This window comes from Microcaecilia unicolor, chromosome 11 (assembly GCF_901765095.1).
Source record: "Microcaecilia unicolor chromosome 11, aMicUni1.1, whole genome shotgun sequence".
Taxonomy (NCBI): Eukaryota; Metazoa; Chordata; class Amphibia; order Gymnophiona; family Siphonopidae; genus Microcaecilia; species Microcaecilia unicolor.
Genome location: NC_044041.1, coordinates 95,650,638 through 95,883,253, shown reverse-complemented (window position 1 = coordinate 95,883,253; position 232,616 = coordinate 95,650,638). Strand labels below are relative to the sequence as shown.

At 44.2% G+C, this 232,616-nt stretch overlaps 2 protein-coding genes across 2 annotated transcripts; both read right to left on the bottom strand.

The window, feature by feature from the left end:
• Positions 1–18,369: 18,369 nt before the first annotated feature.
• Positions 18,370–157,487, bottom strand: MED26 (mediator complex subunit 26). The gene is made up of 3 exons (XM_030219671.1): positions 157,171–157,487; positions 30,567–30,641; positions 18,370–20,946 (listed from the first exon to the last, which is right to left on the bottom strand). Exons 1-3 carry the CDS (start codon positions 157,240–157,242, stop codon positions 19,252–19,254), a joined length of 1,842 nt encoding a protein of 613 aa, XP_030075531.1. The 5' UTR covers positions 157,243–157,487; the 3' UTR covers positions 18,370–19,251.
• A 47,638-nt stretch (positions 157,488–205,125) lies between these two features.
• SMIM7 (small integral membrane protein 7) lies at positions 205,126–222,988 on the bottom strand. Its single transcript, XM_030219930.1, is given in 5 exon segments — positions 205,126–205,178; positions 205,181–205,219; positions 207,823–207,875; positions 215,100–215,141; positions 222,782–222,988. Coding segments are annotated over 5 exon segments (213 nt in total). The 5' UTR covers positions 222,808–222,988.
• Positions 222,989–232,616: the final 9,628 nt, after the last annotated feature.

The window sequence follows — 232,616 nt, the reverse complement described above, 5'->3', positions numbered from 1 at the left end:
TAGCACACATTTTTTTCATAGAGAGTTAAGGCAAGTTACACTCAGGTACAGTAGGTATTTCCCTATCCCTACAAGGCTTACAATCTAGGTTGTATCTGAGGCAATGAAGGGTGAAGTGACTTGGGCAAGGAAGGTCACAAGGAGTGGTTATAGAATTTGTACTTTAGCTTCCTAGTTCCCAGTCTTTCAGGCTACTCCTCCACTCCTACCACTGATAAGTACTGAATTCGTAAGGTTATTTCCTCACATTACTGCAATTATGATGGATTAACATTATTTTCCAAGGTATTACATTATACCATCATTCCACAACATGTTACTATGAACACAGGATTGCACGAGCTCCAATTTTTCTTATATGTGATGGGGTTCTGTATCTTCTAGTATAGGGTATCTATTAAGCTAGTTTCTTTATCTGTTGCTTCTTTTGGTGTGTGCAATTGCTATAATAGTATCCTATTTCCAATTATTACCTTTATTTTAAATTGGATTTACTTCCAATCAGTCCCTACTGCCAGTAAACTTATAATCATAGCATACTTCTCACCCTGCAGACATTGTAGGCCTTTCACAGCATACACACGTGCTTTAGTTTGAAAATGACGCCAGAGAAAGTGTCTGCACACACAATCATACCGGTCATTTGTACACTGTCTAAAAGTGTGTCTTTTTGAAAATTTAAAAATATACATGCAGTTTTAAACCCTATCCCAATACTGGCCCAAGGATCATCTTCCCCTACTGCAGTCAAAGTAGATACAAAATAGTACTGAATGCATAATCTTACATATATATATATATACAGTGGTGGAAATAAGTATTTGATCCCTTGCTGATTTTGTAAGTTTGCCCACTGACAAAGACATGAGCAGCCCATAATTGAAGGGTAGGTTATTGGTAACAGTGAGAGATAGCACATCACAAATTAAATCCGGAAAATCACATTGTGGAAAGTATATGAATTTATTTGCATTCTGCAGAGGGAAATAAGTATTTAATCCCTCTGGCAAACAAGACCTAATACTTGGTGGCAAAACCCTTGTTGGCAAGCACAGCGGTCAGACGTCTTCTGTAGTTGATGATGAGGTTTGCACACATGTCAGGAGGAATTTTGGTCCACTCCTCTTTGCAGATCATCTCTAAATCATTAAGAGTTCTGGGCTGTCGCTTGGCAACTCGCAGCTTCAGCTCCCTCCATAAGTTTTCAATGGGATTAAGGTCTGGTGACTGGCTAGGCCACTCCATGACCCTAATGTGCTTCTTCCTGAGCCACTCCTTTGTTGCCTTGGCTGTATGTTTTGGGTCATTGTCGTGCTGGAAGACCCAGCGGAGGGAAGGAGGTTGTCACTCAGAATTGTACGGTACATGGCCCCATCCATTCTCCCATTGATGCGGTGAAGTAGTCCTGTGCCCTTAGCAGAGAAACACCCCCAAAACATAACATTTCCACCTCCATGCTTGACAGTGGGGACGGTGTTCTTTGGGTCATAGGCAGCATTTCTCTTCCTCCAAACACGGCGAGTTGAGTTCATGCCAAAGAGCTCAATTTTTGTCTCATCTGACCACAGCACCTTCTCCCAATCACTCTCGGCATCATCCAGGTGTTCACTGGCAAACTTCAGACGGGCCGTCACATGTGCCTTCCGGAGCAGGGGGACCTTGCGGGCACTGCAGGATTGCAATCCGTTATGTCGTAATGTGTTACCAATGGTTTTCGTGGTGACAGTGGTCCCAGCTGCCTTGAGATCATTGACAAGTTCCCCCCTTGTAGTTGTAGGCTGATTTCTAACCTTCCTCATGATCAAGGATACCCCACAAGGTGAGATTTTGCGTGGAGCCCCAGATCTTTGTCGATTGACAGTCATTTTGTACTTCTTCCATTTTCTTACTATGGCACCAACAGTTGTCTCCTTCTCGCCCAGCGTCTTACTGATGGTTTTGTAGCCCATTCCAGCCTTGTGCAGGTGTATGATCTTGTCCCTGACATCCTTAGACAGCTCCTTGCTCTTGGCCATTTTGTAGAGGTTAGAGTCTGACTGATTCACTGAGTCTGTGGACAGGTGTCTTTCATACAGGTGACCATTGCCGACAGCTGTCTGTCATGCAGGTAACGAGTTGATTTGGAGCATCTACCTGGTCTGTAGGGGCCAGATCTCTTACTGGTTGGTGGGGGATCAAATACTTATTTCCCTCTGCAGAATGCAAATAAATTCATATACTTTCCACAATGTGATTTTCCGGATTTAATTTGTGATGTGCTATCTCTCACTGTTACCAATAACCTACCCTTCAATTATGGGCTGCTCATGTCTTTGTCAGTGGGCAAACTTACAAAATCAGCAAGGGATCAAATACTTATTTCCACCACTGTATATATATATATATATATATATATATATATATATATATATATATATATATAGTTGCAGGTAAAACAGTTTTACCTGCAAAAATGGCTTTGAAAATTAGCTGCATGATTTAATGTGTGGTGTGCTTAAAGTGGTACTAGCAAGTTCCACTAATGAAGCTGTTGGCTAAAAACAAAATCATGACGACCCCCCTTCTTAATTTATTTACTAACATGTTAAGAGTTGTAGAAAATCCTTCTATTTATCCATTCCCACAAACATGAATATGCTGATAGGGAACATTAACTCCAGTAGCCAAGGTATGTTCCCTAGCAGAACCACATGCAAGATACCCATTAATGTGTAAATGCCCAAATAAAGCATGGACATTTGAAGAATAACCATTCAGAGCCTTCTGCAGGCATCACAGAAATACATGATGAGCATGAATAGCAAAGTTACTTACCAGTAACAGGTGTTTTCCAAGGAGAGGATGATGTCAGTCAACACAGGTGAATGATATCACCCAACAGAGCCAAGAGACGAGAAAAGGTAAACAAATCTCCAAGAGCTTTCAAGGGGGCTACACAACATGTATATGAATCCCATATTAGCATCTTTGTGTATGGTTACCTCAATTTCATATAAAGTTAGTAGCAGAAGCCAACTCCTAGGACAGGTAGGTGGGTGGGTGAGGAATCCTTAACTTCAGAGAACACTTGCTTTCTCCAAAGATATCAGGATATACATGTTCTTGTTGGAAATGAGCCTTTTCCTGCATATGAACATAAGATGGCAGCTGCTTAATGGTTCACATTGCAACTAGCTCCGTTAACGGTTGGCTGAAAACTCGGCAATAAACGTGCCTACTCGATTCTCAACTTGACCATGCAACTGATCCTAGGTCAGTAGTAAATTAACAAACATTATCGGGCCTGACTCACGGTATTGTGGGAGATTTAAGCAACTTCAACTTCGTGTCCCCACTCACCCGAATTACCGTGTACCATCAAAGGCCACCTCTACACAACCTAAACGGATCGTTGTTTTGACTGACAATAATTGCTGCTAGTCGATCGTTACTACCATCGGAAGAGCAGAGTTACCGCAGCTGCCAGACCAAGTAAGTTATCAGGAACTTCGATCTCTGTCTGCATAGGAGCACAAAACCACCCTACTGAGCCTCCCCACCCACAGCCGCCATCACTGTCGGAACGCACAAAGATTTACTAATGCTGTGACGGCTGGTTATTTAGTCCCGAACTGTTATAAAGAGCTTGATGTCTGCGCCCATGCTTCGGGTTTTACCATACTATCTTGTTAACGCAACAGTCAGCATGGGAGCACATAATCGCCCTGCTGAGCCTCCCCATTCACAACCACCATCACTGTCGGGACGCACAAGGACTTACTAGAGCTGAGACGGCTGGCTGCTTAGTCCCGAACTGATATAAAAGCTGGTTACCTGCGCCCAAGTTTCGGGCTTTACCATACTGTCTATCCCATTAATGCTAACTACCTGCTCCCCTGCTGTTTACCATTGTAAAAGGACGGACGGACCATCAAATGGAGCTTGCTGTTAAAGTGTATAAGGTACCCGAACGGACTGAGATATGGAGTCTACTGTGATAGTGTAATAGGAGTATATTGAACCTCAAACTGCCGATGTGCTGCATAAGCGTGGATCACAACTAGTGCTCATTAACACCTAAAAACTTTTTCTACCACCCACACTGAAACGGCATAAAATTCAAACCACCATTGTGCTGCACAAGCGTGGTTCATAACTAATGTTCATTAACATCTAAGAACTTAACTATCATCCACACAGAAACGGCATAAAATTCAACAATATCCAAGAACCTTCCAATTTCCATACGCAGCTGCACTGCAATAGTACAGTATAGAATAAGATCACTTTCAAGCTACCCTCTGTTGTCTATCGTATTGAGCTCTGATCTGAACACCACAAGTTTTTCAAACCAGATCTAAAATTGCACCTCGACTTGGTGTTCTCATTTACTGTCCTCCATCTTCCTGAACCTAAAGAACATGCAAAATAAGACGCAGGAGTTTAAAGTTCTCTCATTCATAAATCTCATCATCTTAGTGGAACGTCTCACCTTAAAGCTCTCATCCATATCCTGAATTTTGTATCAGCTGATTACTACAACATCAATTGCCCAATCTTTAGTCTGCCACTAACGCCTGTGTCTGCGTCATCTGCTCCAGCCTACATCACCTACGCCAATCTGCATCGTTCGATCCAGCCTACGTCGCCTACTCCAGCCTGCATCGTCTGCTCCAGCCTGCATTCTTTGCCCCAGCCTGCTTCGTCTGCTCCAGTCTACATTCTCTGCTCCAACTTGTATCCTCTGTCCCAGCCTGCGTCTGCGTCATCTGCTCCAGCCTACATCACCTACTCCAGCCTGCATTCTCCGCTCCAACCTGCTCATTTGCATCAGCCTGCTTCGTCTGCTCCAGCCTACATTCTCTGCTCCAACCTACAACTGTATTTAGCTATAACAATTGCAGTGAATCCTACACTCACAGGTTACATCAAAATGAACATCACATTATATTTCATCATCTACTCAAATCACCCTAATTCATCATATGCTTTCCACCCCCCTTCTAGAAACTAATATTATCCCTACAATTTGCATGTCTCACCGACCATACAAATACAATATTCATCGCTATAATAACAATAACAACAACCAAAACAATGGAATCATTATCTCACCTGAACATCATCAAAACAAAGGAAATTATAATCACAATAAACCTTTACAACTAATTAATAGATAACTAAGAAAAATCAATATAATTCCTAACATATCTGTTCCCTTTCAAAAAATCCAAATTGGTTATACAAACGCTAGATCAGCTGTTAACAAGACAACAATATTATCAGATTGGATCATTGATGATAACCTGGATTTATTAATCATTAATGAAACTTGGATCCATTTACAAAATGACCCAATACTAACAGATCTCTGCCCTCCAGGTTACAAAATAACTCACTGGCCTAGAATTGGAAAGAGAGGAGGAGGCATTGCATTTATATATAAATCCCACTTCATAGTAACAACTATAGCAGAATCCATGTCTCCACATTTAGAAATTGCCTCTCTGAATATTATCCATCCTACATTATCTGACTACCTAAACATTATTCTGTTTTATAGACTGCCAGGACATGCCAACAACATCTTATGGACTTCATCTCAAATTCTTGCTTATCTAATTCCAATCTACTTATAATAGGAGATATAAATTTGCACCTAGATGACTACAATGCTAATAACACACAAGAATGCAAAGATTTTTTCCAGCTTTGGGATTTCAATTGGATAAATACTCAATCAACCCATATCAAAGGTCATGCACTTGACCTCATTACATACAAATTTACTCCCGATCAATCCTTTACAATAACAGATATCAACTGGACACAAGTACCCTGGTCAGATCACTTCAAACTAAAAATATCTATGCAATGGAGAATAAAAAATTTGATCCAGAATCAAGAACGAAAAACTTTCACCACAAGAGGTCACATTGATCCAGTATTATTCTGGCAAGAGTTCTACAGGAAAGAATGGTCAGTACAAACAGATTCCAATCAATATCTTTTAAACTGGGACATAAGATGCAATAGCATACTTGATACAATAGCACCAATACAAACAAGAATATCACAAAAAAAAAAAATCACTCCCATGGTTTAACGATGACTTGAAAAAACTAAAAACCCAAACAAGTTATGAATTCATGGGCGGATGCATTCCAACTGAAGCTCAACGCAGAAAAAACACAATGCCTTATATTATCATCACAGTATAATAAAATCAACTATACCAACATAAATATACTAAATCACACTCTTCCTGTTGTGGACAACCTGAAACTCCTGGGTGTAACAATCGATCGAAACCTTAATCTAGATAACCATGTGAAAAATGTTATACAAGAAAATGTTTTATGCAATGTGGAGGCTTAGAAGAGTAAAACCTTTCTTCCCAAGAGAGACATTCCGCAAACTAGTGCAATCACTGGCATTGAGTCATTTGGACTACTGTAATTCCTTATATACGGGATGCAAGGCTCAAACCATTAAGAAACTCCAGACTGCCCAGAACACCGCAGCCAGACATATTCGGAAAGGCAAAATATTATAGTGCCAAACCCCTTAAAGAAAAACTGCACTGGCTTCCACTAAAGGATCGAGTTACATTCAAAATATGCACCTTAGTTAATAAAATTATTTATGGAGATGCCCCATCCTACATGTCAGACCTTATAGATCTACCAGAGAGAAACAACAAAAATTAATCACGTACTTTCTTGAACCTCCATTATCCCAACTGCAGAGGACTTAAATATAAATCAATACATACACCTAGCTTTTCATACATCTGTACACAACTATGGAATGAATTACAAACCACTATAAGAAAAACACGCGACCTAATGACCTTCCGGAAACTAATGAAGACTTACTTGTTCAATAAAGCGTACAAAATGGATCCCTCATAACGATCTGACTCCTAAACTACACCAGACACAATTTATATTGGAACTCTTTTAATTTGCCTATTTTATTTATACCCTAATTACTGATGACACCTTGTCCTGATATCATTATGTTTTGTTGTTATCCATTTATCCACTTCTTACTCAACATAATTTTCGTATGCACCTTAATAGCAACAATTCTGAAATTCTTCTCCGTTAATATGATTGCCATAATATTCCTGCACACCTTATCTGTTATATATACTCTGATTTTCTATTCCATCAATGTGATTGTAGTTGTATTATATTGTAAGCCACATGAGCCTGCAAATAGGTGATATAAATGCAGCAAAATACATAAATATTTTTGTTTTCCTTTTTAAACAAAGGAAACCTGGAAAGAAAAATGAAACACTAAAGGGGATGGAGTTAGATCCTAAAACAAATACATCCTGCAGGAGAGACTGACCAAACCTACTGTTACATCTACAATCACTAATGAACATGTGTACAAAAATCTTATTTTATATTCTTACAGGTCTCTTCCATGTAAAGAAACACATCCACCTCCAGTTTGTATAGGTATACCACTAGAGAGAATCCACGTGTGTGGATCCCACGAAGCGTAAAATGAAAATAAAAAGGTGGGAATATGAGCCAGGCTATCCAAAAACTGGAACCAAAATGAAATTTAAAATAAACAGCGTTTAATAATTTTCAAACTAATGATAAAACAATTCCACATTAAAAGTGACTCGACACAACGTTGTGTTTCGGCCAGATGGCCTACATCAGTAGTTTGCAAACGCCGCTACTGAAAAGAGAGCAATCACCAACCAGAAGTAGGTGGGAACGCTACATCTGGTTGGCGATTGCTCTCTTTTCAGTAGCAGCGTTTGCAAACTCCTGATGTAGGACATCTGGCCGAAACACAACGTTGTGTCGAGTCACTTTTAATGTGGAATTGTTTTATCATTAAGTTTGAAAATTATTAAACGCTGTTTATTTTAAATTTCATTTTGGTTCCAGTTTTTGGATAGCCTGGCCTTTTATTTTCATAGGTATACCACTACCATAGTTCCATTTTGTCAACATATGTGGTGCTGATAATAGACCAAAGGATGTCACATGATACTGGAGGTGTTGTTTCTCTACCTAAATCAGACACTTCCTGTGCCCTGGATATATCCAAGTGGATGAAAAATCTCTAAATCCAGGGAGAACAACCAGTCTTTTTTGGCAGGAAAATAATTAAGAGGCCCAGGGAAATCTTGAACTTTTAAGAATTTGTTCAAAGCCCCTAAAGGATGGGTTGAAGTAGAGAGTTGCAGGGGCCCAGAAATTTCACCCATTCCTGATGGAACCTAACCCATACTCACTAAGATTCATTGCATCCCCACAATTAATCTCCTCCATCCCCACCTGTACCCACAGGAGTTGATGCTATTTACTTGTTCGCAGTCCTGTTTCCTCCCAACTCCAACAGCCTCCCGTGGCTTTTTGGATGGCATTCACTATTCAACCAATGAGTGTTCCAAGCCTCAGTCCGGTGTTCCGGCTGCCTCTCTGGGCATTCCAAGCCTCATTCTGGTGCTCCAACTGGTTCTCTCCATATGTTCCAAGCTTAGTTCTGGAGTCACCATAGATTTCAACTACACTCCTGCAGGAATCCCACAGCAACGTCTTCCATACCCATGGGAGCCTCCAGTACTGCTTGCCCTATCCTGCTCCATCCCACTCCCACTCTCCTTCTCGGCACACATCCAGCGGATAGCCAAGACCTGTCGCTTCTTCCTCTTCAACATCAGCAAAATTCGCCCTTTCCTCTCTGAACACACCACCCAAACTCTCGTCCACGCTCTCATTACCTCCCGACTTGACTACTGCAACTTACTCCTCACCGGACTCCCACTTAGCCATTTATCCCCCCTTCAATCTGTTCAGAACTCTGCTGCACGTCTTATATTCCGCCAGAACCGATATACTCATATCACCCCTCTTCTCAGGTCACTTCACTGGCTTCCAATCCGAAACCGCATTCAGTTCAAGCTTCTCCTTCTTACCTACAAATGTACTCAATCTGCTGTCCCTCACTACCTCTCTACCCTCATCTCCCCTTATGTTCCCACCCGAAACCTCCGTTCACAGGATAAATCCCTCCTCTCAGTACCCTTCTCCACCACTGCCAACTCCAGGCTCCGCCCATTCTGCCTCACCTCACCCTATGCCTGGAACAACCTTCCTGAGCCCCTACGTCAAGCCCCCTCCCTGCCCATCTTCAAGTCTCTGCTTAAAGCCCACCTCTTCAATGCTGCCTTCGGCACCTAACTCTTACCTTCAGGATATCCGGACTGCCCCAAATTGACTGCCCCCATCGTATCGTCTACTCACTTGTCCTTTAGATTGTAAGCTCTTTGAGCAGGGCCTGTCCTTTTATGTTAAATTGTACAGCGCTGCGTAACCCTAGTAGCGCTTTAGAAATGTTAAGTAGTAGTAGTAGTGCCACTCAACTGTCAATCAAGGTGACATTTCATACATACATTTAAGCAATTACTTCTCCCAATGGCAATGCTTCTTCTTGCGCTTCAAGAGGGCACCTACTCATTCATTGTGTTCTTTCGGTCTTAGTTTCCATACTGGATCCTCTCCACCCGATTCTGGTCTACTTGAGCATCAGACCTCCATGCTCAATGCCCACAACTGTCCCAGGTAAGGTTCCTCACAGCTCTTTACTTTGACGCAGCTTACTACTCTACTATCCATCTGTCCTCTTGCTACCTCTTAAAACTTCCCTTTTGAATGTTCACTCTCTCCATTCCAAGACTCATTTGGTGCACGCTTATCTTTACCAAGTGTGTCCTGATATTCTCTGTATGCTTGAAACCTGGTTATCTGACTCTGAATTGGTGTATTTACACCTGATCTGGCCATCTGGTTATCAGTTCTTATTCTAGTAGTACTATTCCATCACCATCTTTAAAAAAAAAAAAAGGTGGTGTCCTTGCAGTGTGGTCACTCCTCCTCTACCACCCTCAGATACATGTTTTTCTTTGCTGTCCCCTTTCCCTGCTAACTTCCAATTGATTAATCAACCTTCTCCTGCTTTACTAGACTCACTCCCAATCCTTTATAGTCTGCTCTCTCTGTATGCTCTTTCTGCTTGTCCACTTATCTTTCTAGGAGACTTAAATATACAGTGATAACCATTCCAATATACTCACTTGTGACTTCTACACTTTCCTTTTGGAATCCGGTTTTTCACAACTCTCGTCAGTCTCAACTCATTCAGCTAGTTATACTTTCAATGTTGTGCTTATTCCTCTTTTTCTTCTGTTACATCTTTCTCAGCTCTTGCATTACCGTGGACTGATCATTCTATTATTAGCTTTACAGTACAAGCTCCCTTCTGCGTCTCCCTTCACACACATGGGGCCCAGTGCTCTTTAGGGATCTTCAAGGCAGCCTGCTTTCTTTGCTCATTGCACTTTGTCCCTTCCTGATCATATCTCTGCCTTAAATACTACATTACTCTCTGCCTTGGACAAGGTGGCTTCTCTTTACATTTGAGCTATCAGACTATATTGTTCCCAACTGTGTTATCATCAGGACTGTTATCTCCTTCACCACCATCTTCAACACACAGAGAATCTCTGGTGTAAATATCTATCCCTCACTACTCTGCAAGCATTTAAAGATCATTCACACTACTATAAAGCTGCCTTCCTAAAAGCACAGTGTAACTATCTCATCTAGTACACCTTGACTCCAATTCATTCCATCTCTACTTTACTTTAAATAATTTCATTTGCTCTATACCAGGCTTATCCAACCCGTGGCCCCGAACTCAACACATCAACTTCATTTTCTTGTGCCACAGAAGCTCCAGGTAAAGTCCTCTAATAGGATCCATTCTCTCAGCGGCAACTAGTCTAACCAGGAGCTTAAGCCACACAACACCGGAAGTTGAGGTTGGTATTTCGGTATTAAGTCTCACAAGACTTGATACCGCAGGAACAACCTCAACTTCCATTGCCGCGCTGCTCAACCTTATGAAAGCAGTCGAGGCAGAGAAGCAAAGATCCCATTGGAGAACTTCACTTTGAGCTTCCTTAGGTCACTCATGAAGGTAATCAAGCCTCCACTGAAGGTGAGGGGAATGAGACAGGGTGGGGGGGGGGGGGGGGGGTACATATAAGAGACACAGAATGGACTAGTTTTTGGAAGACAATTAAACACATATGATTTAAAACAAAAAAACAACAATCTCCTTATCTGGCAGTGAAAGGCATCTTTATGGCCACTAGTATCTTAATCAGGGGGAGATTTATAGTTCTCATATGTGTTTGATCTCTAGGTATGCAAGAAAGAGGAGGGGGCATGTTCTGCTCTCCATTGACTTATCAGTTGCTTTCAACCTTGTTAGCCATCCAACACTTCTCCATCTACTTGATTTACTCATTTGTGGTACTTCCTCGACATGGTTTCTCTAATACTTAACTGAAGGCTCATTTGTTGTACACTTCTCAGACTCAATTTCATTACCTAGACCCCTCCCTCATCAGGTGATCCACAAGGATAAATACTTGGCCCAATTATTTTCAGTGTTTTTCTTGCATTGTTTCTCCAGACTCTTTTAATTTCACATTTTTTATATATGCAGACATACAATTCCAATACCCTTTGGATCCCCAGCCTTCTTTCCCCTGCACATTGCTCTCTTAAAAACTTAACACTGCTGCTGATTAGTTTCATGAAATTGAGCTGCTACTTAACTTCTCTAAAATTGCAGCCATGGATTTTCCCTTCCCATGCTACTGGTAGTATAGTGTCCTTTCCTTCTATTAAAGGAACTTCTATACTTTTTGCAGACTCCATTAGGGTTTCAGGAGTAATCCTTGATAAGGAACTAAAAAGTAGTATCTATTTTTCTGTAAACATTTGGACAGATCCACTCACTTTGTCCTATCCTAGACCTTTCATCTCTTTGTATTTTACATACATAAACTTCCAGTTAGTACAGAACACAGCCATTAAACTTCTCTATGGTTACAAAAAAAATTGATGTCACACCTTTTTCCTAAACTGAACATTGGCTCCCTGGCACTTACAGAATACTCTATAAGATCTTAATTATGCCATCAAGATTCAGTCCTTAGGCTCTCCAGTATTCTTGGCTAACCATCTCATACCTTATTTCCCTTCTCGTGTATTTTGCTCCTCTCAAAAAAAAAAAAAGCTATTGTCTGTTCTATCTTTTGTCATGTCCATCTTGATACCAGCTGGATCTTATGCTTCAGTGTCTCAGCTCCCACTCTCTGGAACTCCTTATCCCTTTACCTACAACTAGAGCCAACAATTCACAAATTTAAAGCATATTATTTTTCCACAGCATTTCCCACCGATCCACAGAACTTACAGCATGAACTTAACTGCAGAATGAGAAGTGTCTTATCTTCCCCTTTGTATTTCCCATCCTCTTATTCCCCTTGACATAGTCTATAATTATTATTACAGTCTTATAGCCTGCAAAACACCACAAAGTTCACTGTGAATAACAGACTAAAAGTGATCAGGAATTACAGTATTTAAATAAAAATCTATAATAACTTCCAAAAACTCAGTTACAGCAAATTAATAAAACTTCTTAAAAAGAAATGTCTAGAGGGCTTTTCTAAACAAAATAACCACAAATTCTTAAGAGGAAAGGAGGAAGAGAATTCCAAGATTGTGCAGCATGAAAAGGAAAAGTGGACTGAAATATCCTCTTTGCTTCCACATGAAGAAATGAAGGAAACTTTAGTAAAAATTGGTTCCTAGTAGACCCAGTAATAAAATCATTAAAAAAAACCCAAGACATACACCTAAATAAACAGGGGTAGATCCATACACTGCTTGATAGGTCAACACTAACACCTTAAATTGAAGCCTTGCTTCTAATGGTAGCCAATGTAGATGGAACAACAGAGTGATAAGATTATACTTATCAGCTGTAAAAATGGTTCTTGCTGCTGCATTTTGTACTCATTGTAATTTAGTTTTCAGCAACTTTGTGCAACCTATATAAATAGAGTTGCAATACTCCAGTTTTGAGAGTATAAAAACCTGAACCAACAATCTGAAAACAGGCATATTAAAGAATTTCCAAATAGTTCTTAATTTCTTTAGCAGCAAAAAAGAATTTATTACCACCTTATAGACCTGGGTACCTAAAGATAATTGACTATCCAGCTGAAGTTCCAGAATTCTGGAGGAAGCATCCAATTTTATCTGAAAACGATTAACTTGTAACATCATAATCACTCAGAATTGGTGGTGGACCTACCCATAAAAACTTTATTTTCTCTTTGTTAAGCTTCAATTTATATGCAGAGACCCATGAATCAACTACCCTATCCTCCATTACTATTTTATCTTTGTAAACTGCTTAAACATTTACACATATAAGCGGTATATCAAATAAATGGAACATTGATTACTCGCTATGTTTGCCTGGATCCGTTTAAAATGATTAGGAGGAAAAAATTTTTTTACTCAATGAATAAACTCTGGAACCTGTTTCCAGAAGATGTGGTTACAGCAGTTAGCATATAAGGATTTAAAAAAATGGTTCGGACAAGTTCCCGGAGGAAAGTCCATAGTTTGCTATTGAGACAAAAATGGGGGAAGCCACTGTTTGCCCTGAGATCAGTAGCATGGAATCTTACTAATATTTGGGATTCTGCCAGGTACTTGTGACTCAGATTAGCCACTGTTGGAAGCAGGATACTGGACTAGATGGACCACTGGTCTGACCCAGTATGGCTATTCTTATGTTAAAAACTCCATCCCATGTTTCAGCTAGGAGCTGATGTGGGGCCTCTGCTTTCTATAGCAACAGTGAGGTCCTAGTTGGTGGTGATAGGATCCAGGCAGCAGAATACCTCTCGGGTGGCAACACCATAGTCCAAGTGGAGGACAGACCACAATTGGCTACAAAGAGGATCTGAAGCTTTGATCTGACCAACTACCTTTGATCTTTTCTCCAAAGAGAGAAATTTGCCCTGTAGGACACGTTGGCAAGCTTCTCTTGTACTTGAATCTTAGGTATGAAATTCACAGCCATGAGAGTTGGCAAACACAATACCTACAGTAGATTCTCTCTATGCTACCTGAAAATCATAGATCGACTTATGTTTCTTGTCCATTAGTATTTTGTCATCACATTTATGGTGAGGAAGAAACTGACAGATTTTCTCCAATGTACAGAATATTTCTGAGGAACAGATGGAACAGCAATATGAGAAGCAAGCACATCATTCTGATGATCCAGGGTTTGAACATCCCGCTTAGCAGACACCAAGTAGTAGACCCTCACCCACTTGATATTCTTGAGCACAGATTGAACCACCACTGACAGTGGTGGTTAGCTGCTGATTTTTGAATATAGGAGCCACAGACAGAGGAGTCACCCACATCTTATCTGTGCACTCTTATGGGTGTCATAACAGAAACTAGGTCCAAAAGGAAAGGAAGAAGAGAAGGATAATGGCAAATCCACAAGTAAGCAAAAGGGAGGTCCAAAACAAGAGGTTTATTGATAAAGTACCACTATTTAACAGACTTATCCACCACAAAGCTGAAGAAAAAGCTACCTTACTGAAGGTAGCAGCTTTGAAGTGGAGTTGAACGGGTAGATGTGAAGTGTCTGTTCACGCTTTCCAAAAATACTAGGACTAGGGGGCATGCGATGAAGCTACAATGTAGGAAATTTAAAACGAATTGGAGTCAAGTTGAGAGTAATAGTTACCAGAAGTTAACATGTTGTATTACATTGTGATGTGCTATGGTTGCAGTGCATGAATGTATCTTTTCTGAGAACACCAATTAATAAAAAGATTTAAACATAAAACGAATTGGAGAAACTTTTTCTTTGCTCAACGTGTAATTAAACTCTGGAATTCGTTGCCAGAGAATGTGGTAAAGGCGGTTAGCTTAGCGGAGTTTAAAAAAGGTTTGGACAGCTTCCTAAAGGAAAAGTCCATAGGCCGTTATTAAATGGCCTTGGGGAAAATCCACTATTTCTGGGATAAGCAGTATAAAATGTTTTTGTACATTTTTGGGATGTTGTCGGATATTTGTGACCTGGATTGGCCACTGTTGGAGACAGGATGCTGGGCTCGATGGACCTTTGTTCTTTCCCAGTATGGCAATACTTATGTACTTTGAAGTGGTTAAGTTTTGGAATTATACATACAGCTATTCTGACAGCACAGCAATGAACATTCTGACAGCACGTTATAAGATTCTATGACCCCTGAGGCAGGCAAAAAAAGAAAAAAAAAGTCCTCCATTTATACTGGGGTTTATATTTGAGGACCAGTATATAAGAGACGATTTTTTATGTGGGTAAGTTACTACCACTACTTAACATTTCTAAAGCGCTACTAGGGTTACGCAGCACTGTACAATTTAACATGGAAGGACAGTCCCTGCTCAAAGAGCTTACAATCTAGGAGACAAGTGTACAGTCAATCTGATAGGTCAGGCAGATTGGGGCAGTCTATATGTTCAAAGGGTTAGGTTCCAAAAGCAGCATTGAAGAGGTGAGTTTTAAGCAAGGATTTGAAGATGGATAGGGAGGGGGCTTGGCGTAGGGGTTCAGGAAGATTGTTCCAGGCGTAGGGTGAGGCAAGGTAAAATGGGCGGAGCCTGGAGTTGGCAGTGATGGAGAAGGGTACTGAGAGGAGGGATTTGTCCTGTGAGCGGAGGTTACGGGCAGGAACGTAGGGGGAAATGAGGGTAGAGAGGTAATGAGGAGCAGCAGAGTGAGTGCATTTGAAAGTAAGGAGGAGAAGCTTGAATTGTATTTTTATGCTAGTCTTTTATACTCCTAACATCTGTTCCATTTTATTTTTTCTATAAATGCTTATTTGAATTATTTAGAAATAAGACAAAAATGCCAAAGGAAATAATAGGTTTGGATGGCTTCCTAAAGGAAAAGTCCATAGACCATTATTAAATTGGACTTGGGGAAAATATTTCTGGGATACGCAGCACAAAATGTTTTGTACTTTTTTTTGGATCTTGCCAGGTATTTGTGACCTGGATTGGCCACGGTTGGAAACAGGATGCTGGGCTTGATGGACCTTTGGTCTGTCCCAGTATGGCAATACTTGTGTACTTATGTAACCTTTGCTGAAACAAAGCTCCATGTCGGATCTGTTCAGTTGTGGTGCTTTATCAATAAACCTCTTGTTTTGGACCTCTTTTTGGTCCTTTGTGGATTTGCCATTGCCCTGCTCTACTTTCTTTCTTTTGTGACAGAAACTAGAACACGTCCAGCATTAGTGCCATGGACATTATTTCTTTTCTCTAACAAATGGAATGGTTTCTGCTATATTCCTGATAAAATAAGTGAATGAGCGTGATCCAAGAAGAGACCAGAAGATGCCTCCTGATCAGCTTAGTCCATGAACTATAAAAACAGAACCCCAGGATTAATAAGACTTTCAAAAACTGCTCTTTTGGAGAAGTCCAGTATATATCTGACTAGCTGACTAAGCCTTGTTTGGCTTATTTACTGGAGCCTAGTCTGATGCAGATTGGTATCTTTGTGAAGCTTCTGCCCCTGATACAAAGATGGACATTGGAGCAGCTGACATTGATGCTGACACCCTCTGATGCTTCATCATCAGTGTCATGCCTCCCGGTACTGCCATAAACTTCAGGATAACTTCTGCTAACATTAGTATGAATGCAGTCTGTGTCAAGGCATCAATCCTTGCCAGGTGGGAGGTTCGGTATCATATCTTCTTAGCAATCTTCAAAGAAAAGCTGGATGTCAAAAATGCTTGGTGTGCAAGACAGTATACCTTTAAAGTCTGGCGTGATTCTCCAGAATGGCTTGGGGATTAGTGGTCCTCTCTGCAGGGACACACAGGAAGGTATGTAGTGGCTGCCCCAGTCTTCTTTCTTTCAGCATTGTGCACCGATGAGGACCAAGGCTTTTTCATCTTTGCTTGACATCTGGCATCAGGATTCTTCAGGTGCAAGTACTAAATTCTTTGTTAAGTATTTGACAATCTCATGATGATCTGTCACAATCACCTCTGATGACATTCAGCCTTGAGGCAGACCAATGTTTCTTCAGTATCATGCATCCCCAGCATTTGATTCAGCTCCAGAGTTAACGCCATCAATGCCAATGTACTTGCATTGGACTCAGATTTTGAAAGGCTCCTGACAGCCATGAAGATCCCTATGTGTCAGCTTTTCACAGATGTTACAACTATGGACATTTTGTTCAGGCCCTAGAAATGCCAAACAAAAGCTATGAGTGTCAACCTCAGATATTATGCTCAGATGCTGCCCATAGTTCTTGAAGCTATTGGGGTGGAGGGGTCTTCTGGTAACAGATACAAAACACACTACAGGTGATGCTTCTTGAGCAAGGCCATAAAAAGGAAAGCAAACAAATCAAGAAAACACTGATTTGATAAAAAGTCTAACTGGGGTTTCGGGGGGGGGGGGGGGGGCAGTAACAGAGAAAAAAAGTTGATCAACATGAAAAAAATGCTTTCAAGAGACCTGCAGAAAAAAAAAAGCAACTTTTGGGCTCTCTGGAAAGAAAACTAAGGTGGCTCTGCATGACGACACTGATACAGGATGTCCCATATATACATGGTGAATGACTTTAAAACGTTTTGAGCTTGGTTTATATTTTCTCCCGCCTGGCTCTGTCAGATGACATCAAACACATGTGAGGGTTATGCACCATGTTTGACCCTGGAGAAACAGCATGAATAGCTTAAGAATGAAATGCCGAGGATTAAAAAATAAATAAATAAATAAGTGCACATCTGTTAAAAACACAGTAGAAAAACAAAATGAATTAAAAACTAATCAGGACAAGATCTTCAGATGAGGCAAGAGCAAACCACAACAATTTAATCCTGCTCCCCAAAGCAAGCAAATCCTACCAGAGAACACACGTGCTGTAATTGAGCTACTAGATGTTGTACAAGCAGCTCGGCTGCTAACTCTTCTGAAAAATCAACTAAGAAGACCACAAGACACAAACTGAATGAAAGCTGATGTACAGAAAAAAACAAACATTCAGTAACTGGTTTTGTGCAAATTTGTTTGTTTTTTTTTGTTTTGTTTTTTTATTTTCATTTCCACAATTATATCACAAGTTGTCCATTTAAAAGGACCAAATAGTAAAGTCACTCTCTTCTGCATTGCAAGGAATGCAGAAATTGTTACTGTACATTCGCTAAGGCTCTTTGCTTTGTTTTTTCTTTTTGCAAAAAATCGCGTTTGATGATGGATTTCCATAAGGCAAACGATATTTAAAGGAATGGTAACAAGTAGATTTCCAGCATTGGAACAGGATTCCTTCTTTATCCTCACAGTACAAACTACAAGCACCCGCTTACCTCTGTGTGTGTGTGTTTTTGGATTCTAGGTGTGAAAGGGAGGAAGTTTATTCTTAGATGTTAACAAAAAGGTGGGGGAAGAAAGGACACAGAAAAGTTTTTATTGGCTGGAGACTGGAGAAAATGTTTAATACATTAAAAATAAAATTTGCAGCATATTTCTCAAAGAAACTGGATTTAAACCAAAACCAGATGAAACGTGTAATGCCAATGGGAATGTAGCACTGCCTAATCTGTCAACCAGCCTCTGCAGTTTAACACTGCTATAAAAGGTAGGGGAAGGAGAAAGAAAAAAAAAAAAAAAAAGGAACACACCCTGCATCACATCTTTCATTTAAAAAAAAAAAACTATTATGTTAAACAGAGGATATGTGCAATTCCGATAGAAACAAACCTACACTTTTTTTGCACATTATCTCAGACATCATTAAAACAAAAAACAAAAGAAAAATAATTCAAATAAATAGATACATACTTTGTTATGGTAATTTTTTTCTTTTTTTTCCCCTCCCCCCCTCTCCACAAAGCTTGTCTGTTCCTGCCTGTGAATTCCTTCACATGGGTCAGGAAACTTACTCATGCTTCTTCCTGGGTGGGTATTGGGGTGGGGTGGGATAGGGCAGGACTAACACTTTGTTTTGTTTATAGCTGGTTTGCTATAGAATGTAAAACTCCTGCATTTACTAACCACCTGCTTTGTAATTTTGTGGGATCTATTTATTGTATTTTCTGTTAGTAAACTGGTAGCAGCATTTCACAAAAGAGACAGTTTTCAAGGAACCCATCTGTGAGAGGTCAGCTCACTCTCTTTATACCCTCTTGCCTGGTAGGCCTGATTACCTCGGAGGCTTCTCTCCACCTCGAATGGCATGGTCTCTGCCATTCTGGTTTATTTGCTAATTGCAGATATAAAAGCGTATTTCTTTTAAAGGTTTTCTTTTCTCCCCTCAGCAGAACTGTACTCAGTCTAGGCAGACATAAGGCAGGACATTTAATCTACCCTCATCCCCATGTGGATCTAATGATATGCACTGCGTCCAATCATACCAGTTACCCTGTGTATCATAACAACCGTTCACACCTGGCCAGTGGTGCAAGTGTATTCTTTGGAGGTCCTCATTTGTGACCTCTCTAGAGACCCCAGGTAGGTCCGTGGGTAAGATATTAGGTACTAAAACATGAGTCTTTCTAGCTTCTCGCCTAGTGCTTTCCTCCTGCTTTAAATACTCAGACATAAAATAGTGGGCTCCAGGGGTCTGTACACCTGACGAGGAGAGCAAACTACTCTGTCTGTTTAAATAAGATTGGATGATTTCATTTCTAGACAATTCTTCCCAGTTTGTTTGTTCAAAAGGACTCTGCAGGCTGATCTTGGGCTCCTGCTTGTCCGTTTCTGTCCTGTGCTGTTCCACAACAGGCAAGCTTTCTACCTGCAAAGAATCTTTTTGTGTTAGAGGTTTTATCTGCCCTGTCATGGGATCAAAAGTGAGTTTGCGTTCTTTTTTTAATCTCACAGGCTTCACAACTTCCTCTAGGCCCTGCCCATCCAAGTTCACTGTGTAGTCTCTGGGTCTGTACTTTTTCTTTTTGTTGCTGTCTGACCCAGATGCTGCATCGTCACTGTCTACCCTTGTAGGATCTGGCGACAAACCAAGGCGAGGCATTGTTGATTCCACTGGATGTGTGCTGGGTTTGGAGCCATGGGGCAGGTGGTGTTGTTGCGGAGTCCCAGCCAGATGCCGGTGGAGAATGTCGTGAGTCATCTGCTCCTGCCCATGTGGAGATGCCTCGGCTCCTGACTGCTGGGGAGGCTCTAGTCTTTTTACAGATGAAGGTGATGTGGACGGCTGCATGGAGGGTAGTGGCGACGGCACCTGTACAGCATCTAAGCACTGTGGCCTTAGAGAAGGACTGGCTATGGAACCCTTTGGTGCATATGTGGTGTGCTGTCGGGAGAAGGTCTCTTGCCTAATGTTCCTAGGACTGAAGGTGGTGCAGCGGGGACTCCTCGGCTGGTGCTGTCCCCTGGTTTCATCGGACTTTTCATGCTGCTGCACCACCGCAGCCTTAAATAAGGAAGAAGTGCTTGAGGATTTTACAAGTCCTGGAGAACTGGTATGAGGTTTTACAGCATTCACTGGGATCTTACTGTGTTTGTCATTCTCATTTGGTTCTGTCCTGCTTCTTTCGGGTCCTGTGTGCATGTTTAAGTCCAAGGGACTGGGAAAACTTTCTGGGCTTCCACCAATACCATTTGTTGGTGGAGGGGAGGAGTTCTGGAACGGTTCGTGGCTACTTTTGGAAACTTTGGAAGGAGGGCCCTGGAGTCCATCTTTCTGCTCACCTTTCCTTTTCCGGCTTCCTGGTTTCTCTGCTTTTGGAGAGTGTAATTTTTGTATATCATTTTTGTTTTTTAACTCCTGAATAGGTTTTGCTCCAACAGTGACTGCTGTAGGAAGAGTTTCCTGTTTGCAGTTGTGAGCGCCACCATTTGCCGATCCCGGTGGATTCGGCAACCCCTTTGGCACAGGTTCATTCTGGCTCACAGGCTCTATTAGCTTTTGCCAACTCCGTAGCAGTTTCTTGGCACGCTTAGCAAGGTCCTCATTGGTCGTCTTCTTTCTTACATCATTGATGATTTTTCCTAATCTGGTTTCCTGTAACAAAGGAAGAAAACAATTACCATACAAAATATTTGATACAAAGAGATGCTCAACTCATATAACAACTAAAAAAAGGGGGGGGACTTAACCTCTCCTCTTTGTGGAATCTAGATCTGGTAATATGCAAGTTTAAAAAAAAATCCTATGAAAGCCTAGAGAGGAAAGGTTACCTGCAGATATCACATGGCTAGATAGAAGCAGCAGATCACACACCAAAAAGAGATAAAAGTCTCCATTTTTAATAGAGAAAGATTTCACACCAAGGTTGTCAAATGCAACCACATATTGCCCACCATTGGGCTACATCAGGGGTTACTGTCAATACAATAAAATCACCTTAATAAAATAAAATTGAACTATAATTACATATATAACAAATACTGCCAGGTGGTTTCCTAAATTTAAAAAGTTATTTTGGGTAAGAGAGGGATACAAGTTTGCAGAGAGCAGTTCATCTGTGTTAAGGTGCTGCTGCAATGTTCACACTTATTTCAAATTAGTTGTGCTCCAAGGGATTGCAAATGTACCACATGCTTAATATTTTTCTATTTGAAGATGGCAAAATGTAAACTCTTGCATTCAGCGGGAAAAACACACTATTTAAACAATTCACCCCTTAACACAACTTGAAAGCAGTAGGATTAAACCTTTACATGAATGGACAATTGCTAGGGTTCAAGCCTTGACAACTGGGGCAACTGTTCAAAAGTTTCATTCTTGGACTAATTCAGCCTCCTCCTGTGTTTTTTCTCTCCTTTAATTAAAGAATATCTGCACGGTGATGCCCTGATGTTTCCAGAGCCAACATCTTTCTCAGACACAGAGGATGTGGAGCTTTAACTTATTATGCAAATGGACTGGTTAACTTTAATTACTTTATAGCATTTTTGGAAACAAAGGGAGAATTAGTGATGAGATAAGACAGTAAATTTTCTTCAGTTTGTTGGGATACAGGGATAAGGAATACTCTGTGGCCACTATTTAGGGGCTAGTTAATACTGTTTGCTGGCTTTGCATTTTTTCATTACTCACCTTTCCAGAGCAAAGCACAAGGCAAGTTTCAATTTAGATATAGTAGCTATTTTCAAGCCCATGAGGGCTTACAATCTAAATTTGGAGACTGACATAATGCTAAACCATCAGATCATGCAACACCTTTAACTAAGAGCACTGGTTGCCAATTCTGGCTAGAATTAAAATCAAGAAAAAAAATCAAGATTTTGGCTCATGGGGCTTTCTACTCTGGGACTCCAAAATTTACCTACATTCAGTATCAGGGGCGTAGCTACCATTGAGCAAGCCCGGCAAAATGCCCAGGGCCACCTGAAATTACACCCCCCTCTTCCTCCTTCCCCCCATGCACCCATGTGGGTCTGGCATATGAAGCATAAGAAGAGAAGGAAGAGGGGGGGGGGGGGAGAGCGGAGGGAAGAGAGAGAGACAAACTGGGGGAAAGACACTGGCCCAGCAGAAGGAAGAAGAGAGATGTACCAGACTAAATAAGGTGGGTGGGAAGTCAGGGGGGGCACAAAAGGAAGGGAAGCGAGAGGACAGTAGCTGGCCATGAGGAGGGACAGGGACACAAAGAGATGCTGGCTCTGGAGGAAGCATAACAACAGGAACACAGAGGGGAGACATTGGTCAGAAAGGATAGACATACAAGAAAAATGAACAGTGGACAAAGAGAAGAAATGTCCAAATGACAAGAGATTCTGGAGAGAGTTAAGAGAAAACCCAGAAAAATAGATGAGACACACTAGGACCAAAGCAATGTATTTATAGGGTTGCATTTTGATTAATATTTTTGTGATTAATCACACAAAAGTATTGTTATTTATCTATATATACTTACCACTGTAGCTCCTTGTTACCCTGGGCAAGTCACTTAACCCTCCACTGCCCCAGGTACAGAACAAGTAGCTATATATAATATGTAAACCGCTTTGATTGTAACCACAGAAAGGCACTGTATCATATTCCATTCCCCTTCCTTTTCCTAGAGGACTGAATCTCCCTCCCTCCCATACCAGATCTAACATCTCTCCTTTTCTCTTCCTTCTCTCCCTCTCCTCTTCCCCCAGGTCCATTATCTCTTTCTCTCTCTTCCTTCCTCCCCTTTTTCAGAAGCTCTCCCTCCCTCCCCTCCACGAGTAGCAACACAAACTTAGTGAGCAGCACCAATCTCTTCTTATGTTTATTGTAAACACTTGATTAATCGCTATATTTGGAACAAGCCAAGTTCAGGTGATGTACAATATAAAATCATCAAAAAAGGAAAAGAACTCCAATTCAAATGGATGCTGGAGCTCACCGTCTCTGCCACCAGTGGCCCCTTTAGGTCTTCTCATAGGTCTGATGTTCAGTCCCCTCCCCCCACCTAGGGTTCAACATCTCACCCCCTTTAACCCCCACTCATCAGTCTACCTTAAAGTAATATAGCTAAGAGAACTGAAGTACTTCCAGAGAAGTTTGATTTTAAACATGACGGGGTATGCTGCAAACCAACTATCTTTTCCACAGCTTAAAGGGGAGCCTCTTTGGTAACTGCAATCCCACATCACTACATGTAGAGAACTGTATAAGTCCTCTTCATCTAATAAAGCAGAGGTGGGGTTTTAAATCTACAGCAAGCTAAGTGAAAGACTACTAGATTTCTTTGTGGGCATGTCTTAACTATACAAAAAAAGGACAGACATGATCCACCTGGTGGCCCGCAGAACACCGTCACATTCAGTTAGAGGAATGATATATACAGTCAAATGTATGAAGGGATAATAGCAAAGGACTGTCTATGGTAGAATCCTGACAACTTTTAAGACCGACTAATAGAGAATATACTGCTAGAATAATGACAATGACAACTGTAGAATCCCCATGATTTGGATTCCCATTGGTGGGTCCAGGTAAGGTACATTTAACTAAGGTAGGTATTTCCCTATCCCCAGAGGGTTTACAATCTAAGTTTCAATCTGAGATTATGGAAGGTAAAGCAACCTGCCAAAAGTCATGCAAAGCATTAGCAGGAAGAGCAGAATTTGAACTCTGGCTTTCCTGGTTCTCAACTCACTGATGTAACCACCAGGTTATTTCTCCACTCCATAGCAGCAGAAGAGACGCCTTCCCTCTGGGGTTTGGTAGCAAATGAATGCCCATTTTCTTACAACAGTCAAAAAAGAGCCAAGAGCTGTTTATAGTCAACTGTGGGTTTCTAGCTGAATGACCAGATAAATCAATAGATTGCCATAAATATTCATGGTAATGTCCATTTAATAATGTATTTTTAAGCTAAAAATGTATTTTTTTGAGGCATACTAAAAAAAAAAAAAATCAATATGTACAATGGTGTGTAAAAGTTTTTGCCCCCCCCCCCCCCTTTTGATCTCCCCTATTGCTGCATGTCACACTGACTGGTTTCTGATCTTTAAACAAAATGTAATTTGTCTTTATGACAAAAGAAACCCGAAGTAAACACATAATACAGTTTCACATTTATTAAGCCATTTATTTTGGGAACAAAGTTATCCAACACCAATATCACCCATGTGAAAATGTAACTGTGCCCTTTACTCAACCAATTGATCGAATTTAATTAAAAATTAGATTTTGCTGATTGAACACAGCCAGGCTTGATTGAATCCAGTCCTGTTGAATCTAAACATCACTATATATTGAACCTTACCAAGAAAGTGAAGTAGTTACCATTAAGTTTCTACAAGAACACTATGATCAAAAGAAATTCCACAAGAGTAACAAAGTCGTTGAAATGTATCAGTCTAGAAAGGATTACTAAACCATTTCTAAAGCTTTTGGGTTCCACCGAACCCTAGTGAGAGCCATTATTTCCAAATGGAGAAGACTTGGAAAAGTGGCAAGTCTTCCCAGGAGTGGCTGGCCTGCCCAAATTAATCCAAGGGTGAGGTGAAAACTCAGCCAGAGTCACAAGACATCCAAGAACAACATAAAAACAAACAAACAAACAAACAACTGCAGGCCTCTTTAGCCTCAACTAAGGTCAGTGTTCATGACTCCACAATAAGAAAGAATGGGCAAAAATGGGATCCATAGTACAGTAACAAGGTGGAAACTGCTGCTATCTAAGAGAAACAAATACTCATCGCTATTTCCAAAAGTACACCTGGATGATCCCCAAGCCTTTTGGGTTAATGTTCTAAGCACAGATGAGTCAGGAACTCTGACAACACAGGACCCAGTGTGTCTGGTGTATAAAGCAAATACATAATTTCACACTAAACATCATATCAACAGTTAAACGCGTGGGTGATGATTGTGTGTAGATGCTCTGCTGCTTCAGGACCTGAAAAACTTGCCATTACTGGAGGAACCATAAATTCTGCACTATACCAAAAAAATTCTTAAGGAGAATGTCCAGTCATCTGTTTGTAAGCTGAAGCATAACTGAGTTATGCAGCAAGACAATGATCCAAAACACAAAAACAAGTCTACATCTGAATGAATGAATGAGAAAGAAAATTGAAGTATTGGATTGGCCTAGTTAAAGTCCTGACTTCAACCCAATAGAGATGCTGTGACAGGACCGGAAGCTATCAGTTCATTCACAAAAACCTACAAATGGGTCTGAAATAAAGCAGTTCTGCAAAAAAGATTCCTTAATAGTGATGTGAAATACTGATATCAAATTACAGGAAGTGTTTGGTTACAATTATTGCTATTAAAGTTAGTGCAGCTTAGTTATTAAGTTTAGGGGGAAGTTACTTTCCCATGAGTGATATGGGTATTCGAAACTGTTCCTTAAATAAAGACATAATAATTTAAAAACTGTAATGTGCATTTACTCAGGTTTCCTTTGTCTAATATTACATTGTTTAAAGAAGAGAAGCCATTCAGTGAACAGGAGGTGGTAAAAACATTTTCACATCACTGTAGGTAACGAGATGGAGGCAGAATTTTACAATCAAGCTCCTCTGAACATTCTGTATTTTATAAATTAATATTTACCATTCCAATTGGCATAGTAAACTTCCTGAATACAGAACAAGTATGGTGCAGTGTGACACAGTAAGGACAAACAGAAATTTTACATGGGGGTAAAAGGTGCCTACTCACATAATAATGGGGTCGAAGATCATCCCCAGAAAGGTAGTGGATGAGAATGTGCATGCTTTTTGCAAAGAACATGCAGGGATCTAATTCTGAAATCCCAGGGTGTACTTTTAGGAACACTTTACAACTGCTTCAATGCAGCACACAGATATTTTGTACCTGCATTGTGAGCACTGGTCTGAATTTTCAAATGAAATCTTTGTGAGTGCTTCTTCTCTGAAAATTGGCTTGAAACCCACCCACATGCCTGCTAGCTCCATACCAGGTTTGGTTATTACTATCTAGGCCAGTCTGTTTTATGGAGTAATTATGTCTTGATGATTTTCTTTTCTTTAGTCAGCGACACTATTCTGAAACAAAGGGTGTTATCCCTTCCTACCAGCAGGTGGAGATAGAGAAAACTGAATTCTGCCAGTGTAATCTGTGGTGCTCCTCGGAACAATCCAGCATGCATCTGTCCAAGCAGCGGAAGGTCCCTTTCTAACGCACCCATGCTCCATCAACCACTGCAGCTGCAATGATAAATCAAGAGAGCAAAACACCACAGAGTGGCACCAGCAAGAGCAAGTGAGGACGATGCACAAACCTGCACAATAAGCAACCAATGAAAGGCCATGGTAGTAGACTTTGGAGGGGGGGGGGGGGGGGGGAATCCACTACTGGTCAAGGCTGTACCAGGGTATCTATCCTATGAAAGGTCGGGTCCTTCTGGTAACTGAAAAGAGCTCCGCCTTTGCATTGGCTTTGGACAACATCAAGCCAAACTGAGGCCTCCAGCAGTCCACAAGTAGCTGGAAGGCCTGAAGCCCCAGCTACCATTCTCCTGGATCCAGAAAAGCATGACTGAGGAAGTCCGCCTACACATTGTCTTTGCCTGCAATTTGGACTGTTGAGAGAGCCTGCAGATGTGTGTCTGCTCATTGACAGAGACTCTCTGCCTCCAGGGCCACTGCCAGACTCCTGGTTCTGCACTGTTTATTGATGTACGTCACCATCATGGCGCTGTCCGATAGCACTCTGCCTTCTCTTCCAAGAGCGGTTGAAACTCCTACAGAGCCAGATGGACTGCCCAGGTCTCCTGGCGGATTATGGACCAGGATGCCTTCTGGCTTGACCAGATGCCCTGTGCCACACGTCTAAGACAGTGAGCTCCCCAAACAAGGAGTTCAGACTGATCATCACCCTGGCACGACTGGGAGAGAACAATAGAAGTCCTGAGAAGGCAGCACCCATGGGGACAACAGGGCTTGCTGTAGCAGACGCATGTGAGCCCTCTCCCATGGCACCACCTCCAGAGTTGTAGCCATGAAGCCCAAGGGCAGCAAGTAATCCAAAACTGTGGGTTCCAAGACTGCACAACTGGCAACTGTGCCCGGAGCTTCTCTGCTCGCTCCTCTGGAAGAAAAAACTTTCTTCTGGCCGTTTTCAAACAGACCCCAAGATACTCCAGGGACTGAGACAGGGCCAAATGGCTCTTGGACTGGTTCACTACCCAGGGATTTCTGCCTTCCACAAAGCAGCCAGTCATCCAGGCAGGGATAAAGCAAAATACCCCAACGCTGAGGTTCGTGGCCACCACTCCCATCACCTTAGAAAACCTGCAGGGCCTGAAACTGAAAGTGCCACCCCAACACACAGAAGTGCAGATATCTCTTGCGATGATCCGCAACAGGGAAGTGGAGGTAGGCCTCTGATGTCCAGGGAAGTCAAGAACTCCCTCGGCCACACCGAGTTCCAGAGGTGTTTCCATCTGGAAGTGCTGAAGTCACAGACAAGCATCCACCCTATTGAAATCCAGGATTGGGGGGAGGAATCGCCCCTCTTCGGGACTACAAAATAAATAGAGTACCTGTCCCGGCCATGCTCAATCGGCGAAACTGGTTCCACCGCTGCTATATCACAGAGCTGCTGAAGGGTAACAACAACAAACAGCCTGGCACTCGAGCCACAGGTAAAGGTAATGAAGGCTACCAGAACCGGACAGGTGAACTTCATAGAGTACCCCTTCTCAATCACCTCCAGAACTCCCTAATCTGAGGTGATGCAGACCCACTCACTGCAGAAGAGAGACAGCCTGCCTTCCACCATAAATGAGGGGCCCCGTACACCTTTACTGGGCAGGCCAAGTGGCTGCGGTCCCGCTTCGCTTGGGGCCTCGAAAGGACTCCTGCTTGAAGGACCTACTCTAACCCCCACCTGGACCGAAGGGTACCAAGTGGACTGAAGCAGCCTGTCCCCCTTGAGGCAGAGCATCGCTGTGCATCCTTTCACAGCTGACAGAGACAGAGAGCATGCCTCCTCCATATCTTTACCAACTTCTCCAAGTCATCACCAAAGAGCAAGCACCCCCTAAGGGCAGCTGACTCAAAAGCTTCTTGGAAGCTGCACCCACACCAGTGGCAAAGCTACAACCAACGGCGACCCCCGACACCACCCCTGAGTGAGAAGCCAGACTGACCATATTGTATAGAACGTCGACTCAAAAAGGCTGCCCCGGATGCCAGGCGAGAAATCTCCAGGGACTCAGGCAACTGCTAGAACCAACTCAGCATGGAGTTATGTAACCACCACAAATAGCAGCCTGAATGCTGGCTCCTCTACTGAAAATGTCAGGTGGAGCTGCTGTTCCACATTCTTTTCATGGAGCTCCCCAAGGGCCGAGCCCCCTTGGACAGGTACAGCAGTCACCTGCGTAACCGCCATAACCAAGGCATCCACCCCCAGAAAGATCCAACACTTCTCAACCTCCCGAGCAAAGGCACAAAGATGAGCAAGAACCGTGGGGACTCCCACTCTGCCCTCATCAAGTGGATGAGGGCCTTATGAACAGGAAAATGCTTTGGGGCCCTGAGGGGCCCACTGCAGGAGGCTTAATCATAGCCAAGGCCCCTGTGACCTCATCTAAGAGATGAGACAGCTCCTCAACAGGGATGGTCCTCAGAACTGGAGTTCACGGGAGACTGGGAGCCCAAGAGGACCTCCGAGTTTTCCTCCACTCCCTCTGAAGAACCCAGACCCTCCAAAATGCCCAGATCCATTCCACAGTGCTGAGACCCCAAACTTGGACCCTTGCTGACCCCCTTCAAGGCCCCCACCAAGAGGATGAGTGTAGGGCTAGGAGTAGGTACATTGAGGGGGTCTGTGCAGGACCGTGCCTAACGAACTAGGTCAAGCTCTGGAGTCAAAAAAACACTGGGGCCCCACTGCTGAGGGATCCGGGGTGGACAGGAATAAAAAAAAGCCTGTCAGATAACCAGATCATTTTTCTCTCTCTCTGAGTGAAGCAAGAGGGTTCTAACTGCCAAATTGCCATGGCAGGAGCAGTGTGTAAGTGATGTATCCATTTGAGCTAAAGAGGAGAAGGGAACAGCAAATGTAAAATGCTCACTGAGAGAAAGGCAGACAGACTGAAGGAGACATTTATACACTATACAAATAATCCATTATTCCTCCTCAGCTGTTGGCTCTGAAGACTATGTAGCATGTACTGCCACCATGTCCTACTCCATGGCAGACGTGCGCTGGTGTGCCTGATTGCCCCAGCCAACCTTGGCCTGGGGCTCCTGCATCTATGCTGGCCCCAGTTCTCTGAGTGAACCTAGAGGGAAATTCCTTACTTTGTACTTTACAAATAGCATTAGCCCCTGGTTTATTTGGTATATGGGCTGCCAAAGAGAGGACGTTTGGAAAGCCTGTGGGGAACACATCCAAACAGGGTGAACAGGCAAGAGGGATGGGGACCCGCACCTCTCGGCCAAGGCCTCAGACAGTGGCACTAAAAAGTGAGACTGGGGACTGTGGAGCCAAGCTCTGAGCTCAACCAGGTACAGTCCTGAGACTGTGACCTTGGAGTGGCCATTAGACTTGACCACGCTGAGTGGCCACAGTTAGCAGAGTGGGGAGCCAGGTCAGAGATAAAGAGCACTGTCATCACAACCTACCACCTGCTGAAGGTAGAGAAAAATACTGAATTGTTCCAGGGGGCACCTCTGCTTATGCTGGTGATGTCACTCGCAAAATTCAATTTTCTCTACCTTCATCTGCTGGGAGGAAGGGATAACAGCCATTGGCTCAGAACAGTGGAGTTGATGCTCAGTAATGGAAAATTGTCTTGGGAAATTCAAGAGCCAGGCTTGCTCTGAAGTAGTAGAGCTGCACCCATGGTATGCGTAACATTTTGTATTCAAATGCTGTACAAGAATGTAGGACCTTGTCCTCTCCTATCTTCCCATGTTTACCATTCTCTGTGGTTAAAGCACGCCGACCTTCTGCGGTCAAGATAAAGCATGCAGCTCCAGGCCAGACAATATTTTCAAGGTTGTGCTCTGTGGGTATATGAGAGCAGGATCAGCAGGGAATGAAACCCAGTGGAAATGAGCACCAAACAGGATCCTTCAGAGTGGCCCACCTTTGGTGTGTCAATTTGAACAATGAGTGGTCTATGAATAGAACACAATCACAAGCTGCAACTGGTTCTGAACATTTTTTTTAACAGATATTATTCAGATCTGATAGATATGGAAGTGTTTTACCTCAAGTGCCTCTTTGGTAATGGGGTATTTCTCCAAGCTGGAGATCACTTCCAGTACTGCCACCATGTTATGAATCTGCAACAGAGGAAAAGCAAGCATTAACTGGGGGAAAGATTCTTTGTTTTAGTGCTTTGCCCTTGTACAATAAAAACAGAAGCATTATGTAGATTGCTATGTATCAGAGTACCCTTTTCCAGCTTATTTTGATAATTTTCAGCCCATCCATTTACTTAAATCATACAGTTCAGTGTTTTCTCCTTGCTTGCTTAGGGACAGATGGGGAAGTTGCTGTTTTAGCTATCTGTCCTGCCACTGTCCTCCACACAGTCTCAGCAAGAACGGCCCTCATTTACTGTCCATTTATGGTAAAATATACCACCACAATCCCACCAACTCCCAATACAGTGGGGAGATTTTCAGACGAGATCAAACAAAGACTTCTAGTATTTCCCAGTGGAGGTGGCAGGAGCCAAAGCAGTGAGAAAAACACAACACACAGGACAGATCTAAATTAATTTCAGGGGTGGAAAAAGGGTTTACACACACAAAGCGGGAGAACTGGGACAGCACAGTAGGCAGGCACACTGGGCAGGTAGCCAAGTAAAGCTCCTCATTCACAGACACCTATATTTTTATAACATTCTAGAATCTGAGCAGAAAGAGAAGATCCACTTGCTTACAACTGAGTTTCACTGCAAGAATTTATGTTTCAACGATTTTTTGATGAGTTCACATGGTAAACAAATCCAGATCAATCAATATAAATCTGATAACAAATAATTCTATCACATATTAATAAGCCTAGGACTTCTATCATCAAAGTTTTTCAATCTTTTCTCCCCTATCCCCTCCCTCGTCTTTTTATATATTTATGAGTGTGTACCTTTACAGTTACAGGTCAATTGCATAACTATTAACAATAAACTTTTATCTTAAACTCTAATAATTGTGTCTCGTGTGTGCTCTATGAACTAACCCAATAGTAATTGCAGACGAGTCCTCTTAATGTAGTTTTTTTCCCCCAGAGGATTGCTCTCCTAGCTAATAATACACATGTCCATCCAATATACATGTAGTATTACCCTTCCCAAAGCTATACCCCCCTCCCCCTCTACTCTTGTGGAATCTTCTTCTTACTTCATGATTTAGCTACCTCTCCCTCTCCACGTGCTATAACTAGCAGAGTGTGGGTTCTTATGTACTGCTTCAATTGGCACTTTACAGTTCTTTCTGTGCGGGTCTCCCTATCTGTATATTCCCCCGCTGACCTCCCCCAATCTAAGGCACTTAACTTCTCCCACCTTCCCCTTAATAGTACAGGCAGATTATTGAGCACTGCACTTCTCGCTTTATGGGAAATACTTTGCAAATATCTGTTCCATATAGAGATAAATGCTTTTCTTTTCTTTGGGGTGCCCCGTGCTGCTCTAGCCTCCCATAGCGTTAACTCATGAAATTTATTCCTCCAAAACCAGATGGTGGGTGGTTCCTCTTGCATCCAATGCCTCAGTATACATTTTTTCACCACTGTGTATGCTTTACCCAGTAATAGATCCATGTTCTCATAGGCCCCCCCTTTTGTTTAATAACACCCCTCTCTAAGATGGAATTAATCTGTGACCTATGAGAGTCTCAAAATAATGGTGGAGCCTTTTCCAGAAAATTTTTACTTTGACACAACTCCAAAATGCAAGCAAAAATGTGTTTCTACCTCGGTTACACCTTACACATTGAGCATCCGGTGCCCACCCAGCTCTTGCTGCTTGTGTTTGTGCTATGTATCCCCTATGTAATATCCTATACTGGCTTTCCTGCAGCTCTGCCCCGCCAACTTGCCTGGGAATATCTTTTATCAATTTTGCAAAATTTACTCCCCTTCAATTCATATCCCAGATCTTTACTCCATGCCTCTGTAAGTGCTCCATAGTTTCGGGGTGGACAAAGCAACATCAGAGCTCGGTGCAAACTGGATATGGAAACGTGACCATGTGCGCCCCCTTTTAAAAATTCTCGGAGTTTTTGTCCCACTTTTGTGCCCAAAGCCTCTTGATCTAAGCTGTACCAATAGTGATGTACCGTATTTTTCGGACTATAAGACACACTTTTTCCCCCCAAATTTGGGAGGAAAATGGGGGGTGCGTCTTATAGTCCGAAGGTAGAGATTTGGCTGGCTGGCTGGCAGGCCGCCCGCCCTCCCTCCGAGTTCGAGTTCGGGATCGCCCTCCCCCCGGCCCTGTCACCACTTCTCCCTACTCACGCGATCTTCCCTGGTGGTCTAGTGACGTCGGGTCAGGAAAGAGCCCCCTCTTTCCTGCCCAGCGCGCTGCTCTCCAGCCTCCTGTATGCAGCCTGACGGTCTTGGCGAGATTCAAAATGGCCGCCGAGACTTCAATTCTCGGTGGCTTATTTTGCATCCCTTCCTAGCATCCTGTTTGCTTTTTAGGCTACCGCTGCACACTGGGCAAAAGATTTCAGCGTATTGTCTACAATGACACCTAGGTCTGTTTCTTGAGATATGTATGATTGGATTATTCTTCCCAATGTGCATCACTTTACATATGTGTACATTAAATTTAATCTGCCATTTTGATGCCCATTCTTCCAGTTTCCTAAGGTCTTCCTGCAATTTTTCATAATCCGCATGTGTTTTGACAACTTTTGAATAGCTTTGTGTCATCTGCAAATTTAATCACCTCACTTGTCTTTCTAGATCACTTATAAATGTTAAATAGCACTGGTCCCAGTACAGATCCCTGCAGCACTCCACTATTCACCCTCCTCCATTGAGACAAATGGCCATTTAACCCTACCCTCTGTTTTCTGTCCAATAACCAATTCTTAAACCACAGAAGGACATTGCCTCCTATCCCATGACTCCTTAATTTTCTGAGGAGTCTCTCATGAGCGTCAAAAGCTTTCTGAAAATCTAGGTACACTACGTCAACCGGCTCACCTTTATCAACATGTTTATTCATGCCTTCAAAGAAATGAAGCAACTTGGTGAGGCAAGACCTCCCTCGGCTGAACCCATGCAGACTCTGTCCCATTAAACCATGTTTGTCTGTGTGTTCTTTAATTTTATTCTTTATAATAATTTCCATTATTTTGCCTGGCACTGAAGTCAGGCTTACTGGTTTGTATTTCCCAGATCACCCCAGAACCCTTTTTAAAATCAGCATCATATTAGTAAGCCTTCAGGTACTACGGACGATTTTAATGACAGGTTACAGATCACTGGCAACAGATCAGCAGTTTCATGTTTGATTTCTTTTAGTACCCTGGGTTGTATACCATCCAGTCCAGATGATTTATCATGCTTTAACTTGTCAATTTGGCTGAGTATGTCTTCCAAGTTCACTGAGATTTCTTTTAGTTCCTCTGCATCATCAACCCTGAAAACCATTTCCAGTATAGGTAGATCTCCTATATCTTCTTCATTAAAGACCAAAGCAAAGAAATCAATCAGTCTCTCCACTATGGCCTTGTCCTCCCTGAGTGCTCCTTTTGTTCCTTCCTGATATAATGGTCCCACAGATTCCTTTGCAGGCTTCCTACTTCTGATACCTAAAAAAAGTGTTACTATGAGTTTTCGTCTTTGCTGTAAAACATGTTGGTGTGAGATCTGTGAGTTAACATGAGGACACTTCAGTCTCAGAGCTGGAATAGTGGGTGGAATCCAGCTGAAGGCAAGAACCTCCCCATCCAATGTGAGAGCCAAATTGAGATGGGTGGAACCTCCAAAATATTACTAGAAGTTTGAGTCAGTATCTCCTTTGAAATAAAAAATGAGAATTAAATAATAGTGCAAGATTTTTTTAATATGAAATTTGGTATAGTAAATGCCTACATAAACAAGCCTGAACTTCTTATCCAAGTGCATCTTTCAAAGTTGATGTGTCATCTAGCCCAGTATTCTGCTTCCAGCAGTGGCTAATCCAGGTCATAAGTACCTGGCAGAAACCCAAATAGTAGCAACATTCCATGCTGCCAATCTCAAGGCAAGCAGTGGCTGCCCCATCTGTCTCAATAGCAGACTATGAACTTTTCATCCAGGATCTTTTCCGTACCTTTTTTAAAGACAGATACGCTAACCACTGTTACTACATCCTCTGGCAAGGGAGGATCAGAAGGAGAGATCTGCAGGTGTATTTCCACAACAGAGGACCCTTAAATCCGAAGTTATACTACAAGTCTAAGGGGTCCTTTTACTAAGCTGCGTAAGCATGTACGCGCACTGAAATGGAGTTACCGCCCGACTACCTTGTGGCTCTTGTGGTAATTTCATTTTTGGCGCATGTCCGATACATGCGTCTGAAAAATATTTTTTATTTTTGGGCACGCATAACGGATGTGTGCTTGTAATGGATGTAACTTAACTCTTCCTCCCTAAGATTCTCTAATGTGTCTGTTACACATGAACTTTAATAAGACCAAAATATTATGATGCCACTGCATCGCTCCATGGTGCACCCTCACCTTGAGTATTGTATTCAATTCTGGTCCCCATATCTAAAAAAAAAAAACAAAAAACCAGTGGAGTTAGAAAAGGTTCAAAGAAGAGTGATCAAAATGATACAGGGGGATGGAACTTCTCCCTTATGAAGAAAGGCTAAAGAGGTTAGGGCGAACTTTCTGAACTGTGGAGACACTATCAGAAAAAATGCCAGGAAGCTAATGCAAAACCTCAATCATCCAGATCGTGTGGGACACAGACCAGAGAATGGGATGCAGAAGAGACCCCCTCCCCCCATTCTGAGGTATGAGGGTTAGAGAATACTCCATGGCCCACAGTACCTGGAAAGAGAATTCCAGAACAAGAGGAATTTAAATCTGAACAGGCAAAGAAGGATGCATCACAGTGTTGGCTCTTCAGTACCACCTGCTCGACAACAGAGCCTGTCCTAACAGGGAGATGAGAGGAGACGAAGAGAGAAGATTGTTCTCCTAAGGAAGAGCAAATGTAAATGGTGGTAGTCTGTTCTGGACCTGGAACAAAATGGAAGAACAGGGTTATGTACTTGACCAACCATGAGAGATATTGCAAGGATGTTTCAGAAAAGGGAGAACCTGGAAGGAACATCTCTAGGAAGAGACCTATCTTGAGGCTATACAACCAAGTACAGTCAAACGGCCAGACTGTTAGAATTACCAATCCAAAAATTGGCCTGAAGGAGCAGTCAACCACCTTCTACCACATTTGTACAGTCCCATGACACAGAGGGCGAAACCGTAGTATAGACCGTGTGAATGAGTAGAGAGTAGCTGAATACTTGCAATCGTTATGAGCGTGTCAGGTTGGCCAGAATGCCAGAAACAGTTGTCTCCGGGCTGACGAACAATTAGAATGGGGAAGCCTGACATGGGAGCTTTGTACTCTTAAGTGAGTGGTAGGTACCATAGGAAGACACAAAGTCAAGGGCCCAAAAGAACAGTCCTAGGGATTAAAGGGGCAGACTTGTTGCCAAACAGAAAGCAAACCAACCATGGAGATATGTGAAGGACTTATTCCAGGGTCCCCATGGTCCAAAACCACGAAGAAGCTAGAGTCCACCAGGAGATCCCATTTGAAAAAGAGGCATGGGTGTTGTATAGCTAGGTAGAGGCCATGTAATCAACAACCTGAACAGTTGTGAAGGTGGGAGCTGCCAACGGGCCCAGTGCCCTGTTCGCAAGGGCGAACAGAGTATCCATATCCCATAGGGGAAGAATCCCCCCCCCCCCCCCCTGTTAGGTGAGTATCTAGCAGGAGCCCAATGATGTTGAAGTGGGAGACAGCTGTCGTCCCCCGGTGATATGGACTTGAGCTGAAGGGATTTCAGAAGGGCGGAGAGATATTCCGGGAGAAGGAAGTAGAGCCCAGGAAAACCAGGAGATATCTAGATTTTCAGAAAGCTTCTCAAAGTTACTCATGAGAGACTCCTGAGAAAATTAGAGAGTTATGAGATAGGAGGCAAGGTTTTGGTGTGGATTTGGAATTGGTTATTGGACAGAAAACAGAGGGTAGGGTTAAATGGTCATTTCTGTCAATGGAGGGGGTGAACAGTGGAGTGCCGCAGGGATCTGTACTGGGATCAGTGCTATTTAACATATTTATAAATGATATGGAAATCGGAACGATGAGTGAGGTGATTACATCTGCAGATGATACAAAACTATTCAAGGTTGTTAACACACATGCGGACTGTGAAATATTGCAGGAAGACCTTAGGAAATTACAAGATTGGGCATCGAAATTGCAGATGAAATTTAATGTGGACAAATACAAGGTGATGCACATTGGAAAGAATAATCCAAATCATAGTTACCTGATGCTACGGTTCACCTTGGGGGTCAGCGCTCAAAACAAAGATCTAGGTGTTGTAGATAATACACTGAAATCTTCTGCTCAGTTTGCAGCAGCGGCCAAACAAGCAAACAGGACGCTAGGAATTATTAGGAAAGGGATGGTGAATAAGACTGAAAATACTATAATGCCTTTGTATCGCTCCATGGTGTGACTGAACCTTGAGTATTGCGTTCAATTCTGGTCGCTGTATCTCAAAGAAGATATAGCGGAATTAGAAAAGGTTCAAAGGAGCGACCAAAATGATAAAGGGGATGGAACTCCTCTCGTATGAGGAAAGGCTAAAGAAGTTATGGCTCTTCAGCTTAAAAAGAGATGGATGAGGGGACATATGATTGAGGTCTACAAAATCCTGAGTGATGTAGAAGAAGTAGAAGTAAATCAATTTTTTACTCGGTCCAAAAGTACAAAGACTAGAGGACACTGGAGGAAGTTTCATGGAAATACTTTTAAAACAAATAGGAGGAAATATTTTTTTCACTCAATGAATAGTCAAGCTCTGGAACTCTTTACCAGAGGATGTGGTAACAGCGGTTAGTGTATCTGGTTTTAAAAAAGGTTTGGACAAATTCCTGGAGGGAAAAGTCCATAGTCTGCTATTGAGGCAAACATGGGAAGCAACTGCTTGGTCCTGGGATTTGTAGTATGGAGTGTTGCCACGATTTGGTTTTCTCCGAGGTACTTGTGACCTGGCTTGGCCACGGTTTAGAAACATGATACTGGGCTAGATGGACCACTAGTCTGACCCAGTATGGCTACTCTTATGTTCTGAAACTGGTGCATGGAGGTTATATCTGAATGAGACAGTAGGCCACAGAAGGGTTTCCATAACCCTCACGAGAACCTCATGGAAGAGCTGAGGGTCCAGAACTAGTAGAGATCTCCTAGCAGGAGACTCCTAGCCCAGGAATTCAAAAAAGAAAAAGCAGTCCTCAACTTCCAATTTCCCGAAGGGAAAGACGAGCTCGTCAATGGAGATGACATCCGTGCCCGTGGAGGTAGGGTGGGTGCAGATGGTATTCTAAAGGACGCTCTCTCCGAGAAGAGCCAGGAATGTGCATCTTACCCTCATATGCTCTTCACCGGTGCCAGCCAGGAAACTATCATGGGTGGGCTGAGACAGAGTCCTCCTCGCCCAAGAAGAGGCAGGACCCCGAAAGGGACATTGAGGATAGGGCTCCAGACTCGAGTTGCACTAAAACTGCTTGCAGCAGCATCAATCGACGCAGGTAGCAGTTTACCCTAGTGTGGCATGCAACACAGGTGGCCAAACCACAAGCTGAGGACCATATGGGGCCAACACAAAAGGTATGGCAGGTGAAAGCACCCTAAACACCAATGTGGATCGTGGCTCTCAAGAGGCGTGTCAGGCGCAAGCACCGTCAACGCTGATGCTCTGGAAGAGAGCAGAGCACATGCAAACGGCTTGGCAGGTGCACACACCTTCAACACTGATGTCCTGGGATTGAGGCTTGGATGTCAAGCGGCATGGCAGGCGCAAGCACCTTTGACATTGATGCGTCTGTGAAAAAAGCAAAAGTTTGGAGCTGCAGTGTAGAAAAAAACTTCTGAAGCAGCGACCATATGGGCTCAGCAGAGAAGCATGGCTGGCACAAGCACTGTTGACGCCAATGCACTCCAAAGGAGGCCAGGCTTCAAGCAGCAGGGTCCTGGTACTCCAAGAGTTCTGCAATAGTAGTAATTGGAAGGTCTCCTGGTATCGAGACAATTCACCAATGCTGCAGTACCTCAGAAGCACCGGAGACCAATGCCAATCCTCGAAGTTCACATGGCCAAAGATCTTCAGTACCGACGTCAATCCTCAACACAGACGATCCTCAGTACCTATGGTCCTCAAAATCGATGTGATGTTCCATACCGACTTTCCTTGGCATCAATGGCGGTGCACAATATCTGCATTGAGTCCTGGGCACTGACAAGGACAAAGTGAAGCCTCATGCCCCTAACCAGTGCCGAAAACTATCAGGCCCAGAGACTCACATAGAGGCCTCCGACAGCACCAAAGAGTTCCCTGACTAGCTGAATTTTGGCCTGAATTTGAAGACACAGAACAAAGTTAGAAGGGGTATGTAGTTATACCAAAAGTGGCTCCCGATGGAAAACGGTGAGACTCAGTGCCGAAAGAGAACGAAGCACCAGAGAAAAATGAAGGGAAATATCCACCAGAGCTCAGGCCTAAATATGGACTACGGAACCACAGTAAAAGAGAGAAAAAAATTAAAGAAAAACAACTGAACGGAAATAAAAAGAACATGAACGAGGCACAGAAGTGAAGAAAACCAAAAAGGCAAAGAAATTCTGTTAAGAACCGAACGGGAAGTTGTGAAGAGAGAGGTTAAAAACATATCCTCTCCTCACCACGGAAAAAAGTAGACTGTTGGTCCCGCATTCACGTAGCAGGCAGGAAGGTACTCGCACATGCACACTGGAGTGTGTCTTGTGTTCCAAAAGAGCTCTGTGATACAAGCTCCGGACCAGGCAATGCGGTGTCACATTACCAAGTGTGAGAATGTTAGCCTGCTTGTCCTCAGAGAAATTAATAAACCACATACACTAATAACACATCACCTGTCAAGGGGCCAGCTTATATGAGACAGAAATATAACAGATCATGCCAAGTGTGTATTGGTCTGTATGCCAGCTGCAGTGATTGTTATATATGTTGCCTAGTTAGTTACTATTTAACAATAAAGTGTCCATTTCAAAATCTCTGCTGCTTGGAGCTTAAGGGTACAAGGCTGAAATTTGTTTGATTTAGTGAGTACTTGGCTTGAAGATGCGAACACTGCTATAAAGCACTTCAGTTCAGTGCTCTGTATCACCACCTGCTGGTAGATGGTCACAACCCACTAGTCTGGATTCATCTACTGCTGTTGCAAAGGAACCAACTTTTCTTGCCTTTTTATTGTCCCTTTATGTTCAGATTTCAGTACAAGTGGTTACTTGATTGTATTATTTTGAAACTTTAAACAAAAACAAACAAAACCCAATAAAGAAACTGAACTTCAAGTTAGCAGGGAATGTATCACAGACTTATTATGCTCCTATCACTCCCCTACCACAGTCCCAAGTAAAGGCTGGGTTCTTGGAGAATCAATCACAAGTCACACACATCAACGTAATAGGGGTATGACATTATGTTTTAACACAAGACACTATTCTACCATTGTCCAGGCAATAACTTTGAAAATCATGTCACCTTCTTGTAAGGACGGCAGCAATTCTAGGAAGGCTGTACTCTACTACTCTAATACTACAGTATAGCCTGCTTGCAAGCTTATTGGTCCTGGAAAAAGCAAGAATCTTTGTAGGCTATGATAACTTATTTAAAGGGTGAACAAAAATGAATCTTTGTAACCAAGCCTTCAAAACGTAGGCCTCTTTAGATGCAAGGTCTCTCTGGTACTAAACATCTCTTGTTTCCCCTTTAAAAGAGGTATTACAGGCTACACAGACTTGAGTAATTGGGAAAGCTTTTTAGAGGTATGTTACTGCACTCATGAGAATGAACACAAAAAGACTAGCCACCCATCCTTATCTAACCCTTATCAAATAATGCAAAGGAATTCTCAAACTCAGCCTTCGGTAATGCTTTTCTAAAATTACTTCTAAATTAATCAGTTTCTCTTTTACGCTCAAGTTTCAGTAAACCAAAAGTACGTCAGAAAAGAATGGATCAATCTGAAACTTGAGCTGGAGGTAATGTGTAGCAATGTACCTCAGCCTATTTTATTAAGATCAGCAGCTGTTTACATTTTTTGGTTAAATTCTAGAAGTGGAAAGGAAATTCTGATCGCTGCACACATTAGTTATCTGGGTATAGAAAAAACAAGGGAGCCAATCACCAGTAGAAATAAATAAATAAATATAAATAAATAAAAATCCCAAATATACATACAGAATTTGAGAGACTGAGCTATTTGCATCACCAAGACCTCAGTGTAATGCTGAGGGTCAAAAGACTGTCAAGAGTCATTCATCAGGCATAGAAGGAAATATTAATGACAGGTTAAAGCCACCCATCCTTATCTAACCCTCTTGTGAAGGAGTGGCCTAGTGGTTAGAGCACCGGTCTTGCAACCCAGAGGTGGCTGGTTCAAATCCCGCTGATCTTGGGCAAGTCACTTAACCCTCCATTGCCTCAGGTACAAACTTAGATTGTTAGCCCTCCTGGGCCAGAGAAATATCCAGTGTACCTGAACGTAACTCACCTTGAGCTACTACTGAAAAAGGTGTGAGCAAAATCTAAACAAATAAATAAATAAAATAAAGGAAATTTCTGAAAGCACAAAAGACAAATTTGAACCTGAAAACTGCCTCTCTTTAACATGGCTAAAAGGGCAACTCTATAATGGGGCACCTACATTTATGTCCAAGGAAACAACAAGGCAACTCAAGATAAATACAGTTTTTACCAATTTGGTAAAGTTTGGACTTTTACACCTACTGGTATCCACTCATCCCTAAAGCATTCCCTTTGGTGAAACATAGCTAAGTCGAGCTTATATGTATAACACACCAAAAGAAGAACCGAATACTACTGTAAAACAAAACAAAGAAAAAAGGTATAGAAGGAGCCAAACCCACAAGTCAGGATGATGTAAAAATAGGCTCAATTTATTATCCAAATATGAAACTAATAAAACAGTCTTCTAGGAACAAAATCCAATGTCAGTGTACAGAAGGTACTTCAAGATGAAGATGAACCCAACATTGCAGTGTTTTGACAAGAAGCTGCCTTCATCAGGGGATCCTAGAATGAAGTACACTAATGCACATGCACTTTACCATGCAGCACTGCAGAAATATCAATAGAAAGCTTAATACTGGAAACAAGCACTACACAGACAGCACCGAAACAAAGCCATCAGAATTTTAAATTCCTTCAATACTCCTGCATGTATCCCATCTAGCCCCACTGCTTTGTCTACTTTTAGTTACACTATTACTGATCAAAGCTCCACAAAATATATTTGTTCTTTTTTCAGAGAACAAAAAAAATTGACAATTCTTTCTTTTTAAATAAAAAATAGGAAATCTATCTCATGTAGTCCTAATTGATGATTCAGCCTACACAGCAAGACTGAACAGCGGGGTGGGTGGAAGCTGGGGGAGGGAGGGAGGCAGGGAGGGAGGGATGGAAGGAACTAATATCTCAGCTATGCAGTGACTTCAGACCAGTATTGCCTCCGCCTCCCCCCTTTGAAATTTTAAGATGAAAAGTCACAGAAAACAAAATTCCCTACAGCAAAAAGGTCATTCCAATGACAATAACCAGTTATGTAAAATGGTACAAAAATAACCCAGTAATATAAAGCTATAAAATAAAAATATCCACCCCTCTCTCTCTTTAAAAAAAAAAAAAAATCCATCTTAAGCAGAGGATTTGTAGTAACCACACTGGGGGAACCGAAGGCCCATGATTAAGATTAAACTGGGAGATCCGATCATGATGTTTCAGCTTTATAGTGTGACTTGGGGTCAAGTCCTGATGTGATCTGATGCAAAGCTTTATGCTGATTCAAAGAAATATATGTTTCTTAGGCACTTGTCCATATGCGCAATCATTTATATGTATAAGAATGCCTTTATCAGCACATATAAAGTCAGCATATGATCATATGTAGTGGCAGAAATCAAGAAATTCAGTGCCCCTTCTAGTGCCACTTATGCCAACATTAAAAAAAATGGTTTAAGAATTGTGAATGTTTTATTTTATTACCAATTTGGGGGATGGTATAGGAAACGAATACTCCTTATCTGACTAGTATCTAACACCACAGTTTGAATATATATATATGAATATATATATATATATATATATATAAAAAAGTGGTATTGGCAAAAGGAATGGAAAGAATTGAGTTTGGTGGTGGTGAACTACTGTCCAAAATGTTGCTGTCTTTTCCCCTTTTTAAGCATCCTCTATTTTCTACAACACCCCTATATTGCATTTCACTCTGTACTGGTTTAATAGCACTGAAACAAGAGAATTATGCATATTATAACACAAATAATGCTAAAAGGTATGAATAGCCAGTTAGGTTTTCAGGATATCCACAGTGAATAAGCATGAGATATGTCTGCACATTCATTGTGGGTGTCCTGAAAACCCAAAGGTTAGGAGGTGTGTCCCAAGGACTGGGATGAAAACCCCTGTTCTATATACATTCAAAGGAAACCTATGTGCAGCCCAGTTTTAAAGCACGTAATGTTTGCCAGCTACAAATCATCTCAAACGCTGACCTTCCCACCACAAAAAGAGAGCAGAGAGTAAAACACCAGAGGCAGCAGCATTTTATTCAACTGACCTAACACTTAAAAACTAACCACTGTGGTCCCAAGCAGATCACATCTATATTGTTATTTACACAGCATGCACAGCAGGGACAATTAAAGAATTTACAATCACTAATAATGGGATCTTTTGGGGGGGGGGGGGGGGGGGGGACAGAGACAGATGTGACAAGTGTCGGAAAGATCACAGTGCTAAACTTATTTTCTAACTCCTCTTACTGTCTTACCTATCTATATGTTCCATCTTTGCTTATATCCTACACTGTCAATTAAAATGTTCTATTATGTACTGTGTCGACATTGTAAGTAGTATGCCATGTCATACTTTGTATTATTTGAATATTTTTACTGCTGTGATTGTCTATTGCTTATGTTTATTCTTACTGTACACCGCTTTCAGTGAATTCCTTCAAAAAGGCGGTAAATAAATCCTAATAATAATAGTCAACCTGAACTATCAGCTCAATAAAGACTATGGATTCTAGTTTTCCAACACACAAAAAAAAGAAGTGTCCAGCAAGTTGGGATAATTTTATTTCAGCTGGAATCAGCACAGTGGCTCATGTGGAAGGTACATCACCCTGATTCCCAAGTTGAGTTTTCTGCATCCCTTGTTAGCTGTGGAGGCTATGGAGGTAACACTAGTGGTTGAGAGGAATTATGCTCATTGCTGAAGGCAACATCCAGTGGCTGCATTTAGGAGCTCTTTTACTAAAGGGTTGGCACATGGCAATAGGCTTGCCGAGCAGTAATTCCACCCCCAGTGCTACGGAAATTTATTTCCTTATTTTTACCGCCAGGTTAGTGCAGGCGCCCTTACTGCCACCTCAATGGGTGGCGATACATTGAATTTCCTAGTTGTGTCCTTTGTCTGCAACCCTGTTGAATCTCTAAACAGTGAATAGACTTTGACAGGAAGCACCACCAGTAATGAAGCTGGAGAACAAGGCCAGTGCCGGGCAGACTTCTACTGTCTGTACCTTATACTATGAGTTTACCTTGTTGGGCAGACTGGATGGACCACACAGGTCTTTATCTGCCGTCATCTACTATGTTACTATGTAAGTGCTACCCTCTAAAATAGCCGCACAGCAAGTGCAAACTTACTGCACAGCCATTTCTAACATAGGAGGAGTGGCCTAGTGGTTAGGGTGGTGGACTTTGGTCCTGGGGAACTGAGTTTGATTCCCACTTCAGGCACAGGCAGCTCCTTGTGACTCTGGGCAAGTCACTTAACCCTCCATTGCCCCAGGTACAAATAAGTACCTGTATACAATATGTAAGCCGCATTGAGCCTGCCATGAGTGGGAAAGCGCGGGGTACAAATGTAACAAAATAAATAAAATAAACATTTTTACGGTCTTTTTACTCTCTGCAGTAAAAAGGGCATTGGCACACAGCAAAAACATGCACTGCCGCTAGTGCAGTGCCCCTTTTACTGCAGCTTGGTAAAAGGGCCCCTTAGAGAAATAATACAGGATTCTGGAAAGAGTTCTGGTGTATGGCTTCCAGCTGCAATGACCAGACCAGGAGAAGTGGTAAGGTAGGTCTACTGTAATATGGAAAAATCCATGAGTGGTTCTGAATGAAGACACAGTTCTGCTTGAGCTGGTAGACAAAGATAGGAACCACCAAGCCAAAAAAGCAAATGAAAACAAATTTAATTCAGCTTGTACGTATGACTTTCTGTACAAAATAGTGTAAACTAATGTCTTATCAACACTTCCTATGTCAGCCTCCATGTCAGTTTATTAGGATTTATTTACCGTCCTTTTGAAAGAATTCACTCAAAGCAGTGTACAGTAAGAATAAATCAAACATGAGCAACAGACAATTACAGTAGGAAAAATATAACAGTGCAAAGTATGGCATAATACACTAATTACAAAGTCAACACAATACATAATAGAACATTTTAATTGACAGTGTAGGATATAAGCAAAGATGGAACATATAGATAGGTAAGACAGTAAGAGGAGTTAGAAAGTAAGGTGACTAATTTAAAGAAAGTTGCACACGAGGTCAGAGAAATGGTTAACATACAGCTATAGTGTGATAAATTTGCCACTATCAAACATGGGAGTCCAGTAATATCATTGGTCAGACACAGGTTAAGAGAAAAAAGAACCAGCGCAAAAAACTCTCCTACAAAAGAAGAAAAATTGTTGGTTCAAAAAAACCCCTTCCCCAACACTTAACAGAATAAGGTACAAGCTCATGCAAAAATCTATAAATAAGTCTAACATTCAAAAAAAGTGTGAAGGTACAATAATGCACATACACACTATAAAAAAGGGAAAAATCCCAAAATAAAAAAAAACTAGTTCAAGCTGACGTGCTAACTGCCTCCAAATGGAGAAAGAAAGGCCACCAGCAATCCAAAACAACTATCTATAAGAAAAAAAAAGGGGGGGGGACAAAGGAGAAAAAACAAAGTGGCAACATCAACTTCAAACTCCCCCCTCCTCCAAAACAACCCCCAAAATGTCACATAGCTTGAGAAAGCCTTCATTGCTCCATCATGTCAGGAAACAGGACGCCCAAGCTATAATTCAAAGTAACTGCAGACTGTCTAAAACTTCAATCCGGTGTAGTGCACTGCCAGATCATTGTGAACTTAACATCTTCACATAAATTTTCATATAAATAAAAGTGTCCTTTCTCTCAACAAGAGCGCCTCGTTTTGCAAAGAAAATGTTGCTGCATCAGGAGAAGATTACCTTCAACTTCACACCATCATACCAAATGCAAAAGATGGCACCGGGAAAAAGAACACTGAAAATTTCAACAACTGAAGGAAAACTCATTAGCCAATCGAAATACCCCTACCGACCAGGAAAACCCCGATCACCCTTCTTCAAAAGGCATAAACAAAATGTGAATTGGATTCAAAGAACTTTAGAAATAAGCATTCCATTCAATGTTCTTATTTAATCCTGCCAGTTCCACTTTATTAAGTTGATGAATCCAACATTGTTCTTTACATATATTACACAACCAGCAGAGATTTGTAAATTACACCAGAGATGCAGTTCAGGGGATAGCAGCCCAATTAGATGCCACCAGTAGAATGACACTTGAGAACCGGATGGCGCTTGACATATTACTTGCGTCAGAAGGAGGCGTGTGCAAGAAAATTGGTACCCAATGTTGTACCTTTATCCCTAACAATACTGCTCTAGATGGGTCAATAACCAGGGCATTGCAAGGCCTCACTTCTCTTTCAATGCCTAACACCTCCTGTTGGGGAATGGAAGTAAATAGGGAACAAATATCCAAGGTAACCATGAGTAGTAGACTCCGCTCGCTGTCTTGACAAAATGAGATGCATCTTTAATGTATAAAGATGCCAACTGTACCAAAGGACATAAAAATCCAGCTATACATTTGCTCACATGCTCCAACAGAGAATTCTTGGAAGAGACAATAGGCCTACCCGGAAGGGATTCCAGCCTCTTATGTATTTTAGGGACTGTGTATAGCACAGGAATGAAAGGATATATATGACATAAGAATGTACTTTCCCTCTTAGTAAGGTATCCCATCTAAAGAGCTTCCTGCGCCAATATCTGAATAGAGCTCAACAGCTCCCCAGTTGGATCAACCTTTAGTTTACAATAAGTACTAGAGTCAGCCAATTGTTGGTAAAGTTCTTGCATATAATAAGATTTGTTGAGTATTACAATGGCTCCTCCCTTGTCCGCTTTACGGATCACAATAGAGGGTTCTTCACTCAGTTTTTGTATTGCTTCCATCTCTTTTTTTGAAATATTATTTTTATTCCTATGTTGTGAAGCTCCAATTGTTCCACATCTTATAAACCAGCTGTTTAAAAATTAGTAAAGCTGGATTAATCGGCCCAAAAGGAATCCAAAAGCTTTTGGCCACACACAGAAAAAGTTACTTTAGAATCAAGCTTATCAGCAAAGAATGTCCTCAATTGAAGCAACCTCAAACTTGTAGGGGAGTTTTTTGTGCTGGTTCTTTTTTTTCTCCTCTTACCCCATTTCTGACCAATGATATTACTGGACTCCCATGTTTGATTTAATGTTTATTTAATAATTCATTTAGGGGTAGTTTCCTTCTGAATTGGGTGCTAGCATAGTAAAAATTATTTTCAAAAAGATTAAGACCTTTCTTCCCAAGGACCGTCTTCCACAACCTGATACAATCAATGGTACTCAGCCATCTAGACTATTGCAACATACTCTATGCTGGCTGCAAATTGAAGCAACCTCAAACTTGTAGGGGAGTTTTTTGTGCTGGTTCTTTTTTTTCTCCTCTTACCCCATTTCTGACCAATGATATTACTGGACTCCCATGTTTGATTTAATGTTTATTTAATAATTCATTTAGGGGTAGTTTCCTTCTGAATTGGGTGCTAGCATAGTAAAAATTATTTTTCAAAAAGATTAAGACCTTTCTTCCCAAGGACCGTCTTCCACAACCTGATACAATCAATGGTACTCAGCCATCTAGACTATTGCAACATACTCTATGCTGGCTGCAAAGAGCAAATAATCAAGAAACTTCAGACAGCCCAGAACACTGCAGCTAGACTCATATTCGGAAAATCAAAATATGAAAGTGCTAAACCCCTAAGAGAAAAACTGCACTGGCTACCACTTAAAGAACGCATCACGTTCAAAATATGTACCCTAGTTCACAAAATCATTCACAGAGACGCTCCAGTCTACATGTCAGACCTGATAGACTTACCACCCAGGAACGCTAAAAAGTCATTCCGCACATTCCTTAATCTTCACTTCCCCAACTGCAAAGGTCTAAAATACAAACTAACGCATGCGTCAACCTTTTCCTACTTGAGCACACAATTCTGGAACGCGCTGCCGCGCAACATAAAAACGATCTATGAATTAACCAACTTCCGCAAACTACTGAAGACCCATCTCTTTGACACGGCATACCACAAAGATCAACAAATGTGAACCCTTACACATATATCCAGAACTGCCTCACGATATTTGCTTGTTATTCTACCATCCTGCTTTATCATTATCATGTTACCCAAGATCCTTATGCAATACTAAATGTATATTTTCTTACATATTTCCACTATTCATGATCTAATGTAAGGCGCATTGAGCCTGCAAAGAGGTGGGAAAATGTGGGATACAAATGCAATAAATAAATAAATAGATTTTTTTGGGTTTTTGTAGTTTGGTCCCTGCATTTTGTAGAAGTAACATATAGATAGGAAAGAGAGTAAGAGGAATTAGAGAATAGTACATAAGCATCGCCATGCTGGGGCAGACCAAGGGTCCATCAAGCCCAGCACCCTGTCACTGACAGCAGCCAAAAGAACAAGCAATTTGTACCGCCCATCCTAGAAATACTGTATTATTCCCTCAATAACATTCTGTGGCTTTTTCCTCCAGGAAGCCGTCAAACCCTTTTTTGAAGTTCGCTAAGTTAAATGCCTTAACCACCTTTTCCGGCAGTGAATTCCAGAGTTTAACTACGCGTTAAGAAAAATTTCCTCCGATTCGTTTTAAATTTACCACACTGCAGCTTCATTGCATGCTCCCTTGTCCTTGTATTTTTGGAAAGCGTAAGCAGACGCTCCACATCGACCCGTTTCATTCCACAAATTTATCTTATAGACCTCTATCATATCTCCCCTCAGCCACCTTTTCTCCAAGCTGAAAAGCCCCAAGCCTCTTCAGCCTACCCTGATAGGGAAGTTGTCCCATCCCCTGTATCATCTTTGTCACCCTTCTCTGCACCTTTTCCAATTCCACTATGTCTTTTTTGCGGTGCGACGACCAGAATTGAATACAATACTCGAGATGCAGTCGCACCATGGAGTGATACAACGGCAGAATATCCTTATTTTTGTTTTCAATTCCTTTCCTAATGATACCCAACATTCTATTTGCTTTCCTAGCTGCAGCAGCACATTGAGCAGAAGTTTTCAACGTATCATCAATGATGACACCTAGATCCCTTTCTCGGTCCGTGACTCCCAATGCTGACTAATTTAAAGAAAAGTGTGCATGAGGTCAGAGAGATAGTTAAATATTATCTTAGCTGGACAGCTGGAATAGAAGTGGATAAACATGTCCTGCTGCAGAATGTGCAGCCGTTGTCACTCCTTGAATGTGTGAGTAAGTTAGTTACTTCTTCTATAAAGGCCTGCTTGAAGAGTCAAGCTTTCACTTGCTTCCTGAAGTAGAGATAGTCTTATGGCTTTTCAGGGAGTGCATTCCAGAGGGTGGGGGCTACTCTGGAGAAGGCTTGCTTGCAAGTATTACATCATGTTAATGTCTTCTGGAGAGGGTGTGGTTAGTAATAATCCTTAAGAGGACCTTAGTGTCCTTGGAGGTGCATAGAGGAACATCCTATTCTTCAGGTACTCAGGGCCACTTCCTTTAAGGGCCTTGATCTGCCAGAGTTTTAAATTTAGCCATGTAATGTACTGGTAGCCAGTGAAGTTTTTGCGAAAATGGTGTGATATGGTCACGCTGCTTGCAACCTTCTATGAGTCTTGCTGCAGCATTCTGAATAAATTGGAGCTGGTGCAGACCCTTTGTAGTCAGACTGTTGTAGAGTGCATTACAGTAATCCAGTCTTGAGCTTATCATGGCATGCACAACTGGGATAAGATTTACCTTCTCGATGTAAGTAGAGAGGCAGTGTAGCTGTCGCAAACAGTAGCAGCAGCTCTTGAAGGCTGCTTGGCTTTGGGGAATCAGAGTAAGTGTTGAATCTAAATAAATTCCAAGGTTTCTGACATGATTTGAGGGAGAATTTAACCTTGAAACTGCAACCAAGTTGAAGCTGCTAACTCAGAAACTGCTCTAAATGAGATTTCTTTTAGCAATGAATCTGGAGCAGAGATAAAAGGTTTTTTATTTGTTTGGAGTTTTTTTTTTTTTGCAAGGATGGTGAAAACTTTTAAACTCCAAAGAGATGGTATTTCCACTGCACATCATACAGATAATGCCAAAATTCAGCAGCAGAAGTCAGGGGCATAGCCAGAAAATAGATTTTGGGTGGGCCTAGGCAAGAACTGGGTGGACACCAAGTGCTCTCCCCCCCCCCCCCCAAAACAAAAAAAATATCTCAGCTGGTGAGAAAACGCAGGTGCCGGTAGCATGGAGACTAGCGTTTTTGCTACCATCAGGGGGAAGTCTTCAGCTGGTACAGCTTGGGATCTCCACCATCTACCACTAAACGTGTGCTACTGTTGGGTGGGCCTGAGCCCTAAGTGGGTGGGCCCTGGCCCACCTGTGGCTACGCCACTGGCAGAAGTATACTTCTTGATGCTATGTTTTGAAAGCCTTTAAAAAAGCAATTTTAACAAAATATGAGCTTAAAGTTCCACATTTCCGGAGGAAGCGACGTCATCACACGAAATGGCAGCCTAGCTGCTTAGCTCCCGAGCCTCTGCCACAACTATTTGAGAATCCAACACCATCTATACCGGTAAATTGTGGGAACAGGTTCTGAAGGGCATACAATACACATGTGACACTGAGCAAGTCTGCCTCTGTGCAGAAGAAAGACCTAGAACGTTCGGCAGGACGACCGTGGAGTAGGGCAGTGAGTTGCCATGTGTCACCAGCGCACTTCTTGCAGTCCGACTCAGATTTGGCGTTATCCCTGGCAGAAACGCGAATACCACCATCAAAGAAGGGAATCTCTACAGAGCTGCGAAAATTTCTGATCAGAATTCAGGGTGAGATAGGGTTACCCATATCAGACAGGCCTCTGAGGAGAAACCAGAAAAAGAGTGTCCCAAATTAGGGAGAGTGAAAAGATGGTGACCTGAAGCTCATACGCTCAACGGCCCAGCTGTCCTCTGAAGTTCTTTGTTTACTTGAAATTTCTTCTTTGCACTTGCAGTTTCCTTAACTAAGAGGAAGGGGGGGTCAGCCGCCGATGACCAGCGTTTTGTCCCCTGTGCAGCAAGTGTGGGACCGCTGCGCGATGAGCTGCCCACAGATGATTGGGTGGTTGATGAGTCCTTTGATTGGCGCCGGCGAAGGAGCGTTGATGCTCTTGGACCTGGAAACAACTTCATCGCTCCCAAGTCATTTAACCACCATGTCCAAAGGAGTGGAGGAGTGAGTTAGGAGTGTATGTTGAAACAGAAGTCATTTACAGCTGAATCCGTGTCGGGGGTGCCACTCCTAAACCCCCTAAGAGCTATCAGCTTGGAGTTTTTGGCTCCCGTGGAGGTTACATTGAATATCATCTGGAAGGCGCTCCAGGACCTAACGGTGGTAGTAAATAATTTTGCAGGTAAATAATTTTGCTTCAGATATAATCTTATTAGTGAGCCACATGGATAATTGAATCGAATCCTTTGAGAATGATACAGCAAATGAAGTTCCACAGGAGTAGGAAACGGTTAAGACTTTGAAAATGATAATAGACCAGAAAAATTTGAACAAAATGAATATTATTACAGATGATTAATATCGAGATTGTTGTTTTCCCAGAGTTCCAGGTATGACTCCTAAAGGTTTTTCCTCTGAAATGATTCCTCTTAGTATATTAATTCAAAAGGAGTGAAGCCTGTGAAACTGGGATTACCTTAATCAGTGGGAATTGGATTAGAGATTCAAGTGTTTGTATTGTTAAATAATGTGAAACTGGGATTACCTTAATCAGTGGGAATTGGATTAGAGATTCAAGTGTTTGTATTGTTAAATAATTTCTGGTTTTAAAAGAGAAAAAAATGAAATCAGGTGTATTATTTCCACTAATATTGGACAATAAGTATGTTTCCAACGAAATTAATTGACTATACACCGTTTTGGGTTTGAAGAAGCCAACCAGACGATCAATGTAGAATAATGATTCAGATAAATAATAACTGGGGATAATCAGGTTAATACCACATTTTCTTTGTTTACTGTTATTTAATTGATCTCCTTGTCTTGTTTCACTCTCCCTATTTCATTTTGTGTCTAAGAAAGAGAAAGATTGCATATAATCCATTTATCTAGTTGAGATTGTTTTCCTCTAATATTGTATTAATGTACAGTCATCTCTGTATTACTGTTTGCAAGTGACCCTTGTAAAATGAAAAATTATAAATAAATGATTAAAAAAAAAAAAAATTCAGGGAGAGATTAAAACTTCTAAGGAGGAAATTCTGGACAGTATGGCGGCATTAAGCTCTGACCTCCGTGAGTTGGGGGAAGGGTTGAGGACGTAGCAGGAGGCCTCGAGACGGGTGGAGACCCACTCGATGCCTCGCTGCTCCCAGCACATTGTGGTCTTTCGGCAGCCATTACCTGCACTCTCAAAGTTGCTGCTTCCCTCGACATCGACGCCACTGACCTCGGTACCGATGTTGATGTCGACATTGAAGGGCCGGACCGATCAGCCAAATGTTTTTCCCACTGAGCCTCCCGAGACACTTGGGTCTGTTTTTTCATCAAAGGGCACAGCTTACAAGCAGCTGGCAGATGATTGGGCCCAAGGCACTGGAGACACCAAGCGTGGGGGTTGGTACCCGAGATGGTCCGGTTGCGAGTACAACGCTTGATGCCGAAGGGAGTCCTCGATGACATGGACGGAAAAACAGCGGCAGCGAAATTAAAGGGCTCGATCGTGCTGAAGAAAAAGGCACAAAAAGGGGGAAAAAACCCAAGCGAGCGGCCTAAAAGGCGGCCGCAACGAAAAAGAAGAAAACTTGAAGAGGTGACCAAAAACTAAGAAATTAAAAGGAAAAACTACTTTAAAAAAATATATATTTTAACACCTATTCCTAGTGAAGGAAAAAAAAAAAGAAACAAAAGGGTAGCGTAAACGCTATAGAAAGTCTCCTGGCCAAAACTTGAACAGCAGCGAAAAATCGTAACTGCAAAGGTGTGGACAAAAAGAAACTAAGTGAGAACACACTCGCGTCACGGGCGGGAAGCCATTCGCGCATGCGCACTGTGCTCCCCCGCGCAACGGACGTTTCCAGAGACTTCTTTTTTGCTTTGAAGTTTGTCGCGGACGACGACCCATTCGTGAAAATGATCAGCCTGCTTGTCCTCGGAGAAATTACATGTTACTAACAATAGCTCTGCAAGTTCATTTTTCAATTCTATCAGTACTCTGGGATGAATCACCCCTGAGCTTGTTTGGTTCCATGCTTTCTATACAAGATTCCTTTGTGTTTATCCCATGCATTTTTGAATTCAGACCATTTTCATCTCCACCACCTCCCATGGGAGGGCACTCCAGGTATCTATCACCCTCTCCGTGAAAAAGTACTTCCTGGCATTCCTGAGTCAGCCCCTCTGCAACCTCAATTCATGTCCTCTAGTTCTACTACCTTCTTGTCTCTGGAAAAAGTTTGTTTGTAGATTAATACCTTTCAAATATTTGAATATCTATCATATCACCCCTGTCTCTCCTTTCCTTCAGGGGGTCCCCTCAAGTCTCTCCTCATACGTCTTGTGATGCAAACCCCATAGCATTTTCATCGCACTGCATGCCTAAAAGTTAAGCTTTTCAGAATGTATCTATTTTCAGATTTTTGTGTTTGGATTCATAGATTCTAAACTGCTCTCTTACTCGTATGTCCCTCACTCTTAATATCTTCCTTGATAATCTGCCAACAACCTCCATCTATCCTATACAGGAGAAAAAAAAATCTTCCTATACAAACCAAAACAGGCATTAAGGTCACAATCTCCTGATACAAGATCTCTCTTATAGGAGTTAATGCCGAACTCAATATCTCTGGATAGATTAGAGCAGTTTAATCAAAAGTTAGCAAAAATCAAAACAACTGTCCCTGCTCCCAATCAAAACAACTGTCCATACCTCCCCCACCCCGACAGCCTGCTGCTCTTAAAACTATAATGAGAGGACTAAAAATAGCGGGCACTTACAATATTTACCCCTCCTTGGGAGAAGAAATCTACGAAGGAAAACAAAGGATTGTTTCACTTGTTCTAAATACCAACTGAAAAAAAAAAAAAAAAGAAATCTAGCAAAAGAAAAGCAATATGATCATTTGAAAGGGAACTTTTGTAAGAAAGGGTGCCCCTCACCAGAAATGAGCTGCAATTGCTTCACTCAGCTGGCAGCTAGAAACCAGTTTGCAGACAGTGCCCAGTATACTACAGCACTCGGAGCCTGTCACTAGCTCGGCTTCCTTTGGTTTTAATCACTCTCTGATCAACAGCAGTTTTCAGTTTCAGTGCCTCAGAGTGGCCCAAAGAACACAGTGCTCACGTTCAACTTTGACCAGAAACAGGTGCAAACATCACTCTCAGGCTGAGTTGTGGGACTTAAAAGATGCCCTATCACAGAAGCAGCTAGCCACCTATTCCCAATAATCAACTAACCTAACTTGAAACCGAGCCAATATACATACCCACTGTATTTTTATAATAGCTTTAAATGAAAGGCTTTAAGTCAACTATAAAAACCCACTGTGGGGGGGGGGGGTCATTAAAAGGGGGGGGGGGGGTTATCAAAGTAGGCTACCATTAAGAGAAGTTATTGTTACCACAAGTAGTGCTATTTTAGCATAAGGTCCCATTTTATACAATGAGACCATGTGCTAAAATAGCACAACTTATGATAAAACTAGTAAAAAAAAAGCCCGTTTCTGTTTGTAAGGAAACGGGCGCTAGCAATGGGTTTTTTTTTTTTTTTTGGTATCTGTAGAGTTGTTAGTAAAGTGTGTGTGTTTGAGTGTGTGTCACAGTGAGACACAGAGAGTGGAAAAGAGTGTGTGTGTGTGTGTGACACAGAGCTACAGTGTGCCAGAGTATGTGTCTGCGTGTGTGCATGACCCCCTCATTCTGTCCGATGTGCAGTTACCCCCACCTTTTGTGTTTGAAGTTCTGGGACCACAGGGGCGAGCAGTGAGTCTGAGTGTATGTGTGTGAGAGAGTGTGTCTGTCTCTGTGTGTGTGTGTGTATTTGTGTGTGTGCATGACCCCTTCCTTCTGTCCGTGTTGCAGGGTCGTCCCCTCCCCCCCATGTTTGTATTTTCAGTAACTTTTCCTTGTTTTAATCCTGCGATTGTGCTCTTTTGTCCATGCCCTCCATTCATCCATGTGTAACATTTGTCCTCTCCCCTTTCCCTCTCATTCTGTTCTCTCCCCCCTCTCCATGTGTTTTTGTCTGTCTCCCCTTGAAGTTCCAGGCCCCTCTCTTTTCCTCCCCCCCTCCCTGCATGTGAGAGAGAACATGTGTGTGTGTCAGACAGAGAGTGTGTGTCACACAGAGTGAAAGACTGTGTTGTGTGTGTGTGTGTATGACCCCTTCCTTCTGTCTGAGGTGCAGGGTAGTTTCCCCCCCCCCCCCCCCCCTGGTTTTTCAGTTCCTTTTCTTTTTTTTTTTTAATCTCGTGATTGTGCTCTTTTTTTTTCCTGCCCTTTCTCTCCCATAAGTGTACCTGCTGTTAGGAAAGTTGGTCTGTCTGCTAGGCTTCAAGCAGCTTGCGTTATAGTCGACGTCCCCTGCTGATACGCTGGAGGCTGTGTCTTCACCTTTGTTTTGTTAGTGCGGGTCCAGAGGGCTGTTCAGCTTCCTGTTGCTTGCTGAGGTGCCCGGAGCCTGTGTGTTCACTTTTTTTTTTTTTTTGGTTAGTGCAGGACTGGAGGGCGATTCAGCTTCCTGCAGCTTGCAGTGTGGTCGAGGTCCCCTGCTGAGTTGCCCGGAGGCTCTCTCTTCACCCTTTTGGGTTTGTTTGTTTTTTTGTTACTGTGGGTCTGGTGCCTTTTTTTTTCTTTTTTTTTGCACGTGCCAGCAGCCAGTTCCTGCGTTCAGCTGTGTTTGTTGATGTCATTGAGTTCGATGCTGCCTAGCAGACCACCTCCGTGAGCCACGGTCCCAAGCATTAGAACGTTGGAGGTGAGTTTTATTATATAGGAGGATAACCTGACTTAATAGCAATCCACATTGATAATTTCCTCTCTAAATGTGCTCACTAAAGGTTAATCCATGTGAGTTGAGAAAAGCATCACTTCACCAGCTACGACTACTAAATTACTGATGTGGTCATTTTCAAGCTCCCCCAGCAACTGAAGACTCCTTGATTTTTCTTTGCTGAAATATCTGAACAGTAAATTTTCTATGGATTCCAAAACAAAAAGCCTTGATCTTGCCCCTCTTTTGGCAAATAAGGTACACAGACACAAGAATAAAAAAATATTTAGGATGTCAAAAGATTATATACTATGTTTTGATATTTTGTAAAGGTAATGCTATTTTTTGCATTTATATCTAGCATACTTGGTACTTACAGAAAATGTGTTTTAAACTACTGACTTAAGTTTAGACATGGAAGTACTTTCTCATACTTATGTAATGCTACTGAGCCTTCCATTTAATTTATATGGTAATACAGTTTAATGGTACAATGACAGCTGGCATGATTTTCACAGGTTTTTCATTCATTTATCTTTACATATATGACCAATCGCATTTTTATTGTACACCATGAAGAGTGGCAGATTATGTAGTATATCAATTTTTTTTACGATACTGGACAAAAAGTTATGTAAGTCCACCAGATGGCACTGTTTTGTTTAGGGTTTCAAGTTGTGTGTGAAGTTTCTTTAAGTTCCTGTTCTTACTGACCCTTTACTGAGGAGATGCCTGTATCAGTCTATGTCTCAAACTATAACAAAATGAAATGTCCTATATACCAAATAAGTTCTGCTTTGTATTCCTGCTGCATTCTGGCCTTTTGTATTATAACAAGCACACTTTACCACTAAGACTATTTATGATTCTGAAACTTTGCAAAGACCCTCTTATTGAACAAAAGTGAAGACACTTGTGTTCTTTTAAGACCAGTTCACTTATGTCTGAAAGGATTAATTAGCTCTTGCATAAAACTATTGCTTGCACTAACTGAGACCCGGCTTTGCCCTGTAGATTCTGCTTCAGCAGACACCTGTGTCAAGGAGGTTACCTTTTACTACTACTACTTAACATTTCTAAAGCGATACTAGGGTTACGCAGCGCTGTACAATTTAACATAGAGGGACGGTCCCTGCTCAAGGAGCTTACAATCTAAGAGACAAGTGAACGGACAGTCCGATAGGGGTAGTCAAATTGGGGCAGTCTGGATTTAGTGAATGGTAAGAGTTAGGTGCCGAATGCAGCATTGAAGAGGTGGGTTTTAAGCAAAGAAGATGGGCAGGGAGGGGGCTTGGCGTAAGGGCTCAGGAAGGTTGTTCCAAGCATAGGGTGAGGCGAGGCAGAATGAGCGGAGCCTGGAGTTGGCGGTGTTGGAGAAGGGTACAGAGAGGAGGGATTTGTCCTGTGAACGGAGGTTACGGGCGGGAACATAGGGGGAGATGAGGGAGGAGAGGTAGTGAGGGGCAGCAGACTGAATGCATTTGTAGGTAAGAAGGAGAAACTTGAATTGAATGCGGTATCTGATTGGAAGCCAGTGAAGTGACCTGAGGAGAGGGGTGATACATACACCTCACCAGGTTGGCCACAGAGGTGGTATCTGGCTACTACTCTCACCCTCTTGTAGATTTCAACCTCTTCTTCCACCAGTCTCACTGCTTTTCTTCCTTTAAAGTCTCCTATATACGGTGGACTGCTAGTCCCGATTCCTCTTTGTTTACAGCTTAATGATTTGGTTTTGGGAGGTGGGGATAATTTGTGTGGGACGGGAGGGATGTTACTTTGGGTTGATGTTCCATTGAACGGGATACAAATAGATGTTTTGTAGTTGATGGGTTATCTGCTACTATGTTATGGATCTATATGCTTTTGTTTATTTTTTCTTAATAAAGCAAAATTTTAAAAAAATAAAAGTCCACCCCATCCGTCTATTCACTCCTCTACCTCTCCAAATAGTAGTCATTTATCGACCCCCTGATAAGTCCCTTTCTTCCTTTCTCACTGACTGACTCCTGACTTTCCTTCTTTCTCAAACCCTCATCTCCTTCCCTCATTCTTAGGGATTTTAACATTCATGCTAATGATCCCTCTGACCCTTATGCCTCTCAGTTTCTTGCTTTAACATCCTCCTTCAATCTTTAGCTGTGCTCCACTACCCCTACTTACCAGAATGGCCACTGTCTTGATCTCGTCTCCTTTTCTAACTGCTCACTCTCCAGTTTCTGCACCTCAGTTCCAGAGCTGCAGAATTACCCATTCCAGGAGGGAGATGTTTGGGCTGGTTCTGGTGTTACACTTACATCCCAAAGCAGTGTATTTATAGTCCAGGATTCTATCCATTGCATTCAGTGCTGCAGGTCCCATTATGCACCATTCTGAAGTTTGGAGAAACCCTGGACTGGCCAAAGGTTTTCCTTCCAGAATGGGTTACCTTGGCAGATCTGTAGTTCTTCCCCTCTCTGACCATCATTTGATAACCTTCACACTTAAACACCCTCCCCCCAGACTTCCGGTTGGCACACATTAGGATCAGACGTGCTTGATGGAGCTCTGCTACACCTGTCTTAAATCCCTCTCGGAGATCTGAAATACATAGTTCTTTAATACCCTAATACCCTAAAGGAGACAGTAGAAGATCAGAATAACCAATAGCTAATACCATGCCAAAACGGCTTAAACCTAAAGTACCTACCTCAATTAAAGACATGTACATGGTGAAAGCCGGCAAGGCCCCAAAAGACAATATGATGGTGGGTAGTGCATGAGAGAAGTCCGGGTAAAGCTTCAGCAGCCTTGGAACAGGCTGGTCAAACTCCAGATGGCTGGCAAAGAATCCTTGCAGAGATCTAATCCTCTAAAGCAGAAATCACAGTTTGTAGCGGCTGAACTAGAAGAAAAACTCTCGTTGATTAGCGCACGTGTGGATGCCACAGAGGTGGAGGAAGAGGCGGTGGTTGAGTGCAGTGAAAGGCAGAAACTTTTGCAAAGACTAGAATTGTTGCAAGATAAAATTCAGGTCCAAGTGAACAGGAATAGGAGATTAACATCAGAATCATGGGAGTACCAGAGGGGGCACAAGGAACGGCTCCAGCATGTTATATACACAAGTTTTTGATGACCTGCTTTCTGGACTCCCCCAGTTCTACACCAGACCGGCAACTTATAATTACAAAGCTTTTTCAATATCCGGATGTTGAAAACATACTGCGCAAGGCCCACAAGGATAAAAAGGCCCAGTTTGATAATGTGGAGATTCGGGTATACTCGGACCTGAGTCTGGAAACTATCCGTAAGCAGAAAGAACTTTGGAGTTACAAACAGGATTTGAAAGATAAGGGTTACCAAGTTGGGCTATGGTACCCAGCCAAGCTGATGGTGTTAGTAGACGGCAAGCACCTGTTTCTCGCCTCAAGAAATCAAATCCTTCCTGAGGTCTCCTGGCAAAGATGGTGCCTCAGCAAAGACCGTGAGGAGATCAGCATCGCATGCTTCATCCCAGGGAGGGAGGTTGAAGATACTGAAGCAACGAAATAAAGAGGTGGTCAACATGGACAAAGTAGAACTGGTAATATAACAAGAGGGGACCTCGAAGTAATGATTATTCAGATTTTTCTCAGGATGAGAAGATTGTCCTGTTCTACATCCAGAGAGGCAGGAACGTGGTGAAGGGTCAGAGGCTCTGGTAACAGTTCCTGGAGAGCCAGAAAATTTGTGACAGCTTTGATTCACGTGGAACGATGGTGGATCTTATGATTAGTGCTACAAAGAGGCTGTTTGGACACTGCTGGGGAACCAGGCTGTATAGGGCAGCTGTGGGAAGGCACAGAGCATAAGAGGCTGTTGCTCAGTCTCACCCCATAGGGGGTTTCTCTTCTTCCTTCTTGAAGCCTTATGATTCAGATGTGCCTAACTTCTGAGGGTGCCCGCCACTATTACTGCAGTGACAGATTTGTAGACATGTAAAGAAAGGGTATGAAATTTTGACTTAATGGGGGGGGGGGGGGGGGGACAACGAGTTATGTCAGGTTGTTTACTGAACCTGATGTAGTGTTGTGTGGGGATGGGGAAGGGAGGGGTTGGGAAAGTAAGGAGGTGGGGGGGTAGGGGACGGAAAAAGCTAACAAGGACTGTATGGATACAGATGACTGAGTGTGGAGTGAGAATGGAGCAAGTAAGTGATGACATGGTGAGTTGGAGAGCTATGAGGAGTGTACAGTGGACCGCAGTATGTAAAGTGACTAATCTTTTCTAATGCCAGTGGGACAAATTAAGTTTGGCTCCTGGGATGTCAGGAGATTAAATAGTCCTATCAAAAAGAAGTGGATTTTAGCAGCTTTGAAAAAGGAACATATCAACATAGCATTATTGCAAGAGACCAAGCATACTCCAGATGAGTCTCTTAAGTTAAAAAAAAAAGGAGGGAGGGCATGAGAAGTATATTTCTCATCAGGGGACTCCAAAAAGAGGGTGGTAAATATCTTGATTAGGAATACCTTGCCATTTGTTTTAAAAGAATCTGCAGCAGATGAGGAGGGGAAGGTTATCTGGAGTAAAGGCAATGCGGATGACGTAAACCTTGCAATTCTTAATCTTTATGCCCCATTAGAAGCTAAACAAAACTTTTTGAGAAGGCATTTACAAAACTTCTTATAGCAGGACATTTTAATTGTCCTATCAGACCGTTTGACTCCTTGAGTAAGAGCTCTAGGGCCTCCACTCAAGACAGTAAGTGCCTCCAGGCTCTTATGAATAAATGGAATTTATTGGATATCTGGAAAGAACACCACAAAATTGTACAAGGCTGTACTTATTACTCAGTCCAACATCAGTCTTATTTGAGATTACACTATATGGTGGGTTTGGTCTCACAAACGGGGAGTGGATAGACCTGGAGTTACATCCGATAGTACAGTCCAATCATGCTATGGTGGTAGGTTCCTGGCAAGGAGCGGGAGTTAGGGCTTCTAATTACGTTTGGAGGGCCAATGTACAACTGTTAGCACAGCCAGATATTCAGCACTGGTTAGAATCGGAGTGGGTCCAATATCTCTCTTTGAATGATACTAAGGAGATATCCTCTCGTATGTTATGGGAGGTGGGAAAAGCTTATATGAGGGGGCTGCTTATTCAAAAGGGAGCTCGAATGAAAAAAAAAAAGAGAGGGAACAACGTAAGGAGGCCTTGCTGGTTGAGACTGACTCTCTTCAGAGCCTTCACATGAACACTGGGAATTTAGCAGCCCTAAAGCAAAGCAGCAACTAGACTTGATAGAAACACATCACATGGAGTATTTTTTGGTGACGGTGAAATGTTATCATCTAGAACACAATTACAAATCAGGTAAACTTAACTTGGCAGCTCAAAAAATGAAGACAGCCCAAGTGGACGTGCTCATTAAAGACTTTGGAAGGCAATAATATCCTTTCCAATCAGGCCATAGTGGCGGAATTTTTAAAAATTCTACGAGCATCTATATACTTCAGATAGTGCTACCTCAGAGTCTGATATTAGCAATTACTTTGATAGACTACCTCTTCCTCAAATCTCAGTGTCTGATCAGCTATGGCTCAACAGGGAAATTCAAAGGAAGGAAGAGGAAGAAGCTATTAAGGGCCTAAAAACTGGCAAGGCAATGGAAGAAGACGGCTTTCCTGCAGAATATTATGAACCATTGGCCCCAATTCAATCAGTACATACTGTGTACTTCCCCACAGTATGTATAAAGCTAAGGTAGTAGTACTACCCAAACCAGGTAAAGATGCCACACTGTGTGCCAGCTACCACCCTACTGCACTTCTAAATACTGACATGAAAAGTTTTTGCTAGATTAGATAAGAGATGTTGAATATGGCCTTATCATGATATACCTCAGCTAATATACTGTTTATGAGATAAGGGAGTTTTTTTGAGACAGGGGGCGTTATTTTCATTGTTTGAAAAATCCATTGTTTATGATTTGGCCACTATTAGATGATTGATTATGAACACCCCATTTTTTTGCTCTCTTACATCAGGAGTTTTACCCCGATCGGTTTACTCACCTCTTGTGCTACAGTTTGCAAATTGACCGATAGGAGTTTATTGGTAAGAAAGGGTCATTCAATATATGTGATTTTATAGTGTCTAGTAGACTCTGACAATGCTCTATTTAGAAACACGTGACATGATATGACTATATGGGTGAATTGGCATGTATGTATATGCAAGGGTTCAATTAAGAAAATATACATATTTGGGTGTATATATGTATATATATGTATATACATGCACATGTGGATATGGACATTTGAGCTTATAGAGATATATACACAGGTGGGCATATATAGATATCATCTAGGAGTATACGTTTTTTCAAATGTTTTTTAATGTTTTTTAAATGTTCTTTTAAACGTTTTTTTTATATATATACATATATGTGTGTGTGGTGTGTATATAGTACAGTAAATATAAGTGTATATGTATATGGTTTGAAGGTATGTATGACAATGATGTGCAATTATGGTTTATTGATATTGTTGAACCAATTTATGGTCTTTATTTTGATGTATTTTTATGTATCTTTATGTCAGACCCCTGATGCAGGCGTTTGTACGCCGAAACACGGCCCGTGTCGGGTATTTGTGATATTAAAGGACTCCATTTTTTCTCAATCCTGAAGGCCCAGTTTCTGCTTCTTCTTTTTTGTTTGCTTTGTTGTACTTGTATGCTGTTTTCCCTCTCTTTTGTGACTTTGCTAGATTAGAAACATATTTGCCTAAACTGGCGCACTGTGATCAAACTGGATTTATACACGGGCTGGGGGATAATGTGCAGAGGGCGGTTAACTTGATAACCCAGATTCAGCAGGACAAACTTCAAGCTATGTGTGTAGCTATTTATTTATTGCATTTGTATCCCACATTTTCCCACCTCTTTGCAGGCTCAATGTGGCTTACAATGTGTCGTTATTAGTAGATAGTAGATTAAAGAGATAACAGTTATTGTTACATAGAAAGTAGCATGATCGAATTTTAGGCAGGTAAATATAATTAGAAGACGTTACTGACAGTACGTAAGGTGGAGATGTCATAGAAAATAGCATGATCGAATTTCAAGCAAATAGATATGAGCGAGAACATTGTTGATAGTATGTAGGTTGTAATGTGTTACATTTATAGTTACTGCTCTTGTTGGTATGCCTTGTTGAATAGGTAGGTCTTCAGGGATTTGCGAAAGTTTGTTAGTTAGTTCATAAGTGGTTTTTAAGCTGCGCGTTCCATAGCTGTGTACTCAGGTAGAAGTTGGACACGTGCGTTAGTTTGTATTTTAGGCCTTTACAACTGGGAAAGTGCAGATTAAGGAATGTTCGAGAAGACCTTTTGGCGTTCCTGGGTAGCAGTTCATCCAGATCTGACATGTAGGCTGGGGCATTTCCGTGGATGATTTTATGAACTAGAGTACATATCTTGAACGTGATGCGTTCCCTGAGTGGGGGCCAGTGCAGTTTCTCCCTCAGGGGCTTAGCACTTTCATATTTTGTTTTTCCGTATATGAGTCTAGCTGCTGTGTTCTGGGCAGTCTGCAGTCTCTTGATGATTTGTTCTTTACAGCTGGCGTAAAGTGCATTGCAGTAGTCTAGGTGACTAAGCACCAGTGATTGTGTCAGGTTGCGAAAGATGGTCCTTGGAAAGAAAGGTCTTATCCTTTTTAGTTTCCACATTGAGTAGAACATCTTTTTAGTTGTATTTTTCACATGATTTTCAAGTGTAAGATTCCAATCAATGGTAACTCCAAGAATTTTCAGTGTGTCAGATACGGGAAGGGATAGTTTTGGTGTGTTTATGGTGGTGAATTTGTTCGTGTTATGTTGTGAGGTCAGTATAAGGCATTGCATTTTTTTCTGCGTTAAGTTTCAGCTGAAATGCATCCACCCATGAATGCATGATATGAAAACCTTGGTTGATGTCGTTGGTGATTTCCGTTAGATCTTGTTTAAACGGGATGTATATCATTACGTCATCTGCGTAAATGTATGGATTGAGGTTTTGATTGGATAATAATTTGGCCAAGGCTGTCATCATTAGGTTGAAAAGAGTCGGCGAGAGGGGAGAACCTTGTGGAACCCCACATTCCGGTATCCATGTGTCTGAGGTGGCAGAGTTAGATATCACTTGGTAGGATCGTGTGGTTAGGAAGCCTTTGAACCACTTGAGGACGTTACCTCCAATTCCAAAGTATTCAAGGATATGTAGTAATATTCCGTGATCAATCATATCGAAAGCACTGGACATGTCGAATTGTAGGAGAAGTATGTTGTAACCAGTTGCGATCAATTGTTTAAATTTAGCCGTGAGAGTATCTAGTACTGTTTCGGTGCTGTGGTTAGACCGGAATCCTGATTGCGAGTTGTGCAGTATAGAGAATTTAAGTAATCGGTGATTTGATTGGTCACTATTCCTTCCGTTAATTTGGTTATCAGCGGAATAGATGCTACTGGGCGGTAGTTGGTTAAGTCGCTTGTGCTTTTTTTTGCGTCTTTGGGTATAGGGGTGAGTAAGATATTTCCTTTATTCTTTGGAAAGAGTTCGTTTTGTAACAGGTAGTTCAGGTGCTCCGTGAGATCTATTGTGAATTGTTGAGGGGCCAACTTTATTAGGTTGTTAGGGCATATGTCTAGTTTGCAGTTAGACTTGGTGAACCTTTTGAGCTTTTGGGAAACGATGTCCTCTGATAGCATCTCAAAGTTGGTCCAAGTTCTGTCCGCTGGGTATTCACCAGGGTTTGGGTCTAGACAGTCAAGAAGCTCTGTAAAGTTTATGTTATTGACAGGTATCAGGAGACGTAGTTTTGTGATTTTCTCATTGAAGTATTTCACGAGACTGTTCGCTGCTGGTTTGATTGTGCTGTTGGAAGTTACCGATGTAGTATCTAGTAATTTGTTCACAAGTTGGAAGAGTTTGTGTGTGTCCTTGAATTCTGGTCCAATTAAAGTTTTATAATATAGTCTTTTAGTATGTCTTATGGTGTATTTATATTTTCTTTGTAGTTGCTTTCAAGTGGTGAATGTGGTATCGTCTTTCTTTTTATTCCATGCTATCGATGCTGAGAAAGCTTTCGATAGAGTTGAATGGGAATTTTTGTTCCTGGTAATGTAGAAAATGGGACTGGGAGGGAAATAAGAACAGCGGGTTAGATCATTATATGTGGCCCCAACTAGTCATATTATAGTTAATGGGGAAGTATTAGAACCCTTTCTGCTGGGGAGGGAGGTGAGTCAGGGCTGTCCAATGTCCTCGCTTGTCAGCCCTAGCCATTGAACTGCTGGCACAAGGAATTCGGCTTAACTCTTTAATTGAGCCAATCCAGGCAGGGCAGCATGAGCATAAAGTTCTGCTTTATACTGATACTTTGCTTTTTTTAAAAATCCAACAGTATCACTTGCTCCCTTGTTAACTGAATTAGAGTACTCTGCCCATTTGGGGTATAAAAAGAATAAAGATAAAACAGAGGCCCTGCTCTTCAATGTTTCTAAAGAGGATGGGCTGCAAGATCTTCCGTTCCAAATTAACACAAAAGGCTTCTGCTATCTAGGAGTTAAGATCTCAGAGAGGGTTCAAGATCTTTTTCAACTTAACTATTTACCATTGGAAAAACTATTAGAGCCTTGTTGGGAGAGTGGAAGGACCTCATGCTCTCCTGGATGGGTAGGATAGCAGTCTTAAAAATGATGATAGTCCCTAGATTTTAATTTTTGTTCTCCCAGCTTCCTTTGTTGTTACATAGAACTTTATTTCGTAAAAGGGAGAGTATGCTTAGTCTGGGGTGGAAGGAGGTCCAAGATTAGCTTAATCAGACTGACTTGTAAGTTGGAGACTGGGGGTTTAAATTTTCCAAATTTATGGCTCTATTATAAAGCTGTGGTTCTTTGGGCTCTGAAAGATCACCAGGATCGCCCAGTAGACAAGCTTTGGGTTTCCCTGGAAGGGGACTATATAGCGAATGCTACATACCTGTAGAAGGTATTCTCCGAGGACAGCAGGCTGATTGTTCTCACTGATGGGTGACGTCCACGGCAGCCCCTCCAATCGGAATCTTCACTAGCAAAGTCCTTTGCTAGCCCTCGCGCGCCCGCGCGCACCGCGCATGCGCGGCCGTCTTCCCGCCCGAAACCGGCTCGAGCCGGCCAGTCCAGTATGTAGCAAGACAATACTCTTAAGGGAAGACACAACTCCAAAGGGGAGGCGGGCGGGTTTGTGAGAACAATCAGCCTGCTGTCCTCGGAGAATACCTTCTACAGGTATGTAGCATTCGCTTTCTCCGAGGACAAGCAGGCTGCTTGTTCTCACTGATGGGGTATCCCTAGCCCCCAGGCTCACTCAAAACAACAACCATGGTCAATTGGGCCTCGCAACGGCAAGGACATAACAGAGATTGACCTAAAAAATTTTACCAACTAACTGAGAGTGTAGCCTGGAACAGAACAAACAGGGCCCTCGGGGGGTGGAGTTGGATCCTAAAGCCCAAACAGGTTCTGAAGAACTGACTGCCCGAACCGACTGTCGCGTCGGGTATCCTGCTGCAGGCAGTAATGGGATGTGAATGTGTGGACAGAAGCCCACGTCGCAGCTTTGCAAATTTCTTCAATGGAGGCTGACTTCAAGTGGGCTACCGACGCAGCCATGGCTCTAACATTATGAGCCGTGACATGACCCTCAAGAGCCAGCCCCGCCTGGGCGTAAGTGAAGGAAATGCAATCTGCTAGCCAATTGGATATGGTGCGTTTCCCTACAGCCACTCCCCTCCTATTGGGATCAAAAGAAACAAACAATTGGGCGGACTGTCTGTGGGGCTGTGTCCGCTCCAAGTAGAAGGCCAATGCTCTCTTGCAGTCCAATGTGTGCAGCTGACGTTCAGCAGGGCAGGAATGAGGACGGGGAAAGAATGTTGGCAAGACAATTGACTGGTTCAGATGGAACTCCGACACGACCTTTGGCAAGAACTTAGGGTGAGTGCGGAGGACTACTCTGTTATGATGAAATTTGGTGTAAGGGGCCTGGGCTACCAGGGCCTGAAGCTCACTGACTCTACGAGCTGAAGTAACTGCCACCAAGAAAATGACCTTCCAGGTCAAGTACTTCGGATGGCAGGAATTCAGTGGCTCAAACGGAGGTTTCATCAGCTGGGTGAGAACGACATTGAGATCCCATGACACTGTAGGAGGCTTGACAGGGGGCTTTGACAAAAGCAAACCTCTCATGAAGCGAACAACTAAAGGCTGTCCTGAGATCGGCTTACCTTCCACATGGTAATGGTATGCACTGATTGCACTAAGATGAACTCTTACAGAGTTGGTCTTGAGACCAGACTCAGACAAGTGCAGAAGGTATTCAAGCAGGGTCTGTGTAGGACAAGAGCGAGGATCTAGGGCCTTGCTGTCACACCAGACGGCAAACCTCCGCCAATGAAAGAAGTAACTTCTCTTAGTGGAGTCTTTCCTGGAAGCAAGCAAGATGCGGGAGACACCCTCTGGCAGACCCAAAGAGGCAAAATCTACGCCCTCAACATCCAGGCCGTGAGAGCCAGAGACTGGAGGTTGGGATGCAGAAGAGCCCCTTCGTCCTGCGTGATGAGGGTCGGAAAACACTCCAATCTCCACGGTTCTTCGGAGGATAACTCCAGAAGAAGAGGGAACCAGATCTGACGCGGCCAAAAAGGAGCAATCAGGATCATGGTGCCTCGGTCTTGCTTGAGTTTCAACAAAGTCTTCCCCACCAGAGGAATGGGAGGATAAGCATACAGCAGACCCTCCCCCCAGTCCAGGAGGAAGGCATCCGATGCCAGTCTGCCGTGGGCCTGAAGCCTGGAACAGAACTGAGGGACTTTGTGGTTCACTCGAGATGCGAAGAGATCCACCAAGGGGGTGCCCCACGCTTGGAAGATCTGGCGCACCACTTTGGAATTGAGCGACCACTCGTGAGGTTGCATAATCCTGCTCAGTCTGTCGGCCAGACTGTTGTTTACGCCTGCCAGATATGTGGCTTGGAGCACCATGCCGTTCCGGCGAGCCCAGGTCCACATGCTGACGGCTTCCTGACACAGGGGGCGAGATCCGGTGCCCCCCTGCTTGTTTACATAATACATGGCAACCTGGTTGTCTGTCTGAATTTGGATAATTTGGTGGGACAGCCGATCTCTGAAAGCCTTCAGAGCGTTCCAGATCGCTCGTAACTCCAGAAGATTGATCTGTAGATCGCGTTCTTGGAGGGACCAGCTTCCTTGGGTGTGAAGCCCATCGACATGAGCTCCCCATCCCAGGAGAGACGCATCCGTGGTCAGCACTTTTTGTGGCTGAGGAATTTGGAAGGGACGTCCCAGAGTCAAATTGGTCCAAATCGTCCACCAATACAGGGATTCGAGAAAACTCGTGGACAGGTGGATCACGTCCTCTAGTCCCCCAGCGGCCTGATACCACTGGGAGGCTAGGGTCCATTGAGCAGATCTCATGTGAAGGCGGGCCATGGGAGTCACATGAACTGTGGAGGCCATGTGGCCCAGCAATCTCAACATCTGCCGAGCTGTGATCTGCTGGGACGCCCGCACCCGGGAGACGAGGGACAACAAGTTGTTGGCTCTCGTCTCTGGGAGATAGGCGCGAGCCGTCCGAGAATCCAGCAGGGCTCCTATGAATTCGAGGTTCTGCACTGGAAGAAGATGGGACTTTGGGTAATTTATCACAAACCCCAGTAGCTCCAGAAGGCGAATAGTCATCTGCATGGACTGCAGGGCTCCTGCCTCGGATGTGTTCTTCACCAGCCAATCGTCGAGATATGGGAACACGTGCACTCCCAGCCTGCGAAGTGCCGCTGCTACCACAGCTAGGCACTTTGTGAACACCCTGGGCGCAGAGGCGAGCCCAAAGGGTAGCACACAGTACTGGAAGTGGCGGGTGCCCAACTGAAATCGCAGATACTGTCTGTGAGCTGGCAGTATCGGGATGTGTGTATAGGCATCCTTCAAGTCCAGAGAGCATAGCCAATCGTTTTGCTGAATCATGGGGAGAAGGGTGCCCAGGGAAAGCATCCTGAACTTTTCTTTTACGAGATATTCGTTCAGGGCCCTTAGGTCTAGGATGGGACGCATCCCCCCTGTTTTCTTTTCCACAAGGAAGTACCTGGAATAGAATCCCAGCCCTTCTTGCCCGGATGGCACGGGCTCGACCGCATTGGCGCTGAGAAGGGCGGAGAGTTCCTCTGCAAGTACCCTCTTGTGCTGGAAGCTGTAAGACTGAGCTCCCGGTGGACAATTTGGAGGGTTTGATGCCAAATTGAGGGTGTATCCTTGCCGGACTATTTGCAGAACCCACTGATCGGAGGTTATGAGAGGCCACCTTTGGTGAAAAGCTTTCAACCTCCCTCCGACTGGCAGGTCGCCCGGCACGGACACTTGGATGTCGGCTATGCTCTGCTGGAGCCAGTCAAAAGCTCGCCCCTTGCTTTTGCTGGGGAGCCGCGGGGCCTTGCTGAGTCGCACGCTGCTGACGAGAGCGAGCGCGCTGGGGCTTAGCCTGGGCCGCAGGCTGTCGGGAAGGAGGATTGTACCTACGCCTGCCAGAAGAGTAGGGAACAGTCTTCCTTCCCCCGAAAAATCGTCTACCTGTAGAGGTAGAAGCTGAAGGCTGCCGGCGGGCGAATTTGTCGAATGCGGTGTCCCGCTGGTGGAGAGACTCTACCACCTGTTCGACTTTTTCGCCAAAAATGTTGTCCGCACGGCAAGGCGAGTCCGCAATCCGCTGCTGGATTCTATTCTCCAGGTCGGCGGCGCGCAGCCATGAGAGCCTGCGCATCACCACACCTTGAGCAGCGGCCCTGGACGCAACATCAAAAGTGTCATAAACTCCTCTGGCCAGGAATTTTCTGCACGCCTTCAGCTGCCTGACCACCTCCTGAAAAGGCTTGGCTTGCTCAGGGGGAAGAGCATCAACCAAGCCCGCCAACTGCCGCACATTGTTCCGCATGTGCATGCTCGTGTAGAGCTGGTAAGACTGGATCTTGGACACGAGCATAGAGGAATGGTAGGCCTTCCTCCCAAAGGAGTCTAAGGTTCTAGCGCCCTTGCCCGGGGGCGCCGAAGCATGTTCCCTAGAACTCTTAGCCTTCTTTAGGGCCAAATCCACAACTCCAGAGTCGTGAGGCAACTGAGTGCGCATCAGCTCTGGGTCCCCATGGATCCGGTACTGGGACTCGATCTTCTTGGGAATGTGGGGATTACTTAATGGCTTGGTCCAGTTCGCAAGCAATGTCTTTTTCAGGACATGGTGCAAGGGAACAGTGGACGCTTCCTTAGGTGGAGAAGGATAGTCCAGGAGCTCAAACATTTCAGCCCTGGGCTCGTCCTCCACAACCACCGGGAAGGGGATGGCCGTAGACATCTCCCGGACAAAGGAAGCAAAAGACAGACTCTCGGGAGGAGAAAGCTGTCTTTCAGGAGAGGGAGTGGGATCAGAAGGAAGACCCTCAGACTCCTCGTCAGAGAAATATCGAGGATCTTCCTCTTCCTCCCACGAGGCCTCACCCTCGGTGTCAGACACAAGTTCACGAACCTGTGTCTGCAACCTCGCCCTGCTCGACTCAGTGGAGCCACGTCCACGATGGGGGCGTCGAGAGGTAGACTCCCTCGCCCGCATCGGCGAAGCTCCCTCCGCCGACGTAGTCGGGGAGCCTTCCTGGGAGGTGGCCGCGGTCGGTACCGCACGCGGTACCGACGTCGGGGACCTCAACCTGGGCGATGGGCCAGCCGGCGCCACGCTCGACGGTACCGGAGGCGCAAGCACCGCCGGTACCGGAGGGGTAGGGCGCAACAGCTCTCCCAGAATCTCTGGGAGAACGGCCCGGAGGCTCTCGTTTAGAGCGGCTGTAGAGAAAGGCTGTGAGGTCGATGCAGGCGTCGACGTCAGTACCTGTTCCGGGCGTGGAGGCTGTACCGGGCTGTCCAGAGCGGAGCGCATCGACACCTCCTGAACAGAGGGTGAGCGGTCCTCTCGGTGCCGATGCCTGCTGGGTGCCGAATCCCTCGGCGACCCAGAGCTCTCGGTGCCGACATGGGGAGGAGACCGGTGTCGATGCTTCTTCGATTTCTTCCGAAGCATGTCACCGGAGCTCCCCGGCACCGACGAGGACGTCGAATCCATCCGTCGCTTCCTCGGGGCCGAGACTGAAGAAGGTCGATCTCGGGGGGGCTGTACCGCAGGAGCCCTCAGGGTAGGAGGAGACCCACCCGAGGGCTCACCGCCACCAGCAGGGGAATGGACAGCCCTCACCTGCACTCCACCCGATGCACCACCGTCCGACGACATCAGCAGACGAGGTCCTGGTACCACCGACGTCGATGCAGCTATCCGATGTCTCGGCGCCGATGCAGAGGCCCGATGCCTCGATGCACTCGATGCAGGGGCGGCCGAGGAAGATGGTCTGGACGCTGACGACGTCGATGCACTCGAAGATCCCGGTGCCGATGCCGACGAAGAGCCCGAGAACAACACGTTCCACTGGGCTAGTCTCGCTACCTGAGTCCGCCTTTGAAGAAGGGAACACAGACTACAGTTCTGAGGGCGGTGCTCGGCCCCCAGACACTGAAGACACGACGAGTGTCGATCAGTGAGCGAGATAACCCGGGCGCACTGGGTGCACTTCTTGAAGCCGCTGGAAGGCTTCGATGTCATGGGCGGAAAAATCACGCCGGCGAAATCAAAAGCCGAAATGGCGAAAATTGAAGCACCAAAAATTTAGAGGGAGAAAAAATCTCGACCGAGGCCGAAAAGAGGCCTACCCCGACGACGAAAGAAAACTTACCGGGGCAAAAAGCTGGAAGTACGGGGAGGATTGACACGAAACCCGGTCGAAGGGTTTCCGGAGCACTTCCCGACTAACAAAGCTTTCCCGAAGGAAAAAAACACGCTCAAACAGAATTTGGACGCGCGAGGTCGACTTTCCGGGGCTCGACACGGCGAAAACACGACCGTACCGAGTGCGGACAAAAGAAGACTGGCCGGCTCGAGCCGGTTTCGGGCGGGAAGACGGCCGCGCATGCGCGGTGCGCGCGGGCGCGCGAGGGCTAGCAAAGGACTTTGCTAGTGAAGATTCCGATTGGAGGGGCTGCCGTGGACGTCACCCATCAGTGAGAACAAGCAGCCTGCTTGTCCTCGGAGAAGGCCCCTTATTCCATCCATGAATGTTTGTAGAAGAAGCAACAGGGAGTGTTAAGGAGGAGGTATTCCCATATTCGCACATCTTTTTGGATGCTTTGAGCAAGTGTTGGACTGAGGCGAAGCGAGCACTGGGAGATTACACGCCCCTTGTCTCCGGGTACTTAAACGAGGTGGCACTTGAAATTCCTAAGTCTGTCCCCTTTGTAAAGATGTGTGCCCCTCGGGAGTAATGCTTTCACTAGTGCATCTGCAAGACCTGCTGGGTTTCAAAGTTCCCTTTTTTCAGTACTTTCAATTTAGAAACATTCTACAGCATCCATTGGCAAGGGCCCATTTAACTTGTAATCTACATGAATTGCAAACTGTCTTATTTAAATCAAGTACTGTGGGTAAAACTGCTATCCCATCTTTATAGAGCCCTTTCTGAACTCTATCCAGCACCAGAGTCATGGCATGAAACCAGCTGGGAAAAATGGTTGGGGGGTCTGCTACGAAAAGGAGGACTGGTTGCTCATTTATGATTATGTGCGCAGATGCTCTGCTGTTTCTATCAGCAGTTGCAGTTTATGCTAGTTTTGTGGTAACTGGCAAAAATAAGAGGCTCTGGAGTTCTCTCCGCTGGGACTCAACTTTGTTGGAGAGGATGCGGGGAGGAGGGCAACTTTGAAAATCTATGGTGGGAGTGTGCCTGTAGCCAAGCCTTCTGGAGTAAGGTGTAGCAGCAGCTACAGTCTTGGTGTCCCTGTGGATGGTCTTTTGGTCCTGAGGTATGTCTGTTGTGGAAAGTTCCAGTATCTTGTCCGGGTTCCCCCTCTGACCAATTGATCTTGATTCTGCTTTTGGCAGCCAAGATGACAACTGCTAGGAGCTGGAAAGACACTGGGGGTTCCACAATTACTCTTTGGTTGGGTGTGTGTACAGAGATGCAGAAATATGAAGAGATTAAAGCCGCTATGCAAGGAAAAAGTAAGCAGCTTGAACAATTATGGTCTGCAGTGACTTATTAGTTTCTCCACTGTGTTGTACTCCTGTTCATGACAGCATATGCAAGCTTGCCTCAAAGGATCAAAGTGATGTAGTTAATTATAGATATTGGAGGGAGGAGGGTAGGGGAGGGATGACGCATTAAGAGTCTTTTGTGGAATTCTGTTAGAGATTCTATAGATTGCTTTAGTTAATGTATTTATCTGTTAAAGTATGTATAATTGAAAATAGACCCTGATGCTGGATAATTCCTGTTAAATTTGCAATAAACATGAAAGTTAAAAAAACAAAAACACCTTCTCTCTCCCCCCCACCCCCCAGTACCGTCCAATCTCCACCTTTACATTTAGGAATCTTCAAAGCTATTGACTCTTATACTCTCTCCACCAGTATTTCATCCCTCTTCTCAACCACTGTTATCCAAGTCTGTCAATGAGTCTCTTTTCCTATAATACTATTCTCTCCTCTGCTCTGGATATCCTCGCGCCTCCCATTTCCTGTTCTGTAAGGAGTTCTAAACCCCAGCCTTAGCTGACCTCTAGAATCTGTTACCTGTGTTCCTGTGCCCAATCTATTGAATGTCTTTGGCAGAAATTGCGTGCTCATGCTGACTTCATACATTTCAAATTCTTGCTGACCTCTTTCCAGTCTGCTCTTTCACTTGCCAAACAGGACTACTATATCCACTCGACAAACTCTCTTGGCTCAAACCCTTGATGTCTCTTTGCCATGTTGAACTCTCTCCTCAAAGTGCCATCACCTCCAACCCGTCCTTCACTTTCTGCCCAGACTATGGCTGAGTACTTTCATGATTAGGTTCACAAGAATAGCCGAGTTCTCAACCATGTCACCTCCACCTCTCCTTCCCTCAGTCCATTCTGTCAACCCTCCTTAAATCCTTGCCTCCTTTCCTTCCTTCTCTGAAATCACTGAAGAGGAAACTGCACATTTTCTTTCCTTCTCCAAACGGACTTTTTCCTCTTATCACCACTTGCTTAGACTACTGAAACTTGCTTCTCACAGGTCTCCCACTAAGCCATCTCTCTCCCCTTCAATCTGTTCATAACTCTGCAGCACAACTTATACTCCGCCATCGTCGCTATGCTCATGTTAGCCCTCTCCTCAAGTCACTTCATTGGCTTCATTTCCGAATACAATTCAAATTCCTCTTATTGATTTACAAGTGCCTTCACTCTGCAGCTCCTCAGTACTTCTCTGCTCTCATCTCTCCCTACACTCCTCCTTGGGAACTCCGTTCATCAGGTAAACCTCTCTCTCTCATCTGTACTTTATTCCAAACTGTGAACTCTTGACTAGGTAGCACATCCAGCCCTAGGAATAAGATGTTTGAGGTTGTAGAACAATAACTCCTAGGTTACTGCACACCTACTTTAAACCTTCTACAGAACTGGGAAGGGAACCACATGAAACAGAAAAAAATCAAGCAAAGCCTGATAACCCCCCCACACACACAAACCTTTCAAAGGCATTCTGATTTGCATACTTGAAAATTTAAATAGGTTTCTATTCCAAGCCACAACTCAGTATCAGCAATCAGCAATACTAACCCCGATTAACATTTTTTGGTGAAGCGCTACACTACATCCATTTGGAGTAACAGGGAGAGAAGAGTCAGAGTACACAGCCTTTGACTAAGATTAACAAAGCTGCAAGAAATTATTGGCAATGGCCTGTATTTACCTAATCAGCTTAAGATACACAACAGAAATCTTCTTACTGCAGTCGTCTGGGGAACACTACATTACTGTAGTTAACAGCAAGATTTATACAGCATACTAGTCAGAGAGATTCTGCTTTCAGAAAAATACCTACACTGCCATAAGCCACGTTTATTCCATATCAGCAGCTCAGTCATCACACTGACAAAGCTTGGGAATTTCAGTTTCACTTCCACATGCACTATGTAACAAGAAGGAAGAGACACTAACTTATCTGAGCTGAAATGCTCTCTATATGATGTATAGTTTCTAAGAACAGGAAATTTCCATACCAAATTCTGCCAAATTAGCTCCTACAATAACCAGGATCTATGGGTTACTTCTGTTTGAATATATTAAGACCAGAAATTTGAAAAGGGAAGCTCCGATTATAGCCAAAGCAGGACAAAAAAAAAAAATCAAGACAGCCTGGTCACGCGGGTCACTAAAATTCAGAAGGTAGAATAAAAATAAAAAGACAGAAAAGAGCAAGAAATAAAATTAAACTATAAGAAAGCAACATAAGCAAAAGGCCATAAATAACAAAACAGAAGCAAATAAGTGGGGGGGGGGGGGGGGGGGGGGTGGGGGGGGGGGGGGGGGGGGGAAGAACCCCACCCAACTCACTGGCTCCCCAAAATTTTGGCTGGCATGTACATTTTCTACATATTTCACCTTGATCATGATATGTTCTGATTTTCCACTGACTCCTGCGGCAGTTCTCCCTACCCAGTCTGAAGACATCGCCAGTAATCTATAGTCCTAACATTTTTTGCTCAATATCATATAGGGTTTTTTGCTCAATATCATATAGGGTTATATATTTTGCAGACTAAGTATACACAAACAGCATATGCCGCACATTCCTGCAATCAGTAGGAATTAATAAAAACAGAGTCACTAGTAAAGAAAAATTTCAGTTTATTCACTACAGCTTTTTTTATTTATTTTTTTTAGGAACATAATGGTGCCTTATGTTTTCCCTTTTCTCACCTCTTCCACAAAGGCATCAGCCTTTTCCATATGCCAGGTGGAAACACTTTAGCCAAGTATGCACAGAGTACATTTAGGAGACTTATGGTAAAATTTCTTGCATAATTCCATTATACAAAAACTAAACCATCTCCAGCAGTCTTCAAAGCTGGCAGAGCTTTGTAACAAACTTAGTGACTGTAGATTCCAAGCAAGCGTTAGTAATACCTGGAAAAGGTTATTTACCTATTCAAGATTCTTGGTCTTTGAATGTTAAGAAATTAACGTGAAAAAAAAACACAATAAAGCCAGAAACGATGTGATGTTTGCAAAGCATTTAAAACAATAAGGCACTTACAGTATGGGGTTCTGCCATGCAACAACAACCAAAAGTAGTTTGCATGCAAGACACCCATCTCAGGGAGGAATGGAGGGACTGCATCAACAGGTCAGTGTGCTGCTTTTTGGGCTGTGAAAGATGCAGAGGGGGAAAAGAAGTGCTGTAATGTCATTTGATATACTGCTATCATAGTGTACACTACTGGTGTTGCAGGAAAGAACAGGTCTTATAATAGTAACTTACTGATCATGACTACTACGCACTAATTTTCCTATAGCTTGGAACCTATTAAATACCTCCGTGGCATCTAGATGCTGCCTATTCCCTCCTCTTTTGTTCTTAACTGACAAGCCAATGCAGAAAGCTAAGGCCAATGGCTGAGGGCACAAGTCTCTCATGAATGTAACGAAAATATTTTGCTTGCTGGTATAGTAAGCTAGTCATATGCTAATATAGAACTTGTGCACTAGATGCAAGTGTTAAAGGTTCAGCGATGAGGGCAGTCAGTACTGTGTGAATGCTGGCGTAATATGACAAGTGTCACCCCACATCTGCTGGAATGTTATTCGGTGGGTAAACAGCTGCATCACAAAAAATGTGTGCGCACAAGATGTTTAAGATGCTGATATTTGTGAACAGAACTTTCTAGCACATACCACATTAAGCAACGTTATGGTTGATGGCTTATTAAAACTTGCAGTACTGCTCTACCTGCCATGGCAAAGCAGAGAGGTGTACAATCTAAAAAATTAGAAAGGAAACAAACTTTATTAATGACAGGAAAGGTACACAGTCATTCTAATAAAGAGAGACAGAGGAAACAGTAAAACAGAGGTAAAATGTAGTGGTCACAACTATCACAGGGAATTCCCAAGGGAGCCAGTCTATAAAAGCTTGCTTGAAAAGCCAGGTCTTCAAATTAACCTCAGAGGGGTCACTATGGAGGGAAAGGGGAAGTGCATTCCACACGTGGGGGAGATGAAAAAGAAGGCGCTGGGCTGGGTCTGCTGGATTCTAAATGAGCAAATCTAAGGCTGGGAAGAACAAAGCGGTGATCATTAACAGTCCTAAAAGCTTTGAAGGTCAGAAGGACTACTTTCTACGTAATCCAGCATTCAAGGGCGTGACCTGATCGGTCCGATAGGCATGGTACAAAAGTTACTCAACTGAAGGGTTACTTTCTATGTGATCCGGTATTCAATGGGCAGCCAGTGCTGGTGTTTCAGCAAGGGAGTGGCCTGATCAGTTCAATGAGCATGGTACAAAAGTTACTCAACTGAAGCAGCCATTCTCCAACAGCAGGACACATTACCACATATAAGCGAAGCCACCTGACGGAGCAATGGCATAGATGCTACCCAGCATTCTAATTTCTAGAAGCTTTTGGCAGTCCAACCTCACAGGCGCATGTACCTTCTCGTCCACCTCAGTTGCACGAGAACAAAAGGGGACACAGGGAGGCCAAGGCCATAGCCGAGAGACTGAATAAATTCTTTGCTTCCGTCTTTACGGAAGAGTATGTAAGAGATCTACCCGTATAGAATGGTTTTCAAGGGTGACGGTGTGGAGGAACTGAAAGAAATCTCGGTGAACCTGGAACACATTCTTGAGCCAAATAAAGAGTAGTAAATCACCTGGAATGAATGGCATGCACCCTAGGGTACTGAAAGAACTGAAACATGAAACTGCTGACCTGCTGTTAGTGATCCGTAACCTGTCGTTAAAATCATTCATAGTACTGGAAGATTAGAGGGTGACCAATATAATGCCAATTTTTTAAAAGCGTTCTGGGGTGATCCAGGAAATTACAGACTGGTAAGCCTGTCTTCAGTGCCAGGCAAAATAGTGTAAACTATTATAAAGAATACAACTACAGAACACATAGATAAGCATAGTTTAATGGGACAGAGTTAGCATGGATTCAGCCAAGGGAAGTCTTGCATCACCAATCTGCTTCATTTTTTTTTGGAAGCATGAATAAAAATGTCGATAAAGATGAGCTGGTTGATGCAGTCATCTAGAAAGCTTTTGACAAAGTTCCTCATGAGAGACTCCTGAGAAAATTAGAGTCATGGGATAGGAGGCAATATCCTTCTGTGGATTAGGAATTGGTTAGTGGACAGAAAACAGAGGGTAGGTTTAATGGCCATTTTTCCTCAATGGAGGAGAGTGAATAGTGAGTGGAGTGCTGCAGGGATCTGTGCTGGGACCGGTGCTATTTAACATATTTATAAATGATCTGAAAATCAGAACAAGTGAGATGATTAAATTTGTAGCTGACACTGAGCTATTCAAAGCTGTTAAAACCAGTGGCATAGCCAAGGGTGGGCCCAGGCCCACCCACTTTGGGCTCAGACCCATCCAGCAGCAGCACACTGTGTGGCTGGCAGGGATTCCCATGCCCCACCAGCTGAAAACTCCCAGTGACTGTCCCTCCTGCAAACCTTGTAAATAGCCGATCTTCGCCTGCAGCAAGCAGCAACTAATACACACTGCACATGTTGGCCCACAGCCTTCCCACTGATACAACTTCCTATTTCCACATAGGCAGGAATACGTCAGAGGGAAGGCTGTGGGGCCGGTGCAAGCAGTATGTATGAGGTAGATATGAGCTGTTTGAGAATATGGCATGCAGGTGAGAGAAGGAGAGACCAAATCACCTGTAGAATGGGGTGGGATTCTTCTGCCAACCATCTTGGGCCCAGGCCCACCCAAAATTGGGTGTCTGGCTACGCCCCTGGTTAAAACACATGCAGACTGTGAAAAATTGCAGGAAGACCTTAGGACACCAATTCGCAAACCTCATCCTTCAGGCATCCCAGCCAGTCAGGTTTTCAGGATACCCACAATGAATATCATGAGAGAGATCTGCATGCAATAGAGGTAGTACATGCAAATCTCTCTCTTGAATACTCATTGTGGATATCCTGTAAACCTGACTGGCTGGGGTGGATATCCTGTAAATCTGACTGGCTGGGGTGCCTCCAGGACCCAGGTTTGGGAACCACTGCCTTATGAAACTGGATAGGGCATTCAAATGGAACATAAAATTTAATGTGGACAAATGCAAAGTGATGCACATTGGAAAGAATAATCCAAACCATATCTGATGTTAGGTCTACCTTGGGAGTCAGTATCCAAGAAAAAGATCTAGGAATCACTGAAGACAATAGGATGAAATTAGAAAATGACATGGAGACGGAGACCTGCAGTAACCACAGGAATTGGGACATGGACAGAGCTTGTGGGGGACAGAGCCCACGGGGACGGGAACAAACTTTGTCCCCGTGTCATTTTCCACTTTAAAGCCTGTTAATGAACTGGACTGTTTTCTATGTTTAAGTGATGCAGACAACAATATTTTGATTTTTTTTTTTTTTTTTTTTGAAAAACAAGCAAACATGCTGGCAACAACTAGCAAAATCTGTATGGGGGTCCTGTACATCCTGCTACCAGCACATTTCTAAGAAGACATCTTCCATTGCAGGAAGGACTGTAGAAGACCGGAGAGGTAGACTAAATCCCAAGCACATAAGCACCGCCATACTGGGAAAAGACCAAGGGTCCATCAAGCCCAGCATCTTGTCTCTGACAGCGGTCAATCCCGGCTTCAAGAACCTGGCAAAATCCTCCCCCCCCCCCCAAAAAAAAAAAAAAATTAACATGTTCAATGGACTTTTCCTTCAGGAATCTGTCCAAACCCCCCTTAAACTCCGTAAGGCCAGTCGCTGCCACCACATTCTCCGGCAACGAGTTCCAGAGTCCAACTACACGCTGAGTAAAGAAAAACTTTCTCCTGAGATTGTTGATGACTTATTCATCCACAGAATAAAAAATCATAACAGAGCTTCATAGGGCATGATTCTCCCCTCTAGGGCATATAGAACAGGTTGTATTTTGTACTCCTGGACATTTAACAGGGTGGTTTAGGATTCCTTGGGGTAGTAGAAATTATAGCTATTGTTGGGGTTGGAAGGGTAGAGGGTGGTGGTGAGGTTATTATAGTTGCTCGCTGTTATTATTGTTTTCTATTTGCAATTTATACACAACAGTTGCACAGCATATTGTTCCTTTTTATACTTTAATAAAAAGATTTAAATATAAAATCATAATTGTTTGAGGCTTCTGCAGATGAGGACACAGCCCACGGGGACGGGGACAGGGCCTGCGAGGATGGGACGGGGGCAGAGACAGGGCCTGCGAGGATGGGGCGGGGACGGAGACAGGGCCTGCGAGGATGGGGCGGGGACGGAGACAGAACCCACAAGGACGGGGTGGGGACAAACTTTGTCCCCGTGTCATTCTCTAGTCCATAGCTATATGCATGCCAAAAAGTTCAAACCTGACCTCAAAGGTGGATTCCATCTTTTTAAAGGAAGGTCAGAGGAATCAGTCTACTATATGATTCAGAAAACCTTCTACATCCAAAGAAAATCAAAGCTACCAAGTCTTCCTTATTTTCATCATCACTGTTCATTATAGCCAAGAACAGAAATTCAGAAAGAAACACTTACCAGAACAATAGAAAAAAGCTGAATGGACCTGAAGACTTGCACAATTAGATTATTACAGTGTACAAATAACATCACACACTGCCATGACCACTGAATTTGCAGGCCATATTGCAAATGGACTCCCTCACACATTTTCCATTACTAATCATTTTACAATAAGCCACTCTAGGGCTAAAGTGCCTGGAGCATTGGTTAAGGGCATCCCTAATATCTAAAACAACATATGCATAATATATTTGCACACAACAGAGCTAGCATCCACATATATTTACCTTTTAGGATTAAACGGTTTTTGTTGATGACAAATCATAAAATACAACCATTGTTTTGTCATCAGTTTTCAAAGCAAAAACACAACATTATAACATTCCATATAGTCATCAACCTTTTATAGGTTTAATCCCTCCTACCCCCTTCCCCTAGACTCCTGCAGAACTTATATACAGTCAGCCTCAAAGTCCCCCCCCCCCCCGTTCTTGAAACATTTCCAGAGTCATAATCAATATCCCCTTCACAACCTAGCTAATACTTTGAGATTCTTTTGCACAGTGATCATGACCCTCCCCCTCCATTGGGTCTGGACTCTTAAAACCCCACAGACCATGGGCCGAGAGTTCTACTTAGTATATCCGCACCTGCCTGTGCAGATGAGGATTTCAAGGCCAGCTAGTAGTCTTCAGAATGACCATTTAGCTTCTAGCTTCTGTATTTAGCTTCCATCATTCCTCTATGGATGGTATTTGACCCATGTTATTGATCAGGCAATAAAACCGAACCCCCAGATTCCTAGCAAGTACAAATATGGGTAGCTTACACAGAACTAAGTCCCGCCCCCCTTCCCGTTCTGCCTGAGTAACCCCCGATCCCCAAGAAGGTGGAACCGCAATCGTGATTAGGTAACCCGTGTGGCTAGAGTAGTATTAGACAATGCGCTGAGTTTATTAAGAATATAGCTTCGAGTTTTGGGAGACATCACATTGATGTAACCTATCCAAGTTAAATAAAAGTGTTTTTGTGTTTTGAAGTTGAGCAGGGAGTCCTGGAGTTCCATCAGAAGTAAGGCATGAAAGCGGTTACGCCATTGCCAGAAAGAGGGGGGCCAGTATACATTTCATCCCCACCAAGTAGGCTTTATGAGCAAGTGCACTCTGATAAACCGTTCCCCTCACTACCGGTGCTTGACATCCCAATAAAATACATTTTGGCAGTTGTCTGACACGGGAACCCCCAATCCTGCCCATAAACCTAGTTATCCTGTTCCAAAAAGCCGTGATAGCCGAGCAGCGCCAAAAGGCATGGTAAAAGTCATTCTGTGGCGCCCCACATCGTTTACACTGAGCTGATTCTAAATACCCCATGTGATAAAGACGTGTTTGTGAGGTGTATGCTCTGTATATCACTCTGGCCTGACATTCCCGAAGTTCTACACTCCGTGTCCATTTCCAAACTCCTCTCAGACCCTTCAAAAGGTCCTGGGTCAAAACTGACGTCTGCGTGTCCTGGGCCCACCTGATTGCCACCGAGTCCAGATCCCTCTGCGGCCGGGCTACCCTCAATCGTTTGTATAACAGAGAGATGGAGATAGGGTCGCCCGACGGCACCTCAAAAAGATCTTCCAGCTTAGTGTTCAAATCAACAGTCAGCGCCGCACTGGGCAAGGAGGCCACATAGTGTCTCACCTGCTCATAGGCGAAGCATAAGCCCCAGTCTGAGGGAATTAATTAAGCTCCTCCATAGTCTTAATTGCCCCAGATGATTTCAGCACATGATGTAAAAATGTAATCTCCTTCTCTCCCCAGGCCCGCAGACTGGGGTTTTCCATACCCGGACGAAAGGCACCATTCCCCTGCAGGGGAAGGAATCCACTACACCTGCTATCAAAGGCCCACATCCTTGCCAAGACTCTCCACAGCTTCCTCAGTGGCCCTATCAAGACACTAGCTTGCACCTGTGGATTCACCTCCTTACCTGCAGCATGTAACATATAAAAATTGTGCTGTGGACTGCACATCGCTATCTCCATGGCTAACGGAGTATAGGCCTCTGTCTGCTGGTACCAATCCCCTAAATGACACAAAAGGCATGCTATATTGTAAAATTTTATATCTGGGACTCCAAAGCCCCCTTCCCTCCCATTCTCCATAAGGAACTCAAACTTTATCTGAGGTCTCTTCCTAGCCCAAAAGAATTTAGAAAGCATACTGTGAAGCGCCCGTATCTCCCGTTGTTTAAGGTAAAGCGGGATGGTTTGCATAAAATATAACCACTTGGGGAACAGCACCATGTTAACAGTGCGATACGCCCCGTCAAAGACAGCGGTAACCCTTCCCATCTCCCAAGGGCCTCTTTGTGCTGGATACAAATGCTTTACATTGAGCACTCCAAGACGTCTAGGGTCTTTGGTAAGCTGGATTCCTAGATATTTAAACGCTGCTTCCGCTCTCCTAAATGGGCAATGTAAGCTCTCCCATTGATCTTCCCTCATATTAAGGGCCATAACCTCCGATTTATCTAGGTTAAGTCGGAAACCGGAAAAATCCCCAAATTCTGCAAAATGCTCCATCAGAGAAGGCAGGGAGTTCCGAGGGTCCTCTAGTACTACAAGGAGATTGTCTGTAAAAGCAGAAATCTTAAAAACTTCTTCTCCTATCTGTACTCCTCTCACCTCCCCCGTCCGCTTGATGTCCCTAATAAGGGGATCTAACACCATTACGAAAAGAAGTGGCGAGAGAGGGCAACCCTGCCTAGTTCCTCTAGCTATCCTAAAAGGGGCTGAAGCCTGTCCATTGACCCAGACCTCAGCACTCGCTCCATGGTATAGGGCCTCTATAGCTTCTTGGAAAAACCCTTCCATACCATATGCTCGCAAAATGACAAACAAAATCCCAATTTACATTATCAAAAGCCTTTTCGGCATCAAAACTAATTATTAAGGCTGAGGTAGAGTGGTGATGTATGTTCTCTAAGGCCCCTAAAACTTTCCTCATATTACGTGCTACTGTTCTGCCCCGAACAAAGCCCACCTGGGATTCATCCACTACCCGAGGCAACACCTTAGCTAATCTGTTTGCTAGTATTTTTGCAAACAGTTTAGTTTCAAAAGGCAACAGGGAAATAGGTCTGTATGAACCTGGTTGTAAGGGGTCCCTGGTTTTAACATAACCACTATTTGCGCCTTTCGCAATGTTTCTGGTAAGACTCCCATCTGAACAAATCGATTAAACACCACCGTAAGGCAGGGCACTATATCCTGGGCAAGAAGTTTGTAGAATTCAGCAGCAACCCATCTCCCCCTGGTGTTTTGTGCAAAGGGCTATCCCGTATTCCCCAGCTCACCTTGTCCTCTGTAATTTCCCCATTAAGACTGTCTTGCTGTTCCCCTGTGATCTTGGGAAGTGATTGACCTGTCAAGTACCATTCAGCCCGAAGCCCCTGGTCTTCTGGGGCAGCGTATAAAGACTCATAAAACTGCCAAAAAAACCTCATTCACGTCCCTCTGTTGTGTGCTGAAGACCTCCCTTCATATCCCTGATCTGCGGCACAAAGCGTGCGCCTCCCATTTGTTGCACCAACCGTGCCAGCAATTTCCCTTGCCGATTGGCATGTTTATATAGTTGGTAACAAAATATTGATTAGATTTTTTGGCTTTCGCGTGTATTAATTGTTCAAGGAAGTCTGGGCCTCTAACAACTGACATTTATGTATACTAGAGGGCTTAGCTCCAAACCGCTGTCGCGCCTGCTCCACTATCTTCCCCAGGCGGAGGATCTCTGCTTCCTTAGCTCTTTTCTTGTGGGAGTAGTATGAAATGATGGCACCTTGCAGAACGGCCTTAGCCGCTTCCCAGAATAATACCGGGTCCCTGTGGTAAGTGTCTACAATGATTCTGTGTACTCCTTCCACTGTGCCCGGAGATATGGGAGAAACTGCCCATCATAATAAAGTTCCCTGGGGAACCGCCATCTGGGTCTCTGTCCCTTCTCCAGCCCACAAGAAAAGGGACACCCCACCAACGCGTGGTCCGACACCTGAGTCGGTCCCTATCTCCACCTGCTCTAACGATGTAACTTTACAGGATGAAAACCAAAATATAGTCAATGCACGCAACGTGTCATGCGCTCTAGAGAGGTGGGTATAGTCCCGCTCCCCCGGGTGAAACAACCGCCATGCATCTACTAGGTCCAACAACGAGCAGAGCCGTGGGATTCCCTTCTGCAGATTTACTGGACCTACTCTAGAGGTGCCCGTACTATCTAACAGTGGGTCAAACATCGAATTGAAATCACCCCCCATAATTATTGGCATTTGTTCAAAAGAATGCACCCCTCTCACTACAGATTGGTAAAACCTCTTATCATATTGGTTTGGCGCATAAACGTTCACCAGTAACAGGGGCTGATTATTCACTTGTACCTCTACCATACAAAATCTTCCTTTTGGGTCCACAACCACCCGCTTCCTTACAATGGGAAGCCCTTTAACGAAATAATATGATGAGACCTGCCTTTCTGTTAGAAGTTGGGCTTTCCACATAGTCCTCCACCCACCATCTATGAAGTTTTTTATATTCTTGCGAAGATAAATGCGTCCTCCTGTAATAGTGCTATATGAGGCTTTTTGCCTATTTAAAGTTTGTAGTATTTTACTACACTTAATCGGAGACGTGACGCCCCCCACATTCCAGGATACCACTTAACCATGTTCTGTCTGAAGTGGACCAATAAGCAGGTATGTATGATGTAAAGGGGAAGGTGTCCCAGCCTCCACCTCCCCCCTCTGCTTCTTTTCCTAACCACAACTCTCCAGTTCCTCCAGCACCCTCTTCTCCTTCTTATCCCTCCCGTACACAGGCAGAAATCTCCCCTCTCCCACCCCCCCTCTCTCCCCCCCCTATCCACGAGTTCTCTAGAAGACTCATCACGTAATGGTGTCCCCAGGCCCCACCTTAAGACATTTCCATCAACCCAGTAGTAAATATTAAATATATACCAACAACAGTTGTGTCTCCCTCCCTCCATTATATAGTTCGCCCAACATTTATGCATACCTTTTACATGTGACCCTACTAATCATTCAGGCCTGCATCAACATGCACTCCTCATACTCACTATTATGCTCCCCAATCATCCTGCAAAGGTAGACTTGCAAGTCCAGACCCACAGTTGTTTCTGTCATCTTCAATTACCCTGATGCTTCCCCCAGCAAACCATCATAACTATACCTCCTCCAGCCTCCATCACACAGTTCTCTTTTCCCCCGTTTGGAAATGTTCTTCGAACCAGACGTGGTTTCCTGCAGATCATTGTATTCCATTCAGGTTGCTTGTTTCCTGGGCAAAACCTTGAATAAACTCCTTGGCTGCATCTACTGTCTTAAAGTATTTCTCTAACTCCATTGTGCTGAATTCTTAGCTTTGCCGGATAAATCAAGGCAAATCGGATTTTTTTCTGGTGCAACATTGCGCAAACCAGCGCAAATTCCTTTCTTGCAGCAGCCACGCGTGCTGAGTAATCCTGAAAGCAAAGGATTCTTTGCCCTTCGTAGTTTAGTTCTCCTCCGGCTCTGAGAGCTTGTAAAAATCGCCTGATTATTACGTCTGGATCTATTCTCCAGGTCATCCAGCTTGGTTTCTAAGTCCACCACGACGCTTCTGAAGGGCCGCCAACCGTCGGTTCAGATTCTGTCATGCGGTCTTCTAAGTTGCTGATCCGCTGCTGCATTTGATCAAGATCAAGGTGGAACCCATCCCAGGCGCTCGTCAGACTTCGCACGGGTCAAAAATTGCCTGCAGTTTTTTATCAAGGGCCGCTTCCACCACCGCTGTGACCTCCGCAGTGATTTCAGCCGTCCAGACTGAAACAGACGCTCGTGTTCGGGGACTGGCATCCATCCGCCATCTTGGGCTCCGCCAGTTTCGGTCTGTCCCGCTCCTTTCTTGGCGCTTTTGCGGCCATCCTGCACCCTCGTGCTCCGATCTGTTGATCAATTGAAAGCTCCGGTTCTGCTCAAGGTTGTAGTATAGCGAGGAGGTCCCTTGGTCCACTTTTAGGGTCGAAAGAATACGTTAGATGAGGGGGCCTAGCAGGAGCTTCGCTCGGACACGTCCTCACTCCCGCATCACACCATGTGACCTTTCCACATATATTTACCTTTTAATTTAAAATCCTAAGTATCTGGTCTACAATTCACAGAAGGCACCGAGTCGCTACACATGGAGAGCTGACCTTCATGCTTTAGGAATGCTTCCAGATTGTGTGTTACAACTTCTCATTGACCTCTGCACTGGCTTGCATGAATGGTCAGACTGAAATTTGGCCATTCTCTTCTCATCTGAGACACCATACGATTGGATAAATCCTAAAAAATTTTAAGAGCATGCTTTCTTCCAAATTAAGGGGTAAGTAGCCAGCAACAATACAGGATGGTCCTTTTCATCTTGTTCAAATGCCCTAAAAAAGCAGTGTTTCACCAGAAGTAGGTTTGAAGTCATTTCCCTGCACACTGCAAAAGAAACATCGGTGTACTGTCCATCAAATAGGAGATTACTTACAAGAAATGGTTAGGTTCATTTTAGCAGGGGATAAAGCTGTCATTCCAAAGCACAGCTGTTGAGCTGAATTCAATATTATAAGGAAAAACAGTGAATTGTGTGCCATACAAAAACTGGAGGCCAGGCATGAGTTCCCTCATAATTACCAGTGGACAAAACATGGTCCAGAAGATCCTCTGTTTACCTAATGCCAATTGGGTTTTTAAAATACTACTATCACCTTGCTCCTTTCCATCCATCCCACTTTCTGTGGCAAAGAAATGCAGCTCAGCCATTCAGCTGCTAAAATTTTCTAACCTAATGTGTAGCGGAGGACGTGATGCTGCCTGAATGAATGTTACATAATTTGAGGTTATCATCAACTCTTCAAGTTAACACAGTAAATGTTACAGACCAATTCACCCCTCCTGCCTGCCCAATTGTCTTCCTCTGGTTTTCTACTACTTTGACTACTAAGCATAGAGATTCCTAAAACTTGGCTTATTTTATTTCAGGTATTCAATTATATGCCACATAAGAGTACAGAACAATTCAAAAACAACTCAACCCCCCCAAACCCCAATACAATCAGACCCCCACCAAAACATCCACTATCCCCTTCCCCAACAGAAAACCCACAAAATCTCCACAATATCCTCCCATACAAATAGAGAAAAGCACAGAATACACCAGGCCTTCAGGCAGACAGGTAATTCTGTTCTAAACTACGGTCAAGGGAAACTGTATATCTATTTCCTCATCTTTCCAAATCCAAGCTTAAGGCAGTAACAGTAGGCATCCCCTGTCCCCAATTTTGTGCCTCAAGCAATGAAAGATGAAGTGACTTGCCCCAGGTGACAAAGCATCTGTGGGAGAAGCATGATTTTGAACCCATTTCCTGCTTCTCAGCCCCCCCCCCAGCCATTAGATCAATGGTTCTCAACCCAGTCCTTAGGACACACCTAGCCAGCCTGTTTTCAGGATACCCACAACAAATACGCATGAGATAAGTTTGCACAATGGAGGTAAAGAATGCATATTTATCTCATGCATATTCACTAAGGATATACTAAAAACCTGAATAGCTGGGTTGATAAGCCCTGCATTAGACTAGTACTTAAACCAGCAACAGCACCCCCTCCCCAAAACGTGCTTTTATCCAGTGTATACACCACTGCACTATCTGGCCAAATTATGTGCAATATTGCTAAGGTCACGCCAGCCCTCTTGGAAGCCTACCTTGTGGTCATTACCTATGGATGACCTTAGGGATGTTCCAGAGTGTAATGGTTCTAAATGTGTATATTTTGATTTTCAGACTGCAAATGTTTCTTTGGCATGAATCAGACACATTAAAGCAGTGGTCAACCCTGGCTCTTAAAACTTTTTTTTTTCTTTTGCAAACAATTCCTCATATAACCAGATGATATCAAAATAGAAGAGTGAAAGTCAATCAACATAGAATACAAACCATCCTTCAAAAACAATTTTTTTTTCAGTTATATAGTAAAATGTGCTCATACTTAACTAGAGACCAATATTGTCATTAATATCATTAAGGACAAAAAATGCCTCATTCAATATAATCATTGCATACTTAAACTTTATAAAAATCTGTATATCAAATCTTAAAATTCCAGTGCAATATAAATCAATCCGTGGCTAGAAATATTTCTAACTTATCTTATATACAACTGAGAAAATTCACTTAGCTTGCAATTTCCAGTCTCCAACATAGACTGTGTTTTGATTCTGCTTCAGGAAAACCCATAGCACTCTACTCATGTCCCATAGGAACCACTCATAAAACCTGAAAGTGGAATTTATGGGACATGACTGGAGTGCTATAGGTCTCCTTGAAGCAGGAATCAAAACAGTTTACGTCAGGAACTCTGGAAATTGCAAATGTTATACAAGATAATTTTGAAGTATTTCTAGCCACAGATTGATTTATATTGCACTGGCAATCTGTATATTGATTTTATAAAGTTTAAATGTGCGATTATACTGAATGAGACATTTTTTGTCCATTATGATATTAATATCAATATTGGTCTCTAGTCAGATATGAACACATTTTACTATATAATTGAATATATTTTTGAAACAGAAACAATTAGCAAAGCTTACAATTCTAACACCTATTATTATTATTATTATTAATACAACTGTATACCATCTCTCTGACCTCATGTACAACTTTCTTTAGTCACCTTACTTTCTAACTCTTCTTACTCCCTTACCTATATGTTCCATCTTTGCTTATACTGTTCACTGTCAATTAAAATGTTCAAATACGTATTGTGTTGACATAGAGGCATATTTTCAAAGCACTTAGCCTTCCAAAGTTCCATAGAAACCTATGTAACTTTGGAAGGCTAAGTGCTTTGAAAATATGCCTCATATGTCAAACTTTTATTTGAATATTTTTACTGCTGTAATTGCCTATTGCTCATGTTGAATCTATTCCTACTGTAAACTGCCTTAACTGAATTCCTTCAAAAAGGCGGTTTATAAATCCTAATAAATAAAAAATAAATTATTATTCAGAGGTTTTAATAAGGCATGCATATACCAGAGTAGTGTTTGTGTGTAGTAAAATTGAATTTTGCAATAAGGAAAAAAAGCACTGCTCCTTACTAACAAAGAAGGCACCTTAAGAAGTGGTTTAATTTAACAAATATTTTCAAAATGAAAGGAAGTTCTAGAGCAAGGTTCATGGTATGAGACTGCAAAGGAGTAGAATGAGGAACAGCATGAGGAAATAATTCCTTCATGGTAAGGGTGATAGAAGTATCAATATCTTCTCTGGTGAGTGGTGGTAGTCTGAACAATATCCCCACCTCCATTTTTTTAAAATATATTTTGGCACACCCAGAACCAGATTCCTCTTCTTAGTAGTGGCATCATCCCTCATTCCCCATATCCCTTCACACAATCATCTTCCCTTCCTACTCTCATGCCTAATATAACCCCTTTCCTTCATCTCCCTCCTTCCTCTCCACCCCTCTAGCAAAATCATCTATTTCCCCTTTCCCCCACCCTACTGGCATAACCATCTTCCCTGCCCTTTATCCTCAAAGTCAATCACGTTCACTTCCCTCTTTCTCCACCTCCCTGAGGCATCTAGCTTACTTCCCAAGGCCCATGACAATCATCTATCCCTCCATACACATCCTCCTTAGGCATTTATACATCTATCACCAGCTACATGGGACAATCATCTTCCTCTATTACCCAAACTCAAGAAGTGCAACCATCATGCCCCTTATTATCCTGCAATCAGTGGATATTGGTAAGCAGTGTCTCACCAGTGCAAAAGGAACCACCAGATAGCAAAAAGCCATTTACCTGCTGCTTCTTCCTCCTCTAATGGCTTCACTCAGCAGACGCAACTGCGAGGGGCTAGCAGGTCTCACAATACTATGAGGCCATGTGCATTTCTGACTGTAGAGGAGACACAATGGCAGTAGCTGATGAGCCACTGGAGGAGATCCTGCAGGCCAGGTCACCCTAGGTAAAAATATACATAAAAGCTTTGCTGTGGCCAACAGCAGTGGTGGCTTTGACCTGAACCAATTCTTCCCCCTACCAGCTCGTGCAAACATTTTCTGATATATCTGCACTTCATCAACGGGGAAACACTCGAAAACCCACAATCCACTGCAAAGAGCAGCTGAGCATCTGCACTGCTACAAGAAAATCAAAGGTTCAGAACACAGCATGAAAGGATTGTAACCTCAACGCAAAAAGAAAAAGGCATGAAGGCTGGTGGCAGACAGGACCTACTGGGCATGAATATGTATCAGAAGAGTATCAATGTAACATGCTTAATGTTCTCTTAGAAGCAGAGTGTATAGGCCTAGTTAAGAAAGAAATCATGAAATGCACACCAAAATATAAACACAGCTGTGTGGTATCTAGTGTAGCCAAAGGTTATCAGCCTTCACTTAGTATACAAAAATAAACACACTTATAACAAACAACCACCACAAGTAAACTTTGGGTAGTACTGTAAACACCAATAGGAATTACAGAAATAATCACTAATTAAGAATTTAAGCAATTATAACAACAACTACTACTACTTGACATTTCTAAAGCGCTACTAGGGTTATGCAGTGCTGTACAATTTAACATAGGACAGTCCCTGCTCAAAGGAGCTTACAATCTAAAGGACAAATGTACAGTCAGTCAAATAGGGGCAGTCTAGATAATAAGATAATAAGATGTGCATGTGATGTCTAATGGTGGTGGTCTATTGTTTTGATATCTGTGAGTCAGGGAGAAGAGACATTAGCCTAGCCATCTAAGCCATATCTGCTGTCATAGGTATTGAAGTTTCTGGCTTGCTGTTTTCATTGCTTGTGGGCATGCAGAGGTATTCCATAGACCAACGGCGCCAGTAATAGATCATTTCTGGTACCAGTGGTTATGAAACATGGAGAGAGCAGAAGCATAACCCAGTGGTAAGTGTTTTTAAAGGTTCACATTCAAATGACTGAAAGGAATAAAGCAAAGCCAGAATTGCTGTGGTCTATGATGCTGCAGTAAAAATATAAATGGACAGACTAGGTGTTTCTGTCCTGCTACATGCAGGAAGTTGTAGTTCCTGCTTTTCTTAGGGAGTGAGGTTCATTAGTCATGGTATATGCAAAACTAACTAACTTGGAGACTTCGCCCGTGGAGAAACAAGGTCAAGCTCTGTTTGTCCTGCTTAAAAAGCATTGATATGATGATTATTCTGTGTTTTCCAAGACTCTCCTAGAGGCACACCTACCAGTGAGTGTTCAGGATCCTTTTCCCTTGTGTCTCTGCATCTAGGGATCCTCTGTGCTTAGCCCATGCTTTTTTTGAATTCCATTACTGTTCGTCTCTACCATCTCAAAAGACCTAGGAAAAGCTATGCTGAGTCAGACTAAGGTCTACAGAGCTCAGCGCCATGTCTCTATAACAGTGGCCAGTCCAGGTCACAAGTACCTGGCAGATCCCAAAAGGCAAATACAATTTCTCACAGCTCATTTCAAGTGCTAAGCGGTGCATTTCCCACATCTACCTAGCTACCTGCAATTTATGGTCTTCTCCTCCAGCCACTTGTCTAACCTCTTCAGAACCCTATGTTAGCTGACTTGATTACATCCACTGGCAACAGATGCCACAGCTTAATTGTGGGCTGCACAAAACAAATATTTTCTACAAGACATACCAGTGCTTTTCAACCCAGTCCTGAGAGACTACCTGGTCAGTTGGAGGAAGTGCATGCTAATACATCTCATACATATTCATTGTGGATATCCTGAAAACCAACTGGCCAGGTGGTCCCCGAGGACTGGGTTGAAAACCACTGCCTATACAATATACCAAATAAAAATGAGAAAAAAATTTCAAATGAATGTATTACCTAACATAACAGAAGCTCATAAGCAATTTCACATGCATCATTTCGGTAAAAGGCTTTAAAAAGGAATGCGGTCACGATTATAAATGCATTACAAACCATGCCAGTCGGCTCAATCTTACCTGGATCATCAAAGCGGAACCCTTTCCAGGCTGGAACATGATGCAGTTCAACAAGGTTCATAAACTTTCTCCTTCAGCTCTATGTGCTATTAAAGAGTCACTCTCCTGGTGTCTTACTAACATGTTGTTACATATGTTTACTAACAGGTAAAACGAGATTCAAACACTTATTAAAAATTTAATCCAAGATACAATCTTCGTACACACAATATTAGAAAAATGTTTTAAAATGTTTTGCTTCTGTACATGTTTTAATTACTTCATCTAAGACTGCCATTATCCTTAGCCTGGATGTGCAGCTCAGCCCTCAATTATCCTAATTTAAAAAAAGGCTTTGCTTCTGGAGATACGGGGGTTGGGGGGTAGAAGGGGGACACTCTCCATCACTGAATCCTGGACCTACTACTGCAATATTCAGGAAAGAAAGGCTAATATTCAGGGTGCCAAGATAAAACAAGATAAGAAACTGCTCAAAGGAAAAACCCTACCCTCTGTGTGCTGCAATAACTTCAATACCAATGACAGTCAAAATCTCCTTTCAACATCCAGAAGCACCCTTGCCAAAGTATTATTTCACCTAGGTCTGTGAGCTCCTCCAGTACCAAACCACATCAGCGACACATCAGGTCTCAAAAAGTTCATGCTGATAGCCACAGATCGGATCCAGTGTACACACAGTGTGACACTTTAAACATAGCTATTAACCAGATCATGCAAGATCAGCTTAAAGAAATGTTAACACTACAGTATATCAGTTAATTTGTTCTAATCCATTTTGTTTACAACAGCTAGCTGATCTTTTGGAATACCACAGGGAATGTCCTAAAACTTCACACAATTCAACATATTGAACAAGTATTTGTCTTAATACCAGTTTTGTTTTGGGTATTTTTGCTGAAGGGCTCTCTATATGTAGATGCCCTCAGCTGGCATCTTGAAGCAATTACATTAAAGCTAGATTACATAAATAATATCTTTAATATCCTTTCAGAGACAGAAACCATTTCTGTTTTTATGTTAGACACTTCCACTCCTACCGAACTTCCTATTTTGAACCAAAAACTTACTGCAATTACGGATTGGTTAAAAGACCATAATCTAGTTTTGAATCCATCAATACCTAAGATTGTACTCTTTTCCAAAGCTGTGAATACGTCACTGCCAATACCTATTACTCTCTCCAGGATTCCGATTCCTCAAGTTGACACTATCCATATCTATGGGTCTTACTCGATTCGGAGCTTTCTTTTTGCCCTAAAATTTCCCGGTTTGTTTGTAGATGCTTCTACAAACCCTGTTTAATCTATTCTATACAATTCCTACTTCTGCCTTCGGCACTCAATATTTTGGTTCATTCATTGGTTATTACTCAGCTTGACTACTGTAAATCACTATACCAGGGTCTTAGAGTTAAAGAAATTTGTCACCTTCAAATGATTCAAAACACAGCAAGCAGATTAAAGCAAAAATTAGGAAATATGATCATTTCACACCCTATCTTAAAGATGCACATATAGGTTACCTCTAACTTCTTGTTCCCAGTTACCGTGTACTAATCCACGAGCACTTTAGAGAATATTTTCTCTGTGCAAGATCGCGACTATAGAATGCCCATCCTTAATTCGTTAAGATTACATCACCAATCAAATAAATCGGCTGTGAGATCTCTTATAGCCTCGAGCTATTTCAGATCTGCAGCACAAATTCTGAAATAATCATCTGCCTCTTAAGCTAAAATTCATTTTTAGATTTTGGGGAGACTTTAAAATTAAGGAATATACTAGTTTCAATTTTATTTAAAAACTTCAATTAAAAGAAAATTTGTGTGAAAAAAAACAACCAGAAAACAAAACGAGAAACAGCAGCCCTTTTACTTAGCTGAGAGGGGATTTCACATCACACCAGCGCAATGATGGAAATCAGTCTAGTTCCCAACGCCCACAGAATAGAAAACAAGGCCTTTCGGCTCCATAGAACCTGCATCCGGGGCAATAGCAAACTGGGTGCTGAATGCTGCAACACAACTATTTGGGTTTCTGTCAGGTACTTGTGACCTGGATTGGCCACTGCTGGAAGCAGGATATTGGGCTAGATGGACCTTTTGGTCAGACCCATTATGGCTATTTTTATGTTTTCAACCTAAGCACAGGTACTCCCTGGAACAATCCAGTATGAATCTGCCCAAGTGGCAGAAGATCCTTTTGTAATGCACCCATCTGCAGTTGCAATGGTAATCAAGTGAGCAAAACATCACAGAGTAGCACTTGCTACCTATCATATAACAGGATATAGCCATATCACAAGAACCCTGTATGGCTGCCAATCACAATTTATTTTTTTAATTTTTGAAGCACTGAAGAGGAAGCACAGAGCACACTTAGAACCCTGGGCCAAGTGTCATGTCCCCTACCTCAACGCAAGCGGCGTCCTCAGGCTGCGCAGGGTCCAGTCGACATGCACACTTGACTGGCACAGCCCTGAGCCATGTGTGTGTAGTTCTTTTCTGGCTGCAGGCTCCTTGATTGCTTTGCTTCCACCCACCTGGGTCTGCTCTTCCTCTGCCTGGCTTCTCTCCTATTGGTCTTCCGGTTCCTCCTTCCCCTGCTCTTGTCCTATGGCTGTGCCCCTTCTCCCTGCTGATGTCAGACATCAGATGCCAGCACTTTATCAGCCGAGCTCTCCCTAGACTCCTTGCTTCGGCTTCTACTTTGGTAGGTGTTACTTGCTCAGTTGTGTGCTTCTCCTCTACTTTGTTCCTCGTTACTGACTCTGCCTGAACCTGGATTACTCTTGTGTCTGCTGCCTGCCTACTGACTGCCTCTACCTGGATTACTCTTGTGTCTGCTGCCTGCCTACTGACTCTGCCTGTACCTGGATCATTCTCTTGCCTGCTGCCTGTCTGGCAGTCACATTCATCACCCCGCTTCCTGCTCCATCTCGTAAGCCCTGCAGGCCGCCCGCACCTAGGGGCTCAACCTCTAAGGAACGGTGGTCAGCGCAGGTGAAACCCAGGGTTGTCCGGCCGCCAAGCTGAACCTGGTCTGAGTACCAGGCTCGGCAGCGCTCTACTTGGTACAAAAACTCAAGGTCTTCCAATAGCGAGATTGCAGAATGGTGTCGATGGCTAAAGAAAGGGAAATGATCTGGTAAGACATAATTCCTCCTTTCTTAGTTTCTGCCCCACCGTTCTGCACAAATGGGATGTACCGAAGCAGTCTACTGGGTGGGGAAAGACAAGGCCCCCTGAATGACGGCTCTGCCAGAGTCCGAGCAGACTCTGGCCAACACGTCCAACCTGTACTGCTTAGCAAAGGAGTGGAGAGACGACCCTTCCAAGTGCCATGGAAAGAAGAGGTGGACAGAGACAAAATTCATTTGTCTTCATCAGGTACCAGAGCAGCGTCCTCTGGACATCTACCTCATGGAGCTTCCAATCTCCAAGAGCCGAGCCTTCTGACAAAAAGGAAGGCAGGCCTCATGATTAACATGGAATGGAAACCCCACTTTCAGCAAAAATAACACCGAGTTCTACGTGAGAACTATCAGGATCACCTAGCGATGGAGCACAAATGGAGAGTGCTGCAGCACCGGAAGGACCAGCATAAAATCCCATTTGGAAAAGGCACACAAAGGGCAGTGTAAGCGACCCACACCTCTCTGAAAACGAATCACAAACGGATGAGCCGCTAAAGAAGAGGTCTGCCAACGACCCTGAAAGCAAGCCAGGGCTGCCACTGGAACCCACAAGGAACTCAGCGCTAGCCCTTGATACTCCCTCCCGCAAAAATGCCAGGAAATGGCCCAGGAAGCAAAGTACTGGCAGGTGCCAAGGAAGAAGAGCATTTCTTAGCCTGCAGCAGGGAAGCCATGACTGAAACCAATAATCCTTCTTCCTCAGCCGAGCCCTCTCAAGGGCCAGGCCGTAAGACCAAAGGGAGAAGAATCCTCCATGGCCACCAGGCCCTAACAGAAGAACCTCGAACTTGAGGGAATCGCATTAGCTCCCCAGCTAGGTGCTTCACAAGATCTGCATAGCACTGGAGCCATGTCCAGGCTGGAGAACAGGAGCACTGTATCCCGAAGGTCTCCCACTCTCCCGGCCTAACTTTGGCATGGAGGAAGGCATACAGGAGTCCCTCGCTCAAACACAAACGCAGCAGGGTGTCCAGACCCAGAGAGTCCTCTTCCCTGTGATGGCTGAAGAACTGAGGAACAGTGACATAGGAATTGGCCAAGAGAACCAAGCCTCATCGACACATCAGCAGCTGTAACGGCTCAACCGACAGCTCCCAATCACTGGAAGTCCGAGTGTGCCTGATAAGGTCGGGCGGTCCCCACGAGAGGGACTCCTCAAAACCGCCAAAAGGCACAACAGGTGTCTCTCTGCCCCGGCCATTAACCAGCTGGGCTCCAGAGCCAGCAGACTGCTAGGAGTCCCCCCCCCCCCCAGCTAGTAGTACCACAGCAATGTCCAAAAATGCCCAAACCAAAGCATTCCCAACAGCAAGGCAAAAGCCTCCAGAGCTTAGCGCACTTCTCAGCTTCCGAGGGCCAATGTGCCTCTACTGGAAACCAAGAGCCGTGCCAGGGGACCCCTGCAAAGGGCCCCCCCCCCCCAGCCCAAGAAACTGTCAACCTTAGACCCCACTTCCCAAGGAAGGAGCGGGGAGGGCCTCCCTAGGGTCAACAACTGGTGAAGCCACAATCACCTCAGGTCTGCCTGACCGCCAAGGGCAAAGAAGCCAGAGGCTGTAACCCTCTGAAATCGGAAACCAGGAGCTGAACAGGGCCCTATAAATTGGCCGCAAACGAGGGTAAGGTACCACTTCCAGGGCTGCTGTCATAGTACCAAGGAGCTGCACAAAATCCCAGGTTGGAAGTTGGGAACGAAGCAGAATCAAAGAATCTAGTGCACTAACTTAAAGTGCTGTTCCTCTGTGAGAAACACTCAAGCTCACAGGGAATCGAAAAGAACACCTAGATGCTCCAAGTTGGTGTGCTGGTGCCAGCCGCCCCCACTGAAATTGAACAACCAAACCAGAAAAGAAAAAACAAAGCAGGAGGCAAACCATTGTTGAAGGAGCCTCTCTACACAGGCTTCGGAAGAGGAGGCTCTGATTAACCAGCTGTCCAAGTGCAGGAGGAAACGAAACCTCCGTCTCTGCAGAAAGACCACTACATGCATGACCTAGGAAAAGGTCCCCAGGCCCGTGAGGAGACCAAATGGTTGGGACTGAAATTGAAAAAGAACTGCAGAAGCAACCTGAAGAGGGAAAGGTAATTATGCCTCCCTGGTCTCAAGAGCAGAGACAACTCTCTCTCTGAACGGACGGGAGCACAGACCTCAGGGTCACCATCCGAAAACGGACACCTGTGGACCCCAATTGGGTTGCACTGCTCCCATCTTCCTGGGAACCTCAAAATAGGAGAAAAGACCAGACCGCGCTCGGCGGGAGGGATGGGAACAATGGCCTGAAGGGCCAGCAGCACCTCAACTGAGTTTCTGCTCTGAGCTGCCAGAGGCAGGACCCGAATGTCCAGGTGAATGGAGAAATACCCTGGACGGTCCCCTGAGGCTCTTCATAAGGCTAGCCGCCTGACTACCTTCCAGAAACTCCCCAAGGGAGTGCTGCAAGTGCCTCTGAAATCAGGGGGCCGCCTCCTAGCAGCCCAACTGCAGCGAAATCTGAGACTAAGTCTCCACGGGGCAGCAGTCGCGATCCGCTGGGAACAGGCAGGGAGATCCCCATCTCCTCTCTCTCGATGGAGCTGCCAGGCCGGTTGGAGAAAAGGCTCCTAGCACCAGCCCGAGGCCTGGTGGAGCAGACGAAGGGTTGGCCCTGACCCACGGCGCCCCCCCTCCCCCGAAGGGACCCCCACATACACAGCTGCCTGCGCAGGGGCTTCGCTTCTGCCCATAAAAAAACAAAATGGCCACCATTCCTGCCTCCTTCTGACGCGAAGCACCAAGGCCCTGCATCAGGGACCAGAGCCGAAAAACACGCTGCTGTGACAGAGCATGCCCTGTATGTGCGAGCTCCGAATTAGCTCCTCCACTTGGGAACCGGACTGCACACCGTGCAGCGGCCCAAGGAGGAACACCGCTCACTGCAAGACGGGCAGCAGGTCACACACTAAGCGAGGGTTGCCATGGCCAGAGACTGCCGCTGCGCAGGAAAACATGTGGCGCACCATGCTACACACCTGTTTTTTTTTTTTTTTTTTAATATTCAAGTAGATTAGGCAGTTTTCTGTCTTCGGAGGTATCACAGTCTGTCTGGATCTGCCAAAGACCTCAAGGAGCAGTTGTGAGATTTCAACCAGGCTCCCCTGGTTCTCACTCCACTGATCTAATCATTAAACTGCTCCTCCACTTCCTCCGTGGTTTTATTATTTTTTTTCTAGCACTGACACACAGTGCTCCCATCGATGTCCCAAGGCCTGAAGCACAGCAGAAAGGACCCACCACCCTGAGTCCACGCTACCCGGAGACACAGTCACCCCCCCCCCCTTTCAGAGCAGGGCACGGCAGCAGCACCGGCCTGCCAGACTCACTGTGTTGCCTGTGACGCCTCATCTTCTGAGCAGACTGGTTGCTGAGCACGCTCTCACACAGAGGACAAACAGGGAAAAGGTGCAGAACACCCCAGGGGGAAGGCACGACAGGGACCCATCACCACCAGGTATGTCTGCTCAACTGCTCACTCTGCTCAACTGGGAACCAGTTGACCAACTGGACCAGGAGCAAAGCCTCAGAACCAGAGACAGAAGAAGTCTGTCCATCCATCTGTTGGAGATAGAAGATACTGAGGAGCTGAGCTGCTAGAAGGGAGCTATGTAGTGGTGCTCAGTTCTGTATTTTCTATCTTCACCTGCTGGTCGATGGACATAACTACCCACTCGTCCTGGAATAGTGGGAATGAACGTAATGGAAGGCTGGCTTGCTCTATTCAATTGTCTCCGGTGTTCTTTTTGTTTCCTAAGAAACCACCAGGACTTAAGCGATCTCAGGCTCTGCTGGTGTGTCATGCTAGGAGTGCTGCCCGGGTTACCCTGGCTTGCTCACTGGAAGCAGCGGACTGTTCCTTCCTTGGTGAAATGGATTAACAAGTTTTGGTATATTTGTGACATGAAACGCCTGCTAGCTACTCAACGACATACTCTCCCTAAGTGGGAGGCCATCTGGGAACCTTTCCTGAGCCATTGCTCAGCTTGACCGTTTGGTTTTGAAGTTTTGCTGGGAGGGGGTAAAACATTTAGAAGTTCTACTGTTTATATATTTGCTGCCTTGGGTGGGGGCTGCTTTTTAATTCTTACTTATGTTTCTCTTGTTGCAAAGCTGTGCCTCTGTACTGTTGATGTTTAACACCTCTTGCCTTTTGGTTTTCAACAAAGACTTCTTAAAATTAAAAAAAGAAAGGAAGTTGAAATGCAATTTTTTTTAATAGAGCACTCTGTCCTCTTACTTGTTGACCATGAACACATTCTTGTTCTTAGTAGTGTGATAATAAAACATGTCATGTTTATATTGATCACCTATATCATAGAATAGCTATAGAGACGTACGCTGTACATGAACATTTTTCTTCTGCTCGGTTTACATCTGGCTTCCCAAACTGTGGGTCACAATATCAAACAGGGCTATAAAAGTAGAAGTGGGGGGATCACAACCTAGGTATGCTGGAAAAATATCTTCACTGGTCTGCACTTCCCAATGAGCTAGCATTATAATTAAGCCTGTGTAGGTTCTATGAATCTAGTTGCAAAAGACACAGAAAGGCAGTTTATCAAGTCCCAGTCCCATGAAAAGACAGGACGTGATGTCAGCTGCAATGCTGTAGGTGGTCTGAAGGCAACAGCACGGATGGAAAGGTAGGCCTTGGGGTTGCACACTTTCTGTGGCCACAATAAGGAGAAATTAGATCTTACCTGCTAATTTGCTTTCCTTTAGTCCCTCCGGACCGGACCAGGATTGGACTGATGGGTTGTGCTCACCTTCCAGCAGGTGGAGACTGAGAAAAAAACTGACTCTAGAGAGCCAATAAGAGCCCTGGTCATGTGACCCTAGCCTCAGTATTTGACTAACAAATCAGGAAAGAGAGAAAGAAAGACCTTCTGTGCCGTATGGAATCCTAGCAGCCACAAATTCCTCGGCAAAGCCGAGTACTAGAGCTCACCAGCAACTCTCACCAGAGAAGTGGCATGGCCCATTGGTATTAGAGCTCACCAGCAACTCTCACCAGAGAAGTGGCATGGCCCATTGGTATTAGAGCTCACCAGCAACTCTCACCAGAGAAGTGGTATGGCTCACTTATGGTTTTATATATATTCCAGCAACTGAGCTCACCAGCAACTCTCACCAGAGAAGTGGTATGGCTCACTTAAAGTTTTATATATATAGTAGCATCTGTTTTTTTTTTTTTTACCATTCCACGTGTGGTAAAGGAACGAATACACTTCCAAACTTAATAAAAGAATCTAAAGAGTTGACGGAACATGGGAGGGGCCTGTCCGGTCCGGAGGGACTAAAGGAAAGCAAATTAGCAGGTAAGATCTAATTTCTCCTTCCTTAGCGTCCCTCCGGACCGGACCAGGATTGGACTGATGGGAAGTACCAAAGCAGCAATCTGAAGGGAGGGATCCTATGAAAACTGCTGAGAATATTCATACTGCATAAACCGCCTCCTGGCGACAACGAACATGTAGTCTGCCTCATTGAGCCAAAGAATGAAGGGAAGACTAGGTCGCCACCGTACAAATGTGCACCGAGGGCACCCAAAAATCGCTGTGGTAAGGAAAGAACCCGCTTCGGAAGTTGAGGAATATGTGTAATACTCTGTGGAACTGCCCTCTCCGTGAGAGACACATAGAAGTTCTCATGTCCTTAAACCGTGGAGATATAGCAGGAGAGAAAGGAACAAACCCTCACGCCTTCTGGCTAGGACAAACCCAATAAGCAAAAACCGATTGGGAAAAGGTGAAAACGCAAAACTACAGTAGACCGAAAAAGAAGAAACCAACTGTAGAAGTACTCCACACATAGACCTACTTGCTGCTTAGAAAAAGCAATGGCTACTAGAAAACACTGCTTTAAGCGGAAAACCGTAAAGAAAAAACAATGGCTACTAGAAAACAACGCTGTAAGAGGAAAGCCTTAAAGGAAAACCAGAAGAAAATAGCCCAAAACGAGGACCTATCTGAGCTTGAAAGAATAAGAATGTGATCTGAAGAGGATTTTGGACTGTCGGGTGAAGGAGACTAAGATCTTTGGAGCAAACGAGAACTTCCAAAAGGACGAGGGAAAAAATTACCCCGTATCGGACCTGAGAAAACCGGTAAGAGCTGCAACCTGCAGGAGAAGAGAAAAAGAGAGTAATCCTTTATGAAAACCAAGAAAAAATACACCAAGAACAAATAAGAGATACGAGGCTCAACCACGCAACCGCCGCATAGAAAGCAAATGCGCTCTTAAGTAGCCAAGCCCGCAAAAGAGCCAAACGATAAGACAAAATAAAACCTGGTATGGATGAAAAAATGGAACGTATTTTATTATATTTATTTGATTTATTTATTTAGTTATTTATTTTTTATAAATATGAGACGACGCCAGAGAGCTGACAGAGGAAACACGTATAGAAGGTTGAAAAAACCACTGCTAAACGATGGCGTCTATCCCTGCCGCTGTCGAGACTGTTACTGGACGTAAGAAGCAAGAAATGTTTGGGAGACTGAAGGCAAAAAAGAGATAACCCTGAAGTGACGCAGTGAAGTAGTATCAGATGAAAACACTGAAAAAATAAGAGTCCATTCTCTTGAAACCAGGGTGAGACAACAAAGAAAAAATGACTTGGAAATTACAGTTACGCGCATGTCCAACTATGTCAGGAGTCTCACTGACTGCAATCTCAAGAGTATCCTCTTAGTTTCTCCTTGGCGGATGACATAACCCATTGCCATGGCAAAGACCAACAGAGCTCTCACCGCCTCGCTTGACACTAGGGGAACTAAATTCACCTGAAAAGGTAAACGAATTGCTGTGGTCCCCAATGAAAAAGAGAAAAAAAATATACACATAAGCTTCTGCCAAAAAGTGCACTGCATGAAGCAGCCCTATGACGGATCGAAGGTGCTTGTGATAATGACTTGATACTTCAATAGCGCGATTGATGGCCCCGAGACTCCAAATAGGATGAAGGAAAAAATTCCTTCTTGGGAACTAGAAAGTAAAATTGTACTCTGCAGAATAGAGCAAGGAAAAGGCCGAAGACCCAAGGTCATCAAGAAGAAATAAAAACCAGGATGCTTGCAGAGGAGATGGAAGACCCTGCGCCAACCTGACTAAACAAAGAGAGAAAATTAAAGACATTGAATGAGAGATCAAATGAGAGGCCCGGCTACAGTCACCACCCAACCTAGAGACTGCAACAGATGCACCCCCCCCCCCCCCCCGGTGCGTGACCTGACAACTCTGCTAATAAAGACTTTCTTTAATGAGTTAGTCATCTAGGTAAAGATGAAACGAGGATCCCTTGTTTCATGATTGCCGCTGCTACAAGACCAGAACTTAGGTGTAAGTGCGGGGAACTGCCGCAAGACAGAAGAGCAGGGCACGAAACTGGTAATGTCGCCCTAGAATCGTAAAGCGCAATAATCTGCGGGGAGTCTCCCGAATAGGAATATGTAAATAAGCCTCTGACATATCCAAGACCGATAAAAACTTTCCTCGCCACCCTGCCACTATGACAGACCGAAGAGTCTCCATACGAAAACTCGTGACCCTGAGAGCACGATGAACATCTTTTTAGCTCTAAAATAGAACCGAAGGGAGAATGCTGCCGAAAATGGCCGGTTAATGGCTAAGCAAAAACTAGCCATTTTCCGGGTTCTGGGGAGGAGAGGATAGGTGGCTAAGGACACTACATAAATAGGGCCACCTACCCCTGCCCTATCTCTGTGGCGTCCCATAGCTGGTTAAGTTTCGAATATAGCTGTGCAGCAGCTATGGTAGCACGCCCCGGACAGTATTTGATTTTTTGGTATAGGTTCAACCATTTGTTCAGTACGGACGTCTGATTCACCGGCTGAAACTTTCCTGAATCTCCCCAATCCTCGTATCACGGTCATTCCTCCTGCCTCACTGAGAAGTACCAGATCCACACTCATTAGATATGAATGTGGTATTTGCAACCTGAATTGGCCACAGGTGGAAACAGGATGCTGAACATGATGGACTTTGGTCATTCCCAGAATGGCAATACTGATGTACTTACGGCATAAATGAACAGGCAATGAGTGAGGCCCCTTCCAGCTGAAAGGAAGCTCTGGAGTGAGGGCGGATAGAATGAAAATGAAAAGGGACAGACTTGGAAAATACTGTAACGGAAAGGGTGGTGAATTTGTGCCACAGTCTCTTGGAGAAGACGGTGGAGACAAGACTGTATCTAAATTCAAGAAAGCTTGAGACAAGAACAGAGGAACTCTAAGGAAGAGGAAGGGAGAGTAGATGGTATGGATGGGCATACCGGACAAAACCAGAATGTTTACAATCTGCCAATGCAGACTTGATAGCGAAGACAAAAACACAATTAGATGGTTTGAAGAACTCCCACCATCTTTAAGTGGAAAAATATGCACATTGAAAGGATGACCTTCTTCTATAAGTGGTCATATGTCCTGTAAGTACTAGAAGAAAGCTAAGATGAAATATGAGAGGCTTCAAGACAGTTGGAAAAGTAGGGAAGACATGAATAAAGCACGCCTTCTGAGGCAGCTGAGTGATTGGGTGCTTGGTAGACATGACTGTCCCTCAGAGAATATGAGAGAGCTTATATATCCCCATGGCATCTGAACAATCTGCTCTATGCCTATAAAGAAAGATTGTTAATTCTTAAAACACTGTATAATACTATAGCCATTGAGGGAAATTCTTGAAAGGAATTAAGTTATTATGGCAAGATTTGTAGAGTGCTAATCAATTGAGCATTAGAGCCAATGCAGAACTTTGCCCCAGGTAAAGAGAATGACAGAACACAAAAATAAACCCACACTTACACTGGACAACGATAAAAAACTATGTACTAGATAAGACCAGTGTTAGTAGCCAAGTTATATATCTAAAACTTAAATCAAGGAAATCGTGATATATAACTATATATGAAAGGGACCCTTTTATCCAAATATTGCCTGCTGATATTATGTGGATTCTAGAATCCTGTTTTCATAACCCATGCAAGGAAAGGAATAAGAAATGTTCAGTTTGGAGCTGAACTGCACTTGGATTTGTAGCATATCCTACAACAGAGAAGTCCCTGACAGAGAAAACGGAGGGTGAATCAAAATGGCTGCCATTCGCGCCACTTGCACTGTGGCGGTCCCCGAAAGCGCGTCTGACACCTCCACAACAAGCGGAGTACAGCGGGACGGCGGAGAAATAACAACCAGCGAAATAGACCTCGAAAAAAACAGGAGGAAGCATAGGCCCCAAAGAAACATCCCCAGCAGAGACAAATTATATTTTCCGGCTGCGTTAACTCCGCAATGGAGAAGCTGCAGCTGCGGGACCAAAAATGAGAAATAAAGGAAGGCAGACGCGACGGAGCTGGCAAACAAAGAAACATGAACTTGAGGATGCCGCCCGACAAAAGAGATTCCAACGAAACATCCAACTCCGTTGCTGACAAAAAGCTGCTGTAGTCCCCCCTGTATGGCGGATCTCTCTCCGCCCGAGAAACAACTCGTCTCGCCTTTTTTTTTTTTTTAAACAAGCTGGCACCAGCTGCCCAAAACGCGAGGAAACGGAGGAAGAAATTCTGAGGGAGAAAATGGCCCGTTAAAGGCGCAGTGAACATTATTTTCTTCTATTCTCCCCTTTTTATCTTATTTTTTTTTTTAAACAGCTGAAACAGAATAAGAAAAAAATGCCCAAGAGCAATAGAAGAGCACAGAGCTGCCTGCACGATAGAAGTCTGGGGATCGTTTTTTTTTTTTAAGTAATTTAAACAGCTTGCTCGTTAAAATGCTGGGGAAAGAAAAAATACAAGTAAATTTAACTTCCTATCGTGGCTGCCTCTCCAAAAAGCAATACACCTTTCTAACCAAAGGGTAGCCCTTCCCAGCTAAGTCTGGGAAGATAGGGAGGAAGGGTGGGAGGGACTCGGGGAACCCGTGTGTAACACCCCCGAGGCTGGAAAAGAAAGAAAAGAAATACCTATCTGTCCAGGCTCTTACTGAGATTCCCCATGCACAGAAGAAGCATTATCCTTAGTAATAATATCATTAACCTCATAAAGAGAAAAAAGAGAGAGACTAATGGGCTCACCTCCTGCCTGCTGGAGACTGAGAAAATACTGAGGCTAGGGTCACATGACCAGGGCTCTTATTGGCTCTCTACAGTTTTTTTTCTCAGTCTCCACCTGCTGGAAGGCGAGCACAACCCATCAGTCCAATCCTGGTCCGGTCCGGAGGGACGCTAAGGAAACGAGGTTAAGGCTCCAGAAAGCTTCATACGGATAGTCCCAGTTGGAAAATAAGACCCCCAAGTCCTGTGTACACAAGCACATCAAAAGAACACACAACCGCAACATAAAAGTAACCAAAATATGGCCCAAACCTAATCAGACTACTATCTTATAAAAACAACATTCATGCATCTGGCAATGTAAAACCTAAAAGCTTCCCTATAAAATACCTTACTTTCCTGAAAGGTACTTTTCCAGGTGGCTACCAAAACAGGAAGATGTATACCTCACAAGAAGGGGAGATCAGTCCTTGAAAATGACAAAACCTAACTGATTTGCTCTCTCTGCTTCAGGCTATGCAGAAACAGCCCACTGGTTCAAAAGATAAAACTTTGATCCTTAATGAAGGATTTCTTATTTAGTCAGGAATTTCAGTGAGCACTTTGGGATAGTGTGGAGACTGAAATCCAAGCTTGGGAAAGGTAATGGATTGTAGGTGTCAGTTTATATTTTGGTGCATAGGGAGAGGAATCACCAGCAGGAAAAATACACAGCACCATCACCTCCTAACTCTCCAGTGAGACCTCAATTAGAGTACCATGTAAAATTCTAGAGGGTGCACCTTCAAAAAGATATAAACAGGATGGAGTCATTCTAGAGGGCATCTACTAAAAGTCAGTAGTTTTCATTTTTATGCTTATTAAACTTAACATACTGCTTAACTTATATAGTACAAAGCAGCTTATGTTATAAAATATGAAGAAAAGCCAGCTTTTTGCTGGCTTATCCTTGTAAATGTCTTATAAAATATCAGGATAACAAGTATACCTTTTTTGAGCCGGAACAATTGAGAAGTTTTGTTGAATTAAAGAAGCTTGCTAAATGACTTTCCAGGACAAAGGTTCAATATAGTGTTAAATATACCTGTGGTTAGGTCTAGGCCTTAATTCCTATAAAATTTGATTGTGTTAAATTTCTCCTCAATTTTTCTGATTCCCCCCCCCCTATAGTTGTGGTCTAAGAAAGGGAGATTTGTTTTCCTTGTTTTCTTTTCCTATAATTATTCAATTGATCCTATATGACTTATCTCTCCTAAAGCAAGGATATCTTGTATATTATTGTTTGAAATTATAAATAAATAAATAAAAAATATGAAGAAAAACAAAATATATGGAACAGCATAATTCAATAGGAAAGCCTTCCCCAGGCAAAAGACAATACTCACACCCACACAACCCCATTCAGATAATAAAAAATTTATAATTTGTAATTTATAGTTTGCAGGACCCCTATTGTACCATAGCACTAAAATTCCCCATTAGAAAAGACTTGCTTAAAAAACTAAGGGCCCTGTTTCTAAGCTGTGTTATAGGTGTGTCAGTGTCTTTAAAGTGCGTTAACTGTGTATGCACCTACAATATCCCTATAGGTGACTACACGGCTAACACATGCGCTAATTGTGGGCGCATTAAAAACACTAACACGCCTTAGTAAACAGGGCCCTAAGTTTTTAATAAGCCTTAAATTTCTTAATATCTGCCTCTCCTCAGACTGCTTTAGGGAACTCATTCCAAAAAAAAAAAAAAATGCTCTTTTGGAGATCCACTCATATGACGCTCGCGTCTGATGTGGTACCACCAACCTATGCTCCTGCAATGAGTGAAATGTTTTATTTGGAATATATGGACATTACAAAGCTCAATACCATGGCTGTTGCTGATAAAAGTGGCCCATGTTGCATTTTAACAATTTAAGGACCTCTTATCAAGCTGTGCTAGGGGCTCCCAGTGCTTTAATGCTGACAAAGCCCATTCATTTTGAATGGGCTCCATTGGCATTGCCACGCGGCTTGATAAGAGGCCCTTAATTTGGTTCACTGCTAAATAGGGAGCTAATGATCATTTTTTTTCAACTTCCCAATAGTTGCAACAACTGGAACCGTTTTAAATTAAATTGGGATATGCCCCCATAGATGATAGTTCCATAATCTAGCCTTAAAAATCAACATAACATGTATGGAGACAAAGATCTCAAAACATGATATGTGGAAGAAATATGGGAGAGAGGAGATATGACAGACATTTAAATACCTCCGTGGAATAAATACACAGGAGGCGAGTCTCTCAATTGCAAGGAAGCTCTGGAACGAAGACAGCATAGGATGAAGGTGAAAAGGGACAGGCTCAGGGGTAATCTACTTTATGAAAAGGGTGGTGAATTCGTGGAATGGCCTCCGGTGGAGATGCAAGGACTATCTGAATTCAAGAAAGCATGAGATAAGAATGTAGGATCTCTCAGGGAGAAGGGATAATAGACATACGGATGGGAAGACTGGATAAGCCATATGGTCTTTAGCTGCGGTAATTGTTTCTGTTTTGAGGTTTATATGTTTCTATGCAATTTGCATTTTGTTTAGAGAACCTGAGGTGGATTTTAGGTTTTTGTTTGTGTTTTGAGTTGTTAGGTATGTTTCAACCAAGCGATAGTGCTTATTGGGGAAGCTCCCTTCAACCATCTACACACAGGCATGAACATGCCTCATACAGAGAGGTACTAACGAGACACACTTTACATCTCTTTGCACACCCTAGTCTCCAGATAGGCATGAGTTTACAAATGGAAAAAGGCGAAAAATGTGCCATTTTTCAGACTGTAAGTGTGCATTTTTCAACTTGTGTTTTTGTACTTATAAATGATTTATTGTAAGCTGTATGGTATATAAATCTTAATAAATGAAAGGAAGAGGAATACAAGATACATTAATGGAACTAAAATGGAGGTGTGGAGGAGTGGCCTAGTGGTTAGGGTGGTGGACTTTGGTCCTGGGGAACTAAGGAACTGAGTTCGATTCCCACTTCAGGCACAGGCAGCCTTGTGACTCTGGGCAAGTCACTTAACCCTCCATTGCCACAGGTACAAATAAGTACCTGTATACAATATGTAAGCCGCATTGAGCCTGCCATGAGTGGGAAAGCGCGGGGTACAAATGTAACAAAAAAAAATCAGGTGAACAAGCCACATTATAACAACGTTTTTTGTTTTTTTTAAATACAATCTCAAAGTTTTTCAGGATAGCCAGCCAAATGCATATTTCCACAAATTCTATATATCACACCTTAATAACCGCATGGAAATGTAAGCTGATTCTACAATGCACATAACTTAATTGGTTAACTAGTTAATCAGCGCTGTTAAGTGGATGTTAACAAGCAATTATCAGCACTAATTGCAATTCATATTTACGTGCAGAAATTAAGTGTATTCTGTAACATGGTGTGCGTAAATTCCAGGTTGCACAGTTGAAAAGGCGGCGTGGAATAGGTGGGTCGTGAGCATTTTAAAAAAATCTATGCAATTATAAAATACACTCGGCTCCGCATCTAATTTAGGTGTCAGGATTTATGCCAAGTAAAACATGGTCTAAATGGACATGACTAAATTTGGTAGTGTGGAGAGGCACTTGGCACATTCTATATACCGCACAGAATTTTAAGCCTATTCTATAAAATTTAGGCGTACTTTAAAGAATACACCTAGGCATACTTTTTTACCATGTGGATTTTTCAGGCGCTGTATATAGAATCTAGCCCATTATGTTGAAAAGCTCAGCTGCTAGGCTACACACTTTGCAAATAACTTATTTTCCTTCATTTTCAGATCTTCCTTTTATTGCTGGTTTCCAGTTAACCTCTTCTCTCCCATTAGGCATTAGCAGGTATGCTGCCTCCTTGTGGATGGTCAGACAGCAATATGTGGACTAGAAGAAAGCTCATGAAGAACATCTTGTTAAACAATGAGGTGTGTTTTCAAAGCACTTGGACTTACAAAGTTCCATAGCTTAATATGTAACTTTGTAAGTCTAAGTGCTTTGAAAATTAGCCCCAATGTCACTTTTTACTTCAAAATGTTGTATGCTACTTGCTCACAGCTGAATGCTTCAATGCAAGAAAACTCATGAAATGCATTTCAAAACTTAAATCTTAGTCTACTGTTTGACTCCAGAACCAGTAATGAATTAAGGGCTGGATTTACTAAGGTTTCCAGCCCTCTACCCACACAGAATAGAAAAAAAAAAAAAAAGAAGAAGAAAAGGACCCTAAAGAAAGCAGGACATTAAAGCTTGAAGCAGAGAAAATAGTTAGGTACTAAATGAAGAAATAACATAAGCATAGCTGGTTTAAAATTTTTTTTTTACATAAGTTCCTATAGGAAAAGTCCATAAACTTAGGGAAATCCATTATATATCTCTGAGGAAAATCAGCATGAAACCTATTTACTTTTTTGGGATCTTGTCAGGTGCTTGTGACTCAACCTGGCCGCTAATGGAGACAGGATGCTAGGCTCGATGGACCTTGGTTTGATTCAGCACAACTTTTACTCCAGCGAGAATTCTGTGCCAAAAAAATAAAAAATCAAAATTCCGCGCAAAAAGAAGGTGCAAATTCTACAAAAAATTAGCTTATTAGTCATAATTTAACCATTACAGCCCCCCTTCTGTACACAGATACTATCCATATTTTTCCTGCACCCTCCTTGCACCCACACATAGCATCTGCCTTTATAGCCCCCTCCCTCTCCCCACCCACCCATAGCATCCACCTTTTTATAGACCCCTCCCTCTACTCACTCATAGCATCCATCTTTTTTTACAGCCCCTCTGCCCCACAGCAGCCATTTTTTTTAACAATCCCTCCCCCACAGCAGCCATTTTCTTACAGCAACCTCCCCCCCCCCCACAGCACCCACTTTATTTTTATTTTTAGTTTTTTACAATATAGCACCCACCATCTTTTTTTTCCCCCCGCTCCCTCCCTGCACCCACATCCAGTCGCTCCGGGTGAGACAGAAGCAGGAGGAGCTGCATAAGAGTACCTCTTCAGTGCAGGAAAGAACCCCATCTCTTTCCTGTCCGCTGCTCTGGGCCAGTGCCACCACTTTTTCCAAACGGCCGCAGAGTCTTCCCGCAGCAGTTTCACAAGATTACCGCTTGAAGTCTCAGCGGCCATTCTGACAAAGCAGCGGCACCAGCCCAGAGCAACAGTAGAGGGCAGGAATGTGTGGGGTTCTTTCCTGCCCTCGACGAGGCCTCTAGACCACAAGGGTGTACTCAGGATTGGAGGGGTTGGCGGCAAGGCACGGGGAAGTGGCGGGACCAAGGAGCAGTGGCGCCAGAAAGCCTTTACCGCGGGCCCGCCAGCCAACACTCAGAGCGCAGATTCTGCACCAAAAGGAAAAATTAGTTATTACTTGATAATTTTCTTTCCATTAGTCCTGACAGATCAATCCAGAGACTGGTGGGTTATGTCCCTCTGCCAGCAGGCAGAGAAAACTTCTGAGGCTCTATATGTGGGCATGTGCAGCCAGCCAAACCTCAGTATTATCCATATCAAAGCCATAAAAATTGTCCAACTCTCAAAAGAGAGCTATTCTCCTATTATCCGAGAATCCAAGGACACCCTGCTACCGCAAACGCGGGAGGAACTCATGCAGCTCACAGTAAGTAAGAAAGTTGCTCCAATGTACCCTGAAGAAACAATATCCAATTCAAACTGGAACTGTAAACCTGAAACTAGAAAACAACCAAACAGCTATGCAGAAAATTCCAGGGAGGGCCTCTGGATTGATCTGTCGGGATTAATGGAAAGAAAATTATCAGGTAATAATTAATTTTTCCTTCCATAGCGTCCCACAAATCAATCCAGAGACTGGTGGGATGTACCCAAGCAGTTCTTAAATAGGGTGGGACCCAGAAACCCCAGTTTGCAGCACCGAACGCAGCCACTGAAGCAAAATACCTGGTTACTGTGAGTGCCAGCCTAACACACAAAAAGTGGGTTTAAAACGCCATCCTGTTCTCTTTTTTTTTTGTTTTCAGGAGATTAACTACTCACATGCCCCAGGAAAGGAACCAGCGGGAGGGGGGAGAAAGGGAGGGACCTGGGACCACCAGGTATCCCTGCTCAGCACCTTAGTGAGCCATCAACCCCTGGGAACCTCAACTCATCCTGAGGGAATGGGCGAGGAGTCCCAAAATTCAGAGCTGCAGAGTTATGACCATCCGCCTGCTAGATAGAGAGAATACTGGGGTTTGGCTGGCTGCACATGCCCACATATAGAGCCTCAGAAGTTCTCTCTATCTCCGCCTGCTGGCAGAGGGACATAACCCATTTTAGGCACTGCTCCATTCTGCGGATCAAAATGGTACTCTTTCCAGCATTTGTTCCCTTCATTACCACTGGAGAAGCAAATGAAAAGGAACATCATGGACTTGAAGTGGCCTCACCCCTCTTTTCATCCCTGAATTACATACATGTCATTATTTTGTGACTTATTTTCCTATTATCACCCCTATAATGTGATAACTGTATACCAGCCAATGAGAACAAAACTGTGCAGCCACTCATCAGTCCAATTTAGATCAATGACCAGCATTTGAGGGCACAGGCTCTGGCCCCTAAACTAGCAAAGTCTCAACAGCCACAAAGTCTCTGCTAAACAGCCAAATAAGAAACCACTGGAGGAACGCAACTTTTGCCATTTTAGTCACATCAGACCCTTATAAATAAGGCCCTACCTAAGTTGCAGGCTGAATTTCATATAACCGAGTAGTGGACGTGACTAGGTGAAATGGAAGAAAACAGCTGATCAATGTGAAGTCAGCAGCAAATGACTGCTTGAACACAGAGCTCCAACTGAATCATCTCTAATCACTACCCACCCACCCTCTTTTTGAACATTGATAGCTTCCCTGAATAGATTCATTCACACTTTTAGACCTCGTTACATAAGCTCGATGCCAGGGAAGAAGCCATCAGATATAAAGACGCACTTCTCAGCATTAGGCAAAAATGACAAGCAAGAACAGCACATGGCAAATATGGCAAATGGAGTGGCATTAGGCTTAAGGAGGGAGCAGAGCCAGGAGCAGGACGCGACAAGTCAGAGAGGTGTGCAGGTTCGACTGCTATCATCAGAGATGACATGCAATCATTATTTGCTGACTTAGGTGAGTGCAGGATTGAATGAACTCAAAAGACATGTTAAAAAAAAGCTATGCTCTGATGTAGAGGATGTGGAGAACATTGGAAGAGCAGCACACAGATTTGAAAGCCTGGTAAAAACCATATAGATCAGAGAAAAAGTCAGACACTCTCCTTGATAGAACTGAAGATTTGAAAAATCACTCAAAACAATTTGTGCATTACAGGAATAATAAAGGAGAAAGGAAACAAAAACTGCACGAAGCAAATATGCGCTTCAATTATGACGGAAACTGGATCTCCTGATCAAAATTGAAAGAACACATCAAGCACTGGAATCTAGATGGAACAATCTACTTTGTGCAAAACAAAACAGAAGAAACCAGTCTTCGCAAAAAACAATGGGCAAAACAGCGAAGATGACTAAAAAAAGAAAAATAAATCAAGACGACACTTATGATGTGAAAACTAAAAAATATTTAACCATAAAAAATATGATACAAAAATAGGGTGGTCAGGACTCGACATAGCTGTGTTTCAGCCGATCAGGCCTGCGTCAGGAGTCTATGTATTGAATAATGATATTCGACAGTAAGTAGACAATGTTAATATCTGAATATTTGATGGCACGAACATATTTTCTACATATACAATATCAGTAGTAATAACGGTAATATAACACTGGTTACAGTGAACATGTTCTTAAATATTATTGTATTAAATAATCTAATATAAATAATTATTTATAACGACAGAATATCTGTGAATGTATTTAAAATGAAACATATATGCATGAATGAAACATAATGGATAAAAAAACATCGTGATTTAATATTGTTAAAAATACGAGGCATATTTTCAAAGCACTTAGCCTTCCAAAGTTCCATAGAAACCTATGGAACTTTGGAAGGCTAAGTGCTTTGAAAATATGCCTCAATGTAACATAAAATCTCAAAGATTAATTGATTTATTCATGTGTCTGTATGTAAGAAACTGAACATCATGGTAACCATAATTGAGAACATGACTATCAATGTGTTAAAAAGTATAACATTTTATATATAAAAAAAGGTTTTTTTTATAAAAAAACTAGTTAAAAAGGCCCGTTTCTGACACAAATGAAACGGGCGCTAGCAAGGTTTTCCTCGGAGTGTGTATGTTTGGGAGAGTGTATGTGAGAGTGACTGTGTGAGAGACAGAGTGAAAGTGTGAGTGTGTGTGTGTGAGAGAGAGAGAGTGAGTCTGGGTGTGAGTGTGTTTGTGAGAGAGTGTGTGTGTGAGAATGAGAGTGTGTGCAAGTGTGTATGTGAGACACAGTGTGAGAGAGAGTGTGTGTGTGTGTGCGAGAGAGAGAGTGTGTGTGAGACACAGATTCTCTGTGAGAGTGAGTGTATGAGACCAAGCGAGTGTATGAGTGACTGTGTGGCACATAGAGAGTGAATGTGATACAGTGTGAGACAGAGTGTGTGAGAGTGAGAGTCAGAAAGACATTGTATATGAGAGAGAGAGTGTGAGCCCTGCCCTCCCAATCCATGCCCATCTGTCCCCTGCCCCCTCCATTCATCCTTTTCCAGCAATTCCCCTCTCTCCCTGAGCCCTGCCCTCCCAATCCATGCCCATCCATGCTCCTCTGTCACCTGCCCCCTCCATTCATCCCTATCCAGCAATTCCCCTCTCTGAGCCCTGCAATCCATATCCATCCATGCCCATCTGTCCCCTCCATTCATCCCTATCCAGCAATTCCCCTCTCTCCCTGAGCCCTGCCCTCCCAATCCATGCCCATCCATGCTCCTCTGTCACCTGCCCCCTCCATTCATCCCTATCCAGCAATTCCCCTCTCTGAGCCCTGCAATCCATATCCATCCATGCCCATCTGTCCCCTCCATTCATCCCTATCCAGCAATTCCCCTCTCTCCCTGAGCCCTGCCCTCCCAATCCATGCCCATCCATGCTCCTCTGTCCCCTGCCCCCTCCATTCATCCCTATTCAGCAATTCCCCTCTCTCCCTGAGCCCTGCCCTCCCAATCCATTTCCATCCATGCTCCTCTGTCCCCTGCCCCCTCCATTCTTCCCTTTCCAGCAATTCTCCTCTCTCCCTGAGCCCTGCCCTCCCAATGCATGCCCATCCATGCTCCTTTGTCCCCTGCCCCCTCCATTCATCCCTTTCCAGCAATTTCCCTCTCTCCCTGAGGCCTGCCCTCCCAATCCATGCCCATCCATGCTCCTTTGTCCCCTGCCCCCTCCATTCATCCCTTTCCAGCAATTTCCCTCTCTCCCTGAGGCCTGCCCTCCCAATCCATGCCCATCCATGCTCCTCTGTCCCCTGCCCCCTCCATTCTTCCTTTTCCGGCAATTCCCCTCTCTTCCTTCCATGACCCCCCCCTCGCATCCATGCTCCTCTCTCTCCCATGTCCCAGCCTGGCCCGCCCTCTTCTCCCCCCCCCTTCGCATCCATGCTGTCGTTTCTCCCTTGCCCTCCTGCTCCCATTGTTCATCTTTACTGCCCACCCTCTTCTCTCCCCCCAACATCCGTTTTCTTTTGGGTTTTTAAATTTACCTCCATGGTGGCGGTTCCGGCAGCGCAGCGTCAGGGAAGGAGGCGGTGCTCCCGACATCTAGCCTTCCCTTCGCTTTGTTCCGCCTTCTTCTGACGTCATCCTTGACGTCAGAAGAAGGCGGAACACAGCGATGGGAAGGCTAGAGACGTCGGGAGCGCCGCCTCCTTCCCTGACGCTGCACTGCCTGAACCGCCACCACGCAGGTAAATCTAATATACTAAAACGCACCGTGCGTGGGTGCGATCAGTTTGTTTTTTTTTCCGCCCTCGCGATCCGTTTTTTTTTCCCGCCCTCAACGTCATGACGTTTGACGCGAGGGCGGGGCAGAGATGGCTGGGTGGCTTCACACCACGAATCCACGAACCCTTCAGGAAGTGTTTGAGTGACTTCAGAACGTTGTCTTCAGAACGTTCACGGTGCGTTTTATTATATTAGATGACTCGCTCATCAAAAATATGTTAGCAACTAAATTTCTAAAATAGTCAATATATAAGGGATTCACAATATGATTGAGAACATAAACGTAAATATGTTGAAAAGTACAGCATTTATATATGAAAAAAATGACTCTCACATCAAAATATAAGTTAGAAACTAAATATCTGAAATGGTCAATATATAAAGGATCCACAAAAGTCTTAAAAAAAGATCCAAGCTCTACAAAGAAACATTTTATAAGCATATTGATTAGCATTCTTGTTAAAATAAGATAATAAGATCTTCATCTGAGTTGGAAAAATGTATCCTCCTCGTGAGAGTACAATCTAGATTTTGATCAAACAATAAAATATAGATATTTTACCTTCTCACCATATAGAGTCTCTTTCTCTATTTGTATATCAGATGATTTTGTATCTAAAAGGAATTATAACGTATTTGAGGTTATAACAAATATCTTTTAAAAACGTGGTATATATAATTTCGAATGAAGTAATATTCCATTAGTGTTTCTGATGTTTTAAATAATGAGGGTTAGTTAAGCAAGTAAATGAGATGTTAATTCTTGACTTACTCATATGTAGAAAATCCTATTGATAAACTATATTGAGGCGTCTGTATAAACAACTCTCCAGTTATCTAGACATAGGAAAAATGCATTCTGTCACCTTTGTTTAGATGTATGGTCATTGTATCACAATATCAATGCAGTTCCAAAGAAATTATAAAATAACGGACACTGGTCCATGGTATAAAATATAATATCAATTTGCTTTCTGTCAGGTTCTCAGGTTCAGAGCCCGCTGGGCCAGGCTCTGGAGCAAACGTGAGCCCTTGGGCTGCTGACGAGGAGCGACAGCAGTAGGCAAAACCCACCAACCAACGCTGGGCAAGCACACCGGCACCGGCAGGGACTGCAGGCACCGCCCAGCAACCGGAACACACGGACTGGAATCCCCCAGACTGGAACACTGGACTGGAATCCCCCGGACTGGAGGACACAGGACTGAAATTCCCCGGACTGGAACACTGGACTGGAGCACACTGGACTGGTCCGAACAGCTTCACCTGTACTTAGCTACTAAGCCCCCCCAGGAGTTGAGCTCCTGGGTTCGAGTAGCCGGCAGGACTTACTGGATACCGGATGACACAGGGACCAGGACAGGGAACAGAAGAGACAGCAGTGCTCCAAGGAACTGGACTAACCAGGGCACTCCTAGGCCTACACTAACAAAAGGACTTCCTAAGTCCTATACTAAACAGGAGCTCCTAAGCCCTGCTCAAGAAAGGGAAGACAGGGGAGCCACAAGGAAAAAGCAGGGAAGCTAACACATAAGCCAAAAGTGATCCTAAATCACCAAACACCAACAGCAAAGACTGCAATGCTCCCAATAGCACAAACACCAGAAGTACTTCTAACAGCAAACTCTGCAGTGTTCCTAACACCACCAAACCCTGAAGTACTTCTATCAGCAACAGAGCTTCCAAAGCCTTACACATAGCAATGCTTCCAAAACCAAGAGGGAAAAGCAGGGGAACCACAAGGGAAAAGCAGGAAAGCTAAACACACAGACACCAGTGCACACTGCACTAACACTAACCTGGACCTAAGCAAAAGCAAGCAGGGAAACTAGACACAAAGTCAAAAGTGCACACTGCACCACCCTACCTAAAGCAAACACCACCGTTGCAAAGGCTCTGAAGGAAACACCACCACTTCCTTATCAAGCCCCTCCCTGATGATGTCACACTCCCTAGACCTAGGCAAAAGCACACTGACCCAGAGAGGCCCAACCCACACCAATGCAAAACCGTGAAGCACTTGAAGCCAGTACACCCAAAGAGAGGTAGAGCTAACTCAGTTCACCCACACAGCTGTAGTAAAGTGAAACAATTAGCCCCATGCTGCTGGAAGCTGCCAGCACAGAGAGACAGAGCCAGCAGCTCAGAAAGGACAGACAAAAGAAACAGAAGCCAGCTAAGCTGACCACCAGGAAAAAGGTAAGTTTGAGAGGGGTTCTGACCCCAATCATAACACTTTCTTAAACTATTCCTAAATTAAACACATCTAATATGGGGAACTATCACATAAAAGTATATACATAGTAGAGGAATTCAAGAAAGTTCAATCACATACCATGTAAAATGAGTTTATCTTGTTGGACAGACTGGATGGACCGTACAGGTCTTTATCTGCCGTCATTTACTATGTTATGTTACTATGTTAGATGGTATGTGATTGAACTTTCTTGAATTCCTCTACTGTTTTGGCTTCCAACATTTCGTATTCACCATCCTTTCTATGAAGAAAGGTGAAATGTAGTCATATCTATTGATTTCCTTTCCTTTAGTTCTGCTGCACCAGTCTGCATAAGGGGGTTGCATACCCCTCATACCAGCAGATGGAGGTAGACAAAACTGATGTCTTCCAGTGACCTCACCAGTATAAGGGCTGATGTTCCCTGGAAAACCCAGAATGCCTCTGCCAAAGCAGTAGAAGATCCCATATACCACACCCGTGCCCTATCTAATCACTGAAGCACTTAAATTCTCCTCTTTTTTTTACATAAAACTTTAATGACCACCACTTATGAGAGAAACAAAGAACAATGAGCATCTTGAACTGAAGTCTTAGCTGTGGGCAATGATTTGGGGCTGCATTCTACCAAGGCAGGTCCTTGGACCAAAGCCATGGGGGCGAGGCCCTTAGGCTCCACCAAGTTATGCAGCCTTAGCCTGCTCGGCAGGGGGCTAGGACTGGGACCAGGACCAGTTGCACCAGCCCTCAAAACCTACTATCTGCTAGATGTAGACAAAAAGTTTTCCAGGAAGCACCAGGCCATATAGCATTGAGGTCACTGGGAGAAATCAGTTTCTGTACCTCCATTTGGAATGCAACCCACTTGTGCAGACTGGTGCAGCTGAATGATAAGAAATATTTCTTTAGGTGTTTTGGAAGCACTTCTCTGCAACACACTAATATTCTCTAGCTCCCGCCATCACTCGTATACTGTTTTGCTACTTTGAGGCCAACAGATATGATTACCTTAGATCTCTTTCCTGTCTGGTACATATTGATACTTCAGCATAGCTTCCAGCTGAGTACTGCTCACTCAAATTTCTGCACCCCAAAGACATGAATACATTTTATTCTTGCCTTATAATTTAGCTGCTAAAAGCATGGCCAGGAAAAGCTTGCACGCTATTTAATAAAATGCAAAAAAGAGACCTAATACAGGCTGAGGAGGAGGAATTAGAGGCGAGGCAGAAACACTGGATCTGGGAAATGAAGCCTTACAGCAGGCTTCCACACCCTATACTGGGGACCAGTCGGGTTTTCAGGATATCCACAGTAAACATGTACAACAAATCTGCATACAGTGAGCCTCCAATGTATGCAAATTTCTCTCTTTAATACTGTTAACATTCTGAAAACCAAACTGACTCTAGGGTCCCCAGGTTTGAGAAGCTCTGCCTCAGGGAGAGTTCAAGCAGTAAAAGCAAGAGCGGAAATCAAGTTTACAATCCGATCACACAAAATGGTGGGTGCATGACAGTTAAGGAAAGGAATAAAACTCTTCATGAGACATGAACAGAGGTATGGACACATGAAATTAATAAGGCTTATAACGTATCCAACCAAATATTAGAAATTGAAAATACAAGGGGTGTGCTATAAGTGACAAGTGTACAGAGCAGTATTTTAGCTTATAAAACTGACTTGGGAGAACACATGCATAAAAGTAGGTGCTCTGAAAACATGGTGCCTACGTTTATGTGATATATACATTAGTGTTCCCAGGAGACAGGATCAGCATATTATAACACACATATTAGTACCAATTCCTACCACCACACACACAAGCTTACAGCTGCCTTGGAGCAGGTGTTACTTATTGTGGGAGTTTTCATGGTGCCTTTCCTACCCATGTACCCTGTGATAAAATGACCTTCACAATGAGTAAAAGCCACAGGACAGCTGAAGTTTCTACTGACAGTAATCATTTTGAGCACACTAGTTAACGATGCAAATCATCATACACTTCCTGAAAACTCTGGCCACATTGACATGCACAGTTGAATTGCATAAGCACATTTAAATCATACACGTACACAAATAAGACTAACTCATGTATTTAAATAATATCTGTGTCCATTAAATGCATCCTTAGCTTGCTCTCACTGGGGAATCAAACACTTCATCTGCCACTGAGCTGACCAAACTAGTGCCTAGGTTTCATGAGTATAATTTCAAACCTTGCATGTCTTCCTAGACTTTACCTGATACTTACTCTTAAAAACTCTCATTATTTGCAAACCCAAAGAGACAGCAGAACAGGCAAAATACAGTCAAACTGGCTCATGTTTTTCTATAATCTCTGCCTATGTATAGTACTGAACATATCTCAAGCGACACCATCCTGTGATGGCCACCACTGGTTTCCTCATTCACATTTAATAGAATATCCACTGTTCTAGGTGATTTATAACAAACATTCATAGTACCTCATTCCAGCCCAGAGAGCCATGGTATGTGGAACTGCTTCACCTCAAAGGTGGTGGCAATGGAAGAAGACCTGTTTCACCTTTGTCTTGCGGGTTGGCCCTTGAAAGGCCGTGTTTGAGGCTGCACAGAGGAGGATATAATAACCTTTCTTCAAGCATATGTCTGATTATGGAGGATCTTCAAAGCATGGTGCTTAAAGAGAGTAGTTTCTTCATTCAATGTTTCGATTGTGCTCATTCTGTCTTTTTTGCCAGAGACTCTCAAAAAAGAAGTAGCAGTTCATTTGTTGAAGTGGTAGTGCTAGCATGTTTTAGAGGGTGTCCAGAGGGGGGCACCTTTAGCCTCCCAGCCTTATGTAGCTTGCTTCTTAAAAGGAGCTTCTCATCTTAAAACCTCATATATGCTCTTCCTTTCTAGCATGGAACCTAAATCTGGTGCTTCTTGTTTTGGGACTTTTACCCTTTTGAGCCACTAAAGAAAGTAACCCTGAAGGATCTTTGGCTGAAGATGACGGTTCTCCTAGTTGCTGTTTGTTTGGCAAGATGGTTATCGAAGTTGCAAGTGGTTTCCTATCTAGAACCATTCTTACATTACGCAGGAGTGGGGGTTTCTATCTCAATGGTTGGTTCTTTTTTTCCAAAAGTAGTTTGAGTTTTTCATGTCTATCAGGTGGTGGTGTTTACATCATTTAGGCAAGATAACTGTGAGGAGGAGTTTTATCTTCTCCATCTTCTGGATGTTTGGTAAGCCATTACGTATTGTTTAGACTTAACCAGTAAATTTCAAAAGTTAAGATAGGTTATTAGTACTTTTTGGTAGAGCCAAGAAGGGTGAAGTGGCTTCAAAAGCCACCATTGTGCACTAGTTTAAGGAAGCAATCTTGTCCTCATCATAACCAGGCAACTTCTTGGGCAGGGTTGCATGCGGAGCAGGTGGGGGGGAAGAGGGGTTGGTGGTTGGGAGGCGAGGATAGTGGAGGGCAGACTTATACGGTCTGTGCCAGAACTGGTGATGGGAGACGGGACTGGTGGTTGGGAGGCGGGAAGTACTGCTGGGCAGACTTGTACGGTCTGTGCCCTGAATAAGGCAGGTACAAATCAAGGTAAGGTATACACATATGTTTGTCTTGTTGGGCAGACTGGATGGACCGTGCAGGTCTTTTTCTGCCGTCATCTACTATGTTACTATGTTCATAAATAGTACAGCTAGGCATCAAAGCAATTACCAGCATCTAAGAAGAATGGCTATAGATTATCCTGGATGGACACAGGTCCACCAATTTTGGCTCAGGCCCACCTAAATATGGTGGCCAATCAGATGTTGCTTTTACCCTTTAGGTGCCATCCTCAGTCCCTCCACTGGTTTTCAGGTTTAAAAAAAAAGTAATTACATTTCAGCATCTCTCCCTTCTTATCTGCCCTCCCCACCATCAGTACAGCATCTGCCTTACACCCTCAATCCTCCAAACTTCTGTTTTTCACCAGCAGTGAAGAAGCTATGCTGCCTCCGACTAGCCCAGGGATCTTCCCTCTACCACAACTCACCTACTGATTCAACTTCTTGTTGCCATGTAGGTGTGGGGGGGGGGGGGGGGGGGCATGGCAGAGGGAGAGCCTCTGGGTAAGTCACAGGCAGCCTGGCTTCACTGCTGCTGGTGAAAGTCATGCAAATTTGGGGGACTGAGGGCAAAGGAGAGATGCCAAACCTGGGGGGATGGGCGAACAACATACTCTTGCATAGACTTTGAAAACAGATCCTAAGCATCCCAACATAACTACCACCTCCAAAAGACCATTATACCTCCATGTCCTCACGTCCCTCCCTATACCTATCCCCCAACACTCTCCCCAAATCCCTCCTCCCACTAACCCCACCCAAGAACAGTGGTTCCACATGTGTAGACCTGACCTTTGCCCTTCTAGTCCAACCTACCCTCAAGTAATATATTCTCTATCCCCTAATCCCCAACCCATCCCTGTGATGCCTGGTGCCCCCACCCAGCCGCCTTCAACAGCAAGTGAAAATCTGTTCAAAATTTGACTCCAAGCTGCAGGAGAAACTCTAGTCAAATAAGCCCCCCAGGTCGCCAGAAACCTCTGCTGCCTCTTTGGAGACAAGTGGGCACCCTCTGACTCCCATATCATGAGTTGACGTAATGTATTTGTTGACGAACGATTTCCCAATTCTTTACAAAACCAAGATACCGAAACCTGACCCTGTGCATCCCCCTTCAGGAACTCCCACAGCTGCTGGCCGAAACCTGCTGACAAGCTGCCCTCACGTAATGCAATAGCTGAAGATAGCCCAGAAGCACCGCAGGACCCCTCTCCTCCAGAGGAAAAAGTTCTTGGGCAGATTTCAGGATCCCATCCTCCCTAACTACGTCTTCTAGAAATAACATCCCTTTCGCTTTCAAGTTTTGCAGAATCCGGCTCTTACTACCTGGCAAGAACTCTGCATTCCCCCCCAATGGCAAAAATACGCTACTAGTGGGCTCCTGCCTCCACAAGGCAAGTACTGAACACCAAAGAGACCACAATGGCCTTAACAGTATGCTCTCCCAAGCCTCCCTGGGCAGGCACCCACGAGGGGTATGGAGCAGATAATTCAAATGCCAGGGGTGGAAGTGTGCTCTAAGTCCACATCTGTGTATGTGTTAGTACCCAAGAGCCAGTCTCACAGGTGCCTCAATAGACAAGCCTGGTTGTATCTACCCATATCTGGGATACCCAATCCTCCTTGAGTCTGCGGACCCACTAACAATCTCCACTGCAGTTTGTGCTTCCCCCTCCCCCCCCCCCAGCAAAAATTTCAACAGTATTTTCCATAAGGACTGCCGAATCCCAATGCAAAATGTGAATAGGGAGAGACTCTAGCACATACAGCCATCTGGGGAAGATTATCACGCGATAGAGCTGAATCCTGCCCATGAGGGTCATGGGAAGTGTCGTCCAAAGAGCCAGCCTCTGCCTAGTATCCTCCAGTAATCTGGTAATGTTAAGGTCATATAGATGCTTGGGATTCATTGAAAGCTGCATACCCAAATATCTGAACAGTCTTGGGCCCAACTCAACGGGAAGGTTTACCCCCGAGTCGCCTGACCTTCGCCTCTGACTTGGCTAGGTTAATCTTGAAGCCATAAAAGTCACCATATTCCTCCAAGCTTTCCATTAGGTGGGGTAATGAGAACTCCAGATCCGAAATAAGCAGTAAAAGATCATCTGCAAATGCTGCTGATTTGAAAGTCTGCTCTCCAATCTTCACTCCCCTAATCCCTGCGTTACCTTGTATCTCCCTAAGTAACGGGTCCAAAGACAACACAAACAACAACGGGGACAAGGGGCATCCCTGCCTGGTTCCCCTAGTGATTGCGAACCAGTCAGAGAAAACCCCATTTACAAACACTTGCGCCCTTGGATCCCTATACAATATTTGGACGGCCTGCTCAAAAAAAACGCTGATACCATATGCTCTCAGCACATTGAAAATTCGCCTCATGTTCTTCGCCACCATTCTCCCACAGGTGAACCCTAACTGCGGCTCCAGGATCAGCGATAGCAACACCCTTGCCAGTCTATTCACCAGAATCTTGGCCACATATTTAGTTTCCATGATCAACAAGGATATAGGACGGTATGAATCCGCCTGATCAAGCGGCTTACCCGGCATAGGAATGACAATAATTTGAGCCGTGTTTATATGTCTGGGCAACTGTCCTTTCTGGATGGAGTCATTGAACACTTCCGCCAGTATCGGCCCCATTTCAAGGTATCGGCCTGCTTATCCGACATTGCTGCCTGGATGTCCAACCGCCACCTGAAACTGAACATGTCTAAGACCGAGCTTATCGTCTTTCCACCAAAACCCACTTCTCCTCTTCCTCCACTTTCTATCTCAGTTGATAACACCCTCATCCTCCCCGTCTCATCTGCCCGCAACCTCGGACTCATCTTTGACTCCTCTCTCTCCTTCTCTGCGCATATCCAGCAGATAGCCAAGACCTGTCGCTTCTTCCTCTTTAACATCAGCAAAATTCGCCCTTTCCTCTCTGAACACACCACCAGAACTCTCGCCCACGCTCTCATTACCTCTCGCCTGGACTACTGCAACTTACTCCTCACCGGCCTCCCACTTAGCCATCTATTCCCCTTTCAATCTGTTCAGAACTCTGCTGCACGTCTCATATTCCGCCAGAACCGATATACTCACATCACCCCTCTCCTCAGGTCACTTCACTGGCTTCCGATCAGATACCGCATTCAATTCAAGCTTCCCCTTCTTACCTACAAATGCACTCAGTCTGCTGCCCCTCACTATCTTTCTACCCTCATCTCCCCTTACGTTCCCGCCCGTAACCTCCGTTCACAGGATAAATCCCTCCTCTCAGTACCCTTCTCCACCACCGCCAACTCCAGGTTCCGCTCATTCTGCCTCGCCTCACCCTATGCTTTGAACAAACTTCCTGAGCCCTTACGCCAAGCCCCCTCCCTGCCCGTCTTCAAGTCTTTGCTTAAAGCCCACCTCTTCAATGCTGCGTTCGGCACCTAACCCTTACCGTTCAGTGAATCCAGACTGCCCCAATTTGACTGCCCCTATCGGACCGACCGTTCACTTGTCTATTAGATTGTAAGCTCTTTGAGCAGGGACTGTCTCTCTTTGTTAAATTGTACAGCGCTGCGTAACCCTAGTAGCGCTCTAGAAATGTTAAGTAGTAGTAGTAGTAAGATGTAAAAGCTTATAAAACTCATTACGCCACCCATCAGGCCCTGGCACCTTTCCTAAAGGACTCTGACCAATAACCCACTCCATCTCCTCCGCCGTAATAGGTGCATTAAGCTCTGCCAAATTCTGAGCCATCACCTCTGATAGATCCAGGCTTGACAAACAAACTTCCCCCTCCAGAGGCACTGACATCTGCGGCCCATAGAGATGACCAAAAAACTCCTTCAAAACTGCATTAATCTTATCGCTATGCGCCAGGCTTCCTGCAGCATCTTGCAATGCGGATATCTTGCCTGACTCCGAATTCCCACGGGCCAACCTGGCCAAGAGTCTACCACTTTTGTCTGCGAATCTATACAGTTTGTATTTGTAATGTTCTTGGGACTTCACTGCTCACCTATGCAATAACTCGTTTAATGCCTGTTGGCCCTCCAACAACAATTTCCTTACTCCTATGGAGTGACTTCTCCCATATTGTGGATGGAGAGGTTTTTTTTATTTTTATTTGTACCCCGCGCTTTCCCACTCATGGCAGGCTCAATGCGGCTTAGGTACTTATTTGTACCTGGGGCAATGGAAGGTTAAGTGACTTGCCCAGAGTCACAAGGAGCTGCCTGTGCCTGCAGTGGAAATCGAACCCAGTTCCCCAGAACCAAAGTCCACCACTCTAACCACTAGGCCACTCCTCCACCCGTCTCTCCATGCGCAACACCTTGTGGTGCCAGGTCTTCCGCTGAAAACTAACATATGATATCACCTCTCCCCGGAGAACTGCCTTTGCCGCCTCCCAAAAGAGAACCAAGTCCCCCCCATGTTCCACATTGCTATTCTTGTACTCTTGCCATTTAGATTCTAGGAAGGATTGGAAGCGAGCATCCTTGTACAAAAAAGTGAGAAAATTCGAAGAGCCTCCCTGGGGGGTATCATCTCTGGCCTGCAGATACAACTCCATCCGAGATCATTATAGGCCCCAACTTTACCATCTCTACATACGACAAACAATTCCTTGAAAGTAACACATAGTCTATTCTGGACATTGTGGCATGAGTTCGCGATAAGTGTGTATAGTCTTTTCCAAGGAAAAATGTCCTCCACACATTTAGCAAGTCTAGGGCCCAGCATAACATCGAAATTCCCCCCGGGATCTGGTTAATTCTCTCCCTCTTGGCTGTGATCGATTTAATAGGGGATCTGCCACTTCATTAAGGCCCCCTCCCAGTAAGATCGGCACCTCACTCATATCATGTATTTTACGAATTAGCTGCCCATAGAATGCCTTCTCAAAGGTGTTCGGAGCACAGATATTACATAGTAGCCAAGGCTGCCTTTCCAACACCACTGATGCCACAACAAAACGCCCCGCAGGGTCAGCATACACCTTTTTTGTCTCCAATTGTAGCCCTTTTCGGATCAGGATCACCACCCCTCCTTGCCTCCCCACTGCCGGAGCTCCGAAGATCTCCCACACCCACCACCTTCTTAACTTGGCATGCTCTAAAGCCGATAGGTGAGTCTCCTGTAAGAAAGCAACAGAGGCCCCTCGATCATTGAGGGCCTTTAGAAATTTTTGTCTTTTGATCAGAGAGTGGATTCCCCCCACATTCCAAGAGAGTATTTTCATATTAGCCATATTCTATGTAATGGGCCCAAGTGGTAAAGGCTCGTTTCAGGTCCTAATCTCAGCACATGTAACCCACCGAAGGAGCACTCCAGCCAACGCCCCCCCCCCCCCCCGATAGGCCTGTAATCTGCCAAATATAAACTCTTGCCTCCGCTGAGGGTCTCCGCGCGGGTCACCAGGCACCACTTCCCCCACTCCCAAATGACCCTCCCGCCCCTTATCCTCCCCTTACCCCAACTCTCACCATTTCCATACGTGAAGCCCCCCCCAGAAAAAGGGTCCAGAGTAACCGCTATCCTATGAAAGATGTTGTCCTTGTCCCCTCCCCCCTCCAGACACTCATTAAATGTCCCTGTAAATGTGCTTCAGGCATCCTCTTGCTGATACAAAAAAAAAAAAATTCTCCTCTTCCTCCCATATTAAGTCCCATTCATTCTCACACCACCAGGCTGGAGGCAATTGCGCAGCTGCCCAAACCCCCGGGAGCCCACATGCCTCCAGGGATAGAGTGTGTAAACATCCTCCACATGCCCACCAGCCTGGCAGCTGCTTTTCCAGAAGGATCTCAACAACAGTACTCTCAATATACATATACTGCCCCTCACTGTCTGGACTATCACAGTCAATCAAGATTACGATCCAGCAGTCCCAAGTAAATATTAGAGAGAAGAAAAAAAATTTTATTATTCTGCTGCCGGGCAAGTCTTCCATGGCTTCGTCTACGGGTGAAACGCACTACTCCACGTGCTCTTGCCCACTTGTTGATGACAGAGTCAAACCAGGCTTAACCAGAGAATAATTCCAAACTGCGCACTAAGCCACATATGATCCATTTGCAAGAACTGCAGGTCCACACTTCCTTCAAGCTGCTTGTAATCCTTCCACATGTGGCTGAGCTTCAGCAACTGTGTTAAACAGATGAACTTGCCCATTGTCCACGATTTTAAGTTTAGCTGGGTAGAGGAGGCTGAAACGAATTTTCATTCCAAACAGCTTGGAGCACAGTGGGGCAAATGCTCTGCGGGACCCTGATACCTTAGCAGAATAGTCCTGGAAACACAACATTCGCGCGCCCTGATACTCCATCTGCGTTCCCGCTCTCAGGGCCTGCAGTAGCGCCACCTTATGCACATAGTTTAACACTTTAAAGATTACTACTCAGGGCCCAGTATCCCCTTCTTTTCGTTGCCCCATTCTATGAGCTCTCTTCACCTGTAGGGGACCATCCTGGTCTTTCAGCTGCAGCACTTGTGGAACCCACGATTTCAAAAATGTGCGGAGGTCTCTTTCAGGGAGGGTTTTGGGTAGCCTGACCAAGCGCAGATTATTGCGGCAAAACCTATTCTCTAGGTCTTCTACTTTCATTTCGAGCTCTGAAATGCACATTATGAGCCGCGGTTGCTCCGCCGATACCTGCTGCATGGTGCCTCGATGTTCCCCACCCTCTGCTGGACCGTCTGTAACTCTGCCGCCAAGGTCGTATAACATTCTTCCATGCCATCCAGCTTATCTAAAATTAACTGCAGCTTCCTACCAAGTGTTTGTTCCACATCCGTTGTCACTTCGGCTGTGATTTCTGCTGTCCATACCGAGCTTGGCGTCGGCAGTATGCCTGCGTCCGCCATCTTTGTCTCCTGCGTTTGGCTTTTCTCTTTAACCTCTCTCCTCGCACTTTTAGTCGTCATCTGTGCCTTGTAGTTGGCCCCAGAGCGCTCTAATCAGTCTCCGACTCACCCGACAGCTTTGCTTTGTCAAATCCCGGGGGAGGAGAAGGCTTTATAATGCAGATTGTGGCGGTCACTCAGGAGCAGTGAACCCTCGCGTCCTCACTCCTCCATGACCCAACCGGAAGTCAGGTTCTGAATTTTTTTAAATGAGGGTTCTGTGAAGATGTGTTTTTAAAGGGAATGCCAGAGATAAGGTCCAAGGTAACAGAAAGCAATGGAATGTGTCGTATCTAACCATATTTGTAATGGAGGAGGAACAGCGAGGCCAGAGAAGACCAAAGAATGCATGAGAGAAAATAAGGAAAAATAAGAGAAATCAGGTATGCCAGAGCGGAAGGCAGGCAACTCTTGAATGCAATGGTAATTTTAACTCGATTCTTCTAGAAACTGGTAGCCAATGTTCAGCAGAAAGGAGGGGAGTGACATGAACTGATCTGTGGGCATTATGAAGCAACTTAACAGTTGTGGAATGTTTAAATCGGGACTGTGGAGTCAGTATGCCAAACCTTCGATTCAGCCTCCTTTGTTTTTTTTACTGTCTGATCCCAACTCAGACTATGTAGAGAAAGTCTACGATAAATTTAATTACATAAATATAGGCTATTTCTTTATGTACAAAATTAGGACTAACAGGCCATAAAAATATATTTATTCGACGTCTGAACAAAGAACCTGAACAAAAACAATGCTGACAAATTAAAATATGCAATAAACTGCTGTTAGTTTTTATTTTGAAGCTAGAGTCAGTACATTTTTACTGACTCCACCCAAAATTGCTTCCAACTCTGACTCCACAGCCCTAGCATTAACTGAAAATTTTTTCAGTGTTTTCAAAGGCCATGGTACAGGGAATTACAATAGTCAACTCTAGAAATAACTAGAGCAAGCAGTAATGTCCAAATAAGATTAGAGTGAAGAAACAGTTTGACTGCAAGGATACAACACATGATGAAGAACATGAAATCAACTGATTGAACTGAGGAATAATGTAAGAGTATGACAAGAATGGGAGCAGAATCATGATAGGGGATGCAAAAATCATCAAGGACCAGTGACGAGCGCGGGGAAAAATGAATGGCTTTGCATTTTGCACAATTAAGGATCATACGATTGTTGTGAAGCTTTGTGTAGTTGGTCTCTGGAACTCGTTGCTGGAGAATGTAGTGACAGCAGCTGCCTTACAAAGTTTAAGGGGGGTTTGGACAGACTTCCATTGAACATTATTAAAAAATTATTTTTTTTTTTTTTTTTGGGGGGGGGGGGGGGGGGGTTGCCGGGTTCTTGAAGCCTGGATTGGCCGCTGTCAGAGACAGGATGCTGGGCTCAATGGACCCTTTGTCTTTTCCCAGTATGGCGGTGCTTATGTGGATGCAGAACTCAAGCAGTGGTTGAAGGGAATAGTATCCTGCGATGGTGAGCGAATACAAAAAATAATTATGAATATCATCTGCACAACTGTATGTAAAAATAAAAACAAACATTACATAGTCCTTAGGACGCAGAGATTAAAAACAGATAGTGTTGCATCCAGCCCCTCGTACCTCCAGCGACTCCTGTTATTGTTCCCTAAAAGTAAAGTCTTATGTTTCAAAAACTTTCTGAAAGAGGTATGTCCTAGTAAGATGACATGTTTCCTCTGAAGCGGTGACACACAAGTCAAAATGGTATGTTTTAATTGATACAAACCTGAAACCAAGGTAATTGATGCATAAACCTAGGGTACTGTATAATGAAAAGGTGAGCAAAATATGTTTAATGCTATGCCATCTGATATACAATTTGCAAGGTCTCATGACGTACATGTACATTTAAAACAGTTCTTTTCTTCTGCAGCAACCACTTCCATTATCTCTAAAAACCTGCCAAATGTGGTCAGGGTCAATAGTATATTTAAAAAAAGAAGGGTTTGAAAATTTTAAAGGATTTTAATAAGTTCTTGGAGGACAACTATGAAACTTGAGGAAGGCTATCACTTACTACAAGGAATCTGGCTACTGTTACTACAATGCTGAGCATGAGGAACCATATGCTCTTAAGTTCTATCATTTAACGCTAGACTATCCTCCTCATAGCAATAAGGGGGGCTTATGAGCAAAAGTGGGACACGCACAGAAGGGTTCCCACAAATCAGTACTTCAATGGTGCACCAGGTTAGTCTCTTGTTCTTCTTTGCATGTATCATGCATCAATGTATACAAGGCAAACCTGTCGACTGCAGATTCCACAGAACAGAAGATGTGTTCAGGTTGTATAGACTCCGTTCTGTATCATAAATCTGCAAAATGTTCCAGAGCAAAGCTTTTCCTAGATGAGCCAGGATCTGTGCTGGTTTATATGCAAAAGCTATTCCAATTCAACCAACATTTCTCAGAAAAAAAAGAAAACTGCACCCGTATTTAACCCACAACAGTTTATTTCCCGAACTCACGTGACTGCTGAGTTTTATTTGTATAATGAAAAGAAGTACCCAATTAAAAACAACAAAAAAAAAATTTTTTGACTGAAGGCCAAGAATGAGGCAACTGTTACAACTTGTAATCTATTCTTCAAGGACGCCACCCAAACCTTTTGCACAGTAGAAATGGCTCTAAAAGGTGGCTTTTTTCTGCTATCCTGGCCACTGGCAGTAGCTGCACTAGACACCACAAACACAGATTGGGAGGGAGGGGAATGAGAAAATAAAAAAACAATGTAGGCCATGCAGCTGGAGACACAGGCTTGCAAGGAAGGATAAATAGAAACAAGAAATGAAACATGTCTGCATGAAACCTGGATACAAGTCAACTGAAATGCATGTACAGTTTTATGAGAGAGAGAGAGAGAGAGAGAGAGAGAAACAACCGTTTTTAAGAGGTGAGGTAGCCTTCAAATGACCCAAGCTGGTGCCCAGACAGACCTCCTGCTCAACTACATCACTGATTTGCTTCATCTGTATAATGACAGCCACACAAACTGCAAAAGGACCCAACTTTCACCAGAATTCTGTCACCACTAGAACCAGGCACTTGAACCAACACCTCTCATGCCCTACTGTCCAACTCACTAGTATGTGAACATGCCATGCAAACTATGTTCGCAGAAAAAATCCATTCCAAACCACAATCTGTATATGTTACTACAAAACACATCATAAAACAAACATAAACAAACTATTATTAAAGCCCTGCAGCTTTAATTCATTTCACTGCTCAAAACTGGTAGGAGTTATTCATAATTCATTGGTATTCATAGCAGATGCGTTACTATTATATAAACATAAAATAATCAAATAATTGCAGAAACCATTATAGCAGTGGTTCCCAAACCTGGTCCTGAAGGCACCTCAGCCTGCCAGGGTTTCAGAATATCCACAATGAATATTCATAAGAGAGATGTGCATGCAGTGGAGGTAGTGGATACAAGTGTATCTCATGAATATTCATTGTGGATATCCTGAAAACCTGACTGGCTGGGGTGTCTCCAGGACCAGGTTTGGGGAACCACCGCACTATAGTAAGACAACATTCACACAGTGACATTTCTGAATGAAGGAACACAACACGGTGCTCTGCGATACCTCTCAAAGTATATAGGCTTGCCTCCTTCCATCAGCCTTTCTACCACATCAGAGGATAGGACCTGGATTATCTCAAAAGCTATTAGCAGCTTTAGATAATTTATGTTGGTTATGGGGCTACAATGGTTTTTGTCAACCCTCCAGAAGAACAATTGTGGGGCCTACCTTTTGGCTCAGACAGTGGCAAATGCCATGCATTGTACTGTGGAAAACATAGGTTCAATTCTCAGGCATGGCTTCTGCTTCCCAGGACATCTGAACCCAAGAACATAAGAATAGTCATACTGGGTCAGACCAATGGTCCCTAGCCCAGTGGCAAATCCAGGTCACAAGTACCTAGCAGAAACCCCAAACAGTAGCAACATTCTATGCTACCAATCCCAGGGCAAGCAGTGGCTTCCCCATGTCTGTCTCAATGGCAGACTATGGACTTTTCCTCCAGGAACTTGTCCAAACCTTTTTAAACTCAGATAAACTATCTGCTGTTACTACATCTTCTGGCAAAGAGTTCCAGAAATTAACTATTCATTCAGTGAAAAAATATTTCCTCTTGTTTTAAAAGTATTTCCATGTAATTTCATTGTGTGTGTCCTAATCTTTATACTTTTTGAAAGAGTAAAACATAGATTCACTTCTTCTCGTTCTACACCACTCAGTATTTTGTAGACCTCAATCATATCTCCCCTCGGCCATCTCTTTTCCAAGCTGAAGAGACCTAACCTCTTTAACCTTTCCTCATATGAGAGGAGTTCCATCCCCTTAAACATTTTGGGCACTCTTCTTTCAACCTTTTACTACGTTATATCTTTTTTGAGATTCAGCGACCAGAACTGAACACAATACTCGAGGTGAGATTCGCATCATGGAGCGATACAGATGTATTATAGTATCCTTGGTCTTCCCACTCCTTTCCTAACAATTCCAAGCATCCTGTTTGCTTTTTGGCCGATGCCACACACTGAGCAGAAGATTTCAATGTATTGTCTACAATGACACCTAGATCTTTTTCTTGGGTGCTGACTCCCAAGGTGAACCCTAGCATCAGCTAACTATGATTTGGATTGTTCTTCCCAATGTGCATCACTTTGCATGTGTCCACATTAAATTTCATCTGCCATTGGACGCTCAGTCTTCCAGTTTCCTAAGGTCTTCCTGCAATTTTTCATAGTCCACATGCATTTTAACAACTTTGAATAGTTTTGTGTCATCTGCAAATTTAATCACCTCACTCTTCATTCTGATTTCCAAATCATTCATAAATATGTTAAATAGCACTGTCCCAACCAATTCCTAACAGAACATTGCTCCTATCCCATGACTAATTTTCTCAGGAGTCTCTCATGAGGAACTTTGTCAAAAGCTTTCTGAAAATCAAAAACTACATCAACCAGCTCACATTTATGTAATGTGTACAGGGCAAGGCTCTGCTGACTGTAGGCCAGCACGTATTTAACGCCTTCCTTTTCCAGCAGGAAACCTGTTGGCACGGATGCCATAAGGATGATAAGCAAGCACAGAGTCCCAAGCTCAGTGTAACTCTCCTAACAGCTCTGTTCAACATGTCTGCATGCCACAGGCTTCTACTGGCCTGCTGATCAACTTGGGAGAGTACAGGTGGTGACTGAGATAGGAGAGGAGGAAGAGGGATGACAATGTCAGTAGTTGCAGGCAGAGCAACCATTGACCCTGTAAGTAGACCTGAATTTAGGTTCTGCTTATGCTACACCCTGTGACCATGAGCAAATTACTTTTACCACCTGTCATGGCAAGTACTTACTTAATCTGAAACCCTTTATAGCAGAGTAATCCATCTAATTTACTACACTAACTCAACTCCCGAGCTGTAATATAAGCTAGAGCTCCGAACACTTTCACATGTACATAACACATGGCAGTGAACACCTAACCTATATATACAACATAAATTGTACAATAGTCCTGAACTACTGCAGTTTTTCAGAATCAGCTCCAGTAAATACCAACTCACCCACGTGCAGTTTCTCAATGTAAACAGAGCAGGGTATGAACTCAGATGGCCTAACTTGAACACTGAAGCAATTAACTCTAGAATACAAAGGCGTGTGTGTGAAAATGCACACACTTTGTTTTGCCAGTCAATCAAAAAGCATATCAAAAGCAGAACTCAAATTGGAAATCTGCTTCTAAGAATCCAGTTTGGAGTATTTTTCTCATTAAAATGGCTTTTTTTTTCTTCATTCTTTTCACCCCCAATGAAGTCGGAAAGAATTATACAAAGGGGATCAAAAATGTCTGTGTGTCTAGAGACAAAATAAACTATGTAAACAGAACAAGGATAAAACTTAACAAGGAGGAAACAAAGTGAGATAAGACAAGGGTCTGAAAATGCATCAGATTGGAGCGCGGGTTCCAGAACAGTAAGCCGCCCCAAAAAATGTCCCAATGCATTTCAGTGGGAGAAGCAATTCTGACTGTCACTCCTTGTGATCTTGGGCGTCACTTAAACCTCTACTGCTTCAGGTACAGATTGTTAAGCTCTCCGGAGTTAGGGAATACTCAGCATACCTGAATTTAAATCACCTTGAACTACTAATAAAGAAGGTGCAAGCTAAATCCAAAATCTCTTTTCTTCTGATACATAGAAACTAAAATGAAACACGGTAGTTATGGGAATTGCTCCTTTCAAATTGTCTCTCCCAATTTCTACTCTCCCCACCCTCAAAACTATTCCCAACAACTACTCCTCATCCCAAATACACCTTGAAGCCACTTCAAACATCTGTAACTACCTTTCCCCCAAGCCAGGCACACACACAGTCTGAAAGAATGCCATAAGCCATGCTCCGCATACTTTCCCTAACTATATATTAAGCATGTTTGCCACTGGTGAAACTGGAGGACTCCACAGATTAGCAGAGATTCACAGAGCCTTTCAATAATAGATCACCTGTTCAAGTCATTATTAATATGAAAGCTTCTTCAGGAGTTATTAGTTGGTAAGCTATGTCAAGATTCCAGTAGGTACGAGTCTGCACCCCCACTAGTCCAATTATTTGTAACTAAGAAACCGAAGGGCTTGGTACTTGCACAGAAGGGATGACAAGGTACTGTGGAAAAAGGCAATGCAGACAACTGGGAAACGGGCTTCCCAATATCACTAATTTGGCTACTGTTCACAAGTACTAAATGATTTAAACATAAAGAAGACAAGCCAAATCATTCAGTATAAAAGAGAAAGATATGGCTGCAATTCAACAAGACTATTCTAGAGAGATGTGTCAGCTCCATTATATGACTCCTATTGGGCATATGGAAACAGTAAAGCACGAATAATGCTGCCGCCAGAAAGGGGTGTGTGGTGGGTGAGTCATTTGCAGTTACCCCAGTGATTGCACACATATGGAATAGCCTATCTTTTTGGAAAATCCTCTCACATCCCCAAATTATTTTATTTATGCATTATCAAATCTAAATTAGTTGACTCCAAATCCATTTTAGCTATTTTTTTTATTTTTCTTTTATTTTAGGAACATTTGGCAGAAAATGTCACAACCAAAGAACCGATCAAATGCACCTGTTAAATGAAGAGACATACAATCTGACCAAGGTCACTTTCAACAATCTCTCAAATGAAATAGTGCTAATGCATAAGAATTTATCCACACTGGCCAAAAAAATCCCCCACAAAAGGCATGGAATCTCTCTGCTATTATGGATGTGCACTGGGGAAAGCATTTCAGTTCAGCCTTTTCCACTGATTTTGGATGTTTTTATTTGGTTCATTTTACACATTTGTATTAATAAAACTTTTTGTGGGTGATAGAACTTTAACCCATCAAATTGTGCTAATTTTGTTTTTATGTTATTTAATTTTTTTATATACCATCTGCAAACCCAAAAGCTATCAGAGCGGTATGCATTCAGGTACAACTGATATTTTTCTGTCCCTGGAGGGCTCACAATCTATTGTAAGTTCCATGTTAAACTGTACCTGCTGTACACCGCCTTGGGTGAATCTCTTCATAAAAGCGGTTAATAAAGCCCAATAAACAAGTAAATAAATAAGTTTGTACCTGAGGGAATGGAGGGTTAAGCGACTTGTTCATTGTGCTAATGAACAGAATGCACATTAATAGTACAAATCTCTATTTGCTACAGTTCTGAGTTGCTCACTGTGTGCACCATACCAGAAGAAGCCAGAACCTTTATGAACTCCAGGAAACAGCTCTTTGTAACCATCCAAATGTTAATACAGGAATTAGCAATGAATCTGAGAATGGGAGTACAGAGGTGAGGTTTAGGCAAGTTATCATGGGTGAAAGACTAACACTTGAAGACAACACCGTGAAAAGCCATTCTGTCAAATATGTGGCAACTGATTATCTATCTAGTTATCATTTCTACAGCGCTACAAGGCATACGTAGCGCTGTACACCATACACAGAAGACAGTCCCTGCTCAAAGAGCTTACAATCTAAGTAAGACAGGTAAACAGACAGAACAATTAAGGGTAAGGGAATAAAGAGGTGAGCATAAAGGACAGGGTAAGTGAGTTAGGAGTCAAAAGCAGTGGTAAAGAGGTGGGTTTTGAGTTTGGACTTGAAAACGGCTAAAGACGAGGCTAGACGTATAGGCTCGGGAAGACTATTCCAGGTGTGAGGTGCAGCAAGATAAAAGGAACAGAGTCTTGAATTAACGGTAGAGGAGAAAGGGACAGATAAGAGAGATTTATCTACAGAACGTAGTACTCGAGGGGGAACGTGGGGGAGACAAGAGTGGAGAGGTACTGGGGAGCGGCAGAGTGAATGCACTTATGGGAAAATTAGGAACTTACCATGATAATTTTCTTTCCTTTAGTCATAGCAGATGAAGCCATTACGTATGGGTTGTGTCCATCAACCAGCAAGGGGAGATAGAGAGCACTCCATTTTTCACAGTGCCTCATGGCCAGCTAGCTCCACTGCCTCTTCAGTATTTGAAGCTTCCAAAGCAGTATGGCAAACCGCAATGGGAATAACATGAACTTTCCTCACAGCGAACGATGGCCCCTTAACAAGGGCATGAACTTAAAAAAGGCGGGAATGAACTCATCCTCCTGGAGGGAATAAACTCGTCCTCCACTTTGTATAAACGGAGGGAATACTTGCATCCTCCTGGAGGGAATAAACTCATCCTCCCAAAACATGAACTGGAGGGAATGAACTCATCCTCCTATAACCGTAACAAGAATCCTGAAGACTGTTTTCCGACTCCCCAAGGAAGGAATATAACTTCAGGAACAAGAACAGCACCTAAAATCAGAATCACTGCAATACAGACAACCATACAGGGAGGGCTCATGGCTTCATCTGCTATGACTAAAGGAAAGAAAATTATCATGGTAAGAACCTAATTTTCCCTTCCTTGTCATTAAGCAGATGAAGCCATTACATAAGGGATGTAACAAAGCAATCCCTAAATAGGGTGGGAACAAGCCACACCACGCGCTAGCACCTGTGCTCCAAAACGCGCATCCCTCCTGGCAGCCACATCCAGCCTTTAATGTCGGGCGAAAGAGAGCTTAAAAGCCCATGTTGCAGCACTGCAAATCTCATGAAGAGATAGTGCTCCAGTTTCCGCCCAGGAAGAGAAAATCACTCTTGTGGAATGTGCCTTAAAGGCTTCAGGCGGAGCCCGGCCAGACAGCAGAAATGCTAAAACGATAGCTTCTTTGAGCCAACAGGCAATAGTGGCTTTAGACGCTGAAGACCCTCTGCGAGGACCTGCAAACAGCACAAAAAGATGATCAGAGGTCCTGAAAGAATTTGTAATTCGCAGATACTGCAACAGAGTCCTGCGCACATCCAAAAGGTGCAACTGCCCAAATGAATCTGGAAACTCCTCCTCAACAAAGGAGGGAAGAAAAACAGGCTGGTTTAGGTGAAACGCTGAAACCACCTTAGGCATGAAGGAAGGCACAGTCCGAACCGTGACCCCTGACTCTGAGAATTGCAGAAAAGGGTCTCTACAGGACAGCGTCTGGAGCTCTGACACCCGTCTCGCCGAGGTAATGGCCACTAAAAAGACGGCCTTCAGTGTCAAATCTTTCTCTGAAGCACGCCGAAGCGGTTCAAAGGGAGCCCCCTGAAGGGCCTTCAATACTAACCCCAGGTTCCAAGCTGGACAAGGTGCCCGCACGGGAGGACGGAGCCGAAGCACCCCTCTAAGAAACTGTGCCACATCTGGATGAGCAGCTAAGGACACGCCTTCAACCTTGCCACACAGGGAGACCAATGCTGCCACTTGCACCCGCAGGGAATTATAGGCCAAGCCTTTGTGTACACCATCCTACAAAAAGTCCAGAATCGGCGAGACAGGAGCTCGCAACGGAGAAAGCGCTCTTGAAACACACCAGACTTCAAACTGGCACCAAATCCTGGCATAAGCCACAAATGTGGAGCGCTTACGGGCCTGCAGGAGAGTGAAAATTACCTTATTTGAGTAGCCTTTATCTCTCAATTGCGCCCTCTCAATCGCCATGCTATAAGACCAAAGCGGAAGGCGTCCTCCATGGCCACCAGACCCTGTGACAACAGGTGCGGAACCAGAGGTAACGGAAAGGGAATCTCCAACAGCATCTGTTGAAGGTCCGCATACCAAGGCCTCCTGGGCCAATCCAGGGCGATGAGCACCACTTCTCCTGGATGCAGCCGAATCCGCAGGAGCACTCGCCCTATCAAGGGCCACGGAGGAAAGACATACAGCAAGCCCAGGGGCCAGGTTTGAGCCAAGGCATCCAACCCGGCAGAGCAAGGATCCCTCCGTCTGCTGAAGAAGCACGGGACTTTGGCATTGGAACTGGTCGCCATAAGATCCATCACTGGCTTGCCCCATTTGGCACATATCTGCAGGAATACATCGTCTGCTAGTTCCCACTCCGCTGGATCGATCTGATGCCTGCTTAGTCGGCTTGCACGTTGCTCTGACCTGCAATGTGAGCTGCGGACAGGGACTGTAGATGCAGCTCGGCCCAGTGGCAAATTTGTTCGGCCTGCGCGGCTAGAGCTCTGCACTGAGTGCCGCCTTGTCGATTTATGTAGGCCACTGCTGTCGTGTTGTCCGACATCACTCGGACAGCCAATCCTTCCAGGGTCACTTGAAAGGCCAGAAGAGCCAGAAACACCGCTTTCAACTCCAATAGGTTGATAGACCACTCCGACTCGCCGGGCGTCCACAGACCCTGGGCATGCTTCCCCTGGCAATGTGCGCCCCAGCCCTTCAGGCTGCCATCTGTCACCACTAGGCACCAATCGGGGAGCACCTGCGGCATTCCCCGCCGCAACATGCTGTCCGAGAGCCACCACTCCATACTGAGGCGGGCCGCAGGGAGCCAAGAAAGTCTGCACTGATAATCCTGAGATACTGGAGACCATCGTTGAAGTAGAGAATACTGTAGAGGTCTCAGGTGCGCTCTCGCCCAGGGCACCACTTCCAAGGTGGCCATCATCGATCCCAACAGCTGGACAATGTCCCAAGCACGCGGGGGGGGGGGGGGGGGGGGCATCCTCAGGAGCAGACGGACCTGATTCTGAAGCTTGCACCGCCTTTGCTCGGGAAGAAACACATAGCCCGAGGCTGTGTCGAACCTGGCCCCCAAATATTCTAGAGATTGCGAGGGGGTCAGGTAACCCTTGGCCATATTGACGACCCAGCCCAGAGATTGAAGGACTGAAACCACTCTGGCTGTAGCTAGATGACTCTCTTTTTCTGAGTCTGCTCTGATGAGCCAGTTGTCTAGGTAAGGGTGAACCCGGATACCCTCTCGCCTGAGAAAGGCTGCTACTACCACCATTACCTTGGAGAAGGTTCGGGGAGCTGTGGCGAGGCCAAAAGGCAAGGCCCAAAACTGGAAATGTCTTCCCAACACCGCAAACCGCAGAAACTTCTGGTGCGGGGGCCAAATTGGTATGTGCAAGTAAGCTTCTTTCAGGTCCAGAGACGTGAGAAACTCTCCTGGCTGTACCGTCGCAATGACGGAGCGCAGGGTTTCCATGTGAAAATGCCGCACTCTTAAGGACTTGTTTAGCTCTTTTAAGCCCAGGATCGGGCGAAAAGACCAGCCTTTTCGTGGCACCACAAAGTAAATGGAGTAGCGGCCTAGACCTTGTTCGGCGGGAAGCACCGGGGTCACAGCCCCTATCCAGCACAGACTGTGCAAAGTCTCCTCTACCGCCGCCGGTTTGGCGGCAGAACCGCATCGGGACTCCACAAACACATCTCTCACCGGGGCATCGAATTCTATTCTGTAGCCATCTCTGATCAGGTCCAAAACCCACTGATCTGCGGAGATTTTGGCCCACTCCTCGAAAAAGAGGGAAAGTCTTCCTCCGATGACAGGAAACAAGGAGGGGGCCGGCGCACCATCATTGAGAGGGTCGCCCCTGAACTCCAGGCCTTGAACTGGCAAGCTGCGGAACGTTTGTCTGAGCGAAAGGAGTTTCTCTGCTGAAAGCGGGCATGCGAAGTGTACCCAGCAGCACGCCCCGGGCGGTACCTTCTAGCTTCACGGAAGCGAGGTCTGTAAGAGGAGCGGACCGCCTGGCCCTTAGAGGAAGGCTTCGGCCTATCTTCGGGCAAGCGCTGAGGTTTGGAATCCCCCAGGCCTTTAACAATGTTTTCCAGCTCCTCACCAAACAGGAGAAGGCCTTGAAAGGGCAACTTCACCAACCTTTGCTTAGAGGCCAAGTCCGCCGCCCAATGTTGTAGCCAGAGTGCGGCGAGCCGCCGCTGCTACAGCCATTTGTTTAGCCAAAGCTCTGACCATATCATAAAGAGCGTCAGCCAAAAAGGACAAGGCCGACTCCATCCGCGGAGCCACTTCAGATAAGGTCTCCGCTCCATCACCGGGCTATTCCACTGCCTGCTGTAACCAAGCCAGGCAGGCTCTAGCAGCATAACAACTGCATGCAGACGCCCGAACAGTGAAACCTGCCAAATCAAAGGACCGCTTCAGAGCTGAATCAAGCCTGCGGTCTTGAATATCCTTCAGGGCAACACCTCCTTCAACAGGGAGGGTAGCTCTCTTTGTCACAGCCGTGACCAGGGCATCCACTTTAGGCATTGCAAAGCGAGCCAAATATTCCTCACTCAGAGGGTATAATTGCCCCATAGCCCTGGCAACCTTCAAAGGTCCCTCGGGGTCAGCCCATTGAGTCGAAATAAGCCATTGGATGGAGTCATGCAAAGGAAAGGCTCGAGCAGGCTTTCTGGTACTAGCCATCCTTGGATTAACAGAGGAGGCTGTGCCACTCCCAGGATCTTCAATCGAGAGGGCTTGTAAGGCATCTGAAATAAGTGCTGGCAGCTCCTCGCGGTGGAAAATCCTCACCACAGACAGATCATCAAGCTCCTGTGGCAATTCTGCACCCGACTCTAGCTCCTCAGCCCAAGACGTTCTGCCAGACCCCTCAGAATCCTCATAGCCCGACCACGGGGGGGGGAAAAGGGGGGTGCGCCACACTCAGAAGGGGAATTAGCCCTTCTGTGTTTATCAGGAGGATAAGAAACAGGCAAAGCCAACTCCAAAAGGCCAGGATCCACCGGGGGAGCAGGCAGAGGGTCCGAAGAACCCTGTGGAAGAGCTCTTTTAAGCATGTACGCCCTATGCAGCATTAAAACAAAATCAGGGGAGAAAACCGCTCCCTGACCGCCCGGATCCTGCCTAGGGCTATCAGCTCTATTATTAGCCTCACTCAGAGGACCCCCCCCCCCCGGATTCAGGGCTCTCCGTCGCAACGGAGGCCGCGCCATGTGGAAAATTCAAAATGGCGTCCGCTGCCAGCTCAGAGCGCAAAAGATCGCCGCTCGCCATGCTCGGGCCGGCTCTACCGTCTGTACAGCACGAATTACAGAGCCCCGTTGCTGATTTGCGCTTGCCACAGTTAGAACAGCGCTTTACAGTCTCCGCAGCCATCGCCGAAAACGTCGATAAAATTCAAAAATGGCGGTTTGCGTCAAAAACATCCCGATCGCGGGCCCACCCCGGAGGAGTCAGAAAACACTCTTACCTCACTAGACCGAGTATCACAGCTCCAGTCCTGCAGAAGAATCTCAAGAAAAAAAACCTCTTTTCCAAGATTGCTGCGCTAAAGCGCGACGCGACTTTATTTATTTATTTATTTTTTAACGCTGTGAGGAAAGCAGAGGCAAAAGAGGTAAATAAAAACACTCCGGAGGTTCAGATAAGTGGGAAAGGCAGGGAAAGGCGAACCAATGTGCCTGCATCCACTGAGTGGGAAAGGACAGGGAAAAGCAGGCTAATATGTCCACATCCACAGGGGCATGGGTAAGGCAGGGAAAGGGCTGACCTAGGGCAGCCACCCTTCAAAGTGAAGCTGCTATAGCCTCTAACACCCCAGCTAACAACTGGCAAGCCAGGAGCCACCCCCAGGCAGATTTTTGATGGAGCTCGAAGAAGCTGCAGCCACCCTGCTTGGGGAGATAGAGAATACTGAAGAGGCAGTGGAGCTAGCTGGCCATGAGGCACTGTGAAAAATGGAGTGCTCTCTATCTCCCCCTGCTGGTTGATGGACACAACCCATACGTAATGGCTTCATCTGCTTGATGACAAGGAAAGGTCAATTATGGTTCTATAGGCTTTCTTCTCTGCATCTCATTGAAAACTGTTCCTTAGGAATATCAAAGTTTTACCATTTCCTTGCAAATCTCAACTCAAATAAGCTGCAGATTGCTACGCTATCGGTCCTCTCTAAGTGAAAACAAGTACGTGAGTGTTGTGTGTGAAGGGGAAAAAGTACAGAAGTAGGTGAGTTGGGTACAGGAATCCTGTATCTACCATCAGAGGAGTGAAGCTACTTGTTTAAATACAATTTCCCATCCAAAGTTCAATCAAAATGCTGCGGAAAACTTGAGAAAATGTCCAAAGCATCTCAACATGTATTCAACCTCAATCAGAAGGAGCCAAAGTTTACACAATCCTGTACAGCATGCTAAAGTATCTTTCATGGAGCTTTTTTACCCCTTAAATACAGAATATAAAAATGCAACTAGCAATTTTGAGCATGTGTCATTAATAATCCGTCCCCTGACAGAAGATAAGGAAAAGTGGAAACACATCAGGAAACACCTGCTACTTTCTTTTTCTATGGGAAAAAATTTTTATTTCAAGGGCACTTTTTTCTTGCAATGGTAAAGTACTTAATAAACATTCAGACTTTCCTCATTTTTTAAAGAGAAGGGGTTCAGAATTAATAAAGAAGCGTTCGGTTCTGTTGCTATCATTAGACCTAACAGCAGCTTTTGATATGGTGGATAATGATCTGCTCATATCATGCATAGCAAGTATAGGAATTGCAGGCTGAATACGTCGGTGGCTTCATTCATACCTTACAGATAGGATCTATAGGGTTATTTGGCAAAATGTCACTTCTACCCCACTCCAACTTCCCTGAGGTGTTCCCCTGGGGCTCTCATATACGCAGATGACATTGTCTTGGCACCCTTAAATCTCGTGGATATCTCTTCCTTGGCAACACGTAACACACTAAGATACAACAGATAGAGACTTCGGTGGGGGTGAACAAGCTACAACTTAATGTGCAGAAAACCTGCTTGCTGATATTTAGCAGGGCTCAATAATCTCTATCACCATCACTTCCCTCCCCCCCCCTAGGCTCTGCTACAGAGACACCCTGTGATTCTACTAAAGTGTTGTGGGTCCTATTGGACCAAAACCTTATATTTCAACATGTCTCATCTACAATCAAGGCATACTTCTTCCACCTGCGGCACCTTCGGTCAGTACAACACCTCTTGGATCAGGATACTCTACTTGTCCTCATTCATGCATTTGTCATCACACACATAGACTAATGCAATACCCTCTTAAGGAGGTTCGGCCAAAAGGGGACCAAGCTGCTACAATTACTTCAGAACACTGCCATCAAATTGCCCTCTTAAAACCTGAATACTGGTTACCAGTGCACTAACGAATTAAATATAAAATTTTGCTTTTAGTGTACAAAGTGTTATTCTCAGGTTCCCCAGCTTATTTGTCCTTTCAGCTACTTCCTTATGTTCTGTCCAGACCACTATACTCCAGTAAACATCAGCTGGTGTTCCCTGGACCCCACGAGATGCCTTTGCGCACTTTTCGCAATTCAATGTTTCATGTCTTGAGCCCCTCTCTGCGGAACACCCTACTCCTGATAATACTGACAATAAACACCCTCTCAGAGTTTAAGGATATGATTAAGGTCCACTTATTTTGGGAGGCCATAAATCACTAAATAGATCATTATAGAGGTATGCAGTCAATTCTTCCTGGAGCCTGTTGGCACAAGCATTTTTTTTTTGCATTTCCTTGGTTCTATGTATTTCTGTTTATGATGTTACCTACATACTATATTTGTATTTATGTTTTATATCGTATCTATATACACCGTTTTGATGGTCTGAACCTAAGCAAGTAATCAAATAAAATGCACCTTGAACGATTTATATACACAGATACGTGTGTGTGTGTATTATATATATATATCTATCTATATATATATAGATAGATATATATATATACTAGTAAAAAAGGCCAGTTTTGGACAAAAATGAATTGGGCGCTAGCAAGGTTTTGCTCCCCCCCTCCCTCTGTGTGACTGCAGGACCCCTCCCCCCTTCTGGTCCCCCTCTCCCCCTTTTGTGTGGTCTGAGGACCCCCCTTTTCCCCCGTTTGTCTCAGTACCCCTCTTCCCCCTCTTCCCTCCCCCTCTCTGAACTGTGGACCCCATGCCCTCTGCGTCCCCAAACGTTTTCGGCCCTCACCCCCCAAGTTGCCAGCACTACCACTCCCCCCCCCCCCATGTGGCCACCGCTGGACCCGTCCACCCACCCCCCACCCCGAGGTGACAGCAGGCACTGCAGCACCGTCCACCCCCCCCCAAACTGGTCACCGGCACTTCCACCCCCCCCTCCCCCGTGTCCTACATCAGTTGCGCGCCGCTTCCCCCCCCCCCGTCTCTGTCAAATAGAGAAACCAAATTTTAAAACGTTAACCTGCGAAAATGTTTTTCGAAGGAATCGTAGCCCCGCAGCCAGCCATGGGTTCAGAGCTGTGCATCTGCTCCTCCTCTCATGTTTGACGTCACTGCCCCTGGACTGGAGGTGTACCCCGTAGCGACTCCTCCTCTCACGTTGCTACGGGGTACACCTGCAGTCCGGGGTAGTGACGTCAAACCTGAGGAGGAGGAGCAGATGCACAGCTCAGAACCCATGGCTGGCTGTGGGGCTACGATTTCTTCGTAAAAACATTTTCGCAGGTTACCTTTTTAAATTTGTTTTCTCTATTTGATGGAGACGGGGGGGGGGGGGGGGGGGATGCGGCGCGCAGCTGATGTAGGACAGAGGGTGGGTGTGTGCAGCGGCGACCTGCTTTGGGGGGGGTGGGAGGGTGGAGTAGAGAGTGTTGCGACTTTGGGGGGGGGGGGTGGAGGGTGGAGCAGTGGGTGTTTTGACCTGGGGGGGTGGAGGTGGTGAGCGGTGGCAACATGTTAGGGGGGTGGAGGGTGGTGGTGGTGGAAACTTGGGTGGGGGGGTTAAGGGTGATGGGCGGTGATTGGGGGGGCCATGGTGTTGGGAAGTTGGTAGGGGTGAGGGGCGGGGACTTTGGGGGTGTGTGGGCATCTGGCTGCTTGCTTGCCTGCTTCCCTCCCTTCCTTCTCTCTCAGGTTTTTTTTGTTTGGTGGAGTTTATGTGCTCCGCCCTCGACGTCATCACGTTTGACGCAAGGGCGGGGCACAGACATGGTGTGTTGGGGGGCTTCACCACCATGAACTTACGAACCGGTGTGTGAGTGCCTGCAGTGACGTCAGTGTTTGCCTCAGAACGTTGAGAGAGCGTTTTATTATAGTAGATATACTAGTAAAAAAGGCCCGTTTCTGACACCAATGAAACGGGCGCTAGCAAGGTTTTCCTCGGAGTGTGTATAAGTACATAAGTACATAAGTAATGCCATACTGGGAAAAGACCAAGGGTCCATCGAGCCCAGCATCCTGTCCACGACAGCGGCCAATCCAGGCGAAGGGCACCCGGCAAGCTTCCCAAACGTACAAACATTCTATACATGTTATTCCTGGAATTTTGGAGTTTTCCAAGTCCGTTTAGTAGCGGTTTATGGACTTGTCCTTTAGGAAACCGTCCAACCCCTTTTTAAACTCTGCTAAGCTAACCGCCTTCACCACTTTCTCCGGCAACGAATTCCAGAGTTTAATTACACGTTGGGTGAAGAAAAAGTTTCTCCGATTTGTTTTAAATTTACTACACTGTAGTTTCATCGCATGCCCCCTAGTCCTAGTATTTTTGGAAAGCGTGAACAGACGCTTCACATCCACCTGTTCCACTCCACTCATTATTTTATATACCTCTATCATGTCTCCCCTCAGCCATCTCTTCTCCAAGCTGTATAGCCCTAGCCTCCTTAGTCTTTCTTCATAGGGAAGTCGTCCCATCCCCGCTATCATTTTAGTCGCCCTTCGCTGCACCTTTTCCAATTCTACTATATCTTTCTTGAGATGCGGCGACCAGAATTGAACACAATACTCAAGGTGCGGTCACACCATGGAGCGATACAACGGCATTATAACATCCTCACACCTGTTTTCCATACCTTTCCTGATAATACCCAACATTCTATTCGCTTTCTTAGCCGCAGCAGCACACTGAGCAGAAGGTTTCAGTGTGTTATCGACGACGACACCCAGATCCCTTTCTTGGTCCGTAACTCCTAACGTGGAACCTTGCATGACATAGCTATAATTCGGGTTCTTTTTTCCCACATGCATCACCTTGCACTTGCTCACATTAAACATCATCTGCCATTTAGCCGCCCAGTCTCCCAGTCTCGTAAGGTCCTCTTGTAATTTTTCACAATCCTGTCGCGATTTAACGACTTTGAATAACTTTGTGTCATCAGCAAATTTAATTACCTCGCTAGTTACTCCCATCTCTAAATCATTTATAAATATATTAAAAAGCAGCGGTCCTAGCACGGAGTGTGTGTGAGAGTGAGAGAGTGAATGTGTGTGTGTGTGTGTGACAGAGAGAGAGTGAGTGTGGGTGCAAATGTGTCTGTGAGTGAGAGTGTGTGTGTGAGAGACAGATAGAGTGTATGTGTGCGATACACAGACTCTCTGTGAGACAGAGAGTGTATGAGATCGAGAGTGTTTGAGAGTGACTGTGAGGCATATTTTCAAAGCACTTAGCCTTCCAAAGTTCCATAGAAACCTTTGGAACTTTGGAAGGCTAAGTGCTTTAAAAATATGCCTCTGTGTGACACATAGAGAGTGAATGTGATACAGTGTGAGAGAGTGTCTGAGAGACAGTGTGGAGGGTGAGAGAAAGACACTGACTGTGAGAGAGAGAGTGTGTGTGTGGCAGAGATACCTCCCCCCCTCCCAGGTCTCTGGACCCCCTCCACTCTGGTCTCAAGACCACCCCACCCCTTCTGGTCTCAGGACCCCCTCCCAATGTCTCCCCTTTCTTTCTGCATCCTTCCATCCAGTGTCTCCTTTTTTTTTTGTACCCTTCCATCCAGCGTCATCCCTCTTTCTCTCCCCATCCTTCCACCCATCTACCCTCTCTCCTGATCTTTCCATCTAATGTCTCTCTCCCCCTCCTTCTATCCAGTGTCTCTCAATCTCTCTACCCTTTTCTGTTCAGTGTCCCTTCTCTCTTCACATCCTTCCAGTCTCTCCCCTTTCTCTCTGCATCCATTCATCCATCTCCCCCTTTCTCTCCACATCCTTCCATCGTGTCTCTCTCCCCATCCTTCCATCTGTTTTCCCTGTTTCTCTCCCTATCCTTCCATCCATCTACCCCCCCCTCCCGATTCTTCCATCCCGTGTCCCTCTCTCTATCCCCTTCTTTCCTTCCAGGCCCGCCCACCCAACACATACCCGCCAAGTCTCCCATGAAACACGCAGTGCCAGCTCCCTTTTCCGGCCACTGCTGCTTCTCCTGTTGAGCAGCAGCAGCCGGTACAAAAACAAAAACAGCTGTTTTTAAAAAGCAAGCACGGCATCGCAGGCAGCCATCAGGCATCGGCTGTCGGCTCTGCAGCCACTCCTCTCACCTCACACGTCACTGCGCTCCTCCGGGGTCTGCTCCAGGGGCAGTGACGTGAGAGGCGAGAGGAGCGGCTGCAGAACCGACAGCCTGATGGCTGCCTGCGGTGCTGCGCTTGCTTTTTAAAATCGGCTGTTTTTGTTTTTGTACCGGCCGCTGCTGCTCAACAGGAGCAGCAGCAATGGCCGGAAATGGAAGCTGGTGCCGTGTATTTCACGGGAGACTTGGCAGGTCTGTGTTGGGTGGACGGGCCTGGAGGGAAAGTGGCTGGGCTGGGCGGCGACCTCGGGGGGGGGGGGGGGAGCAGTGGCTGCGGCGACCTCATGGGGGGTGGAGGGGTGAGTGGCGGCGGCGACCTTTGGGGAGGGGTGTGGTGCCGAGGGCGGGGCCTCGTGGTGCTGTCGTGCGGTTGGTCAGTGCTGCGTGTGACGTAAGCCTGGGCTTCGGAGCCTAGCAGACCAACTCAGCCACGAACACAGGCAGCAAGACAGAACGTTGGAGTTGAGAATTATTATATAGGATATATATATATAGGTGTGTGTGTGAGCGATACTTTTAAAAGTCACTCTCCTATCCAATGCCCAGCACAGTCTAGTCTTTGATAAAGTTCAGTCACTGCACTGCATATTCCGCTTCAAGGAGTATCTCCTTATTAGCCTCTCTCTTCAGCATTTATCCATCTTCAATTAAAAAATAAAAATACCCCATTAAACAAATCATTTAAGCTATTTTTGTTTATTTTTGCTTTAGACACGATAAGTAGCACCATTATTTGCTCTGGTAGAAGAAAACCTGCCTCACTGGGGGGGTTTATCTGGATCCTGCAGTGAAGCTAAAACAGGCCCAAAGCAATACCATTTCTTAAGAGCACTTGGGAAGTAGAAACTTGTGAACTTTCACATAATTATTAGTTGTTTTTGTATGGATCACACATTGAATTTTCACTTGCTGAATTGTGCAAACTTACTATTTGTTCCATTGGTAGAAATGTCTCCAGATGGGTTAGTTTTGTACATAATGAGCCTCACTCCTAAGATGGGTTATATGGAGTGTAACCTCACTCTCTCAAACTTACTGCCAACCCTCGCTGCATCATACCAAAGCGCATCTCCTTCTGGAGTCCTATGGGTAGACTGGAGCCTTCTTTCAGATATATCCTCATACATGATTACCCTTTATTGACAACATTCTTTTATTATTCTGTTCAGTTTGGGACTTCTTACTTTTTTCTGACACGTATACTACAAGGGCTTCAATTTAGGAGTTACTTAACTTTCACTCATCACTTGGTACGTTAACTGAAAATTGTTGCTTTAACAGGAGAATATTCTTTGAAGATTACTATCCCCTCTCTATGCAATTCTAAATCCACATCAAGCTTGCTTGATGTTAATTAAACATTTCACCAGGAAAGCTGTTCCCTCTAAGCTACTCCTCTGCAATTCACCTGAAGCTGAGAGCAGCCATGCTCCGAACAAAGTCATAAATTACGCACAGACAGAACTGTAAATGCCAAAAGGAACACATTTTTAAAATGTCAGAACAAAAAAGACTTAATTATTACAGGCTGGTCACAACTGTTTGCTATACCAACTCTAACTACTAGTATTATCTAATGTGCACTGCCTACAAGTCACAGAAAAAAAAAAAGAAAGAACAAATCGCCTTACATTCAAACCAGCTGGTATTATTACACCATAGAATAGACACGTGAGCAAAAATATATCTCCCATTCAAGAGGCCAATTATGCAGAAAACAATTTGTAGGTCACATAGGCAAGAAAACAAACATACTCTGGAAGACAGCAGAAACACGCACAAAAACAGCTTTCAAGGTCAAAAAATAGGAAAATATTAATGGCTGGATTACTAAAGAATATTACTGAGTTAGCAGGAGCTAATGGTCTTAGAATGCATTATTAGTAACTAAAACAGATCCTGTGGTAAACAGCAAACGTTAACATGCCTTAATGCATGTTAATCAGTCACGCACATTAGTAAATCTAGCCCTAAATTACTTATATACACCTGTAACTGAATAATTTAACAGGCTGGTGAGGCATTAACTAAGGGCCCTGTTTACTAAGGTGCGTTAGAGTGTTTTTAGCACGTCTACACTTAAACCGTGTGCTAACCATGTAGGCCCCTATAGGGATATTGTAGGCATGTACATGGTTAACGTGTGTTAAAAATGTTAACGCGCCTATAACGCTGCTTAGTAAACAGTGCCCTAAGTTGTTAAGCTGCTGTGTATTACCAGTTAACCAATGAATACAAAACCACCAGCTAAAATTGGGGGGGGGGGGGAATGGAACATTGAGCAATTTGTGCATTTGACTCATGAGGCTGAGCCAGGGGGTATTAAACATTTCACCACTGACCACTCCAAATAAGATTTAAAACACGAAGCTTCAAGAAGTTCCATTAAAAAACTGACATATGAGGGCTCATTTACTAACATGTGCCAGCACCATTATCACATGCTATTTGCAGGCAGTGGTCCCTGCGGAAAAAGCAGTGCTGTTAAAGGAGACACATAATGAAGAATCATTCATGGAAAGAAGAATCTGAACCAATTCACAGGACACCTGAATATATCTAAATTTTTTATTTTTTTTGCTGTGCAGGTTTGTCCTGACTGGACTGTGAATTCTATGAAGCGGCCTTAATTGTGTCTATGTATGCTATCAGTTACCAAATATCTAACTAGAAGCAACTGAAAAGTCAACAACAAAAAAGTTATATAGTTTTATTTCTGTATTTAACAAAATGTTTCTATATCACCATCTACAATTGTGAGAAGTGTACAAAGCCACGTAAGAACTTTTTAGCACAGTGAAATAAATAAAACACAATACAGAGAAACAAAATTTTAAAAGACTTAACACACAAGGGAACAAAACCTATTGAACAGGGGTTCCAAAAAGCAAAAAAAGGTACCCAAACTCCAGACATAAAGGGATAGATTCTACATATCATGCCTAAAACATTGTCTCCAGAAAGAATAGGCCTAGCGCCCATCCGCACAACTAAATTTAGCTGCGGGAAGTTACACCAAGTAAAACTTGGTGTCAACACCTACACCTAAATTAGGCGCAGACCAGGTGTATTCTATAACAACACACATACTTTTAAGAAATTACCAAAATCTGCCTATGGCTATGCCCCTTTTTCAACTAGGTGACTTAGAATTTACGCACATTACTTTACAGAATATGCTTAGACAATTCTGCGTGCAAATTCTAAATAATGTCAAATAGTGTCAATCTTTGCTTAACTGGCAATTATCTGTGCATCTGCGCACACAACTTTAGTCCCACTACATAGAAACCGGGTGAAAATAGCTGAGAAAAGACAAGTAAAATCAGTACTTTCTAAACAATAAAAAAAAGAGGCAATGAATCCCAGTAGGTAGGCCCAACCATCGGAAACACAAAGGCCCAGACAACGGCCATTTTAATGAAGGACACCAAGGGGCTCATTTTCAAAGCACTTAGCCTTCCAAAGTTCCATAGAAACCTAAGTGCTTTGAAAATATGCCTCCAAGGGTCTCATGTTCAAAGAACTTAAACTTACAAAGTTCCACAGGTTACAAGTGAGGTGTATTTTCAAAGCACTTAGCCTTCCAAAGTTCCATAGGTTTCCATGGAACTTTGGAAGACTAAGTGCTTTGAAAATATACCTCTATGAAACTTTGTAAGTCTAAGTGCTTTGAAAATACACCTCACAGTAACTCTTCACTGGCTCACTGCAAAGACTGAGGTGTCAACAGACAAAAGTCAACTCATATAGAGCCTCATGTGTTACACAACTCATGTTGCTGAACAGTAGCGTTGCCAGTTCAGCAACACATGGTAAAACGTGGCGGTCAGTACAGTGAGTTGCCTAATGTTTGTGTGTTGGTCACTGTCAATCTCTTTCTGGGGGCACCAGGAAAGCAGTTTTAATAGATTTGGTTACCTCGCAAACCCCTGGGACTGCAGCACTGGATGCTCAAGAGAAAAACTAATGCTTGAAGTTTTTCTCGATATACATGTTACCCATAAACCTAAGTAACAAACACCAACAGTGCACCCTACCTGCCAATGTTGACAGCACAGAGTAAACACACCAATAACATGCACAACACCAGCAGAATGGGACAGAAAATGCAGGGATCTAGATAAATAATTTTCAAAACGTCCTGTGGGTCAACCAGCTAGTCAGGTTTTCTGGATATCCCTAATGACTATGCAAGCAAGAGTTAAACATAAAGGCGTTCATAACCACGCAAATGTGACCATCTCTGAGAAAAAAGTGACTAAAGTAGTGAATCCAAAATGTTGAGAATGGCTGATTTTGTCATGAGTCAATAAGCAACCTGAATAAGCTACATATTCGAACTTCTGCAACTTTTTAATTTTTTCACACAAAAGGGTTTTTGCTCTTAACAGGAAATTGTTTGCTCTAACAGAATTCATTACAACCTCATTTTTTGCTTCTAGTGAGTTTAATCACCTTTTTCCAGAGATGGTCGCAAATTTATCTTATGCATATTCACTGTGGATATCCTGAAACCTAACTGGCTGGTGGTCCGCCAATACCAGCCTGAGATCCACTGATCTAGGAGAGAGTGTATGAGGACAGTAGGACACTACATAGCACAAATAGCTTTAGGTCCATTACTTGATTGACCTTTCCAGCTAGCATGAAATATTAAACAATTTCACTTTCCTTTGTAAGTTCCAGAAAAAAGGGGATTGTTCTTTTGCAGAATTTCCTCTCCAACATCAACCAAACATCACCTCTGTTCAGTTAAATAATGATGTACCAACAACTACCAAAAAACACACATTTCAAGACTCCTGGTCACAAGAGGTTTTTGCAGTAACACCGTAGAAGGAGCAAAACAAAAAAAAAGCTGTGACTAGCTTTTGAGAACTCCATATATTGTTTCTTCACTGACTTGATGAAGGAAGCACAGCTCTCAGAAGCTAATCACAGATGTAGTGAGTAAATCCAATCAAAAGCCATTAACTACAGTATATTTGTTGAATATTTGTGCATATCCAAGAGTATTAATGTGGTAACCACAGTACTTGTCCAAGATGGACTGACATTTAAATATGGGAACAAAAGCTGATTTCACAAGCATTCATATTACCTTAATTTCTTTTGCTATTCAGCAACACTCAGAAGAATAAACACTATCTGGAAAGGATAAACTTTGGCTATACGTGGTCCATGGATATCTATTTTCTCACATCACATAACTTAAAACACATTTTCGTTCAGAAGCACATAATTCTATCCAGAGTTACTTACAAAGCATCAACATTGCACAAACTGCATTATTCCTTTAACATGTAAATAAGTGTTAAGACTGGTTAAATTAAATTACTTTCCTCCTATGACAGGAAAAGTTGCATTATCATAATAGAACTGTAGCATGCTTCATAGAAATGCAGTTTGTTCTTGCACATAATGTCCATACATTCAAACATACTATGATGTATTCTTAGAAATACAAGGTTTACAAGCATAATGTATATGTCGAATGTGAGACAGATGCCCAGAAATACCTGTTTTGGCTTCCTTTTCCATCTCGAAGAGTTACAGAAATAGGTGTTAAAGTGTTCATGGAAAGGAGGCTAGCCACAGATGGATAAAGGTTGGTGAGAAAAAGGACACAAACTTATAGGCTACGGAAGTAAGTATTGTTTTAGAGTACAATCGGGGAAAGCCCCCACATATACTATGGACAACAGCAGGCTCTCAAATGCAATGGCAAAAAGTTTTCTTTAGCACAGCAAAACTATAGTAAAGGCACTGCATCACAGTGGCTAGCTATTATATCTGCAATCAACTACCTGTGTGTGTCAGCATGAGGAAAGCCTAATCATTTTCTGGGAAAATACTGTCTACTACACACCTACACAGGAAATGCAATTATTTTTATTATCAGAGATCTACACAAAACTGACAAATCAAAAAGGAGAATGGAAAGCAATGAAAGTTCATCAGGAAGCCTTCGAGAAGAACAGCAGGTTTGCAGGAAATAAACCCAGAAAGCTCAAGGAAGGGCAGCAAAAGCAACATATGAAGTCATTTACCGATCGGCCCGGCTCAAGGCTCGCTCTGTAATGTGTTCTATAGAGCGTGCACTACTCAACCCTGCGAATGAATCGGTTAAGTGCTAGGCCGAGCGCTGCTGGAACGAACACCAGTTGCTTCACAAGTGCCAGAAGTGGCAGATTATAATCCCCACCCCCACCGTCTAAAGTTCCGTCGGAACGAGGTGCTCAAAAAGCCTAAAGGAAAAGCGTTTGCCCGTGGCCGGTGTAAAGAAACGAGCAGCGGGGCCTGGCGGAGGCCGTTCGGGCCCAGCCGATCCCCGGCCTGGAGTAGAGCGGTTAAGCCCGTCTTTGCACTCCGTGGGCGCCCTAAACACGGTGCCGTTTTCCGAGCTCCAGCTAGCGCCCGAGGAAAGCTCCACGGTGATTCCCGCTGAGAGGGGAAGAAATCCTGCAGAGGGAGGCACGAGGTGATGTGGGGAGGTCCCAGAAAGAGCGGTTTGGTGGGGAAGGCTAGGTCCCAGGAACCGAAGCAGGAGGTGGACGTGGTGTGGAGGGCTGAGCCATAGAGCAAGGAACTGAGGCAAGAGGTGAGGAGGGCCAGATCTCAAGGACCGAGGCAGGAGGTGGAGGTCGTGGGGAAGGAAGGCCAGATCCCTGCGACAGGGGCAGAAGGTGTGGGGAGGGCCAGATAGTAAGGAACCCAGACAGTAGAAGATGGTGGGAAGGAAATCCCAGGGTACAAGCTAGGAGGTGGAGGTCGTGGAAAGAGCCAGATCCTAGGGCATGAGATGGAAGTGGTGGGGAGGGAGGGACAGACAATAAGGGACTGAGGCAGTAGAGGATGGTGGGAAGGGGCTGAGGCAGGATGTGGAAATGGTGGAGAGAAAAATTCCAGGGGCCCAGGCAGGAAAAAGTGGTGGGGAGGGACAGGTACCAGGGGAACAGAGGCCAGGGGGGAGGAGAGGGACAGGTACCAGGGGGCCTAGGCATGAGGCAGTAGTGGGGGATTTGAGGTGGTAGCGGGGAAGGCCAAGTACCATGGGACCCAAGGTGGTAGCAAGCAAGGCTGAGTGCCAGGGGGGCTGAGGCCCAAGGCAGTAGCAGGGAAGGGCCAGGTACCAGGGGACGAGGCACAAGGTGATAGCAGGGAAGGCCAGGTACCAAGGGACGAGGCACAAGGTGATAACAGGGAAGGCCAGGTACCAAGGGATGAGGCACAAGGTGATAGCAGGGAAGGCCAGGTACCAAGGTGGTAAGACATGAGGTGATAGCAGGGATGGCCCGGTACCAAGGGGGTAAGACATGAGGTGATAGCAGGGAAGGCCCGGTACCAAGGGGTAAGACAGCAGGCAATGGCAGGGAAGTCCGGTTACCAGGCACAAGGTGGTAGTAGGGAAGGCCTGGTTCCAGGGGTTCCATGGCACAAGGTGGTAGTAGAGAAGGCCAGGTACTCTAAAGCTAAGAGATAAGGTGTAGTGGGGAAGGCCAAGTACCCGGAAGCTAAGGCACAAGGTGGAAATGGAAAAGAACAGATACCAAGAGCTAAGGCAGACGGTAGTGGTGGTGAGGACCAGATCTCAGGAGGCAAGGTACAAGGTGATAAAGGTCCCAGGGACACATATGGAGGTGCCGGAGAGCTACAGATTCCAAGGACTCAGGCAAGTGATGGTGGTGGAGGAGAGGAACAGGTCCCAGGGTTGTGGCAAGACATAGAATAAAAGAGCAGGCTCAGGAATCTAAACAGGAGGCACCAGTGAAGGAGAGCTCCTAACCATAGAGGCATAAGATTTCAAAGAGGAAGGGCCAAGACAGGAGATGGGGAGGGGGAAGGATCTATCATCTACCACCAGCAACACCCCTCTTAACCACTTTCTTCCTGGGTTCATTGACAGTCTCATTTTCTTCTCTCCACCCCCACTCCAGAACCCCCTGACAGCTGTTCATCACCCCCACCGAATCTCCTCATCCTAAGACCCCCTGACAATCCCAACACCTTCATATCCTCTTTCACAGCATCCTGATAGTCCCTCTCCCCCAACTGACAATCACCCTTTTCCCCTCCTTCCCCCCTCTCAAACACATTTCATAAAAATCTCCCTCCTGCCTCCTCTGGGGTCCCCAGGGCAACTCTTTATTTCCTTCACTTGACAGTTCCTCTTTTTCTCCCTCCTGGCCCCCTATGTCCGTTCTTCCCCCTCTCCAGAGCTTCCTGACAATCCTAATCCTTCTCCTCCTCCCCCCTCAATCTCTTGTTACTCCCCTCTTCAGGGCTTCCTCACAGTCCTGCTCCTCTTTTTCCGGGCCCCTCAACACTTCCCTCCCCAGGACCTCTTGTCAGTTCCTTTTCTCTTCTTCCAGGGCCCCTCCTTTACCTGCTCTCCCCATAATCCCCCTCATTGTCTTCCTGTGCCCCTCATCTCCTGATGGTCCCTCTCCCTCCCCAAGGCCTCCTGACAGTCCATCTCTCCTCCTCTTCTTGGGCCCCTCATAGCCTCCTTTCCCTCCCCAAAGCCTAGCATTCCCTCTTCTTCTTCTCCTGGGTCTCTCATCTCCCCCCTCCACCTGACAGCCCCTCTCCCTCTCCCCCTCCCTCTGCATCCCCTCCACTATTACTCACGTTGCTCTGGGGATCTATGGCCTGCAGCAGCCGTTCCTTCATCTGCTGCGGGGTTGCTGGAGCCGCTGTCATTGCCTGCTGCCGGGACGGAGCGGGGCGGCCGGCCAGCGGGGTTCGTCCCGGGAGGGTCGGCGGGGGCCGCGAGTCACTGGCCGTCACAGGGCTGAAGCTGCTGCTGAGAGCGGAGCCACATGTTCCTCCCCCCGCGGTCAGCGGAGAGCGGGGGACCGGGAGGGAGCTCGGGGCCGGGGGAAGCTGCGGCGTCTCTCCCGCGGGCCTCGAGAACACAAACCGAACTGCTCCGCACCGCCCGCGGGACGCTGGGAAAGCGGGAGGGGGAGGAGCAGGGAGGGCACGCTTTGTGACGTCAACACCCCCACCGGCGCGCGAACTCCTTTGCGTGCGTCGCCGACGTCGTCGGGCATGCGTGGTGCGTCTGTGTGCTTTCTGGGGTTGTGGTTGGTAGTACCTGTGTGGGTATTAAACATACCTCTCCATCTACCCATGAAAGAAGACTTACTGTAGTAGGGCTTCTTTCATGGGTGGGTGGAGAGTAGGTTTAGTAGTATGTCTGGGCTAGGTCTGTCTGTAACTCTTCTTTAAATTCGGTTTTTATTACAGTTTTGAATGTTAGCTTTAAATCGCAGCTTCCATATCATCAAGCTGATCAATCCATAGACTGGTGGGTTGTGTCCATCTACCAGCAGGTGGAGATAGAGAGCAAACTTTTGCCTCCCTATATGTGGTCATGTGCTGCCGGAAACTCCTCAGTATGTTCTCTATCTCAGCAGGTGGTGGTCACACACAGCAGCAGCTCTGGCTAGGCCTCCAAGCCTAATCCTTAGGTTTTGTTGAGGCCTGGGGTTGAGGGCTCTTTTGAGCAAGTGCAAACCTGGTGGTGCCAGGTCCCTCCTTTTCTCCCCCCTCCCGCTGGCTCCGTTTAAAAAAAAAAAAAAAAAAAAATTTTAAACGTCTTTAAAGGCGTTTAATTCGACGTTTCTTTAAACGTTCATTGCAGCTACTCACTGGGACACCAGTTCGTTACAGCTCGGAGCGGCAAGCAGGTAATTTTACCTTTTTATAGCGGGCAGGGGGTTCCCCGATTCTTCTCCTCGTGGCATATGGCGTCGGAGGGCGAGGGCGCAAAGGGTCGCTCCCCGGATCGCTGGAGCGCTTCTAGAGGGGATGCGGGGGTTTTACAACCTGATTCGCCCTTGATGGGTGACAGTTTAGTGACCGATGAATGTCCCGGTCGTTCCTCCGGCGTGGCGGTTTTTTCCCGCCATAAACGCCCATCCCCCGCTCCTCGCCTCCGCCATCTTGGCCCGGCCACGCGGCTCGGACGGCTTCTTCGTGGGCCGCCCTTGAGGTTGGAGACAATGCCATGAACGCCCTTAATTTGGGCGACGGCACAAAGCGGCTAAAGTTAAGCGCCGTTCTTCCCGCGCGGCTCCTTCGCGGAGTTTCGCGCCGGACGCCATTTTGGATGCGCAGCATGTCTCTCCCCCGCTATTGCGAGCGCCGGTTGAGAGTGCGTCTAGGGCTGTTGCCCAGGCTGCGGAAGTGCACAGTCTGGGGGGTTTCTCCCCCGAGTTTGTTTTGCTGCTGCATCAGGCTTTCCTCATGCAAAACGCTGCCCCTGCTCCCTCTTCTGATAAAGAGGTTGAGGTTCCCAGAGGTAAACGCCCTCGGGTTGATTTCCAGGCCTTGGAGGACTTTGTCTCCTCCGATGTAGATGAGGGCAGCGTGTCTGAGGTCTCCCAACGGTCCTTTGCGGATTCCTTGGAGGAGATAGATCCCCGCTCGGATGGAGCGGATGACCCCTCTGCAGCGCGGCTTTTTAGCCCAGAGGATTTGCCCAACCTGTTGTTACAGGCCATGGACACTTTGAAGATTTCCTCTCCGGAGGACGTCTCTCCCTCAGCCCCTGTTGGCTCTGCCATTATGCTGGGGACGAAGCGCCCGCCTAGATCCTTCCACGTGCATGAGCCATGCGGCTCAATGGGATGTCCCGGAAACGAGCCTTAAAGTGGCTAGGGCTATGTCCCGCCTCTATCCTTTGGCTGTGAGTGAACGTGAGGCCTATCTGTGGCCTACCGTGGATTCTTTAATCACTGCGGTGACTAAGAAAACGGCGTTGCCGGTGGAAGGTGGCACGGCCCTAAAGGACGCCCAAGACAGAAGATAGGAGGCGGCCTTAAGGTCGTCCTTTGAGGCAGCTGCTTTAAGTTTGCAGGCCTCAGTTTGCGGCTCCTATGTGGCCAGGGCGTGCCTGACTATGGTGCAGCGGGCTTCCCCCTCGGATCTTTCCTTGAGGGCTGATTGGCCGGCCCTGGAATCGGGCTTAGCCTATTTGGCAGACTTGCTGTATGATGTCTTGAGAGCCTCAGCTAAAGGCATGGCTCAGACAGTCTCTGCGCGGCGGTGGCTTTGGCTGAAACATTGGTCTGCTGACCACGCCTCTAAATCCCGCCTGGCTAGATTGCCTTTTAAAGGCAAGCTGCTCTTTGGGGTCGAGCTGGACAAAATCGTGACCGATCTCGGCACGTCTAAGGGCAAGAAATTACCAGAGGTCAGAGCTCGGGCTAGTACTCGTCCCGGTACCTCCAGAGGACGGTTGCTGGAAGCCCGTCGGTACCGCCCGGGCAAGTCGGGTTCCTCTGCCCCCTCTTCCTTCAAGAGGAATTTCTCCCCCAAGCAGCATTCCTTTCGCAGAGACCGCCGTCCCGGAGGTGCTCCCTCCGGTCCTCCCCCAGGGTCTCGTACCCAATGACGGGGCCTTGGTCCACGCCCCAGTGCAGATTGGAGGACGGCTGTCCTCGTTTCTGGGCGAGTGGACCACTATAACTTCAGACGCGTGGGTGCTGGAAGTCATCAGAGACGGCTACAAGCTAGAGTTCTGCCAACCCTTAAGAGACGGGTTTGTACTCTCTCCCTGCAAGTCTCCGGTCAAGCTGTGGCAGTGCAGCAGACCTTGGACAACCTGATCCGCCTGGGTGCGGTCGTTCCGGTGCCAAAAAATCAGATTGGCAAGGGACGTTACTCCATTTACTTTGTGGTTCCAAAGAAAGGAGGTTCTGTCCGGCCTATCCTCGACCTCAAAGGGGTCAATCGGGCCTGGAAAGTGAGGCACTTTCGCATGGAGCCTCTCCGCTCTGTTATAGCGGCAGTGAAGGCAGGAGAGTTCTTGGCTTCCTTGGACATCAAGGAAGCGTACCTGCATATTCCCATCTGGCCTCCTCTCCAACGCTTTCTGCGTTTTACAGTCCTGAGACGACACTTCCAGTTCAGAGCCCTCCCTTTCGGGTTGGCTACTGCTCCGCGGACCTTTTCCAAAGTAATGGGGGTCATAGCGGCCTTCCTGCTAAAGGAAGGAGTACAAGTCCATCCTTATCTGGACGACTGGTTGATCCGAGCCCCCTCTTATGCAGAGTGCGGCAAAGCTATGGACCGGGTAGTTGCTCTTGTGAGCTCCCTGGGATGGATCATCAACTGGAAGAAGAGCCAGCTGCGCCCGACTCAGTCCCTGGAGTATCTGGGAGTTCGATTCGACACCCAAGTGGGCAGAGTGTTCCTGCCAGACAATCGGATTGTCAGGCTCAGGTGGACTAGTTCCTAGTAGCCTCTCCTATTCGGGCTTGGGACTACGTGCAGCTGTTGGGCTCTATGACGGCCACGATGGAAGTAGTGCCCTGGGCCAGGGCTCATATGAGACCACTACAGCTATCTCTGCTGCTGCGCTGGACTCCGATGTCGGAGGATTATGCTGTGCGCCTTCCCGTGGACCCAGCAGTGCGCAAGGCGCTGAGCTGGTGGACGCAGACAGACAAGTTGTCTGCAGGATTGCCTCTGGTGACCCCGGAGTGGATTGTCGTCACGACAGACGCCTCTTTGATGGGCTGGGGAGCCCACTGCTTGGGAAGGACAGCGCAGGGGCTCTAGTCTCCTGCAGAGGCAAGTGGTCTATCAACCTCCTGGAACTCAGAGCCATTCGGTTGGTGTTATTGGAGTTCATCCCGGTACTGGTGTTGTAGCCTGTACGGGTCCTGTCGGACAATGCCACGGCTGTGGCCTATATCAACCGCCAGGGAGGTACCAAGAGCGCCCCTCTAGCCAAGGAGGCTATGAGTCTTTGCCAGTGGGCGGAAGCGAACCTGGAGCAGCTTTCAGCGGCCCACATTGCCGGAGTCATGAATGTCAAGGCGGACTTTCTCAGTCGCCATACCTTGGAGTCCGGAGAGTGGCAACTATCTGCTCAGGCGTTCTTGGACATCACGAAGCGCTGGGGCCAGCCGAGCCTAGATCTGATGGCGTCATCGGCCAATTGCCAAGTGCCGCGCTTTTTCAGCAGAGGACGGGACCCTCGATCCCTGGGAGTAGATGCTCTTCTCCAACAGTGGCCGACACAAGAGCTCCTCTATGTGTTCCCGCCCTGGCCCATGTTTGGCAGGGTGCTAGACCGGGTGGCAAAGCATCCCGGCAGGGTAATCCTGGTGGGTCCAGATTGGCCCAGACGTCCCTGGTATGCGGACTTGATCAGGCTCTCAGTCGACGATCCTCTGCGGCTGTCAGTGGAGCAGGGCCTGTTACATCAGGGTCCCGTGGTGATGGAGGATCCCTCTCCCTTTGGTCTTACGGCCTGGCTATTGAGCGGCAGCGTCTGAGGAAGAAGGGCTTCTCAGACAAGGTCATCGCCACTATGCTGAGAGCGAGGAAGCGCTCTACTTCTACTGCTTACGCCAGGGTTTGGCGTATCTTTGCAGCATGGTGTGAAGCAGGCTCACTTTCTCCCTTCACTGCTCCAATTTCTTCAGTGTTGGCGTTCCTGCAAGAAGGTCTGGAGAAAGGCCTGTCGCTCAGTTCCCTTAAAGTCCAGGTAGCGGCTCTGGCTTGCTTCAGGGGCCGCCTGAAGGGTGCTTCCCTGGCTTCGCAGCCAGATGTGGTGCGCTTTCTCAAGGGAGTTAATCACCTGCGCCCTCCTCTGCACTCAGTGGTGCCTGCGTGGAATCTCAACCTGGTGCTAAGAGCATTGCAGAAGCCGCCTTTTGAACCCTTGTCGAGGGCATCTCTGAAAGACCTGACGTTGAAAGCAGTCTTTTGGGTGGCTATCACTTCAGCCAGAAGAGTTTCCGAGCTCCAGGCGCTCTCATGTCGAGAGCCTTTTCTGCAGTTCACTGAGGCAGGAGTGACTATTCGCACAGTGCCTTCCTTCCTGCCCAAGATTGTTTCTCGCTTCCAGGTGAATCAGCAGCTCTGTCTCCCTTCCTTTCGTAGGGAGGACTACCCAGAGGAGTACTCCGCTCTTGAATATCTGGATGTGAGACGAGTCATCATCAGATACTTGGAAGTGACCAATGATTTCCGGAAATCGGATCATCTGTTTGTCCTGTTTGCAGGTCCTTGTAAGGGTCTGCAGGCTGCTAAGCCTACAGTGGCAAGATGGGTCAAGGAAGCCATTGCAGCGGCTTATGTGGCCGCGGGGAAGGTGCCGCCTATCCAGCTGAAGGCTCACTCCACGAGAGCTCAGGCGGCCTCGATGGCAGAGGCCGGATCCGTCTCCTTGGAAGAGATATGCAAGGCGGCAACGGGGGCTTCGGCTCATACATTCTCCAAGCATTACCGTTTGACTGTGGCTGCACGGGCGGAGGCCCGGTTTGGAGCTTCAGTGTTGAGGTCAGGGATTTCTATGTCCCGCCCTGGGTGAGTACTGCTTCGGTACATCCCACCAGTCTATGGATTGATCAGCTTGATGATATGGAAGGTAAAATTATGTATAATCATACCTGATAATTTTCTTTCCATTAATCATAGCTGATCAATCCATAGCCCCTCCCAGATATCTGTACTGTTTATATTCTGGTTGAATTTTAGGTTCAAGTTTAGCTTTCAGTTACTTCAGGAGGACTTCGTGTTCAAGTTCTTCTTTCACTTGGATTCTTCAAGAGTTGAGACGAGTTTGTGTTACAGTGAGCTGCTGCATTCCTCTCCCCTCCGTTTTACGGGGCTGGATTGAGACATAAATTCTGCCGGCACTCCCTCCCGCTTCGTGCGGCTGTAGGGCAGCTTTGTACCCCTCCCGCTTCGGCGGTGTTAGGGTCAGTCAGCTCCTCCCGCGGTTGCGGTTGCAGGATAAGCCAGATCCCCCCGCATCGGCGGGTGTGGTGTCCCTCCCCCGCTCCGCGGGGATGAGCTGGACGGATTCCCCTCCCCCACTTGTGTGGGGATGAGCTGGGTTAATTCCCCTCCCCCGTTTCGGCGGTGGTGAGCTGGGCAGAGTGTCCCTTCGTGGGTGTAATTCTCTAAGTGCTGAGTCCTGCGGATGGAGCTTTGATATCGACATACTGAGGAGTTTCCGGCAGCACATGACCACATATAGGGAGGCAAAAGTTTGCTCTCTATCTCCACCTGCTGGTAGATGGACACAACCCACCAGTCTATGGATTGATCAGCTATGATTAATGGAAAGAAAATTATCAGGTATGATTATACATAATTTTACCTTTTCATTTTCTACTTTACAGATTTGGAAGATTCTATCATATATTTGGATTATCTTTATTTTTGATCTTTTAGGGAATTTTGTGGGGCTTAATTTGTTGCCAGAAGACAAGTGGAACCTGGAGTACAGCAGGCACCATAAGAAGAGGGGCTGGATTATGAAGTAGGATGATTGATTGTTTTCTGCTCGGTTTAAAGTTCAGCCCTCTCTCTCCTACAGGCTGGCTGTCTAGAAGAGAGGGGCTGGAACAGAACACCCCTGCTGCTGTGGAGTTTAAAAATAAGTGGTAGAACTGTGTTCCTTGCCTACAAATTAAGCCCTGGAAGTTTCAAGCATGGATGTTCAGGAGGAGAGGAAGAGGAGCTATTGAGGACTGAGAGGGAGAATTGGCCATAGGGGTAAAGGAGAAGAAAAGCTTGGGGTACAAAGGGAGAGCAACTTTTGAGAAGAAATTTTATCATAGGCTCCCAACTCTGCCTGCTGTGTCTTCTAGCTGCACCTGTCGTCCTACCTCAGCCCCATAGTCATTCCAGAAAATATAAGCTTCCCCTATTCTTCCTGTCATCTCCTTTAACAACTCTTCTTTTAACCTAGTTTTCCTTGGCTTAGGATTACTGTAAGTATCACACAAGGCTCCAGATCAACAGTACAGCTACTATTGGAAAACTACAAGCTGGACTGCTACAGATCCCTATACAGAAGTGCTTAACAGAATCCTTTATCTCTATAACACATGCAGAACATAGCCCCTCATCTAATATGGAATAAGAGACTATAAAGAAAAACTATACATTAGAAATAGGCAAAAACTGAAATGGAAACTTCTAAGCCAGAGTCTATAGCAGTGCAATACTGGTGTAAATGAGAAATGCATTTCCTTTCGTCCACTACAAAATACAAGAAAGATACAGGGCCCCTTTTACTTCAGTTGGTAAAAGGGAAGGTGGTCTTGCTTTCTTGCAGGAAATGGCTGGGTGGCAAGTAAAGCACTTCGGGGGGGGGGGGGGGGGGGGGAGCCCTAACCACCACCCATTGAGGTGGCGGTAAGGGCTCCTGCAGTATCCGGGCAGCACACGGCACTGCCTGATTACTGCTGGGTACAGTCCGGTGCTTCAAAGATACATTTTTGTAGTGCCGGAAATGACTGCACAGTAGGGGTGAAAAGTACCACCAGGCTGCTCCGGTAGCCTGGTGGTACTTCCATTACGGTGAGCGGTAAGCCCACATTGGGTTTACCGCTGCTTAGTAAAAGGAGCCCACACTTTGCCCAAAGCTGCTGTGTTCCATTCCCTAAAATATGTAAAGTTTTCTCCCTTTGTTGCCTTGGCATTTTATTTTTCTATTTTTTACATAAAACTCCAGACTACTATAATATATTCAAATGTATCTTTTATTGCCCCAGTGTGACTTCACGCTGTAGCAAAAAAATTCATATATTATAAAATCATCACCTAATCCCATTCATACCACATTTACCCATTTATGCTAACACTTTGCTGTCAAAATCATCTTTAACATGAGTGACATGAGTATAATTCATACACTTTGTACTACAAATTAACATGGACATAAACAAATCATCTCCTGTACCATGGCGCTATTAAAAAAACGCCCAAATACAGTGGTATAAAGCTGTATATATTACAGCATTATCAACATCCATCCATGATGAGCACGCCAATACTGGTGTAGAACCCAGGAAAACTTCAATCAAGTCACCATGCAGTAGTAGTGGACTGATTGACGTCCACGCTTATAGCAGCATCCACTGCCAATTTCCCGGGGCGTCAACTGCTATACTTCATTGACGCCAGTGGACGCAATAGGCGAATCGGTAACAAACCACCATCAGGATAAAAATACCACTCCTGCTCCAAACGGTTCCCCAATGCTGGACCGCATTTCGATAGTCTTCAGGAGGAACCACTCAACATCTGTAACATTAAATATAATCTCACCCTAGTACCCAATATTCTGCACATCAAGTTACATCACGTATTAACTCAATCAACTTTACTTACTATTAATCCAATGGACAGCTGCCTGCCTGATGGGTACTCTCGCCAAGCGGGAGCCAAGGATCCCGCCACCGAACAACACAGCACCATAGCACTTCCTGCTTTAAATATCCGGCATCTAAGCCACGCCCTCACAAACCCTTAAAGGGACAGTAGCCTACACCCATTCAACCTCCTGGTTCAAACCACCCAGGATCACTGTTCCCCATGTAAAAATGTACCGCTGTTCAATGTTCAGCAAACGGGCACTGATATCGCCTCCTCTGTTCAATGAAGGAATCTGTATCAATATCACACATCTAATCTGATCCAACATGTGAGCCCGCTCATTCCAGTGAGCTACCAAAGGCATTTCAAGTTTGTTAAGCCGCAAATTGCTGATATGCTCCGCTAACCGAGCTTTAAACTGTCTCTTAGTGTGACCTATATAATAAAGGCCACAAGGACAGATAATGCAATACACTACACATTCACTGACACAAGATGTAATTTGTCTCAACACAAATTGTTTATCACTACGGGGAACAGTGACCACATTGGTGTCCATAGAATACCGGCAATACACGCACCGCCCGCACGGGGAGTGTCTGCCATTGCCCGCGACCCATCTGGGTCGTTTCAATAATTACCCAACGTTAGATTGCCGTGTATACGCCACTTTGGGATGTTCCCTAAACTCCGGATGAACAGACAGAACATGCCAGTACTTGTGGATGATGGGTGTAGGCTACTGTCCCTTTAAGGGTTTGTGGGGGCGTGGCTTAGATGCCGGATATTTAAAGCAGGAAATGCTATGGTGCTGTGTTGTTCGGTGGTGGGATCCTTGGCTCCCGCTTGGCGTGAGTACCCATCAGGCAGGCAGCCGTCCATTGGATTAATAGTAAGTAAAGTTGATTGAGTTAATACGTGATGTAACTTGATGTGCAGAATATTGGGTACTAGGGTGAGATTATCCTATATAATAATTCTCACCTCCAACAGGATGTGCTTGGGACCGTGCCTGCCGGAAGTGGTCTGCTTGGCAGGCACGCACTGACGTCAGTGACAGACAATTTGGCAAAGCAAAACAATCTGAGTGCTGGCCATTAGGACACAGGGTTGATACATAGTAACATAGTAGATGACTGCAGAAAAAGACCTGCACGGTCCATCCAGTCTGCCCAACAAGATAACTCATATTTGCTGCTTTTTGTGTATACCCTACTTTGATTTGTACCTGTGCTCTTCAGGGCACAGACCGTATAAGTCTGCCCAGCACTATCCCCGCCTCCCAACCACCCGCCCCTCCTCCCAACCACCGGCTCCGGCACAGACCGCACAAGTCTGCCCAGCACCATCCCCACCTCCCAACCACCAGCCCCGCCTCCCAACCCCGGCTCCGGCACAGACCGTACAAGTCTGTCCAGCACTATCCCCGCCTCCCAACCACCAGTCCCGCTGCCACCACCGGCCCTGGCACAGACCGTACAAGTCTGTCCAGCACTATCCCCGCCTCCCAACCACCAGCCCCGCCTCCCGATCCTGACTAAGCTCCTGAGGATCCATTCCTTCGGCACAGGATTCCTTTATGCTTATCCCACGCATGTTTGAATTCCGTTACCGTTTTCATTTCCACCACCTCCCGCGGGAGGGCATTCCAAGCATCCACTACTCTCTCCGTGAAAAATACTTCCTGACATTTTTCTTGAGTCTGCCCCCCTTCAATCTCATTTCATGTCCTCTCGTTCTACCACCTTCCCATCTCCGGAAAAGGTTCGTTTGCGGATTAATACCTTTCAAATATTTGAACGTCTGTATCATATCACCTCTGTTTCTCCTTTCCTCCAGAGTATACATGTTTAGTTCAGCAAGTCTCTCCTCATACGTCTTGTAACGCAAATCCCATACCATTCTCGAAGCTTTTCTTTGCACCGCTTCAATTCTTTTTACATCCTTAACAAGATACGGCCTCCAAAACTGAACACAATACTCCAGGTGGGGCCTCACCAACGACTTATACAGGGGCATCAACACCCCCTTTCTTCTGCTGGTCACACCTCTCTCTATACAGCCTAACAACCTTCTAGCTACGGCCACCGCCTTGTCACACTGTTTCGTGGCCTTCAAATCCTCAGATACTATCACCCCAAGATCCCTTTCTCCGCCCGTACCTATCAGACTCCCCCCGCCTAACACATACGTCTCCCGTGGATTTCTATTCCCTAAGTGCATCACTTTGCATTTCTTCGCATTGAATTTTAATTGCCAAACCTTAGACCATTCTTCTAGCTTCCTCAGATCTTTTTTCATGTTTTCCACTCCCTCCGTGGTGTCCACTCTGTTACAGATCTTAGTATCATCCGCAAATAGGCAAACTTTACCTTCTAACCCTTTGGCAATGTCACTCACAAATATATTGAATAGAATCGGCCCCAGCACCGACCCCTGAGGCACTCCACTACTCACCTTTCCTTCCTCCGAGCGAATTCCATTCACCACCACCCTCTGGCGTCTGTCCGTCAACCAGTTCCTAATCCAGTTCACCACTTCAGGTCCTATCTTCAGCCCCTCCAGTTTATTTAAGAGCCTCCTGTGGGGAACCGTGTCAAAAGCTTTGCTGAAATCTAAGTAGATTACGTCTATAGCTCGTCCCTGATTCAATTCTCCTGTCACCCAATCAAAGAACTCAATGAGATTCGTTTGGCACGATTTCCCTTTGGTAAAGTCATGTTGTCTCGGATCTTGCAACTTATTGGCTTCCAGAAAATTCACTATCCTTTCCTTCAGCATCGCTTCCATTACTTTTCCAATAACTGAAGTGAGGCTTACCGGCCTGTAGTTTCCAGCTTCTTCCCTATCACCACTTTTGTGAAGAGGGACCACCTCCGCCGTTCTCCAATCCCTCGGAACCTTTCCCGTCTGCAAGAATATATTAAACAAATCTTTAAGAGGACCCGCCAAAACCTCTCTGAGCTCCCTCAATATCCTGGGGTGGATCCCGTCCGGTCCCATGGCTTTGTCCACCTTTAGCTTTTCAAGTTGTTGATACACACTTTCTTCTGTGAACGGTGCTCTATCCACTTCATTCTCAATTGTATTATTTCCAGTCCATCGCGGTCCTTCTCCAGGATTTTCCTCTGTGAAAACAGAACAAAAGTATCTATTTAGCAAATTTGCTTTTTCTTCATCATTTTCCACATAGCGGTTCGCAGTATCTTTTAGTCTCACAATTCCCTTTTTAGTCATTCTCCTTTCACTAATATACCTGAAGAAAATTTTGTCACCCCTCCTTACAGTTCTAGCCATTTGTTCTTCCGCTTGCGCTTTTGCCAGTCGTATCTCTCTCTTGGCTTCTTTCATTTTCATCCGGTAATCCTCCATGTGTTCCTTTTCTTGAGTTTTTCTGTATTTCTGGAACGCCAACTCTTTAGCCTTTATTTTCTCAACCACTTGCTTGGAGAACCATATTGGTTTCCTTTTTCTCTTGCTTTTATTTACTTTCCTTACATAAAGGTTTGTGGCCCTATTTATAGCTTCTTTCAGCCTGGACCACTGTCCTTCCACTTCTCGTATTTCCTCCCAGCCCATCATCTCCTTCCTCAGGTATTCCCCCATTTTACTAAAGTCAGCACGCTTGAAATCCAGGACTTTGAGTTTTGAGTGGCCGCTCTCCGCTTTAGCTGTCATATCAAACCGAACCGTTTGATGGTCACTGTTGCCCAGGTGGGCACCCACTCGGATATTTGACACGCTATCCCCATTTGTGAGCACTAGATCCAGTGTCGCTCCCTCCCTCGTGGGTTCCATCACCATTTGTCTGAGCAAAACACTTTGGAAAGCATCCACGATCCCTCTACTTCTTTCCGATTCCGCAGAGGGAACCTTCCAATCTACATCCGGCAGATTGAATCTCCCAGCAACAGCACCTCTCTCTTGCTTCCCAACTTTTGAATATCTGCGATCAGGTCTTTATCTAATTCCTCCAATTGTGTTGGAGGTCTGTAGACAACACCCACGTGGACTGATAGGAGAGTTTTAAAAGACTGAAGGAACTGAAAGTGTTAAATGGGGGGAGGGGGGAATTCTGAACGACTGAAAGACATGAACATTTGGGAAAGGAAAACAATCAATGCTGGCCATTAGGACACAGGGTAGATAGGAGAGTTTTAAAAGACTGAAGGAAACGAAAGTGTTAAACTGGAGAAGGGGGCGGGAGTTTGTGAACGACTGAAAGACATGCAAATTGGGACTACTACTACTACTATTTAGCATTTCTATAGCGCTACAAGGCATACGCAGCGCTGCACAAACATAGAAGAAAGACAGTCCCTGCTCAAAGAGCTTACAATCTAATAGACAAAAAATAAAGTAAGCAAATCAAATCAATTATTGGGTACAGGAAGGAGGAGGGTAGGTGGAGGTAGGTGGTTACAAGTGGTTACGAGTCAAAAGCAATGTTAAAGAGGTGGGCTTTCAGTCTAGATTTAAAGGTGGCCAAGGAAGGGGCAAGACGTAGGGGCTCAGGAAGTTTATTCCAGGCGTAGGGTGCAGCGAGACAGAAGGCGCGAAGTCTGGAGTTGGCAGTAGTGGAGAAGGGAAAAGATAAGAAGGATTTATCCATGGAGCGGAGTGCACGGGAAGGGGTGTAGGGAAGGACGAGTGTGGAGAGATACTGGGGAGCAGCAGAGTGAGTACATTTATAGGTTAGTAGAAGAAGTTTGAACAGGATGCGAAAACGGATAGGGAGCCAGTGAAGCGACTTGAGGAGAGGGGTAGTATGAGTAAAGCGACCCTGGCGGAAGACGAGACGGGCAGCAGAGTTTTGAACCGATTGGAGAGGGGAGAGGTGACTAAGTGGGAGGCCAGCAAGAAGCAGATTGCAGTAGTCTAAACGAGAGGTGACAAGGGTGTGGATGAGGGTTTTGGTAGAGTGCTTGGAAAGAAAGGGGCAGATTTTACGGATGTTGTAAAGAAAGAAACGACAGGTCTTGGCGGTCTGCTGGATGTGAGCAGAGAAGGAGAGAGAAGAGTCAAAGATGACCCCAAGGTTTCGAGCCGAGGAGACAGGGAGAATGAGAGAGCCATCAACAGAAATAGAAAACGGGGGGGGTGGGGAGGTGGGTTTGGGGGGGAAAATGAGAAGTTCGGTTTTGGTCATGTTTAATTTCAGATGGCATTGAGACATCCAGATAGCAATGTCAGACAAGCACGCTGAAACTTTGGGACAGGAAAACAATCTCAATGCTGGCCATTAGCACACAGGGTACATAGCAGAGTTTTAAAAGACTGAAGGAACCGAAAGTGTTGGGGGGGGGGGGGGGGGGGGGGGAGGGGAGCAAGTTCTGAATGAATGAAAGAAAGAAATGAGAATTTACGAGAGGAACACAATCTGAATGCCGGGCATTTGGACACAGGGTAGATAGGACACTTAAAAAAAAAATGAAGGACGTGAAAGTGTTACATCTCGGGGGAGGGGTGAAGAGGAAAGCGGTGGGGTATCCAGATACTGGGCGTTAGGGCCATGGGGGTACATAGACTTTTGAAAGCCTTAAGGAACCCAAAGTGTGGGAAGGAGGAGGAAAAGGAGGGGAGGGAAAGGGGTGAGGGGCATTAGGAACAGGGGAGAGGGCCCTGCCACACACTCTCATTCTCACACACACACTGTCACACAGACAGTCTCACTCTGTCACACACCCGCACATTCACTCTGGCTCTCTCTCTCAAACATACACACTCCCAGGAAAACCTTGCTAGCTCCCGTTTCATTCGTTCCAGAAACGGGCCTTTTTTACTAGTATTTAATGTTACAGATATTGAGTGGTTCCTCCTGAAGAAGACTATCGAAATGCGGTCCAGCATTGGGGAACCGTTTGGAGCAGGAGTGGTATTTTTATCCTGATGGTGGTTTGTTACCGATTCGCCTATTGCGTCCACTGGCGTCAATGAAGTATAGCGGTTGACGCCCAGGGAAATTGGCAGTGGATGCCGCTATAAGCGTGGACGTCAATCAGTCCACTACTACTGCATGGTGACTTGATTGAAGTTTTCCTGGGTTCTACACCAGTATTGGCATGCTCATCATGGACGGATGTTGATAATGCTGTAATATATACAGCTTTATACCATTGTATTTGGGCATTTTTTAAATAGCGCCATGGTACAAGAGATGATTTGTTTATGTCCATGTTAATTTGTAGTACAAAGTGTATGAATTATACTCATGTCATTTATGTTAAAGATGATTGTGACAGCAAAATGTTAGCATAAGTGGGTGAATGTGGTATGAATGGGATTAGGTGATGATTTTATAATATATGAATTTTTTTGCTACAGCGTGAAGTCACACTGGGGCAATAAAAGATACATTTGAATATATTATAGTAGTCTGGAGTTTTATGTAAAGAGTATTTTGGGCACTCTGGTAGATTGGTAGTGTATCCCCCATTAGCTGTATTGGTTGTCGATTTTATTTTTCTAACCAGGTTTGTTCCAGTCTCTGGTTTCCACTTTCCTTGATGAAAAAAATAATTTTAGAAAAAGAATAACACATCTCCTTACCATCTCTTCTCTCCTATCATCCCCGTTTCTATCCTTCACCAACCTATTCTTCTTTTGTTTCATTCGCTTCGTAGTCCCCTATTTCTATCCTCTGTACTCATTCTATACCAAGCCCTCATTTACTTTTCACTCATTCCCTCAACAACCCCAGCTCCATCCCTGTGATTAACACTTTCTAACATCTAGGCCATTTCTTCTTTCGCTTACCCCCACCCCAGCTTTTATTAAGAACATAAGTGTTGCTATACTGGGAAAGACCAAAGATCCATCAAGCCCAGTATCTATCAGTGGCCAATCCACCTCACAAGTACAAGATTCCAAAAGAGTAAAATATATTTTATGCTGCTTATCATAGAAATATGTAGTGAATTTTCTCAAGTCCATCTTAATAATGGCTTATGGACTTTTTTAGGAAATTAGCCAAACCTTTTGTAAGCCCTGCTAAGCTAACTGCTTTTACCATATTCTCTGGCAACAAATTCCAGAGTTTAATTAAATGTTGAGTGAAGAAATATTTTCCACGATTTGTTTCAAATTTACCAATTAGTAGCTTCATTGCGTGCCCCCCCCTAGTCCTTGTAATTTTGTAAATAATAATCAAGCAATTCACGTCTACCCAGTGGTGTGCTGGTAAATCTTTAACAACAGGCTCTCTCCCAGGTCCACCTTGGCGCCCCCCCATCCACCTCTGCGCCCCCCCCATCCACCTCTGCGCCCCCTCCCCAAAATTGCAGAGCTGGCTATAGCCAGGGGGGGGGGGGGGGGCAATGCATTACTCTCTCCAGGAAAAAAAATAAATGATCCCAGGTTCCAATCTAATTCATGTTTAATGTGGGATAAAATGCCATAAATAAGTAAATAAATATAAACTTTTAATGTTGAGCACCTGATTCTCAAAGTGAAGATATTCCAAACACTATAATGAAAATAAAATTATTTTTTTTTCTACCTTTGTTGTCTGGTGACTGTTTTTCTGATCATGCTGGCCCAGTATCCGATTCTGCTGCTATCTGTCCTCTTAACTCCGTTTCCAGGGCTTCCTTTCCATTTATTTCTTTCCTTTCCTCCTTTCTTCTTCATTTCTGGTTCTCAGCTTCTGCCTATTTTCTTCATCCACGTGCAGTTTTTCTCCTCTCTTTCTTTTCCCTCATCTCATCTCCTTCCTCACTCTTCTCTCTCCCCTCCATCCATGCCCAGCATTTCTTCTCTCTCCCCTCCTCTCCCCTGCCCTGCATGCACCCATGTCCAGCAGTGACCCTCCTCTCCCCTGCCCTGCATGCACCCATGTCCAGCACTGACCCTCCTTTCCCCTGTCCTCCAGGCTCCATCCACCCATGTCCAGCACTGACCCTCCTTTCCCCTGTCCTCCAGGCTCCATCCACCCATGTCCAGCACTGACCCTCCTTTCCCCTGTCCTCCAGGCTCCATCCACCCATGTCCAGCACTGACCCTCCTTTCCCCAGCCCTGCATGCACCCATGTCCAGCAGTGACCCTCCTCTCCCCTGTCCTGCATGCACCCATATCCAGCAGTGACCCTCCTCTCCCCTGCCCTGCATGCACCCATACCTAGCGACCCCCTCCATCCACCCATGCCCAGCAGCGACTCCCTTTTCCCCTCTGCCACCCCCTCCCGAGTTGTTTGGCGAATTCTTTTCCTCCCTCCCAATCTGGTCCCTCACCGCCCGCTTGTTCTTTGAATTCTTCGGGGCAGGCAGTCTTGCCTGCCCTCTTCCAGCGCTGACTGTCCCCCGTTGCCGATTCGCGCTTCAAAATGGCTGCTGAGACTTCAGCAGAAGTCTCGCGAGGCCGCCTCTGGAAGTCTCGGTGGCCATTTTTAAAGTGCAAACTGGCAGGGGAGGACAGTCAGCGCTGGAAGCGGACAGGCAAGACTGCCTGCCCCGAAGAATTCAAAGAACAAGCGGGCGGTGAGGGACCAATGATGGTGCAGTACGCAGCGGCAGACAGATCACTCACTGAACGGTCTTTTTCAAGACTCCTGATGTAGGCCATCTGGCCGAAACACAACATTGTGTCAAGTCATTTTCTATGTAAAATTGTTTTATTATTATTTGTTTTAAAAACCATTAAACGTCATATATTTTAATTTTACCTTGGTTTCAGTCTTTGGATAGCCTGGCTCATATTCCCACCTTTTTTTATTTTCTTTAAAATATCATCTGGCATGGGCTATGCTGCACCCGCTCATGGGCTACTTCAGGGGTTTAAAACACTAAGGGGGTCTTTTACTAAAGTTTAGCTCGAATTATCTGCAGCAGGGCACATTTTATTCCTATGGGCCCTGCTGCAGATAACTCAAGCTAAGATATAGTAAAAGACCCCCAAAGAGCAAGTAATTTATCACTATCAGTGATTCACACTGTTCATATATTGCAAATGACAGATGTAAAGAGCATATCAACTCCATCTCATAGGGCAGAAAGGCAATGCAACGTCAAATCAACACTCACTGTATATCACATATAGTAATGATATATTACTTGGTGAGTGTTTTAAACTCCTGAAGCAGCCCATGAGTGGGCAAAACATGAACCACATTGGGTGATATTTTAATAAAGATATTTGTTTTACTGGACTTGCTTTGTGTTGCATCCATTTCTGCCAACCTCATCCTAATGCTTTATGGGACCTGCAGTTCTGTCCAGAGTCAGTCTAAATGCGACAACATTGTCCAGCTCACAAAATTAGCCGCCAAGTTCATACAAAGTTAATTAAGTTTGGTGGAAAATAAACCTGTTGGCTGCCTGCTATGTGAATATTACATCACTGTTTCATTATTGCTACCAAGTATTATATATAATGGGCATTTGCTTTAAACTTTGATTGTTTTTATTAGTTTATCCAGACCTTATATGCACATGATATTGCTTTTTAAACCCAAAGGTGACTCCTAAGGATGGTTGAACAATTAGGTATAAACTGTGTTGTTTCTGACTTTTCTTGTTTTGGACTGCTTTGGGTCCTACTGATCTGTACATCTGCTTTCTAGAATTTTGGAAATGAGGAAATAAAAATTACGTTTTGGATGCACTCTGCAGCAGTTGTTGTTTACTTTTGCAATGTGTGTATGGATGCTTGTGTGCTGTAATAGGGCTATATTAATAATGTTAAATGCCTATTTTTTATTGTTTATGCTCCTCATATAGACAACCCAGATTTTTTCAGAGAACTGTCACAGTTTTTGCTTGAAAATAATGACTGAAATCACCAGGTACAATAAGATAGTAATCTCCCTTTAGATATACATTTAGACAGTCTTCTTCAAAATGTGGAAAATCAGAGCTACATAACCTAATTTCTAATCTAAGGGGCCCTTTTACCAAGTGGCGGTAAGTGATAATATTTTCTGGGATTTCTGGTAGCACTAGAAATGCTGCGCGCTGGAGTGGAACTATTGTCTGTGGCCGTGTTAGGTCTGCGGTAATTCAAATTTGCCACGTGGCAACCCTTTAGTAAAAGGGCCCCTTTAAAGAACTATTTACAATTAAATATCAATATAATAAATTGGCAAGACAAATTGCTGGTTAAGTCATTTTTAGTCAGAAATCTGGTAAATACACTGGAGATAAAGCTGGTTGTTTATTATCTAAGGGCCTCTGTTACAAAGCCGCTCTAGCAATTCCTGCACATTAAATGAGAAGATGCCCATTCAATTCCTATGGGCTTCCTCTCATTTGCCGCATGGGAATCTCTAGCATTAAAGACTCAAATTTCCTTCATTAAAAATAGCAACTCACAAATATGTACCTCTCAAATAAATATAGAAAATTATTTTGTTATTTTTGATAGTCTTTTTCAATCTGATTCAATCTTAATAAAGATACGATAGTCATTTCTCAAAACTTTAGTTCATTCTACTGTCACTGATAAACAACAAGAAATTTTGGGACCTTCTATAACTGGGAAATAACTTAGGGGCCCTTTTACTAAGCTGTGCAAGCGCCTATGTGCACCAAAATGGAGTTACCACACAGCTACCAGGTGGCTCTTGCGGTAATTTCATTTTTGGCGCGTCCGATACATGTGGCCAAAAAATAATTAGTATTTTCTGCCGCGCATGTCGGACGCGCGCAGGTCATTACTGCCCAGTTACCGTGCGAGACTTTACTGCTAGGTCAATGGCTGACGGTAAGGTCTCAGACCCAAAATGGACATGCGGCAATTTTGATTCTGCCACATGTCCGTTTTCGGCCAAAATTTTAAAAAGGTCTTTTTTTACAGGCACATTGAAAAATGGATTGGCGCGTGCCCAAAACCCATGCCTACACTACCGCAAACCATTTTCAGCGCACCTTAGTAAAAGGACCCCTTAGAATCACTATTAAATCAATGGCGGCAAATACAACACTAAGTCCAGATGAGTGCACAACAGAATTTAGAAAAAGTTTTCAGTCTATACTTATGCCTCTTTCTGTTAGATTGCCATAATTCATGATCCACTCAATCAGCACAATTTTGCTACTGTTGTTATAACCCTTAAACCAAGACCTGAATGAGACCATACATTACCTCAAAACTAGACTTATCTCCCTTCTTAATCTGGATTATAAAATTCTCACTAAAACACTGGCACTCAGACATAATAAAGTCTTGAATTCAATTATACATCCTAATCAAATAGGATTAATTTAAAAATACGATTAATAGGTGATAATCTTAGATTTTTCTATTCCCTTATGTAGCTTCTCCCTAAAAAACATTTGGTTGCATTGCCATAGTAAGCAGCCCACCTCTGAGGCGTCACACCTCAAGTGTCGCGCCGAAGGGGCGTTTGAAGGCCTCTCATCATTACTATTTCTCTATATTCTCACCCTTTAGGTCTGTTATTATTTTTGCTGAATCATAAAATCACAACTGCCTCTTTTTTTTTATTTTGTTTTCATTATGCTTATCACATATTTGCTTTCGCACAGACGTTGAATGCTTGTTTCAAAGTATTCCTTAAAGAATGCTAAGAGTCCTGCTATACTGTTTAATTTCTTTTCTCATTCTATCTAGACACTTAATTGATTCTACTAATGGGTTTGATTCCTATTTTGCTATCCCACTGATATATTCTACAAGATATTGTTATCCTTATTACCAACTTGTCACCATAGGAATCCCTCTGGTTTTGCTCCTACCCTGTTTCCCCGAAAGTAAGACATCCCCCGAAAATAAGACCTAGTAGAGGTTTTCCTGAATTGGTAGATATAAGGCCTCCCCCGAAAGTAAGACCTAGGAAATTTTTGTTTGAAAGCAGGGCCGCCGAGAGCCGGACAAGGCCGCCCCTGGGCCGCCCCCCCACCCGAGGTCGCCGGGCCCCCCCTCCACCCACCCTCCGTCGCTCCCGGAACTAACCTTAAATGCCTCCTTTCACCTTCGCAGCAAGCAGCAGCAGGGCAGACCTCTCCTTCCTTCTGTGCCCCACCCTCGCGGACATTACATCAGGCGAGGGCGTGACACAGAAGGAAGAAGTGGCCTGCCCTGCTGCTGCTTGCTGCGAAGGTGAAAGGAGGCGTTTAAGGTTAGTTCCGGGAGCGACGGAGGGTGGGCGGGCCAACCCCGATCCAACCCCAATGTTTCCCCGAAAAATAAGACAGCCCCTGAAAATAAGACCTAGCGCATTTTTGGGGGCAAAAATTAATATAAGACAGTGTCTTATTTTCGGGGAAACACGGTAGCTATTTGAATTACAACAATCCAAACATTGTGCCTTCTACTAAACAACATACTAAAAAAAAAAAAAAGGCTCCAAAACCTTTTGTAATAAATGCCACTTGATTAAAGTCCCACTGTTGAGCAACTTTACTTGTTCTTATTTTTCTCTGTATGTTATGTCAGTGCTTGATTGGTTGTTAACAAAGCTGTAATTATTAGAGATTGGTTAAATGATGCTCTATTTGATTTTGTTATAATCTCTGAAACTTGGCTACACGCAAAAGATTATCGTATTATTCTAGATGTATGCCCACCTACTTATTCTGTTCTTCATTCCGTTAGAGCTAATAAAAGGGGAGGTGGTTTAGCTATCATCTATAAATCTTTATTTGAGGTAAAAATGATCTCTGAATTCCAATCTCCTAATCTGGAAATTGCTACTTGTTCTGTATCTTGCAAGATTTTATTTAAACCTATCTGCCTTCTAATGTTATATCATCCTCCAAATTGTTGGAACTTAGTTGAGTCTGATCTTACCAAGTTCATCTCCAATGTATAAATAATGGTAATATTATTATGGCTGGAGATGATAATTTACATCTTGAAAACATTACCAACCAATACACCAAGAATTTCATAGAATTCCTTAATGTTTGGCAATTCTCGCTTTTCAACGGAATGTCCTCTCATGTTAAAGGTCATCAATTAGATATATTAGCAATGAAATTTACATACCCAACTACTTTTTTCATCTCAGATTTTCATTGGACCCCAATAGCTTGGTCAGATCACAGTAGCCTCTTTTTTAAATTGCAATGGAAGGAAATTAATTGTCATTCCAAATCCCGAAGTTTGTTATATTTCTTTAAAACCAGAGGTAAAATTGACCTTTTAAAATTCTGGTCCAATGAGTCATTCAGTACATTACTTACCTCAAACCCTTCCCTGAATTTCATTCAGCAATGGAATGATACTTGTAAAGCAGTCCTTGATATTACTGCACCTGTGACTGTCAAATGAAGTCTGATAAGATTATCTCCTTGGTTCAATTATGATCTTTTACAAATTAAACGTAAATGCAGGAGACAGGAGAGAATTTGGGCTAAGGACAAATCCACTGAACAATGGATTGCTTGGAAAAAAAAAAATTGAAAATCTACCAAGGTATGATCTCCAAAGCGAAAATCTCCTACTATTCCAAATTCAGTAGTCAACCTGAGGAAACTTTACTCATTAATTAATAGTTTATTGGACACTCAACTAATGATCAATTCAACAGATCCCACACCTACTGCCAACCACTTGGCTATTTATTTTAAACAGACAATAGCTAAAATCAGACTAGAACAACAATTTCCTTCATCTATGGACTATTTCCTCTATTTACATGATCCTTTACTGCCTCATTCTCAAGCAGATAGAATCTGGTCCACTTTTCATCCTATTACTACTGATCAGGTCAATCACACATTATGCAAATATGCAAATTTACATTGTCTGCTTGATACATACCCTACTTATCTCCTCAAATCAGTTCGTGATTTATTCTTACATCATTTGCATTCAAATCTTACTTTGGCATTGTCTCAAGGTTTCTTTCCATCTGATAATGGAAATATTATTTTGACTCCTATACCTAAAAATACCCAAAATAGCCTAAGTTTAGTTTCCAACTATTAAGCAGTAGCTTAAATTCCTCTTCTTGTAAAAGTAATAGAAGGACTTGTCATGCTCCAACTTATGGAGTATGTCCAGCTTCATGCCATTTTGCATAGTTCACAATCTGGTTTAAGGCCCTCCTACAGTACATAAATTGTGCTTATTACCCTATTACTACTACTACTTATCACTTCTATAGTGCTACAAGGCATACGCAGCGCTGTACACCATACACAAAAAGACAGTCCCTGCTCAAAGAGCTCACAATCTAAATAAGACAGGTAAATAGACAGAACAACTAAGAGGTAAGGGAATTAAAGAGGTGGGGATAAAAGGACAGGGCAAGTGAGTAGAGGTTAGGAGTCAAAAGCAGTGTCAAAGAGGTCGGCTTTTAGTCTGGACTTGAAAACGGCCAAAGACGGGGCTAGACGTACAGGCTCGGGAAGTCTATTGCAGGCGTGAGGTGCAGCGAGATAAAAGGAACGGAGTCTGGAGAAGGGGACAGACAAGAGAGATTTATCTACAGAATGGAGTACCCGAGGGGGGGCGTAGGGAGAGACAAGAGTGAAGAGGTACTGGGGAGCGGCAGCGTGAATGCACTTATAGGTCAATAAGAGAAGTTTGAATTGAATGCGGAAGCGGATAGCGACTTTGGCGGAAAATGAGTCGCGCAGCAGAGTTTTGGATTGATTGAAGAGGAGAGAGATGGCTAAGTGGGAGGCCAGTGAGAAGCAGGTTGCAATAATCTAGGTGAGAGGTGATAAGAGTGTGGATAAGGGTTCTATCTCAACGTCATCTGAAACTTAACATGGCCAAAACCAAGCTTCTCATCTTTCCCCCTAAACCCACCTCTCCTCTCCCCCCTTTCTCTGTTTCTGTGGATGGCACTCTCATTCTCCCTGTCTCATCAGCTCGTAACCTTGGGGTCATCTTCAACTCCTCTCTCTCCTTCTCTGCTCACATTCAGCAGATTGCCAAAACCTGTCGTTTCTTTCTCTATAACATCAGCAAAATCCGTCCCTTCATCTCTGAGCACTCTACCAGAACTACCCTATTAGCTAACTTTATGAGAGAATTAAGTTTTGGAAACAAAATGTTGATACTCCAATTTGATTTATCGGATGCCTTTGATACTACTGATCATAATATTCTTTTACATATTCTTGACTATTACGTAATCTGTGGAGTTGTCCTGAAATGGTTTTTGGCTTCTTAAGATCTAGGTCATATCAAGTCAAGCAAGGCTTCTTAAGATCTAGGTTGTATCAAGTCAAGCAATCAGGTGTACTTTCTTCCACTTGGTCTGCTGGCTGTGGGGTCCCTCAGGGTTCCCCTCTTCCCCCATCTTGTTTAACATTATGATGATACCTCTTGGTCATCTTTTAGAAAAATATGGTCTTTTGACATACATATATGCTGATGATGTCACCATTTATATCCCATTCTCTAAGGAATTACTTGACATAACTAACAAGATTAGTCTAGGGATAAAACATATGGAATCATAGGCTTCTAATTTAAACCTAAAACTAAACATGGCTAATACTAAGTTTCTAAACATAACTAACCCTCACCATCCTATGATCAGTGGACTGCAGATGGGGAGCTAAGTGATTGACCATATACTGAAATTGGTTTATTTGATCTGAGTGATTGTGTCTAGAGCATTAGTGTATAATTTTATTTTATAATTTGGAGTTTATTTCTTTACCTGTTTTATTTTGTTATTTTTATTGTACACCACTCAGACCTGTTTGCCAGCTTGAGCAGTATATCAAATACGAGAAACATAAACATATCTTCTGATTTTGTCATTGGTTTCACTAAGAAAATCAGAACTATGAAAGTATGCAGGCTACTACACAAAATCATTTGTTTGGTTGACCTGAATTGAGATGACAGCCCTAATTCAAAGTCATTTATTGTTGTGCATCAATATATTTTACATATATTGTACCAATCAGTAGTTTGCTTCTTGCCTGACATTTTCTCATGAGCCCCCTTTGAGAATCCCTCTGTGGGCTCTAATTTAACTCCTTTTGTAGTTTTGGATTTACATACATTTAATTTAAAACATTTATATTCCACTGTGCCTTACAGTTCTAAGCAGATTGGAGTGGAGGACGAGCTTAATGATTAGAGCACCAGGCTGACAACCAGGGAAGCCCAGTTCAAATCCCTCTGCAGATCTTGGGCAAGTCCCTAAATCCTCCATTGCCTCAGGTACAAAATTTGATTGTTAAGCGCTCCTGGGAGAGGGAAATAACTAGTGTACATGAATGTGACTCGCTTTGAACTGTTACTAGAAAAGGTGTGAGCTAAATCCCAATTAAAAGAAAAACAACGTATTTTCAAAATACAAAATCAGGGTAACATTTAATTCAATATAGCCCCCCCTGCCTTGGGTTTAATACATCCAAATAATATATTAGTACTATATTACTGACCACACCTTCTTTTTCTCACTATCACTCAGTCATCAAGCCAGCATAGTGGATTTCAAACAGAAATCCTCATGTTGTATTGGGGTGGGGAGGGATGAGGGGCTTAACTGTTTTTTTCCCCTTCTGCTCCTTTGGGTTTCCAGCTCCATCAGAACCACCCTCTACTAGGGCTATGGCACCATGAGCCTTCATTTGCAACTTCCTCTTTCTTATATCCCCACCCACTTATCTAATTCTGACATTCTAGTGGCAATCCTTCTTAGCCAAGGTCCACACACCTAGGACTCCTCTAAAACCTTGCAGTTATGGGCCCTAGATCTAGCAGTTAGTGTTGCCATTAAGTGACAACTGAGGCTTCCTCCCTCTCAGCATTTTTAGTATCCCAACCTTGGTTGGCCCAGGGAATGGAGACCTAAGACAGGAACTGAATCTGGGCTTTTTAGGAACATGCAGTATGCAACTCTAGGCATTGAGTTGGCCCCAGAATGTCTCTGTCAAACTCATTCTTGTGCTTACCCAATTTCTATATCAAACAAAGAGAAAAGGAGAAGAGAATTGCTACGTACAGCACAAATAGAAAGAGACAGAATTGATTTATAAAGAAACATTTCAGCCTCAACAACTCACGCAACTGACTACGCCAAGAGGTTTTCTGAGGGGCCCTTTTACAAAGGCGCGTTAGGCTCTATGCATGTCCAGCATGAGTCCAAATGAGACTACCGCCAGGCTACCACACCCCCTGGTGGTAATTTCAGATTTGCCATGCACCCATAACACCTGGATGATTTATTGCCTCCCACCAGCGGCACTTTCCAGCAGTAATCGGCAGTTGGTGCATACAGACTGATCACCGTGTGTGTAGCGTGTGAGCCCTTACCGCTAGATCAATGGGTGGCATTAAGGGCTCAGGCCAGTTTTAGGCACTCGCTGGTTTCAGTTTTACTGCATGCCCTTTTCCTGTCCTTTTAAAAACAATGCCCTTTTTTGCAGACGTGTTAAAAACTGGCCGGCCTGCACCCAAAACACACGCCTACATTACTGCAGGCCACCTTTTACTGCGGTTTAGTAAAAGGACCCCCGAGTTTGCAATGCATGATAGACATTACATAGAGAAAATTCTCCCATGTATGAATCCATATTGATTTATACTTGTTAAGCTCTAGAAAATTATATTTATAGGTAGCTATTTGTACAGTACATCTGTTGACATGGAAATGGTTTATAATGTAAGAGATGATCAACCTGTCTACTAGTGTTATGTATGCTGATTGCAAGTATAGTATAGTTACTTTTGATGATTATTCTGGATGGAATGATCAGGGATATGTTTTGCGACTCAAGCTTGGTAAGAGTGGTTCCAAGAGTGTAAAGATTGTAAGGTGCCATAACCATTTTATATTCCTTCACACCATGGTCCTGCTTCACATGGCCAGCCTCAGCTAGGAAAAACAAATATTGTCTGATGTTCTTGGTCTTTACTACTTGACCCGTTGAGAGCTGCAATATCATTGCTGGCTTCTGGAAAATGGCTTAATCAGAGTATGAGAGGCCCATTGAGTTGCTAAGTCATATGATCTGCCATGAAGATTCCCTCCCAGTTTTCACATTCCTCAAGGCTAAGAGGGTTTCTCTCTGAAACTTAGATGAAATTCCATAATTAATACATGCCCTTGGGTACTTTGTTGTTGCTGCACATAGGAAAGCCTACCTAGTGAAACCTCTGCATGGAGGGATGTGGAGTCGGGACTGAGTGCACAAAAGGGGAACTCCAGTAGGCCAAATTAATTTTCAACCTTTTGATGCTTCAGCAGTGTTTTTATTCTTCTTTACTTGGAGCATATCAAAGTAGTAAAAAAGGGAATCTGAATTGTCCCCAGATGAACAACTTCATTGCGAGCTGGGTGATTTCACGCCTGTAGAAATTAAGGTACTTTCCATGAGTCTTTTACTTTTCCCTTTGTTAAATGTATTCATACTTCTACCTGCATTTAGCCCAGAGTTGTTTTGGCAAGAAACAGGATGCAGGTCTCTCCTACAAACACTTCTGTCACTTGATCTTGTTGAGATCCTTCTGTGAACCAGATCCCAACCAGTGAGCTGGGATCTAGATGAGAAACCTTATACTGACCTTTATACATAATCCTATGCACAGCTGCCAAGGGGGTCCCAATTTTTGAGAGGGAGATTTTAGTATACCCCAGCCCCGCCCTACTTTGCCTTGGCTCCACCCATTCTACATGGCGCCACCCCCTGGCAAACCTCAAACCCACAGCCATTTTAGAAAATATTTTATTTAATAGCCTAATACCCTTTTCAATTAGCTTTCAGAGGCCAACACCTCCTGCCTCCTGTATGGTATCCTATTCTGACCTGATGAAGGAAGTGTTGGTCTCTGAAAGCTAATAAAAAATGTTTTAAAACCAGTGAAGGTATCACCTTATTTTCTATTTTGTGTTTTATTTGCATTTATTAAACTTTATTAACACAGCTACCACATTACTGTATCCTAAATTAAAAATAAAATTATTTTCGTTACCTTTGTTATCTGGCCATTTACTTTTTCTAATTGTGTTGCTCCCAGTCTCTTGATTCTGCTTTCCTATGTCTTCTCTCTTGCCAGGGTTTCCTGTCTATTTGTCATTTTCTCTCCTTTTTCTTTGTTTTCTTCAATATTTGTCTGTCCAGATTTAATTCATTCTTACTATCCATTCTTTAAATTCCTTTTTAGTTCATCTACCTATGGCTTTTCATCTTTTCCTCACCCTTGTTCCCCCATGCCCCTTCCTTTTATTCTCCGGTCTTTCACTACTCTCCCCTTTTCCATCCAGCAGCTCCCTTTTTTCTCTCCCCATCCTTCCTGTGTCTCTCCTCTTTCTGCATCCTTCCATCCAGCGTCTCCTCTCTTTTTCTCCCTACCCTTCCATCTTCCCTCTTTCTTCCCCCATCTACCGGCTGTCCTGATCCTTCCATCTAGTGTCTCTCTCTCCCCCTCCTTCTATCCAGTGTCTCTCTATCTCTCTACCCTTTTCTATTCAATGTCCCCTCTCTCTCTCTCCACATCCTTCCAGTCTCTCCCCTTTCTCTCTGCATCCTTTCAACCATCTCCCATCTTTGTTTCCCTATCCTTCTATCCAACTTCTTCCCTTTTTCTCTCCCTATCCTTCCATCCAGTGTCTTTCTCTCCCCATCCATTTTCCTCTATTTCTCCCCACCCTTCCATCTGTCTTCCCCCTCTCCTGATCCTTCCATCCAGTGTCTCTTTCTATCCCCTTATTGCCATCCAATGTCTCTCTCTACCATTTTCCATTCATAATGTCCCCCCTCTCTCTCCCCATCCTTTAATCTCTCCTATTTCTCTCCCTACCCTTCCTTCCAGCATATTCCCTCTTTCTGTTCTCAGCCAGGATCCCCCCATCCTTTCCAGCAGCTCCTCTCTTTCTCCAGCCCTTCTCCATGTCCCTTCCTTCTCTCCCCATCTTCCTACTCTCTCCATTCTACCTCCTGCGTCTCGCTCCCCCTTCCACCCAATATTTGTTTCCTGGCTACTGCTGCTTCTCATGTTGAGCAGCAGCAGCAGCCATGACAAAAAAAAAAAGAGCTAACAAAAAAAAACCCAAGCGCGGCGCTGTAGCGGCCTCCAGGCATGGGCTGTCGGCTCTGCAACTGGTCCTCTCTCCTCTCTCTGTCCCCGGAGCACAGCAGGAAGTTGATGTCAACTTCCTGCTCCAGGGGCAGAGAGAAGAGAGAGGAGCGGCAGAGCTGACAGCGCATACCTGAAGGCTGCTGCGGCTCCACACTTGCTTTTTAAATTTTTTTGTTTGTTAGCTCTTTTTTTTTTTTGTCGCGGCCACAGCTGCTCAACAGGAGAAGCAGCAGTGGCCAGGAAATGAATACCGGGTGGAAAGGGGAGCTACCACCATGGTGTCTCAGTGGGAGAATTTCCCACTTTGGCGAGAGAGCGGAAGATGACCTAACCAGCCTGCCTCCTGCGGGGCTGAATATTGGATACTATTTTCATCTACACTACCTCCACTGGGAGGCCATTCAACTAATTCACTGCCCTTTCCATGAAGAAGTACATAAGCATATAAGCACTGCCACGCTGGGAAAAGGCCAAAAGTCCATCAAGCCCAGCACTCTGTCTCCGACAGCGGCCAATCCAGGCCCCAAGAACCTGGCAAAAAAAACAAAATTTAATAACGATCAATGGACTTTTCCTTCAGAAATCTGTTCAGACCCCCTTTAAACTCAGCAAGGTCAGCTGCCATCACTACCTTCTCCAGCAATGAGTTCCAGAGTCTAACTATGCGCTGAGTAAAGAAAAACTTTCTTAGATTTGTTTTAAACCTACCACATTCTAATTTCATCTTGTGTCCCCTGGTTCTATTACTGTTAGAAAGCGTAAACAAACGCTTCACATCTGTCCGCTCTATCCCGCTCATTATTTTGTAAACCTCTATCATATCACCTCTCAGCCGCCTTCTCTCCAGGCTAAAGAATCCTAGCCATCTTAACCTCTCCTCATAGGGTAGTCGTCCCATCTCTTTTATAATTTTTGTCACCCTTCTCTGCACCTTCTCCAATTCCTTTATATCTTTTTTGAGATGAAGCGACCAGAACTGAACACAATACCTTCATCCTATGCCGCCTTATTCCAAAGCTTCCTTTCAATTAAAAGAGACTCACCTCATGTGCATTTATGCACTATCATAGCTCCCCTCTCCCACCTTTCTTCCAAAGTTTACATATTGAGATCTTTGTCTGTCCCCATACACTTTATGATGAAGGCCATTGACCATTTTAGTAGCTGCCTTCTGGACTGACTCCATCTTGTTTATATCTTTTTGAAGATGTGGTCTCCAGAATTGTGTACAATATTATAAATGAGCTTTCATCAAAGTCTTATACAGAGGCATCATCACCTCCTTTTTCGTACTGGCCATTCCGCTCTCTATGCACTCAAGCATCCTTCTAGCTTTTGCCATTGTCTTTTCTACCTGTTTGGCCACCTTAAGATCATCACATATAATCACACCCAAGTCCCATTCCTCTTTCCTGCACAAAAGTTCTTCAACCCCTAAACTGTACCATTCCCTTAGGTTTTAGCAACCCAAATACATGACCCTGCATTTTTTAGCATTAAATCCTAGCTGCCAAATTCCAGACATTCTTCGTATTATCCCCCACCATCAGAGGTGTCAACTCTATTGAAGATTTTGGTTATCATCTACATACCAGACAGCCCTTCAACAATCTCTCTTAGAAAAATTTAAAAAATAACTGACCAGCAATAACTGAACCTTGCAGCACACCACTGCTAACATCCTTTTCCTCAGAGTGAGCTCCATTTACCACTACCCTCTGTCACTTTCCATTCAACCAGTTTCTATCCCAGTCACTTTAGGGCCCATACCAAGGGCATTCGGTTTATTAGTCATCTATGTGGAACCATGTCAAAGGCTTTACTAAAATCTAAATACATAACATCTAGCACTCTCCCTCGATCCAACTCTCTGGTCACCCGGAAAAAGAAATTAATCAGATTTGGCTGACAAGACCTGCCTCTAGTGAAACCATGTTGCCTTGGGGCCTGTAATCTATTGGATTCCAAAAACTTTACTATTCTCTGTTTTAAAAGTGTTTCCATTAATTTACTTAACACAGAAGTCAGACTTACTGGCCTGTAGTTCCCAACCTCTTCCCCTTTTGTGGAGAAGGACCACATCTGTCCTTCTCCAATTCTCTAGGGCCACTCCTGGCTCTAGAGAAGCATTGAAAAGGTCAGTCAGCAGAGCTGCTAGAACTTCCCTAAGTTCCTTCAGTATCCTACTTCCATCCGGCACGATCACTTTGTCCATCTTTAGTTTAGCCAGATCTTGACAAACATAGTCCTCTGAACATCGTTCAGGGACTACCACCTCTCCATTCCCATTTGTGTTTGGCTTCTGTAGTCCTGCTCCTGGCTCTTCAGCTATGAACACAGAACAAACATATTTGTTAAGCAATTCTGCCTTATCTTTATCAGCTTCTACATATTCCTCCTCTTCACTTTTGAATCTCACAATACCACATTTGCACTTCCTCCTATCACTAATATACAGGGCTGCGGAGAGACTGGGTCGGGCCTGGGGCAAGGCCATGCCCCGTCCCCGAGGTAGTCGCCACTGCCCCCCCCCCAGGCCGCCACACCTTAGTCCCCACCCGCTTCCCTCCGTCCGCCACCAGGCCGGGCCTCCTGCATTGAAATCATCACAGCACTTCACCTGTCACCTCGCTCCGTGACTGAAAGCGTAGCAGCAGCAGATCGGACTTACCCCCCTTTGGGCCTTCCCTCCCTGTGTCCCCCCCTCGCGGAAGTTACATCTGACAAGGGCGGGACACTGGGAGGGAAGGCCCGAAGGGAGGCGAATCCGATCTGCCGCTGCTGTGCTTTCAGTCATGGAGATGACAGGTGAGGCGCTGTGATGATTTCAATGCGGGCGACCCAGCCTGGTGGCGGATGGTTGACGGAGCCAAGGGCGGGTGAGATCGGGGACTGCGGCGCCGGGCGCTCCTTGGAGGACCGGGCCTGGGGAATTTTGTCCCCCGTCTCCCCTCTCTCGGCATCTCTGCTAATATACAGTGCATTTTTTCTAGCGAAAAAGGTGCCGGTACTCAAATACCAGGCCATCCTTCAGGGGTGGGATGATCACTGAGGGACCTACTCCACAATAGCCAGGCCCCCTGCAACCAGTCACAGAATCTATGACAAGGCAGAATTGGTATGTAGAGCCTGAGCTCTTTCATTAAAACTTGGGGACCATGGGTCAATTTTAGCAGACAATGGAAAAGGTGCCGGTACTCAGTACCCTCTCAAAAAAAGCCCTGCTAATATATCTAAAAAATGTCTTGGTCCCTCCATTTTACCATATTGGCTATTTTTTCTTACAGTTGCATCTGCTTTCCTGACTAGTCTACCAGCTTCTCTTAGCTTTTCCAGATAGTCACCTGTCTTCCTCTTTCTGTAATCTCTTGTAGTTTACAAAGGCTAACCTCTTTTTCCTTACCTCTTCAGATACTTCTTTTGAGAACCAAAGCGGCCTCTTTTTCTTCTTACTTTTATTTATTTTCCTTACAAGAAGGTTTGTTGCCCTTACTCCTTATCCTTTAAAAGTTTTGCCCACTGCTTTCCAACTTATTCCAGATGTTGCCATCCAGACAATTCCTTGAAGTAATCCCTTATCCAAACAAAGTTAGTTTTAGGGTTTTTTTTAAGTATAAAACCTTCACTTTTAAATGAATCCTTTCCACACCTATCAATATTAAATCACTCCCTCTGGTGGTCACTGGATGCCAGATGATCACCTACTATAACATCAGAAACACTCTACCCACCGGTAAGTATTAAGTCTAGTATGGCTCCATCCCATGTGGGTTCCATTACCAACTGCTGGAATAGTTCCCTCTGTTGAGAATCCAGGATCTTCCTGCTTCTGAAGAACCGCACAGTAGGGATACTCCAATCAACATCTGGCATATTAAAGTCACCTATTAGTAGTTTTTTTTCCCTTTCCCAGCTATTTATTGAATGTCTTCAATTAAATCTGTCCATTTCTTCTGTCTGTGAAGGAGGCCTGTATATCACACTAATGTGAAAACACTTTCCATTCCCTCTTTCCAGATTGACCCACAGCGCCTCTTCCTTATCATGTATTGTAATGGTATCAGTTTATTATTGAAATATGTAGCATGATATTTTGCTGGATCATATATAGCAATACAAACATACAGCTTTAAAAATACAGTTTTAAACTACAGCAGAGAAAATAGTTTAATTTCAAGCCCCTCTCTCCCCCTCCCTTTCTCCTGGGGATTTTTGATAGCAGGGATAGTCAATTACAAACACTTAACAAAGACAAAAGAGAGATATATAGCTTCCTCTGCCCTCCCACCTAACAAAAGCGTGACTAAGGTGGGTACCTGAATACTCCATCCAGACATCTCCGAAAACAAAAGACCCAAGAGACAGAAAGTCTGGAGACCCCATTGAAAACAAAGAACTCAGAGGAAAAGCATAAACAAAACATTTGCCTGTCATCAGAGATATACCTGCCCCCTCCCATCATCTATCAGACAAATGGATGCCAGGACATCTGCAGAGAGACTTATAATGTGACCATGTGAACAGACTACAATAACCATAATGCCTTGCAAAATATCCAGGACATGCACACACCATGCTTCTCTGCTAACATTATAAAAGGCCTGGAAACAGCCCAGCTCGCTCTCTTGGAACCTGCCTTCTCTTGGAACCTGTTTCCTCTTGGGACCTGCTGCTTTCTTTGGGGTCTGCTGATGCCTTGCTCCTGACCATGTGCTCATCAATCAGCTGGACCACAGCATGCTTGTAACAAGGACTGTAAGTTAACCTACCTGTTACTTTGTTCTATTTTATGCACAAATTCTCTGTTCTAAGATCCTTTTAAAAGCTATCTCTCATTTGCAATATTATTTGTATATTAAATGAACCCTTTTGAAGCTAAAAATATAGTCTCTTTGTGTTCTGAGTATATGGTATCTGTTAAGGTTAATCTTGCAGTACAGAATACTGCATTTCAACAGAGATAATATTTAATTTATTGCAATTATCACCTTTGGTGATTGGTGGAGAAATTAATATCCTAAAACTTATAAATACAGCGCCTGCTCTTAAATTATAAACAGTAGCGAGTGCTCTATAGCTCTTTCCCCCAAGTAAATCATTTCTTGTAACAGTATGTCCTGTTAGTTCAGCTGTTAATATTACCTCACCTTGACTATTGTAATTTCCTTTACCTGGGCTTATTTTCTAAACTTTGGAATAAAACTTTGATTCAGAATACCTTGGCTAGATTAATTTTCAAACTCAGTAAGTTTAATAGCATATCAACTTATATAGCTATATTACATTGGCTATCTATCCATGAAAGGATCCCATTCAAATCAGCCTGTTCAATATTTCAGATTCTTTATGGGGGTTACCTTGGAATTATTGATAAATTTAATTGCTTTTCCTCTGTTCAGATTTTCCTCTCACATATATAGTCCTCACTCTCTGGCCTCCTTTTTTCAAAGACATACATTCTGTTAAAATGACCAATATTATGTTTTAATTTTTGTCAATCCTTTTGGAATTCCTCTTGCTCTCAGGACTGAAATGAAATACTTCAGGTTTTGCAAGAAACTTAAAACATTTTTGTTTGATAGATTATGATTTTATATTATGTTCTAGATTAAGTGTAATCTATTTTTACTGATTTATATGTTGTCATTTAGGGCCCCTTTTACCAAGCTGCAGCAAAAGGGGATCTGCTCTGGCGTTGGCATGTGTTTTTCATGCACGCTGAGGCCCCCTTTTACTGCAGCAGGTAAATGGGAAGTCTCTCTTTCCAAAGCAAAACAGCAAAAGTAGAGGCTGACAAATGCGCAAGCCAATAGGGAGATAATCTAAAAAAAACAGTTTATTCAGAATATTCATATCAATATCAAGGACCCGACACGGTCCGTGTTTCGGCGCCAAAGCACCTGCCTCAGGGGTCACAATCAACTTTCTCTGAGAAGAAGCTGATAGGCTTGAATTACTTTATGTATGCAAGTTAATCCACAGAGAGAACAAAGGAACAGCCACTTTTCCTTGTTTGATAGATGGACACCATTTCTGCTAAGCAACCCATGGAAATACCATACCATGGTTCAGGAAGCCAAATTGCTCTGACGATACCAGCTACACAGCCACTTCTAGAATGAGGGCTAGAAATCAGAGAAGGCTACCCAACTGAACAATACAAAAAATGCAGATTAACAAACACTCCCCCGGATTCTATATAAGGTGTGGCAAGTAGCGCATATTAAGTTGTGCATGCACCCAATTTACACACATTACTTGAGTAACAAGCCATTGGCTGATAATCAATTATCTTCACTAAATGGAAATTACACGTGCTTCTTCTTAGGCAAATTCTAAAATCAGGCACATATAAATTCTATTGTGCATAGCAGAACAGAGAGTGCAGCCATGAGAGGAGTGTGGGCGTGTTGGAGGCATTACTCAAATTTATAAGCGTTGTTATAGAATTTGGGGAAAAGTGCCTACATTTAGGCGCAGGTATTTACACCAAGTTTTCAGAGGCATAAGTGGCCGCACCTAAATATAGGTATGTACCCCAGCCCTAACTTTAGGTGCATTATATATAATTAGGTGCATTAGACACTTACTCTGACCCCAATGTTATACTCAATCCCTCATCTTCTTCCCTCCATCCTTTACCATTTCCCTCCCATTCTCCTTCCCTTTCACCTATCATATCCTTGTCTACCTTCCCTATTCTAGTTCATTACGTTCTTTTCACATGTCCTTTGTAATGCCTTTCATAAAGTAAGTAGTTATGATCACCACAATTTATAATACTGTTCCTACATTTCCTTGTTTTTACTGTATTCTTTACCATGTAAGATGCTTTCTTTTACTATGTAAGCTGCACTGGACCTGCTGTATGTGGGAAAGAGCAGGGTACAAATGTAATAAATAAATAAATAATAATATAGAATAGCACTAAGCTCTTATTTTGGTTGTGTCTAGATTTTAGATGCCATTTACAGAATCTGGCCCATTATGGGGCTCTTTTACTAAAATGTCTTGTTTTGGGCTTAATGTGCTATAGACGCTTAATTTCGACACTCAAGCAGCCCAAAACTAATTCTACATCAAGAAAGGGCATTCACACAATTTTGTTACTGCAGGTTGTGTGCCAACATTTGCATTAATGCGGGAGCACCTACCACCTCCTATTTAAAAGGTGCTAAGTGCTCCTGCTTTAAGGCCTGGACGATCAATTCCTCACACTGTTCTGAAACAGCACCCTAAAAATAACACCAACAGCATAGGGAATTAACTCAATGATCAATACTAATAACATGCAATTTAGGTGCATTGATTATCAGGAGAAAGTGAAGGTGGATTGTGTCTGGGTATGTACTCAGACACAATCCTTCCACACTTGTTTGACAGCCCAGACCTGTCAAACATTTAGCTGTAAGTCCGTGGGACCCCCCCTAAAGGCAAGGCCCTGGTGGCCTAGTGACCCCCAAGCCTCCCCCAGACAGTGACACACTGGGGGCTGGAGGTCTGGTGGACTTCCAGTCCTCCAACACAACGGCGGTGGCAGGAGGGGGGGGGGGGGGGTGCTGGAGTTCAGTGGACCTCTAACTCTCCCAGATACAAAAAGTAATTCCCTGGTGGCCCAATGGGATACATACCCCCACCCATCCTGGTGGTCTAATGGCCCCCCCTGTACCTTGTAGTAGCACTCCCTCCTCCTTCCAGTGCACCTCCAAAATGGCAGCACCCTGCCCAGTGCATTCTGGGATGTGCTGGGCAGCGCTTCCCTACCATATAAACAAGTATAATGTGCTAGCTGGTAATGCTCCCACACCCATGTTCTGCCCATGCCATGCCCCCTGAATGAAAAATTTTGAAAAAAATCAGTATCACGTGGTTTAACGTGTGAAAAGAAGCAAACTACTGCAAAACCCCTTAGCGCATCATGCGGTAGCCTGTTTCTGTGTGTTAACCTCACACTAAGGGCTTCATGTCCTTTAGTAAAGGGGCCCCAAGTGATAAGAAAAAAAACAAACCATGTAGAATTTTCCATGATAAATAAATAGTCAGTCTACTGGCTTTCATCAGATGAATAAAACCCCCAATTGGAGTTTTTTTTTCCTTTTGTTTTCTGTTTTTACATGTTTGATTACATTTTTAACATTCAGCATTATTGCTTATGGAAAATACAAGGATTCCCAAGTAGTCCATGAGGGAGACTGCAAAACACCTTCAACAATGACAGCAACTGTCTCAAAGGAAGACCAAACACTAACTATAATGAAACTCTGGAGGGTTGTTCAGCCAAGACAGAAAGCAGAATGGTGCAGTCTGATTTTAATAATACCCCTAGTGGTACATTAGCAAATATTATTTCAGTCAGTACAACACAAGTAATAGACATGAAGGAGGACATTTCATAACAAAAGACCTATGTTGCCATTTTAAAATAGGCTAAGATATCAATAACCCCCAGAGGTATATAAATGTATCCATATTTACACATGCTCCAAAGAATATGTAACTTTCTGTGCGTATATTACATGCGTATTTTATAAAATACACACAGTCACATCTCCAGCCACCCAAAAATGCCAACACACATCATATACAAATAGGCACTACACTGCAATGTGCCTACTTTTTACACGTGTACCCACACACAATTTTAAAAGAGCCATCTTCCTAGGGGGTCCTCTAAGCGTAGAAAAGCCTTTTTGCAGGTTTGGAATCCATACCTACAAAGCTTGGGGCGTAGAGTCTTATTGTTAGCACAATGTAAGGTCAGAGTTAGACTCACAGCTCTGGAAATTCTTAGCAACCAGTATTACTTTCACTTTACTAGTATCGACCTGCTTCCGGGAGGAGTGGGAGGTATAGAGTTAATATAGGTCGGGTGCTATCAGAGTTAAAACCCTGGATGACATATTGAGTTAAGGGGGGTGGGGAGGGGGGGTCTAGGTCAGGGTATAAGGCTCTGGGGTATGGTTTCCTGATTACTTTCTGGTGGGGGTAGGGGGAAGTGCTGGGGTATACTTAAGAACTTTTGTATTTGATGGCTGAGCTAGTTGAATGGGTAATTATGTGCTGTTCACGGTGTTTTGTGTACTACTGGTGTGGTTTCAATTTATTGTTTTTGCTTTATGTTGCCATCAATAAAAACATTGAAACATAAAAGAGCCATCTTCTGTGTATAAAACCTACTTTATACAAGGAAAATACTTTTAGAAAATTATGCTCAATAGAACCAGATTGAAATGTAAAAAACAACCAACCAAACAAACAACAACAATAAAAACAAAAAACAAAACCACCACTCTGCAAGTTATTTTCTGGTAGTTTTTAAAAGGGCCTACCTTTGGCCCAAGGATGTACTTTCTGCCAACTTCTAGAAAGGATGACAATTCCATCAGAGAAATTGGGAAACCAATAATATTTTATCCAGGAGGAAAACAAAGCCACTGCAGATCTTTTGACACAGTCCTTAAAATTTGCCTTCATAAGCAAACACCTTGCCATGTTCCTTGCAAGTATTTGCCAACTCAATTTTAAAATAAATTTTGGTCAGATGTTGCAGTAAATTAAAAACCCCATTTCAAAAAGGTGTGAGTAAACTGCCTGTTCCTTAAAAAGTCCATATGCCCTCAATTCATAAAATCCTTTAGCTACAGAAATGTCTGAATTTCCGGAGAGGTTTAAAATGTGGCATTTTCCTCATATCTTACTATGCAGCTTCCTAGCATATAGGCTAGCCCTACATGTGGCATTTACCATGGCAAATGTTACCATTTTGTATAAAAAGGAATGCTGGGCCCATTTTATAGGAGCAGATTTCTCAAAACCTTTGTGCCAGTGTTTAAGATTGAAAAAACAAAAAGGAGATAACTGTATTTAAAAAATGCCAGAGCAAAAACTATACCCATTTTGTTTTCTACTGGAACAAAAGTTTGATAAACCTAGCCCACAGTCATCAGTTTTAAGACTTTAAGCCTCAATTTACTGCATCCAGATATTAGTGAGTGGCTAATTGCCATAGATGTTACTTGTAACACGATGCTGTGTCAGCATCTGCTGTGCACCATGTTCCCATTTCATTGGTCCTGGCTATTTCCTCTTGTTCCCCTGGGCTACCAGCTCAAATCACAACCAATTTCTAATACAACTACAGCACCAGAAGCAATTGCTTCTTGCAATTACCTAGAATTTTCCCTCAGTTTATAAACCCAGCCACTGAAGTGACAGACTATGGTGAGGGGCCATAGATCACAGCTGCTCATGAGATTGTCCCGAGGCTAGGCTGTGCAATAGCCAGGTCTCTCTCCTTCTCCTGTCTTGAGATTGTGAATGTTGCCGTAGTTGGAATGATAGTAATAGCAGAATAGGAAGCGGGAAAAAAGAATGCTTGACAGGCGATTGGACAAACAATCAAACTTTATTGTTGCAATACATGATGTTAAATTCTGCAGGACTAATAATAATGCAGCCAAATTGCTTTCCGCCTAGTACGTTCTCTGACCACTCACTATCTTAGCACCTTTTTAACATTTGGAAAGTGCAGCATCCATCCATGCATGGTCTTTTTAAAGACCTTCAAACATTGGACCTTCAAACTCTGGACAACCATCGCCGGAATGTTCTCACCCTCACAATCATACCTCACATTTAGAAAAAAAGATCAAAACCCTACTATTTAAGCAACACATATTTTAACCAGACTCTAATCTACCCCACAAGCAACCCACTGTAATTCTCAGAGGAATGTTCTGATTTCAAAACTATAAGATGATTGTAAACTGCTTAGAACTGAACAGGTATTAGTAGGATACAAGCCCTAAATGTAATGTAATAGTTGAATTTGGCTGCATTATTATTAGTCCTGCAAAGTTTAACATCTTCAGTTTTGTTGTAGACTCCTGAAGAAGGGATTACAGTGCCGAAACGTGGTGCTGTGTCGAGTCTTACATATTGCAGCAATAAAGTTTGTTTGTTTCATCTCTTGTCAAGCATTCTTCCTTTCCCACTTCCTGTTCTGCTAGCTGGAATGAGGAACAGAAAGCAGGCTTAGAGTTTGAACATCAGATCTCTTACATGGTGTTCACCATACTGTCCTCAAGCCACAAGGGCACGCTTTTTATTATTTTTATCAGTACTTTTTGAGTCAGAGAAAACATCAGAAATTCAGTAAAATACTTAACAGACCTAAACAGCAGGCAAAAGGTTATATTTTTATGCTCTGTAGTTTGTGACACTTTTCCTGGAATGACCATGTTAGTAATCACACTAAGAGCCCGATTTACTAAGCTTTTTCCCCAAATCCTCATTTTGTCCTCAGTACACAGGCTGTTCTGCAGCCTAGTCATAGATCTTAGATAGCAGCCTAAGCCACAATTAAGTAAAAGATATTGAAACCATTAGCTATTTCTGTACAGGTCTCTTTAATATTACAAAATATGAAAGAACAATCTAGTGTTTTATGCCATTATTTCAAAAACTGGAGACTTTGTGGAAATAACTTTGCTCGTTGTTTGACAGTTTATCGATTTTCTGGAAGCCCTGGCCCATTTTTTGGATCCCATTGGTAGCCAAGCTCGACATTCAAGAACCAAATAATCTGTTGGAATGAAAATAAAACAAGGGTAAGAGATCTGCATTCTAAATAGTTGAAAAACAAATTTAATCTAGAAAACAACACTTGGTTGTTGCACTGCTGGGTAAGAAACCCAGGTTCAATTCTCAGAGCTGGGTCCTGCTCCAGGAGTCAGCAGGGAAGGGGATCCCATGAGTCCCAATTACCACTGCCTGACAGCACTGAGTTCACCCACTCAAAAAAACACACATCTCTTGGATTTCTGATGGTGCTTTGGTATGGGTCTTGCAGCCAAAAAGGTCTAGGTTAGAGAGGAAGGGAGAATGAGAATAAGGGTGGGGAATGACCTTGGGCAGTTGCTGCTGAGGCTCATGGCACCATAGCTCAGATCTAGCTGGGCAGGAAGCCCAAATGAGCGAGGAGAAAGCTGCCAGACACCGAGGGGTGAATTCTATACATGGTGCCAAAAAAAAGTCCTATTCTATAAGCTGCACTTCACGTTAGGAATGATTTATAGAATAGTGCCTAAGTTTAGGCGCGGCCATTTGCATTAATTGAAACGTAGTGCAAATATATGCACCTAAATTCTACACGTATTCCCCGTGTTCTATAATGATGCGCGTAAGTGCTAAGAATGCCCCTATTCCGCCCATGACCCTCCCATTTCCTCACCCTTGTAAATTCTACTTAAATCTAATTAGTGTCAATTGCTTGTTAAAAAGCTAATTATTGGTACTAATTAGCTCATTATTTAAATTGTGCACCCAAATTTGTGCGTGCAAGTTTTGGTGACATTTATAGAATTAGGGGCAAGTGGCTATGATGTTTACACTATCAAGTACAACAGCTCACGAGGGAGATCTGTGTGCCTTCCACTATCTCCACAGAGCAGTGCTGAAGGTCTATCCGTTCTGCACAAATGTTTGCAAAGGGCGTTTAAATGTGGTTTTAGATTTGGAGTTTTAATTAGTTTGTATTGTATGGTTTTATTTTCAGTTTTGTCTTACTGTATTGTTTTATCATATCTGGTGTTTACTGCACTCTACTTAGAATGTAAGATGGGCAGAATATAAATGAATGAATTTAAATAAAGTGATGTCATTGGTCTATGGAAGTGCACGTCAGTTATGAGGATGGTTGTCTGTTTATGAGGGCATCATCCTTGTAAAGTGACTAGCGTTTCTCAATCATTACAAGAGAACCATCACCCTGCTAATGGTTCATGTACCTTGTTTTTGGAACCTCTGCTCTACACTCTAGTACATACACATCCATATCTTGCCATTAGGTATCACTGATGTGCAACAGTCAGGGCAATCTCCTCAGCTAGCCAAGAAGTCTATAGTCTTAAGCTTAAGCCCACCCACCCCGCCCCTCAACCCACCCACCCCAAGACGGACACTTCATAAATAACTTCCCCAAATACACTACTTATCACAAATTAACTCCACCCATATTACACCTGTCTCTGAAAAGAAAACCCCTCATTATCACAGGAATCCCCAAGTCTTCTACTCACCAGCTAAGGATTACTGCTCTAATAATAAGAATCTCAGCCAACAGATCCATAGGCTGCTGTTCTCACTATATCATACCTGTTCATACCCATTTCAATCAATCAGGATGACTTTCATTCTCTGTAATAATTGTGGTGCTTTAGTTTCAAGACCAATTATATGGAGACTTAAGGCTTGTCCTATCTGTCTGCAACTCACTAGATTAAAACACGAGCTCAGTAAAGTAAAACAGGAACTAGATGCACTTAAAGCAGCATCTAGGACTGCACAATATCATACTGCACAGAATCATACCAAATTATCACCACTAACACAAAGGATAAAACCACCTAAAAATAGATGGATCACTGTAGGCTCAGGCAGACTTCGTTATGTGACAAGAAAACATCCGACCTCTCAAGTGTTACCCCTACAAATTTCTTTTACTCCATTACAGCACTGTGATGTTCTTGAAAACAGAACGGAAGCCAAAGAAAAAATAATAAAAGTGGAACAAAAAGATATGAAGGTACCCAAAGAGAAAAGAAACCCCCAATCACTAATGTTGAAACGCATACCAGGAAATGTAGATGGAAAGCGATGACCACAAATGCTCGCAGTCTAAGCAATAAAGTTCATGACCTTCAGGCCCTGATGTTGGAGGCAGACTTGGATGTTGTTGCAATTACAGAGACGTGGCTAAATGGTTCCCATGAATGGGATGTAAACATACCAGGCTATAATCTATTTAGGAAGGATAGAGAGGGTCGTAAAGGTGGCGGAGTAGCTCTGTATGTGAGGAATGATATCACTGCGACTGAAATGACAGGGACCTGGGGAAAGGAAGAAGCGATATGGATCACCTTAAAAAGAGATGATAGAACCTCTGTCCACGTGGGTGTTGTCTACAGACCTCCGACACAATTGGAGGAATTAGATAAAGACCTGATCGCAGATATTCAAAAGTTGGGAAGCAAGAGAGAGGTGCTGTTGCTGGGAGATTCAATCTGCCGGATGTAGATTGGAAGGTTCCCTCTGCGGAATCGGAAAGAAGTAGAGGGATCGTGGATGCTTTCCAAAGTGTTTTGCTCAGACAATGGTGATGGAACCCACGAGGGAGGGAGTGACACTGGATCTGGTGCTCACAAATGGGGATAGCGTGTCAATATCCGAGTGGGTGCCCACCTGGGCAGCAGTGACCATCAAACGGTTTGGTTTGATATAACAGCTAAAGCGGAGAGCGGCCACTCAAAACTCAAAGTCCTGGATTTCAAGCGTGCTGACTTTAGTAAAATGGGGGAATACCTGAGGAAGGAGACGATGGGCTGGGAGGAAGTACGAGAAGTGGAAGGACAGTGGTCCAGGCTGAAAGAAGCTATAAATAGGGCCACAAACCTTTATGTAAGGAAAGTAAATAAAAGCAAGAGAAAAAGGGAACCGATATGGTTCTCCAAGCAAGTGGTTGAGAAAATAAAGGCTAAAGAGTTGGCGTTCCAGAAATACAGAAAAACTCAAGAAAAGGAACACATGGAGGAATACCGGATGAAAATGAAAGAAGCCAAGAGAGAGATACGACTGGCAAAAGCGCAAGCGGAAGAACAAATGGCTAGAAATGTAAGGAGGGGTGACAAAAATTTCTTCAGCTATATTAGTGAAAGGAGAATGACTAAAAAGGGAATTGTGAGACTAAAAGATACTGCGAACCGCTATGTGGAAAATGATGAAGAAAAAGCAAATTTGCTAAATAGATACTTTTGTTCTGTTTTCACAGAGGAAAATCCTGGAGAAGGACCGCGATGGACTGGAAATAATACAATTGAGAATGAAGTGGATAGAGCACCGTTCACGGAAGAAAGTGTGTATCAACAACTTGAAAAGCTAAAGGTGGACAAAGCCATGGGACCTAACGGGATCCACCCCAGGATATTGAGGGAGCTCAGAAAGGTTTTGGCGGGGTCCTCTTAAAGATTTGTTTAATATATCCTTGCAGACGGGAAAGGTTCTGAGGGATTGGAGAACGGCAGAGGTGGTCCCTCTTCACAAAAGTGGTGATAGGGAAGAAGCTGGAAACTACAGGCCGGTAAGCCTCACTTCGGTTATTGGAAAAGTAATGGAAGCGATGCTGAAGGAAAGGATAGTGAATTTCCTGGAAGCCAATAAGTTGCAAGATCCGAGACAACATGGTTTTACGAAAGGGAAATCGTGCCAAACGAATCTCATTGAGTTCTTTGATTGGGTGACAGGAGAATTGAATCAGAGACGAGCTATGGCTGTAATCTACTTAGATTTCAGCGAAGCTTTTGACACGGTTCCCACAGGAGGCTCTTAAATAAACTGGAGGGGCTGAAGATAGGACCTGAAGTGGTGAACTGGATTAGGAACTGGTTGACGGACAGAAGCCAGAGGGTGGTGGTGAATGGAATTCGCTCGGAGGAGGGAAAGGTGAGTAGTGGAGTGCCTCAGGGATCGGTGCTGGGGCCGATTCTGTTCAATATATTTGTGAGTGACATTGCCGAAGGGTTAGAAGGTAAAGTTTGCCTATTTGCGGATGATACTAAGATCTGTAACAGAGTGGACACCCGGGAGGGAGTGGAAAACATGAAAAAGGATTTGAGGAAGCTAGAAGAATGGTCTAAGGTTTGGCAATTAAAATTCAATGCGAAGAAATGCAAAGTGATGCACTTAGGGAATATAAATCTACGGGAGACGTATGTGTTAGGCGGGGAGTGTCTGATAGGTACGGGCGGAGAGAGGGATCTTGGGGTGATAGTATCTGAGGATTTGAAGGCCACGAAACAGTGTGACAAGGCGGTGGCCGTAGCTAGAAGGTTGCTAGGCTGTATAGAGAGAGGTGTGACCAGCAGAAGAAAGGGGGTGTTGATGCCCCTGTATAAGTCGTTGGTGAGGCCCCACCTGGAGTATTGTGTTCAGTTTTGGAGGCCGTATCGTGTTAAGGATGTAAAAAGAATTGAAGCGGTGCAAAGAAAAGCTACGACAATGGTATGGGATTTGTGTTACAAGACGTATGAGGAGAGACTTGCTGAACTAAACATGTATACTCTGGAGGAAAGGAGAAACAGGGGTGAAATGATACAGACGTTCAAATATTTGAAAGGTATTAATCCGCAAACGAACCTTTTTCCGGAGATGGGAAGATGGTAGAACGAGAGGACATGAAATGAGATTGAAGGGGGGCAGACTCAAGAAAAATGTCAGGAAGTATTTTTCACGGAGAGAGTAGTGGATGTTTGGAATGCCCTCCCGCGGGAGGTGGTGGAAATGAAAACGGTAACGGAATTCAAACATGCGTGGGTAAGCATAAAGGAATCCTGTGCCGAAGGAATGGATCCTCAGGAGCTTAGTCAAGATCGGGAGGCGGGGCTGGTGGTGGGAGGCAGGGATAGTGCTGGGCAGACTTATACGGTCTGTGCCAGAGCCGGTGGTTGGGAGGAGGGGCTGGTGTTTGGGAGACGGGGATAGTGCTGGGCAGATTTATACGGTCTGTGCCATGTAGAGCACAGGTACAAATCAAAGTAGGGTATACACAAAAAGCAGCAAATATGAGTTATCTTGTTGGGCAGACTGGATGGACCGTGCAGGTCTTTTTCTGCTGTCATCTACTATGTTACTATGTAAGTCAGAATTGAAGCTCAGGAATAGTGGGCATTTTAACCTTTATTACACTTTATTTATTTATTGCTTTTGTATCCCACATTATCCCACCTCTTTGCAGGCTCAATGTGGCTTACAATTCATCATGGGTACTGGAACTAGAAGAGATATACATTTGGTTTTACAGAGGGTTATGTGTTACATGGTGGTGAATACATGACAGTGTTAAAGCAAAAGATACTATAAGACCAATTCTGGAAGTTTTAAAGATTGTACAGTTACACATGTTGATCTTTGTGAATGCAACCTAACCTTATAAGGACTTCATAAAAAACAGCTTTTGGAATATGAAAGAATGATTCCGGACAGGGAGAAACTGACCTTAAATCACTCTTAAAGATTTACCCAACTTAAAGATGTGATAAAGAGGAAAAATGCTTTCCAGACGGCAAAGGCATGGAAATTATGTGCTCCACATAACTAGGGCATGTCAAATGCAACCATCCAAATGCCAAGAAGGAACAGAAAAGGCAAATGAATTCCTCAAGACCCCCAGACCTTGAACGAGAATCTCTTGTATTGGAGAAGCCAAGGAGGTTGCTCAAACCTTAGATAAATTGAAAAACGAAATCTCCTGCAGCAAACATTCTGGACAGCAAAGATCATACAGTTTTGTTGTTGACCTTGCTACCAAGAGCCCCCACAATGCACAGCCCTAACATAACTATTGCCAAAAATCTGAAGGCCACATTTTAGAGGTATCCTATCTTCAGTCTGAGTAGTCAATCACTGAACAATATTCTGAATACCTGCAAGATGTACCGTTAACACTGGTAGAAATGATGCACCACCCTGGCAAGGAGAAGGTATGTTACCCTGGGTGTCATAAATTGTTAATGAGCTAATTCAAACTTTGACTTCTAAATTGCAAATTACTCACTGCATGGTGAGCGTTTACAATCCCTCGAGCAATGGACTGGTTAAAAGATACAATGGCTTGTTGAAAACCAAATTGCGACAACTTATGTCTAATGGCATCAACTCCTGGTTGGATGCCTTACCTCTGGCGCTTCTCACCCTGCGCCTCACCATCTGCCTCATTAAAGTTGAGCCCATTGCAATTGTGTACTGGACGCAAAATGCGTCTCATCCCTGGTAATCCTGAACATGTCAGATAGATACTTACTCGGTGTATTGGGATCAAATACAATCCATTATAACACCTTTGTCTTGCCTTTCCCAGGAAATACCAGACAAAAGGGGGGATAATGCTGACCCTCCAAGATCTGACACATTAAAGTTGGAGCATTGGTTCATCACAATTATTACACACACAAGACTTGGAAGGATCCTGTTTACACTGGTTAGGTGATGGCACAGGTACTCTGTAATGATATTATCCCCAGATTTGGCATTCCTTGTAAAATTACTACTAAATCTGCTCAAGTTCCCATGACTGGAGTCGGAAAGTACTGCAACCCATTTCCACACACACTTCCCTTGTTCCCCCTTGGAAACAAGAGCAGAGGATCTGCAACAGAGCTGTGCTAAGCTCCTGCCAGTTAGAGAAGCAGGAATCCACTGGTTAAGACAAAGGTTTTCTTTTGGTCTCGTGTGCTTGAAAGAGAGTATCTCAGGCAAATAGAATGGCATTTGAATCTATAAGATGCAATAGGGAATAATCGTGGGTGACATCCACTTCCAGATACTTCAGTATATAAATGGCAGCAAGCATTTGCCAAAGAGAAGGCAATAGTATTTTAAAGAGTTCTAGACTGTAAGCAGGTTGCTAACTGGGAATAAGAGTGGGCCATCGGTTCAACAGATTTGAGTTTGGATTATGTGGCCCTTCTCCATAATAATTATGACCATGATGTTTATTTATATCTTCCTCTTTCACTGTGAACGTTGTTTGAGGGTCTTATTTAGTGAATCCTTTACCATTGCTGGCATTGTTAATCTTTTGGTGAATCTAATATTATGCCTATTTGCCATTTGTATATTAGTTTTAGTTTACTTATTATAATTGTTTTAGTTTGTTTGACCTAAGCCGCATTGAACTCGAACATGTTTGGGATAATTCGGGGTATATGTGTCATAAATAAATAAATATGCACAAAGTGCAGGCATTTTAAAAAGTATGTGTATGTATTTATCCATTATATGGTAACTTGCCTTGGATAGTCTGTGGAAAGTTTTGAAGAAATCTTTTTATGAAATCATTTATTTCTTACCTATGACATTACTCCGTGTCTCAAGATTTCAGGAATGGCAGCTAATTCTGGGTATTAGTGGATTTTCACATTGTACAACACTATTGTAATTCGACCAAAATGTAAATTGTTAAGCCACTTTGAATTGAAACTTGTTTTTGGATAATAGTGGGATACAAATAAAATAAAATCTAACTACGTTTAGTACTGGTGTTCAGATTCTTGCTCTTTCACCATCATTAATAATGGAATAGCCCTCTTAAGCAGAGCTAACAAAACACTTCTACATGTAACTGTAGTTCCCAGTTGTGTCACAGTGGTGTTTCAATACAACATGGCAAATCCAGTTGTCAAAATGCTTCTTTATTGTTTTCAGAGAGAGAACTGCCAGAGACTCAGAACCCAGCCCAAAATACAATTTTCCTTTTTTTTTTTTTTTAAACCCTTCAGACTTTGGGGCAAAAGAATGTACTTGCAGGCATTCACCTGAATACAGATGAAAACTAGAAAGATTGTTTGTAAAAGATAGCTCAAAATGCCACACAAAATACTTTTTAGAATGACTGCATGAACAAGTGGAACATGTCTATCAGAGTGATGAGAAGCTCACCATACTTACACTACCATGCAAAACATCATAAAAATATTCCAGAGTGCGATGAAAATTCGAAATATCTCAGGCTCAATAGAAATTCCCTGATGTTGTCACCTGAAACAGCAATAAAAAAAGCAGATGTCTTAAAAAAGTTAGGCATATTGAATTGGAATCAGATTGGCACATTCACCACAAATTTAAATTACTGTTGCCCTCTTCAAATAAAAGTCACTTGTTCAGAAATTCAGTTTCTGAATTAGCCCTTTACTCCCGCTCCATAACCTTAAAAAAAACCCCCCAAAAAACACTTGAGTCCCTGGATCAGTTCACTAGGGGCTGACATTAGCTCGTGGCATGCTCAGGCGCATTCAGAACCAAGCAGGTATTTCTTCCTGACACAAATTTCCAGAGTTCTTGAAAACAACAACAGACTTCCCCTGCTCTCACTAAACAAAGAGTGAAGTCCTCCAGTCCATGGCTAGCTACATGTACTGCTGGGCAAGGGATGGTTAATCACTTGCCTACTAACATATCAGAGTTATTACGAGGACAATGTTAAAGGGGACATTGCTGGGTAACTAGGTAGTTACCTGCAAAAATTCTCCAAGGTGAAATCTGCCCTTTTCACAAATGCACATGCTTTTAACCACATTGAAAAGAAGCATTCTCGCAACCTGATGCTCAGAGCAAATGCAAGCGATAGACCACTAACACCTGCATTTGCTCCTGCGGAATGCTCAGAGCCGTCGAGCGTGGTGAAATAACGAGCTTTCCAGCTCCGGGCGCAATGAGCATGTAAATGCATACTAATAAGGGCCTCCCACATTCCTCCCCAATGCTCAGCGGGCAGTGAACCAAAGAAGGGCGCTCCTCCCACGGCAAACTCTAGGCCAGTTGGAGATGGTGTTAGGGTTCTGCCAAGCAGGGGAGGAATAGGGAGAATGAATGGCTCACCCCCCAAATACTAGAAATCCTGGTGGTCCACTGGGACCCCTATTAAGGCATCTCCCCCCCGAAGACATCCTCGGTGGTCTAGCGGTAACCCGCCCCCCCCCCCCCCCCCCAAAAACACTTGTATCTAAAAGGGAGGAGGGGCACGTCTCAAAATGGTAGCACCCGAGGAGGGACTAGGACTGCGTCCTGCCTCCCTTTCAGGTACATGGGGGGAGGGGGTCACTGCTAGGCCACTGAGGACGTCTTTGGGGGGGAGCAGGTGCCTTGACAGGGGTCCTACTGAACCACTGGGGTTTCTAGCATTTCAGTCCCACCAGACCACCAGGACTGACAGTGACAGCCAGCGTCCTGAGCATGTACTGAAAAGTTGTGCTTAATGCACTACTTTCGAGCGAATGTGCCGTGCAATTTCCTCCCCTTAACTCTTAAAAAAAAAAATCTCCCAAATGCTCAACCCTATGGCCAAAAAGTTGCATGTTATTAGCGATGAGCATGAGGGAGTTATTCAGAAGCGCTGATTGGGTGGTATTTCTCCGGTGCCGTTAGGAACAGTGCTGGCGTTCTGAGCATCAGTGAAGTGTTTAGGACGGGGCAACAAACAGTGCACACACAATTCCCATTTTCAAATGACTATTTCACTGCTCACAGAAACAGCAGGGGCAAAGTACACCGGAATTTGTTCAGGTGCAAAAATTACCCCTCGTGAACTAACTCATTGTTGATCACAAGTATATTGCCTTGAGCCTGACCAGGCTGATAAAAGCAAGAGACTAAGACCATACATAGTGTAGGAGCCACTCATTACTTGCCAAGCAAACAGCATCCAAGGGTTCTAAACTGCTGCAGGACTTTGAACACATTTCTTACCAGCCATCATATCTTCCCAGGACTAAGAACCAGAAGATGCTAGCCTGAATTTGCTTGTCACTGCTACACTATGGTCAAAAGCCTTGGATATGAAGACGTTTGAGCTCTAGACATCTCTTGAGTTTTGAAGTGCCTTCCACTTATAAATCCAAATAAATAAGTGTGGCAGCTGCCACTTACAGGATCAGAATAGATGCTCAACAGCAAACAAACACCACATTCATCCTTATAATTCCAAACGTTTCCATTGCTCCAGTGCCAGGAAATCTCCCCCATCCTCGCTAGTGTAGCATAATGATCTAGCAGAGCACTAAGTCACCTTCAGACCCTGTTAGCACGGTTCAGATTTGAAGAGTTCTGGATTAACTCATGTTTTTGCAGAACACAACTCAGAGTCACACCTTTCCAATGTTTTCCATTCACTGAAAGCTACACAAGTTTAAGTGATATAAAAAAATCCTGAGACCTAAAACAGTTAAAATTTCCTTCCCCTCAAACTTTCTGCTTCCCTGTTAAAAGTCTTAAACAAGTATTGATGTCAAGTTTTGCAGAAAAGTGAAAATTGTTCATTTCTGTAGACTTACAGACTAGTAACATGTGTGGACTCTACAGACCCAAAAGATCCTGGCTGTCTGTATAATGGAAGCAGTGCATGAAAGGAGCTGGAGGAAGCAAATGTTCAGCACAGAATAAACTTGACCAAGGACAAACTTATAAGTAGAAACTGTGGGTCTCGGCAGCAAAACAAAACCTAGGTGAGGTTATGCAGCTAACTATCTTTTACTTAGAATTAAAACATGTCTAGGAGACTAGATTGTGACACCTTTTAGTTTGAGTTTATAACTGTACTCACATAATCTCAATTATTTAAAACTGCACATGAGGGCCTCAATTACCTGTAGTTAGTTCTCGAGATTCGTCTCCAAACCCCTGGGTGTCCTTTCTTTTTCTGTTGGGAAATAAGAATAAAGCCACATATAGAAATATTTAAAAATCTAATGCATTCTAGAAAGGTAAACAAAAAGAAAAATGTATTTTTTCACAGCAAAAACAGCTTGAGGACAAGGGATACAGAGTTGGAAGGAGGGACATTTAGAAAAAGTGAAGACACTTTATGGTAGCAGGTATTCTCTGACGACCAGCAGGCTATTCATTCTCAATGTGGGTGACATATCCATGTTGCTCAGTGCAGAACACTTAATAGCATATATACCTTTAAGAGCATGTGCTACTGTTCCCACTGCACATGCGCGAGTGCCTTCTCGCCTGCCACAAGGCACTGGACCAGCAGTACAGAACAAAAGATTCAAAACAACTCCAAGGGAAGGGGGAGGGTAGTGAGAATGAATGACCTGCTGTCCTCAGAGAATACCTGCTACAGGTAAGTAAGCATCTTCATTTTCTCCAAGGACAAGTAGGGCCATACCCTTCTCACATGTGGGAACCCCTAGCTACCAGACTCACCAAAAACACCACCATAGGTCAATTGGACCTCGCAATGGCAAGGGCAAGGGCAAAATAGTAATTAACCTGAACTATATACAACTGTGTGAGAGTGCAGCCTGGAACAGAACACAACAGGCCAAGGGGGGTGGAGTTGGATTACAGACCCTCAACAAATTCTGCAGAGCTGTCTGTCCAAACCAACCATGACGTTGGGTATTCTGCTCAAGGCAATAGTGAGATGTGAATGTGTGGACTGAAAACCATATTGCCAGCTTTGCAAATTTCTTCTATAGGGCTGATCTCAAGTGGGCTACCAACGCAGCCATGGCTCTGACATTATGAGCCTTGACATGACCCTCAAGAGTCAGCCCAGCCTGGGCATAAGTGAAAGAAATGTAATCTGCCAGCCAACTGGAGATTCCAGGTGGCAATCCCTATCCTGTTGGGATCAAAAGAAACAAAAAGCTGGATGGACTGTCTGTAGAGCCTAATCTGTTCTAAGAAAAAGGCCAATGCTTGCTTGCAGTCCAAGATGTGCAGTGGCTTTCGCCGGGATGGGCATAAGGTTTGGGAAAGATCTGGAAGAATGATAGACCTGGTTCAGATGGAACTCTGACACAACCTTAGGCAGGAATTTAGGGTGCATGTGGAGAATTACCTGTTAAGATGAAATTTAGTGTAAGGTAAATCCATTACTAAGGCCTGAAGCTCTCTGACCTTGCAAGCTGAATTAACAGCCACCAAAGATAAGACCTTTCAAGTCAATTACTCAGGTAACAGGAATCAAGCAGTTCAAAAGGAGCTTTCATCAGCTGAGTGAGGACAATGTTGACAACCATCACAGGTAGAGGTTCGATAAGGGGTTTTGTCAAGACAAACCTCTCATGAAGCGAACAGCTAGAGGATGTCCTGAGATGGATTACCTTCCACACAGTGATGGTAAACACTAACTGCATTAAGCTGAAATCCTTATAGATCAGACTCAGGAGAGATGCAGAAGGTATTCAAGAATGGTCTGTGTAGATCAAAAAATAGGGTCTAGGGCCCGGCAAAACCTCCTCCATTGAAAGAATAACACCTCTTAGTGGAATCTCTCCTAGAAGCCAGCAAGACCCTGGAGACACCCTTAGGAAGATGCAAGGAAGCAAATTCTAAGCTCTGAACATCCAGGTTGTGATGGCAGGGACTGGAGGTTGGGATGCAGAAGAGACCCCTCATTCTGCGTGATAGAGTCGGAAAACACTCCAATCTCCAAGGTTCTTCAGAGGATAACTCCCGAAGAGGTAACCAGATCTGCCCTGGGCCAATAATGGGCGATCAGAAATCATTGTCCCCCAGTTTTGCTTGATTTTCCAGCAAGTCTTCCCCACAAGAGGTATGGGAGCATGCAGAAGGCTGTTCCCCCAATGGAGGAGGAAGGCATCCACGCTAGTCTGTCGTGTGCCCTGACCCTGGAAACAGTACCAAGGGACCTTGTGGTTGAATGGAGTGGCAAAGAGATCCACCAAGGGGGTGTCCCACCTCAAAGATTTCATGCTGAGCGACCACTCATGCGGTTGCATGACTCTGCTCAATCTGTGGCCAGAGGTTTGGATTTGCCCACCAGGTATGTGGCTCTGGAAAACCATCCTATTCTTGACGGCCCATTGCTCATCCCTATGGCCTCCTGACACAGAGGGTAACATAGTAACATAGTAGATGACGGCAGAAAAGACCTGCATGGTCCATCCAGTCTGCCCAACAAGACAAACTCATATGGTATAACTTACCTTGATTTGTACCTGCCTTTTCAGGGCCCAGACCGTACAAGTCTGCCCAGCAGTATTTCCCGCCTCCAACCACCAGTCCCACCTCCCATCACTGGCTCTGGCACAGACCGTATAAGCCGCCCTCCCTATCCTCGCCTCCCAACCACCACCACCCCTCTTCCCCCACCTGCTCCGCCATCCAATTTCGGCTAAGCTTCTGAGGATCCATTCGTACTGCACAGGATTCCTTATGCACATCCCATGCATGTTTGAATTCCGTACCATTTTCATCTCCACCACCTCCCGCGGGAGGGCATTCCAAGCATCCACCACCCTCTCTGTGAAAAAATACTTCCTGACATCTTTCCTGAGTCTGCTCCCCTTCAATCTCATTTCATGTCCTCTCGTTCTACCGCCTTCCCATCTCTGGAAAAGATTTGTTTGCGGATTAATACCTTTCAAATATTTGAACATCTGTATCATATCACCCCTGTTCCTCCTTTCCTCCAGGGTATACATGTTCAGGTCAGCAAGTCTCTGCTCATACGTCTTGGAACGCAAATCCCATACCATTCTCGTAGCTTTTCTTTGCAACGCTTCCATTTTTTTAACTTTCTTCGCAAGGTACGGCCTCCAAAACTGAACACAATACTCCAGGTGGGGCCTCACCAATGACTTGTACAGGGGCATCAACACTTCCTTTCTTCTGCTGATCACACCTCTCTCTATACAGCCTAGCAACCTTCTCGCTATGGCCACCGCCTTGTCACACTGTTTCATCGCTTTCAGATCCTCGGATACTATCACCCCAAGATCCCTCTCCCCCTCAGTACCTATCAGACTCTCACCGCCTAACACATAAGTCTCTCATGGGTTTCTACTCCCTAAATGCATCACTTTGCATTTCTTCACATTGAATTTTAATTACCAAACCTTAGACCATTCTTCTAGCTTCCTCAGATCCTTTTTCGTGCTTTCCACTCCCTCCCAGGTGTCCACTCTGTTGCAAATCTTAGTATCATCTGCAAACAGGCAAACTTTACCTTCTAACCCTTCGGCAATGTCACTCACAAATATATTGAACAGAATCGGCCCCAGCACCGATCCCTGAGGCACTCCACTACTCACCTTTCCCTCCTCCGAGCGAACTCCATTTACCACCACCCTCTGTCGTCTGTCCATCAACCAGTTCCTAATCCAGTTCACAAAGGGTATGATCCGGTACCCCCCTGCTTGTTGGTGTAATACATTGCAACCTGGATGTCCGTTTGAATGAGTACAATTTGGTTGAACAGAAGATCTCTGAAAGCTTTTAGAGTGTTCCAAATTGCCCGTAACTCCAGAAGGTTGATCTGAAGATCTGTTTCCTGCGTTGACCAAGCACCCTGGGTGTGAAGCCCATCCAAATGAGTTCCCACCCCAGGCAGGATGCATCCGTCGTCAGCACCTTTTGGGGCTGAGCAATTTGGAATGGAATTTCCACGGTCAAATTGGATCGAATTGTCCACCTGAGGAGGGATTGAGCCAACTCTGGTGTTACTCGGATGTCAGGCCTCTGGGAATCTGGTGAATGTTACCACGTATCAAGGGAGTGACATATACTGTGGAGGATATGTGGCCAAGCAACCTCAACATCTGCCAAGCTGCGACCTGTTGGCTGGCTTGAACCCACATGGCTGGTGTGACTAAAGTGTCTGCTCTCATCAAAGGGAAAGGGAAATGGGACTTGGGGGAAAGTCTCGTACTTGCTGTGTGTCTATCAGGGCTCCAATAAATTCCAAGTGCTGGGCCGGGAGCAGATGGGACTTGGGGTAGTTTAAAATAAACCCTTGAGTTTAAAGGGGGTGGGGGAACTTCTGGGAGAGAGTGGGGTTGTTTGTATGGTTCTGTACTATTTCTCATCACTGTTCCACCACCACAATGTTTGTTATGTCTCTATAATCAACAAAAAGATTCTTTAATAATAAAACAAACTCTAGTAGCTCCAGCACCCAAATTGTTCTCATGGACTCCTGAGCACTGTCCTTCGATGTGCTCTTTAGCAACCAATCGTCCAGGTAGGGAAACACATGGACTCCCAGTCTGTGTAGAACACTGTGACTATCGCTAGACACTTGGTGAAGACTCTGGGAGCTGTCATGAGGCCAAACGGCAACACATGGTACTGGAAGTGACATGTTCTCACCCAAATTCGAGAAGCTTCCTGTGGCCTGGAAGTATCGGGATGTGAGTATAGCCATCCTTTAAGTCCAGAAAGCATAGTCAATCTTGAGCCTGAATCATTGGGAGAAGGGTGCCCAGGGAAACCATCCTGAACTTTTCTTTACCAGGAATTTGTTCAGAGCCCTTGTCTAGGATGGGATGCATACATTCCGTTTTCTTTGGGACAATGAAGTACCTGGAATAGAATCTTTGCCCTTCCTCCCCTGGTGGTATGGGATCAACCGCATGGACCTTTAGAAGGGTGGTAAGTTCCTGTGCTGACAGCTGGAGGAACATGCTCTCTGAAGGCAAGTTGGAGGTCTTGGACACCAATGAAGGGCGTAACCAAGATGGACAATCTGAAGAACCCATCGGTTGGAGGTTACAAGGGACCACCTTCCTTGGAAAAAAATCAGCCTCCCTCCCACCAGTAGATCGTCCAGAATGGTCACTGGTATGGCGGCTATGCTCTGCTGGAGTCACTCAAAAACTTGTCCCCTGTTTTGACTGGGCAGCCAGCTGGGCCTGAGTGCGGACTCTACAGCCAGGGAATGATGAGGTTGGACCAGATGGATGTCTATCTTCTTGGGGAGGAAAGGGACTCTCAGTTCACTTGTAAGTCTCGCAGGATCTTTTGAACCGGGATTCTCACAGCCTCTCTAGGTGAAAATCATAGTCCAGGACCTTGAACATCTCAGCCCTGGGCTTGTCCTCCGTCTCCAACCAAATTGGAATGGCAGCTGCCATTTCCCTGACAAAAGCAGGAAAGGAAAGGCTCTCAGGTGAGACTTCCTCCTTTTCTTTGGAAGGGAGGGGTTAGATGGACTACCATAGGAGTCCTCCTCCGAGAAGTACCTAGGGTCCTCTTCTGACATCCATGAGCACTCCTCATCGGTGTCAGCAAAAATCTCCTCATGGGAGGGCTGAGACCAAGCCTGCCTCGAGAGAGAGGAACCATATTCTTGTTTGGAAGGGCGTTCAGGTGTAGGTTTCACCGTCGACATCGAGGGGGTGCCAGCATGGGCGGCGGTCAACATCTGAACCACATGCAGCACCGGCATCAGAGCCCTCACTGAAGGCTGAGGGCCTTGTGAGGCAGGAAGAAGAGGCATGGCTGGTGCAAGCACCTCAGATGTCAATGCACTCTGTTGGAAAAGCCTTGCCATTCATGGAGAATGGCCTGGATGCGCTCATTGAGGGCCGACACCGCGAAAAGCAAGGGTAAAAGTTCAGAGGCAGCCTGCTAACTGTCGGGGTCGGTGCGGGCACCTGGTCCTGGCTACATGGATACCCCACATTGGCACCTCCTCAATGGAAGGAGAGCGCACATCCCTGCACTGATGCTTCTCGGAGAAAACGGAACCCTCAGTACCCTGGTGCTCCTGGCACCATGCGTCAAGGGGGGATCGATGCTTGTGCTTCTTGGCCTTTGCCCGATACCGAGGACATTGAATCCCCAAACGTCCTTGGTGTCGGGTCCGATGCTGACCAGTACCAGGGGCCCTGCACAGCGGCCAGAATTGAGGCAGGTGGAGACCTGATCAATGCACACCCATTCCCAGTGTCAGACATGGTCCAGCAGCCATGGGACCAATGAACCCGATGCCGATGCATGCACCTTCGCCAATGTCAACAATTTGGACCGATCTCCAAACCTTTTGTCTTCTTGAGCCTCTCTGGACAGTTGGGTTCTTTTCTGCATATACAGACAAAGAATACAGCTGGCAAGGGAATGTTCTAGCCCCAGATACTGCAGACACCAACAATAGGTGTCTTTTGCAGAGATGATCTGAATGTAGAGAACACAGCACTTGAAGCCACTGGGAACCTTCAATGACATGAAAAGGAAAACAGCCATAGCCAAATCAAATGACTTGATGGTGGCTTAAAAAAAAAGGGACAAAGCACCAGAGAAAAGACGAGGAAAAAAAATCCTGACTGGAGTTCTGGCTTAAGGGGCCTACAGAGCGTGGAAAAAAAAAATTAAGGAAACTTAAAGTTGGGGGAAAACCTGATTAAAACAATAAACAGAGGGAGAAAAATATACCAAACGGAAAACAAAATAAAACAGGGAAAAAACCCTGCAGGGAAGGCACCAAAAAAAAGCTCAAAAAGTATCTCACTAATCAGACGCAGTGAGGAGCCGCAAAGAGTGCGTTCTCTCCTCACAGAAAATGAAGAAACTGCTGGTCCTGCGGTCTTGCAGCAGGTAGGAAAGCACTCGCGCATGCACAGTGGGGATACTAGCGTGTGAGAGAGAGAGTGTATGCGAGACAGAGAGAGTATGAGAGAGTATGTGTATGATACACAGAGACAAAGAGAGTGTATGAGAGGGACTGTGTGACACATGGAGGGGCATAATCGCACTGGGTAATGTGGATGACCTCATCCACATGTGAGAAGGATATAGCCTACTTGTCCTTGGAGAGTATATCTTTACTGAGAGAGTGATAGAAACCTGGAATCTCCTACAAGCTGGAGCAGATGTATGAAAACCTATGACAGAATTCAAGAATGTTTGGAACACAAGAGTCTAGTGATTAGGGCCAGGGAGGGATCACAGAGCACCTGACATAATAGACCAAGGGCAACAGGGCAGACTGAGTGAACCAAGACTATAGCCAGTACAGCAGCTCCCAAGCAGGCAGTGGGAAAGCCACTTTGATTGTCACGGTCATGCTTCGGGGAAAGGAGATAGAGCATGTGCATGAGGGTACACAGAACTATAAGAACTGCAGCAACAAAGTTATTACAAAATTGTAAAAATAAGAACTTACAGTTTAAAATTTAAGACTGCTCCCGCATTCATGAGCAATGTCCTAAAAAAAAAAAAATGGGCAAAAAATGTTACCAACAGAATTCAGATAAGCTGCCTGATATCAGTGAAAAGACACCCAGAACAGCTCCCAGAAATAATTGTTTCAGATACACAAATGTCAGGCTGGAAGCTGGAAGGCCCAGAGTTTGATGCATCAAGTTGAATCTATGTCCTTTTGGTTATTCCTGCCTTTACCACATCCTAAGACTTTAATATCTGCAACGCCACCTCCTCATTCATATTTGGTCAAATTATCTAAGTCTGCTCTAATTTCTGGTACCAAGCAGAACTGAGTCCATGCCTTTAGGATCCATTACCAATGACCTATTTTTTTGGGGGGGCAATTATCGATGGACTGCATTTCCAAACTTAAGTGTATGGTAGTTCTATTTGCTTAACATAGTAACGTAGTAGATGACGGCAGAAAAGACCTGCACGGTCCATCCAGTCTGCCCAACAAGATAACTCATATTTGCTGCTTTTTTGTGTATACCCTACTTTGATTTGTAACTGTGCTCTTCAGGGCACAGACCGTATAAGTCTGCCCAGCACTATCCTCACCTCCCAACCACCAGCCCTGCCTCCCAACCACCGGCTCTGGCACAGACCGTACAAGTCTGTCCAGCACTATCCCCGCCTCCCAACCACCAGTCCCGCTTCCCACCACCAGCTCTGGCACAGACCGTATAAGTCTGCCCAGCACTATCCCTGCCTCCCAACCACCAGCCCCGCCTCCCGATCTTGACTAAGCTCCTGAGGATCCATTCCTTCGGCACAGGATTCCTTTATGCTTATCCCACGCATTTTTTAATTCCGTTATCATTTTCATTTCCACCACCTCCCGCGGGACGGCATTCCAAGCATCCACTACTCTCTCCGTGAAAAAATACTTCCTGACATTTTTCTTGAGTCTGCCCCCCTTCAATCTCATTTCATGTCCTCTCGTTCTAACCATCTTCCCATCTCCGGAAAAGTTCGTTTGCGGATTAATACCTTTCAAATATTTGAACGTCTGTATCATATCACCCCTGTTTCTCCTTTCCTCCAGAGTATACATGTTTAGTTCAGCAAGTCTCTCCTCATACGTCTTGTAACGCAAATCCCATACCATTGTCGTAGCTTTTCTTTGCACCGCTTCAATTCTTTTTACATCCTTAACAAGATACGGCCTCCAAACCTGAACACAATACTCCAGGTGGGGCCTCACCAACGACTTATACAGGGGCACCAACACCCCCTTCCTTCTGCTGGTCACACCTCTCTCTATACAGCCTAACAACCTTCTAGCTACGGACACCGCCTTGTCACACTGTTTCATCGCCTTCAAATCCTCAGATACTATCACCTTAAGAACAATAAAATTCTTCCCTCCAGACAGCCATTACGCGGGTAATTTTAAAAGATATTTGTGTCCATAAAACTGATTTATACAGAGAAATGGTTTCTTAAAAATCGCTCAGACTAGATGCCGGTAAAAGTATATATATGCATGCAATGTCATTTGTGCATACTTTCACCCAGGATGAGCAGAGGAGTTTCCAGTGGTAGATTTGCCAGCATACTTTTGATTTTCAAAATATATGTGTAAATATTGCATGCACTAATTAGCATATGTAAATAACACAAGGTTAACCAATGTCATTAAAATTATGATTCTAAAATTGTGTTTGTGTCTTAAATAGCAATTGTCACACGTTTATGGTGTTGTCATGGTAGGGTTCATACATCCTAGAATTTGATACACATAAAGTCAGCCCCAATTCCCATTCACATGCAAATTTAAAAAAAAAAAAAAATTCAACTTGAACTATTAACCCTTTTCTACTACTACCTCCAAAAACTTCAGCTTTTAAACCAAATTTCATACACATCAGAACTTAACTTGAAACAGACATTTGCTGTATTTTTGATTCTGAGAGCTTTGTATTTAAAATCCAGATTGTGCATCTCCAGAGAGAAAAAAAGCGATTATTTTACATGTTTTCCAATCCTCAATAGTTGGAACATGGAAAAAGAACAAGTTATTCCCAATGACAGCAAGAAATGATATCTATGGCATGGTGCCCTTTAAACTTAAAAGATAAATAAATAGGCTGCATTTGTAAATGTGTTAACCACTGTAAATACTCATTACTTTGGTGACTGCACAGGAGAAAATAATGCTTCTTGTGGTCTTGAGCAAAATCACTTCATTCTCCATTGCCTCAAGTACAAGTTACGCCCTTTACTAAAGCTTAGCACATGCTAAATGCTCAACATCCCTGGCACTTAGTGCACACTAAGCTTTAGTAAAAGGGCCCCTTAGATTGTAAGCCCTCTGGGATACACGGAAATACTTACTGTAACCAGATATAACTCACCTTAAACCACTACTAAAAAAGTGTGAATCCATTTATCTATGCAGATGATATAACCATCTCTATTCCCTTCCATTCCTCATTGGATGAAATCAAAGATCTGATTGAAGCGAGTTTTTCCATCATGGATCATTGGGCTGAGGTATTTCGGTTTAAGTTAAAGATAAAACTCAGTGTCTGGTGCTCTCGTCCATCCATACCAGATTTTCATCCAGCTTGCTTGTCATTAAAGACCAGACTCTCCCTATTTCAAAGAGCCTAAGACTTCTAGGTGTTGAGCTGGACCCTTACCTGCAACTGGATTTGCAAGTGCGAGTGGTCACCAAGCGGATGTTCTACACAATGTGGAGACTGCGGCGCATTAGGTTTTGTCTCACCAGAGAGCTCTTCCGCACACTCGTTCACTGGTTAGTTCTATCTCACCTTGACTACTGCAGCGGGATTTACGCGGGCTGCCAGGAGCAACTACTGAGAAAGTTCCAGACTGCCCAGAACACTGCTGCAAGACTCATCCTGGGCAAATCGCGCATGGTTCCCACGCAGCCTCTACATCTCAATCTACACTGGCTCCCAGTAAGAGAGCGAATTGCTTTCAAGCTCTGCACCTTAACGCATAAAATAATTTACAGTCTAGCTCCAGAATACATGATTCCTTTAATAGACCTCCTACGTAGAAATGCCATCAACACAGCCACCACCTATCTCCAACTGCATTATCCGTCTTGCCGGGATGTCAAATACATGCTTCTTTTTGCCTCTACTTTTCACTACTCCAGCCTGAAGACTTGGAATGCTTTACCTCTGAACCTAAAATCTCAATCTGACCATCACCTTTTCAAGAAGATGTTGAAAACGTTCCTTTTTGAAAAAACTTACTCCATTAGTAATTCTGCTGTTTAGTCACCCTAGTTGTTGTTAGTGCTCTCTCCTTATTCTGCTGTAAAATTCATGTGTTGTACCTCTCTACTTTTGTAATTTCATGTAAGCCACATTGTGCCTGCATTTGTGGGAAAATGTGGGGTATAAATGAACCATAAATAAATAAATAAATTTACATACACACATTGACACCCAGACATAATGGGAACAACATATTTACCAAATTAACAAAAGCAGATCAGATTATTTATATTGAATAATATGTCCCAATTCATGCCAAACTGTATAGTGAGGTGTTTCCATGGGAAAAATCAGCATAGCTGTGCTCCCCATATACTTAGATTTATCACTTTAAACCTTATATCGAATAGGGTCTCTCTATAGTCAATGACCTAATGTATGTTACAATCTAATTTATTACTCAGGAACCTTCATGCAATGCCATAATGTATTCTTCTTTACCATGTATGTATGCACACGGCATATTATTATTTATTGCATTTGTACCCCACATTATCCCACCTTTTTGCAGGCTCAATGTGGCTTACAGAGTGTCGTTATGATGAAGTCATTACATGATCTTAAATACATAAGCTGAGAGTAAATGAATTAGATGCAGGTCATTACATGATTATAAATACACTAGTAAAAAAGGCCCGTTTCTGACACAAATGAAACGGGCGCTAGCAAGGGTTTCCTGGGTGTGTGTATGTTTGAGAGAGTGTGTGTAAGAGTGATTGTGTGTGAGAGAGTGAATGTATGTGTGTGAGAAAGAGAGTGTGGGTGCGAGCATGTCTGTGAGAGAGTGTGTGTGTGAGAATGAGAGTGTGTGCGAGTGTGTGAATGTGACACTGTGTGAGACATATAGGCATATTTTCAAAGCACTTTGGGAGGCTAAGTTCCATAGGTTTCTATGGAACTTTGGGAGGCTAAGTGCTTTGAAAATGAGCTTGATAGAGTGTGTGGTGGTCAGTGTATGAGATTGAGAGAGACACTGTGTGTGTGCCAGAGATACCTCCCTCCCTCCCTCTGTGTGGTTGCAGGACCCCTCCCCGCCTTCTGGTCCCCCTCTCCCCCTTCTGTCATGTCTCAGGACCCCCCTTTCCCCCTCTGGACCCCTCCCCCTCCTTCTTCTTTCTCTCACACAGTCATGTTCATGCTTGAGCTGGTCCTGGATGTATTTGGAGACAGTGTCATTTTTTTTTTTTGGCAGGCTTGGGAGAGCTGTTTGTCTTTTGCTGCTTCTATACTTAATTGTTTGATTGGGGCTGGCAGATGGGCGTGATCCGTTGCTGTAATTCGGGTCCTGTTCGTTTGCTGGGGCCATCGAACCTTCCTCTGTGTGTGGACAGCAAACTTTGAATCAGCTGTGGGTGTGGAGGCGTGCGCCGTTGCTGGGCATCAAGCTGTGCATTCCCGTTTGATCCTTTCTTGTGCTCTGATAGCGGCGCCGCAGCACATGGTCTTGGGTCCTTTTGAGGTTGAGTGTGACTCTTGTGAGTGTGCGCAGGGCTCCGTTTCTTGTGGTCGAACGTGAGTCCTTTCCCGGAGAACGACATGTGTTCCGTCTGTAAATGCCAAGGCTGACTCCGTATTGGACAGCGTGTGGGTAATCTTGGGGCTGGGGAGCTATGTGCTTTGGGAGGAGGGGCTAGTTTTAAGGTCTGTGGAGCGGGCAGTGACAGCTGAATCGTAGGCAGGGGGAGGAGTACAGAAACTCTCCTCCCCCTGCCTGGGTCGCTAGTTCGTTTCATTGGTTGTCATTGCTCCGCCATCGACGTCATCACGTTTGACGCATCGTGGGTGGGGCAGACACTACTGGACGAAAAGCGGTCTCAGCCGCCTCATTTTAGAACGTTGGGAAAGTGAGGCTTCATTAGAACGTTGGAGGTGCGTTTTATATAGAGAGATAGGCTGAAAGTAGATGAGTTAGATGCAAGGTGCTAGGAAGGTGTTGTGAGAGGCGTTTTTGATGCACCTGAGTGATGAGGAGTGATTTATTAAGGATGTCTTTCGTAGGCTTTGTTGAAGAGGTGTGTCTTCAAAGATTTGCGAAAGCTGGTTAGATTGTCCATATTTTTCAGGGCCATGGGTAATGCGTTCCAGATCTGTGTGCTTTTATACGCAAAAGTAGTGGCGTATGATTGTTTGTATTTAATTCCTTTGCAGCTGGGGAAGTTCAGATTGAGGAATTTGCGGGCTGATCTTTTGGCGTTTCTAGGTGGTAGGTCCACTAGGTTTAACATGTAGAGTGGGGCGTCTGCGTGGATGATTTTGTGGACGGTTGTGCAGATCTTGAACTCGATTCCTTCCTTGAGTGGTAGCCAATGTAGTTTCTCTCTTAGAGGTTTTGCCCTCTCGTATTTAGTTTTTCCAAAGATGAGTCTGGCTGCGGTGTTCTGGGCTGTTTGGAGTTTTTTAATGGTCTGTTCTTTACAGCCTGCGTACAAAGTGTTACAGTAGTCCAGATGACTTATTACTAATGACTGTACTAGGGTACGGAAGATGTTTCTTGGGAAAAAAGGTTTTATTCTTTTGAGTTTCCACATCGAGTAGAACATTTTTTTCGTTGTATTCTTCACGTGGTATCGAGTGTGAGGTATCGATCAATAGTGACTCCAAGAATTTTCAGGTTTTCTGAGATAGGGAGTATGCAGTATGGTGTGGTTATGGTAGGGTAATTGATTGTGTTGTATTGGGAAGTGAGAACTAGACATTGAGTTTTTTCTGCGTTCAGTTTTAACTGGAATGAGTCCGCCCAAGAGTGCATGATTTGGAGGCTCTGGTTTATCTCGTTGGTTATTTCGTTTAAGTTACTTTTGAACGGGATGTGGATCGTGACATCATCCGCGTATATGTAGGGGTTAAAGTTCTGGTTGGCTAGAAGTTTGGCTAGTGGTATCATCATAAGGTTGAAAATAGTTGGCGAAAGGGGGGATCCCTGAGGAACTCCACATTCCGGTGTCCAAGGTGGTGATCTGTCATTATTCGTTGTTACTTGGTATAATCTGTTCCATATATATGCTCCATGTATGTTACCATGTATGATTGCACCTTAACGCAATACCATTTGTAATTCTGTTACCCGGAAATGGCAACCGCCATTATGGCAAATGTAAGCCACATTGAGCCTGCAAATTGATGGGAAAATGTGGGATACAAATGCTACAAATAAATAAATAAAATAAACTGAAGAGGAGAAGCTGTATGAAGTTGGAAACACAAGAGGGATCCTGCCGTTTTAGTATCACTACTACTATAAATCATTTCTATAGCGCTACCAGTCATACGCAGCGCTTCACAATTGAACATGAAGAAAAGACAGTCCCTGCTCTAAGAGCTTACAATCTAAATCAGGACAGACAGACAGGACAAATAAGGGATAAGGGTAGGACAGACAGACAGGCCACATAGGGCAAGGGACTATTGAAGAGAGGAAGCAAGTTGCAGCAATCAGTCTGTATTTAGAAAAAAACAAGAAGATGCTATTGATGTACTTAGAGTAAACTTTTACAATAATAAAATATAGAGCTTATAATAAGATATTTTACAAGAATAAAATATAGAGCTTGAAAATGATATTAAATACACAGATTGTCAATACTAGGATAAGGAATCTACCATTGGAAACCACACCCTTTAAATTATATGTCGTCTATGAGTGAATTCTGATGCTTTAACCTGAAAATGTCAAAGAGAAGAAGCAGCACAAACTCTCAGCAGAACACCAAAGAAAAGCCACACAGGTGCAGAAGCCGACAACTGATTTCCAGCATGGGAATGAAATCTTCAAAGTTTCTTTATTTAAAGGCTCCAGAGAAATTACCAGATACGGGTCCATGTTTCGGCAAACAGCCCCTCATTGCAGCTGTGCATTGAGAGCTGTTTTGAGAGACTACATACTGTATCCAGTTCAGTATTTTATCCTGGAATCTACATTCATCTATTGCACAAAGTTCAAATTCTGTTTACACAGACAGAGTCTTGTGACCCCTGAGGCGCATCCGCCAAAACACGGGCCCATGTTATCTTTAAATAAAGAAACTTTGAAGAATCACTACCAGGCTGGAAGTCAGTTTGTCACCCTCTGCTCCTGTGTGGCTTTGCCTTAAACTCAAAGCCATGGACCATTAAGACAACGTTCCACCAAAATGTAACATTAAAAAAAAAAGAAAAATTTTCCAATTGACATAAACCATTTGAGTAGTCAAGGCCAATAGTATATCAAATAATGTAGCATTTACTTTTGGGGGTTTATGCTATTTGAAAAATAAAATTTGCCAAGAAAAAAAATCTAGTTCATGGCATGCTAGTATTTAATTGATTATGATCAATAAACCTACTATAAACCCGGGGGAGAAAGGTCTGCAATCGTCGCAGTTCGAAAGAATAAAAGCTTATTTACCCGAATAATAATACGTCTCCGATCATCTTCAGGCCACCTCACCGAGCAGCCCGTCACCCAGCCAAGAACCAACCTTCCGGCTAACCTCCTTGTTCCTTCCGGGCCCGGCTCCTACCCCCGACCAATAACCAATCACGGAAAGCCCAGGAGGAGGCCCCTCAATCTAACCTTCTTGGTTTAGCTTAGTTGGCCGGCAGAGGAAGCGCCTCCAAACTCGTCACACAGAGTCGCAGGAGGTGTGACATCAGGGATTGTTTACAACAGGTCTTAGCCGCGCCGCGCCCTGACGTCTTCGGAGGGTTGCTATGGGAACGCAACAACGCGCCACTTGCCCTAGAACGATACTGGGATAGCTAGTCTCCTTAAGCCGCTCTTGGAACCGAACCGAAGCCGAACTGTCAAGGCTGCTTTGATGTCAGGGCCGGTGTGATTAGTACGAGAGGATTTGGTAAAGTGTCCCCGCCCGGTTGAGAGCCCGAGAACAGTCCACGACAGAAGGGGCACATACATATCCTGCAGTATTTGGGTGTCTTGCTGGTGACCTGGGGTAAAGTGCTAGTGTCCGAGCAGGGGAACCCTGCATGAGAAGCTAGCATCACTTCACTGTCTGCATTTGTCACTTGAGCTGTCAGTATTGAAAATTAAATCTACTCACAAAGGGGTGCTTTTACTAAGGTGCGCTGAAGAACGACAACGAGGATGCAGCAGCCCACAGGCCCACCTGCCCTGAATGCACTGGACGACGGCCACACGGGAGCGGAAACAGAGACCAACCCAATCGGTTTCAACGTGTTCACGTCACCTGGTCTCCTGTCCATTATTATTTTTTTTAAATAATCTTTTTAAGGTTATTTAACATTACAATAATACAAAATCATATAGAGCTGACATGTATTCGTTATTAACATGTTATATATGCATACACAAGGAAGAACAAAACGCTTCAAACATGAAGCATAAAACAAGATAAATGAGCAGATGAGAGGAAACACTCTTACGGTACACTGGAAATTGCTGAGTGTTTAGATAAATAATGATCAAACTTAAGCCTTTTATGCTTACATTTACAATTTGGGGAAATGAACTTTAGAGAAATGTCTTCCTATTTCTTAAACAATAGTACAGTATTCCACCATAAAAAATAGACAAGTTAGAATTATCTTTCCAGTGTTGAATAACCAATTTTAGAGCTAAGGAGATGAGAAAATGAGAGAGGCTTCTTCATTTGAGAGAGAATAAAACATTACAAGAGATTTCCAGATAATTGCTTAAAAGCCAAGGGATTTGTAAATTCTATAATTTCCTGCATTTTGGACCAAATATCAAGCAAAAAGGTGTTTACATTGTTACAATCAAATAATATATGTTTAAGTGATCCTTTTTGTTTGGAACAGGACCAACATAAATCAGTAGAGGAAAAATTGCTTTTAAATGATTTAAAAGAGATTGAGTGATGGAGGAAGAGAGAGAAGATCTGGGGCCATGGAGCTAGAAAAGAGACCATTGTTTATCTGACAATTGCTCACTAGAATCAGTTTCCCAAGCTTTCTGCGAAGAAGAGCATAATTGTTTAGAGTGAGTTTGAAATATTTTATAATACTGAGGGAACCAATGGGAAGTTATATCTTTCAGAAAGGATAAAAAGTGGTAATATTTGTATTAATGGTAACTTCAATAGATTTATTGAAAAAATACCTAGGTATTTAATAATATCTGTTTGGATTTTAAATGGTAAGGATACTAAATTTTGAAAGTCAACCAAGAGCCCTGTTTACTAAGCTGTGCTGTAGGCGCACTAACTTTTTAGTGTGCACTAAAAATTAGCATTCGCTAACTAACGCTAGTGACACATAATGGGTGTCTCTATCATTAGCGTGTGCTAATTTTTTGTGTACACTAAAATGTTTGCACACCTATAGTGCAGCATAGTAAACAGGACCCTAAATTATTAAGAGGGAGACATTCTGTTTTACCTCAATTCAGTTTGTAGTCTGATATGTGGGGAAAAATCTTTAATTAAGTTTAATATATGAGGAATTGAATTGGAGGTGGTATAAAGAAGTAAATCATCTGCATAAAGGGACAATTTAACTTCAAAGTTATTAGTTTTGTAATCGATTAATGGATTTTGTTTAAGGATTTGGCTAAATGATCAATTGCTAGATTAAACAAAAGGGGGATAGGGAACATCCCTGTCTTGTAGCTCTGTTTACAGAGAAGGCAGACGAGAGTATATCATTGACAAAGATTCTGGCTTGGGGATTTAAATACAGGATTTTAATCATATTATTAAAAGGAGTGTCAAAACCAAACTAGGATAGAACCTTAAATAAATAAGACCATTCCACTCATTCAAATGCCTTCTCTGCATCCAGGGATAGAGCAACCAAGGACTGAATAATTAGATGCTGAGGAAAGTATATTACAAAAAAGTCTTGACTTATTGGAGGTGGATCTATTTGGCATAAATCCATTCTGATCTGGATAGGTTAATGACGGGAGGATGGAGGACAACCTGAAAGCTAGCAGTTTGGTATTTATTTTACTGTCAAGATTTATAAGTGATATCCTATATAATAATTCTCACCTCCAACGTTCTATTGGTCTTGCTGCCTGTGTTCGTGACTTCTTTGGAGTTGGTCTGCTAGGCTCCGTAACACAAGTTGACGTCACACGCAGCACTGACCAACCGCACAATAGCAGCACGAGACCCCACCCCTGCCACCCTTGCCATCACGCCCCCCCCCCCCCAGGTCGCTGCCGCTCCCCCCTCCACCCCCCTGAGGTCGCCACTGCTCCCCCCTCCACCCCCCCGAGGTCGCCCCTTCACCCCCCCCAGTGTCGCCACCATTCCCCCCCTCCACCCCCCACTCCCGAGGTCGCCGCAGCCACTGCTCCCCCCTCTACGCCCCCTCCGTGAAAGCAGTGCTGCAGGCAGCAGAACGCCTCCCTTCGGCCCTCCTTCCCTCACGGAAGTTGCGTCAGACAAGGGCGGGACACAGGAAGGGAAGGAGGCCCGAAGGGAGGCGTTAAGCTGCCTGCACCGCTGCTTTCATGGAGGTGAGACTGCAATTTCAATGCAGAGGGCAGACGGTCGACGACAGAGGGAAGGCGGGGGGGGGTCCTGAGTCCGGGGGGGGGGGTCCTGAGATCAGAGAGGGGGAGGGGGTCCTGAGACCTGAGAGGGGGGAGGGAGGGGAGAGGGGGAAGGGGATCCTGAGACCAGAGAGGGAGGGAGGTATCTCTGTCACGCACACACTCTGTCTCTCTCTCTCTCTCTCACCGTCAGTGTCTTTCTCTCACTCTCACACACTGTCTCTCATACACTTTATGTCTCTTACTGTATCACATTCACTCTCTATGTGTCACACAGTCCCTCTCACACACTCTCTCTGTCTCATACACTCTCTTGGAGGCATATTTTCAAAGCACTTAGCCTTCCAAAGTTCCATAGGTTTCTATGGAACTTTGGAAGGCTAAGTGCTTTGAAAATATGCCTCTTGGTCTCACAGAGAGTCTGTGTACTACTACTACTAGGCATTTCTATAGCACTTCACAAAAAATCAGGAAGAACAAATCCACAAACCAAGTTAAACCTTAAACTCACTATATTAAACTTGGGTTCAAAATAATTTATCTTTTTTTATTTTTATGTATGCACTTTAAAAAAATACTATAAAGTGTTTTAAATTATTTTAAATGTGCTCAGACCATACCGTTTACACCCATTATATCCCCAAGAGGAATATGTGGTGGTGTCACAATGGAACCATCATTGCACATATGATGTTCCACCTCCTAATATTTGTGTATGTACATACAGCTGAGCCCAAGTAGATCTTAATCACTGGTGTATGCGTATATTTATAATGCATATGTATAGGTCATAAACTATTCACATTAAATATTGCTAGACTTGAGCTCAAACCTCCACCCATAGATTATGGTGCTTTCCTTATTACCATCTAATACATGGATAATAAAACATACCATTCAACATTTGTTTGAACCTAAAGGAGGTAAATGTTAATTCATGACACCCTGATCTCACTTCCCCCACATATCTTACAAAAACCAACCCACAGTGCGATATACACTCATATTCACATAATTATTTCACTTCCCTTGGGGTATATTGTGCTCCTGCTTGTGCTTCATTAAAATCACATATCATTCATCCATTCCAATCTTGCCATCAAAATAACTGCTCCCTTTAACTCTGGCCGAGTTTCAAAAGTCTTCATCAGAAAGGGAAACTAAAAATAGGAAAACACTCTTTTACAAACATACCACACTTACAGGGTGAAGTATACACTCACAAAGCTTCAAACAAACTCACTGTATTAGAACAAAATAACTCACAATACTAATCTTTTAAACCAATTTACAGGCATCATAAATCCCCCGGGTAGGATCGCCTCTGGAACCCTTCCTCACTCCACGGAGAGCGTCTGACGTCACGCTCCCGTGCTCCTTAAGTACCTGAATTAGTGCAGCTCTGACCTTAGCATTTACCAGCTGAAAACAACTTCCCTTAAAGTGACAGCAACTTTCTTAGAACTTTCTTAAACCCTCCCGAGCCTACAGCCCTTAAACATAAGTATCAAAGCTCAGAGACAATTGTAAAACCACAGGGGGTCAATTTAACACCAGTCAAAGCCACTCCACCTCCCTGTTCAATCCCGAAGGGTGAACAGTGTTCCAGGAAAATATCAGACGCTGCTCCTTTTGGGCTAGAATTTCACTTAAATTGCCCCCTCTGGTCAATTCAATATGAAGCAGCACTGTATAACGTAAATCCTGAATGTGATGATTATACTCCTGCCAGTGTCCAGATAAAGGAGCCTCAGGCTTACATGTACGAATGTTACTGACATGTTCCCCAATCCGAATCTTGATTTTTCTAGTTGTATGACCAATATAAAAAAACCCACACGGACACCATATGCAGTATACAACCCCCTGAGTTGTACCATACTGCATATAGTGTCCGTGTGGGTTTTTTTATATTGGTCATACAACTAGAAAAATCAAGATTCGGATGGGGAACATGTCAGTAACATTCGTACATGTAAGCCTGAGGCTCCTTTATCTGGACACTGGCAGGAGTATAATCATCACATTCAGGATTTACGTTATACAGTGCTGCTTCATATTGAATTGACCAGAGGGGGCAATTTAAGTGAAATTCTAGCCCAAAAGGAGCAGCGTCTGATATTTTCCTGGAACACTGTTCACCCTTCGGGATTGAACAGGGAGGTGGAGTGGCTTTGACTGGTGTTAAATTGACCCCCTGTGGTTTTACAATTGTCTCTGAGCTTTGATACTTATGTTTAAGGGCTGTAGGCTCGGGAGGGTTTAAGAAAGTTCTAAGAAAGTTGCTGTCACTTTAAGGGAAGTTGTTTTCAGCTGGTAAATGCTAAGGTCAGAGCTGCACTAATTCAGGTACTTAAGGAGCACGGGAGCGTGACGTCAGACGCTCTCCGTGGAGTGAGGAAGGGTTCCAGAGGCGATCCTACCCGGGGGATTTATGATGCCTGTAAATTGGTTTAAAAGATTAGTATTGTGAGTTATTTTGTTCTAATACAGTGAGTTTGTTTGAAGCTTTGTGAGTGTATACTTCACCCTGTAAGTGTGGTATGTTTGTAAAAGAGTGTTTTCCTATTTTTAGTTTCCCTTTCTGATGAAGACTTTTGAAACTCAGCCAGAGTTAAAGGGAGCAGTTATTTTGATGGCAAGATTGGAATGGATGAATGATATGTGATTTTAATGAAGCACAAGCAGGAGCACAATATACCCCAAGGGAAGTGAAATAATTATGTGAATATGAGTGTATATCGCACTGTGGGTTGGTTTTTGTAAGATATGTGGGGGAAGTGAGATCAGGGTGTCATGAATTAACATTTACCTCCTTTAGGTTCAAACAAATGTTGAATGGTATGTTTTATTATCCATGTATTAGATGGTAATAAGGAAAGCACCATAATCTATGGGTGGAGGTTTGAGCTCAAGTCTAGCAATATTTAATGTGAATAGTTTATGACCTATACATATGCATTATAAATATACGCATACACCAGTGATTAAGATCTACTTGGGCTCAGCTGTATGTACATACACAAATATTAGGAGGTGGAACATCATATGTGCAATGATGGTTCCATTGTGACACCACCACATATTCCTCTTGGGGATATAATGGGTGTAAACGGTATGGTCTGAGCACATTTAAAATAATTTAAAACACTTTATAGTATTTTTTTTTAAAGTACATACATAAAAATAAAAAAAGATAAATTATTTTGAACCCAAGTTTAATATAGTGAATTTCTATAGCACTGCCAGGGTTATGCAGCGTTGTACAAGTTTAAACATGGGGAAGGACAGTCCCTGCTCAAGAGAGCTTACAATCTAAAGGAAACAAGCTATGTAGTCAGTATAGGTATCATGAATGGGGAAGGTGGTTAGTCGCCAAAAATAAGGGAGAAGAGATGGGCTTTGAGTAAGGACTTGAAAATGGGCAGGGAGGGCGCATGGCGTATGGGCTCGGGAAGTCTGTTCCAGGCATAAGGTGATGCGAGGCGGAAGGGGCGGAGTCTGGAGTTAGCGGTGGTGGAGAAGGGTACAGATAGGAGTGATTTGTTCTGAGAGCAGAGGTTACGGTTGGGAACATACGGGGAGAGGAGGGTAGAGAGGTAATGGGGGGCTGCAGATTGAGTGCACTTGAAGGTCAATAGGAGAAGCTTGAACTGTATACGGTAGCGGATCAGGAGCCAGTGAAGCGACTTGAGGAGAGGGGTGATATGTGAGTATCGGTTCACGCGGTAGATAAGACGTGCGGCGGAATTTTGGACAGATTGAAGGGGGGATAGGTGGCTAAGCGGGAGGCCAGCGAGGAGAAGGTTGCAATAGTCAAGATGAGAGGTAACGAGCGAGTGGACGAGTGTTCGGGTGGTCTGTTCAGAGAGGATGGGCGAATTTTGCTAATATTATAGAGGAAGAAGCGACAGCTGTCTGCTGGATATGGGCAGAAGGAGAGGGAGGAGTCGAAAATGACTTCGAGATTGCGGGCTGAAGAGACAGGGAGGATGAGGGCATTGTCAACAGAGATGGAAAGTGGGGGAAGAGGAGAAGAGGGTTTGGGTGGAAAGACAAGGAGCTCAGTCTTTGCCATGTTCAGTTTCAGATGCCGGTTGGACATCTAGGCAGCGATGTCTGAAAGGCAGGCCGAAACTTTGGCCTGGGTTTCGACTGTGATGTCGGGAGTGGAGAGGTAAAGCTGGGTGTCATTAGCATAGAGATGGTACTGGAAACCGTGTGATGAGATCAGCGAGCCCAGGGAAGAGGTGTATATCGAGAAAAGAAGCGGTCCAAGGACAGATCCTTGAGGAACCCCAACAGAGAGCGGGACGGGGGTGGAAGAAGAGCCATTAGAAAATACTCTGAAGGTGCGTTGGGAAAGATACGAAGAGAACCAGGAGAGGACGGAGCCCTGGAACCCAAATGAGGACAGTGTGTCAAGGAGTAAATTATGATTGACGGTGTCAAAGGCGGCAGATAGGTCGAGGAGGATGAGGATGGAATAGTGACCTTTGGATTTGGCAAGGAACAGGTCATTGCAGACTTTAGAGAGTGCTGTTTCTGTCGAGTGTAGTGGGCGAAAGCCGGATTGAAGCGGATCGAGGATGGCCTGAGAGGAGAGGAAATCAAGGCAGCGGCTGTGGACAGCGCGTTCAAGTAATTTGGAGAGGAAGGGTAGGAGAGAGATGTGGCGGTAGTTGGAGGGACAGGTGGGGTCAAGTGATGGTTTTTTGAGAAGTGGTGTGACTACAGCGTGCTTGAAGGTGTCAGGGACCGTAGCAGTGGAGAGAGAGAGGTTGAGGATGTGACAGATTGAGGGGTTAACTGTAGGAGAGATGTTGGTAAGCAGATTGGTGGGAATGGGATCAGAGGAACAGGTGGTGCACTTAGAGGAAGAAAGAAGGCGAGCAGTTTCCTCTTCGGTGATCTCAGGGAAGGAGGAGAAGGAGGCCAGGTTAGGTTGGTTGAGGGAGTGGGTTAAGAAGTCACAGGGAGGAGAAGGCCTGGAAGTGAATTCAAGGTTTATCTTCTGCACTTTATCGTGGAAGTAGTCAGCAAGTGTTTGAGGCGAGAGTGAGGGGGGGTGGGAGTGGAGGGCACTTTAAGTAGGGAGTTGAGGGTGGCGAAGAGGCGACGAGGGTTGGAGCCAAGAGAATTGGTTAATTGAGAATAATATTCCTGTTTGGCAAGGAATAGGGAGGACTGGAAGGAGGATAACATGAATTTGTAATGGGTGAAGTCTGACAGGGTGCGAGATTTCCTCCAGAGTCGTTCAGCAGATCGGGTGCAGGAGCGAAGGTAACGGATGCAAGGGGTTAACCAGGGCTGAGGTTTAATGCGCTTAGTGGGGCGAGAGACAGATGGTGCTAGGGTATCCAGAGAAGTGGAGAGAATTTCATTGTAGGTAGAGACAGCCGTGTCGACAGATTCAGAAGACGAGATGGAAGGGAAGAGATTGGAGATGTGAGAGGATAGGGGAGGGGGGTCGACAGCTTGGAGATTCCTGAAGGCAGTGGTTATAGTTGGGCGAGGTTGAGGGGGAGGGTGATGAAGTGTGAGGGTGATTAGGTGATGATCTGAGATAGGAAGGACTGAGGTGCAGAGATTGGAAGGTGAGCAGGAAGAGAAGAGAACGAGGTCGAGACAATGGCCATTACGGTGAGTAGGGGTGGTAGAGCATAGTTGGAGGTTAAAGGAGGATGTCAGAGTGAGGAATTTAGAAGCGTAGGAGTTGGAAGGGTTGTCAACGTGAATGTTAAAATCACCAAGAATGAGGGATGGAGATGAGGGATCAAGAAAGACGGTGAGCCAAGCATCGAAGTCAGTAAGGAATGAAGAGAGGGGCTTATCAGGGGGGCGGTAGATGACTGCAACTCTGAGTGGTGTCGGGTAGAATAGATGGATGGCATGAGTTTCGAAGGATGAGACGCAGTGAGACTGTGGCAGGAGGAGGGGTTGGAAACTACAAGAGGGTGAGAGAAGAAACCCAACGCCTCCACTGTGTGCATCTGGGCGGGGAGTGTGGGAGAAAAGATATCCTCCATGGCATAGGGCTGCGAAAAGATAGCATACATATTCTCTCACACTCTCTCTGTCTCACACACACTCTCTCTCTCACACACACTGTATCTGTGTGAAACACACTTTCTCTCTCTCACACTCACTGTGTCTCAGATACGCAGTCGCACACACTCTCATTCTCACACACACACTCTCTCACAGACACACTTGCACCCAGTCTCACTCTCTCTGTCACACACACACACACTCGCACATTCACTCTCTCTCTCACATAGTCACTCTCACACACACTCTCTCAAACATACACACTCCGAGGAAAACCTTGCTAGTGCCCGTTTCATTTATGTCAGAAACGGGCCTTTTTTATTAGTAGGTCTATAATTCGCTACATAAGCAGGATGTTTTCCTGGTTTTGGGAGAACAACCAAAATGCGTGTAATACTGAAACTGAAAATCAATACTTTAGTGGTACTGTAAACCAAAAAGACAGTCAAACATCCTTTTTGAAGAAATGCTCAACATGGCTGATTATCCTGCACATACTTTCCAATTTTTAATGATGGCCCAAACATCCATTTTGAGCATGGTTGATTATCTTGCACATGGTTTTCAATTTTTAACGTTGACCTGATTTTTTTCTTCTCAACAATTTTTTTTAATAGAATGGATATGTATATGAGACTGCCTGGCTGCATCCATCTTTATTCATGAGCAATAATTAGGATTATATGAT

What these genes read in the sequence shown, in the direction of transcription:
- MED26 (XM_030219671.1), bottom strand. Translation starts at nt 157,242, where the DNA reads ATGACAGCGGCTCCAGCAACCCCGCAGCAGATGAAGGAACGGCTGCTG. An exon ending in CCATAGATCCCCAGAGCAAC is followed by an intron (nt 30,642 to 157,170) that starts GTGAGTAATAGT and finishes CCTCTGTTGCAG; the next exon opens with ATTCATAACATGGTGGCAGT. An exon ending in TTACCAAAGAGGCACTTGAG is followed by an intron (nt 20,947 to 30,566) that starts GTAAAACACTTC and finishes CCTTTGTTACAG; the next exon opens with GAAACCAGATTAGGAAAAAT.